Source organism: Mauremys mutica, chromosome 2 (genome assembly GCF_020497125.1).
Source record: "Mauremys mutica isolate MM-2020 ecotype Southern chromosome 2, ASM2049712v1, whole genome shotgun sequence".
NCBI classification, from domain to species: domain Eukaryota; kingdom Metazoa; phylum Chordata; order Testudines; family Geoemydidae; genus Mauremys; species Mauremys mutica.
Window position 1 is genome coordinate 116,485,704 of NC_059073.1, and position 218,677 is coordinate 116,704,380.

At 43.9% G+C, this 218,677-nt stretch overlaps 3 protein-coding genes and 2 long non-coding RNA genes across 6 annotated transcripts; 2 read left to right on the plus strand and 3 right to left on the minus strand.

Moving 5' to 3' along the window:
* Positions 1–1,229: 1,229 nt before the first annotated feature.
* On the plus strand, positions 1,230–49,814 carry NEDD9 (neural precursor cell expressed, developmentally down-regulated 9). Of its 2 annotated transcripts, none has more exons than XM_045006550.1 (7): positions 1,230–1,282; positions 24,745–25,191; positions 39,660–39,761; positions 42,280–42,381; positions 42,989–44,209; positions 44,669–44,758; positions 47,225–49,814. In XM_045006550.1, exons 2-7 carry the CDS (start codon positions 24,751–24,753, stop codon positions 47,732–47,734), a joined length of 2,466 nt encoding a protein of 821 aa, XP_044862485.1. In that variant the 5' UTR covers positions 1,230–1,282; positions 24,745–24,750; the 3' UTR covers positions 47,735–49,814. The 2 variants fall into 2 exon arrangements, with proteins under 2 accessions (XP_044862485.1, XP_044862484.1); XM_045006549.1 differs by lacking the exon at positions 1,230–1,282 and adding an exon at positions 1,552–1,716.
* On the minus strand, positions 33,876–40,237 carry LOC123364420. The gene is made up of 4 exons (XR_006577099.1): positions 39,960–40,237; positions 36,057–36,139; positions 34,915–35,040; positions 33,876–34,104 (listed from the first exon to the last, which is right to left on the minus strand). It is a non-coding gene; the product is annotated as an uncharacterized LOC123364420 (long non-coding RNA).
* A 22,141-nt stretch (positions 49,815–71,955) lies between the features above and the next one.
* Positions 71,956–97,236, minus strand: SMIM13 (small integral membrane protein 13). Its single transcript, XM_045007351.1, has 2 exons — positions 96,831–97,236; positions 71,956–75,710 (listed from the first exon to the last, which is right to left on the minus strand). The coding sequence occupies exons 1-2, from the start codon at positions 96,904–96,906 to the stop codon at positions 75,517–75,519; spliced, it is 270 nt and encodes an 89-aa protein (XP_044863286.1). The 5' UTR covers positions 96,907–97,236; the 3' UTR covers positions 71,956–75,516.
* Positions 97,237–116,778: 19,542 nt separating this feature from the next.
* On the minus strand, positions 116,779–131,955 carry LOC123364605. The gene is made up of 4 exons (XR_006577178.1): positions 131,882–131,955; positions 118,317–118,503; positions 117,513–117,599; positions 116,779–116,901 (listed from the first exon to the last, which is right to left on the minus strand). It is a non-coding gene; the product is annotated as an uncharacterized LOC123364605 (long non-coding RNA).
* ELOVL2 (ELOVL fatty acid elongase 2) lies at positions 120,031–210,695 on the plus strand. The gene is made up of 8 exons (XM_045006850.1): positions 120,031–120,148; positions 165,667–165,730; positions 173,981–174,168; positions 189,659–189,736; positions 191,354–191,525; positions 198,344–198,468; positions 202,651–202,785; positions 210,453–210,695. Exons 1-8 carry the CDS (start codon positions 120,146–120,148, stop codon positions 210,579–210,581), a joined length of 894 nt encoding a protein of 297 aa, XP_044862785.1. The 5' UTR covers positions 120,031–120,145; the 3' UTR covers positions 210,582–210,695.
* The last annotated feature ends 7,982 nt before the right edge of the window (positions 210,696–218,677 follow it).

The window sequence follows — 218,677 nt, forward strand, 5'->3', positions numbered from 1 at the left end:
TGTTACTTCCTGCGCCCCACCACCCTAGCTCACCTCCGCCCCGCCTGCTCCCCTGAACGCGCTGCTGGCTCTGCTTCTCTGCCCTCCCTCCCCTGAGAGGGAGGGGGGAGAAGTGGAGCAGCGGCGCACCCGGGGGCGCAGGCAGAGCGGAGGTGAGCTAGGGCGGGAGGTCACGGGGGGCCCCCGCAGGAAGCAACGGGGGGGGGGAATGCGGCACACCCGGGGGAGGAGGCAGGGCTGGGGATTTGGGGAAGGGGTGGAGTTGGGGCGGGGCCAGGGGCAGGGGGGCACAAAAAAGGGGGGGGATGGCCAAATTTATTTTTTGCTTGGGGTGGCAAAAATCCTAGAGCCTGCCCTGGTCAGGGCTGAGCCCCGGCCCCCTAGGTTTGGCAGGTCATCGCCCTGGTACCCCTGGGCTTGCCGCCTCAGTTATGAAAGTAAAAAAAAATTGCTTGAGCCATGTCACCTAATTGCTTGAGCCCTAGCACCTCTTTCCTTCCAAATCAAGCACTGCCTGTCCCCAAGTAATCACAAAGGAATTACTACCAAACGATGCTGATTTTACAAGGGTCACAGTTTAAACCAGGCATAGAGAGCATTAAAGCCAGTTTGCCCTCCAGTGTCTAATCAATATGTAAATAACAATCCTTTCCCATGCTAAGTGAACACTTGGCATTTTGATTCAAGAGATAATGATTGGACTGTTAACAGACCATCTCACTAAGCAGGAAGACAGGAATGAAAAACCTCACTGTTCAAAAAACAAAGATACAAATGTGCGCACCAAGAGAATTAGCACTGGAAGAAGGACTACAAGGAAAATGTAATAGGCAGCATTAGAGAGCTCAAATTTAGCATAAAGTATTAATCTGAACCAATGGTGGCTGCCAGATGTATGTTGTATACAGTCTGAATATCATATGTATTTTATTCTGTCTGTAAACACGGTGCACATTTTGATCATCATTAGAATAGTGTAAGTGCAGAATACATTTCTGAGAAAGTTTTAGTGCTTGATCTCTGTCATGTCAGAAAGAATATTTTAGGAGCTTGCTTCGGTCTGACAGTCGGAGCACTTTGAACCTTGAATAGAACAAAAACACAACAGCGACCAAAAGAGATATCAGCAGGGGTGGTGAGTAAAGAGAGTACTGTAGACAGAAAGGCTTTTGTTCCCATGGTCGATTTCATGTGGAGATTGTGAGGTGAACGGCTTTGAAATGAAACTGGTTTATGAAGGAGTTGCTAGGCCACAGGAAACAGGACTGTCGGAACTTGTTTTGTGAGTTGATTTCTTAAAAAATGAAGCTAATCTTTAAAAGATTTCACTCTCAATCTCTCTCTCACGCCCCCTCCCCTTTCGTAGTAAGTTATAGTAAGTGATCTTTGTTAGAAGGGGAGTTTCAAAAGTTTGGGAGGGGGTGGGATCCATGTTACCTTGTCCCAGCAATTCTGCCCTTTTAGCCAATAGTAGGAAGCTATGCAAATGAGTTGAGTAGCCTGCCTCCAACAATCCCAACATGAGCTCAGAGACATTGAACATTTAGCAGTACCGAGAACTCTCAAATTAGACTGGCAAACCAACTGCAATTCTGGGACTATTTTCATTTTCGTTCAATAAGATATTAAATGGGTGGAAAAATACGTGCGATCTCAATGTATGTTGTCTAGTTTCACAAGACTATTCCATATAACCCTGCAAATATGAAGTATAAGGTAAGGAAGTCGCTTCTTTGAAGGGTTTTTTAATTATTATTATTGTTAAAAATATGTGGGGCGGGAGCCATTTACATCTTTAATTCCAAAGGGATTCTGAGTGACAGCTCCATTCCAGTGCACTACATCTGGGAGAGGGACTGGATGAGCGGGTGTATCCCATATCGGGATTCGATGGCTGTCGAGTACTTCACTTGAAATATCCCAAGTTCTGTCTAGTTTTTAAGACTGTGTCAGACTGTCCCTAGGCAAGCTCGCAGCTGATTTCCTGCAACTGCTACGGATATAGTAGTAGCTCAAAGGAGGTGGGAGAGCAGAGCTTCAGACTCACTTATTTTTGGATTCATCCTAAGGCAGTTTTTAAAGTCTGCTCTCTCTCTCTCTCTCTCTTCTGCTGTGAATGACTTTGCCCTGTGTGTTTCAAGGAGACCTTGCAAAATTTCTACCCATTTTTTGAAATAATTAATATTGAGGCTCTAATGTAGATAAATTGTGGATTTGTTGCTCTTTTCTGAAAATATAAGGCGTTTTTAGCAGAAAGCCTGGTACACATAAGCTGAGTAGTACATGTATTAGGTTACAGTTCTGTTGAACCCTTGTAAAAAATCTTCCTGCGTTCATCCCTGGCAAAACATTAACTAGTACTTTATGAGAAAACGGTCACTTTAACCTTTTGTCAGCAGGTACATACTGTATTAATGTATAATCAAGAAAAGGAGTTAGCTAGCCAGGAAAAAAAATCTTATGCTGAATTAGACATGGTAGGATTCTGCATGAATTTCTTGACCAAATTCTGCTCCCCCATATTCCAGTGTAAAATCTGAATGAATTGACTGCATTGAAGTCAATGGAAGTTACTCCAGATTCACGATGGTGCAAATGAGAGCAGAATTAGGCCCCTTAAATGGAAAATAAGTGATTTTTTAATCTTGTTTGATTTCAAAGGAGAATGTGCTTTCCTGTAACTTTTTTGATGCAAGTACAGTACTATACATATCTGTACAAGGGACTTAAATCTCCCCTCATTTACACCAGCATAATTGCCGCAACTTCAGAGTTTCACTGGTATAATCAAGAAGGACATTTACATCTATGGATGTAAAATGTATTTATATATATATATCAGAATACATCTTCCTAAGTGATGTCCAGCATTATTGTCCAGCACTGTTTATAAATATAAAAATTGGTTTTCCCCCTGTGAAATGATCAGCCTGTTTCCCACACTTTAACAACATAGGGTTTATATGAACAAGCTGCAACTTTTTTAACATGGTTTGCTTTAATTAGCTGTGAGCAAGAAACCAATTATATATTTGGAAATTAGAACCATATTCCTCTCTTCACTCTTTAAAGTGTTTTGGTTGGTTTGTTAATGTATCAGATCTATTTAATACAGTTGTTCTTAAAGGCATAAACATGAAGTGCTGATGTGTCAATCAATCATAGTGTTACACAAATTATAAATAACTGGGCAGGGTGCTGGATTGCTGCGTTAGACTAATGTATAGACATACAGTAATGTTGTATGATTGAAAAAAAGGGGGAGGGAAAGAATATTTTAGTCCTCCCCCCCCAAAAAAAACTCATCAAGGTCAATAAAAAGGTGAATTATAAAAGTCACACACATCATTCACACTTAAATTGCAAGCTCTTTTGGGGAAGGAGCAATCCTTTTGTTATATTTCTACTGTATCTAGCACCATGGAGCCCTGATCTTGAGGTGATGAGTGTGTTTTAAGAACCTATATAGAGTAGAACCTCCAGATGCCACCAGAATACAAATAAATAATAGCAATAATACATGTAACTCACATTCATTTTTAACTATGTACGTTCTTATTTGATCCTAAAGAGGAGCTCAGTCCAAGCCCTCAGAAACTAAACACTCACAGAGTTTAGGAAAGTTTGGATCCAGATCTAGACTTTATGGCCAGCTCTCATTTCTCTATTTAGCTGAACCCCAGATTCCATCTATGGCACTCAGATACCATAGCAATAGGGGTCATATATGACCTAGAATGACAAACAGAAACACCCAGTAACTTGGGAAGTTCGGATCTGGATCTGAACTCTGTGGTTGACTCAGTGGTTGTAATGGGCTGAGCCAAAACCACTGATCCAAATGCCCCCAAACTTTAGAGTTCAGGTCCATCTTTATTTGATACTGGTTTGAATAAAGTCACTTACACACAGAGAGAACATGGGTAATTAATAATATAACAAAATATGGAAAGCACTGAAACCGCTGCTTCACTTAGCGGAAACTGTCATTTGTTTTAGCATTAATCTTTAGCTAATTAAATACCTTCTCACTCACAAATGAGCTATATTGTGCTTTGACTGCAAAATGACAGATCTGCAGGATTATACAACTCCTTACAATCTCATCGCCCTTCCTCCCTTGCACACTGCCAAGAAACAACTCTACAGTAGTGAGGTGATCATATTTCACACTAGCCACAAGGCACTGGGAGAATGTGAAATAAGCCACTTCCACAACAGACATCTTCCCTGGTTTGTAATGTTCCTTCCCTGTCTAGTTAGAAAAGAGGTTCAGTTTGGAAGGAGATTACGTAATTTTAGACGGAGCAGGCTAGACAAAGAAAAAGAAAGAACCATAAAAAAGACAGAAGGTTTTTGGTCTCCATAAACCTTCCTGCCAAACTAGTGGGAAGTTTGAAGTATTTATTTAAACTGTTTATCCAGGACAAATATCCTTAGATCTATTTCTCAGCCACGGGGCAAACTACAAAGAGAATACCTGCTTATACAATATTTCCTAACCTGAATATAATTTTTATTTTATATTATTTTTCCTCTATGCCCTTGCTTTCTGTAGGGAGAAGAAAATAATAGTAAAGTATTAATATTTTAAGTTTTGATTTGAAGAAAAAATCAGGTTGTCTTTATGCCAGGTGTACAGTGACTTTGTTTCACTAACAGCTTCCTGTAATTTTCCTAGTGCAATAAGTGGTGGCTGCTGATTTGGTTTTGTTTGTTTTACTTTCCTTGTACCTGTACATTAGAAGAGCCTTTGTTTACTCGGGTAACTGAGAAAACAGTTATATTCCACGTGGAGTGTTGCTTGTTGGTGAGAGAAGGATCTGGCTCACTACTTAACCTGAACTACTTCTTTTTGTCTTGCTCAAAATCTTCCTCCAACAGATCTGGTAGCGAAAAAGGATTTGCTCACCTAAACTTCTTTCATTCTTCCGCCTGGTCCTCAAACAACAGGGGTGAAATTATGGCCCCACTGAAGCCAATGGTAAAACTCCCATTGACTTCAATGAGGCCACGATTTCACTCCAATTTTTTTAATCTATACCATTCTTTATTCTACTCCCTAGGTCAAATTCAGTGGAACTGTGTCTGTGCATCAGAACTGAATTTGACACTAGGGTAGATGAGCTTTTTCTTCTATGCTTCTCCATCAGTCCTACATCTTTAATCTCCTAGTTTCTCAATATTTAATTAGTCAGACCTTTATACCTTTCACCTGTGTTCTACCAGATGTACCTAACATAGTATATTGCAAGCTGTGTTGTGTATGTGTATTTGCATATTGACTGCGAAATGTCTTGTGATTTTGTATGGAAGACTATCAAATATAAATTCCATTACGTTGTGATTGTATTGTGGCATACCTCAGGTTCTTTTTCATCCAGTTATGGAATGTTACATCCCATAGACTTTTCACTGGGGGCACACCATCCCGGTATTACATATTTCAGAAGACTGAATTCACAATTTCTAAATCCAAACCCAACCTATGATTCTGCGAGCAAAATGTCCATTACTAAAACTTTGCACTATGGTAATGAAAATGTAATTAGGTGCTACCATGACTAGATACTCTTCCATTGTGTCACAGTGTACTGTGATAACACGGCTTTGATAGCTATTCACCAATCACAAGCAAAGGGGGAAAAAGTGTATTTGTGATAGAATCCAAAAAGGTGTCTGTGCTGGGTAGGTGGGGGGACTATGACTGCACTCCTCATCTCGTTTAAACAAATAAGAATGATGTAAATGTAAAGTATGAGGTCTTGATTATCCATTTTTAAATAATTTGCCGGGCAAGAAAGGAACCTAAACCAATTGGTTTGAAATGCCTGCCATTTGTACAGGGCAGTAATACCGGTATATAGACTTAATTACAATGCTCTGCACGCCAAGTCAAGCAAAATAGTGCCACTGGGAAGAAATACTATATTTCCAACCAGAAATGCTGTGAAAAGCTATTTGTAACCCAGGCAATGAACAACAAATTATTTGACTACATGAAGGAAAAAGAACTGCCTGTATTTTACTGACCAAAACCCTTCTGTTTTGTTTACTCTTACATTCCTGACTTCACCCTGTGACGGTTGAGGTATGAAAGTGCAGTAAATAAGGTTTGTAAAACCTTATAAAAAATTACACCACAGAGCAAATTAAAGTTAAAGACTACCCATCAGTCTACCAGGCAACAAACAGCGTTTAGACTGATTCAGTCACTTTATATCTTAAAGGGCAGATCATCATCATCAAAAAAGGAACATGATAAACTTGTAACAGATTTTTCTTGCTGATTTTTAGCAGTCTGGAATCCAGTACTGTTGACAGGAAGGATTTTCTTATTAGAAGCCAATTTAGCACTACCAAACTGAACAAATGCAAGTTACACAACTTCTAGAAGACGTTACCATTGACAACAATCTTTGCAAGTCTTAGTTTTGAGCCTGCCTCCCTTAAAAATGTTCCCTTTAAGAATTTAAAATGTATTACTCATATTAATACAATTCAGTAATTCACATACATGTTTTAATTCATATTGGGCCATGGGACTAATCCTGCAGCCTTTACTCAAAAAAGATTCCCATTAAATTTAATGGGAGTTTTACCTGAGGGATGGCAAGGACCATACTGACCCTCATGTCAGTGGAGAGGGGCAATACAAATGGATGTATGTTGGGTGAATGTGAAAGAGAAGAGTGCAGTCTCAGCGACCATGGAAATGCCTCTCTGCCTACATGCTTTGAAGGGTTTGTGCACCATACTGTAGGACAAGTGGATTATGATTGGAAAGCAGCTGTTATCCTTGACATCACGCATAAAAAGCGGTGGCAATGAACAAGCCAATGGTGGCATTGACATACTGCCAATGGCCTGGAGAAGCCCAAAGAGGTTAGTAGCCATTAGATAGGTACTGGGCAGGTGGCTCTTGTCTCCATGCACCTTAGGAGTCTGCAGGACTTGGGACCAGACTGCTGATCACTTCTGCTGAACACTATTCCCCACCAAGGGCAGAATGTATCAGAGACCATAGTTATAAACTCAATTCTCTCTCTTCTGCTAGCCTATGAGGAGGACAGTATACCATGGCCTTGCCTATCAACTGTCTATTTTAGGTTCTTATATGGTCCCCATCACCGTAGTATCTAAGCACTTCACTCACAACACCCATTTTACAGATGGGAAACTGAGGCACGGAGAGGCTAAGTGTCACAGAGGAAATCTGTGGTGGAGCAGAGAACTGTAACCAGGTCTCTCAAGTACTAAACTAGTCCCCTAACTACTGGGTCATCCAACCCTACGCTAACCTCCTATAAAGTCATGTCAAAGAACTAGCTAATGATGGGCAAATTGTTTAAATGGTTTGTAGGCTCTCTGCATAAGGATGCAAAAGTTCAGGTGTTTATGAGAAATGTATCTGAACCTATTTAATCTGGAAATTTGGCTAGATTATTTAAGATTTAAAACAAACAAAAAAAAGCCTAGTAGTTCCTGGTGTGGGCTGGGTCATTAGAACTACCACAAGAACAGTCTTACTTGTGGTATTTTGTACTTCTGCTTTCACTTGTGTCCATGAGTTGTAGAGGCCTGGGGAAATTGTATGTAAAATGGATTTTAACCACACTTTTTGAGATCTCTATAAAGGTTCAGATCACATTGTTAGTGACAATTCATGTTTGTCGTTACTTTAAGGCAGTTTGCCTCTATTAATAACACCTCAACTGATATGATAATGCTGTACCTTCAGAAGACCTGAACATGGGTTTACATGCCAGAGGTGGCTTTTATGATCCATTACTAGTGTGGTGGTAGCAGCAGTAATAGTCTGTGAAGTTGTCCTAGGAAACATATTCTGAAGATGGCTTTAGGATAGCCCAGCCAGCCAGAGGAGGACATTTTTCTGCTAACTGCACAAAACCTGATGCTGGTGAAAACATTACTGATAAATCTGGTTATCATCGATGATCACTGTGCCCTGTTCCTGGATTATAGCATTTTATCACTGACCATTGAACTCTTTGTGTGTGTTTACTGGGGAGAGGCTTATATTACAGTGAGCTTCCACACTCTGGAGTCAATACTCTGAGGCCTGCTGCGACTGGAGTCCTCAGAAAGAATTCTATCTGACTCAGTCAAAAGTTCTCCTGAGTCACACTTGTAAGTGGGTGCAGCAATCTGTCGCCTCCGCACTTGTAGACTCCATAGACTTTAAGGCCAGAAGGGATCATTGTGATCATCTAGTCTGACCTCCTGCACATCGCAGGCCACAGAACCTTACCCACTCACTCCTATACTAGACTCATAACCTCTGGCTGGGTTACTAAAGTCCTCAAATTAGGGTGATCAGATGTCCTGATTTTATAGGGACAATCCCGATTTTTGGGTCTTTTTCTTATATAGGCTCCTGTTACCCACTACCCCCTGCCCCGATTTTTCACATTTGCTGTCTGGTCACCCTACCTCAAATCATGATTTAAAGCAGGCCTGCACAACTCGTAAAGCGGCGAGGGCCACATTACTCCAAAGAAAACAGTTGAGGGCCGAAACCCCCCGGCCCCGCAGAAACACCCCCCCCCCCAGCACCTCCCGGCCCCGCAGAAACACCCCTGCCCCCCCAGCACCTCCCGGCCCAGTGGAAACACCCTGCCCCAGCACCGCCCAGCCCTGCAGAAACAAACCCTCCTTCCCCAGCGCCGCCCCACCAAAACAGCTGTGGGCCAAAAAGGAAGGTTGCGGATGGGGAGGTGATACTTGATTTTAAATCAACCAGGGGCTCCCAGCTGAAGAGGTGGCTGGGAGCCCTCAGAGGCAAATTAAAGGGCCCGGGGCTCCGGCGGCTGGGGGAACCCAGAGCTTTGCGGGGTTGGGGCAGGGATTTAAAGGGCCCAGAGCTCCTGCCGCTGAGGGGAGCCCGAGCCCTTTAAATTCCAGCCTCAGCCCATCCGCTGGAGCTGCGGCCGGGATTCAAAGGGCTCTGGGCTGCCTGCAGCCACGGGGAGCCCTGAGCCCTTTAAATCTCAGCCGTGGTGGGGAATCTCTGCGGGCAGCCCAGAGCCCTTTGATTCCCGGCCGCGGGCCGCACAGTGAGCCTCCGAAGGCCGCATGTGCAGGCCTGATTTAAAAACCTCAAGTTACAGAGATTCTACCATTTCCTCTAGTTCAAACCAGCAAGTGACCCATGCCCCACGCTGCAGAAGATGACAAGAACTCCCTAGGGTCTCTGCTAATCCAACCGGGGGGGCGGGAGGGACTTTCCTTCTCAGCCCCAAATATGGTAATCAGTTAGACCCTGTGCACATGGGCAAGACCCACCAGACTCACACTTGGGAAAGAATTCACTGTTGTAACTCAGAGACCTCCACATTTAGTGTCCCACTGCTAGCCACTGGATATATTTGCTACTAATATTTGCAGATGGGCCACATGCTATTGTAGGCAACCTCATCATGCCACCCCCTCCATAAACTTATCAAGCTCATTCTTGAAACTAGTTAGATTTTTTGCCTCCTCTGCTCCCCTTAGGAGGCTGTTCCAGAATGTCACTCCTCTGATGGTTAGAAACTTTTATCTAATTTCAAGCCTAAACTTGTTGATGACCAGTTTATGTCCATTTGTTCTTGTGCCAACATTGTCCTTTATCTTAAATAACTCCTCTCCCTCCCTTGTGTTTATCCTTCTGATGTATTTATAGAAAGCAATCATATTTCCCCTCAGCCTTTGTTTGGTTAGACTAAACAAGCCAAGCTCCTTAAGTTTCCTTTCATAAGTAGGTTTTCCATTCCTATGATCATCCTAACAACCCTTCTCTGCACCTGTTCCAGTTTGAATTCAAATTTCTTAGACCTGGGAGGCCAGAATTGCACACACTATTCCAAAGGAGGTCTCACAGTGCCTTATATAATAGTAATAACACTTCCCTGTCTCTACTGGAAATACCTCGCCTGATGCATCCTAGGACTGCATTAGCCTTTTTCAAGGCCCCATCATATTGGCGGCTCATAGTCGTCCTGTTACTGACCAATACACTCAGGTCTTTCTCCTCATCTGTTGTTTTAACTATGTCCCCAGCTTATAGGAAAAACAATTGTTGTTAGTCCCAAAGTACATGACCTTGCAGTTTGCACTAATAAATGTAATCACTTTTCTATCACTCCAGTTTTCAAGATAATCCAAATCTTCTTTCATAATATTCTAGTCTTCCTCCATATTGGCAATACCATCCAACTTTGTGTCACCCACACATTTTATTAGCACTTTCCCACTTTTTGTGCCAAGGTCATTAATGAAAATGTTAAATAAGATTGGTCCCAAGACTGATCCCTGAGGAACTCCACTAGTAACCTCCCTCCAACCTGACATTTCACCATTCAGCCTGACTAAGGCGATGATTTTGTCATGGATATTTTTAGTAAAAGTCAGGGACAGGTCATGGGCAATAAACAAAAATTCATGGAAGCCGTGACCTGTCCCTGACTTTTACTAAAAACATCCCTGACAAAATGGGGAGTAAGGAGGGTCCAGCATCCTGCCCCCCGCCCCACCCCGCAGTGGCTGGGAGCTGCAGGAACCCCATTGCCCAGTGGCTGGTAAGGGTCCCCTGCCACCTGCGGAGGCTAGGCTGCTGTGGGCATGGTCCCCAATGTCATGGAGTCATGGACTCCATGACTTCTGCGACTTCCGTGACATAATCAAACCACAGTATCTTATGATTACCATAATATCACTATTACTAGCTGGTTTAGGGCCATTAAAACAACCCTTTAACAAAACTGATACCAGGTAATTTTTTCCAAAGCAATTTAGGAGCCTAAGTCACATTTTCAAAGTGATTTAAGTATCAGGGATTTAATCCCATTGATTTCCCATGGGATGACTTTTGAAAATTTCACCCTAAGTCACTTAGGCACTTTTGAATTTTTTATCCGATGGATGGGTCTCTTTCTGTGATTACAAGATGCTTTATATTAGGTCTTCAGTAGGAACTTTCACACAGACATACTATGGGTGCGTCAGTGTGTGTACAGCAAAGCAAACAGTGGTGAGTAATATATACCTTAAACACAATTTCTGCTATTGCTAATTAAAGCTGGATTTAGAGATATTAGGCTAAATTCTCTCCTGGTGTAAACCGATGAAGCTCCATGAATGTCAATGGAGTTGGGCCAATTTACACCAGCAGAGACTTTGACTCTTGAATATTGCTGCCTATCACAGGCTGCTCTTGCAAAATGGCCCTTTGCTTTTTTCCCCTTTGTCTAGACTTTAGTTGTAGTGGAAATTACCCTCATTTTTAAGGAGTTAGTTTTTCCCTAGTGCACTTTTGGGTGTGCCTTGTATTTGTCAGGAAATGGGACAGCTAAAGCTGCAGTTCAGAGTCCCAGAAACAGTTGTACAGGATGACAAAAATTGTATATTTTTTCCCCTCTCTAGGATTGGAACCCACGCCTGCCTTTTTATTTATGTATTTATTTTAAAGCTAGTTCATTCATAATCAGGCTGGATTAGCCTGCCCTGAAAAGGAAAAGCAGTAATAATAGATTTACTCTACAGGAATGCAATCAGCCCATGAGAAGCCTTTTCTTAAACATGCCCCATTCATTGAGAGGTTGAAATTTCAGCGGGAACAACCCTGTGAATCATGTGGAGACAATGGGTCCTGGGGAATGTCAAAGTGGCCTGGGAATAAATCTTGTTTTCCAATGAATGTCATCTTGCTCAGTAAGGAAAACAGACCATGAAAATTCAGAAACCCCCTTCAATGCACAACTCTTTATCCAGAAGCTAAAACAACTAAATGTATCCTTTGCCTGTCTGACTATATTTTGCAATAGCTGGGTTTGTGTGTCTTTTCTTAGTAAGTTTACATTGAGTTAAAATGCTGGTGATAACCAATCAGTTGCCTAGGATTTTTAAGGTACTATTGCACTTGCCAAGAAGAGATCTTCTAGTGGATTTTTCTTTGTGTTGATGCACTGTATTAATTTGTCTATTATTAATTTGGCTTAACTCTACTCTCAGTTATACGGTGCTATGCTACTGAATTCGGTGAGGTTGTACTGTTGTAACTGAGAGAAGGCCTGGGCCTCCTTATATTTTTGTTTATATTGCACACATAATGTATGTGCCTTCTGTCTGTCTGACTATTTAGGCATTTGTATGGTCCTCACAACCATAGTAATAGCTGAGTGCTTTATTGTTCAAGCAATATTAGGCCTCATCTACAGTACAACTGTGTTGGAGAACCCCATTTAAGACCCAGTTGTCTCCCACCCTTGTGACACCACATTGGCAATATAAAAAAGGTCCCCAAACTGCACTAAAGTCTTGGACATAATGAACCACCCAGTTAATGTTTGGTCTTCACTTCAAAATGAGTGTTAACACCAATTTGGTGACCACCATGTTGTAATGGTTTTCCCTAACAAGTTGTACAGAGAAAGTGTAAGTCTATCTGGGAAAAGACTTGTTGCAAATGCCTGCAAGTGGAAAGTTTCAAAACTTAAACCAGATTTCAGGGTTGGGTTTTTCTTCTCTCTCACATTGTTTTTCTGCTCTACTCCTTTTACCCATAAACATGCAACATCCAGTCTCCTTTAACTAAGGAAGTAATTGACTGCCTGAGGGAAAGAATTTGTGTATTCCACATACTTCTATTTTTTACTGCTGTGGGGTTTAGTCAGAGTGAGCTCACTTATGCTGTATGGTTTGCTTGGTGTGGTGCTGTTTTTGTGTTTTGTTCTTTTGTTGATGTTGCGGAATGCATACCGGTCACTGCAGATTCGAAAAGCCCTTTTAAAATCATAGTGCTAGATCACCGCCCTTTGGGGAAAAACAACGGGTAGGGAAAAGAGATGTAGAAAACTCTGAGTTATTCACATTGATGGAATATCCCAAAAAATGGCCTGCTTTTGGAGTCAGGACAAGAGCTGCAGTTTGCCTTCCCACAGAGTGAGCAGGGACATGCTGCTCCAATGTTGCTGATTATCCAAAACTCTACAGGAAAATGTGGTGAGAAATTCACATTTACATAGATGGCGTGGGCTCTTCTCTCCACCTGAAAGCACTGTTTCATCTTGAATTATACCATCAACAGCTAAGCCTGGCTTCTACCTCATCTCTAAGAGGGTTTGAAAACACAGATCAGGAGCCCACAGATGTTAACGGTATTGGGGTTGCCATTAACTCATTGCTATTTTCCTTGATGACACACAAAACAGTATTACCCTCCCTCATTATGTCACTTTTTTACCCAGCCATGACCTGCAGGTTCCCAATTGCATAGAATCCATGCAGAGGGCATGCTATGTGGTGAGAGGAAGAGCTGTCTCCATCTTAGTTGAACTCCCCTTCCTTCACATCTGACAGGCTTTGATGCCATTTTAGTGGCCTTTCGGCTACTTTTACCCCTTCCAGAGCAAAAATTAAAAGGGACAATTTGGCTCCTTATTAAGGCATTTAAATTTTAGGCCAGATTTCCCAAGTTTCCTTATCACAGTCTGAGAAGCAAAAACAAAACAACAAAAAAAACCCACCTCCTCCAGTTCATTTAGATGATGTAGAGATGTGGTTTATTGCTCTTCCAGGAATACAGTTACATTTACAGGGCATTACAATTTAACCAGAAAGTGGAGGTTTTGGGTTTTTTTTAAATCACTTGTCCCACTGAAAACATCAAACACACACATATGTTGCTGTTGTACCAACTCAGCAGAGAACAATGAGGTATTCTATTCACACAGAGTAAAGCACTAGTGTGCTTTCCCATCCTCAGTTTGAAACTCTCCTTATTTCTTCTTTCAGTATCTCTCTCCCTTTCCCCAGTGGATGGCTTTCATCATTGTGCATTAAACCCTCCTCTGGAAACTACAACAAAGATCTGATTTAACTGAGCCACAGATTTGCTACTAGACCCTCAAAGAGCTCAGCCCTGCAAGGTGCTAAATGCCCTCCACACCTAGGGCCCAATGATGTGTGTGTTGCAGGACAGGAGTAGCTCCCATTATCTTGACATGGAGTTACTTTTATTATAGGACTGGAACACAGGCCCTTCATTGTTAAGGGTGCTCAGTTCCCTCACAGGATTGGACCCTAAATTTGAATCCCCATTTGGGATCCATTCATGGAGCACATCAACATCTTAAGTGCCAGAGTGAAACCTCTGTGACCTGAGCATCCTATCAGCTGACCACCTGCCACTCCCATTGAAGTCAATGGGTGTTGCGCCTGCAGTGAATTTGGCTCAACATGCCAATAGGAAAAAGCAGGAGGTAACCTAAAAAACACCTAATCCTGTAATCCACCTTCTTATATACCATAATATTGCCATTAAAGAGAGTTTGTTTCCAGTTTTTATCCCTGCCATCTCAGCAACTGGTCACACACCACACAAAATGCACACAGCTCCTACAGTCTAGAGTAGTCTCTGAAATGTAGGCCCTTCAGGCAGGACAAAGGGCTGGGACAGCTCAGTGGAACATTGAAATAATATACTTGCCTTTCTCCTCTGCAGACCAAAGATTTTCCACATCACATAACCTCCAGACAACTTGGCATATTGTAGCATGACTGCTCCAAAGATGCACAGGAATGGAATGGCAGGGTACTTAGGACTGAAGACCTTCCCTTATTAGGTCTGGCTGAGGCTGGTGCTAGGAGACCCTCGCTTTCATTAGCAGTAAAATAAATAAACAAAATCAACTCCCCCAAACTATGGTAGGAAAATGCCTTAATTTCAGCTAACAAGACTTCTAATTATTTTGGCTGCTACCACTTCATTGTGGGGGGAAGTCTCTTTTTAAATATCACATTTATTGTTTTTGTGGCATAAAGCGAGAGAGGTAGAAAAGCAGGGCAGTGGGCTGGTGCTGTGAAGCCTATGCACACTGTCTGTCCCTTTTGTTACCAGCTCTCTGAGCCAAGGGAGCCCTCCCTCCATGCAGCAGCTTACACTTCAGGATAGCAGCCAGTCCAACTAAGGGACGGAAAGGCATTTACAAAACCCTTCTTTGTTGGCCTCTAGGCCATTTTACAATTCTTTCCCTGGGTGAATATGCACCTAGGTGTCCGTATGCCTGCCCTCGTGTCTATATGCACATATACATATCAGAAGCTGTGATTGCTGCATTCACTGTCTGTCCCTCACTCGGGAAGGCGAGCAGAAAACCTCCCCTGAGGCAGAAGGTCTGACTTTGAGATATTGGTGGCAGAAAACCATAGTATACTCAAACCACCTCAGGTCTGTAAGTGTTGTCTCCTGTACCTAGATGGCTTGCAGCACTACCTCACCTTCTTTTCATAACAAGTTGTACCACATACTGAGCCCCAGTTCCTCTAGTAACTCAGCCAGAGGTTAGGGGTCTAGTACAGGAATGGGTGGGTGAGATTCTGTGGCTTGCAATGTGCAGGAGGTCAGACTAGACCAGGGGTTCTCAAACTTCATTGCACCGTGACCCACTTCTAACCACAAAAATGACTACACGACCCCAGGAGGAGGGAGTGAAGCCTGAGCCCGCCTGAGCCCCAACGCCCCGGGTGGGGAGGCCAAAGCCAAAGCCCCGCTGCTCTGGGCTGAAGCCTCCGGTGGTGTGGCTTGGGCTTCAGCTTTGGCTCTGAGCAGTGAGGCTAGGGCTTTGGCTTCAGCCCCAGGCCCAGCAATCTAAATGCCAGCCCTAGCGACCCTATTAAAATGGGGTCATGACCCACTTTGGGGTCCTGACCCACAGTTTGAGACTAGATGGTCATAATGGTCCCATCTGGCCTTAAAGTCCATGAGAGCCAAATGATTTTTTTTAGTGTCTCAGAAGAAATAGCCCCAATAAAACCCAGTTTCTTACAGATAGACTTGTTACCTACAGTGCTTCAATAGTTTTCTTCCTTGAAAGTACAGTACAATAGCTCCTTTATCCAAGGGCAGTGATGAAGAAAATGGGCAGGGAGGCAGAAGTTAAAAAAGAACTGATGCAAAACTGCCTGATAACTCTGAGACTGAAGCTGGTCTTCGTCAACAGGCACAATACAGCATGAGCCTCTCTCTCTACTGGTGTGTTCTGAGTGGGCCCCTGACACTGCTTGTGTCTAAGTCATTTATTTTAGGACACTCGGTATTGCATTTTCCACTTGGTTCCCCTGCTCCGCCCCCGCTCTGATGGAGAAGGGGTGAGACAAAGACACTGTGATTATGCTTCACAGCACTATATAAGGGGCAGTATAACATAAATGCTGGGTTCCTGAAGCGAACGTCAGACCCCTGAAAATCTACTTAGTGACTTTAAGCAGAAACAAGAGATACTGACAAAAAAAACCCCAAACAAACCAAAAAAACAGGAGAATCAATATAAAATCATGTTATCAGAGATTAAAAATTATCTGGTCAAATGAAAGCCACCGGTTGTGCGTAGACACTCACGTCATTCCTTTATTTCTGTTTTCTTTCCCTTTTCCTGCAACTGTCTAAACACAGAAAAGGGGCTGTTTGGAGTTTGAGGTAGCTTGTCTGATAACAGAAATGAGAAGTCTCCCCCTTCTTTGCTTAGGAAAAGAGATAGTTATAAACCCTGTGTGCACGCAGGTGGCAGTAATAAAAAAAAAGAAAAGTTAGTCAGCCCGCAAGAGGTGTACACATAAGTGTACGTGCTCAGGAACATTTTCACGCACTTCCGTCACAGTAGCATGAGACTCTGGCAAAAGCATGGTCAGTTAAACCTTTTCCTCATTCATTAGCACAGCCTGGTGAGGAGTTAAATGTTGGCGCTGCACTGTGACATTTGCACCATAGTACGTTGCCTTTAAAGAACCCATTGTACTTAATCTATAGTACGTCGCTTATTATCTCACTATTTGCCTCAGTGTTTGCTTAATGGTTGTGCGCACCCAGCACAGTCTTGTTACCTACGTCATCCTCCCTGTTTATGCTAACAGAAGGAACTGATCCTTCCGCAGTTCTCTCCCTCTCACCACGTCTTCTCCTCTCTTTAGCTATTACAACCCTACTAGCCACGTTTTCCCTTTTTGTTGCATCAGAAGTGTCAGAGCATCATCTCAGTCCCTGCTCTGAAGGACAAACAAATCAAAAGGACAGAATGCCAGATTTGTAAAAGGTATTTTGGTGTCTAAAGAAACAGATAGGTGCCTAGTGGCAGTTTCAAAAATACATGGTCCCACAGTAATGCCGTTCAAATGCAGAATCCTTCTAGATCCCAGGCTCCTAACTCCTGTTAGTTTTAATGCCTAGGTTCTTTTGAAAATCCCAAAGATACAGGTAAGCGTCTATTAGTGCCTAAATACTTTTTAAAATCTGCTCCAACCTGCCTTTGCCATGCACGTGAACTACTGGCCGCATAGTCTTGTTTCTTCCTTAAATTTCTAAAGAGAAAACACTTTACTGAGTCCAGCACATGACAAATCCTTCTCTCAGCCTGTCTTTGCTGGCAAATGCATTTGTGTTTACAATGATGGAATTCCTCCAGGTCTGCAGTTTGGGATGCTATTCTACTAAGTGTCTTAAAGCAAGAATAGCTGCTCATTTGAGGATTATTTAATATTTTATAATTCGTTTTTTTTTAAATTGAGATTATTTGGAATTATATAGAATTTAGGGATCCTGAAACCACTGTTGATGGGCAAAACACTTGACCAGATAGTGCTTTAAATTGTTCTCTTATCTCAAAAATGGACAGTATTTGGGGTGACAATGTTCTAATCTGCATTCAACCAGAAATTATCTGTGTACATTTTAGGTCTCTCATATAAAACCCCTAATCAGCTGCCACCAACATGCTTTTCCAAGCCACTTCTACAGCACATTCTCCGGCTAAACCTTTAGGCTACAACCACCAGGATCAGGATTCTTTTCTGTTCCAGTGCCCAGAATTTGACCCACTGGTGACTGGACAAGGTTTCCGTAACATCCCTGCTTTTTTAATAGCCTCAGGAAAGGTGACTCTCAATGTTTAAACACCCAAGGTTAAGATGAGTTTAAGCTCTTTGGAGCAGAGACCATCATGCTTGTACAGTGCCTAGCACAATAGGACCCTGATCCCAGCTGAAGCCTCTGTGGTTTACCACAGTGTTACTGGAATGTTAGGATGAGAACATAGCCTATGGCTGAGCTGCTTTTCACAGCCAGTGATCTGTTGTAAGGGCCCAGGAGCACTTGTCAAGGCCTGGCTGTTGTACCATTATGGCATTGCGGGGGAGGGTGTGTGTGAAAAGCACAGCCTACAAGCCATAAGTGGCCCACACAACTTTACATCATGACCCACAGCTACCTTCAGCTTTACTAAAGAGGTCGAGAACACCAATGCGCCAGCTTGACCTGAGCAGCCTGCTCATTGAACCAAAGACCTACTGCAATCTGCTCTATTTTTGGAAGCACAGTTGGGTTCCTCAGCTGAGCCAAGTTTGGGTGCCTTCATTACAGTATCATTAAAGCAACGGATCTCACTTTCACCTTATATATTCCCTTCTCCACTACTGCCCGACAGAGCACCCATCTCAAACGTGGGATTTTAGCGCCTGGCCTTTCATTAACAATTACTGCACATTGTATTAGAAATATAAAGGGCCCTTTGTACAATCCCCCCCCCCCAAACAAACCAAACCAAAAGAAAAGTTTCTCATCAGCTTTGCTACCCTACAGCTGATTTTCTCACTTGTTAAGGAAGTAGTCTTAATGTGCTCTTTAACTCTTCATCATATAAAGAGGCCATTGCTGGGCCTTTGCCTGCAATGTAACAAGCTTCAGACAGTAACATTAATACTTATTCAGTGCTTGATACTTCAGACAAGTAAAGTGAAAGATCCCTGCAGGGGTGCTGGAACAATTTGTATAGTGGGGGTGCTGAAAGCCATTGAACCAACTGTAAATCCTGTATATGATGGAAACCACTTCAAGCCCCTAGTTCCAGCACACATGGATCCCTGCCCCAAGGAGTAAATCTCAATTAAACCCAGAATAACCCCGCCTGCTGATGAGAATGAGGGCATGTCTACCCAGCATTTTGGAGCGAGAGCTCCCAGCCTGGGTTGATAGACCCAGGTGCTAGTGCTCTAAAAATAGCGGTGGAGACAGTGCTTTGAAGCTGCGGCTCAGGCTCTGAAGCCTGGGGGAGAGGAGTGGGCGCTCAGGCTCTGAAGCCTAGGGGAGGTGGGTGGACGTCAAAGCCTGAGCTGCAACTTCAAAGCTCTGTCTTTACAGCTGTTTCTAGTGCATTAGTGCAAGCCCCACTAGCCCAAGTCTGCCAACCTGGGCCGGGAGGCTCCCTCCAAAGTGCTATGTAGACACACATGAGGCTACAACAGGCATAGTAAGGGAGAATGGACTTAAGTTGCTTACAGTATCCTAATGATATTCAGCTCTGTGGGCCTGGTCAAACAAAGCCCATTGATATCAATAGGAATCTTCCATCAGGTTCCATGTCTTCATCACCTCTAATCTGACTTGTGCAGTTAATAGACTTGCACACTGTCTGGCTGAGATAGGGGTTTGGATGAGGGAAAGTTAGCTGAGTCTTAACCAGAGACAAAGCATGGGGTCACGTACTCCCCCAGAATTGCTGGTTGGCTTGTACTGAGCATGCTCACATGGACCGAGCATGCTTAGTAACACTGCTGAAGCTGGCTGCTCTCACTCTTCCTCTCCCCGCCCCCCCACACTATCAGGCTTGGATGAGGGATAATCAGCCAAGTCTTAATCCAGATAAAACTCGTGCTTGTCGACTGTGGAAAGCAACCAAAAGAAATGGCCACTCTTGGTTCAATGCCCTGATGGACTAAGTATGCCTGCCATTTATCATTTAGGTTCACAGTGTGTAGGTAATGTTATATCCTTGGCTGGATGTTCATGAAGCAGCTGCGGGCAAGAAGGTTCTTTCAACTGTATCTGTGAAGAAGGGTGAAACCTTTTCTCTTGGATTTGGTGCTTTCTACAGCTTTCCATGCCTCTGATACCTACTGATTAAACTGCTAGAAATGCATCCTACATGAGTTTACACCATTTAGAAATTTAACAAGCCGACTGCCACTTTCTTTACTAAGTGCTGCTTCAGGCGCAAGGTATATTGCACTAGTTCAATCTGCACTGGCTTCCAAATAGTTTCCAGGGAGAATTTAAGGTGTTGCTTTTTATCTATAAAGCCCTACACAGTTTGGGACCTGGCTACCAGAAAGAGGCCTTTTTTTCTCTGCAATACTTTCTTTATAATAATACAGGGTACTTGAGCTAACACCTTTTTAGTTTAAAAAGGAGAGAGCTTGAAGTAGAATATCTTCAAAAGGGGTTTCTCAACTCTAGAACTGACAGGTAGGGTCCAAAAGATTTCAGATTTGTTGACCTTAATGGGACATTGATAGGCTCCTCTACATTACTGATTTTTTTCTTGAAGGGTTTAGTTGAAGGATAGAGGACATATCTATACTTCAAGCCTGAGGGAAAATTCCATCTCAAAGAGACACACCTGCACAAGCTACCTTTAAGGTAGTGTGCTAAAAATAGAGGGTAGCTACAGCAGCTGTCCCGAGTGCGCACTCATCCAAGATGATAGGTATATATTGAGTGAGGCTAGTCCCTTCTGCCCCTTGTACAGCCATGGCTATGCTCTGTTTTCAGCGTGCTAGCTCGATCAGAACCAGCACACATATGTCTCCTCAGATGGGAATTTACATCTGCAGCTTGACGTGTAGATGGTTCCCATAGTGTGATTTGGCAGAAGTTAGTATTCACATAGGCTGATTGAATGGACAATTTATGGAGCATTACAGTATTTTGAAATGTGCTCATTTAAAAAGTAAAAGGCAAGTAAAGAATTGTAGGCTAAGAGGCAAAGAGAAGAGACAGTAGAACAAAGGGTCCCATCAGGGAAGACTTGAAAGGTCTGTTTGTGCTGTAGTTCTGGAAGGAACCAACCTTATTGGGATTGACATTGATCATGTGAGTGAGATCAGAACTTTGCCTAGTATTGGAATTATTAGATCAAGAAGGACATCTCGTGAAAGGAGACAGAGCCGGCACAAGGCATAAACAGACTAAGCAATTGCTCAGGGCCCTGAGCAGCTCAAGGCCCCCCCCCTTAATTATTCGTGTGTGTGTGTGTGTGTGTGTTTTGGGGGTGGATGGGAAATAGTCCAGTTTAGGGTCCCTAATGGGCTAACACATGCACTGAATCAGACTAGATGAAATAAGGCTCCTCAAACAGCTACATTCAAACATGGACTCCAAATTGTTCCTAAATTCTAAGGGAGTGTCATCTGCGCCTTCAGATTTAAATGGCGTCACTAATCCGTGTTGGTTGATTGCATCCGGCACCATCCATGTGCAGACAGTACAAGATTTAGCCTGGGAAGTTTAGCAATTTCAAAATCCCTTCCTGCACATACAAATAAAATGTGTTTCATACAGGATTTGTGGGTTGGTATTTTCAGTCGTGCCTTGTTTACTCTGTGTTTCTGAAGAGATTTCAGAGAAGAAATGACTATGAGACAGGCAGGAAGTATTATACTGACAAATGGCACAGCCCTGTAGTCTGCTGTGTGGGGGTGGTGATGATGATGTGCAGGGCTGAGTAACTGATGCCTGGGGCAGCAAAGGTAACATTTGGACACCATCATAACTATAAATAACCAGCTTTCATCTTCTGGCGCGTGGGGAAGGGCTGTGATTTTCAAAAGTTATTGCCTACTCGCTTGTGTGAGTGGCTTAATTTTTTCTACAGCCAAATACGCTAATGAATGTAGCACCTGGGGGGTGTCTTATTTCCCTCCAGGAAACTAAAGAACTTCCCACTGAGTGAGAATCAGGACCTGGAAGGTTTGCTCGGTCTCTGGGAGGGGAGTGGCACAGGGGAAATATCTGCACTGGCAATTGAGCAGTCAATGCAGTTACTACTTACTGAGTCCACCTACTTACAGGCAGGCACTAGATGAATGTCAAAAACTCCTGATGGTCATTCACCGTTGGCTGAAAATATTTCCCTGCAAGTCAATACGTGCTGCATTGTTCCCTGGCACTGATGGTGCTGCTGAGGGCCATTTTCAAAATGCTAATCTCTGCAAGCATTTGAGGACATTGGTATGAAATAACTGACAACAAATTAGGATAACTGACTTGCTGGTGCCTCAGTTAACACCAACGGTGAGGGCCAGAAAGTATTTGCAATGAAGCAGTACTTGAGACAGACCAAGAAAACATTAACATATTTCTAACTGGATGGGGAGCAGGTCATAGGGAAAAGATAATAAGCAACTAGAAAGATTTTCACATGGGAATTTTTATCTGCTCTAAAACTAGCACAGCTCAAGGCTTTGTCCGATATATTGTTCCATAGAAACTATCAGGATCTCTCAAATCTTTAATGTTTGATTTTTTGGATTAGCCAGTCATTTATTCTTGATTTACTCTGGAAATTTTGGTGGACCTTCTGCAGTCTTCCTCCTCTCTTCCCCATCTTTGAACCACTCCACCTTCAAAGGCCCCATTAAACAGCCACGGCTAGCCTAAAAGGACTGAGACTTGATATCTAATCACTACAATGAAAGGCACATTCGAAGTACATGTAGATAGATAATAGATTAATCTGATTAAATAGACTGCATAGGAGTCCTTCCCTTCTGAGCTTCTTAGGGCCCAACTCAACAGAAAAATCTTTATAGTCACGGGATTGTGATCTAACAGGGCAGATGGGACAACTCTAACCATGCTACAGGATAATCTTACAGCTCTGTAAAGACAGGGACCAAATTCCTCCCTGATGTAACTCCACTGAAATCTCTCAGCATCAAAGGCTCATTATATGAACGGACTTACCCCAGGGAGGAATTTGGCACTAGCGCTGTAGCTTTAACTTTCAGTATAGTTTTAAACTGGTTGTTCTGTCCACCCAGGTAAGACGGACCCTTATTTCATGTTGACCTCCATGATAATGCTGACGAAAGAGAAATTAAGCCAACGGTTCCCAAACTTTTGAAAGCTGAGCTCACATTCAGAAAAATGAAACCAAATCACATGCACCCACTTCAGGCCTGCCATGTGTTAGAGGCCTATCCATCTTCATGTATACGTCTTCTGCACCCCCCAGTTAGTCCTTCATATGCTATGGGGAGCACTGAGCTAAGCAAAGCCAAGTAAGGTTGGATATTCTCTAAGAAGCATGGAGGAAGGAGGGAGATCAGTGAGAAAAGAGGACAAGTGAGGATAAAAAATATTGCTTTGAAATGTCTGAGGGGAAGGATAAAAATACTGTACACCAAATCAAATCATAATTAAAAAGTCTGTCAGCATCCTTTTAAATGAGACAAGGTAAATCCATGAGCCAGTTGAAGGAAGCCGCATCCCTTCTTTCAATAAATTAGCACTGTTTCATTTATGTGCACCGCATCCAAATATTTTAACTACAGCACTTCAAATACAGTACCCCTTATATTTTTCCCAAGTGCTTACAATTAGTTTATAACTGTCTCTGCCGACTGCCTTCACTGCAAAGCAGGCAGGCATGGAGTAGTACTTGCCAGCGCACTTGGAAACATCAGCGGAGCCAAGAAATGAAATGCTGAGGGCCTTTGTGAGGGTTCCAGGAATGTCAGTATACACTGCCTGCCTACTTTCCATTGAATACCTCATTGGCTGACTACTCAGTACTGAATGTGCCAGACAGACAGACATGCATACAGAAAGAGAGACCAAGAGGGAAAGCGTGTTTGGTCTGTGAAAGGCGACAGCATATTTTTAGATATGTATGGATAAGTTTGTGTAATAAAGTTATATAACTAGATGGAAGGGCTTTGGGATAAAGACAGCAGAGTATGGTTTTGTACGACACTTTAGTGCAATGTCTCCATAACCTCAACTGGGGCCTCTGGACACTTTGGAAATAGAAATGTTTAATAATAATGATGAGACAGCATTCTTTCAATAGACATATTCATTGAACGCAGAGAGAAACAAAGATATACTTTAAGAGCCCTGCCCTGCAGTTCTTGGGCATTATCATCAATGGACATTTTATCTCTCTAAGACTGAAAGTGTTATACAGCATTCCATGGCAAAGGAGATTATGGAAAGAATGAGGAAAGGGAGATTTGGATAAGAACAACTACCAGTGAGTGGTGGTTTATAACAAAATTCTCATGCCTGAAAGTGTAAAGAGTAACCACCCTGATCATTCAGACAAATTTAGGCCCTCAGATTATATTCTCCCAGTTGATCTTCTAAATTATATCACTTAGAGTCCTAGTCACCTGCAAGGATTTTTTCTAACTGTAATTTAGTTAATCAGAACACCTCTGTGAGGCAGGCAAGTATTGTTGTTACCCTTATTATACAAATTGGGGACCTAAGGCAGAGGAGTGACATGACTTGCTCATAATAATAGGAGGAATAGGTGTCGGAGCTGAGAGTAAAACTCAGGAATGCCTGGATTCCTCTGTGTTCAGGCCAACAGCATACATGAAAAGCCTTTTTGTTATTGGTATACTCTGATAGTCTCTACCTGGCTGTTATTGATGCTGAGCGATTTCCCAGCAATGCTATCCGTAATCTAAACTTGGCATTTTTCCTGGTTTTTTTGGAGGGAGAAATTCCATGTTGTGTCTTTTTCATATTATTTAACTTCTTTTTTAAAATCAATTCTTATTCCTCACAGGAAGCTAGATGCATCCAGAACTGAATGTGCTTTAAGCTCTGAATGGTTGCTGTTGAAATTCTAATTGATGTTCAATTTTTCTCTTCTCTTCCCCCCCCCCCCACTCATTTCTCTATAGAATCTTATGGCAAGAGCCTTGTATGATAATGTCCCAGAGTGCGCAGAGGAGCTGGCCTTCCGCAAAGGAGACATTTTGACAGTGATAGAACAGAACACTGAAGGGCTGGAAGGATGGTGGCTCTGCTCTTTACATGGCCGACAAGGCATTGTTCCAGGCAACCGGGTGAAACTTTTGATAGGCCCAGTACAGGATAGTCCGTCTAACCAGGACACATCCAATTCAAGATCAATGCATCATGCCTATAACCAGCAGAAAGTCTACCAAATGCCAAGCTCACAGGCTTCAACTTGGGACCCAGTATACCAGGTGCCACCTTCCCATCTGAATCAGGGCATCTATCAGGTACCTACTGGCCATGGTCTACAGGAGCAAGATGTTTACCAAGTCCCACCATCTGTGCAGAGAAGCTTGGGTGGTACTGATGGTTCACCTTTCAACAGCAAGGTGGGTGCCTTGACCTTCAGTTCTTTGTGTCAAAGCAGGTTATGTGCACTATGCAGCAGTAGGGTAATAAATAAAAAGACTGAGCCTGAGGGCTTAAGAATATATGAGTAAGAATGATGTGCTGGGTTTACACTCACTTTGCTTCTTAATGGCTGCTATTTATCCCTGCAAATCCCCCTCTTTCCTGCTTGAACACATCCTGCACAGGGAGAAGAAGAAAGGTCAGGTGCATAATGGGCACCAGACTTCAAAGGGAGACTATTTTGGGCCTGCTCCTAGAGGAGTGGCTGGTGACAGATGTGGTAACATCGTCCCATCCCCAAGGCACATCCGCTCCATAACACTCCACCCACTGCCTCTGTTAGCACATAAGAGCTTAGAACTCATAAGGCAGTGTGGTGTATTGCTCATTAGCCAAGCCATATTTACTTTGTGTAATTAAATCAAATGCCCAGTTTTTATGATGCACTGTCTTGATGGAGAGGTCTCAATGGGATGTGACATTTTAAAAAAAATTAAGTGGTGACAGTATGTCCCTACCTGGAAGAATAGGAAGCCAGATAATGGTGATAAGAAGGGATACTTTAATATAAAACCTAAAGTAAATATAAAACTTGGCAATTGTCTTCAGTGTACGTGCCTATTGCATGATACAGGGCACCTGCCCAAGGGGGGAGGAGGAACAGTGTTGTAAAACCCATTCTGTTTCAAATGATGTAGAACAGCTGACTGGCACAGCCATCGGTAAATAAATGCATATTAACCTGGAGCAGACAGAAGAGGGAGGGAGACTTGAGCAGGAAGCAAGGGACCAGAAGGTGCCATAGTTTAAACTTTCATCTTGAAGTTTATACTGGCAAGAAGGTCAGACTCAGACTTTTCCCTTTTGGGCCTTTGGAAAACTTCTGAGACTTCTGACTTATTATATTTTTGTTTTCATTGGTAATGAGTAGATTTTCAAAAAAGGGAACAAAGAGTTGTGAAATCATTTCAACTCATGCTCTAGAGAGGTTTGTTTGGACTTTCAACGTTATTCTTTTTTGGAAGAAAAGCATCATTTTGTGTGTGAGGATCTGCAGGTGGATGAAATTGCCATCTGAAAACTACTGGCTTGCTTCACAGGTGGAGAGATGATTTTTACTGGAACAGTTAGACTGGTTTTATTAGTGGAAATCTCACCTCATTTCTTCTTCCCCCATCCCTGAGACTAGATAGTAACCAACATCATTCAGCAACCTCTGCCTGAAGCTGTATAATGAAGCACCTTCAAAAGCAGTTGAAGGAGGCCTGGATAAATTGCTTCATTGGAGAACATAATTGATGAGCAACTAACCTTAGTCTGAAAAACAGTTAGACCAACCAAGGCCACACTGTGCTATCATTCCATGTGCAAAGCTACTCACTGAAATCAAAAGGGCATTCTGTACAAATATCTGGTTGCAGCATGAGTGTGTAAAATCCTGGGTCTGTTCAACCGTTAAATGCAAACTTCTTATCAGGATGCAAACTCAGAGGCACTAAAACACCTGTCTCCTCTAAAATTCCTGCCTAAACTTAGATTTTAGAAAGCCTGGGTATGCATTTTTCTGGCTGAGTCATTTTCTGAGGAAAAGAAAGACCATTTGTTTAGACTGACTTATAACATGATTAATTTAGTCCCTTGTAAGTTATGAAAGACCATCTGTACTGCATGAAGATACATTGCTATACCGCCCACTATTCATAGACTATAGTATGTTTTATAAAGCATTTGATCTCCAGCAATAGACGCTACCAGCCTGCTTAGCACTGGCTGGAAAGGAACAATTCCCCTGTCAGTTCAGCCCTGCCCTCCCCTCCTGAATCACATCTACTGGTTTATTGCTACTGAAGGTCCACACAGGAAGCTAGTGTGGGGCTATGTGTGCTCCAGTTACTCAGGAAAGGATTATTCTAATCCTGACACGATAGAGGTTTGAACCAACAGCCCTGATTCCTCACCCATCACACATTAACGACAGACTCAGTGGATGACAAACTCAATATCGGTGACCTCCCTTGATTAGCTGCGGACAGTGAGCATTACACATTTCCAGTTCCTGAAGTTTCCTCTGGCTGTAAATGAGCAAGACATGTTCTAGACCAAAATAATTATGCTGAAATGAAAGGGAGCTGTAAGTCTGCTGGATATGAAAGGTTCTGAGATGGATCGGGGACTGAAGGGGGAAGGAGATGGAATAAAACAAAACATGTGTCTTTCCTAATAATCTCTATATTGTTTTGCAATTTATTTATGCTACTGTTGCACTAAGAGAAAAGCACAGTAGCAACAAGGTTCCAGAGTCTTTGTAAAGGAAAAGCCTAATTAAAAGGGAACTTTTTTCTGCTCTTGACTCCTTTGGCTGAATAATGAAGCAATCTCTCACCCCAAATCCGTACTCTCCAGGGATCAGTAAAACAGTCTTTAAGTATTAAAGAGAGCTTGAACACTTGATCCCAGAGCTCCTTGCTCTGACTTCTAAAATGATGAATATCTTTTCTCAGATTTGCAACACGTGCCCCTCCTGTCCTAAGCAAACTGCTGTGCATGCTTTTGTTAACAGAAACTCTGCTTGTCAGTGTGGGTCTTGGCAATGCTACTGAATTGAAAGATATTCACCTCTCAAAGAACTATGTTATTATGCACTTTACATATATGTAAACCTTCTAACCACCCAAAATAATAGCTTGAAACAACTATATTCAAGGGGGCCTTCTAAGCAGCAGCATTTACACTTATACCCTTTTTGTACACAATCACCTATTTTTCTCTGTCCAAAAATGGTGTTTGGCCTCCACACAAAATTTTACACAAACAACTTGGAAGCTCTTATCAGGCAAGAATAGTCTATCCTTAAGTAATAGAAAATCATCAGCAGAAATGATGTAAACAGATAAGCCTTGCTTAGGTAACATGTCCTGCTGGCAGGAATTGCAAATCAAATAAAAAAGAAGTCCTAAGGCAGGAAATTGTGGTGATATAACAATTTTGGAATGTCAAGTTGTATCAGCTTCTCTCATAAAATGAAAATACCACCTTTTAAAAATGACCTTAAATTGCCTAAGATAATGAGGGATGGCTTAGAATCTCTCTCATTGAGGATTTCTGGCTGAGTGGTGGTTTATAACAAAATTATCATGCTCGTAAGTATAAAGAGTATCCAAGGAATAAGAATAAAAAGCCTTCTCTTACAAGTTTCCCTCTATTCCTGCTCTCCCTTCATGCTCTCAAAAAGATAGGAGAGTCTTGCTGTTAAGGGACAGTAGTCTGGCAGTCAGGAAACCTGGATTCTATCCCCTGCCAGAGACTTCTGTGTAATCTTGGGCAACTTCTCGGTATCTCAGCTACCTCATCTGTAAAATATGCAGGGGTGAATTGAAGCTACATTCATTGTTTGAAAATTCCTTTGATATCATCTGGAATGTGTTGTAGAAGTATATGTTATATGTACAGTAGGTATAGTCATCCCCAGGTTAGTAACAGCTCTGAGCACTAAAACAACGGTTTAAAAAAACTCTCACTTATTTTCATTGATTTATGACAGTGCCCACTGTCTTGGAAGACAGGCCAGTCAGAGAATTTCTAATGAAATGTTTTCCCATTGGAAAATGGAGTTTCATCAAAATCAAAAGTTTTTCCACAGGAAATGAGAGATGTCAGCAGAATTTTCTGTCAAAAAATTCAACAGAAGACAAAATATGGGACTATAGTAGCTCAGTCACAGGGAGCCTGCAATGCATCCTAGGAGACGTCGTCCAGCCAGGGAGCAGGACCTATAGGAGAGAATGGTGCCATGAGGGACCCAGAACTACAACTCCCATGAGGCACTGCAGTGACACAAGCAGATGTAAACCCATCCCAAAACAAAACATTTCAGCATTTTCTAGTTGAAATTTTTCAGAATTTTGATATATCAACATTTCTACAGTGGACTAAGCTAAAACAGAAGAAGGCACTTTTGTTCCAGAATAAGAATGTACACCCAGGGGCTAATTCCAAAACAACTATTTTGAAATAATTATTCCAGAATAGCTATTTTGGTAAATTTCCAAGAGCAGACAAGCCCATAGTGGAACAGAACCACCAGCTACCCCACTCTGGCACGTTCCTTGCCTTTTCCAAACCTTCTTTGCCTTCAGTGGGTTTTTTAGGTACACAAGAAATGCAGGAACTTGAATTTGCTGCTAGTTGTTTCTACTTTCTCATAGAATCATTTCCTCAGCAGCAGCAGCACCACCCTGACAGCTTTGGCCCAGACTTCAGCAGTGCAAGCCAGTTCACCAGTTCAGCCACGTTCTGACGTTTTTCCTCCCAATTAAACAACTACTGTCTTATTTGGGAGGAAACAAACAGCAGTTGACATTTGTTCCAGAAATATTCTCCCTCCCCATTATTTTTTGGTTGCTTATTTGTTTCACATTCTATAAAGAGTCACACTTTGAGCATGGTAAAAAAACAGCATTGATTATGCCAGAATATTTTAATATCTAAAGGGGGAAAAAAGTACTAAGTTTTGCAATCAAACAACAAATATTTCTATTCAGACAACATAAAAATATATCCTCTTCCAAAAATACCACAGTTTCCTGTGATGTGATTCATTTAAATGACTCAAAACAACAAAATTAGTCTCTGTTTCTTTCACGTTGCAAATTCTACTTTGGGGATTTGTAACCTTCCTAACAAAATGTTGCTTTAGTGTTAAACATACAGCAAAACTTCAGAGTACAGCATGAATTGAAACATTAGCCTCAACAGTCAGTGCTCTGTTTCATATAATGTGCTGAAAGGATGATTCCTTCCAATTTAATGGAAACTGTTTATATATATTTAAAACAAGGAAAGCATGCAATCTTTCACTATGTTTGAGTGTTTTACTATAACTTCCCATGAGTAACAGAACAGTAATTTACAGATATAAAGCATGTGAAATTATCAACAGTTAATCTAGCCTCCCTGGTGTTTTAGTAAACCACTGAGTGAAGAAACCCTCACCCACAAGCTGAAATAAGATGTAGTTAGGAGTTAGTCACTGATCTGACTTGTAAAGACACATTGTGAGGCAAAGCCCACATTTTACTCAACCGTTGCTGTGTGAGTAAATAAATGAGCTCAACATTACTCACAACCTCTCACTAGGCATAGGATTCTTCTCAATCAGTTCTATTTGGAAAAAACAGGGCATATTTTTTCTCCTGGTTACATAAAAAGAACCAACAATCTGAGCCACACTGGTGGACTCTGCATGAGCACCAGAATCTGCCCACCGAATCAGGTCATTAGTTTCAAAAAGAAAGTTTTGTTACATTTATAAAAAGTTAATGAAATATTTGGTTTCAAGGATTTAAACATTCCCCTGAAGGAAACCCAGCAGTGGAAACAGCAGTGGTCTAGTCATGAGAACCAGAAAGAGGAGTTGACTATTAACTGAAAGTGAATCTAATCAAAAGGAACACGTCTAATTTCTAAAGGGGTTTGCGGGGAGAGGGAAACTTTACAGGAATAGTTTTCCATTAGAAAATTCAGTTCTGTTGAAATCTAAACATTTTGATTTCAACAAAATTTCATTTTGGAGAAAAAAGGGGGAAGTTCCAATAATGTCAGAAAATCTTGTTTCAATATTTGTGGAATGAAACATTTTGAGTTTTCCTTTCAAAATGACAATGTTTATTATGTATTAGAATATAAAATGTAAAAAAAGTCAAATAGATCTAAACTAATGGGGGGGGTTAATTTTCTTGTGGAGAATTTCAAAATTTTCAGGTTTTGTTCCTAATGAGAATGAAAACAAATTTTAAAAAATTGAAATCCCCTGTGAAAGGCAGTTTCCAGTTCTTCAGACAGCTCTATTTATTTCACAGTCCAAACTGGGAAAAATAGGGAGTAGCATAAGGAAATCAGTATGATATATTTTAAGATTCATTTTTATTAATGCACTAATCCTTTAGATTTAAAAACTTGTAAAATTTTGAATTATATAATGGGAAAATTCAAAATGAAAACTCATTCCAGAAATGTCAAAATAGGATGTTTTGACACTGGTGGAATTTCTTCCACAACAAAATTTTGGCTAACGTGATTCAATTTCACAAACCATTTTGATTTCAACAGAACCACATATTCCAACAAAATTTCTAGTAATATAATTATCAACAGTAAAAATGTTTTGCATTCAACAAATTTTGTCTCTATATTCTCTTGTTTTGTCTTTTATTAGACAATTTAGTCTTCCCATATTAGAAAAGTCCTATCTTAAATATTTGTAATGGGCCAGTCACCATAATATTGAGGTACTGAGTTTTGTCCATCATTAGCTAAAAACTTTAGCTCCAAACAGAATTTAAGCCACAGGCTGCTAGAGGGACTATTTGTTCTTTAGCACAAAAGTATATTTTCCCAGTGACTGATGAGCCCAAAACATTATGAATGAGATTTATCCACCGGACCCTTCCACCCATGCACAAATCATTCACTTTAAGTACTCGAGAGTGCATGACCTCTCATGTCACAAATGTTGTGCTGCATCAGACCCTTAGTGGTTGTGGGAGTACACTGACATATAGAAATCATGAGGTCACTCAGTCTGAAATGATTAATTTTCAGAGGGAGGGGATAAAACCTGTGTAAAAAGTGTTGGATGAGTTTCCTCTTTTGAGAATTTCCCCCCCCCCCTCTTAAATACTAGTTATTTAGTGCAATCTGGTGCATTTACCCCCTCCCATCCAAAATAATAATAAAATAAAAAAACAGCAAATTTATCTTCAGAAGTATTGTTCTGACCCTCTATCAGTATCTACAGAAAGGAATGAACTCTATTTGGAGTACTGTGTCCAGTTTTGGGCCCCACACTACAAGAAGGATGTGGATAAATTGGAGAGAGTCCAGCGGAGGGCAACAAAAATGATTAGGGGGCTGGAGCACATGACTTATGAGGAGAGGCTGAGGGAACTGGGATTGTTTAGTCTGCAGAAGAGAAGAATGAGGGGGGATTTGATAGCTGCTTTCAACTACCTGAAAGGGGGTTCCAAAGAGGATGGATCTAGACTGTTCTCAGTGGTAGAAGATGACAGAACAAGGAGTAATGATCTCAAGTTGCAGAGGGGGTGGTTTAGGTTGGACATTAGGAAAAACTTTTTCACTAGTAGGGTGGTGAAGAACTGGAATGGGTTACCTAGGGAGGTAGTGGAATCTCCTTCCTTAGAGGTTTTTAAGGTCAGGCTTGACAAAGCCCTGGCTGGGATGATTTAGTTGGGTTTGGTCCTGCTTTGAGCAGGGGGTTGGACTAGATGACCTCCTGAGGTCCCTTCCAACCCTGAGATTCTATGATTCTATCAGTGGCCCAGAAACACCCCCTTCCTAGCCTACTCTGCAATCAAGGACTGCCTGCCCTGAATCCTGCTCCTACTGAAGTAAATGGGAGTTTTGCTAATAACTTAGTTGGCAGACAGCCCTAATGTTGACATCAGTAGGAGCAGGTCCTGAAAGGATCAAGTCATAAAAAGCAATATGTTTTTCCAAGTGAAAATGTGGCACAAATGATTATCCTTTTTCTCTTTAAGTGCCCATTCTGCAAAGCCTGCAGAAAGGGTCTTTGTATTTTATGTATGTTTGGAATCACAAGCAGCTGAAGAACAGCAGCAAATCAGAGTAGGACAATTCCAGGCTAGCTCTTCATCTGGTATAAATCAGCGTAACTCCATTGAAGTCAGTAGAGTTATGTCCATTTATGCTGGCTAAGAATCAGGCCATTTAAATAACCTCATAGCGAAAAATCAATTAGTAAGAAGATAGGCAGTACTTTAAATGAAGATTAATACATAGTTGAAAAATAATGTAATAAACTGGCAGGCCTATCGCTGAGTGACAATTAAGTGGAAGTGGATTTCTTAGGTGAAAGTTGTAAAATCTTGGGTGGCCACATTGACTGTACCCATATCACCCATCTTCTCTGGCTTGAATCAAGGTCTGTGCATTATTGCCTTCTTTCTCTCTTCTCCCGCATATTCAAAACAAGTTACACAACTCCTGCTTTATATTTTACAGGCTCACAGCTTAAAACATGTGTTAAGCTGGCTCAAAAAAGACAAAAATCAAGACTGATTTAAAAAAAAAACACTTGTATTTTTATTATGATAGCACAGATAGCACAGATGACCAACTAAGATTGGTCCCCATTGTACTAAGCACTTAACAGACCCATAGTAAGACAGTTCCTGCCCTAAAAAGCTTACAGTTTAAGCCCCCAATCCTACAGAAATTTAAACACATGCATGACTTCATGCACTGTGAATTAACGTAATTAGAACTTACAGTGCATAAAGTTAAAGTACATACATAAGTCTTTATAAGATTGGAACCTAAGCAGAACAGATAGACAAATGGTGGGAGAAAGGTAAGTAAGAGTTTCTTAGGATTCATGCAGCAACATGAAATGAAACAGTTCTAGGTAGGAGTAGCATTTGTCACATCTCCTTCTTTACTGATATTTCGCCATCTGAAGCCTATTTCTAAGAAAATTCATGTGAGAGCCTAAAAAAATCAGAGCTATAAACTACAGAATCTCACATTCTTCTCAATTTTCCACCAGACAATGGAGCATATATCTCACTCCACCCAAGAGGAAAATGCTTTTGTTCATTTAATCTTTCCTTACAGTAGGTTGATAGCACTATATATCCATGTCCTAGTCCTAGCCACAAACAAGGTACAGTACAAGTAACTGTTATGCACGCTTACCCCCTGCTGCCTTGGGGGTGTATGACTCAGCCTTTTCTTGAAGGGACTTCATTTCAGGGTAGCTCAGTTCCCATGGCCATTAAGCAACTATTCTCTCTGCTGAGGACACTATGAGGAAGCATTTTATGGCAAGACACACCATCTGTCAGTTAGTGAACCTGGATTAAAAATTAGATTAGGTTAAAACTTCACTTAAAAATGGCTTTTGAAAACAGGCTGCATTTTTATAACAATGGGGTTTACAGTAACTCATGAAAGGAGCCTGATAGTCAAGTAAGAGTAACTAGGATATCTAAACTTCAGTGGATTGTCATTAAGGCTGGGAGACCCATTGTAGATTATTAATAAGTAAACACACAGTTTAAAAAAAAATCAAGGTTACTGGTTAATAATATGTACTTTGTTCATTTATTATGGCAGGGAATACTGCTTAGTAGAGGGTAAATAAATGTCAGTTAGTGATTTGAGATCTGGCTACATTGTTTTGCTATGAAAACTTGCAAGGAGTAAACACTAGGTTCATTTTTAAAAATAACAAGTGAATTTAATTAGCAAGGTTCTTTCTGTACTCCTATTGTCTTCAGACACCAGTTTCTAACACATGTTCTTGCTGCTCAAATGACCCAGCAGTTCCCAGAAGAAAATTAAGTAGCTGCACTTCCCTCAGTCTATATGGAGTGTGGTTAATTTTCCCAATGACTCATGTCATTCTTTCCTTCAGAGGCCCAGAAAGAGTTAAAGACAGTGGGGAAACTATTTCATTTCAAATTCCCTTTCTCACGTAATTTCCTCATATTCTCTTTGATTGTTTGCTTCTCTTTGCAAAACAAAAGTGGGCCAGGTGGCTGTTATGTAACCTTCCAGGGGCCTGGGAAACACTGTACCAGCAACTGCAGTTTTTGTTCTGAACACATTTACAAAAGCACTTTACCACACAGGCAGCTGTGTGTTTTCTTTCATTTACTTACTTTTTTTAGCCATCTTTCCTGCCTCAAAGCTTTAGACTTTCCCAGTTTCTCATACAACTATCAGGCTCTTCCTCTTCTACCTGTGTCTTTCCTCCATAGTAGGGCCATGCCAACGATAAAGTGCAGCTGATTTCAATAGAAACAAGATTGGGCCAAGGAAGAGGAGAAGGGAATTAGCAGCAGGCATAGACTAACCTGACCGAAAGGGGGCATGCAGCACTCCCACTAGCATCAGTGAGCATTGTGAAGTTAGCCCTTCAGATAAGAATGCAAATGTCCTTTTGTCATATTTTTTAATAAAGACTGTTACCCCTCCCCCATATGTGCTGAATTGCCACTTTAACACCAAACTGCAGGAGTCGGTAGGGTTCTGTGATAAAGGCCTGGAAGTGGGAATTAGGACACTTATGCTTTATTTTTAGCTCTGCTCTCTGTGTGACTTTGGTCAAGTCACTTAACATGCCTGTGCTTCAGATTCCTCACTGGTAAAACAGGACAAAGAGACGAACCCACTATTGTAAAGCACTGAAATAATGCAGAAGTGCTAAGGAAATAAACCCAGTTCTGCTCAGTTAGGGCAGTGTATATCCAAAGTAGTTCCATTGGCATTAGTGGAATTATTCTAGCTTTACACTAGTGAAATTGAGAATAAAATTTGGCCCAATGGTTTATAACATTTTCCATGAAAAATCAGCTGCACTTTAAAACCCACCTCCATCGGCAGGAATCATGAAAATCTGCCTGTTGTATCTGATTTAGGAACATTATGGCAGTTTTCCTTCCATTTTAATGCTGAGTATTTAATGCTGGAAAGGCTTTTCCCTTATGTGTAAGGAAAAGGGATTTAATGAACCACAGAACTGGATACTTTACAAAGTACATGCATATTCAGCTCTTTTTTCTGGTTAAAGAACACACAACTGGCATGGAAAAGGCCCAAGCAATCGCTTTTGGAGGAGCATGGCCCTCAGCAAGAGCAGAACAAACTTCCAGCTCAATTGTCTTTGTTTTTAACGCTGTGAGTTTGCTGTATGCTCACTAGATGTTTTACCAGAGCCAAAGCTGGTCCCTGTTAGTGCTCTGCCTGGATTAAATGGTTGCAATGTTTTGAGAATGTTGGGATAGATAGTTTGTGGGCTTACCATCTGTTTCTTTTAATGCGTAAACAAGGAAAATTGCTGGTTTGAAAAGCAGGATTTTTCAAAGCCAGATGACCACAGGCATTCTGTAAAAAAAAGAGGAAGAAAGACAACCTAGAGTTCATTGACATTTGTCAGGAAGTAAATTCCTAAACACCAGAAATGTCCACTAGCCGTACCAGGGGGAGATAAGAGAGGAAAGGTTTTCTTATACTGACATTGCCTTTCTTCTGAGGTCTTTAACATTAAATTACAAAGTTCTATTTTGACTTTAAAAAGTAAAGATTAAACAATTAGGCCAAGATTTTTAAAAGCGACTTGTGATTTTGGTTCTTCATTTTGTCCAGATTCATCACTGTAAAAGAGTCTGATTTTCTGAAAGTGCTGAGCATCCACCACCCTCAGAAAACCAGGCACTAATCACTTTTTAGACACCTTATTTCCACCCATTGCAGATTATCTGAATTTGTGAAACAGCAAGGGAGCAAACACACACAATAAAAAGGATACTGCATCACAAAATGTGCTTGTCTTATTTCATTTTGACAAGTCTAGTTTGGTTTTAGTTACTAAGGATCATACATCATAACGTATTAGTTATGTACAGCAGTACATTGGGTAAAAAGAACAGGCATTTAAGTTAATTTAAGACCTTGTTACAGTAGACAACTATTACAGCTTTTTCTGAGAAATGTGGGGAGAACTCTGTGGTGTGCTTAAAAGAATAATTGGATGTACAAGAATCTACTGCACGACAGAGATCGTGGTTTTGAGGGTATGCTTCTCCTATAAATGTTTGGAGATACAATACAGCTTTTGTTCTATGTATACATCATTCTATAAGGGTTGGGATGTCATTTAAACTGATACATTGCCATTCAGGCGTATAATTTCAAGAACATAAAATGCTGTTAACAACAGACTTTTGTTTGTTAATAGCGGCACAAAAAATCCAAAATGATGCGGTTTAGGGCTCAATCTTGCAAGCCCTCAGTGACTGAAACTGTCACTGATATCAATGAAGTCCATTTATGGAGGACTAGCAGCACTGGAAATCTAGCGTGCCTACTTTCAAATACAGTTTGGCTGCTCTATGGCTGACTCCCAGTGCCCTTTACTGCAAAACGGCAGTTAAGAATTAAGAAACTTGAATTTCAACAATTTAGCAATCACCCGCTGCCCCTCCCCAGGGCTGCACTGGTATCTTTGGCTGAGTTCCAGAGCATTACAATTCTTCAACCCTGCGGCTGAGCATTTCCCCCATAATCTAGTAAGCAGCCTGACGTCAGAGTTTTCACATTAGAGAAAGGATTAAAGATGATGGCTACCCAGGGAACAACCTTTTGTTTCTAATTTGCAATGTCTGCTCTACCGGAGGATCATTTGTAAAACCCTGGGGGCTTATTAATGATGCAAAATAGTCACTGCAATTTAGAAATCCCTGGAAGTGACAGTGAGTAAACATGCTTAAGAGAGAGTCCTTTGATTCCAAGGTCTTTCTCTTACACTATGGTGCTCAGCATTACTATGGAAACCTGTTAGTAGGCCAGGTGAGGTTCATTGTGTTTGCATTACATTAATACCTGTCTTTGACTGGTGTTTGGTGTCACACTTGGAATTCTACACAGCATCTGCCAGTCTAGTAAAAGTAAGCTAAAAATGCCTTACATTCATATCATGCCTTTCACCCTGAAGGATCCCAAAGCACATTGCAAACTATATATATATATATATTGGCCAGATTCACTCCAGGATCCACTCCAGCGTCCCCTGATGGCAGAAAGACCGCATGAAGAAGGGGTAGATTGCTATTCCCCCTACCCCACTCCTCCAGGGAGTCCACAGGCAGACAACACAGCCCCAGAAGTGTGTAACCATGGCCAGGGATGGGTAATGACCAAGGTGATCTCTTATGAAAAAGTCCTGTAGAATTTAATGGCAAATGAGAACATTCTCATAGATTTTCTGTTTAATCATCCGATAAAATTTAATGGAGAATTCTTTTCCTGATATAGAATTCTATAGGAAAGAGATCCTCCTCTATTAAATTCTATACGTTTTTACACTAATTTCTGTAGAACCTATTAATTTCACCTCTATTAAATACCAGCCTGGCATCCTAGTGGAAATCAGAGCCTCCAGTGGAAATGTAAACTGTTTAAGCCTTCCCCCATCCTCTGGCAGAAACCCAAGGGTAGGGCAACTATGGAAGTACCATTTACCATCCCCCAGAAGTGAATGCTACTCCTCTATCCTCCCATGGCATCTTAACTTCCTTACGTCAGCCAGGTTGAATCCAGCCGAGGCTATTCAGGAATGACATCAGCCCCCTCTGCGGAGGAATTCAGCAGCTGTTTAACAGTGCAGAGGCAAATGCCGCAAAACACATAGGACAGGAAGTGAAGAAGAACAGTGTATTCCATTGAATTTTCAGGGAGAGTGTAAACATCAGGAACTCAGTCCTGCAATCCATAGTTAGGCAAAACTCACAGTGGAATTTGGCTGGGCCACTGGGACTTACTCCTGTAAAAAGTGTTGTGTGATCTTTACCAACAGTGTGCTCAGGAATTCTGTTTAATAGCTCGCCTACATTTACAAGAAAACTTAAGTGACCCTTGTTCACAATTCTCCTCAGCTGAACCTGAAACCATTTCTTGTACAATCCTATGACATTCTGTCATTGTGTGTCTTTGTTCTACACTGTATATTTCTTTACTGGAGCTAAATTGCACAGACAGAATTTAAAGTATATCACTATTTCCACTATAAACACTGTTTTTCAGGGGCTTATGTAACAATATTTCTTTTAAACCAAACAATGCTGAACTCTTGCCATGCAGATGGTTGTCCCAGATGTAATGTATTTATTTTTAACCACATTTTATTTGAAGTAAGTGTGGGCAGTTTATGGTTTTGAAAACACGAGCAATGTCAATTCTCACCATCACAGAGATGGTTTTGTCACATAGTGTAGTTCAAGAACAGCTTAAATTTTCCAGTCTGTTAGCTGCTAATGTGGACTAATTACACTTAAGACCCAAGAGTAAATTTCCTGCTTTAGCATCTTCCTTTTAAAGGAGCTTCAAAGCCACAACAAATGCTCCATTGTTTAGGACTTGCTCACACAAGTAGCCCTGCTGAAGTCACTGAGCCACTCACATTAGAAAAGGTTGAAAGATTAGGATTTTAGGCCCAGATCCTCACAGGTATTTAGGCACCTAACTCCTGTTGTAATCAGTTGGTACCTAAGTATCTCTGAGGCCAAAGATTAGGATCATAGAGCCTGATCCAGCAAGGAATTGAGCACCAGTCGAGGTTATTCAACTCCTTAATAAATAACTGCTGCAGGAGCATTTTATACCAGAGGCAGAGCTGCTCAAGGAAGAAATAATGGTTTCATTGTAACCAATAAGTATAGTTTTGGAATACACTTTAAAAAAAATATCAGACGTCTGTAGGGACTTTCATTAATAAAATTGCCAGATAAAAAGCGTAGAAGTTAATAACACTGGAATGTTTGTGTAGAGAAGCATATCCAATTACAGACAGAACATGCTAAGTGCCTCAAGTAATTTTGTTTTCATCTCCTTCTCTTTTAACCCACAGGTAGTAACTCCAGTCAGGACAGGACAAGGTTATGTTTATGAGTTCCCTTCCAAATACCAGAAAGATATCTACGATACTCCTCCAGTTCGTCCTTCCCAAGGGGTACGTACCAATAAAATGGTCAGCAGCATTGAAAAGCTACAAAAAGTCTTTCCATTTTATCTGCAGTTGAAGTGCGGGAGACATTATGTCATTCCAAAGTGAAAATATTTTTCAATTAGGGCAGGTCTACACTACTGCTTATGTCAAAATAACATGTTATTCAAGGGTGTAAAAAAGGCATCCCTCTGAATGACTTACAGCGACCTAAGTGCCGACGTGGACAGTGCTATGTCGGTGGGAGACACTTTCCTGCTGACACAGCTACCGCCTCTCATAGAGGTGGAGTAATTATAACGATGGGACAGCTCCTGTCTGCATATAGAGTCTTCACCAGATGTGCTACAGCGGTGCGGACGCCGATGAGATGTGCTTTTCTATGTCATTGTGCACAAAATGCATTTGAATATTAAAAAAAAATGCATTTGAATGTTAAAAAAAAAACAAAAAAAACCCCCATCTGCCAGTACATAAATATCAAAATCACATTTACTTGCCAAGGGATACGAGTCATTGTTTTGGTCTGACAAAATAGCCGAACAGAATAAATATGTTGCCAAAGAAACTATCTTCTCTTATTGCACAGTGGGCACTAGTTTACTTAGTAAGAGCACAGTTGTCCCCGTACTAGCTACTTCCATCTAGGAGGTTGTTCTTGCCAAATGTCTGCTAGATTATTTTCCTGACACTGGATTGGGCCCCTGCTCCTGTGAACAACCAGGGAAGTTGGCCCCCAAAGCCTATGAATTTCCAGGATATAGAAACCCAAGAACTATGCACTCCCTGTCTGCTCACCAGGGCCCCTTGACAACACAGCTTCTGCAGGAAATGTGAAGCTAAAGCTCCCCCTTAGCAGACGCCCCGGCATACCCTCAACATTCAAAACTGCCAAGGCACCAGAGTCACAAATGACCAAAACGTGAAACAATCATCATGCCATAATGGGCAGATTACAGTGTTTGTTTTAAGTATGTTTCCTCACTGTATGCATTACGTAAACAGGTTTTGTGAGATTATAACCCAGGCAGCTCGAAGATGTGGGAGTTTGGCGTGAGAAGTGGAGTCCACCCACTCAAGTGGGAGGCAGATTTGGAGGGGAAGGAGTGGTTCCTGATTAGGGTTCTCCCAAAAATATTAATTCTCGATGCTGCATAGAAATTAATTCAGGCCCAGGGCTCTGCTCCACCCCTCCCCCAGTACAATTAACATAACACCAGCTGTCCCTAAAAAAGATTAATTCAGGCCACTCCTACCACTCTGGAAGAGTCCATTGCTCCTGCTCTGCCCCCTCAGAGGTCCTTGCTGCATTGATAGCCCTGAGCCAGGCTCTTCGCTAAGAAGCAGAGAAAGCAAGCCCAGGAGATCACCATTGTTTTCCACTAGAGGAGGGGGAAGTTGGAGGGGGCGAGCTGGACCAGCACACTTCTCACAGCAAGTAGAGCCCGCCCCCCCTTGAAGAACCCCGCAGGTCAGGGTCTGATCCACTTCTTGCTCCCCAGCCCTTCTTTAAATAGTGTGTGACGGGGGTAGGGGGCAGTCTGCTCACTCCCTATTCATCCCTCCCCACTCCAAAAAACTTGTTAGTTCCTTGGCTCACTTCTTTCCTGAGACCACTTGCCTGCTCGTCAGGGACGAAGAGCAGGAGCCAAAGAGCTGCCAGAGGAGAGTCTCCTTTTCCTTTCTCCACCCCTTGCTGTTGCTGCCTGTCCTTGCAGTGCATCACCTGAGAATGCAGTGCAGCAGGACAGGGAGGCAGAATCCTCTGTAATGCAGCACCTACCACACCATGTAGTACACTTAAAAGGTCTGGTCCCTGCAATCTTCTCAGCAGGGTGGCCCACATCACCAAGTGGAGCAATGGGTACGTAATCTGACAAGGTCAAGCATTAAGTCTCAAAGGTTTTGGGAGTGAGTGACAATGATGCCACGGTTATCCCCCCACCGCTGTCATCTCGGAGATGCAAAAACCCAGGATATCAGGAATGATCCTGAGCCCCTAAAGCTGGACAGCTGGCAGTGTATACTGAGCACCCTTACAGATTTCCCAGTACAGCTACCTCAAAAAAGGGTGATCCTGGGTCCCTGTGCCCCCTGCCAACTCCCACACTGCATGTATCAAATCTTGTGACGCGTACCTGCCATTGTGGCAATCTCTTCTTCTGACTCCACCCCAGTAGAGCTCTGTCATGATTCAGTCCCCTCTGCATCTGTAAATAAGGAGAGGATGAAAGGGTCCTATGTGCAGATCTTGATTTAACTTTGTGACTGGAATTCAAAGAAAGTGTTTCCATTCAGAAACTTCATCTGGCCAGCCCACAGTCCACACAATCCCACTAAAGGGAGCTATCACAAGCATACTTGTCTCTCCGTGCCCACCCTGCAAGCCTCCACATACACAAAAGCTAAAGCCCTGTTCTTCTTCCTCCTGTTTCAAAATAAATGAAATGTGAGAGAACTCATCTGAAATCACAGCTATCATGGGATGGCTCTATTTTCTGTAACAGGTTTATTCTCTCTTCAGATATATGACGTTCCCCCTGCATCAGTTAAGGGGCCTGTGCATCCAGTCCCAATGGGAGAGGCAAGAGCTCAAGGGGTGTATGATATACCTCCTATAAAAGGGGTAAGTCTGATGCAATTTCAGTAGATCATACATGAATTTTCATGTCAGACTGAAGACGTGTTTAGACATAAAAGTGCATATGACACTGAATAGGGGTATTGAATTCTCGTACTTTAAATATTCCCTCAGGCTTTTTACACATTCATTAACACTTTGTAACATAATGTCTAACCTCATGTAGGGTAACTATAAATTAGAGCTAAAGCTACATTTAGGAGAACCTCTAGGGTGACCAGAAAGCAAGTGTGAAAACATGGGACAGGGGGTGGGGGGTAATAGGCACCTATATAAGACATAACCCCAAATATCGGGACTGTCCCTATAAAATCAGGACATCTGGTCACCCAATTCCTCCTCCCACTCCCCCGCTTATAAAAGATTTAATGTTCATTTTGATGGAAATTACTAATTGTTTAATTAGTAAGAAAATTGACTTCATGAAATCCAGGCTGAAAGTCTGGCCCCATTGAAGTCAGTGGCAAATCTTCCATTGAATTCACTGAGGCCAGGATTCCCTACCCTCCCTACATTTCCCCTGAATTTTAATTTAATGGAGACGTCTTTGCTATTTTACCTTTGCGCTTATGGCTTGCTTTCTGCATTTCAGATCTATGATGTTCCTGCATCTGCATGCAGAGAGGATACAGGGCTGAGGGAAAACTTGCTGGATTTCCCTTCTTCGGTGAACTATAATGCAAGACTAGAAGGAGTCTATGACATCCCTCCTCCCACTACCAAAGAACTTAGCAAGAAATTTACCTCTGATGTCCCTCTACCTAATGATTTATTGTCATGCAAACATAGCCTGTATGACATTCCAGTGAGCCATCAAAATCAATTTCTTGGTCAGCAGATTGCTCCTCAGAAGGATGTATACGATACCCCTCGTGGGGTTCCATTTCCTGGACAGCAATCGGGATTCAGCAAAAGTCTAAATCCAGAAGGAAGGGAAGGTGTGTATGATGTGCCACCACAGACTACACAAGACACCAAAGGATTGAAAGATGTGACAGATGGGATAAATAGATTGTCTTTCTCCAGTACAGGCAGCACCAGGAGTAACATGTCTACATCTTCCACAACTTCAAAGGAGTCTTCTTTTTCAGCCTCGCCTTCACAGGACAAACGATTAATACTGGATCCAGACACAGCCATAGAGAGACTTTATTGGCTTCAGCAGACAGTGGAAACTGTGGTCTCTAATCTCATGGCTTTTGTTAACACAGACTGGCGGTCTTATGGGTACATGGAGAAAAATATCAATGAAATCCACACTGCTGTGGAGAAAGTAGAGCAGTCGTTGGTGGAGTATCTTCAGTTTGCAAAAGGAACAACAGCCAATGCTTCCTGTCTCTCAGAAATCAATCTCTATAACAAAATGAGAAGGGAGCTGCAGAGACTGGAGGATTCTCACCAGATCTTAACCCAGACCAGCCATGACCTGAGTAGCTACAGCTGGTCATTGAACATCTTGGCGGTCAACAAACCCCAAAACAAATGTGATGATCTAGACCGATTTGTTATGGTGGCGAGGACAGTCCCAGATGATGCCAAGCAATTGACCACCACTATCAGCATCAATGCAGAGATGCTATTCAAACAGGTATCCGGCAGCTCACGTTTAAAGAATGTTTCAGAGAACATTATGAATACAACTGACTATGCATATAACAGCCCCCAGAATCAGCTGTTACATCAGCGAGAGAAAACTCAGGACCATGGCAGTTCTTTTCCCCCACTTCTGAATAAAGACCAGCAGCCCCCTGGTATCACTAATGAGGGCTCTGAGAAGAGCTGGATGGATGATTATGATTACGTTCACCTACAGGTAAGCGAGCCAGATACACTGTTCTGCTCAATGCAGATTAAGATTTGTTGCATGCTCCTTTCTGTAAGAACTGTTCATGGCAAGACAGGAAGCAGACTGTCACACCAAGATACACTTGAAATTTTTTTTCTTTTTTTTTTTAATGGATGTATATCAAAAGTTGCCTAAGAAACTTCATTCAACCCAGACTGCACAGTGGGTACAGATTTAAAAAATTTGTTTGAATCCCAAGAATGGGAATCCCAAGAATGGGATTCAAATGGGACTACTCTACATAATGGCTGTAGCCTATCACCAACATAACATTGTCCATGTCCTCTTTGTCCTCTTGTGGGTGTGCTACAAATTAAGGTGGCAATACAAGAAGGTATGTTTGCCACACTGTCCACCGGCATTTAATTATTAACTCTAGAGAATTACCGTTTGACACAATGTCTATTTTTATCTTGTGACAAACAGGGAAAAGAGGAGTTTGAAAGACAACAGAAAGAGCTTCTAGAAAAAGAAAATATCATCAAGCAGAACAAGATGCAGCTGGAGCATCATCAGGTATGTCCAGTCAGACACAGCTGTCAGACTTGGAAGGCAGCATGCAGGCCATTTTGTACCACGAGATGTGTCAGCCAAATAAAAGAGAAGGAGCTCATCTCTCAGCCACTTAATGGCGACTTAGCAACAAAGGAGGCGAGGGAGTCCACTCTCCCCTCAGAATCGGAAGTGGTTAGCACGTGAGAGAGTTTCCCACCATCCTCTCCTGTCGATCTTCTTCAGCCCTGGAGGCACTAAAGAAGACAGGAACCTCTATGGCAATTTAGCCCTTCCAGACTCTTGGGGTATGTCTATACTTACCTGCCGGGTCGACGCGTAGCGTTCGACTTCTCGGAGTTCGAACTATCGCGTCTAATCTAGATGCGATAGTTCGAACTCCGAACGCGCTCCCATCGACTCCGGAACTCCACCACCGCGAACGGCGGTGGCGGAGTCAACGGGGGAGCCGCGGACTTCGATCCCGCGGCATCTGGACGGGTGAGTACTTCGAACTAAGGTAGTTCGAGTTCAGCTACGCTATTCGCGTAGCTGAGCTGAACTTGCGTACCTTAGTTCGACCCCGCCCCCCTTAGTGTAGACCAGGCGTTGGAGATAGCCTGGAAGTCAGCATCGTCATCTCGTTGATTACCTTGTTGCCATTAGATAGCAGAACTGCAGCTCTTCCTGTGTATTTGAGAGAGATCTCCTTTGCTGGGAAGAGATCTGTCCCCTGAAAGCACATTCAAACACGTCTGTTCAAGAGGTTAATTCTTTTTATAGCACCTAGAAGCCCCTCTGTATTAGACACAGTATATACACATAGGCTGCGTCTACACTACACACCACTGGTGATAGCATGTAGGGTATATGAAAAGCAGGCTCCATCCACACTGGCTGAGCCTTTCCCAGCTGTCTCCCCCGTTGCTGGCATCTTTCCCTGCTGCCTCTCTCCACCCGAGTCTTTCCATGTGGTGGGGAAAGGCTCTAGCAGTTGGGAGATGGCACCACCTTTCCCCACTGCCTCCTGGCTGCAAGCGTCTTTCCCTGAGGTGGGGAAGGGCTCTAGCAGTGGGGAGCTGGTAGAGCTTTTCCCTGCAGAAGTGGGAGGGGAAGGCTCCAGTCGTGAGCAGGCAGTGGGACATTACACTGCTAAAAACAGAAGTGCAGACAGGGAGGCACAGCCTGGGCAAGTAGAGAGCATATAGGGTGTGCACTTGTATATATACCCACACCCTTCAGCTGTGTCTTTACTCTACTTGCCAAAGCCCAGGCCTCATGGTCTACGCTGCTATTTATACCTGTGCTGGGGGCTACACACATATATACTCTACTGCCACCAAAAAGAAGTGTGCATCTTAGACATACCCATAATAAGAGACAAGTCCTCTTCCACAGAATTTATATAGGAGGGGAAGTAGAGGCACAGAGCGGTGATGTGACTTTTCTAAGGTCACACAGCAGGGCAGTGGCAGAGCCAGAAACTGAACCTTGGTCTCTTGAGTCCTAGTCCAGTGCCGTATTAACTGGCCCACACGGAATACGAGTATAGATTATGCACACCCACTGTCTAAATACGTACATCACTAAATTAAAAAAAAAATCTTAGTATAACTATGAAGTTGTGATTTTAAACACTAAAAAGATCAGGAAACAAAATGTTAAAGCTGTCATAGTAATAGTAACTCACCAACATGCTGACATAAAATGTACACTTTTCATAAATATAAAATATTAACAAATGTAGTAACCAAGAATACTCCATATGTGCAATGTGCAAGTGGTAACCTTGATTTTTGTATTTCCTGACTTGTGAGCATTTAAAGCTGTAATCTTAACATTACATTCATGTAAGGTTTTGTATTTAAATTTCCCTGTGTGTTTTTGTTTGCTTGAAGAGCAATGAGGAGCTCAAAGATTAAGGTTTGATAGCTCACGATCATGCATAGATAGAAGTGTCAGCTATTTATCATAGGAGAGATTCTCAACTGGATGGACAGCAACTGTTTCTGACTCTGTAGTGTCCCAATATATCAGTTCTTAAAACCATTAGCTTTTTAAATATAGCAAAGCTATTTTAGATTGGTATGACTTCTCTGGTCCTGTGTAGTTGGACTCATGGTAACTAAAGCATCTGATTTTACAGGAAGATGTAAAGATGTCCCATAAGTCTTCAAAAATGTCTACAGTAGTTTTCCTATATGTGGCATATACAGATATACATAATGGTACACTCTGGTATAAAGGATTAATTGGCTCCCATTTAGATGAGCTATGTAAGTTACTTGTGAGTAACATACCCAAACCAAATCATTTACACACTATGGGGACAGTATTTAGAAACTGTGCTTGCAGCTAGTGTACAGGGTATTAAGAAATCAGTGTGAAATGTATTTGAGTTTATCAAAGGCAGGATAGGTTTGTGAATTATAAAGAGGTGATATGATGTGTTAATAGTTCTTTGAAGAGACTCTTCTCTTTGCTGTTCAGATCAATCAGTTCCAGCAACTGGAGCAAGAGATCACAAAGCCTGTGGAGAATGACCTCTCAAAATGGAAGCCGCCTCAGAGTCTTCAAACTGCAAGCAGCACTGTGGCCTCTCAAGACAGAGAGCTGCTCTTCTTTTATTCTGATCAGTGCGAGACTCATTTTGTTTCTCTTCTAAATGCCATCGATGCCTTTTTTAACTGTGTCAGTGCTGCTCAGCCACCAAGGATGTTCGTCGCTCACAGCAAGTTTGTCATTTTAAGCGCTCACAAACTGGTGTTCATTGGGGACACGCTCACAAGGCAAGTGACTACTCAGGATATCCGCAGCAAAGTGATGAACTCCAGCAACCAGCTTTGTGAATTGCTAAAGAACATTGTTATGGCAACCAAGATGGCTGCTTTGTATTATCCCAACCCAGCTGCCCTGCAGGAGATGGTCGACCGAGTAACAGAACTGTCTCATCACGCACAGCTGTTTAAACGCTCTCTGGTACAGATGGCATCATTCTGAAACAAACAAAATGGAATCCAATCAATGGACAGTAAAAATTATTTTAAAAAACTGGAAATATGTCCTAGTTTATGTAAATATCAATTTTTGTAAATATTTTATATGAAATATTTTAAATACATTTTTATGGATTAGAAAATCTAAAATTCAGGGATCTGGGGGTATATCTGTTTCCCTATTATGTTTTTAATATACATATATATATGTATACACTGCATATATGTATATGTTGCTACATTCCATAAGACACCATTATGTAAGCACCTTAGAAGTATGCATCAGTTCAGTGGTGCATATCACTGTATATACTGTCTGGTTTTCAATATATCCGTTAATTGGATGCTGCACTCTCTTTTTGGGGGGCATACTGTGTATTTTGCTTCAACTTAAATGTGGCACATGGACAAGGCTGTCAAATCTTATTTGTAGCAATTCATGATGTAGATGTAATAGTTCTAATGGAACCCCAATCCCTTCCCAGAACCTACTCAATTTGAATTAATTTAGTAAAAAATTAACTGTACCCTTAATTTTATTTTGCATACAAGAGTCAGTCATTTTGAGCAATGTATATATAAAAGTTACATAACAGACAATAAGCCAAAGCTCAAACCAGCAAAAATCATCCTCATATAGCATGATAGACAGAACCTCCTCACGATGAGCAGGAAGGATTGTATATATTTTAAAATAACATCTTAATGCCACAAAATATTTAAAAAAACCTGGAAGAATTCCCAGCAATATAAATTCACATATGTTTATCCCACCTTTCCTTGCATTTGCAAATAATTATATCTGTCAGACTTTAAAGATTTATTTTTTTTGCAGACCTAGGGACTTACTCAGAGTTGCTGAATGTCCCTAAATCTTGCTGACATCAGTGGATTCTGAAGGTACACATCATCTCACAAGATCAAGCTTAATGAAAATGCATGGCATCATAATTCCCCATGAGAAGGCTTAATTTGCCATCAATTTTGGAACATCTGATTAGAACATCTGTAATTTTACAGGAGAAAATAGCACTTATCTCTATGACAAATTCTTATGAATCATTTGCACTTTTGCAGCTCTGAGCTTCACTCAGATTTTGGACTTTTTCCATATTTTCCTTCCTGACCTACGGACACACCATGGGTCTCCTGGGCTACATAGTCACCAAAGCAATACCCTATATTTAAAGGGGTAATTCCATATGTAGCAGACACAACAATGACTTGACCACAGGTCACATTACATGACCACTCTTAACTGTGGAGTTGTGGCAATCAGGCTCCAGGGAAGGAGGTCCAGGTGATGCTCAGTGGACTTGTGATTTAAAACAAAAATATTGTTACCCAAGTTTCTTTGTGATAATTCAGGCTACAGTCCCAAGTCTTTATGTATTCTGAGTTTTTGCATAAGAGACCAGCCTGGTGGTAAATACAAAATCACACCATGTAGAATACCTAGTCAGGAGGCACTTAAGTAAAGTCTTTCTTCACAAAAGGATGTCTGGTATTTTTGTTCCAGCCTATGTCTAAACACATTCTCCAGTGCATGCCTCATTGCAGTGCATTTGTTTATCTTGGATAACAGAACTGGTTAACCAGCAAATGAAGTTATGCTTTCCTAATACATTGCCTCAGAGTGATGATTGCTCATCACTAAGAGTTACCATAATGTTGTTTCCAGAGGGCTCCCATTAAAGCCAGTGGGAGTTCCGAGAGACTTCAGCAGCAACAGAATCACACCCAGCACTTGCATCAGATATAATATTGAAAGCTCTTCTCCGTTTTACAAGAGGAGAGGAATCATTATCCCAGTGTAAGCAAAATAGGATTGCCAAAAAATACCAAAGAATCCACTTGAACCTGTTTTGTATGTGTGTTATTTGGGAGTTTTCTATTTTTTCCCATTGTAATATTTTTAGAAAGTGACAAAGTGTTTTAAACTTTAGCTATCATGTCAATCACTTTTGAGTTTTCAAAAGGGGGATTCCTTTTATGGCAAACTTATATTATTGTTTACTTGTTACCTTGTAGAGAGTATTTTTAAAATCATTAAATATACAAAGCTTTTTTTTTTTTTTTAATTATGTTAACTGGTTTTATTCCTCCTTTGCAATTCTCTATGAACTGTGGAAGCAAATGTTCCAGGCTAAAGCTGTTGTGAGACAGAGTGCTTATGTTCCCACCACTAAAGAATGTAGAAAAGTCGATGAAACAGTAATTAAACAAGCTGATATCAAGAAGGAAGAAACTAACTAGAAAGGGTTTAGGGGAATTTGGTCTATAGTGATCACTCTTTATAGGGTGAAGTTCAAATCATCCATAGAAAACCCAAGTAGACTGGCTTTGAATGAGTAACCAGTGTGGAGATTGAGGGGGTGATGAAAATCTCTACTAGTCTAAAGGAAGTTGGTGGAGCACTTGTGCAACTGGCCTGCAGCGGCTACCATGCCTCATAGATTATAAAAACTACAGGCTACTGCTGTCCTCATCTCCCTGCAGGGTTTATGGTCAGTGGATGCACAATATTTATGGGCCCATTTGGCCACTTCCCTATCTCATTCATGAAGCCCCGGTGTATCATCCCACAGAGACTGCTGATGTGTAGCACTGTTCTATGGAACAGGTATAATCAGATGGAGAGGACATGTCCGCTCAGCTTTATATTATCCTGTTAACGTACCCATCAACGCAAGCGCAGGACTCATTCCATCTCATGCCCAATTCTATCCCTGCCCTCCAATCCGACTTCTGTGATTACATCTATGCTCTATGCCATGTGGGAGGCTGAAGAGCCACTCCTCACAGTCTGTATTCCCCCAGCCCCAAGCAGGTGGAACCATAGCAGTTCAGCTGTGGTTCAGGCCTTGCATGTCTGGGGTGAGGGGTTAAGATCCCAAATGACTATGTGGCTTTAAGGATCAAAAGTTCCTCTCCAAAAGTTATGCCCTATTGGTGCTGACAGGTTTGTCTCTCACTTACATACCTATTGAGCTTCATTGATCGTAAGGATGAAAGCAGAAGCAGTGTCTTTGTTTCCAAAGTTAGGAAAGAATTTTGCACCATTCTGAGAGCTACTCTCTGGAGTGTGACAACAGCTGGCTGTCAGTAAAGAAAGTCCCATCTTGTGTGAGTGCAAATTAATGCCTACTGCAGCTTACTCCATTCCTTGCAAAATGAAGAGGCTGCTTCTATGCACATTTGACTTAGAAACCTCTGGGTTTGGTGGATTTGAACTCTGTGATTGGTGCAGGCAATGTCTGTTTTGATCACAATCTATAAAACGGCTCCACCATATTCTGCTTCTAAATTTAAAAAACCTAATAATAAAGGGATTGGATAACTGAAGGAATTGGAAATGGGAACCACAGCCTTTTATGTCTGAGTCACTGTGTCCCAGGACGGCAGCAGATTAAGCTGCTGCCATGTGACAACAGCTTGGTGGCCAACATGAAATGGTTTCTGGTTTCTAATGAATAGATGCCACATCACAAAAAAAAAAAAAAAAAAAGCTTAAACACATCTAGCTCTTTGCCTCAGAGCCCTGTATAAAGATTAATTCACAAAAAACATTTGGCATTACTCACCTCTTAAGTTCAGCTACTGGAGGGATAAGGAGTAGGTTTAGAGATGTCACCAGCTCCAGGGATATTCTTTGTTTTTAAAATGGAGGCTATTGCTAGCAATATTTTAGATCGTTGGACCTCTGAATGACCCGCTGGCTGGCAATTGCAGCATAGGCACTGAGGGTTAAATGGACCAAGAGGCTCAATCACACCTTCAATATTAGACATGTTCTTGTTTGTGAGGCAGCTTTGATGACCTCTGCTGTCCATGCTGAAGGTGAACTTGTTGCAAACTTCGTTGTCAATCTAGCATCTTTGCTGGCTGTTTTAAAAATTATTTTCCCTGAAGAAGCAATAAAAGAGTGGCCATATCTTTGTGAATGCCTTGTACACCCCATACTAATGTTCTGCTTCATGACAAGGTTTTCTCTTGGGTGGCCTGTATCCTTCTGTTCTCTAGACTCTCTCAACTCATCACTCTATCCAGCATTCACCAGCTTTTTCCATTGCTCTGACTGCATCATTCTCACCACTCAATTTCCCACACTGGTGCACTGTCTCTTTCTACACAAAGGGCCGACACCAGTTAAGGCACTGCCCCTCTGTGCATCTCACCCCTCTTCCCATATGCATTCTGCACATCTCTCACACCTTGCTCCTCAGCTTGTCTCCTACTCCTATTCTCATCTTCATGCCTGTTCCCCATATTGCTTTCTTTGCCTGGAACATCATCACTCTATGACAGTACTCAGGGTACAGTCTGGACTGTTGAACAGTGGTATCCCCTTAGCTCTGTAGCCTGGGGTGCCTTTAACACTGCTTTGCTTTTCTCCTGGCCTGTTCACACAACCTTCAGGATGCAAATTCACTCCCAGCTAAATACACGAGCCAGTCACTCATGAATTGCATACAGGGAGACACCCACAAATTCTTAGTCCCAGACTTTCCCCCAGAAATGTGCATCTTGTACTGTCCAGCACACTACTGAACAGTACAAGCTCATTTCATCAAAGGAAAATGATATATGCACCCAGGGCCATCTTATCCTTATGCAAAGTACGCGTCTGCGTAGGGCACCAGGAAATTTCCTGGTCCCTGCGCAGCTGCGTGCTGCTCCAGCCCCTGCCCCACCTCTTCCCGCCCCTGCTCCGCCCCAGCCCTGCCCCCACACTACCTCTTCCCCAAAGCCCCTGCCCCTGCTCTGCCCCACCCCACCTCTTTCCACCCCAGCTCCACACCAGCCCTGCCCCCACTCCCTTGAGGACTGAAGCAGGGCCGGGCCTGCACTCCCCGGCAGCGAGAAGTGCAGCGGTCCGGCACCAGCCGCGCCGCCAGTGAGTGCTGTGGGGTGGTTCCCGCTTGCCCTCCAAGCCAGTTCCACCGCAGAGGCTTGGGGCCCCACACCCCCCCCCACAGGGGGTGCTGCGTAGGGCCCCAGAATAACTAGGGACAGCCCTGTATGCACCAGCCTTGTTATCTCAAATCTCACTGTGATGGAGTGAGGAGTTCCCCTTGTTATGTTGTTGTGAGCCTATGTGAGTCTTACTGATTTGCATGAATGCTGTGTGTGCCTCAGTTTCCCTGCATATTGCACCAATGTCTAGGTGATGGGAATAAGGGTGTGTGACTTTTACGGGGGCTGCTCAAGCTGCCTGCACGGATGCTATGGCCACCCCTTCAGCCTTGGGTCCCAGCAAGTCTAATGCTAGGGTTACGAAGGCAACAATGAGGCAATGGGGCTCAGGCTGCAGCTCCCTCTCCCCACACCCAGGGATCATGTCATAATTTTATTGTCAGAAGGACGGGGTGGGGGTCGCGGTGCAATGAAGTTTGAGAACCCCTGGTATAGATATTCAAACATGCTGCCCTCATACCAGATACCTGAAAGTGCTATCAAGAGATTTGTTCAGCAGAAAGCAAATAAAGTACTCTGAGCGATATACTGCCACTTAAACTTATTTCAACAACCGTCTCTCCACAACATCAGTCGCTACCTCCTTTTGTTCCAGCTGTTGTGTCAGAAGCAGAGAGCTCTTTGTCCTGGCATCTATCCAACTCATTAGATAGGACGATACTGATAATTTAGGTCTCAAGGGAAATGACTGGACCTCCTGAAGTGAATGAGCCCTAACAGTTTATCGCATGGAAGTTAAGGTGAGAAAAGAGAAAATCAGGTCATGATTGGATACCAAAACCATGGAAAAGGGAAAGGGTGTGGGGAAAAGCAGCAAGTTCATATAGAGTAAATGATGCCAAATTCTGGCCTGATAGAAAATAGCCAGGCTAACTTAGTTGCACATTATGGCATTATGTCTTCCTACAACAATCGTTGTTTTCTCAATCACACGTCAAGAAATTACTATTGAATGTCCTCAGTTTGCTCTAAAACTCATGAATCTATCTATCTTTGCTGTTTCATAATTCTTTCAGGAGCATATCAAAGTAGGAAAAATTGAAATCCATAGCAATTAAGGACAGAGAGACCTTTAAAGGCAAAAATTGACAAATTTATGTTCTTCTGAAAATGTCTCCTCTCTGATTATTCAGCTCCATTGTTCCTTACTACAGATTGTCCCATCTCCATGAATTCTGTGAGTCACTGTCCAGGATTAGCCTACCATCTGGGAAAACCACCCCACAAAAAATGCTGCTACATCTGTAACAGATTCAGAATAAGACATTTCCATATCAAAGCTTTCTTTATTCTGCGGAGCATGAAGAGGCGGGATATGTTTTTCCACGCAAAGAGCACCAATGTGATATATCAGCCTGAATGGTTCTGTTTAGATTTAAGGAAACAACTAAACAAGACAGAACAAAAATTAAGCCTCCATGAAAGTGCCCGGCACATCTCATCTATAACATACTGCATTAGCTTTGCTTCACAAAATGGCAGTCGCCTCTGCAGACAGTAGTTTCCTAGAAGTGTAAAAGTGTAGTATACTGTAGCAGGGTGAAACCCTGCTCCTTCCCTGAAGGGGTTAAAAACAGCCCTGGGAAGGGGCCGAGGCTCAAGAAGACAGCCTTTAGGCTGGGCTGATTGAGGAAGTGGCTGCAGGTGAGGCCACGCCCCAAACTGAGCCAAGGGCCTTATAAGGCGGCCAGGGAAGCTAGAAACACAGTCAGTCTCTCTCTGCCTTCAGAGAGAGAAGGGCCTGGCTGCAGGGAGCTTGAGACTGAATACCTGAGGGAAGTCGGGCTGGGAAAGGCTGGGGAGCTCCAGCCTGGAAAGCCCCAGGCTGAGGCCTAGCATTGGGCTAACAGGTACTGGGGGTTGCAGAGGGCAGCCCAGGGGTAGGTCAAGGCAGCAGGTCCAAACCCTCCTTGCCAGTGATGAGTAGGCTGATACTGCAATCTGCCCCAGAGTGTGGGGCTAGACAATGACTGGCAGTGGCCGTATACTGAGGCAAGGTGGGGATAGAGGGTGGGGGTTCCCCAAGGAGGGGAGACCCAGAGAGAAAGGGGTTACTGCCAGGGGCAGCACCCCATGTGAAAGGGCACCGGGTCCAGGGAGGGACACGAGGGCCAGAGGACAGGTGGATCACCAGCCTGCAGAGGGTGCTCCAGCGCTGGACAGAGCTAATTCCCGGAGTCACCAGCAGGAGGCGCCGCAGGGGTGAGTCCGGCCCATCTACATATACATCCAAAACTAAAATCACAACAGTTATGGGGGCTATATACAGTGGCAGATTAGCCACTGGGCAAATGGGGCCCGTGCCCAGGGGCCCTGGCCAACTGGGGTATCCCAGAAAAATGGGCACCCCTGCGCCCCAACCTGCTCTGCCTGGCGCTCCTGCCAGGGAGCAGGGTCAGGGCATGGGGGCATGCCCCTCTCCGCCAACCCAGCGTTCCTGCTGGGGAGCAAGAGAAACCCCTGCATCCTGACCCCACTCCCCAGTAGAAACACTGGGAGAGGGTCGGGGGTAGAGATCGCAGGCAGAAGTGATGGGGAGGGGCCTCCATTTGTTCTGGCCCAGGGCACCACAAAACCATTATCTGCCTTTGGCTATATATACCACAATATCAACTCCTAAGAGCCAAGGATAGGACTCTACAGTAAAAAATGGAACCCTGAGGACTGGCAATGGAATCTTTAAATACAGGTCAGAGCAAGGGGAACTGTTTTTTTAAAGCTCTCTTAACTACATAACAAACAGTTCCCTCTTCAGTGCAAGGCCGCAGGAGGTTGAAACAAAACTGACATTTCTTTGCTCTCTGCTTCAGCTTTTGTCTTGTTCACCATTTTGACCAAGGCTACACAAGGAAAGCACCAGGAAATCAGGAAAGCACCACTGTGAAGATCCAGAAGCATCTACTGCTTTATATTGTATATGAGGGGCAAATCAGCACAGCATTAAGTGAAGGTTGAATTTAAAATTTCACTGAGATGACACTATGAAAGGAAAGGAAAAAAATCAACCCCAAATGCCCTTCAGAAAGGGGTCTGGAGACATCTTGTTGCTGCTTGTAGATGTAGAACAAGCTGGGTAATTTTCCCATGCAGTGACTCAGTTCTGGTTTTGCTCCCAGCTACGTGGAAATGGAAAAAGCCACAAGGGTGAGTTGCTGTGAACATGAAAGAGAAAGATGGATTTTCAGTGTCTTTTCATCTTGTGATACAGGGTTTCCTTATGAAAGATGTTAAAATTCCTAAGTGCAGCCTTCACAAAGCCTTTTATCATACAAACTGATTTAAGCCAGATACCAATAGCAGCTATAATTAACCTGCATTCCAGTAGGGTTGAACATAAAAATTTTGGTATGGAAAACGGCAAAATCAGATAAATGAATCTTAGATAAATTGAAAGGAAAATGAGCATTTGGATTTTCCAATGTCTGACATTCTGCTCTCGTCAAATCTGGTGCTCAGTACCAGGCGTCTCCTCCAGTTGTCTAATAATAATGGAGTTACTTTTTCAGTCTCCATAATTACACAGGTAACAAATCAAGTGTGTGGAATTTTAGATCTGCCACTCTGAGAGATACGGGTTTTTTTCTTTATAAGAACCCTACTGAAGTTTATTCAAATAGCAGCCTAAATGTTCTAAAAGCATGAATTGCATATTTACAGTAAAAAGTGGAAAACTGAACTTTATTCAGCTGCAAACATGAAAACAAAAGGATCAAATTCATCCCTGGTGTAAATGCACTGAAGCCAATGGGGATACATCAGCAATAAAGCTGTGTTTGGTTTCTGATTTTTAGAAGTGTTCCCTGTGTTCCACTTAAGACATCGGGTGTCTGAATTTCAGAGGTGCGAGCACTCTCAGCACCTAGTGAAGTCAATGGGATCAGTGCTTAATTTGTGCCAGAACTGAGCCCTGGCACTTCTAGGCTTGGTTGTTCACAGCCCCGGCACCTCTTTCATTACACATTAAGCACTGTGGCACATCCCCAGCCCATCTGAAAGTCAAGCACAAGGTGCCGCAATTTGGGCACGCAGAATTGGCAAACATCTACACATTTGGACTCTCTCTTCCCCCAGATAACCATGACATTTAAATAATTAACCTTGAACTCTGGTACCAAGTTGTGATCACAGTTATGATTTACTGACCAGTATTAGGACCTAATGCTGAGAGCAGCTGAGTACAACAGCTTCCACTGACTTCAAAGTTCTCATCAACACTCAAGGTCAGGCCTTCCCTTTAAAATCATATTGACCAAAATATTCTCTGCACTGGATGGGAGGAATCATGTGTGTACTCAGGGGAAAGCTGATCCCCTACTGTGTGAGAAGTTTTCTTGCCATTCCTATGCTAGTACGGAGTATGGAGTGAAGTTAGTTGAGTGTTTGCTGTTTCCAGGCTGCTGTCAGCCTAAGACTCATTCCCAACAATCATTTTTTCATGCCTGTGCAAACAGCTGTATTCAGGCAGATTGGCTCAGAACATCCAGCAGCCGCTATTTCCAGGGCTCACACCGAGCATGTTGAAAGGGGCTGAGTTTAACTTTGCTTTGGTAAGCAGCACTAGATAAAAAGTCATTGCCTTACATTTTCAAAGCCGCATGCAGCCAGTCCTCAAATGAATCAGAGATACACAGCTAAATCTCTGCGCAGCGTTTGAAAATTTATTAGCTGGCAAAAGAACAGTCTGGGGGTATGTCTACACTGCAGTTAGGAACCCACGGCTGGCCTGTGCCAGCCGACTCGGACTTGAGCTAAGGAGCTGTTTAATTGTGGTGTAGACATTCTGGGTCAGGCTGCGGCCTGGGTTTTGGCACCCTCCCATCTTGCAGGATCCTCGAGCACAGATTCCAGCCCGAGTCTGAACATCTATACTTCAGTGAAACAGCCCCTTAGCCAGAGATAGCCAAGCAGCGGGAGCTTAATTACAGTGCAGACATAACCTTGCTAAATGTTTCAGGTAATTTTGGGTAAGGAACTGCATATAATTGCACGACATTTAGTTTTGAAACTGTGAAAAAGTAAACAAGTTACAATTTGTTTTATGATTCAGAAACATTTGATGGATGAAAGAAATGCCTGCCCCAAATTTATCCCTATTACAAGATTAGAGCCCTCCCTGCAGCCGCGCTTTTGGGTCAAGATATCATCAGATGGAAAGAGCATAAAAATAGTTCAAATTTTAAACTAAATATATCTAAGACAATAACCTTGTACAATACACCAGTGGTGGCACTTCCATATCTCTTTCCAGGATACTATGTTTGGGAATAAGCTTGATGCAGTCATTGAAAAATTATCCTTATTCTCAATCTCAACGCCTCCTCTAATTATGCAACAGCAGATTGGTGTTACTGAAACCTGGTAGGATGATTCGTATGCTTAGACTATTAAAATCAATCGTTACAACTTATTTAGGAAGGATCGAATAAGCAAAAGGGGAGGAGGAGTGGCACTCTTTGCCAAAAATGGTATTAACTGTTTCCGAATTACTGATAACTTGGAACAAATTGATCCTGAATGCTTATGAATCAATGTCCTAACACAGTGGTCCCCAACCTTTTCGTTTGGCGGGTTCCAGACGAAGGACCGTGGCAGCGGTGGAGCATCCGCCGAAATGCCGCTGAAATTCAATGATGTCACTTGTCGGTGGCAAGTGGCGCCATCGAGAGGCGTCGCCGATGAAATGCCGCAGAAATTCAGGGGCGATGCCTCTAGATGTCACTTGTCAGCAGCAAGCGGCGTCATCATCAAGAGGCGTCGCCGCCAAAATGCCGCAGAAATTTGGCAGCATTTCGGCGGATGCTCCACCGCCGGCCGGGACGCGGGCGCATTTAGATGCCCCCACGGGTGCCATGGTGTCCGCGGGCACCGCGTTGGGGACCCCTGTCCTAACAGATAATGCCCAACATGCCTTAGTAGCATAGGAATGACAAGATGGAGTACTACGCATTGTTGGTGTCTCCTACAGACCACCAAATCACAGTAGGGAACAAGATGACCATCGCTTTATGCACCTATCTATAATGTGTAGGTAAAAAAAAGCTGTGTGATCATGGGGGACTTCAATTTGAGTGACACATGCTGGAGGTCTCATGCTGCTAGTCCTAAAACATCCTTGGAATTTCTAAACATAATAGATAACAATTTCCTAACTCAAAAAGTGTTGCAGCCAACATGGGGGAATTCTATATTAGACCTTATCTTAACAGATGAAGAAACTGATCACAGAACTAAAAATTAATGGTAGCTTAGATACAAGTGATCATGACTTGATCACATTTATAAGGTGCACATAGAACAAAGTCCAGACCAGTAATATATATACAGTATACTGCTGATTATCCTAATTGCACAAAGGACCTGGATTTTATTCAGCTAATTGGGAGTTTGGATAAATTGAGGGGGCAGGATCCATTCAGCAGCAGGGTGCCTTAAATCCTCATTGTCCTTCTCCACCTCACAGTCCTATCCAGAGGTCTCCTCTTTATTTTCCAAACCTCTGCATTATTCAAATCCCTTCCTTGTGCCCAAGGAAAAGATTCGGAGAATGCAGAGGATCAGATAATGCAGAGGTTTGGATAAATGGGAGTATACTGTACTTGGTGCTTTAATAAGACCAATTTCAGAAAGCTAAAAACTATGAGTCAAATCAGCTGGGATAAATAATTTAATCATAAAAATGTAAATGATAATTGGGAATAATCTAAGAACACCTTACTAGATGCCCAAAAAAGCCACAATCTGACAACTGAGCAAAAAGGCTGGGCTGGTTTAAAAAATGACCTTGTTTAGAGGGGAAGTGAAGGCAACCGTAGAAAATAAATAAATAAGAATAATATATAACACGTGAAAGAAAGGGGATGTTGATAGCAATTGATACAAATCAGAAGTTAGGAATTATAGAAAACTGATAAAGGAAGCCATGAGATACAAGGAGAAATCTATGGCAAGCAGACTTACGGACAATAAGGAGTTTTTAAAATATATTGGGATCAAAAAGAATCTTGACAATGGTATTGGTCCATTACTAGATGGAAATCGTGGAATGATCAATAATAATGCAGAAAAGGCAGAAGTGTTCAATGAATATTTCTGTTCTGTATTTGGGGGAAAAACAGATGATATAGTCTCATCATATAATGATAACATTCTTTCCATTCCACTAGTATCTCTGGAGGATGTTAAATAGCAGCTACTAAAGTTAGACACTTTTAAATCAGCAGATCCAGATAACTTGCATCCAAGAGTTTTAAAAGAGCTGGCTGAGGAACTCATTGGACCATTAATGTTGATTTTCTATAAATCTTGGATCATTGGGAAAGTTCTAGATGACTGGAAGAAAGTTAATTTGTGCTAATTTTTTAAAATGGTAAATGAGATGACCCAGGCAATTACACACCTATCAGTCAGGTATCAATTCCAAGCAAGATAATGGAACAGCTGATACAGGCCTCCACTAATAAAGAACTAAAGCAGGGAAATGTAATTAATGCTAATCAACATGTGGTTTGTGGAAAAACAGATTCTGCCAAACTGATTTGATATCTTTCGTTGATGAAATAGTAAGTTTGGTTGACAGAGGTAGTTGTGTTGATATAATACACTTCTGAAAGGCATTTGACTTGGTACCACACTAAATTTTGATTAAAAAGCTAGAATGATATAAAATTAACATGACACACATTAAATAGATTAAAAAAAACTGGCTCACGGATACATCTCAAAATGTAACTAAATGGGGAATCATCATCGAGCGGGTGTGTTTCCAGTGATGTCCCACAGCGATCGGTTCTTGGCTTTATGCTATTTAACATTTTTATCAATAACTTGGAAGAAAACATAAAAGCATCACTGATAAGTTTGCAGACGACAGAAAAATTAGGAGAGTGGTAAATAATGAAAAGGACAGGTGACTGGTTCAGAGCAATCTGGATCACTTGGTAAACTGGGTGCAAGCATGCAATGTGCATTTTGACATCACGGAACAAAGAATGTAGGCCTCACTTATAGGATGGAGGACTCTATTCTGGGAAGCAGTGACTCTGAAAAAGATTTGGGGGTCATGGTGGATAATCAGCTGTACATGAGTTTCCAGTGCGACACTGTGGCCAAAAAAGCTAATCGGATCATGGGCTGCATAAACAGGGGAATCTAGAATAGGAGCAGAGAGGTTATTTTACATCTGTAATTGGCACTGGTGCAACTACTGCTGGAATACTGCGTTCAGTTCTGGTGTTCACAATTCAAGAAGGATGTTGATTAATTGGAGAGGGTTCAGAGGAGAACCACAGGAATGATTAAAAGATTAGAAAATATGCCCTAGAGTGACTGAGTTCCTTGAGTCTATCTATTTAGTTTAACAAAGAGGAGGTTAAGGGCAGGGGTGAGCTGGAGCCGGTTCACACCAGTTCGCGCGAACCCGTTGTTAAATTTAGAAGCGGTTTTAGAACCGCTTGTTAACTAGCTTCCCTGCGAGGGAAGCTTTGATGGGCTCTGCCTGGGAAGCCTGTAATTCCTCCTCCCGGCCGCCGGGGGGCGCAGCGCTGTGCTGCGAGAGCCATGTGAGCTGCCTCCTGGCCCTGTTGCTGCTCCTGAGTTGATTACAGCCTATGGTTATCTACATACGGATCAAATATTTGAAAATAGGCTCTTCAGTCTAGCAGAGAAAGGTGTTACCCAGTCAGGGGCAGCTCTAGCTTTTATGCTGCCCCAAGTACGGCAGGCAGGCAGCCTTCGGTGGTGCGCCTGCGGGAGGTCCCCGGTCCTGTGGATTCGGTAGCTTGCCTGCGGGAGGTCCGCCGGTCCCGCGCCTTCAGCGTACCTGCTGCCGAATCACTGCCAAAATCACGGGACCGGGGGACCTCCCGCAGAAATGCCGCCAAAGGCAGCCTGACTGCCGCCCTCACAGCGGCAGGCTGCCCACCGCCCCAGGCACGCGCTTGGAGCACTGGTGCCTGGAGCCACCGCTGTACCCAATCCAGTGGCTAGAAACTGAAGCTAGACAACTTCAGACTGGAAAGAAGATGCACATTTTTAACAGTGAGGGTAATTAACCATTGGAACAATTCACCAAGGATTGTGGTGGATTCTCCATCACAGGCAATTTTAAAATCAAGATTGGGTGTTTTTCTAAATGATCTGTTCTAGGAATTATTTTGAGGGAAGTTCTATGTCTTGTGTTAGGACAGGAGGTCACACTAAATGATCACAATGGTCCCTACTGGCCTTAGCATCTATGAAAAAGATGGTCCATGCCGCAAGAGCTTACAAACTAAATATAAAAGACAAGAGACAACAGATAGATACAGACAGATGGAGGAGTGCAAGGTAATAACGGGTATGTCTACACTACCATTAGAGACCTGTGGCAGGCCCGTGCCAGCTGACTCAGGCTCACGGGGCTCAGGCTCACGGGGCTGTTTAGCTGTGGTGTAGACACTGGGGCTCAGGCTGCAGCCGGAGCTCTGGGATCCTCCCACCTCGCAGAATCCTAGAGCCCAGGCTGCATCCTGAGCCCAAATGTCTACACCACAGTTAATTGCAGTGTAGATGTAGCCAATGAGACAATATTTAGCATCATGATACACAAGAAAGAAAGAAAGAACGAACACTTCAGTCTCCAGAGCTATCCAGCCAACACATTTCACAAGTAGTACATTCACGAACAAATACTAATCTAAGTTTCCAAGCAAGGGAAGGGGAGTGGGGGTGAGGAATTCACTGCGCATTGTCTGCAAACACTGCCCATTTTCCATTCAGTAAAATAACCCCATTATAAAAGAAAAGAGAAGTATCATGTTTTGTACCAAAATGCATTTCATTGTTTCTCAAGAGAAAATATTGAGACAGGTCCTCTGAAAAGTGTTCCATAAGACTACATAGAATGGTATGTACAACCTTATTTCTCTCTTCCTCTTCATTTCTTAGAAAAAATGTAGATCAAGAAGAGAGTTAATCTCATTTACAGAAGAGCCACAGCTGTTTTGTTTTTCACTAATTAAGGTTCCCCTCATTCCCCCAAGCCAATTGTACAGCTGCAAACCTTGTGGGTGTGATTCTCCAGTGCCTGGCACTTTGAACAGTGAGTGTGAAAAAGAATGTAAAAGGCTACCAGTGGTGCACGTGAGAGGAGAATTCAGATTTGGTAACATTTCACACTACTTTCCCACAGGTGGAAACGATTACTCAAAGTAGTAGAAAAACTCCTGTTGATTTAATCAGAAAATGGCCAATAATAGAGCAGATCACTCCCAGCAAACAAGGACAGATTTAGCAGCTGTGGTAGCTTTCCTTCCCTCAGAACACAGTAGCTATCGTCTCTCTGCTCATTTATACACTCATTTCTTAGGCTACTGATCAGTGTCACTGGTGTAAAGAAGGTGGGCAGAAAAATGTGAACAAAGTAAAGAACATTATTTCATGTAGAAAACAGAAACTTCTCTTGCAAGAATGATGGTCATAATTATTAAGACGGTTGGGAAAAGGAAAGATGATCATGATTTTTTGTTTTTGCACCACATTTGTTGGTTTTGATCAAGGTTTTATTTAGCTGAAAAATTTTCAGCCCTCTATAGCAATCATTTATGTATTTTGTGCATCACTCTTTTCAGCACTTCACATGGTGTGCTGCCAACTTTTAAACAAGAGGCTCACTTAAAAACGTTCTGCTTCTGTCACCAATACAGGTAACATTCCTTGGGTAAAGTATTTCTTCCCCTCCTGTCCCCCCAAAACTCCAATAGCTGATCAATTTCATACTCTTCACCCCACCCCAAGCACAGATCTAAACCTCCAGATCCAAACTCTACTTCCATTTCTTTCAACTCACACTTGCTCCTCACAGGGGCTTCCCTACCTAGCAGCTGTCCCTCATGAGCAGCAGCTACTTTGATAGCAGCCTGCAGCCTCTAGTAGCAGCACTGGTAACGAGCATGTTTCCTCCAACATCGGGAGCATGGGTGGAGGGGAAGTTAGCATACAAATCCAGTTTAGTCATTTGGAGAATGGGTTCTTACTGGTTCTTGAGATGGGTGGGTCCCTTCAGCCACTAGTGGTCTCACCTACTTGGTGTGGGCGGTTATTTAGGAGAGCAACTCTACCAACTGGTGTGGGGATTTTGGAGGGAAAACAGGTTTCCTTGGGTTGTAGATGCAATCAAGAAGGCAGAAAAAAGACTCCAGTTCTTCAAACTCTAGGTAGAAATCAGTAAGGAGAGAGAATGCTACAGCTACTAGACTCACACTCAGTGCAGCACCAATAGACACAGTTTGCTTGTTTCTGCTCTACTGCTAGAGCTGGTGAGGGCCTTTAGATGTGGGGAGGCGCAAAAGGTGCTAGAGCTGGTGACTATCTGCAGTGTCCGTGGTGCCGTCCTAGTCATGCAGGAAGGAAGCTCATCCTGTAACAGTAAGCACACCTACAGCACCGCAGCTGCTTGAGAGCCAGCTTGTATGGGTGAGCTTTTACATCCCATGCAACTAGTCATGTAAATGACTGCTCACCAATGTGAGTAATGGGCTCACAAGCTGACCATGAGCAAACACCATCTGATTCAGTTGCTGCTAAAATGAGCAGGGAACTGAAAGTATTAATAAGCAGAGCTGGCCCCAGCTTTAGGTCAGGCCTGCAAAACAACTCTCTGCTTCTCCCTGCTCCTAAAAGCTGATTACTGTCCAGCATGATCAAAGCTCAGAGCCTACCTGAGGATTCTGGGAAGAGTAAGTGAAATGACTCCTTGGGATGCATTCCAAACACGGACCTTCTCCACAAAATGATTCAGTTATGTGTTTGGAAAGTGAGATCTCTAAGGCCTTATTTTTCTTCTCGTACAGGATCCTGCTACAGGAAGTGGAGCCCAACCACTTCAGCACTCCACATGATCCTTTTAATCCCAGTGAGTTAGCCTTAGCAAAGAAACTTAAAAGAAAAAAAAAAGCAGCAGTTCTTTCATAAGGTGCAAATGTGAGCCCTTATTACAGAGCTGACCTTAACCCTTTCCAGGTAATAAATGGCTGAAACTAAAGGAGAAAAGCAGCTTTCTTAAATGGTTTGTGTAACAGTGTCTCCTCAAACCCCAAGGCTGCCTGGGGGGTGGGGAGGGGGAAAGTGGGGTAATTTGCCCCAGGCCTGGGGCCCTGCGAGTCCGGGCCCTGCGAGCCCTGGCCCGGCAGCAGTCCGGGTCTTCGGCAGCATTTCGGCAGTGGGGGGCCCTTCAGGGCTGCCATAGATGTGGAGCGACTGAAGGGCTCCTCACCGCCGAAATGCTGCCAAAGACCCGGACCGCCGTCGAGTGAGTGCAAGCACCGCAGCTCCCCCACTTTGCCCCAGGTGTCCTGAATCTTCTGGGTGGCCCTGTCAAACCCGTTAGGGTTTCCAGTCCTCCGAGATTGGCTGGGAGTCTCCCATAATTGGCCTCAATGTCCTGGTGACTCTTAAAGGCAATCAGGGAGATTTTAATAGGCCAAAGTCCAGTTGGCAGCACAGTGGGGCTAAGGCAGGCTCCCTACCTGCCCAGGCTCCACATGGCTCCTGGAAGTGGCTGGCATGTCCAGCTCTTAGGCACAGGGGAAGCCAAGGGGTCTCTGTGTGCTGCTCCCAGCCTGAGTGCCAACTCTAAAGCTCCCATAGGCCAGGAGCTGCAGCCAATGAGAACTGCAGAGGCGGTGCCTGCAGGCAGGGGCAGTGCGCAGAACCGCCTGGCTGCCCCGAGCCTAAGAGCTGGACATGCCGGCCACTTCTAGGAGCTGCCTGAAGTAAGCGCTGCCCAGCTGGAGCCTGCACCCCTTTCCCCCTCCTGAACCCCAACTCCTACCCCAGGTCAGAACCCTCTCCTGCACCCAAACTCCCTCCCAGAGCCTGCACCCCAAACCCCTCCCTCACCCCAACTCCCTGCCCCAGCCCAGAGCCCCCTCCCACACACTGAACCCCTCATCCATGACCCCATCCCAGAGCCCACACACCTAGACAGAGCCCTCATCCCCTCCCACACCCCAACCCCCTGTCCCAGCCAGGAGCCCCCTCCAACACACTGAACCTCTCATTTCTGGCCCCACTCTGGAGTCCGCACTCCCAGCCCAAGCCCTCACCCCCTCCCACACCCCTGCCCCAGCCCAGCGAATGTGAGAGGTGGGGTGGGGAGAGTAAGCCATGGAGGGAGTGGGGATGGAGTGAGCAGGGGACAGGGCAAGAGGGTTCAGGTTTGTGCAGTTAGAAAGTTGGCAACCCTAACCCCCTCCCATCCGATCCTGCTGCCACCTCAGTTTCCCCACTCATGTAAACCAGCAGATCACTTCACCAGTCAGTGCATCAGTGAGGCTCTCACTGGTGTCAGTATTTCATTCCTTTTTCCTAAAGGTCAATGTATTGATTAACAACAACCTCCAGCAAGGCAGCTAAACCAGGTCCTGCCACCTAGCCCCTTCCTAGGGCAGCTGCAGCTGCCTAGACAACAGGTATTAACCAGCTGTTGGGACTCAGGACCTGACCCAAGATCCCCTGCAGCTGCCTCCCTTCAGTCTTACCCTAAAGGAGCTGCTTGCTGACCTTTTATTTCACCAGCTGAATAGTCATTGGGGGAAGGCTAAGCCCTTAAAGGGCCATCCCACTGTGTGACAGTTTTTCCCATGTCTCTACAGTGAGGTCATCATAAGAGAGAAGATTCTGATGTTATTACAGCATATAACTTAAATGTGCTAGAATTGTCAGTATCCTAAGCTTGTGATCAAGCTAAGGGAAAAAGGATTTCTAGAAGTAATTGACAAACACATTGTTGTGACTGCAGAATATGAAATGATACTTGTTTTGAATAGTGAGAGGTATGGAAATCAGATCTAGTGTCCTAGTCCTCCCTTTTCTGCTGCGCTTTTTTAATTTGGGGAGTGCATGACAGATGAAGACCATCAGTACAATGGCCTTCCCTACTACAAGGCCAGCCAGATGCTACTCTTGGGCTACCAGGGAAGCAATATGCTCATACTCAGAACACTGCCCCATCAGCACTCTCTAGTCCCCAGAGAGTGCATGAATAAAGGAGAAGGCAAGACTCAGACTGATCCCCTGCATGGTGGTGTCCTTGAATGTCCACCCAAATCTAAACTATCACACATCCATTATTAAAAACAGTAATAAGTGCTACAACTACGTGTCCTGCCTCCCCATGCTCAGAGGACTTCGCAATTGTGCTGAAGTATCAGCCACTCTAAATTTAAATCTTGAAGCCGGATGCCACCTTGTGGTGAAAAAAGTCAGGCCCAAAATTGCTCTTTGAACTGATTTTCAAGCTGAAAAACTAGGATCCCAATGGATGGAAAAGTGAGCTGTATAGCACTGTTTGTGGTTCTTCTAGAGTCCTGTTTTCTTGAGCAGTCAGTTCAATGAGTATAGCAGATTTCCTTGGATTTTGACCACATGATTTATTTGGTCTTAGGATAGTTTTGATCATTTCTTGGGTTGGGGCCACTGGAAAAAAAAGAACAACCTCACCTCAGTATTATTGGATCCTATAGAAGACTCTAAGTAGAAGCTATATTGCACCATATGTTTAATACTTCTCCAGCATCTACATGTTGTACAAATATGAATCAAGGTTCATGACTGTATTGTAATATAGTTTGAATAATGCTATAAAGATTACATAGAAAGTCAACTGTGGAACTGGGAAGACAATCCAAGAGTCCAAATTCTCACTTTTGTGGTTTAATAACTAGACCAGGGGTTCTCAAACTTCATTGCACCGCAACCTCCTTCTGACAACAAAAATTACTACATGACCCCAGGAGAAGGGAATGAAGCCTGAGCCTACCCGAGCCCCACTCCCCTCGGTGGGGGGGCCAGGACCAAAGTCAAAGCCCAAGGGATTTAGCCCTGGGCAGGGGGGCCTGTAACCTGAGCCCCACCATCTGGGGCTGAAGCCCACTGGGCTTGGGCTTCAGCCCTGAGCTCCAGCAAGTCTAACGCCAGCCTTGGCGACTCCATTGAAATGGGGTCGCAACCCACTTTGGGGTCCCAACCAACAGTTTGAGAACCGCTGAACTATACTCCTTGGCCTATTTGTATTACATTAACATGGGGGGCGGGGGGAAGAAATCAGTGATGGTCATCTCAATCCCAGGAAGCCATTTCAAGGGTAATGTTGAAAATGCTCTCCCCACAGCTGCTTTGCACAGGGTACCAGAAGTTATCTATTCAAATTCCTTCACTGTTCAGTGTCTAAGTACTGAGTATTTTGTGTGTGCAGCATCTGTACTCAGACTTTAATTCTTAGACACAAATCTGATGCTATATCTTTTCTGAAAGAATCGCAAGACCCAGTTGTGGCAGGCTAAACTCAGTGACACTGTGCTAGGTAACAGAATGAGTCTTAGAAGTTTTGTCAGTGCCAGAGAATTTCACCCTGTTGTAGCATCCTTGGGACATTTGAACCATGGTTATTTGTCATGGTGCATGTTAAGTTCTATGGAGGCCATAGGCCCTTTCAATTTGCTTTGCAAGAACGAGGCCCACACACACTGGCTTTAATGAAGGTAAAGTGATACACCCGTAACGGGGACTCCACGCGTTGCTATCACAGAGGCGGGGAACCCAGCGCCCCGCAGCTCGGCCTGGTACGGAGTCCAAAAGCAAGCACAAATCATGCTCATATTTATATAAATGGCAGCAAATTAGCTCATGCATAATGCAATAGGGACTTTCCACCTTCCGGGGCCGCCCCCTTGGCCAACAGCCTTGGGGCTTTCCACGCAGCGGTCCCAACCGGTTATGGCAGGCTGGAACTAGCATGCCGTGCCCTACAATAACCGGGCGCTGAGAAAGCAGAGCTGCCTAAGCTAGGCCGTAACAAAATCTTCTGCGATTCCCTGTCCTCCTACAGTGCAGTACGTCCATGTTGGCCATTTTGTTTCTGATACACCACTGCTCTACACCATACACAACATTGCCTGCAATCACTGCAGTACCAGAGCATTGTGGGTAAACATTCTAGTGTTCCTGTCATAGGTCTTCGAAGTGGAGGTTTGTAGGAGTACCAGTTTACAGGTGGAGAGGTGCAATACCTTTTAAAAAATGGAAGCCATCCAAATTATGGCATGTCAATGTATGAAACAGCATGTCTGTCAGCAGTATTATGCAATGGCTACACCATTTAATTTATTTTCAACATGAAAAAGCCTGACAACTGAACGCATTGTCCTATATAGAAAAACTGAGTACATATTTTTAGTTATTGCAGCTTCTGTAACTATAAGAAAGCAATGAAGAGTACAGAAGACATTGCCCAGAGCGATCACTGAACAGCACTGTGTTGGGAGGACAAAGACCTATTGCAACTGCACAGCTGCAACATTATTTAACACTGAAAAAGCAAACAGTGAAACAATAGAAAACACAGAGGAAGTGAGCCTTGCCTCAAACAAAAGCAATACTTGCAAACTCTTGTGAGGTGTGTAACAGAAAGCACAGCAGCCTCTTGCCATTCCAGAATCCTCTAGTGTAGCCAAGAGGAAATTGATCCCTACAGACTGTGCCCTGACAATTTCTATCTGTTCTGATTAGCCACACCAAGAATGCAATACATAAATAGTACATACTGTACATAATTTCTGGTTCACTAAATTATTCCATTAACATAGCTAAGTAGCTGATGGTCATGGACTTCTAGGTGCAGATCTATGCATACAAATAAAATAAATACAATCTGTCTTGTTCTGAGTGCAGCAATAAATCTTGATATGCAAAACTGGCTGTGGAAGGGTTCAGATACACACAGTTCAGATATAACTATGATGTAGGACCCATGTCTCTTCTCTGTTTTGTAAAGTTGAAACAGCTGACAGCACTCAAATAACCTAAAGCAAGCAGTCCTGGTTGCAGTGTGCATGCCTACTAGAAATGAAAGACATACCACGGATGTCTACAGCCTAGGGAACATATAACAGCCAAACAGCAAGTGTGATTTTTTTTTTTTTAAGATATGACCTGTGTGCTACAAAACACAGACTATACATTTTAGATAGGCCATCTTTATTGAGCTGAGTTCCCCCATAAGGCTAATGTTTACACAGCATCCATTTTGCACTTTGGAGGCAGTGTAGCCCACTTGATAGATCACTGGACTGAGACTCAGGAAACAGTTTCTCTTTTTGGATTTGCCAATGGCCTGCTGAGTAACCAAATTGCTTCATCTCTGCCTCCATTTCTCTATCTGGAAAACAGGGATAATGATGCTTAACCTCTTTTATAGGGAGATCCACTGATGAAAAGCACTATGTAAGAGCTAGGTGTTAGTTGGTCATGCCAGAAGTCTGAAATTTCAAAAGGCCTAGCTTCTGGATGTGTACTCTTACTGCATTAAAACTCCTCTCACTTAGGTCTCAAATTACTACTCCTGCAGATTCAACAGGCTTATGTCTCCTTAATCTGCTGCCTTTAGTACCTTGGCCCACTTCCTACTCATCTGTGTTCTCTAATTCCTGGGCTTCCAAGACTATAGTTTCTTATTTTGCTTTTTAAGCTCTCTAGTAGCTCCTCAGGTCACTTCAACCCCTCATCCCCATCTATGACATTCAGGACACACACATTAGTCAGCTCCCTTTTGGTAACATTCACTCCTGTGGGTTCAGCTCTCTGCAAAAGAATCAAATCTATATCCCACAATCTAGGATTCCTGCATTAGCGTCTCTATTTCCCCAGAGTTTTCTTCATTTTCAAGGCACCTCACCTAACTACATCTTGGCCATTTCTGCTCCTCCCTCAGGTCTACCTAAACCTTTATCCTGTCAACTGCCATTTGTTTGAAGCCCAGACTATGTCTACACCATGGGGAATATAGCCACATAGCTATCATGGCGCAGCTATGGCTGCCTAACTGAATAACATAGATGCAGCCTACAAAGATGTAAGTGAGAGGTAACAGGTAGGTCGACAGAAGAATGCTTCTGTTGACCTAGTTGTGTCCACACCTGGGGTTAGGTTGACATAGCTACAGCACTCAGGGGTATAAAAAAATCCACACTCCTGAGTGCCATAGCTATGTCAACCTAAACTAAATGCAGACCAAGCCCAAGTCAATTATTGCCACCTCTTATGCTTGGAAGTCAGTGTATCCACATACACAGCACCTGAAAACCACCAATTGTGCTTAGCTTTCAAGACCTAGGTTTCAGAATTAACAACCCACTGGGAATGATCCTTTCTCAATTATTTCAGGCTGCCTGCAGACTCAGGAAGACAATATAGTATCAGTTTACACTCTGTTTTCAAACTGGAAAGTTTTAATTCACAATCATTACAACAAAACAAGTTTTTTAAAATGAGTTTAGATTCTGAAGCAACAATTCCATGAGAAGGAATGAATTGTGTAACCAATTCAGAAGTTGCAAAATACATGACTGTCTTGGCCCATATACACTAAAGCAATTTTAAAAAATATTTTCAAACTTTTATAGACTTAGTATTATCTGTTCTTTATATTAACACACACAACTCTCCACACTAATGTAGAGTAAGACAAAGTTGACAAACAAATTTGTATACTGAGCAAAACAAAGCCAAAAGAAACCTCCTTCCAAAACCCCACATAATACTTTAACTGGATTCTCCACACACACTGGACAGTACAGAAGGCAAGTTGTAACGCAGTGCACCCCACACAAGAGTGCCTGTAGGGAAGAAAAAACTGTCCACTCCCTTCATGGGGCTGCTCAGATAAAGGAGTGGAGTTAACTCAAGAGTCTTTCTATGCATCCTGCTAGAGACTGAAGAAAAGTCACCATATCTTTCATGGTCAGTGTCAAAGACTGCTAACAAATCCAAAGGAATCACTATGGATATTTTACGCTCTTCCACTGTGGGGAGTAGGTCACAGATCAGCAGCACCAGTGGAGTTTCTCCTCACACCTAGACTTGAAAATAGGTGACTGGGGGCAAGGAAATCCAAGTATCAGAGCTGCTCTGGCACAACCATCTTTCCTCAAAAGTGCAATGTCACTGCATTGCATTAGTCCATTTTTGCAGATAAGTGAGGTGTCAATTTCTAATCTGAGGGAATATTTATTGTTTTAAAAGTTAGAGATTACTTTTTTTAATTAAGCAGTTGGCTATTTCTATAGATTCAAAGTATTTGCATCCATTATAACAGCTGAAATCTGACCGTTGGGTTTAATCACAGTGTTCTGCACTCAAACTAAAGAGCCACCATAATACTTTGCAAATGAGATACCAACACTCCTTCAAAAATATTAACTCATACCAAAAGAGTTCTCATATCAAGTCTATTTTATTTTGTTTTTGTTAAGTTATCTGTGCAGTCAGTTTAAAACAACAGTTAACATGATGAATACAGACAAACCACATAAGCATTAGGTACAGTATCTTTTAACAGTTAACACTGAAGACGCAAATGACTACATTAAACACATTTTTTATTCTGGTTGTTTCCAAACAAACTGAAGTTGAAACATACACAGGTCTAGGTCAGTGTAAACCTAACGTTAAGCAGCAAATTGCTCACTGGTTGCAGCACAGTATATAGCATTTACTGCAAATAGCTACAGCAGCAGTGCTTAATGAATGAACTGCATAGAATTAGCCTTGTGGGCAGGTGTTAAATAACCATGATAAAAATCATAATGGCTTTCTAACAGGTCTGAATTATGCAATATTCATAAAAAAATCCTACAAGAATGCAACTGTCTTCAGTTTTCTCCTGAATTTGTAGCCATTATTTACCTACTCTTTTCAACCAGCCTATATTATGTGCTTGTTCTACAATCCCTGGCAGTAGCCTTTTCAAATAAAGTGTTTAATAAACAAAGCAGATAACTGCTGCTCAATCAACCATTGCCACAAAAGTGATATGAATATATTTTAAATTAATCGACCAAAACCAACAAGTATATTCAGTAGAATGGTTGTAATAAGGCATATATATTTAAAAATAAATCTAATTAAAACAAAGATGAAAGCAGTCATTTATATTTTTGCCTTACAAAAAGGTTTTTTAGAATTGTATTACTTAATTAAAAACTAAGTGCTCAGCTACAACTAAAATACTTTAGATGTATATTGTTAAAAAAGGTCCAACAAAATATTCTGAAGACAAGAACATGAGTTCTATTGGACTGGTAAAACTTAATACCTTGGACCTGGTCACATGCACACTTTCACATAAATACGCCCTTGTTTTACAGGTGTGTGTAAAACCCCAATACGCAGAAGTTTCCACACGGGACATGTGCAGAAACCCCTTTTTATTTTCTCCTATTCATATTATACATTGACATCTTCATTACCACAGCTACACAACTCATACTATCTTTATAATATAAACCTCGTTGTCATGCTGCTACTAGGAGCATGAATGTAATGTTATAGGTGGATTTAGTGTTACTGGCAAGTAGGTCATATCAGCATTATTACTACAATAGTGTTGGCTATTTTTCACAAAATGACAGAATAGATGAACTCCATTTGGGGGAAATGTACACTTGGTGAGGGGAAAAAAAGGTTGGTCAGAAAGGCAGGACAAACTTGCTTCCCAGAGTTCTATATTCATTAGTTTTAATTTCCATTTTATCGCATACTTCCAGATAAAAGTGTCAGCACTGAAACTTACATGGGTTTCCCTCATCAACTTACTCAAGGCATGAGGCACAAGGACTTCTGAGTGCTACCTTGCTAGGTATCTGTATTGCTGTAACTTCACATTTCTTCACAGCTGTTGAAATTAGAGACTGCCTGTGGGTTTCCATTCTCTCCTTCAGCAGGAGAGATTAGAAATGTCAGCTTTTTGCTGTATATGTAGTTCCTATGTGTACTTATATTTCAGTTAGAACTGAAATGTACATATAGTATGAATGCTTTATATCAAGATTATAGTCCCTTTGCAGACTAAAATTAATGAGTGTACAAAATGTATGTTCTTAATGAAAAGATTAAGAAAAGTGCTCCAAAATCTGCTTAGAACAGTTAGGTTGAAGGTATACTGTACATCAACTGGACTATACTGTTGAGTATGTCCTAAAGGCAAACACTTGAAAAAGCAGGAAAAGGAAACAATGTTGATCAGTTTGAATACAATGGGGATTTTATTACCTTAATCAATAGCCATTTCCAGTTCCCAGTCTCACCAGTAAGAAGTATGGAATAGGAAAAACTATTAATAGGTTTTACATGTGTTTAGAGGATATGTGCAAACTGATGTGTAACCATGCTTGAAAGTGTAATCCCATAATAAAGCATGCTTATACATACATGCTGGTAAACAAAGAAAGAATATAGAATTTGCAGGGAAGGATCAGGACATCCATTACATATTTTAACACTGACACATCAGGAAGAATGTTTGTCAGTTGTTTGTGGTATATTTCAGTGAATACTGTCATCTTCACATCCTAATACATTAGCTTTCAAACAATATCCACAGATAAATTAGAATATAAAGGCAGTAAAAATGTGCCCTTCTCCCAGATATAGGAGTCTATTCTATCAAAGAGCTAAGCATTGCTATTGTCACTAGAGGTTCAAGAAAGTTTGTCCACCAATAGGTTTCATAGTTGGTAGTTAAGACATTTTCCTGTAGGGCAGAATCTGAATGCAGGGGAAGTCAGATGAGCTTGTCCCAAAACACAGACACTGTTCTTTTTGTAGCTTCATCCCCCAACATACCCCTTCAGAGGCAGAACCTGCTTATTCTTCCTTGTTTGATACATATCAAACACTAGTTTAAAGTTGCTAGATTGCTGCAATGTGAGATTTAATTTTGCTTGAAGTACAATGCAAAAAAATAAAATTAAGATAAAGGATGTTCACCTGGAGTACAATTCAGGTACTGAAGAACTGGGAGAATCTGCTAAACTGCTGATAAAACCAGTAACCACCACCAAACATGAGGTACTAAACACATTGCTACAACAACACTATTAAAGTGGTGTCCACCAAATTGGTCACAATTTCTTCATAATAAGTGGCGCCAGAAAAAAAAATTCTGGTACCAAATACCTGATGTAAAAATGTTTACATTTTAAACTGAGTTAGAACTGTGCTTGCCACTTTAGGATACTGAACAGTGAAGATACTTAACCCACACTGTACCTTCCCATCTCCAGTAAAAATGGAGTTAGAGGTTCAGATGATACAACACAGAAGTCTAGCAGAATAGTTTTACCTGTAACCCTTCTTGTGTCAAAACCAGGAAATCGGGTATGGTCACCTGATTATGTTTTTCTTTAAGGAGATAGTTACAACCTCCACATCAAGTGTATCTAGTACGAATTCTCTCGTGTATAGAAAAGGTTACTAAACCTCATTTTAGAATACCGCGCAAGCAGGATATCTTTGAACATCTTTCAAGTTTACATGCATTGACAAATTGAAGAATATATATTTATATAGCTGAATGAAATACAGAAATAAAATTAAATTTTACTACAACTAGTTGCAGTGCTGTGAAATAAAAATAAGTTAGCAACCACTTCAAGTCTGAGATGCTTGCCATGTTCAGACTAATGGAAAGGCTAGGCCTATGGACCAGGAAACAGCATCCATTTGCAGGGGTGGGAGCTACAGCAGCTCAGCCTTTTTCAAGCTGAGAGATTCTCCCCCTACCTTATTTTTTCTAGTTCTATATGGCTTACCATTAAAGCCCTTCCTGAACTGCCACTAAAGTAGTGTATATCTGAAATCCAAAAGTAAAGGTTCACAGATATTTGGTTTTTTGCAGTCCATTGTTTTCAGTAAAACCAAACCGCTGAATCACACAGTGCAGCAGAAGTGTTTAATTTGTTCATAGGTCACTAATGAATGCCCAGAGGGCTCTTTTTAAGTTGCTTCTTCTGCTGGTGCCCTTCTTTGTCGCGCTGATTTCTGTCTACCTCTCTGTGGAGTGGGTGGAGTCTCCTGTTCAGCTTCAGACTCTGAAGGCTCATTATCCCCCTGCTGGGATCCCGTGTCTCCTATCAACTCTCTCAGGAACTTGAATTTAGATAAAAACAGTTGCCACACCACATACCAACCTATGGGAGACAAAAACCAAAGAGTTACTCGTTTGTTATACAATAATTTTTCCAACATACAAAAACCCAGGCTACAAAAAGTGCATTCATCAACTGCTTACCAGCACTCAGAAAAGGATTACCCCTTTCCAAAGATTTTAAAGTGATCTACAGTTCTCAATTTGATTCAACTGGTAGGGGTATGGCTACACTTGCGAGTTGCAGCGCTGGTGGAGGCTTTCCAGCGCTGCAATTAGTAAGTGTCCACACCTGCAGGGCACATCCAGCGCTGCAACTCCCTGGCTGCAGCGCTGGCCATACACCTGGCTCAGCATGGGGAATAAAGATTGCAGCGCTGGTGCTGCAGCGCTGGTCATCAAGTGTGGCCACACACCAGCGCTGTTATTGGCCTCCAGGGTATTAGCAGATATCCCAGAATGCTTTTATAAATTACTCTCTTTGTTTTGTTATGCAGCCTCTCTTTGTTTTGTTGTTAACTCGCTCCGTTGACCCCGGAGCTGCTTATCTACAAACACAGCTCCTGTTTGCTGTGATCAATCTGTGAACAATCAAATGAGATAATGAGGCAGGCAGGGAGTGAGTGTTTGCTTGACAGAAACTGGGCAGAGGGGAGAGAGGGAGTCCGTTGGCTGCAGGCTGTTTGCAGTTAAGAGTTAAGGGTAAGGGATCGGGAACATCTTCTGATTTTTCAAGGCAGGAAGGTAACACACAGTGTTGGCTCCAAAAATCCACTCTCTCTCTCTCTCTCTCGCCCGCTCTCTGTCACACTACGCCCCACCCCACCCCCCTCTTTTGAAAAGCACGTTGCTGCCACTTGAACGCTGGGATAGCTGCCCATAATGCATCACTCCCAACAGCACTGCAAATGTGGCCACACACCAGCGCTGGTAGCTGTGAGTGTGGCCACACACCAGCGCTGGCCCTGCACAGCTGGACGACCAGCGCTGTAACTACCAGCGCTGCAGATTTGTAAGTGTAGCCATACCCTAGAACTCTTGTCTCTGGACCAGAAGAGGCCAAATTCAAATTCCAGATTAGCACTTGAGCTCCCTATGAATGTTAATATGTCAGCATAGCAAGAGGGGGTAATGAATATTGCACAATTACGGGTATCATCCTTTGAGTGTTAAAATGAGGTTCCTTCTCATTTCTTGACTGACCATGATGCTTTTTCATTGTAAAAAGATAAGCCCAGCATTTCCAGCCTAAACTTGCTCACTCAATAAATAGACTAGAATTTAGATTTAGTATAAAGCACAGCTCTAGTCTAGAATCAGATTGACAAGGTTTTCATTCTTCTAGCCCTCAAAATATTCTGAAGTGATACTTAAACTGGAAGAGGTGATCTCTTCAGTTCAAAAGTCTTGCTTAAACAAGGTACTACCTCATTTACCCTTCCAAGATTCCATTACAGAAAAGTTAAAATGATCAGGAACACAATTTAGTATTGCACAGCTCCTCCCACCCCCACCTCCATATACAGGGAAGGGACTATAAAAGGCAATTTAAAATATGTGCTCTTTAAACAGAACAGCAAATTACAGTAGTAAGACTTCATTTTTAATGCCCTGCACAGCCTACCCTCAATCTACCCATTATCTTGAATAGGGCATCAAGATGTCATCTTTCAATTCTTACTACGGAGTGCATTCTGCGCCAAAAAATTAAAAATTGTGTGCACAATATTTTAAAATTCTGCAAGTTTTATTTGTCAATAAATAAATGCAGAGGCTCCAGCATGGCAGTGGGGAGCACAGGCCACTGGCTTGCTGAAGGTGGGAGATCACCCTGCAGCCCCCCCATCCCCAGGACACGGACTCAGTGGTGAGGCGCCACCCAACCTTTGCAAAGCACAAGGCCTGGGCCTGCCCCAGAAACACCCTAGGGCCCTGCCCCTCTGCACCAGGCGGACCAGGCAGGCTCAAAGGCAGGATCCAAGTGTGGAGGGGCTCGGGGGGGGGGGGAGAGAAGAATTCAGGTGTGGGTTGAAAGGATTCTGTGTGGGACAATCTGGGTGCAGGCAGCCCGGGGGGGGAGGGGGGGGGAGGGGAGATCTGGATGTACAGAGGCTCGTGGGGGGGAAGGGAGGGAGAGTTTCCAGATGCAGGGGCAATGCGACTCTGCAGAGGCTTCCAGGGGAAGGCTGTTGGAGTTCAATGGAGGGGTCTGAGCATGGGGGGGTTGGGGATTCTGGGTGTGGGGGTCTGGGTGCAGCTAGTCAGTGGGGGCTCAAGGTGGTGCACGGGGTGAGGCATCAGGGTGGGGGTTTGAGTGCAGGGAGCTCAGTGGGGGGGTGGTCTGGGTGCAGGGGTGGGGGTTCAGAGGCAGGAGGTCTGGGTGGAGGGGGGCTCCAGGTGCAGGGGTTGAGGTTCAGTGGGGTTGAGGGGCAGGTATGGAGAGCTAGGGGGGTTCTGTATGTGCCCAGTGAGGCTTGGCAGGGATGTCTGGGTATGGGAGGTCCGGATGCATGGGGGTTGGGTGGATGGGGGAGCAGTTCCCTGTACAGTAAGCCCTCTCCTCACAGCTGAGGAGCGATAGGGGCATGAAGCAGGGGAGGATGCGGCACTTCCTGCAGCTGGGGGAGGTTTCTTGGGGGTGGGTCTGACACAGTCCCAGACACTCCTTTCAGGGGAAGAAGTCGTCTCATCCTCTCCTGCCGCCAGTCCAGACAGGACTAGCAACTGATCCTGGCTCAGGGTAAGAGCCACTGGCTGGGGTGTCCCCAGCCCCATGGTGATTTACCTCTCTACCAGGTGCCTGAAACAATGTACCTGCGCTGCTAGGGAGTGATGCATGACTGCTCTTGCAGCTTCCCTTTGCTTCCCTGTCAGAAAGGGCTTGGCTACACTTACAAGTTGCAGCGCTGGTGGAGGCTTTCCAGCGCTGCAATTACACCCCGTCCACACTTGCAGGGCACAACCAGCGCTGCAACTCCATCCCGGTTGGGGTATAAGGAGTGCAGCGCTGGTGATCCAGCGCTGCTCAGCAGGTGTGGACACTCACCAGCGCTTTAATTGTCCTCCAGGGAATAAGGAGTTATCCCAGAATTCCTGTTCAGCCGCTCTGCTCATCAGTTTGCACTCTACTGCTCTTGCCTCAGGTGACCCGCCCTTTAAATGCCCCGGGAATTTTAAAAATCTCCTTCCTGTTTGCTGCAGCCAGGTGTGTGTGGAGTGCAATCAGTTAATCTTTACAGGTGACCATGCCTCCACGCGGCAAACGAGCCCCAGCATGGAGCACTGGCGAATTGCAGGATCTCATTAGTGTTTGGGGGGAGGAAGCTGTGCAGTCCCAGCTGTGCTCCAGCCGTAGGAATTACGATATCTTTGAGCAGGTATCAAGGTCCATGCTGGATAGGGGCCATGATCGGGACGCACTACAATGCAGGGTGAAAGTTAAAGAGCTGCGGAGTGCCTATTACAAAGCCCGCGAGGGTAATCGCCGATCCGGAGCTGCCCCCACGACCTGCCGTTTTTACAGGGAGATGGACGCGATACTTGGGGGTGACCCCACTGCCAATCCCAGGACAACGATGGACACTTCTGAGCAGGCTGGGGGACAGGAGGAGGAGGAGGCGGAGGAGGAAACCGCAAGTGAAGCTACTGGGATGGGGGAAGACACCCCAGAGTGGGCATGCAGCCAGGAGCTCTTCTCAAGCCAGGAGGAAAGTACCCAATCGCAGCAGCCAGCAGTTGCAGAAGGACAAGCAGAGGAGCGGGTTATCGGTAAGCGGCTTTTATTTTCTGGGTGGAAATGTTTCTGGAGAGGAATGGGGTTTAGGGCTGCATGCATGCCAGCCTAGATGTGGAATAGCCCATTGATGTGGTCTATCACGTCGCGGTAATCGGCTGCAGTTATCTCAGCAAAAGTTTTATCCAGAGCGTGGGCAATATGCCTGCGCAGGTTTATAGGCAGAGCCACTGTGTTCCTTGTCCCAGTCACGCTGACGCGTCCGCGCCACTGTGCCGCGAGGGGTGGGGGGACCATTTCTGAACACAGGCAAGCCGCATAGGGTCCCGGGCGGAATCCACATTGCTCTAAAAGAGCCTCCCGCTGTTCCCTAGTGACTCGCAGCAGGGAGATATCTTCCAGGATTAACTCCTGTGAAAAATGTTGGGAGACTCTTTAGTGAAGAGATAGGGAGATAGTGAAGATCACCCCTGCAGCTGCATCTTCACTCAACCCCTCTATCACTCCAGATTACCCGAAGCAACCAGAACCCCTCTATCACTCAAGCCCCACTTCTCCCTCTATAAGCACCCCTCACTCACCATTTCGTGGCTTCTGTTGTGTTATGTGTGTGGTAAAAGAATGCTAAACTGAGGACTAAGAATGTCTGGAGATAGTGAATACAATGATGCCCTGTTAAATGTATACATTTCTGGCTTTCTACAGTGACCTTGACTGCTGGGCTGAGCAGATGCACCACGGCACAGAGGCTGCACAATTTGAGGAAAAATCCCCGAAAGAGCAAGGAGGACATGTTGAAAACTGTTCTTCATCAGTCTGCTAGAGAGAGTAAAGAATTGAAGGAGTGGAGAGAGAAGGAAAGCATGATCCACCAGAGACATTGGCGTAGAAACGCTGTGGCAAAGAGGAAAAGCACAAACCAGCTGCTAGACATCCTGTCGCGCCAAGCGGACTCTCTCCAGGCTATCGTAGCCATGCAGGCAGAGCAGTCCCGTGCTGCCCCACAGCCCCCCCCGTCCCAAAGCTTTTTGCCTTGTGCCCCAATGTCAGCTCAAACCACCTTTCCCCAGCAACCAGGTTCTTACCACCACCAGCTGCCTCCAACACCTGTACGTTCACCAACCAGCCCTGATACCTACCACCACCCTTACCCTCTGCACTCAACCCCCATCACCATGCAGTATATGCACCCTGAAGTGCAGGATTCATTAAACAGCACTCCAGACAGGACATATGCAAACTTGTGACTGTACAGTTCACCAACCCACACCCCTGCCCTCTTGTGTTCATGAAATGTTGTGTGTCTGTCTGTCTGTCAAGGAAGTTTTTTTCTTTTCAATAAAACAATTCTTGGCTTTGAAAACAGTCTTTATTATAGCAGATAGTGAAAGATACCTTAGCCCAGTAAAGAAAGAGGCACTGCAAATCATTTTAGGGATAATAGAATAACAATGTAAACAGTGCAATTCACTCCCATGCAAGGCAGCAAACATTACTGTTGGCTTTCAGCCTCAAATTCTTCCCTCAAGGCATCCCTAATCCTTGAAGCCATGTGCTGGGCCTCTCTATTAGCCCTGCTCTCTGGCTGTGCAAATTCAGCCTCCAGGACTTGAACCTCGGTGGTCCATGCCTGACTGAATGTTTCACCCTTCCCTTCACAAATATTATGGAGGGTACAGCAAGCGCATATAACCGCGGGGATGCTGCTTTCCCCCAAGTCTAGCTTCCCATACAAGCAACGCCAGCGTGCCTTTAAACGGCCAAAAGCACACTCCACAGTCATTCGGCACCGGCTCAGCCTGTAGTTGAACCGGTCCTTGCTCCTGTCAAGCTTCCCTGTATAGGGTTTCATGAGCCAAGGCAGTAACGGGTAAGCGGGGTCTCCAAGGATCACAATGGGCATTTCGACGTCCCCTACTGTGATCTTCCTGTCTGGGAAAAAAGTCCCTGCCTGCATCTTCCTGAACAGGCCACTGTTCCGAAAGATGCGTGCATCATGCACCTTTCCAGGCCAGCCTGTGTAAATGTCAATGAAACGCCCGCGGTGATCCACAAGCGCCTGGAGAACCATAGAGAAATACCCCTTACGATTAACGTACTCTGATGCCAGGTGGGGGGGGGGAGAATAGGAATATGCGTCCCATCTATCGCCCCTCCACAGTTAGGGAAACCCATTTGTGCAAAGCCATCCACAATGTCCTGCACGCTCCCCAGAGTCACGGTCTTTCTTAGCAGGATGTGATTAATTGCCTTGCAAACTTGCATCAACACGATTCCAACGGTCGACTTTCCCACTCCAAACTGGTTCCCGACCGACCGGTAGCTGTCTGGAGTTGCCAGCTTCCAGATTGCAATAGCCACCCGCTTTTCCACCGTCAGGGCAGCTCTCAATCTTGTGTCCTTGCGCCGCAGAGTGGGGGCGAGCTCAGCACACAGTCCCATGAAAGTGGCTTTTCTCATACGAAAGTTCTGCAGCCACTGCTCGTCATCCCAGACTTCCATGACGATGTGATCCCACCAGTCAGTGCTTGTTTCCCGAGCCCAAAAGCGGCGTTCAACGGTGCTGAGCATTTCCGTGAATGCCACAAGCACTTTAGTGTCACACGCGGCAGGAGAATCGATATCGATATCATCGTCAGACTCCTCACTGTCACTTTGGAGCTGAAGGAATAGCTCGACTGCCAAACGTGTTGTGCTGGCGACACTCATCAGCACAGTCCTCAGCAGCTCGGGCTCCATTTGCCACAGAAATCGCGATTCACACAGAAGACAGTAAAACAGAAAGACACTCACAATGGCACCAAACGTTGCCGGAAAGAGTGAATGCTGGGATGTGAAGCGATGCACCACGGGGCGTTGGCACAGGAAGCGGAATGACCCGCACACTTCCTTCCCCTTCCCACAATACTCAGCGCCAAAATGGGACGAGGTGCTCTGTGGGATAGCTGCCCACAATGCACCTCTCAATACAGCGCTGGAAAGTGCTGCAAGTGTGGCCACACTGCAGCGCTGGTAGCTGTCAGTGTGGCCACACTCCAGCGCTGACCCTACACAGCTGCATGACCAGCGCTGTAACTCCCAGCGCTGCAACTTTCAAGTGTAGCCAAGCCCAAAGTCATTTTTCTGTGAGAAAACAAAGAAATCTGCGGGGAAGATGAATTTTGCGCACATGCAGAATTCCCCCAGGAATAAATTCTGCTCTGTCAATGTTTCCAGTCTTCAATGCCCAATTGTTACATTTTCCAAACCAACATCTTTATGCTGTCTTCCAAGCCTCTCCTCAAGCATGGAAGGATCTCTGCTAAATATCTGAAAAGCCATCTTACTGTCTCCCAAATCCTTCCTTAAAACTCTCCTCTGCCATGATGCCTACAAAAAAAACCTTGACCAGGTTTAGGGAAGTTGCTGAACTGTGATCACTGGTCTTGTTGGCTAGCATTGTCTCATTGTTTCCTTGCCCTCCCTCTTTCTGCTTGTTGCATCCACTGTTGTCTCTAATCATATACTTCAATTGTAAGCTCTCTGAGGAAGTGACTGTCTCTTTGTTATGCATTTGCAAAGTGTCTAGAAGAATGGGGCCCCGATGACTGGGACTCTTAAATGCTACCATCATAATTAAGGCTGCAAGTTTGTCACAGAGGTCATGGATTCCGTGACTTTCCATGACCTCCGTGAATTCTGCAGCAGCCGGTGCACTGGACTCCGGGGTAGCTCAGGCAGCCCTTGTGGCAGTCGTACCGGCAGCTGCTGGGGCAGTCTCAGGCTATCGCCCCACCCCTCACCCCACCAGCAGCAGAGGAGTTTGGGTGTGGGAGGGGGCTGGGGCACGGGATGGGGTGAGGCGGGCTCTGGGCAGCCCTTACCTGGGGGGCTTCCCGGAAGTGGCAACCTCCCCCTGGCTCAGCAGCTAGGCAGAGGCATGGTCAGGCAGCTCTGCGTGCTACTTCTGCCTGCAGGCACCACCCTTGCAGCTCCCATTGGCCGCAGTTCCCAGCCTACAGGAGCTGCGAAGCCAGCGCTCTGGGCAGAGGCAGCACGCAGAGCTGCCTGGCCATACCTCTGCCTAGCAGTTGAGCCAGGGGGAGGTTGTCGCTTCTGGGGAGGCCCCTAGGTAAGAGCCGCCCAGAGCCCGCCTCACCCCATCCTTTGCCCCAATCTCCTGCCTATTCCCACACCCAAACTCTGCTGCTGCTGGGGAGGCACGGAGCCAGGTACGGAGCATGCTGGCCCCGCCCACTCGCACCCCCCCCAGCACACGGGCCGCCCTCCCCCAGTCCCACCCACCCCCAAGTTTTAGTCAGAGGTATTTTTAGTAAACGTTACAGATACTGATTTGAAAAATTATGCTATACAAAAGTGTTATTTGTTATATTAGAAATGTTAGTTTATCCTGCTTAGAGTTAATCATTAATATTTTGACTCCTGTCATAAACTGGGAAAATCCTGTCAATTCCAAATTCAAGTCACTGGCCTATATGAATTTTAATTACCTTTAAAAATCTTGTTTGCCCAGAACTAGCAGAACCAGTCCTGATTATTTATTTTAGGTGTCACTAGAGAATGATAATAGACATCCTTTAGATGTGGACAATAACACAAGAGTCATCAAGGAAGATGACAACAATACAGAGAGATCTAGAGAATCAGTGACTGTGAAAGATGAGAGAGAGAGAACTCTCTCTGGAAAGGTAGATTTTAAAAAGATTATTTTTTGTGCCCTAAGATCACGCATACCACAACTGGCTCTACAGAATCTGTAGTTAAATCCTATTTCTCTCACTGGCCCAATTCTTATAGAAAAGCAATCAAACAATGCAAAGGCATGTTAGTGTCTACTCACAGGAGAGAGAGAGAGGGGAAAAAAAACACTAAGGCCATGGCTACACTTGCAAATTTGCAGCGCTGCAGCAGGGTGTGAAAAAACACCCTCTCCAGCGCTGCAAATTGCGGCGCTGCAAAGCGCCAGTGTGGTCAAAGCCCCAGCGCAGGGAGCACGGCTCCCAGCGCTGTACGTTATTCCCCACAGGGAGGTGGAGTACGGACAGCGCTGGGAGAGCTCTCTCCCAGCGCTGGCGCTTTGACTACACTTAGCGCTTCAAAGCGCTGCCACAGCAGCGCTTTGAAGTGCAAGTGTAGCCATAGCCTAAGTGTGTCAAATGGAAACAGAAAATTAACAGCAATATACATATTGCTAGGATTAAAACTGTACTCATTGCTACTAGTTTTCTATTTTCATGTACATTTAATATACAAGAATGAAACTCAGAATTTTACAATTAAAGAAAACCTATGAAGCAGCTATGAATCTCCAGTTCTAATAGTCCTCATTCTTGCCACTAAATCAGACAGATTTAAATTTTTTTAAAAAGATGTAATATACTTTTAGACCTTACAAAAGCATATATAAAGAGAAAACAGACCACAAATTATCTATTTTTTTTCCCCTAGAAGCCCTTCAAAGAAAGCCAATTCACACCATAAAGAGTACAGTTTTAATTCTAGGGACAGCACAAAACAAGACATCAAAATATTTAGCATCTTCCACAAAATAGTATAGGGTGCTTTAGAATAGCTCATTTAAAAGATGAACGAAAAGTACTGAAATGTATTTAATACCCTAGATTACCAGCATAAGTGGAGCACTGAGCACATCACTTAGTATTACACAATAAGTGTTCCTTTTATCTTTGCGAATTGGGCCATTCATCATATAAATGATCATTTGTATATCTACAAAACTCTCAAGTTTAAGACAAGAATTTGGACATAATAGATAACCAGCCAATTCAGACCTCACTGGGCAACTAAGAATTTACGGTCAGCTAAGTATACTAAGTGAATCACTATACAGATTTAAAAAGCAGCGCAGGATTTTACAGAAAGCCAATGTCATGATGCTAAAGAGATGGTCAATTTGAAATCTAGTCATTTATATTAAAAAAAGTTAGAAATACTTTGAGGTACGCGACACCTGCTCCCAACTGCCACTGCCAATTGTGGAGGTTTTATAGCCATTTTCTTATTTTCTTCTCCCACAGGTTCTCTCCCCTTGTTGCTGTGTAAAAGGCCCACTTAAACATGTAAAACTGACTGACTATACAGGGGAAACCCTGGAAGTGTCCCCACATAATGTAATCAAAGTGGATAAAGCCTTTTTCACTAATTGCTTTCAGTCACAGTGTAATCTCTGATTTAAGGAAGTGTTATCTGAAGCAATACTAAATAAAAAGATTCAAAGAAGAGTGATTTTTAAATTGTCTCTCTTTAAAAACATAGGTGTTATACTGGAATTGCTGAATGCTTGTAAGGACACAAACTGCTCCTTAGATATAACATGGTCAGGAAGAAAATTGACAGTCAAAACAGATTATGGAAAAAAAACCACAGAGGCCTGTCAGCATTTTCAAGTATCTCACTGAGAATGGTCTCAATCTAGCAATATTATGTTGATGGTACAAAGATAGCCTAGTGACAGATTTTAGGTATTTCATCCTTTATAATTCAAACATGTATACCCAGGCTACTGATACTTGGGAATATTAAGAGCATTATCAAATGATAATCATTATACATCAGTGGTGGGCAGCCTGCGGCCCACAGGCTGCATATGGCCCATCAGGGTAAGACATTGACAGTCCACAGGCACGGCCCCTCACAGCTCCCAGTGGCTGCAGTTCGCTGTTCCCGGCCAACAGGAGCTGTGAGAAGCAGCAGCCAGCAAGTCTCTACAGCCCACCACTCCAGCCCCAATCCATTCCCCTTGACTGGGGCTGGTTGAAGAGCCCTATGCCTGTCTGGCAATGAGAAACAGCTGCCAGCCAAATTAGCCAGGGGCTATAAAGGCTGGCAGGAAGGAAGACAAAGAGAAGAGAAGAGAAAGGCTAGGCTCGGCTCGGCACAGCACAGAAGGGCCGGGGCCCGGGCCCTCTAGTCTGCTGCTGGCAAAGTTTGACTGTGAAAAACCTGTACATAGATAGCAAGGTGGTGGTGGGAAACAGCTATAAATAAAAGGCACTGGTATTTACACCAACCTGAGGGAAGTAGGGGCAGAAACCAGAGGGGCCCACTATGACTCGCTAAACATGGGGGGCTTGTCTGCGATCTCAAGCCAGCTCAAGAGTTTGGTGACCCGGAGATGGAGGGGTCCCTGCAGTGGCTAGTGAAGCAGCAGGAGGAGATGCAAAAGGTGCTGCAAGCCTTCAAGCAATCCCACCAGCTAGAGAGGCAGGCCGTACTCACCTGGCAAGCGGAGCAACAGAAAACCAAGGTAGATAAAAATCAATGATTTAAAATTAATAATAATAATGTTTTTAATTTAAATCAGATTTTTTTGATAATGTTTTTTGAGGAAGAATCTATCTAAAGATAGCTATAATGTATCTGAATTAAAACTCAAAGAATATTACATGAATATACATCATGGAATAGGGATTATTAATTCTATAGTATGAAACAGTATAGTCATGTAATAGTTAAGGAAAGTTTTGTAAATGAGTTCCAATAGTTCATGGATTAGGGACCCAATCTTATGGGGTTCCAGGGGCTTCTGTATAGATTATTTAGGTTAATCTTTCTATCTACCCAATGGGACTCAGTGCTAAGTCTAGAAGATACCATTAGAGATGCTTAGTTTTACAGCTCTCAAACTGTGGATTTGTGTCTCCAGAGGTAACATGCTTGTTAACAGCAAAAATGTTTTTAAAGAAATAAATAATAGAGGTGAGAAATAACAGATCTCAAGCCTATTGTCCCTCTGCAAATTTGTGTACACAGTCAATCCCTTACCTCTCTCTAAAAGTGCAAAGTTTCAAAAAGTTCAATGAATAGAAGATTGTTGGGGGCGGAAGAGATCTGGACAACGAGAAGTCTGCCTGTCCCTCCCTTCTCACATTTATCTCCAGTAGAAACAAAAGTGAAACTGTTTGAGCAGCATATTCCAGAAGTCTTGAGGTCTTTCTGAGTGTAGCCTTCATTGGTAGATCTCAAATCATACCATTCTCTCACTAGAAGGGAAAACCTATAATGGCAGCAGGCCATAAATGAGACCCAGTTTAGGAATATTTTAATGAAGTTCCTCTACCTGTGAAGAATATGTATTAAGGTTATAACAACCAACAAGAACGCACTTTTATGTAGAAATCCATGATTAAACGAAGTCTTACTGACTAGTGATTTAAATAATAATTTAAATCAAATCCACCCTGACGAAAACTCTGCAGGACTTTATAAGGGAGCAGGCCAATGTGCAGCAGCAGCTCCTCCAGAGACTGGTGAGTCCCATGGGGCGTGATGACACCCACGCAATGGGATTGGACCTGTGTAAAATGGGCCCTGCCAATGACCTGGATGCCTTCCTCTGTACCTTTGAGAGGGTAACCCTGGACGCCGGATGGGATTGGGTAACCTTGGCCCTACGGCTGGCTCCTTATCTGACCAGCGAGGCTCAAGTGGCTTATATGGTGCTGAGCAACGACCAGGCCAAAGACTGAGGCAGTGAAGGTGGCCGTCCTAGACTGTGTAGGGCTGTCAGCGGAAAATGCTGGCAGAAGTTTGCGGCACCAAGCCTTCGCCCAAAAGCTGACCCACTGGGCCACTTGTTGGTTGCAGCCAGATACCCAAATGGTAGGGGAAATCCAGGACCAAATGATCCTGGAGCAGTTTTTACAGGGCCTCCCTGAGAACTTGTGAGTCTGGGTCAGATGACACCAGCCAGGCACCATGGAGGCCGCAGTTAAGTTAACTGAGTAGTATGCGGAGGCGGACTTCCCCCAAAAGGAAGGTCAGACATGCTGGGAGCTGGAGTGGGGGAAAAGAGCCTGAGAACCCCCCCCCCCACCCTGGAAAGGGCCTAGAAAGGAAGAAAGAGGAGTCCAGGCAAGCCCCCAGTTGCCCCGGACAGCTTGTGTACTGGCAGTATGGGGGCCAGGACATAAGAGGGGGGATTGCCCAGAGATGGAATGCAGCCTAGCTGAATTTTGCAGCTGGACTAATGTTGGAGGGCGGGGGAAAGGGCGAGGACTAGCCACCATTCTGGGACTAGCCAACAAGGGGCGGTAGCTTCATTGCTGGGAAAGCATCTGCTGCCGACCAAGCGCTGTCCACATCAGCGCTTTTCGTTGTTAAGACTTTTGTCATTGGGGGGGAGGGGTGTGTTTCACACCCCTGAACAACAAAAGTTTTGATGACAAAAGTGCAGTGTAGACATAGCCATAGTCTCTGTGCCTGATCCCAATTTTACAGATGGGGAGTGGACACAGAAAGACCAATAGCAGCACCCTCCCTCGCAGCAGTGTTGTGAGAATAAATGTTAAAGAATTGTGAAGGGCTCAAATATTATGGTAACATAGGCCATGTACATGCAATAGACATAGTATGTGTGGCTTGGCTCCACAGGGCTCTTTGAGCTTGATTTTCCCTCAGTGCAACTTTTCAAACACAGTCCAGGCCTATTTCATTCCCAAAAGAAAAAGAATTTATTGCCTTGCTAGCCCCTCTTTACAAACATGTTTTAAAGACAACTTCAAAGGCAAGCGTATTTTCTTTTTAACTGTCCTGAAAGAGACACTATTGGTTTAGGTCTCTTAGGCTATGTCTACATTAGAGACCTTACAGTACAAATGACCTCGGTACCCATGCAGTGGCGCTGCTACAAGATCTCTTGTGTAGCCTTTCTATGCCAATGGGAGGGAGCTCTCCCATCAATATAATTAAACCATCCCCAATGAGTGGTGGTGGCTTCTCCCGCTCCCTAGCGCTGTGCCCAGTTGGCATTTATGCTGGCAAAATTTATGTCACTCGGGGGACCATTTCCACACCCCTGAGCGACGTATGTTTAGCCAACATAAGTGGTAGTGTAAACATGGCCTCAGACTTTGAAGGTCTGTGAAATTAATTGATTAGAGTTATGAAACAACTGAATGTAGCATTAAAGAACAGCTTGTGTCTTAAGAGCTTTCCTGTCTACAACTGAATTCAGTCTTCTGAAATAGTACACAGAAGTCCCCTATCTCAATGTTTAAGTCTGTTTTGGGGTTGGGTTTTTTTAGGCAAGATGTAAGTCAAACCACATCCTGCTAGTCAAAAGTTCACTAGAAATTTTCAGCACATATCAAAATGTACCTCTTTGCAGTCACAGTGTAGCTCAATGTGTGCCTATTGTGAGAAAATAAATCAAGTACAGACAACAAATGCCCAAATTAGTAATATCAGAGTTCAGCTTGCCTGACACTTCATCCTAACCTCACTTCCTGGACTGTTTGACATGAGTTGCTGTTATGGGTAAGTGTTAAACGAAACTGTATGATAGGGTACATTATGGCACAAAGAATATATGCAAAGACACAAAGTTTTGGATTCCTGGATTAAAGCTTCACCCAAGACTCCTCATGTGGACCTTTGGAGTTTGAATTTGAAGGGTCGTCTGTCTCATATCAGTGTACCAAATCAGTGTAAAGGCTATGTTTATTTGCAAATCAGCAAGTTTTAATAGTCACCAACTAATGAAAATCAACCTTTTTTTAGGAAAATAACTAAAAATTACAAAAGCAAAACAAGATTAAAATTGATTTAAATCAAGATTTCCTGAACAAAATCCCCACACCAAACCTCACAGCCCCAAACCAAACCAAAACCCACAATTTTAGACATGTGATTTTAGCAATGAATGCTAAATATCATTTTTCACTCTGCTATTCAACATCATTTATGATAAATATAATTGAAACTATTTTTAACAACTTATAGAGATGACTGAAATTCTGAAGTATTTGTAATGGACAAAAAGATTCAGCAAAAGTTTTCCTGGCGTTTTGCATACATAGCTAACTCTGCAATTTGAATCTACATGTAGTCTCTCTTCCCTAGGCCATGCATGCTATGGTTTTGTATGTGAATTAAAAGTATTGAAAAAAGGTCCAGAATAGTTTTAACATCCGAGCTTCCCCACCAACTTTGCTCTGATAGAAAAAGGGCTCTCCCTTACTAACGGCGTCTAGTCCAGGGGTTTCAAACTCATATGACCACAAGGGCCACGAGGTCTAGTGCATTGGCCTGAGGGCTGCATCACTGACACCCCCCACCTTCGCTGGCCCCAGCCCCACCCCACCCCTTCCATGAGGCCCCGCCTCTTCCCCAAAGTCCCCACCCCAGCGCTGCCCCTTCCCTGTCATCAGGGGGTGCAGGAGGGGTGCAGGGGCTCAGGGCAGGGAGTTGGTGTGTGGGGTGAAAGAGAGGTGAGGGGTGCGGCGGGGGTCAGGGTGCAGCAGGTGGCTCGGCGGGGAAAGCAGGACAAGTGTGGGATGCAGCAGGGGGCTCAGGGCAGGGAGTTGGGTGCAGGAGGGGTGAGGGGTGCAGCAGGAGGCTCAGAGCAGGAAGTTGGGGTGCAGGAAGGGTGTGGGGTGCAAGCTGCAGCCCAGCACTACTTACCTAGAGTGGCTCCAGGGTGGCAGCAGTGCGCATTGGGGGCCAGGGCAGGCTCCTGGCCCCGCGCCGCTCCAGGAAGCGGCCGGAACCATGGCCACTGGGGGAGCTGGGGTGGGCACACGGCTCTGCTGCTGCTCCTCCAGTACCTCCCACAAAGCTCCCATTGGCTGCGGTTCTCAGTTCCCGGCCAATGGGAGCTGCAGGGGCGGTACCTTGAAGCGAGGCAACGCAGGAGCCCTCTGCCTCCTTCCCCCTCCCACTCCAGCCCCAAGGGACGTGCTGCCAGCTGCTTAAGGGAGCAGCGCGGGGCTTGCGGCACCACGGGGAGCAATCCTGCGGGCCAGATTCGGTCCATGAGCTGTAGTTTGCCCACTCCTGGCCTGGTGGTAGGCCGAGGGGTGGGGGGGCGCAGGGAGCTTGGCGGGCCGCACAGAAGAGCCCTGCGGGCCACATGCAGCCCACGGGCAGTGTGTTTGAGACCCCTGGTCTAGTCACTACCTGACTCAAGTGAAATGGAAATAAGTTAGCTTTATTACTATTACAATAATTTATATGGCGACTAGCATTGTGGCATGTAGGCAAATTGGGCCCAAACCGGTACAATTGAAATCAACGGGAGTTTTAACATTAACTGCAGTGGCAGTAGGGTTAGGTCCTTTCTGGGAAGAATTAATCTACCGCTGAAGACTTAACACTCACAGGCCTGGTCTACACTAAGCGTTTAAACCGGTTTTAGGAGCGTAAAACCGATTTAACGCCACACCCGTCCACACTGAGAGGCCCTTTATATCGATATAAAGGGCTCTTTAAACCGGTTTCTGTCCTCCTCCCTAACGAGAGGAGTAGCGCTAGTATCGGAATTACCATATCGGATTAGGGTTAGTGTGGCCGCAGATCGACAGTATTGGCCTCTGGGTGGTATCCCACAGTGCACCACTGACCGCTCTGGACAGCGATCTGAACTCGGATGCAGTGGCCAGGTACACAGGAAAAGCCCCGCGAACTTTTGAATATTTCCTGTTTGCCCAGCATGGAGCTCCGATCAGCACGTGTGGCGATGCAGTTAAAAATCAAAATAAAGAAAGAGCTCCAGCATGGACCATGCGGATGTGATCGCTGTAAGGGCAGGCAAATCTGTTCTATCAGCGCTCTGTTACAGAAGACAAAATTCAAAATCAGACAGACGCCATAGAAGGGAGTCAGCGCACTGCTGCGTGACAAGCGTAACGGAAAGCCAAAGAATCACATGGACGCTCATGGACTGGAGGACTCAAGCTATCCCACAGTTCCTGCAGTATCCGAAAAGCATTTGCATTCTTGGCTGAGCTCCAAATGCTTCTAGGGTCAAAAACAGTGTCCGCGGTGGGTCAGGGCATAGCTCGGCAATTTACGCACACCCCCCCACCGCCAGAAGTGAAAGGGAAAACAATCCTCTCTTGACTCTTTTACATGTCACCCTATCTTTACTGAATGCTGCAGATAGACGCGATGCTGCAACACTCAACACCAACATCCTTGCTCCCCTCCCCCCGCCATGGGTGGCTGATGGTGCACCAAGACTGATACCCATCGTCATCATCAGCCTATTGGCACATGGGGCAGTGCAAAAGGACTGGTAACCATGCCGACTAGCATCAGTTAGGTCGATCAAGGGTGCCTGCCCCTAATTTTTCCTGGTAGATGGTGCAGTATGGCTGGTAACGGTCTTCATCATAGCAACAGGGGGCTGAGCTCCATCAGCCCCCACCCTTCATGTGTAAAGAAAAGATCCAATTGCCCCTAGACTAGCAGCGGGATGCTGGGCTCCTCCCCCCTACACACTGCTTAATGTCCTGTCTGGACTATCATAGCAGCTGGAGGCTGCCTTCCACTCATTTCTCACTAACAAGTCACTGTCTCATCACACAAGTGGGGGGACAATGCTACGGTAGCCCAGGAAGGCTGGGGGAAGAACAGAATCAACAGATGGGGTTGTTGCAGGAGCAACCCCCTGTGAATAGCATACAGCTCATAATTTCTGCAGGATCTGACACAGAGCAGCTGTGCTCTCTGGTTCTATGATACAGTGGTTCTCTAGTACACTTGCCCATATTCTAGGCAGGACTGATTCTATTTTTAGATACCAAAAAGGAGGGATTGACTCAGGGAGTCATTCCCAATTTTGGCTTTTGCGCCCCTGGCTGATCTCAGCAGCAAATAGTGCAGTGCAAAAGGACTAGCAGCCATGATCATCTTATTACCAATTTATGGTATGGTAGATGGTACAGTATGGCTGGTAACCATCTCTGCTGTCATGCAAAAGCATGCTGCTGTGTAGCGCTGCTGAATCGCCTCTGTCAGCGGCATCTAGTACACATACGGTGACAGTCACAAAAGGCAAAACAGGCTCCATGATTGCCATGCTATGGCATCTGCCAGGGCAATCCAGGGAAAAAAGCCGCAAAATGCTTGTCTGCCGTTGCTTTCCCAGAGAAAGGAGTGACTGACGACATTTACCCAGAACCACCCGCGACAATGATTTTTGCCCCATCAGGCACTGGGATCTCAACCCAGAAATTCCAAGGGGCGGGGGAGGCTGCGGGAACTATGGGATAGCTACGGAATAGCTACCCACAGTGCAACGCTCCAGAAATCGACGCTAGCCTCGGACCGTGGACTCACACCACCGATTTAATGTGTTTAGTGTGGCCGCGTGCACTCGATTTTATACAATCTGTTTTGCTAAACCGGTTTATGTAAATTCAGAATAATCCCGTAGTGTAGACGTACCCACAGAGAGAGAATTATAGCAAGAGGCAATATAAATATTTAGACTATTTGCCAAAACACTGCACTTGGAGAGAGTGCCCAGTAAATCATTTTTCACCCAAGAAAACAGTTATTACCAGAGACTCTTCTACAGTAACTCCCCACTTAACGTCCTTTCGCTTAACGTTGTTTCGATCTTACGTACTTGCTCAATTACAGAACATGCTCCATTTAAAGTTGTGCAATGCTTCGCTATAACGTCACTGGGCTGCCTGCTTTGTCCACACTGGCATCTCCCCTATCAGCTCCCCTAGGCCCTCTCCCCTACACACACCTCCCACCTGCAGACCCTGCGGATCAGCGCCTTCCCCCTCCTCCTTCTGCCCATGGCAATCAGCTGGCTTGCGATGTTCATGGGGGAGGAGTGAGGACTTGGCATGCAAGCTCCCCCTCCTTCCCGTGCCTCCCTAACGCCATGAACCAGCTGATTGCTGTGGGCAGGAGGCAGGGAAGGGAGAGGGAGTCTGTGTGCTGAGTCCTCACTCCTCCCCCATGAACATCGCAAGCCAGCTGATTGCCATGGGCAGGGGGGAGGAGCGAAAACACTGCGTACCTCCTCCCTCCCTCCCTCCGGCTTGCGGTGTTCAGGAGGCAGGGGGGAGCCTGCATGCCATGTTCTTGCTCCTCCCCTCTGCCTCCTGCAGGCCAGCTGATTGCTGCGGGCAATAGGCAGGGGAGGGAGGAGCGAGGATGTAGCGTGCAGGGTAAAGGGGGAGGGGGGGAAGAAAAGGCAGGTTAACGGTGGGGGCTTGGGGGAAGGGGAGGCATGGGCAGACCAAGGGTTGAGCCCCGCGCCCCTGGTGCTTGCAGAGTAGGGGAAACTGCCACTGCTGCTGCGCAACATGCTTCTCCTAGCCTACAGCACCTTCAGCCTCCTTACCTGCCCAGAGCCCTGACCTGCCCCAACCCAGAGCCCCCTCCCACACCCTGAACTCTTCATTCCCGGCCCCACCCTGCAGCCCTCATCTCCAGTGCCAGTGGGCTGTGCCTGTGTGGGGTAAGGCGGGGGCACCTCCCAACTATAGTACTGTACTGTATGGCAAAAAACAAATTTCCCTGGAATCTAACCTCTCCATTTACATTCATTCATATGGGGAAATAGGATTTGCTTAACATCGTTTTCGCTTAAAGTCGCATTTTTCAGGAACATAAACTACAACATTAAGTGAGGAGTTACTGTACTTATGTTACTAGAAAACTCAGGGTCCAATCCTGGCAACATTCAAACACAAGTACCCTTACTCTTGTGTGAAGTTTTGGCAGGATAGGGCTCTAAAACAGTGGTTTACAAACTTCGGGTCACAACCCAGTTCTGGGTCGTGGAATGCAAGGCACTGGGTCGTCTTGCTCAGCGGCCGGCCATTAAAATCTACCTGTTCTGATGCAGCACTGTGCCCTGGTAGCGGCCAGCAGCAGGTCCGGCTCCTAGGCAGGGGGGCCACAGGGCACTGGCTCTGCTGTGGGGGGTGGGGCCTGCGGGTGAGAGTTATGCAGAGCCGCTTCCACCTAGGAGCCAGACCTGCTGCTGGCCGCTTCTGTGGCGCAGCGCAGTCTGCGGTGCCAGGACAGGTGGGAAGCCTGTCTTATCACCCCTGCTGCACCACTGACCGGGAATCACCTGAGGTAAGCCTGCACCCCAACCCCACACTCCAATCCCCTACCCCAACCCTGAGCCTCCCCAAACCCAGAGCCCGCTCCTCCACCCCAAGCTTCTCATCCCCAGCCCGGAGCCTACACCACCAGCCCAGAGCCCTGACCTGCCCCAACCCAGAGTCCCCTCCCACACCCTGAACTCTTCATTCCCGGCCCCACCCTGCAGCCCTCACCCCAGCACTCTAACCCTCTTCCCCAGCCCTGAGCCCCCTCTCACACCCCAAACCCCTCATCCCCAGGTCTGCTAGGTCACAGGCATCAACAGTTTTCTTCAACTGGGTCATCAGAAAAGTTTGAAAAACACTGCTCTAAAACTTACTGTACTATAAGTTCAACACAGTTAAGTTGATTGTGGGATTTTTAACACCTGTCAAGTTCAAAATAAACAACTCAGTTTTTTTTATTATCCTTACTAACAAAAGGTCTGTCCGGCTGGAAAACTCATCTAAATATGTAAATAGCCTGTGTAACCTACATTGCCTGTACATATAGTGAGAGACAGGATAAAAATATGCCTGACTCTTAAGTCAATGAAAAAAACAGCTTCCTGCTCCGGGTACACTAAGTGTAGTCAAAGCGCCAGCGCTGGGAGAGAGCTCTCCCAGCGCTGTCCGTACTCCACCTCCCTGTGGGGAATAACGTACAGCGGGGGCTTTGACCACACTGGCGCTTTGCAGCACTGCAAATTTGCAAGTGTAGCCAAGGCCGAAGTCATTGACAGCTCTAACTCTCTGTCTATAACTTGTTTCCAAATTATTAAAACACCCGTTAAATTCAGTCAAAATTTTACTTAAGATGAGGAAGCACCTGTCCTTTAAGCATTTTTAATCAATTTAATACATTTTATTTTCTAAGGTAAAAAGCATTTACACAGAGAATTTAATAAGACTCTTCAGTTAAGTTCTTACTACCTGTTATATATGGGGGGAGAGAGAGAGGAGGATGCTGGTGTAGCCTCCTGCCTAAATATTATAGAACACTCCTAGTCTTTCAACATCACTCCTGTTACAGGCTTTTTACATAAGGTCTGCTTTCCAATCAACGTTTCCCATGGCAGTGTAAAGAAAATGAGGAAGCTGACCAGATTGCATCTTACAGAGCATCCACAATTCTGCTCTTGGTTTATTTGATTTTTTAAAATACAAGACACCTATTGAGTATCCTTAAGTGCCTATTTTTATGGGACCCCATAAAGGGCCTTCCTTTAGTCTCAAATTGGGGTTTTTTTTGTTTTTAATTTAAAAAGCTGTCTTTAGTAGGAGGCTTTCAGTCATTCATTGGTATTTCTATTGCTCTCAATACTGTCCTATCAGCAGCGCATAACTGTTCAGCAGCACGTTCCCCAAAAGGTTGTCAACTTCAGATCAGTGCAGTGAATTCAGCTCGGGGAACATTTCAAGGCTCAAATGTTTGAAAACAAGCGAAGAGGGCGCTGTGAGCGAGACCCTCCCTTCCCCGGCAAGGCCGACGAGGGCTCCGCGGGGAGGGATCGGGGCAGCCCGGGGCAGGGACACACACACACACACACACACAGGGCTGTGTACTCACCGCACAGCATGAACAGGAGCACACAGGCCAGGGTGGCCACGATCACCAGCAGCGTCAGCCCGACGCTCTGCCACATCTTGGCCGGCCGGAGCGGAAGGTGCTGGGCGCTGTTACACGCAGGGAGGGCGCAGCAGCATCACCGCGGCGCATGGAGCGGGGAGACCGGCCGCACTCGCTGCACCGGGGGGGGAGGGAGGGGGCTGAGGCCGGTTATGAGCCGCCCCCAGGGCTCATGGCGGCGGGGCCAGGCCGGGGATGGAGGAGGGGCAGGCACAGATTGGGGGGGGGAGCGGCGGCACCGGGACCCCAGGGGACACAGCGGGGTGGGGAGGAGGAAGCGCCCGGCCGCCGCCGCCTCAGACCCGCCGGCGAGGAGGAAGAGGAGCAGGAGGCGGCGCCGCGCGTGGCTCCGCTGCCGGCCGCCTCTGGAGGGAGCCGCAGCCCCTCCCCGCCGCGCCGGAGGCGGGGCTGCGAACCCCCAATGGCAGAGGCCGGGCGGCGGCGGCGGCGGCAGCTTTTCTCCCTGACAACCCGGCGCGAGAGACCCCCCAGGCCATGGGCGGCACGCGGGAGGCTGCGTAGTGACGCGTCACGGTGACGCCAGCCAGCCAGCCGCGCAGGGCACGCTGGGAGTTGGAGTGTAACGAGCTCCCGCGGTTGCCGTTGTGAACTACGGTTCCCAGCGTGGCCTGTTCGGTTGTGGTTAACGTTACCCCAGGGGCGGGTGTAGGGTGCCCAGCTGCCCCCATTGTACGGGGACAGCCCCGCTATTTGGGTCTTTTTCTTATATAGGCTCCTATTAGCCCCCGTCCCGTCCCGATCGTTCACATTTGCTGTCTGGTCGCCCGAGAAGGGACCTCAGGAGGGTCTAGCCCAGGGGAAGGCAGCCTCTGGCCCGGGTGCCGAAGGCGGCGCGCAGGCTCATTTTCAGTGGTACTCACACCGCCTGGGCCTGGCCACCGGTCCGGGGGGCTCTGCATTTTAATTTAATTTTAAGTGAAGCTTCTTAAGCATTTTAAAAACCTTATTTACTTTACATACGACAATAGTTCGGTTCTATATTGTAGACTTACAGAAAGAGACCTTCTAAAAATATTAAACTGTATCACTGGCACGCGAAACCTTAAATTAAAGTGAATAAATGAAGACTGGGCACAGCACTTCTGAAAGGTTACCGACCCCTGTTCTAGTCCAACCCCCTGCTCAAAGCAGGAGCAACCCCAACTAAATCATCCCAGCCAGGGCTTTGTCAAGCCTGACCTTAAACCTCTAAGGAAGGAGATTCCACCACCTCCCTAGGTAACCCATTCCAGTGCTTCACCACCCTCCTAGTGAAAAAGTTTTTCCTACTATCCAACCTAAACCTCCCCCACTGCAACATGAGACCGTTATTCTTTGTTCTGTCATCTGCCACCACTGAGAACAGTCTAGATCCATCCTCTTTGGAACCCCCCTTAGGGTAGTTGAAGGCTGCTATCAAATCCCCCCCTCCCCCACTCTTCTCTTCTGCAGACTAAATAACCCCAATTCCCTCAGCCTCTTCTCGTAAGTCATGTGCCCCAGCAGGGCCGCCCAGAGGATTCAGAGAGCCTGGGGTAGGGTCGGGTATTTGGTGGCCATTCAGCGGTGGGTCCCTCTCGGCGGGGAGGACCCGCCACCGAATGCAGCCGAAGAATGAAGCCGCGGCAGTAGAGCAGCCTAAGTGCTGCTGATCGCCACTTTTTTTTTCTCCGCCGCTTGCGGCGCTTGTACTCACTGGGCGGCGCTCCGAGGCATCGGCAGCACTTCAGTGGCGGGTCCTTCACTCACTCCGAGTCTTCCGCTGCACTGAAGGACCCACTTCTCTTGATCTGCTGGCAGTGCTCCTACTAATACAGCCCGATATGCCATTGGCCTTCTTAGCAATGAGGGCACACTGCTGTCTCATATCCAGTTTTTCATCCACTGCAATCCCCAGGTCCTTTTCTGCAGAACTGCTGCTTAGCCAGTCGATCCCTAGTCTGTAGCAGTGCATGGGATTCTTCCTTCCTAAGTGCAGGACTCTGCACTTGTCCTTGTTGAACTGCATCAGATTGCTCTTGGCCCAATCCTCCAATTTGTCTAGGTCACTCTGGACCCTATCCCTACCCTCCAGCCTATCTACCTCTCCCCCCAGCTTAGTGTCATCTGCAAATTTACTGAGGGTGCAATGAATCCAATCATCCAGATCATTAATAAAGATGTTGAACAAAACCGGCCCAAGGACCGACCCCTGGGGCACTCCGCTTGATACCAGCTGCCAACTAAACATCGAGCCGTTGATCACTACCTGTTGAGCCTGACAATCTAGCCAGCTTTCTATCCACCTTATAATCCATACTTCTTTATCTTGCTGGCAAGAATACTTTGGGAGACCGTATCAAAAGCTTTGCTAAAGTCCCCATATCCACAGAGCCAGTTATCTCATCATAGAAGGCAATCAGGTTGGTCAGGCATGACTTGCCCTTGGTGAATCCATGTTGACTGTTCCTGATCACCTTCCTCTCCTCCAAGTGCTTCAACATGGATTCCTTGAGGACCTGGTCCATGATTTTACTGGGGACTGAAGTGAGGCTGACTGGTCTGTAGTTCCCCAGGTTCTCTTTCTTCCCTTTTTTTAAATATGGGCAATATATTTGCCTTTTTCCAATCGTCTGGGACTTCCCCAGATCACCACGAATTTTCAAAGATAATGGCCAATGGCTCTGCAATCACATCACCCAACTCCCTCAGCAGCCTTGGATGCATTAGAGCCACACCCATGGACTTGTGCATGTCCAGCTTTTCTAAATAGTCCATAACCTGTTCTTTCACCACTGAGGGCTGCCCACCTCCTCCCCATACTGTTGCCCAGTGCAGCAGTCTGGGAGTTGACCTTGTCCGTGAAGACTGAGGCAAAAAAAGCATTGAGTACTTCAGCTTTTTCCACATCATCTGTCACCCATTCAGTAAGGGTCCCACACTTTCCCTGACCTTCTTCTTTTTCCTTCTTGTTGTGTCTCTGGTGTCCTAGCGCTGGCTTCTTGCTCTGGCTCAGCCTTCCCCTCGCAGTGTGCCTAGCATCAGTGCTGCACTAAGCGCTGCCCCAGCCCTGCACAGTCATACCCCACAGCGACCCCGCCATCACCCTTCTGGTAATGCAATGCACCCAACCCCTCACATTCACACTACAATGCACCCCCACCCCTCACTCACTCTCACACTGAAATGCACCCCTCCCCATCTCTCACATCTGCACTGCACCCCACTCCTCACACTCATACTGCAATGCACCCTGCCCCTCACTCACACTGCGATGCACCCCACCCCTCATTCACACTTACACTGCAATGCACCCCTCCCCACCTCTCACACTCACACTGCAATGCACCCTGCCCCTCACTCACACTGCAGTGCTCCCCACCCCTCATACTCACACTGCAATGGTGACCAGGTGTCCGTTATTGGACCGGAACACCCAGTCAAAAAGGAATCCTGACAGCACCGCTGACTGGGCCATTGAATGTTTGGTTTGCGGTGCCACAGCAGGGCTGGCAGGCTTAGGGGTGGCGAGTTATATGGGCCCGTGGTGCCTGTGCTCCAGCAATATTCAGGGCCTGAGGGCTCGACTCCACCAATGTTCAGGGCTGGGTCTCTCCCCCTGCCCCGCCCGCCACCCCCGCGTACCTCCCCTGGAGCATTTCCTGGCCCCACCTGCCACCTCTGAGCAATTTAAAAGGGCCCGGGGGCCCCCAGCTGCCGCTGCCATCACCAGCAGTGCAGCAGGCCTAAGGGGGCTTCCTGGCCAGCCTCGCACTGTGCCGCTCCTGGAAACATCTGGAACGGCCCTACTGCCCTAGAGAGAGGGGTGTGTGTCTCCACACACTGCTCCCACCCCAAGCGACGACTCTGCAGCTCCTGTTGGCCAGGAACTACGGCCAATAGCTGCGGGGATGGTGTGTACGGGCAGCAGTGCATGGAGACTCCCTGACCCCCCACATCTAAGAGCCGCTGCCAGAGGGTTGTGCAGGTTGCTTTCGAGAGCTGCCTGAGGTAAGCGCTGAACCCCTCACCCTTTCCCACACTCCTGCCCCAGCGCAGAGCCTGCACACTGCATCCAAACTCCCTCCCAGAGCCTGCTCCCCTCCCATACCCCAAATCCCTTCCATAGCCTTAGGCAGGTGTGGGGGAGGGCAGGACTTGGATCTGTTCTGGGCACCATCAAAAATTATACAAACCTGCAGCCCCTGGATAGGCTCCCTGCTAGTCCCGTGCAGCTCCCGGGTCAGGAAGCAGCCAGCATGTCCGGCTCCTAGCCTTAGGGGCTGCTGGGGGGTCCTCGTGCTGCCCCACCCGCAGGCGCTGCTCCCATTGGCTGGGTCAGGGCAGGGTAGGAACTAGCGCCACTTGCGAGTGCTCAGCAGGTGGCTGTTGAGGGGTCGGGTGGCGCGCCCCTCTCCCGCTGGTTCCCAGCCCTCTTCTCCTCACACTTCTCGTGTGGCTGGGCTTGAGCTGCAGCATGTGCCCTGCTGCGAACCGCAGTCTGTCGTCCCCTCGCTGGCACCCAGGAGTTGGACGTATGTTTATCCCCATCTCCGAGTGCTGGGAATGGGGCTGCACCCCCATCCCCCTCATTACATCCCTCCCCATCCCAACCCCCTGCACCCCAATCCTCCCGTCATTGCATCCCTCCCCTGTCCCATCCCATCCTGCCCCCCACACCTACCCATCCCAGCTCTTTACTCTTTACAGCACTCTCCCACCCACCCTCTCCACCTCCCAGAGCCGCCACCCCCATGTCTCTCACCCCTGCACCTCATTCACCTCCATACACTGCTGCTCTCCCATTATGTCCCTACACGCCCCTGTGCCCCCCACATCCTCATGCACCTGTAGCCTTCTGCCTCCCGCTGCATCCTCATCCACCCCACATACCCCCACACCACCTCCTCTCTCCTTCACTGCCCCCCCTCATCTCCACCCTGCTCTCATCCTGGGCCTCTTTCCCTCCCCATCCTCTTTCCTCCACCCCACCCCACCCATCTTTTCCCCTCCAGCCCACCCTCCTGCCTTCCTGGGTGGGTGATTTAGGCAGCCCCTGGAAAAGCGTATGAAAAAGTGTCTCTGTGTAGGCAAGTATGTGCATGCATACATTGTATGTGTGTAAGAAACTGTGTCTTTGTGTAGGGAGGTGCGTGCATTGCCACATGTGTGTATACCTGTGTGAATAAAATTTGCAGCCTAACTCTTTGACTTTTATTCCTTTTGCTGGCTTGCGCACAAAAAAAACAATGACATAAAATATGTGTATATTCATTTCATAACAAGTTTTTAAAAGAGAAGGGAACTCTAAAGGAAATGTATTATTTTTTAAAAAGTGAATGTTGTTGACTAGTAATTGCCGAAGAGCCAATGTATCATACATTTCTCCCCACCTTTGTGTGACTACATTATCAACTCTTTGTTACAGACTCTCTCTTTTTATGTGTATGTCCAGCACCCTGGAGCCCTGATTTTAGTTGGGGTCTCTAGGCACTAAACAACAATTGTAATAATAAATAATGTGGAAGTATGTGTGTTAGTGCATGCTAGATGTGTACACATGAATATACGTGTGTATCTGCATGTAGGTGTGGGAGTCAGTTTCTACAGATTTATTTATATAGGTATCTGGGCAAGTGTGCGCATTTCTGTGGTTGTGCTCTGTGGATTTGTATTTGGGCTTCGGGAGTGGGCCTTTAATGGACCCATTACAGCTGTGATCATGTGTAGTCCTAATTCCATACATAAAATTACAACAACTTTAGTGAACAAAAAACATGGAGCTGGTTTTGAAAAATGGAAAGGGAAGGGAAGGGAAAGAATCGTGAAAATCTTAGTGAAATTTCATTTTTTTTAAAATTCCCGTTTTTGACTATTTTGCTGCCAGCTCTAGCATCCTATAACAAATAAAACCTGAACTTAGATAATACATCTGTCAAACCAATAAATGTGCCTGTTTGGGCCTTGCAGTGAAAATGAGCATGTGAGAGAGGGTGAGGGAGAGCAAGCAACAGAGGGAGCGGGGATGGAGTGAGTGGAGGTAGGAGAGACTCAGGCGGAGCCGGGGCAAGGGTGTTCGGTTTTCTGGAATTAGAAAGTTGGCAACCCTACCCCCACCCTCACTCACACTGCAATCCACTCCTCACAGCTCACACTGTAATCCACGCCTCACCTCTCACTGAGTCTCACAGCAATGCATCCCACACTCCTACTCACACTACAATGCACCCCCACCCCCTCACTCCCACTGCAATCCACCCCCACACCCTCATTCCCACTTCCACTGCAATCCACCCCCACCCCTGACATACATGAGGCAAACCACTCTCATCCCTCATATACACACACTCCACTCCACATCCCCCCCTCACCAGGGCCGGCTCTAGGATTTTTGCCGCTCCAAGCAAAAAAATTTTTGGCCTCTCCCCTTTTTTTTCCATGCCCCCCAACTCCACCCCTTCCGAACCCCTTCCCCAAATCCCCAGCCCCACCTCCTCCCCCGGGCGTGCCGCATTTTCCCCGCATTTCCCCCTCCCCCCCCATTGCTTCCTGGAGGCCCACCACGACCTCCCGCCCTAGCTCACCTCCGCTCCGCCTGCTCCCCCGGGTACACCGCTGTTCTGCTTCTCCCCCCTCCCTCTCAAGCGAGGGAGTGGGGAGAAGCGGAGCAGTGGTGCGTTCAGGGGAGCAGGCGGGGCAGAGGTGAGCTAGGGTGGTGGGGCGCAGGAAGTAACGTGGGGTAGAGGAACCGCTCCCCGTTCCCGCTCACCTCCGCTCCATCACTGCTGCCTCCCCCGAGCGCCCGCCGCTCGGCTTCTCCTTCCCTCCCTCCCTCCCTCCTAGCCTTGCTGCGCGAAACAGCTGTTTCGCGTGCAGCAAGCCTGGGAGGAAGGGGGGAGAAGCGGAGCGGTGGCACATTTAGGGGAGCAGGCAGAGCGGAGGTGAGCTGGGGTGTGTGTGCAGGAAGTAATGGTGGGTAGAGGAACCACTCCCTGCTCCAGCTCACCTCTGCTCCACCACTGCTGCCTCCCCCGAATGCCCCACTGCTTGGCTTCTCCTCCCTCCCAGACGTGCTGCACGAAACAGCTGTTTCGCACGCAGCAAGCCTGGGAGGGAGGAGGGAGAAGCAGAGCAGCGGCAGTGCGCTCAGGGGAGCAGGCGGAGACGAGCTGGGGCGGCGGGGGCACTTTTTCCCCATGCCCCAGAGTTGGCACCTATGATGGCCGGCGCCAGAATGCCGCCCCTAGAAATGTGCCGCCCCAAGGACCTGCGGTTTTGCTGGTGCCTGGAGCCGGCGGCCCTTCCCCTTGCGTAACACACACACACTGCAATCCACACACACCCCTCACTTACACACACCAATCTACACACACTTCTCACTCATGTACACACATGCCTCACATACATTGCAATCCATATGCATCCCTAATTCTCACACATTGTCCCTGTGTAACACTAAGGCTGAGGGCTGGAAAGTGATTCACTGAAGGAAGGAGGAAAAATTGGGGGGGTGTGGAGGGTTGCATTAAACAACCATAGCCATAGAATGGAATGTGGAGCAATGTGAGGGACAGATCAGTGAATGATTAGTGTTTTTGCAGAACACAAGGGACAGCTGAGGGTGTTCAAATACAGCCCCAGAACCACTTCACAAACGGACAGCAAAGCCATTGTTGGTGCCAACCCCTGAACAAAGGGTGGGTTGCTTCTTTCAGTTGCCTCATTACTGTTTTGCTTCTGCAGTAATTTATACCAGGGTTTGTTAAGGACAGAGGTTATCTGATCTCTGATTAATGTTTTTCCACTTGTCTCTCTCCCTCCGGCCTCCCATATCTTCTCTATAATGTGACAGCAAAGTCAGTTTGGTTCAGCTGTGGCAGCACTTTTATTTCTGTGCCAGCAGGATATAGGTGAATTCAAATTCCACAGGACCAGGGTTTTTGGCTCCTTCCACCATTGTCACTAAAGTGAAATATCAGGCAACTCTTTCCCTGCAGAGAAACTCTAGAAGAAAACTGTAGTTATAAACAAGGGTAAGGGAGGAGGTGATATGTTCCAGTAACTGAAGCACTGACCTAGGAGTTAGGAGACCTGGGTTATAGTACTGGCTCTGCCTCTGACTTGCTAGGTGACCTTGGGCAAGTCATCTTTGCCTCATTTTCTTCAACCATAGAATATGCCAAGACCCTCCTTTGTAGATCACGTTGAAATCTATGAATGCATATACTTAAAGTATTATTAAATGACCGAACATTTGCCTGTCTGAAATACACACTGATAGAATTATTATCCAGGAAGATGCCACTGTTGCAATCTCAGGGTGAAAATCATCCTTTCCTCTCTTTTACAACAGCTAAATCTTCTTCATGTCCTGATTATTAGCTCTCAATCTTTTTCTCTCTGGCCACTCCACAATCCATATAACCACTTTCCTGTCCGTCCTCTGGAGTTGGCTCTTACTTCACAACATCGTTTGAACTTCTTACGCTTCCTTTTCAAGTCCTACATAACTCCACCCCTGCCTACCTTCCCAATCTAGTATTTTGGTGCATCTGACCCCTCCTACTTTGCCTTGCCAACACGTGCCTTAATGCACATTTTCTCAGCTTTTTCCACCAATGACTTTGTACTTTCCCCCCCTCCGCCAAGTCCTAGTCCTCAAATTCCCAATTCTAGCCCATTAGCCACTCCTCACACTTCATTCATGATTCTTCCTTAAGCATCTCTTCTTCCCCAATGCTAAAAAAAAAAGGCAATAACAGCTACCATTTATATATCAAAAATCCACCTGAACCTTTAAGATGCATACATGCCACATGACCTTACTGATATAAACTTTGTCCTTCCACCATCATACTGTCTTTCTGTTTGTACTGGCACACTCCTGGGGCTATTAAAATATTTTGCACTTGTATAGTGTTTTTCAAACAATCACAAAGTGCTTTACTAACATTAGTTTAATTAATCCATACACCCTCCTGCGGAGGTGTTATTTAAGGGCCAATTTCTTTGGAACAATGTTCTACAATTTGGAGTGATATATACAGTCAGTAACTGTGGCAGCAAGAATGCAGTTCCAGGAAATAAAATGAAAGACCACAGCAGTTCATAGCATGCCTCCTCAGGTTGCACCACACAGATGGATAAGTTTGTAATTAACATCTGTTCCACTTGAAAAATGAACTGCATTTCTTTAAAGCACCCTCCATGTTAGAGGGGAGAATATAAAGTGCACAGACATCAAACTGGAATGTAAAGCAACTGCAAAGGTAATTGCTCTTAAAAGAAAGCCTGGAAAGATTAGCTTAGCTTGTGAGCCATTGCAGCAGGAATGTCTACCAACAATCAACAGTTCTCAAACACAGATGTTCTAAGCCTTTTGGTAGTTAACATCTCTGCCAGCCTACAATGCAAGCAACATGAGAGTAACACTGCTACATGAACTGAACTGAAAAGAAAATTTAGTCTGAATATCAGGGGGAAAGGCTTCCCTGTTGCAGTCTATTAATTGCAAAGTCCCTCACCAGACTTTTAAGGATACTAAGTAGTCATGGGATTCATAGACTCATAAACTTTAAGGCCAGAAGGGACCATTATGATCATCATTCTTGTCTGATCTCCTGCACATCACAGGCTGCAGAACCTCACCCACCCACTCCTGTAATAGACCATCACCTCTGGCTGAGTTACTGAAACCCTCAAATGATGATTTAAAGACTTCAAATCAGGGGTGTCGGAATGGGGGGGGGCAGGGAGCCAAGACCCCCCTACTAGGGTTGTCAACTTTCTACTTGCACAAAGCTGAACACCCCTTGCCCTGCCCCACCCCTTCTCTAAGGCCCCACCCCGCTCACTCCATCCCCCCTCCCTCTGTTGCTTGCTCTCCCCACCCTCACTCGCTCATTTTCACTGGCCTGGCTCAGGAGGCTGGGGTGTGGCAGGGGGATCCGGGCTAGGGCAGGGGGTTGGAGTGTGTGGGGAGGGTGAGGGCTCTGGCTGGGGTTGCGGGCTCTGATGTGGGGCTGTGATGAGGGATTTGGGGTGCAGGAGGGGGCTCCAGGCTGAGACAGAGGGGTTTAGAGGGCAGGAGGGGGATCAGGGCTGGGACAGGGGGTTGGGCCATGGTAGGGAGTGAAGGTTCCGGCTGAGGGTGCAGGCTCTGGGGTGGGGCTGGGAATGAGGGATTTGGTGTGTAGGAGGGTGCTCTGGACTGGGCCTGAGGAGTTCAGAGGGCTGTGGGGGGATCAGGGCTAGGGCAGGGGGGTGGGGCATGGGGAGGCGAGGGCTACGGCTGCGGGCTCTGGGATGGGGTTGGGGATGAGGGATTTGGGGTGCAGGAGGGTGCTCTGTGCTGGAATCAATGGGTTTGGAGGATGGGAGGGGGATCAGGGCTGGGGCCTAGGAGGGGGTGAAGGGTGCAGGCTCCAGGTAGCACTTACCTGAAGCAGCTCCTAGAAGCAGCGGCATATCCCCCCCCTCTGGCTCCTACATGGAGGGGCAGCCAGTTGGACGGGGGACATGCCGGCTGCTTCCCAGGAGCTGCACGGTGTGGAGGCTAGCAGGGAGCCTGCCAGCCCCACTGCGTGGCATCACCAACCAGACGGTCAGGATCCCTTTTTGACTGGGTGTTCCGGTCGAAAACTGGACACCTGATCACTCTACCCCTCATATTTCTATTACTCCAGTTTTCAAGGTCATCCAGATCTTTTTGTATGATATGCCGCTGTACAGACGCTCCCCTCCAGAACACCTTACATAACTCAAATTTTGCATAAGTAGGAAACATATCTCTGACCATTACGCAAAACAAACAAACAAAAAACAACCTCCTATTTCTAGCTTACGGAACTTTTTCCGTAAGTGCGGATTTGCGTAAGTTGGGTCTTGCACAACTCGGGGAGCATCTGTAATGGCAATTCCTCCCAACTTTGTGCCATCTGCAAATTTTATTAGCATATGCCTACTTTTTGTGCCAAGGTCATTAATAAAAATGTTAAATAAGATTGGTGCCAAGACCGATCCCTGAGGAACTCCACTAGTAACCTCCCTCCAGCCTGACACTTCACCATTCAGTATGACCCAGTGTAGTCTCCGCTTTAACCAGTTCTCTATTCACCTTTCAATTCTCATATTAATTGCCATCTTCTCCAATTTAACTAATAATTTCCCATGTGGAACAGTATCAAATGCCTTACTGAAATCCAGATAGATTAGCTCTACTGCATTTCCTTGGTCTAAAAGTATCAGTTATCATCTCAAAGACAGAGATCAGGTTGATCTGGCACAATCTACCTTTAGAAAAAGCCATGTTGTAGTTTATCCCAATTATCATGTAACCTCTGTGTCCTTTACTTTCTTTTTCAGAATTTGTTCCAAGACCTTGCATACAATTGAGGTCAAACGAATGGGCCTTTGGTTTCCCAGATCACCTTTTCTTCCTTACTTAAAAACAGATTCTATATTAGCAATTTTCCAGTCATAGGGTACAACTCCCGAGTTAATGGATTCATTAAAAATCCTTGCTATTAGGCTTGCAATTTCATGTGACAGTTTCTTTAATTATCTTGGATGGCGATTATCCGAGCCCCCTGATTTGGTCCCATTAATCCATTTGGAATGGCTTACACACAAGTAGAGGCTAAAAGGATTAGGGCCGTTCATCTTAGAAAAGAGACAGCTAAGGGCTTATGATAGAGGTCTATAAAATCATGAATGGTATGGAAAAAGTGAATAGACAAGTGTTATTTACCCTTTCCCACAATACACAAACCATGGGTCACCCAATGAAATTAATAGGCAACAGGATTAATACAAACAAGAGGAAGTACTTTTTCACACAACACATAATTAACCTGTGGAACTTACTGCCATGGGATGTTGTGATGACCAAAAGTATAATCAGGTTAAAAAAAGAACTAGAGAAATTTATGGAGAATAGATGCATCAATGGCTATTTGCCAAGAAGGTCAGGGATGCAATCCCATGCTCTGAGCAACCCTAAACATCTCACTGCAGAACCTGGGAGGGAAAGATGGGGTGGATCACTCCAACTGCCCTGTTCTGTACACACACACCTTGGTACTGGCCACTGTCAGAGACAGGATACCAGGAGATGAGCCGTTGGTCTAATTCAGTATAGCAGTACTTATATTTCCTTTTGTCTATTCTTTTGTTTCCTTCCCCTGTCTTTGACTGATACTACTATATCACTTTTTACCTAAGAAATAGACTTCAGACGCTTTCCCTCCCATGCTTCCATTCCATTCCTCTTTCATTGTGTGCTACACTTATCTTTTAAATATTATCTTTTAGCCTGTAAGCTCTTTGGAACTTTCCTTCACTGTATGTTTTGTACAGAACCTAACACAAAAAGACCCTGATCCTAACTGGGGCCTCTGTGTGCTACCATAATAATGAATACAGTAAAAGCTGTGTTATCTGGCACTTTACCAACCAGAAAGCTCTAGAAAATGGCATTTCTGATATCCATTAAAAGTCCAGTTGGCGCAGAGCCGGCAGGCTCCCTACCTGGCTGCGCATGGCTCCCCAGAAGCACTGACATGTCCCTGCTGCTCCTAGGCAGAGGAACGGTCATGGGGACTCCGTGTGCTGCCCCCGCCCCGCCTTGCCCCGTCCCGAGCACTGGTTCTGCAGCTCCCATTGGCCAGGAACCATGGCCAATGGAAGCTGTGGGGGCAGTGCCTGTGGGCGGAGGCAGCGTGAAGAGACGCCTGGCTGCGCCTCTGCCTAGGAGCAGCAGGGACCTCTTGCTGCTTTTGGGGAGCTGCCCGAGGTAAGCACCACCAGGATCCAGCATCTGAAAACCCCTCCTGCACCCCAACCCCCTGCCCTGAGCCCCATCCCACACCCATACTCCCTCCCTCTTAGTTAACCGGAATTTTTGACTCACCAGCACCCCCCATTCCGCCATCATGCCGGATAACAAAGCTTTTACTGTAATACCACTGCTGCGAAGAGGTGATGACATTAACTATATCTGCACAGAGCCAGAGTAACTGACTTCTTATACAAGTGAAGTGTTGATGAGTTGGGCAGGTAAAAAAATCCACCTTCAACCCACAGCCAGCTTTTTGAAACCTGAGAGTTCCATTTTGCACCCAGATTTATGTCACTAAGATGTGTAAGAAATTTTCTGGCTCCACCCACAAGTCAAGGTGGGTTGAGAATGCTCAACACATCACAAAAAGTGTGCAAAGCCTAAAGAGTAGAAAATGCAATCTTTTATGAGATCAACTTCAGTTTTTTGGAAACAGAGCAAGTTCTTGGCTGGCTTAGACCAAGAAGGTAAAAAAACCTACAGTAAAAAGACAAAAGTGAGAAGAAAAACGTCTTTTGTTTTAATATACCTAGCATCAAACGGTTCAGTTATCTGCAATCTGAGCCACGGACTTTTCCTAGATATTGCTCCATCACTTGTCATGCATTTGTTGCAGTATCTAAAATTAAAATATATACAGTACCATCTTCTTCCAACAGAGGGTGCTAAACCACCAAATTTACATATGAAAAGCAGCAAGCTACTCTTAAACCAAGTACTCATACAACTACTGCTTCTAGCATTCATTTACTTTATTTTTATGTTATACACATGTAGCTATACATATATACATCACAGCAGGTGCAGTTTGGAAAAAGCAGCATAGGGGAAATTACTTAATACAAAAGGGCTGAAGGTGGGGGAAAGTTAGAAGAGAAAATAAATGGTTTAGGGGATTGATAAGGCACAAAGATTGTTAGCTTTAGATTGCTTGTTCAATTATTTTTACCAGACTTATGTGAAGTAACTTTCAGTTCCCTAAGGAAGCTGATTGTTGCCCCTCTCATTGGTTGCACCTGAGAGATCTAGGTGTCTATCATGATTGGGGCTCAACTGTAAAAACAAGCCATGGAACCGTGGCCAGGGATTCAGACAGGGAGAACGTTATGAGCACTAACAAAAAACCAGGGAAAGTTCTTCTATTATGATAGTTCTATGAATGAACCTCTAGCATGAAGCGTTATTAGAACTGTCAAGACTATACTAATTTTTTTGGGGGGGGGGAGGTTATATATAACTATATATATATACTTGCATTAAAAGAGCAATAAGGTTGCAAAGTCAAGTGCTCAACAATTAGAAAATATTAGAATGAAGGTAGCTTGTGCAAGTTTAATTCAGCCCCCTTGTGCGTATGCATGATGACAGTCTTTAATTACATGATCACATACTATTTTTTCCACAGGAGCCTTCCTCATTTAGTGATGTTTGACATGTGTTTGAAACGATTTTGAGCAAGATTTGTTGGGAGTGGCTGGGTCACTACAAAAAGTAAATTTTCCCTCTGTTGATATTCACCCCTTCTTGTCAACTGTTGGGAGTGGGCCCCATCCACCCTGATTTACTTGGCCTCATTAGCACTGACTCCCCACTTGGTAAGGCAACTCCCATCTTTTGATGTGCTGTATATTTATACCTGCCTCTGTATTTTTCACTCCATGCAGCTGATGAAGTGGATTATAGCCCATGAAAGCTTATGCCCAAATAAATTTGTTAGTCTCTAAAGTGCCACAAGGACTCCTCCTCACTAGGGAGGCAGAATGGTCTAGTTGATAGTGCATCTGTCTGGCACTCAGGAAAGCTGAATTCTCTTCCCAGATGGGGTAATGGCCTGCTGACAATCTTCAGCAAGTCATTTTGACGCAGATCCTCAAAGATATTTAGGTGACTAAAGGAGATGGGCCACCTCTATAAACCCTCTCAAGGCCAGGGGTGGCACTGGGGTTACACCTCACGAAAGCTTATGTTCAAATAAATTTGTTAGTCTCTAAGGGGCCAAAAGTACTCCTGTTCTTTTTGCGGATACATACTAACATGACTGCTACTCTGAAACCTCACCTTGCTTTACCCCAGCTGGGTGCCATCAAGTATGCTTGTTCAGATCAGGGCAAGGAGAAGCCAAATACACCAAATACACAAATTCTGGTTTCCCTTTAATGAAGCCCCATGAAAGGAGCACTGGAATGGCAGCTCAAAAGTCCTTACCGCAGGGACCACATTCAGAACTCCAAAACTTAAAAGTCTCTATCCAATCAGACCAGTCATCGGGAGCTGGCCTGAGAAGATGGATGGTGGTCAGAGGCTCATTGCCAATTACACAACTTCCAATCTCTACCCCATTCAGCTTCCCTCTTTTATCAAAGCAGGCAATCACCTTGATTCTATTCAGGTTGTGAACTCCTGGCTGACCACTAAAGGGGTAGTACATGCCTTCACTGTGCTTAATCTCCATTGACAAAAATTTGGAATGTCCAGGACAATCTGTAGCTACTCTGTGTAGTGGGAGAAGGCTAGAAGATTTTCTGCTTGTATCTCCTGAAATTTACTACAAAGTCCCAGTACCTTATATATTAGAGATGATAACTATGGATATTAAAGCCTTTGGGCTCTCCAAGTTTTCAAAGCTGAGCAGTCTGCTACTAAAACAGAGACACATGTAAAGATGGGTCAAGTTATTAGCAATCATAAAATGAACAGTGATGTCCTTGAGCTTCTCTGCTGTGAGAGCTGTTAGTATGACACCTTTCCTTTGTAGTGTATAGAAACTGCTGATTGAATAAAACATGAGCTGCAAAATTATCAACGGCCCTGTACTTTAAACTGGATGGAAATGAACAGGTATATTGCCATTATGAAAAAGAAAAACCAACATCCCTGAAAATGAAGAACAGCATTCTGAAAGGCTGGTCCCATCATTTATTTGGTCTTAATAATTAACAGTTACTAAGGAGGATCTTCTGTGATGCAATAAATTCCTTGGGCCAGACTGAGACATGCCCTTGTATGAGTGAAGGAAGTGCAAGAATGCTCCACTCCTGTACAGCACCAGCAGAAGTCCAGTAGCAATCCCAGGAAGCTCACCATCCCGCCACAGTCAGCAAATGGTCCAAGAGGGCACGGGGGGAGGCAGGCCCGAGTCCCCACCACACCAGCCAGAATGGGCCTCGGGCACCAAAAGAGCAACCTGCTCCTTCCTCATGAATGGTGCAGAGTGTGCAAGATCTATGCTTACTGTGCAGCTCTGGGAAATGGTGTCTGTCTTGAAACAATCTGTCTGGATGCTCCCTCATGTCGCTGTGCAGCCATGTAGCCCCTTAAACACTGCTTTATGTACAACTGCACAGATCTGGCCCTTGGCAACTTAAGTTCATTCCTCACCATTGCATTCTTCTGAAATACTATTAGTAGGAACCTACAAAATCCTGGTAATAAGCCAAACCCTGGCCTCTTTATATATGGTAAAACTTCCGGTGACTCAAAAGGGAATTTTCCCCTGTAAATGCAGGATCAGACCCTCTTGGAGTATTACTATATAAAACTGGACAATTAATGGCAGATTTATTTATTGTAGGTCTGTGCAGACTTGTGCCAGATCTGGTGCCAAATCCAGCACTCTCTCCTCAATCTTTACTTGAATTTAATGGGAATTTTATTTGATTAGTAATTGAGGAGGGACTATAGGATTTGGTCCTCATATTTTACTAATGGAACAAGTCAACTGTTGCTATAAATATTACAAAGGCAGATTAAACTGAGGAAGAATTAAAGGACAACTCTGCTATTGCTAAAATATACATTCATGTTCCTCTTGTATTAAAATGAAAAACAAAAACATCCAAAACTCCATGCAATAAAAGACCATTTCTCAGTTTAAAAAATGCTCATTGTTTTGAAAATATGCTCATGGTTGTAGACTGGTCTGATGGTTGGCTGTACTCAAGTCATGTTGACCTGAATAGTCTTTCCTACACTCATTGGGAAAAAATAATCACTGCAAGAGAGCACATTAAATATCAAAGACTAAGCCCTATGATGGCTACTGCATGTTTTGTTTCTATTCTTTCAGTCCAATATTTGTGTAGTATCAGTTACAGTAGCTTAGTGTAATTGTCTTTCCTGCAGAAAATACAGATGTTCAGTATAACCAATGAAAGATATCACCCCTTCTCATTGTAAAACCTGAAGGAGTGGGCTCAGGTAGCGAAGAAAACTGTGAGGATCCGTTGCAGCGGGTTAAATTCCTCCCTGGCCAGAGCTGCTATAGGAACAAAGAAGCTACTCAGTGTGCCCTCCAGCTCCAGGAACCCTGCTCACCAAGATAAAATTCCACATGTTGGGCAAGGGCACTATGTGGAGCAGTACAAATTACTCCTTTGTAAACCAGCACACAACATGGTGCAGATAGCATTAGTCAGTTAGTGAACTGGACATATGCCCTAACTGGCAGATAATGGCAACATGGGGCTCCACAAAGGAACTTAGGCATCCCAACACCACGTGTTGCAATGCCTAACTTTTAGGCACCCAGTGAACTCTGCAGCCCCAGGTTTGGTGCCTAGGCACCTGTATACAACGCATGGAAGACTTAGGTATCTAAGAATGGGATACGCAGAAGTCAGCACACTGGTGGGGAGCCACCTAAACTAGCCAGTAGTCCAGTCCTGGGGGAAGAATCTGTCTCTGCTTGAGATTCTCAGTTGTGAACCCTGTCCAGGAGTTAGGCACCTAAGTTCTTGGATTTTTTTTGGCAAGAAATGCCATGGAGGCAGCAGTGACCTACCTTATACCCAGTAGCCTGGTGGTTAGGGTACTAAGACTGGTGTTCAATTTCCTCCCAAAAACCTAAGAATAGCCCTACTGGGTCAGACCAATGGTCCATCTAGCCCAGTATCCTGTCTTATGGCAGCGGCCAACGCCAGATGCTTCAGAGGGAATGAACAGAACAGGGTAATCATTGAGTGAGCCATCCCCTCTCATTCATTCCCAGCTTCTGGCAATCAGAGGCTGGGGACAGTCAGAGCATAGGAAGCCTGACGATCTTGGCTAACAGCTTTTGATGGACCTAACCTCCATGAACTTATCTAAATCTTTTTTGAACCAAATTATAGTCTTGGCCTTCACAACATCCTCTGGCAATGAGTTCCATATGTTGGCTGTGCACTATGTGCAGAAGTACTTCCTTTTGCTTGTTTTAAACCTGCTGCCTATTAATTTCATTAGTTGACTCCTGGGTCTTGTGTTATGTAAAGGAGTAAATAACACTTCCTTATTCACTTTCTCCACACCAGTCATGATTTTATAGACCTCTATCATATCCCACCTTAGTCATCTCTTTTCCAAACTGAACAGTCCCAGTCTTTGTAATCTCTTCTCATACGGAAGCTGTTCCATACCCTTAATCATTTTTGTTGCCCTTCTCTGTACCGTTTCCAATTCTAAAATATCTTTTTGGAGATGGGGTAACCAGAACTGCACACAGGATTCTAGGTGTGGGCGTACCATGGATTTATATAGTAGCATTATGATATTTACTGTCTTATTATCTATCCCTTTCCTAATGGTTCCTAACATTCTGTTTGGTTTTTTGACTGCTGCTGCCTGATGTACAGAAGGGATTTGAATTTGAGGAGAGTGCCCTCATCACTGGATTATGGGATGTTCTCTTATAGGTCTCTCTCAATCTTTCCTGTTGAAGTTGTTCCACTCGGAATAAATAATTAAACTCACAGTGGGCTAGTCCAGTAGTTAGGGCATTCACTTAAGAGGTAAGAGACCCAAGTTCAAATTCCTTCTCTACATCAAGCAGAAGGGGGAATTGAACCCAGGTTTCCCCCAGGCTGAATATCTCCTAACCACTGGGCTAAAGGTCATAAGGGAAGCCACCCCTTTCGCCTTTCCACTCTGGCCATTGGGTGTGGAATTAGATGTGCTCTGAGAACATCTCCCACCTTGAACCCTGCAGGCAAGAGGCAGGACAATGCCTAGTTTGAAGATCCCATTGGGGTTAGGGTGAGATACGTGTCTATCTCACAAGGCTGTGTGCATGTTCACGGACAGTAACTCAGGCACCTATGGTGCCTCCAGGGTTAGCTGGCAGCTGAGCAGGGCTTTTGAGGATCTTAGTCATGTCTAAAAGGACTTAAGTGCCTAAGACCAACTTTTATGGATCTGGGCCATAGTGTACAGAGCAGCAGAAGAGCCAATCCAATGCTCAACAACATGAGAGAGCGAGATAGTCCACTTTTGTGAGGCATGCAAGTATTAGAAGTTTCCTATTCCCGCTTCTCCCTCTAATGCATCCATGCAGCAGAAGGTGGTGTGACAGACCGAGGCCAGTGGGGTACAGGAATCTGGTAGAGGGCAAATATACTGGTCACTGGATGAGTAGTTTTCTGTTCCCTGAGTGACCAGAGCAGGGGCTGCACTAGAGTAATCAGGAACCTGCTAGAACTAATCAGCCTGTCTGCCTTAATTGGAACACCTGCAGCCAATCAAGGCAGGCTAATCAGGGCACCTGGGTTTAAAAAGGAGCTCACTCCAGTCAAGGAGGGGGAGAGCCAGAAGAGAGAAAGCGTGTGTGTGAGTGGAGCTGAGTGTAAGAGGGAGTGCTGCTGGAGGATTGAGGAGTACAAGTGTTATCAGACACCAGGAGGAAGGTCCTGTGGTGAGGATAAAGAAGGTGTTTGGAGGAGGCCATGAGGAAGTAGCCCAGGGAGTTGTAGCTGTCACGCAGCTGTTACAGGAGGCACTATAGACAGCTGCAATCCACAGGGCCCTGGGCTGGAACCTGGAGTAGAGGGTGGGCCTGGGTTCCCCCCAAAACCTCCTAACTCTTGATCAGACACAGGAGAAGTTGACCCGGACTGTGGGGAAGATCACTGAGGTGAGCAGAACTGCAGGACCCACCAAGGTAGAGGAGGAACTTTGTCACAGTGGGCTCTAGCTTAGCGTGTGAGGGAGACATTCAGTCTCATGTAACATTTAAAAATTTAATATGTACAACAGCAGATTTTTCTAATGCTTACATCCAGTGAGATATAATTAACAGTGCTAGACAGACACTATGTAAATATGTGTTCTTATTTTACTTACATAATTTAGCCTTCTAGCCAACTGGGGCCTTGTTTGAACAATACTGTACTGCTGATATGTGTACAGTCTTATCTGGAGTGATCGATTCCTATTTTGAGTTATCTGTAGGATTCAGAAAAGCAGAGTTGAACTCCTAGTATGCGCACCAGTGTACCAATACATAGAGCACGTAGGGTTTTAAGATATGAGGCTATGTCTACACTGCACACCTTACAATGGCATGGCTATGCCACTGCAGCTGCACCATTGTAAGGTGTATTATGTAGCTGCTCTTTATCATCGGGAGAGAGAGCTCTCCCAGCGACAAAATAAACCCACCTCCAATGAGGGGCAGTAGCTTCATTGCCAGGAGCATGGCTCCCACCAACAAAGCGCTGTCCACTCCAGTGCTTTTCGTCCTTACAACTTTTGTTGTTCAGGGGGTGTTTTTTCACACCGCTGAGCAACAAAAGTTTTTTACGATGAAAGTGCCAGTGTAGCCTAAGACTAAACAGTCTGGGTTACACTGGTATCATTTCAAAAAAATACATCTTGCTTTATTTGGCACAATGGTCCTGGATTCTCACTGACTGGCCAGCAGGCCTTCTGGTTAGAAAGCAGTCCTGTATTAAAGAATGTGGGTAATGCAGTCCTGCTCAGGCCAGCCATGCAACCATTAGAACCAATGTCCACCAAAGGATACATGGAAACATAAAACATCCCAGAAAACCTACACTTTGTCTTCCACCAGGGCCACTGTGCTGAAATAAGAGGGTATCTGTCCTTGGGTGATTATAATTCTCCTGAAGTCTTGCTACCTGCTGGAAGGAGGACAGCAACACAGGTATCATGAACATACTCAGCACATCCTTCTTTAAATTTATATCTTTAGTGGGCCAATTTCTACTTTCAATTACTCTAAATTTATAGTGGGGTAACTCCATCAATTTCAATTGAATTATTTCAGGTTTAAATTTTAAGTGAGAGCAAACTTTGACGCAGTAACTTTTAGAATGCCGAATCTTGGACTAGTTATGTAAAATACATGCTTCACTGGGATTACATTTAAAATAAATGTACACTTAGGGGAGCTTTTTATATTTTAAGAGATTGGTACTTAAAAAAAAAAAGCAGCCAACTCCTTATTCAACTTTTAAAAGTTATAGTAACTTCTATTTTTCAATTGAAGGGAAATTTCAATTGTTTGCTATGAAAGTGTGATTAATCTGAGACATTACTGATTTAAAACAAATCAAGCCATTATTGGAAGTCAAAAATCCCACAATGTTAATGAACATTAATAATTGTTTCAACCACAAGCAAGTCAAGAAATTAGAACTGATACTTCATATAGCAAATTTGATATGGCTATATTCTATTAAAAATGCTGAGATTAAACTGGAAGACTGGAGCCTCTGAATTATGGGGAAATTGGGATCTGGATCACAACTTTGTGGCTCAGGCCCATCTCTAGCACATGTACCTGAGTCACATTCAGTGGTTAGTATGGTGCTTTTTGTTAGTCATCTCCCACTTACCCTGGGGCAATCCACCTCCAACAGAAGAACCAAAGCAGTAACATTATGGAATGAAAAGGCCAATTTTTTGCTTATGTGGCTATTTCTTTGTGACCAAAACAGCTGTTCAGAAGTGACCATTTCTCTCCTTTCTACAGTGCACGAGTAACCTCTGCATTTAGTAACTCATAGGAATCAAGTGAATAATCTAAAGTGAAGATGAATACAATGAAGATATTTAGGGTGAACCTCAAAAAGTTGACTCAGTATAGAAAGCATTAAACAAACTAGAGTCTGCAAAGCTGAGCTGGAAGTCACATAAGCACAGGTCTTTGTATGAGATAACTAGCACTTTCCATTTCTGGACAGGTAGCCAATATTGTGAAGATAACCACTCCCAGTACATTTGTCATATCCCTGGATGTGGTTGCAGCAGGAACTAGGAAGTGAAGCAGTAACAAACCCATCCCCCCAAAATCTTTGTGGTTTAAAACAGTTGGCTTTCATTTGGGGGAAATGATCAGGTAGGTTCTTGCTTTTGGATAATGGTATGAACATATATACTTCAAATACACCTTAATTATGGAGGTTCATTCTGTTGTGTGTGCACCACAAAAAGCAAAGCAAAAGACAAACACATAACAATAATAATAATAATATTATAATAATAATAATAATAATAATAAAAGAAAATCCCTGAGAGCTGGTCAAAAGTTTTCAGACAAAACATTTTCCCCCCTGTCAGCAAACACCATTTTGTCAAAAGTCAAAACTTTCTGGAGGAATGTCACTGTCAATTCAATTTTGTTTCAAAAATAAAATCAATGAAGCATTTCAATAATCACAAAATATTTCTTTTCAGCATTTTCGGAACACTATTTAGATTTTTCATTTTCAAACTCGCTTATGTTTTGAAATGTATTTTGTTTTACATTAAACAGTTTTTAACCTTAGAGTCAAAATAAAAACAAAATATTTCTGTTGATTTTAAAACCTCTCCAGCAGTGACACTTTCTTGCTTTTGAATACAGGAGATGATTGCAGGCAAGGAGTAACGAATGGTAGCAAAATTATTTTCTTTCTTAATTATTATTTTCTCTTTACGCCTGACACATTTCTGCTGGCTTGTGACATTTCCCCTCTGTCGTTTGTGGAAACCTTCTTGCTGTAGTAAAAACTGCAGCACAGATAAGATTGCGCAGTGCCTGTGTTTTGTCGCTCAGATCTCAGCAGCCACAATATTCTTTCCTTCACGCTATATTTGCATAGACCTGCTGTACTGCGTGTTTGTGGTCACCTGCCACCTAAAGGCACCCACGCCCAACCACACACCTGTAGCTGCTTTCCAGTCACTATAGGCATTAGCCCCCTGCTGCCACAGGAGAATTCCCGGGGCTAAAGAGTGTACACGAGACAGGCTGTTACCTACAGCCAAAGGTCACCTGCTTGCAGGCTTGGAACAACTACGCAGCTGACCACGTTTAAGGGGATGCTCCCGTGCACGCGGCTGCTGCCAAGAGCTGTCCTAAGCAGTCGCAATAGCCAGCCACCCTCTTCTGCTTGTGCACCTGCCTGGCCGGCCAGCGCTTGCGAGGGGGGTGGGAAAGAACGTTCCCCGGATCCGCCTCCCCTCTGCAGTCAGCAGCTCCCTGCCCGCCGCCGGGGGTGGGGGAGGGAGCGTGCAGCGGCCAGGGCTCTGCTTAAGCTGGAGGGCGGGGGAAGACAAGGCGGAGAAGGAGCCGAGTGAGAGCGCGGAGCGAGCGGCAGGGAGCTGGATACCCTGGACAGCGCTTCGCTTCTCTCGCCCGCCCCAGCGCCCGCCTGGCCACCGCACCCCTCTCGTCCGCACCATGGTGAGTGAAGGGGCCAGCCCCGCGGGGCTTGGCGAGCCGATGGAGCCCAAAAAGCGGCTGGGAAGGAGGGAGCCGGGCAGCCTCAGCAGCTCGCGGCCGCCGCGCTGCGCTCGCTCCCTCCCATTGTGCGGGCAGGGAAGGGCTGGGGCCGGGGGCGCACCCCCGGCTGCAGCGGGACCCGCTCAGCCCTCGCAGGCAGCGGCTCCACCTCCCCCCTCTCCCCCGGAGCAGCCACACCTGGCCCGGCCACTCCGGCCCGTGCCCGCAGCCCGTGGCCACACGCCCCCCCCCCCAGCGGCGCGCTCCTCTCCCCGCACGCCCAGCTGGCAAGTGCCCGGGAGCGCGGGGAACAAAAGGAAATGGCTGGTGTGTGTCTGCAGAGGGGGCACGTGGGGGAATCGGGCTGCACCCCCCACCCGAGCTGGCAGTGTGCAATTCACACGACATGGAGCCTCTCCAGCCTGGGCAATGCGCCCCCAGACCCTGCCCAGCTCCCCGTCACGGCAGGGGGCCCCAGGACTTACCCCGGGGCCCCTGCACGAAGCAGCCCGGCGTTGGTCCCCTGCGATTGAAGCCTCCCCTGTGGAGAGGCGGTTAAACCCTTTGGCCTTGATCCACCGCGCCACTGGCACAAGGCGACCCTAAAGCCGGCTTAGCCCTGCCGGATTGCCCCCAGAGGAGAGGATTGCGCGGGTGGGGCAGAGCTCCTGTGCCACCCCCAGCCCCTTCCTGGGGCAAGTTCAGGGAGGATGGCCAGGGGAAGGGCTGCGTGGCTGGGGTATCTCTACTGTCCAGCAACCGTATAGCTGGGGTCTGAGGGAGAGTAAAGGACATTTTAAATCCTTTCTCCCCCCTCCCACCTCCAACCCCTCCAAAGTAAGATCCCGGGTCGGATCAGAACAACTCCAAACTGAGGAAGTTTAGATCTGAATTTGGGATCTGAGTTCATCTTAACATGGAATCAATTAATTGTGCAAGTTAAGTTCCTGGAGCACTCAATGTCTTCATTTCATGTGTAGCTCCCTCTAGCCACCCCACTATCCACAGCACTTGAAGGGTTTGAGGATTTAGGTTTCCTGATCTTCATTAGTGGATAGAGCATTAGTGGGTTGAGATTCAGAAGACCTGGGTTTAATTCATGGCTCTGCAACTGGCTTATTAGGTGACCATGGAGCAGTCAAGTCCCTCTGCATGCCTTGGTTTCCCCAGTGGTTAAATTAGGATAATTGACCTCTTTTTAAAACTTCCTTGAGATCTAAAACTGAAGAGTGCTGTAGAAAACTTGGCATTAGTATTGTGGTTATTTATATAGTGTGACTCTCTCCAATTAAGTGTCACAGAGCATTTTAGTTTGTATTTAAACTAGTTTGGATTAAACCTAGAATGCCAACTTGCTTTTGTGGTTTATCTGAAGATGAAAGGCCAGTAAATGTTCCTCATGAATATCCCCGGGTGTGATTTCAGAAGGAGAAACAAAATGAGAAGGAAGACTCAGGCCATGTCTACACTACAAAATTATGTTGACCTATCTTACATCCACAGCCACAGCAGTTATTAAATTGTTTGTGTCAGCGGTGAGTGTCCTTACCAGGAGTGCTTGTATCAGTTGTATTGTCAGTATGGGGCACATTGGGATGGGTCCTGAAAGCCAGTAACAGTCAGTGTAAGCAATGCAGTGTCCACACTGTCATTGTGTTGACCTCATTACATTGACCTTGATTCTACACCACTCAGGGAGGTGGTATTATTAGATAAGCATAGTGAGGCACTTATATCAGCAGGAGCCAAATTTAAGTGAAGAGACTTTCACCACTAGGTTGAGACAAGACAGCTTACATCAATCTAACCATGTAATGTAGACCAGGCGTTAGTCACAATGCCAGTATGTGGTTGTAGGTTTGCATTTAGTTAAAGCCTCAGACCTGCCCCAATAGAAAGTCATTAGTTAACTTAGGGGAGGGAAGGAGTCTTCTACTTCAAGGACATTTGGTTAGCGTTTCACCTGTGACACCTATAAGGCCTAGATTGACAGAAAGGAAAGCTCAGCTTCCCAAAAGTAATCTAACAAAGTTCCTGAACAGTATTAAAGTGAAAGTCAGTATTTTGGACCTGCACTACTTTGACTGAGAGTCTGTCAAGTGTGTATTAGTGTTAGAGATTCTATTGTTTGAATATTGCAACAAATTTACTGCCACAGTCCTTTCTGAAAAAAAAGTGACTGGTTTTATACATAAAGAAAGGTTAATATAATGCATAGCTTCAATTCCAGTTCTATGGATTTCACAGGGTTCACTCTAAAGAAACACAGCAATATAAAAACCTATTAATCTGATTTTACAAAGTTCTTAAACCTAAAACCTCAGTCTCTACTAATTCCATCTTGAAATTGAGTCTTTAATTCTGCATCTTCTTTATTGCCAAGTATTCAGACTAATGTGCACACATTATTGATTATTCATGAAGGTATGTTAATACACATTTCTGCATTAATCATGCATAATACAGTTTTTAGGGGAACAATTTTTTCATGAATATAAACAGAATAATTTTAACACTCACTTTTGGGATGCAGAGTGTGAGAACTACAAAATGAAGCAATTCTTGCACCCACACTGCAACTGCGAGGATATTCTTATAACATATTACTACTTTGCATGTATATAGTATATTCTTCATAGGAATCCAAAGCACTTTAATAACAGTAATGAATTCAGCCCCACATTAGCCCTGTGAGTTAGGGCACTGTGACCCATTTTACAGATTAGAAGAGTGAGCGACAGGGAAGTTCAGTAACTTGTCAAAGGTCCCATCACAAATTTGTGGCATGTGCTTTATCAACAAGACTGATAAAAAGTAATCTCACATGCATTAAAATAGTTTGAAAGCAGGTGTTTCAGCCATATGTGAGGTCCGGAAAGACAGTCGCCACTTTTGAAGGTGTATAGGCCATTGAAATGAGCGAGTTAAAGAACTAACTTGGTTCTCCCTTTGAAGGGTTCATGTATCCAAATGGTGTGTCTTTAAAAATGGTGTCCAAGTGATCCTTTGTGAGTCTTGTTTAAGTTGACCACTTAAGGGCCTGACTGTACCTGACTCGGTACCTAGGAAGGTAGGAGGGAAACACATGCTACACTCACTGAATGGGTGATAGAGACGGTGCTCGTAAGGTATACTGCTTGAGAGCTGCAGGAGGAATTCCGATTGCAGTACTTACAATAGTGAAGAGCATGGCTTAAAAGCCACAGTCCTGCCACAAATGATTAACCCTTTTCCAACAAAGCTTTTTAAAGGGTATTAGGTTTGATCCTGCTCCCATTGAAGTCAATGGGAATTTTGTCTTTGTCTTTAACAGAAATCAGATCCAACATCTGCTGTATTTTTAGACACAGATGCATATGCAGCATTCAAAAAGTGGGTCTGATTCACCATACCATTACTCCAGTTTTGCTGCAGTAACTGTTGAAATCAACTCCAGTGGAGTCGCATTGTGCCCACAAGACATATATTTGCACATGAAAATGATTATGTACATGGGTGGATATATTTTGCAGTGTCGCCTATGTATAATGAATATGAAATGGAACAGTTTCATTTTCCTTATATTACCCAGATATATTCTTTGCATAAGCTCTTTAGTAAAAGCCAATCTACAATCAAGGATTGACACAAGATCATTGCATTTCTTCTGCATTGTAGGGATAATGGGTGATAATTTCTCAAGGAGGAGGAATAATTTGCCCTCCATACTTGTAGAGTATATAGACATTAGAATTAATAACATAAGTTCCTGTAGTTGTGCAGAACAAAATTAAGCCAGTTCCAAATCTCAGTAATGCATTACTTAGAATACAGTGATGATGATTGCAAGTGAGCCTCATGTCCCAAAGAATATTGTGCAACATGTAGTGATGGAAGTATGAAGGTAATGATGTACAATACAATTAGCCAGGTGTGCAGAACTGGTGAATCAGGTCACAGAACTCCCACTGAGATTTTCTTGATAATCAAAATTAAACACAGCTGTCTGAACCTGCCAAAGTGCTTCATTTTTTTTCTCATTTGAGAGCTGATTTCAGATCAGTCACATTGGTATAAGTTTAGAGTAACTCAAGTTACATCAGAGCAGTTACTTTGGATTTCCATTAATATAATTGATATCAGAGACTGATCCTGAAATTCTTTTCTGGTTCACACAGTGGTTAAATTAACCTTTGAGTGAAAATGAATGGGTCTTTGGATGTCTGTCATCAGTATATAGAAGGCCAAGCTCTGAGTCCCATGTGGGTTTGGTATGTTTCTGTAAGCAAATTTTATCTATTCTTCAGCATCTGTATTGATCTGTAAGGAGGTGTTCCAATTTCATTTCTTCTCACAGAGCTACTTGCATTGCAAAAGGACTCGGCCTAATGATAATGACAGGGGAAAAAAAACTCAAGTAGTATAAAAATTCATATTTTAGTATCAAGATGTGGGCACATGCAAAATGTAATAAAAATACTTTACTGTGGTTTGCTTTTTCATCAAGAGTGAGGAAAAAATTAACTTTAATGGGAGCACGGTCAGGGCAGAAATCTTGCCCGAATAAAAATCCCCATTGGACCAAATTTATTTCTGAAGTAAAAGATTTATTCCTGGTGTAATTTCAGACTCAGCAACTTCAATGGGATTTTTGCCAGAGAAAAGACTGTATGTCATTTGCCATTGACTTCAATGGGGGAAAAAAAAACCTAGGACTTTCCTGAGAAGATCACTATGTTGGCTAAAATATAACTAGGACTGTTGATCCATATTTTGGTGGTGATGCTGTCTTGCAGACTTCAGATGAGTCAGGGATATAGTGCCAATGCTGTAATAGTGAACAGGTGCCTTAAAACAAGCGTGGTAACTCAAATGATAATGACTCAAAGCTAAATGTGCTACCATAGCTAATCAAAAATCAATGGAGAATATGGATTATTGCCCAGAGAGTAGTGAGCACTAAAACACTGTTCTTCTATCTTTTTACACTGGTGTACAGGCCAGCAATTTTATTAGGTGTCCTACTTAGGAAGAAACTTGCAGCCATGGAGCACACATCTGCTCTCACTTGAGTCTAGTGTCATTGACCTCACTGTTGTTGGGTCAATGTGATAGAGCAGAATTTGGCCCACGCTGTAGAAAAATGCTTATTTTTTCCTTTTATTTTGTTGAAGAAGCAAATCTAAATATAGGAGGTCAGACTAGATGATTATGATGGTCCCTTCTGTTTTTAAAGTCTATGAGTCTTTGAGCTTTTGCTACATTTTGCCTACACTGAACTCTTGGTATGAAGCAAAGGCTATGCTGGGCCGGATCCTTCTCTAGTATAACTCAGTATAGCCCTACTGACTTCAGGGGATATACGCCAAGTTACATCAGTTGAGAATCTGGCCCACAGTCTTGAACTCTGAAGTTGTAATGCTTAGTTGATTTGTCTCTTTCATTTGCTTTGGGTCAACTTTGACTTTCACAGAGCAATAGGTGTGTAATTAGGTGGTGTTTTGTAGCACCTTGTGTACACAGAACATGAGTAACACTGTTAAGTCTGATCATGGGGATGGTTCGCCAGTGCAGAGCTCTACTGGATATGGCCATGGCTGTACCCATCAGGTTGGCAAGATCTGACTCTACAGGAACCACCAGTCATCAACCTGGGCTTTTCAAAGGGGCCTAAGAGAATTAAGTGCTCAATTCTGATTGGAATTCAGTGGCAATTAGGTGCTTAATTCCCTTATGAGTCATTGAAAATGCCAGCCATCAGGTTTGGGGTATATGTCAATGGACAATATGCAAAGCTATTATGTAAGAAAGGCTGCACTGAACATGAGCAGCCTCCTCTCTGTAGGCATTAGGAAAATATAATAAGAACCCAAAAATCTTGTCTCATAATCCATTAATGTTTCTAAATTGCTTTGTGACACTCTAGTAAAGAGTGCAGCTGAAGGGTACAGTAGTATGCATTTTATAATACAATGCCTTAGCCATTTTACCACAATGTGCTGTAAACTGGCCATTACCATGTGCTCTGTGCACATCCCATCTCCATGCACTAACATTCTTAGGCATTTATACAATGTACCATCAAATGGGAGAAAGAGATGGGTTTCTGTTTGCCAGAAACTATCCTGGCAGAAACCCAGTATTCACACAGGACCCACGGCAAACAAAGATGTCTCTCAGCCTATTTCTGAGTTAATCAGCCCCACCAGTCCTTCCATTCATAGAATCATAGAAGATTAGAGTTGGAAGAGACCTCAGGAGGTCATCTAGTCCAACCCCCTGCTTAAAGCAGGACTAACCCCAGATAAATCATCCCAGTCAGGCCAGGCCTTAAAAACCTCTAAAGATGGAGATTCCACCACCTCCCTAGGTGCTTTACCACTCTCCTAATGCACTAGTTTTTCCTAATATCCAACTTAGACCTCTTGCACTGCAACTTGAGACCATTGCTCCTTGTTCTGTCATCTGCTACCACTGGGAACAGCCTAGCTCCATCTTCTTTGGAACTCAAAGTCCAAGACAATGTATCAAGTCTACACAAATTGTTACATAAATGCAATGTATCTTTTACACACTTACACTCAGGGTAGGTCCATACTTACCCGCTGGGTCGACATGGAGAGTTCGACTTCTCGGAGTTCGAACTATCGCATCTAATCTAGACGTGATAGTTTGAACTCCGGACGCGCTCCCATCGACTCCGGAACTCCACCACCGCGAACGGCGGTGGCAGAGTCGACGGGGGAGCCGCGGAGTTCGATCCCGCAGCGTCAGGACGGGTAAGTCAGTCAAACTAAGGTAGTTCGACTTCAGCTACGCTAGTCACGTAGCTGAAGTCGCGTACCTTAGTTCGACCCCCCCCCAGTGTAGACCAGGCCTCAGAAACCACAGTGGCATAGGAATATTAATGGGTGAGGATCTGTTTGGGTATGAAAAGTCCTTTCTGAAGTTTAAAAACCATCATATTTTAGACTTTACATGGATTTCACAAACAAGAAGGAAGAGATGATGGCAGAATCAGTACTGAACACATTTAAGAGATTATTTATACTGCCTGTCTGCATTATGCATAGAAGCCAGAATTTGGTCCAGTGCGTCTCTGCTGTATTCATAGAACATGCTTTCTCTGGTGGCCAAAAATCTCACTAGTAGTTTTAAAGACATTTTTATATCCACTAACCTCTAGAGTGGCACCTTGACACAAACCCTCAAGGCCATAGGCCCAATTCTCCAGTGCCTTTATAGCTTGTATAGTTATTTACACAGGTAGAAGTGGTTGTAAAGAGGCTACCAGGCTGATCAGCTACCTCACATTGTACAGCTATAAATGGCTACACAAAATTGATGAAACCAGTGGCGAATAAGGCCACCATGACTTTTAAAGGAGATCTGTGAATATTTTAAAGTGAAATAACTGTAGGGTTGTATGCCAAGTGACTAGATAACCTGAGTGACTGAGATAGTCAGCACAAATTATTTTAAATTTTTTATCTGTTTCATGCCTTCCATCAGAATAGTGATGTTCGTCCATCGTTTTCGAAGAAGACCTTGACATCTAGCAGGTTGTGAGCTGTCCACAGTGTGTCCGCAGGTGGCTGATAAGGCCAATACGGGCACAAAATGTTCTGCCACATGTCGGGCAGACATGTGTGGGCACCACTGTTACAACATTTACAGCTCTGGCTTTACGGAGTGCTCGCTTCTCTTGTGCTATAGTTATCCTTCTGGCTTCAGATATCTGGCAGCCTTGATGGATCAGCGAACGCCATGTCGATCGGTCTTGTGCCAGGGTTTCCCAGGAGGTGATGTCAATATCCAGGGACTTAAGAGAGGCTTTCAGCGTGTCTTTGTATCACTTATTTTGTCCCCCGTGCGATCGCTTTCCTTGAGACAGCTCACCATAAAAGAGCTGTTTGGGGATGCGGTAGTCTGGCATCCTTACAACATGGCCTGCCCAGCATGTCTGGGCTTTCATAAGCAGAGTATAAACTGACGGCAGGCCTGCTCTGAAGAGGACTTCTGTATCTGGCACCTTATCCTGCCACCGGATCCTCAGAAGTCTGCGGAGGCATGTCATGTGGAAGTGGTTCAGTTGCCTAGCGTGCCTCCTGTATACAGTCCAAGTCTCACTGGCATACATCAGGGTAGTTGGCACTACTGCTCGGTAGACTTTAAGCTTTGTAGCAAGGCTTATTCCACGGTGGTCCCACACGTTGGTCAACAGTCTGCCAAATGCAGAACTTGCCTTAGCGATTCTGCAGTTGACCTCGATGTCAATTGTCACTGCGCGAGAAAGGGTGCTGCCAAGGTATGTAAATTGGTCCACTGCTTGCAGCTTTTGTCCCTTCACTATGATGGTGGGCTCTTGGTGTTGGGCTTTCGGAGCTGGCTGGTGCATCACTTCGGTTTTCTTTATGTTGATGAGGAGGCCGAAGTTATCGCATGCTGCTGCAAATTTATCCATTCTAGCTTGCATTTCCTGCTCTGATCCAGCATTCAGGGCACAGTCGTCAGCAAAAAGAAGGTCTCTTAGCACAGTCTCCTTTATTTTGGTGACAGCCTGGAGTCTTCGCAGGTTGAACAGTTTCCCATCAGTCCTGTATCTCAGGCTGATTCCCAAGGAACTGTTCTGAAAGGCGTCTGACAGCATAGCTGAAAACATTATGCTGAACAGGATCGGTGCCAACACACACCCTTGCTTGACGCCGTTTGTGACGGGAAAGGCCTCTGAAGCTTCTCCGTGGTCCAGAACACGAGCCGTCATGGAACTGACGTACCATCAGGATGAATCTGTCAGGGCACCCAAACTTCGACATGATGCGCCACAGACCTTCGCGACTGACAGTGTCAAAAGCCTTGGTAAGATCCACAAAGATGGTATACAGTTCACGATTCTGCTCTTGACACTTCTCTTGGAGCTGTCGAACTGCGAAGATCATGTCCACAGTGCCACACTCTTTGCGGAAGCCGCACTGTGTCTTGGGGAGTAAACCCTGTTCCAGGTGGTCAATCAGGCGATTCAGCAACACTCGTGCAAGGATCTTACCTGCGCTAGAAAGCAGTGATATTCCTCTATGATTATCACAGACTTTTCGATTTCCTTTCCTCTTGTAGAGGTGTATGATGGACGCGTCTTTCAATTCCTGAGGAAAGGACCCTTGATTCCAGAAGGACTGGAACAGCTGAGTGAGTTTGTCAACAAGCATTGCACCACCATCCTTATAGATTTCCGCTGGAATCGCATCAGATCCTGAAACCTTGCCACTAGACAGCTGACTGATGGCCTGTAGGGTTTCAGTCTCTGATGGTGGAACGTCCAGGCTGTAATTAATATCCGCCTGGGGCATTCTGTCAATCGCCTCATTATTGATGGAAGATGGGCGGTTCAGTACGGATTGGAAATGCTCAGCCCAACGCTGTAGAATCAGAATAGTACTATAATGGAGAAGTGGTAGTGTGGAGCTCTGAAAGCAGCTCAAAAACCCAGATCCTCTGGGTGGTGGCAGGTTCCTGTGACATCTGAAAATCTACTGGTTCATTAGCTCCAATCACTGTATTCCCATAGAAATGCACTGTCAGCAAAAAGAGAACTGGGGCCCTTATTTGCATCAGGCTCCTAGTTTTACACCAGTGTAATCCCTCTTATGCCCATGGAGTTTCTCTTTGCACTGTGGCAGAAATCAGGAAACTCAGGCTCAAGCCATTCTAAAATGGTATTTCTGATTCTAATGGTTTAAAACACAGCAGTTATTGTAAGGACACAGGTTGCAGTAAATTCTGAGTTTGCTTAAATATAAAGGACCATTTTATTCCCTGGTGTAAGTCTGTTGAAGTCAATGCAGTGACATCAGGGATGAATTTGGCTTAATGTTTCTTAGAGTCGGGCCCCACTATACAGAATGTTTTATTAATCTGTGCATATAACGCTGGTTTAAAAGCTAAGCTGTTGCTAGGCATTTAGAATTAGTTAATAAATCTGATACAGTTGGCGTCCAAAGTATGTGAACAGCGATAGAGTAATACTTGTTAACTGCGAGTCAGGGATTAGTTTGTAAGGGAGCGGAGGCAGGGAAGGAAAGGAAGGTAGGCACCTTGGCTGGGATTGGAATTTACTGACCATTTAGAGCCAGGAAACAAAGGTGCTGGTTTCTTTTTGGTGGCCTCAGAGGAGGTAATTAGTAAATGAGGGGATTTCCCTGGCTTCCCATCCTCAAAACAACCCCTCCCTCTATTAATTTGCAGTCAAGTGTTACTTTGTCTCACATGCTTCAGATTCCACCTGTATCATATTTAACTAACACTAAATGCCTAGCAACAGCTCAGCTTTAAATCATTTTTTTGTGCATATTTCTCCTTGTTTGCAGCCTCGTTTGCTAAAAATGTGGACCACAGTATTTAACTCAGACTGCCTCTTGGTGAGCTTCTTATGGCTTCCTACCCTGCACTGCAACTAGGAATTTGATAATTGCCATGCCGCAGTGATATATTTAAGAGTTCAATATCAAATAAAGATTACATATAATTGTGTAGGTTATTGTTTTTCATCTACTTAGACTAAGACCAGCCAACCAAAAATGGATTAAGGTTATAAAGTCCAGTTGTGTAAGTGTAGGAACTTTACCTCTACTGTTTGCCAGTGTAGGGACTTGGCCCTAGGACTGCAGCAATAAACTTCTTGAAGTGTCTCCATTTCCTACTCCAGTCCATGGACCAGCCACCAGTAAAGTGAGGGAGTACAGGTCCACAAGCTACACCCTTTTAAAGGGTGAAGAAGTAGCTGTGCTGTCATTCTGCTCTTGACTCTTCACTCTCTTTTATGCCATTGGGATTCCATTGAAGTCAATGAAGTCACACCATCATAAAGTTGGTTTAATAGTACAGAATCAGTCCAAATGTGTCAAAATATTGTGCTTTGTAATTTGGGTTCTTTCTCTCCTTCCAAGCCTCTGCTTTGAATATGGGAGGGCTTGAATCAATCAATTTCCACTAGGGCTCCAACCATCGCTAGTACTTTTGGAGTTCAGTTGTTGTGGGCACTGGGCAGGAGTGGGAAACTTTTGCAAGTTTCTGTAATTTAGACAAGGCCTTAAAAATGTGTTTAAAAATACTCTTATCTCTCATAAAATTGTAAGTTATGTTGGATTTTATTATAATATCTTCTAGTGGATATTGGATGACGCTGGAGCTATTTCAATTAGAGCTGGTTGGGAACTGAAAATTTTGTTCCACAAGCAATTCCAACATTTTACATGTTTCCCCCCTCCCTCCATTGTAAATCTGAATGAAATGTCAAATTTCAAAATTGATCATGAAATGAAATTTTAGAAAAAAATTGTTTTGGGACAATGTAAACACTGTTTCATTTTAAACTTTTTATTTAATATAAAAGAATTTAAAAAAAAATCAGTGTCTTATTTAAATGCTTCATTTCTATTTTTACTTAAACAAAATTTCATTGAAAATTACATGGTCCCGTGGAACATTTAGATTTCAGTGGATAGAATTTTTCTGATTTGGGGGAAAAAAACATTGTCAGAAATTTTTTAACCAGTTCTAAAAATTCTATAAGGAAATAAACTCTTGTGCAAGTGGTGTCTACTAGACAATGACGTGATCTTTGTGATAATCAGACATATATTTAGCAATGTATTAATATTGGAAGCTTCTGGTAAAATGTTCTAGAGGTTGTAGAAATAACATGGAATTATAACTTACTAGCCAAGGCAAATATTATGCTTTTTCAATCAACACATGGGACTACGAACTCTTAAAAACTGGATTTTGTTTGCCTGTGGAATGAGACCAACTGTCAGAAAATGAGAAAGTTCACATGTCCCAGATTTAAAAGATTAGTACATTTGGTATGGCAGATGCTTTATGAGCATTTTACGGATAAGATTAGTGACAAAAGTTGAAGAATTTTCAATTGCTAGGGAGGAATTTTTCCTCTTATACAAAGGAAGACAGTTGTAAAAGTGATAGTATATTACAAAGGAGCTGTTGGGGGAATGGTATGGCAGACTAGAATTTTGGTTTTGTAAAAGTGTGTTGCTTGTCTGTAGTTATTTTTTGTGTGGTATTGTATCATTGTTAAAAGAAATAATGACCAGAAATAGTTCCATTTATAGTGCATGTGCTTTCCATGGATTTTATACTTAAAGTTGAGAGTGAAGAAAATTCAGCAAAGCCAGGTATAAGTTTCACTGGTCCGTATAAGTCGTCTTCTTGCCTGTGTAAATGGCTAATTCTGTCATCAAGTAACATACAAGCCAGGAAATAGGAGGCATGGGCAATGGTTACTCCAATACACACAAGAGTAAGTCACATATACTAAAGGAAAAAAACTAGTCTTTATTAGCTTTCTTCCTTGGCAATAGTATCACGTGCAGAATAAGTAATCTGATTAAGTTACTTTGTTTTAAAGGGAAGGGTTGATTTCCTTTAACTCTGTCAATTCTTGTCTTCATCGATGGTGAGATGGTTTCAGTTCAACACTTCGAATAATAGAAGATTAGAGTTGGAAGAGACCTCAGGAGGTCATCTAGTCCAACCCCCTGCTCAAAGCAGGACCAACCCCAACTAAATCATCCCAGCCAGGGCTTTGTCAAGCCTGACCTTAAAAACCTCTAAGGATGGAAATTGCACCACCTCCTTAGGTAACCCATTCCAGTGCTTCACCACCCTCCTAGTGAAATAGTTTTCCCTAATATCCAACCTAGCTTCTTTTCCACTTGCTTCTTTTAGTTTTTAATGATACAACAGACCCAAATAAGTGTTTAGAAATAGATTTAAGTCACTACTAGGGCCATAGTCTACACTGATCAGGTAAATAAGGAAATGCTATTTCCTTTTAATCACTGTCAAAAGGCAGATACTAGGATGCTCTGTTACAAGAGTCATCACAGTAGTGTCAGGTGGTTTTAACATAGATTGTTAAACCACATGTACCATAGACACATCTCTTCATGGCTTGGCAACATGTATTATGATTATGCCTATGTGCCACATATCTACCCTGTACTTACGAGTGACCTGCAAAAGCGGGGGGGAGGGGCTTTGTGCTCCTTTCTACTTTTTTATGATAGAAGAAGGCCAGAATGTTTTTTCTTTCTCCCCAGTTTGGTTTTTACTTTAAAAATTCAGGTCTCATCTAGCCTATTTTTCCTGGAAAATTTTATGGACAGCTGGTCAGTTTGATATCCAAACTAGACAACAGGGAGATCTCCCACAAAGCCACAGGATTTGGAGCCCTCCCTCACTGAAAACCTTGCATTCCTTGTAGACGTTAAGTGCAGATCTCATCAATCTGTAGATATGAGTTATGGCTGGCAAGTTGTCCCAGGGCCCAAAGGCACTCATATCCACAGCTCCATCTGGAGGTGGCCTCACCAGATGGAGGACAATGAGAAGTATTTAACTTTGGGGACTTGTGCTTTGACTGGACAAGAGATATACTAAGAGAGTTTGTTCAAGCTGGGTAGGAGAAGATACTTCCAACTCCTATCTGATGATGGGGGGGATGGGAAGAAGCAAGGAGAAGGGGGCTTGGCAGGAGAGTGCAAAATTCTCAATTACAGGATAAAGAAGCCACATGAAGCAGTGGATTAAAAATACTCACAATGGAAAGATGCACAGGAAATTTGGGCAGGAGAAAGGAAGGGAATGGACTGGCCAATGTTAGAGAAGAAGAACTGGTGGATAGAAGGCACCATGTTTCATAACACAAACCATGCACAAGAATAGAAGGTTCTAAGAGATCTCTGACCCCTGGATTGGAATACTGTGATGTGGTGAGGGAACTGAGGCAGGAGAAATGCTTGTAGGGTTTACTTTTTGTATAGCTCGGTGTATTTTGTATGTGATTAAATAAAGAGCAATAATTTGTTATATGCTGCACCTACCATGTGGTCCCTTGAAGATGTAAAGCAGGAGGCTCACACCGTGGGTGGGATTCTGGGAAAGGGTGTGTTTTAGCTACAGGAGAGTCTGAGGGGTCAGTGCTGATTGCCGGTGCTTGTAGCTTTCAGGATGGGTGCTGGATAGAAGATCTGAACCCCAAGAGTGTGCCTAGGGACCCCAAGAGGGAAAGTGGCTAGAATCTGTTCAGACTCTGCAGGGCAGGGAAGGGGCTTAACACCTGGGAACTCAACTTTTGAATCCCATCCCAGCAATCTGATGAGCAGAGAGAGTGTAACATTCTGGGGTGCAGTCCAGACCAGTGAGGGGTTGCCACCACCTGCCCTGTAACCCCACATGCCTCAAAATGTTCCGCTGCTATGGATCTCTTGACTAGATGCTTCCAGCCAGCAGACAAGCATGAAGTATCCTGAGTTTCTAAGCAGCCTGCCTACAACACAACAGCCCCCCTCTAGTCTTTATCATCAGTCACCATAGGCAGGAGTGACCTCAGCACACTCCCAGTTCTGAATTTTCCCCAAACCATGTATTCTGCTGTTTCTAGCCCTCTCCTGGAACATTTAGAGAGCTATTAAAGTCGTTTGTTCCTTTAAAGTTACGGTACCTAGCAGCTTGCTTCATTAAGTAGAGTTAACAGTCACTTTAAATCAAACAGCACTGGTAGGGTGACCAGATCACAACACTAAAATATTGGGACACATTGAGGTGCTGTCAGCCCCGCCCACAGTCCACCCCCACTTCTCCCAGACTCTGCCCCCACTCTGTCCCAGGCAGTGATGAGCTGCCAAAATCTTAACAACGGGTTCCCTATAAAAAGTTCTGATTTAACAACGGGTTCCCTATAAAAAGTTCTGATTTAAGGGATGTGCGACAGCATGTATTTTTTGTACCAATAGGGTTACCATACGTCCATATTTTCCCAGGAGGTGATTAAGAACCGAAAAGCCTGACATGTCCAGGGAAATACAGATGTATTTTAACCCTACCTAAAGTTCTTTTTTAAAAAGATGGGGCTGAACTAGAAATGAGCTCCGTTTCAAATGTGTGGGTGGTGATCAAGGACAGTCTCAATTTTTGGGTCTTTTTCTTATATAGGCTCCTATTACCCCTCACCCCCGTCACGATTTTTCACACTTGCTGTCTGGTCACTCTAGGGTGTGCACATGTGTGGGTCCCAGCTGCTCCCTGCCCCCCCCCCATTAAAGCAGGTGTGCAGGGTTACTGCCCTGGGAACTGCAGGGCACCAGTGGATGTGGGGCTGGCTGCAGATAGGGGCGTGGGGCAGGGCTAGCTGGAGGCAGGGAGTGACACGGGCTGGCTGTGGGCAGGTGATGCAGACGGGCGGGCTGCGGGTGGCTGCGGGCAGGGGGCGGCTGTGGGCAGAGGCTGGCTGCAGGCAGGGGGTGGCTGTGGCAGGGGCTGCGGGCAGAGGGTGGCTGCGGGCAGAGGGTGGCTGGGGGCGGCTGCAGGCAGGGGGCTGGCTGGGGGCAGGGACTGGCTGGGGGCAGGGGGCTGGCTGGGGCTGGCTGGGGGCAGGGGGTGGCTGGGGGCTGGCTGGGGGCTGGGGCTGGCTGGGGGCAGGGGGTGGCTGGGGCTGGCTGGGGGCAGGGGGTGGCTGGGGCTGGCTGGGGGCGGCTGCGGGCAGGGAAGGCGGGGGAGGGGCGCAGATACTCACACGGGGGGAGCGGCTGGGAGCAGCAGGACGCAGCCGGAGCCCCAGGGCCAGAGGTCCAAAGAGCAGCAGCAGCAACAGGGCCAGGAGGCAGCTCACATGGCTCTCGCAGCACAGCGCAGCGCCCCCCGGCGGCCGGGAGGAGGAATTACAGGGTTCCCAGGCAGAGCCCATCAAAGCTTCCCTCGCAGGGAAACTAGTTAACAAGCGGTTCTAAAACCGCTTCTAAATTTAACAACGGGTTCGCGCGAACCCGTGCAAACCGGCTCCAGCTCACCCCTGGTCCCAGGTCTCGCCCCCTCCCCGCTCGCCCCCTCCATGCCCTTCCTCATCCTCCCCGGTCCCCTACTGGTTTGCTGCATCCCTCCTCGGTCCCCCACCCACCGCTTGCCTACTCACTCCCCGCCCACCCCTTGCTTGTCTCTTCACCCCCCCACCAGCTCACCACTCACCCCTCTGCCGGGTGGCTGCTCACCCACCCCCGCTTCTTCCCACCCAAGCATCTGTCCTCGCTCTGCCCCCATTCCACCCCCTTCCCCCAAGTCCCCGCCCTTGCCCTGCCTCTTCTCCGTCTCCTCCCCCGAGCACGCCGCATCCCCGCTCTTCCCCCCTCCCTCCTGGAAAGTGCTAAGCGCTGTCAAACAGCTGTTACGTGGCAGGAAGCACTGGGAGCGGGGGAGGAGCAGGGATGTGGTGCGCTGAGGGGAGGGGGGGAGAAGGAGGCGAGGAGGGGGGAGCTTGGCTGCAATTTTCCCCCATGGGTGCTCCACTGTTATTTGCTTTCTATTTATAGCTTACATTACATCCTTTTAATATAGCTATGACATCACCGAGCTGGGGTACACTGGACTGGTCAGGCCAGCTAAAACTCACTGCCAGATAGCAGTGAGCCACTGACCCTCTCACACTGGGATGCTGTTAGGATTATAGGGGGCTTGGCGCAGCTCCTGGAGTCCTGTGATTACATGAGACTCAGTTTTCAATTTTTAAAAAGTGTGTTTCTAGTCCTCGTGGTTGTGGGGGGGGGAAAGCTGAAACCTGTTGCTCCAAAAGTCTCAAAAACCAGAGGGCAAATACAGAAAACCCAGAAGTATTGGCTTAAAACTCCTGATGGGAGATTTTAAACTAATCTCATGAGTTTGGAACCTGATTGAAGATTTTTGAATGCTTGGGTTGGGCAATACTGCATTCTCAGCATGGGCCGAGGACTGAACCAGGGGCATGACGTCAGATAAATCTGGGAGAGGGGCAAAGTTGCATGAGCATATAGAACATGACATGTGATTATGTTCTATCCTGCAAAGCCAAGGGAGAGGGGAGGCAAAAGTGGAGCATATAGACTTGAGAAATGTTGGGTGAGGGTGAGAGCAAACTAAGTTCTTGGTGGTGGGAGCACAACTGCCCCCCTTGCCCAACAGCAAATGATTTTGCTGCCTGGAACCTGAATTACTATCCACCCTTACATGTGTTCCACCAGACGACAACAGGCATGTAGATACTGCAAATTTCGCCACTCTGCGTCATCTCTGTCTCTGCTACCCCTGCTTTTAGACAGCATTTTGGTCAGCACAGGTCTCAACTCTTCCCTTTTCACTCACAATTCACTGTGGACTCGATTCTGCCATTTTTTTCAGGTTGAGTAATCTGGTCCTAGATGAACGAATATAGGGGTGTGAAAATAAAAAAGCAGTTGCTCTTGTTACATGGTAAAGATTTAAACCTTGTTTGTAGTAAGAGTTATGTTAATAATGAAGTAAGTTCAGTTTGATTAGAATGTGGCTACATCCAAAACCTGCTGTGGGCTGTAGTTTGTGCCTGATTCAAAAGGATACATGAATTCTTGCATGGAAATATACATGCATCCAATGTAGTCAGGTCTGCAGATCAGTTAACATTTAGATTTCTAACCATATCTGCCCTTGCAAGTTATTGTTCTGGCAATTTTGTGAATGCAAAAAATAGTTGCTGAGTTAAGGTCTGTTCAGAAATTTTTCCCTTAGCAGAAGTTATTGACCTTTAGAAAATATCAGTTAGAGGTTTCATTGTAAGGGTGACATATCCATGGTATTTCTGCAACAGAGATTTTTAAGGTGGCTTGTTTGGAAAGGCTATTAAAATACAGGATCATCAAATCTCTCCTGCAGTGCAGCAAAAAAAATGGGCCTTAGATATCATCCCTTGCTTAAATGGAGACCTGCTGTACTCTGAGCAGGAACAAGAATCCAAGGCTGTGGTTCACAATGCCTCGTCCTTTCGTCGAAGGGAACATATTTCATCAATGACAAATGATCTTGTTACATATTTTGAAACAGATCTTCTAATGTGGTCAGCACCTGTCATTCCCATTTGAGTCTCCCAGTTGATGACAGAGGTCAGGATCATCTCAATCTGTGCTTGTGGGACAAGTGACTGTCCCAAGAAAAAGTCAGGATGATGCCCATGATCTTGGGACATGTGGCTACCCTCTTCCCCTTGAACAGCACAGACATCTGCAGAAGTCATAGGGAAACAGCTATAAATAAAAATTACAAAATAAAATATTGGAATCATCTCTGCCCTTGTAGGCATGGACTGAATCACGGTTAATTATAGTTCTTAATGGACTGGCTTCCAAATAACTTTTTGAGCCTTTAGCTTTGTTTATACCTTTATGCTTGCTAAAGTCTGAGAGGAGGAAATTGTTGGGACTTGCAGGAGAGGTATTGGCCACATCTTTTCCTCTCTGGCTCTATAACTATGGAATGACCTCTCTTGATTGGAGAAGAAGCATGCAAAAAGATCTCTTAAAGCAAGTTTAAAATCTTAAAAATCAGACTGGCTGTTTCTTTTTAAAGTTGTTCTTTAAAAAATACTTAACCTGTTTTTGTTTTATCATGAAGCATTTAGGCTTCTGTCTTTGACCAAATTCAAACCCCATAAAATCAATGTGGCTGAACCCATCATATTTCAGTTGAGGTGCGTTAGCATACACCAGGTCTGAACTAGACTCTAAATGCCACCAGCTAGAATGTGGGGAGGGTGGGGAGGGAGAGAGGATTTCACAAACACTTCAAACTTAATTGCTTTTTGATATGTTCACTTGGATTTTCATAAACATTCATGTGAAGAGGGTTATTGTTTGCCAAATGCTGGTGAATGGCTGTTCTCTGCATATATTCACATATGAACTGGGATGTGATGAATTTGAAGCTGGTCTGTAACTTATGAATATTGTACATTGACCTGGTTATTGAGATGTTTTCTGTATTGCTATATTGATTTCATAGAACAGGAAACTGTCTTGAAAAAAAGTAGGATGGAGAAGAATAGCTCAAGAAAAGCCTCCTCTCTGCAAACACTTGAGGGTTGTTAAAGGACAATGCCAGGATTACTAACTGAAGAATTTGTTTGCCTCCTCTCCAGCTAGCCTACAAAACTGGCTTGAACCAGGGCAGGAAAAGGCCCATGAACACAGGAGAGATTTAGCAGGCTTAAAAAGACATTGTCTCAAGAGAGTAGGTAGTTGTTTGGGGAAGTCAGGCTGATAGACACCTAATGGGTGCTAGTCTGTCTGCCTACATGACCATCAGGGGATGATGAGCCTTTAGGTAAGATAGATGTGTGAAGACTGCTGTTTTAAAAGCCATGTTCCTCTAAATGCTTTGTTCCTACTATTAAAACAAACAATACTTTGGTTTTAAGAAGGAAGATCTCTGTATATGCCACTGGTTATGGGCTCCCAAAGGAAAGAACTTTAAGGACATGAATTCAGTGGGACCTGCAGGGTAGGCACAATTTGTTCCAAAGGGTACTGTAACCCAGGGTCTGGTCTAAGAGTGGGAGAATTGTGTAATTCCACCCCAGGAGAGGTAAAGGCATGAGACCTGAGCGGGGTGGGCACTTGGAGACCAGAAAGGATATAGAGGTGAGGGTAGCCTTGTAACCATGACAAAGGATATTTGCTACTGATCCTGGGAGTGCTCCCTTCTTCTTCATAATGCTTATCATCCAACTAAAAATCAGAAAAAATTAATGTAACCAATCACATAGCTCCACTAACAAATACTAAGTAGTCAAACTAGTTGGTGTATAGTCTAGGATATTCATAAAGAGTGTAAGTAAAGGATGTTTGTTCATAACTTCTTTATATAAACTTGGGGTGGGGGAGTTTATGGATAACTAAAGTTAAATTAGTAAAACTGTTAGAATATGTTGAAGTTGGATGAGCTACTTATGAAAAATATATTCCCTTCATTTCAAGTTTAATCATATTAAAACTGCCATCAAGCATAAAGCAGCAAAGAATCCTGTGGCACCTTATAGACTAACAGACGTTTTGCAGCATGAGTTTTCGTGGGTGAATACCCACTTCTTCGGATGCAAGAAGAAGAAGTGGGTATTCACCCACGAAAGCTCATGCTGCAAAACGTCTGTTAGTCTATAAGGTGCCACAGGATTCTTTGCTGCTTTTACAGAACCAGACTAACACGGCTACCCCTCTGATACTTGACATCAAGCATAAAGAGGATCATAAGTATTTTGTTGCAGAAATGAAGCACTTACACAAAACATCTGAACAGCATTAAATGCATAATTTAATAAAATAGCATTTTGCAACAACAAATACTGTTTTATTGATGCAAGAGTCACATGACCTTCTATTTAGCTTTGTACCTAGCAAGCCAAGTTACTTGTATATTTCATCCATCCATCCATCCAAAGAACATGCAGATCACTCAAAAGCAAAACTGCTCTGGAAGGCATTATTTGGAACTGGTTTTCCAATGAAAGGAATGCCAAAGCCTTGACACACTAATCCCCCTTGAGGTCTATGCCAGCCATTCACTCTCTGCCAGTTTGAAAGCACATTACGCTGTGGAATGATTCTATCCATGCTGGCAGCAGAACTGTAGGGAACAAGGTTGCTTTACTTCAAGTTGGCTGTGAAAATATACGTCTGAGGTAGGAAAGGGAAGAAGCAGAACTTGAAAGACATATGTTGTGAAGTGTCACTTGAGGATTCAAACTAATCCTGCAGAAACAATAACCTCTAACAATAACCTTAGACTGTTTGGCCCCTAATTTTTAAATACATTTAAGAGAAAAGATGTGGGTTTAAACAGCTTTTCTCAAGCTGCTTGTACAATCAGGTTTTTGGTTCACATCTAGTTGTGTATGTTTTAAAGGAAACCTGAGAAGGAAAGGGGGAGAGGAAGAAGATGGTGGAGGGGAGGACACGGGTTTACTTTTTTTGCTTCCTTATTGCATATAATTGGTTGAAAACTGTTTTCAAAAGAAGCTGTTGTTCTTCCTTGAACCTTCCAAAACATCAGGAATGTCCAGTGAACTGCCAAGAATAGCGCTCTCAACATATATTCAGTGTAATCAATGTATTCAAAATGTAATTTCAATTATATGAGCCACTCTGCTGGCACGGGATAAGACATCACACAAACAAATTCATTTCCCCCTCTTCACTGATTCCTGAAGTCAGTGTCCAAGAGTTTAATCAACACCCAAAAATACTGTAATCTTTCAAAACTGAGATATGCAGGGAATACCTAAAACAAACCGACTGTATCATGGAAGCACTCTGGGGGCTTTAAAACACCACCACCACCTTTTGCATGTTCAAGTCTACCCGTGTTTAAAGCTCTGACACTATATTTCTCATTAAACTAATACAAAGGACAGTAGAAAGTTCATATTTTTTAGCCATTAGCTGTTGGAAATGTGGGTAATAAGGATGTCATCCCACAGATGCACAAATATTTGATCAATGGGGACATAAGATAACACTATCTGCCTGAGGGTATGGGGTGGGGGAGATGTTACCCATTTGTCAGTGAATATTTCTGTTATCAATATGGTCTTGTGTATTCCCCCCTCCCCCCCAAATGTACCATTAGATCCCTATCTTTTAAGATTGTGTCAGTCAGGTCCGTAAGTGTGTGTGTGTGTGTGTGCGCGCACACACACACTATATATATATATATATATATATATATATATATATATATATATATATATATATACACACACACACACATAACAAACCCAGTGACCAGTGCTGGAGGTAATGTGGAAATGTAGCAAGCTTTAGTCATTTCTGGTGGGATTGTCTAGAGGCCAAAGATTATTAGGGCAGAATTACAGATCATTTCAGGTCAAATCTGAGAGAAGTCTTCCTGAGGACCCACTAGTGAATCTTGTAGGTCTCACTTAGAGATAAGCCTTTCAATAAACACCACACACTTGAATTAGAAAAAGAAAGTGCTCCCTTCTGTTAGTTCTTGATAAAAGAGAGTTTGGGACATAGCGGTAATGAAGTAACTAATGCATCAGAGAAAAGCATAACAAGAGAGACCAAAACCTAACTTCTTTAGGTAGCTGGCTTCCTTTATATGAATTTTCAGATAAGGTACATCTGTAAAAAAACAAAACCTTTAAATATTGTAACTATTTAACAAGATGTTAGTTTTAAAAACTTCAGTGAAGACAAGCATAAACAGCAGCAAGAAATACAGAATAGATTCATGGCGGTCTCATCTTGGCTTTTGCTGTCTGTCCACCAAGATCACCTGTAGGTCTATGGGGGTGGTCTCTTCTCCCTTTAAACGAGGGATCTGGAAGCTTTGTCACCAGTTCATGTTGCACTTCTCACGTGAGTCCAGCTACCTCATTGTTTTACCTGTCACATGTGTGTCCTGCCATATTGCTGCCTTTTTTTGTATGATTTTTTTTGTGCTATCGTGTCTCAGATCATGTGTCACAATGTATGTAGCACACTAAATTTAAATACAAACAGAAAGAGATGACAGCTGCACCTTCCCTCCCCACCAACAACCTCTGAATCCCTAACTCCTGGCCCCACTCTCCTTTAGTAGGGAGTGTGTACCTGTGACAGGTTCTGTCAGCGATAGTGGATGCATACTGACACAGAGGCTTTCCTGAGATCATTAACTCATTTCACATGTCATAGACCACTAAATGACTATCAGACTGGGTTGTTCTGATCTTTAAATCAGTTACCTAGTGACTTAGAAGTGAAATTGAAAGGTTTTGTATATAGTAAGAGATCAATGGTGAAACTTCAGATGTTCAGCTCTATACCTGAGAGTCCAGGGAGGTCCCAAACACCCCAAATTTCCAGCTCATTTTAGATTTAATCTGTTTCTATAATGAGCAAGGCAGGACTTCAGAAAGTTCAGGAAAGACTATACATCTAGGCAACATTTAGATACACCTCTACCCCGATATAATGCTGTCCTCAGGAGCCAAAAAATCTTACCACCTTATAGGTGAAACCACATTATATCGAACTTGCTTTGATTCGCCGGAGTGCGCAGCCCGGCCACCCCAGAGCACTGCTTTACCGTGTTATATCTGAATTCATGTTATAGCGGGTCGTGTTATATCGGCGTAGAGGTTTATTGGCAGGAAGTGATTTAGTGAAAAGCAGCAAAGAGAAATAATCCTATCCCTTTAAGGGACAAATAAATATAAACAGACTTCCTCAACTAAAGACCCAAAAAGCAAAGTTACAAAGTGTGGCTTGCTTTGGCTGTGGTTCCAAGGTGACACCATACAGCATGACTCACCTCACCAGAATTTCTGAAAGGAAAAAGTGGTGGGGAGGCTGCTTCTCTTCTCAGCTGCACTTTCTTCCTATACAATGTTCTGCTCTTACTTTCCATCACCACACTCAGTCCTCAGCCTCCTCTACCATTCATCTCCTATATCTGGGGGGGAGGGGGTTAATTCTTCACAGTTGGCCCTACTCTGCAAATCTCTGCCCTCAGGGCAGACAAGTATAGCCTTTCCTGTAGCCAAAAGGAGAGAGGGTTAACCCTTTGCTTGCCAGTTTTTGGGGAAGGTCTAAAATGGGTTGGCAACCTCTGGCATTCGGCTCGCCAGGGTAAGCACTCTGGCGGGCCGGGACAGTTTGTTTACTTGCCACGTTGGCAGGTTCGGCCGATTGCGGCTCCCACTGGCCGCAGTTCACCGTCCCAGGCCAATGGGTGCGGCGGGAAGCCACGGCCAGCACATCTCTCGGCCCTCGCCGCTTCCTGCAGTCCTCATTGGCCTGGGACGGCAAACCGCGGCCATTGGGAGCCGCGATCAGCCAAACCTGCCAAAGCGGCAGGTAAATAAACTGGCCCGGCCCGCCAGGGTGCTTACCCTGACAAGCCACGTGCCAGAGGTTGCTGACCCCTGGTCTAAAACATCCTGCCCTAATCTCATTAGCAGTCCACTGACTCACCTGGTGCCTGTTTAACTAATATCTTAATTATAACAATTTAACCAGCAGAGCTGTGCCCCTTTTCCAGATTTACGTCATTCTGAGTTTTGAAAAGATCTGTAAATACTAAGGCCCAGGTACTCTAAGATGTTTAGTTGCTGGGGGATCTGGGGCAAGAGACCCAATCCTGCCACTGGTTCCAGACAGATGGACCCTCACTGATGTCAGTGGTTTTCTGCACTGGTACATGGTCAAGTTACAATAATGCAATAAAAGTTTGTAATCTTAGATCCTCTGGTTTCTCATTTGTATCTTCCCCTTTTCCCAAAATTTATCCTATAATCTAGTTAGTTTTAATAAAATCTTCCTCTTAAAAACTGTTTCACCATTAAATATGTCAAGATCTGTCTGTAAATATGTCTGTTTAGCTAACATTGAGAGGGGCATTGCCAAGTGTGATTCTGATAACTCGCAGTAATTATTTTTACAAGCTAAGCATACCTCAATGAACAGTGTTTTATGGTGAAATATAATACCTCCTCTAGGCAAATGCAGACATTTATGGCTTATTTGTAAGGAAACAATCAAATAATAATTGTTTAATGATTACAACTGAGATCTGGACCCCCTTATTGTGGTCCAAAAAGCCACAATACCACAATTGAGGAAAGCGGTCATGCTGGTTAAAAAACTGGCCTGATTTAGGGGGTAAGTGAAGGCAGCTATAAAAATTAAATATAAATCAGAACCTAGGAACTGTAGAAAATTGATAATGGAAACAAAGGGACACAAGGAACTATCTATGCTCAGCAGAGTTGAGGCTATTAAGGAGTTTTTTACGTAAATTAGGATTTGTTTTATTTTGTTCCTAACAGTGGTATTGGTCCATTGCTATGGAAATGGTAGAATTATCAATAAAGATAAGATGCAGAAAAGGCAGAAGCGTTCAATAAATATTTCTGTTCTGTATTTGGGGAAAAACTGATGATGATAATTGTGATGGGTTGGACCCTGCCCCCCGTCCAGCATGCCACCTGATGTGCTGGGGTCTCACTGAGCCCACATGTTCTACCAACCTGGGTTTCCTCACCCTGTTCATGCTGTGTCAGGCCCTCAAGCCTTCTATAGCACGCGCGCGCACACACACACACACACACACACACACACAGGTAAGGCCACACCCAGCTGCAGACACAGACTGAAGTTAGCTCTGTGTGAGAGGATTCAGCTTGGAGGTTCACCCAGCACTCACGTGCACACCCTGTTTGGGGAGTAAACCCAAAATAATATTGTTTGCGCTGTATAGAGAGATCTGCACAACGCAAGCCCATAAAAATTGCCCCCTCCCTCCAAAGTGGAGAGAGAGATGCACAGTTTTTGCCCCACCTCCCATCCACCCAGATATGAATTGCACAAACTGGGTTTTGAAATGAACAAACAAATTATCTTTTGCAAAACTTTTTTCAAGTTATTATAAGGGATAGCAAACAGAACAAAGCAGATTACTAAGCAAATAAAACAAAACACGCAAACTAAGCTTAATGCACTCAAGAAACAAGTGTCCCTGCCCCTTTTGCCTCCCCTTCTCACACTCAACCCTACCTTTCCCTCCAAGTGTTTTTAACAGTCTCTCTTCCTGAGCAGTCAATGGGAGAGAGTCCTGAATGCCTTCCTTCCCAGCCTTAAATAGAATTTACATAAGGTGGGAAGCCTTTGTTTCCAGTGGAAAAGTATCAGCAGTGTCCAAGGTGGTATTTTGTACCAGGTGACCTTATCACCTGACCTTGCAGTGTCAAAGCAACCATGAAACAAGGTTTATTTGCAATGTCCACAGGAAGGAACTCCAGGGAAGATGGGAGATCCACATCTTCAAAGACTCATTGTCTTTTCCTAATGGTCCATTAAGGCTGATTGCTTACTCTCTGGTGTGCATTTCCCAAGCACATATCCACATAGTTGTAATGGTTACATAGACAATATTCCTAACTTCAGATACAGAAATGATACATGCACACAAATTGGATAAACACATTAAATAAATCATAACCTTTCCAATGATACCTCACACAACCCATCTTCCATAAAGCATAGCTTAGTTATGCCATATTCATATAATAACAATATTTCTATGGAGAATATGGGGGTGTAACATCACAGTAATCACATCATATGATGATGATAATGCTCTTAATATTCCACGAGTATCTTGGGATGATGTTAAACAACAGCTACTAAAGTTAGACATTTTTAAATCAGCAGGTCCAGATAACTTGCATCCAAGAGTTTTAAAAGAGCTGGCTGAAGCATTCACTGGACCATTAATGTTGATTGTCATTGAATCTTGGACATAGGGGAAGTTTCAGAAGCAGGAAAAAAGCTAATGTTGTTCCAATATTTGAAAAGGGTAAATGGGACGGCCTGAGTAATCATAAGCCTTTCAGGCTGACATCGATCCCAGGCCAGGTAATGGAGTGGCTAATGCAGGACTCAATTAATAATGAATTCAAGGAGGCTAATATAATTAATGCCAATCAAGATAGGTTAATGGAAAATAGATCCTGTCAAACTAACTTGATATCTTTTTTAATGAGATTACAAGTTAAGTTGACAAAGGTAATAGCATTGATGTAATACACTTAGACTTCTGTAAGATATTTGACTTGGTACTGTTTGACATTTTGATTAAAAATAACTAGAATGATATAAATAACATGCACACATGAAATGGATTAAAAACTGGCTAACTGAGAGGTCTCAAAAATGTAACTGTAAATGTTGAATCATCATCAAATGGGTGAGTTTCTAGTGGGATCTGGCGGGGATCAGTTCTTGGCCATATGCTATTTAACATTTTTACTAATGACCTGGAAGACAATATAAAAGCAGCACTGATAAAATGTGCAAACACAAAAACTGAGAGAGTGGTAAATATTGAAGAGAACAGGTCGCTGATACAGGGCAACCTGGATTGCTTCATTAGCTGGGTGCAAGCAAACAATATGCCTTTTAAAATAGCTAAATGTAAATGTATACACCAAGGAACAAAGAAAGTAGGCCATTCTTACAGGATGGGGGAGTCTCTCCTGGAAAACAGTGGCTCTGAAGAAGATTTGGGGGTAATGGTGGATAATCAGGTGGACATGAGCTTCCAGAGTGACACTGTAGCCAAAAAGGCTAATGTGATCCTTGGATACATAAACCGGAATTTGGAGTAGGAGTAGAGATGTTATTTTACCTCTGTATTTGCACTAGTATGACTGCTGCTGGAATTCTGTATCCAGTTTTGATCCCTGCAATTCAAAAAGGATGTTGATGAATTGGAGAGGGTTCAGAGAAGAGCCATGAGAATGATTAAAGGAAACATGCCTTATAGTGTTGCCTTAGAACAGTGGTTCTCAAAGCCGGTCTGCCGCTTGTTCAGGGAAAGCCCCTGGCAGGCCCGGCCTGTTTGTTTACCTGCCGCATCCGCAGGTTCGGCCGATCACTGTTTCCACTGGCCGCGGTTCGCCGCTCCAGGCCAATGGGGGCTGCGGGAAGGGCAGCCAGCACATACCTCAGCCTGTGCCGCTTCTCACAGCCCCCATTGGCTTGGAGCAGCAAAGTGCGGCCAGTGGGAGCCATGATTGGCTGAACCTACAGATGTGGCAGGTAAACAAACCGGCCCGGCCCGCCGGGGCTTTCCCTGAACAAGCGGTGGACCGGCTTTGAGAACCACTGCCTTAGAAAACATGTCTTACAGTGATAAGCTAAATAGAGTGAGCTCCTTGAGTCGAATAAAGAGAAGGTTAAGAAGTGACTTTGTCACAGTCTATAAATATCTATGTGGTGAACAAATATTTGATAAGGGGCTCTTCAATCTAGCAGACAAATGTATATCATGATCCAATGGCTGGAAGTTGAAGCTCAGAATCAAAATATGGTGTAAATAATTAACCATTGGAACAATTTACCAAGTATCATGGTGGATTCTCCATCAATGGCAATTTTGAAATTGATTGGCTGTATTTCTTAAAGATATCCTCTATTATTTTGGGGAAGATCTATGGACTGAGTTATACAGGAGGACAGACTAGACGATCCTTTCTATGAAAACAAATCTTTTTTGGAAATTCTTTAAATTCTGGAGTTCATGTGATTCTTTCACTTTTAAAATGCACCTAAATATTTTTGAGTAATAACCCTTTGTGTAACTCAGTACCAAGTTTCTGTTGCTTCATGTAACCCACAGCTATTTGTTCATGTTCAGGAAAGTTTACATATTGAGGTAGATTCTGCCTAGTTTACACTCTGTTTAACTTATTGACTCCAGTGGTTTTGCCCAGGATGTATGTCAAGGCAGATTTAGGCCCAGTGGGTGAGATCCTCAAAGGTAGGGGCCTAAATACCTTTGAGAATCTCACCCAAGGTACTTTTGGGGAAATTAATTGACCCAATTCTACTCTCCATTCATAGATACAAATCCCAAATACGTCAAGGGTGGGTTCAAGTGGAATAAAATGGGACAGAATTTGGCTCAGTAGCTTTTAACTGAGGATTAACTGAGGAACTGTTATGGAGTTTGAAAAAGTAGCCAGAAAGCAAACACATACTTGCTACTGCTGGCTGCAGTGTTGCCAGTTCTTGTGGTTTATTACAAGTCTCCTGATACTTGGTGTATTTTTAAAGCCTGAGCTCCTGGCATTATGATGTAACTAAGTGAGAATTTCTGCTTTCATTTTTAAACACGTTTCTAGCCCTTATGGTTTCAGGGAAAAGCTTGGAAATGTGATCTTGGGTGATGGTTAGAGACAAGGAATCCAGATACTAACCCCCCCCCAATGTATTATTTTTGTAAAATCTAATGAATTTGGGGGCTTGACTTGTTGTTTTCACACACTTGGGACTGTGACAGTACTGTCAGGGGTGAAAGTGAGCCGGTACGGGCCGGTACTCCATGCTGGTACTCCGCACTTTAGTGTCCCTGCCCCTTTTGCCTCCCCTGTCGGGGGGCCCTGCCATTAGGGTCCGTACCAGCAGCCCCACCAACGGTAGGGGGGGGAATGGGCAGCAAAGTTAAAGCGCGGCCCCTTCCCTCCATCGGTGGCCCTGCCGGTATGGACCTACCGGCAGGACCCCCGACATGGGAGGCAAAAGGGGCATTTTAAGGATGGTCCTTTGCCACGGCAGCACTTTAATGTTGCTGCCCTCCCTCCCTCCCCCCGTTTGGCCGGGCCACCGACAGGGGGGAAGGGGGGGCACAGCAATGTTAAAGCGCTGCCGTGGCAAAGGACCCTGCAGCACTTTAACATCCCTGCCCCTTTTTCCCAGCGGGGGGGTGGAGGGGGGCAAAGGGAGCAGCTGCCCTGGGGCTGGCGATTTAAAAGGGCCCGGGGCTCCAGATGCCGCTGCCCCTACCGCAGCAGCGGTGTCCCGAGCTCCGGGCCCTTTAAATCAACATGGGAGCCCCGGGCGGCACGGGCCAAGGGCTGGCTGAGGGATGCTGACCCTCAGCCCCACTCCTTCTGGGGGCCAGAGCCACTCCCACCCTGTACCAGTAAGTGTCCTCAGTTACTTTCACCCGAGTACTGTGGTTACTCAGGAAGCGCAAAAAGGGCCCTGTCCTCTAGGACCTACCTGCACAGGACTCTTACTGGTTTCAGTGGGGTTTCTGTGCACAAAGGGTTTGCAGGATCAAGCCACACTGGTGACTTTTTAGAAAAGTTAACATTGTTTGGGGGGGGGGAAATGACGGTGATCAGGATGTAATGCAAGAATATGGCACATTTGGTGTGTTTCAGGTTTTATTTATACCATTTAATGAGGGAGTAATTCTGTTGACCTTAGTGGATTTGCACAAGTATGAAAACAGTGTGAAAGTACTATGAGGCCCATTATTATTACTTGTGAATTTAAGTCTTGTCTGTCACAGTATGCATCAGTCCATCCCTCTAGGTTTTTTATTGTGACCATCACCATAGTAGCTAAACACCTTGTTTAATTAAATAAGCCTTAAACCTTTCTAATGTGCACATATTAAGTGATGCACATTTTTTGAAATCTTTTATAACCAGGAAAATAAATAGTGCTGAGTAAAATCTAGACTTCAGAACACGTGACCAATCATTTTCACAAATGGGTAGATCTAGCAAACAGTAGGTCATGTTGCATGCATTTTAATAAGTGCAATTATTTTCATTACTTTTGGTTAAAATACATTTTTCATGAATCCTGAAGTGAATAAGTTATAAAATAATTGGGTTTGAGAGAGAAAAGTAAGGTGTTAATTGCATGTATATTTCCCAGTTTTTCAACATTTTGTTTTTGAAACAGCTCCCATCCAGTTTTAAATTCTTATTATATGGTCCACTGGTTGTTTTCAGTCTATTAACATTGTTTTCTTTCCCATAGTCACGTCTTTAAAGCTAATTAGCATTGTAGAAGGAGCTGATAATTAAGCAGCTAGCAATTTGTGTGAGTGATTAAAGGCTTTTCTGGGTCATTAAAATACTCCAAAAAAAAAAAAAGTCAAATTTAAAACCCAAGTCTTAGGTAAGTGCACAGGGTTAATGCATCATTCTCTGGATTTGTGGACATACGGCCAAATCAGGGTGATACTTTCACAGTGTTCCAGTGCTGGTAGTGTACATAAAAAGTGACTGCTTTACTGTGAACTCAACTCATTAACATTTTAGTGATTAAGTCTCTGAGAAGTTGCTGTGTAGAGCTTTCTAAAAGGCTGCTGAAATTTGTTTCCCATACAGGATAAGGAATAATGAAACAGTGTTTAACTACAGTCATCATAAATTAAAAGTGTAGCAGAAACTTGAAAGAAGCAAGTCCTGACATGGATATATGTTCAGAGGGATTGGAAATTCTAGCCCATCGATTCAAATACTTTTGTCCTCTCCATTGCCATTTGCTTGCAGTAGAAGAACTGTGCCCACAACAGTAGAGCAGGCTGCTTAAGGTCAGAAAAAATTATGCAGTGCTAGCTATGGAGCCAGAGTCAGGGAACATGCGGTAGGAAATCCTTTATGATCCTCCCCGACTGTAACAGGAGGGGTAGTCTCGTGTACATTAATCCGAGTCTTGGGGACACAGTGTTACATTACAGACAGCTGGGACAGCAACCAAAAAACCTAGTTCTTAAACATAGAGTCCCCTTTGTCTCATTGCACTACTAGGAATTGTGGGAAAACTGAAGCTGTTCATTTTTTTTTAAGGTTCATTGTCTAACTAGCATAGGGGTCCTGTGTACAAGCTTAGCATCTACTATGCCTCTTATGTCTGAAAAGTGTTGCAGTGAAAGAGTGAGAAAAGATACACTATGCTAGAACTAATGTGTCCTCTCTCCCCCCCCCATCCCTCATTTTCAAGGTTGAGAGTGAGAAATTAAACTTGGAATCGTGTATGTCAATTTGCAAAAAGTACATTATATTCCATATGCTTTAATTATTCTATATGATAAAATTATCTCAACAGCAAGAAAGCCAAATCTCTCTCTATATGTATAAAGGGGCTGAAAAAAACACACAAACCACTTAGACACAATGTAGCATACATAGAAAACTAAGCACACTCCTAATCTTTTCTTCCATCTCACCTCCCACACTGTTTATTGCTATTATTCCTTATGTTAAGCCACAATGTAGACTGCGAGCTCCTTGGGGCAGGGACTGTGTGTATTATTTATCATTAAGGCACTAAGCACATTTTGGGTGCAACATGCATAAACAGGGAAATATTTTATACCATTATGTTCCAAATGCAATTAATCTGATTCACAACTCTCGAATGAGCAATTAATCTACACTACTTTGACAGAGTTGTTTCTATGTCATACCTCTTTATATGCAGTTGTCTATATTCTGTGTAATGATCACTTCTAAGCACTGCTTCTTCATTTTAGCTAGTTTCATGCTGTTATTAAGCCCAGCTGCTTGAAAACAGATTAAACTTTCATAAGGCAAACGTAGGTGTATATTCTGATTTTGGTGAGCATGCATAACTCCTAGTGAAGCCAACAAGAGTTGAACATACTCATTCAGAGAAGAATATAACAAAATTATCCTTTCTGTAAAAATATTGCTGTGATTCTTCAGTTGTAGCACAGGTGCCCTTATTTTCCATGCAAGAGCTTTCTCTTATCCAACCTTATTCTAAACAGGGCGAGTGCCAAAGGACTATTCCTTTTTCTGAGAAAGTGACCCACTAACTCAGGCGGGTGTGACTAGGCAGAATTTTCACCTACCTTTTCATTTTTGACTGTTGTTTCCCCCCCATTTAATCCCAATGCAGTGATACACATAGAGACACACTCACAATATGATCACTGACACAGCTATGTATAATCACTGATGTTATATTGTTATTCAAAAGTAGTGGTTACGGAGTTTGTTTTTCTTAAGTTAATAATTGCTGCCATTTTCTTGAGAACTGACATGCCACATCTAAGATGCTGTCTAGAGAAATCTTCTATAATTACAAGTTAAGCTGATGTTCCACTATGAAGTAGGTAGAATAGAGTAGGATTACTTTTAAAAGGATTGCATTAATCTGCTTTGGTGGCCGTTTCATTTTGCAACACTAATAATAAGTAAGTGGATAGATTATGAAGATATGCTACTAGGGCTGTAAATACTTATTTGACATGTATACCATATAAGGCTATAACAATGATACCTTTTCTTTCGTTTTGTCAAATAATGTCTGAGATTTAAGGCAGATGAGATCCTATTTTGGGTGATGTGATTGCTATGTCTAACGTTAATGATTAATATTTTTCATTTAGTAACTTTAGCAGTTAAACAGTAGGAATGGAGAGCATCAAATATACCATATAATTACATTACACAAATTTAGAAACAATAAAAACAAGAAGCAACAGAAAAGTAATTTTTTCCACATAAAAGAGAAAATATCATCATCTGGTCTTTGAAAAAAAAATCAGTTAGGAAGATAATACAAGGCACGTATCTACAAGGATTTAAAGTCTAATTAGATACCAAGAGCAACAGTAAATATTTCATTCATACACTTAAATATTATTCAATGAATTGATAGCACAAGAATTCTCTAACTTACTATTTCTAGCATTTAAAAAAATCAGTCAGCTAGTCACATTATAAAACCGATAGCTCTTCCTGCCAAATTTCATCTGACAATGACATGGATAAGAAAGTCAAAACTTCGGGTTGATATATTGAATGTGAGTAACTAACAAAATCAAATGTTTATAATGGTTCATGGTTGGTTGAGTGAAGTCTGCAAACACAAAGACCTTGTGTCTAGGAATTAGCTTATCTGAACATTGACAGGCAAGTCTCAGAATTCATTCACCAGGTAGATAAAAATATTGCTCTGCTTCTTAGGATCTAATTCTCCTCTGCCTTGCCTCTTGTATAGTTATTTACACTTGCACAAAGTGAGTGTAAAAATAGCTACCAGTGTGATTGGCTCACTTCTTACATCCACTTTGCACACACTTTTTGCATGTATGGTTGGCTGCACAAGGTGCAAAGGAATGTAAAATTAGGCCCCTTATTATCACCTGAAGATTTGAACATTTTTTTTCTTACTGACATTGCTCCCTTCTTTAGCCATAAACATCAGGATTTTCTTTTGCAGAATGTAGCTCAGATCCATGAGACATGAAAGGCCAAATTCTGCCCTCAGCATACCCACTACAAGACAGTAGTGATGCATAGCTGTAGTGGAAAGTTATAATTTTGCCATTTGTGATTTAATTAGTGGTTCACAAGTCATCTGCCCATAACACACCCACTACTGTACAAGCATGGTCTGCAGTTTCCCAGCTCTGTTAGTGTTGCAAATGAAGTATTGGACTAAGAACATGGGATATGTAACATGGCAATTCATAACTCACACAAGTTGGGCAGGTTTGTGTCAGCTAACCTAAATACTTTTTTTTTTTTTTTAAGAAAACAGGAGAAGACAAGCACTTTGCATTTTCTCTTTCTCTAACAAGTTGCCGTGTGTGAACTGTATGTGTGGTTCTAAAAGGAAAATCAGAGATTTGGGTGGAATTTTACACCTGGTAGTAATTAGTGGATGAAGAAGTTTAAGAGATCTATCTTGTGTGATATGTTCATGGCATACTCAGAGCAGTTACATAAAAACATAAATGCATCGCAACTTTCCAGAAACAGTATCACTGTTTTAGTTCTTAAAATCCAGAACGTTAACACACAGAGAAAAAGCAGGCCGATACCTAAGGCAGAGAGAGACAACTCACCCCACCTTGCTCTAGGCTGGCCTTTGGCAGACTGACTCTGATCTCACACTTCCTTACAGAGTGTTCTAGGCTGCAAGCAGGGCCAGGAAACCCCACTTCTGGTTAAAAGGGATAGCTTGTAATTTTAACATAGTTTTCAATATACCACATTATCTAATCTGTCTCAATGATTATACCAGGTTAACAACTTTGGTCTTTCAGCAGAGACACAAACCTGAAGTGCTGACCACTTTTAGAAACTAAAGAGCCGATGCTACTTTTAAAACATGTAATATAAATATTAGCAATAATTGGCATTTCTATAGCACTTTCTGGTCAAAGGACCACAAAACACTTTTAGTCATCCCAATACCCCTAGTTAGGTTATGTTCCCCCTTTGTGGATGAGGTAAATAAGAATGAAGATGACCTAATTGATCCAGGGACACTAAATCAAGGATGCTAGCCCCATAGTTCTGGTCTGATTCCAACTTGGGCAACTAAATTATTTAGTCCTGGCTATTTGCAAAACCACCTTTCTCCTCATATGATATCCTTCCGATCAGCTGAGGAGCTTGAGCTACGCTGCTTTAACTGGGAGAGTGCTACTCATGGGTTATTTTTGTTTTGTGGTCCTGCCTACCTAAATCCCTCCTTTTATTATCCCAAAATTTATTGCACAATGTTTCCCAGCTACAGAGACCACCCCGCCCCTGAAGTCCCTGCTTCTCCTTATTCTGTAGCTGCTCTCACTTGCTTCCCCCCCTCAGGAGAGGGCCCTTACAGAGCCAACCGGAGGTCAGCCCCAGTACAAGCCAGGGAGGAGCTACCTCAGGCTGCAAGGGGAATGGCTTCAGGTGTTTTACTCATGAAAGAAATTGCTGCACAAGTCACTTAACACATTCAACCATGGTAAAGTAGTAAGTCATTTCTTGAATTTGCTAGTATAAAATTAGCGGTACATGGTGGGACTTTATGGTTCCACTCATGTGCAGCTGGAGTTTAATACATTTAATTTGGTTTTATCAGTTCAAAAGGAAGCGAGAATTGTGGCAGTTAGTGACCCTCTGCTGTAGCACTGTTGAAACGAAGTCCTGCAACAATAGGAGTATGGTCTGCGCGTTGTTGTTGTTTAAGGTTAGGAAAAGCTCTTGATAGAGTAAAAAAAATGGCACAAAAGCACTTATAGTTTGATGTTCATTTTGTGTGACAAGTTTTTAGGATCAGGAAAGTGGGGAAACTCAAAAGGAAATTTTAAAATGTTTGGGGTTTTTCCTTACCTTAGGTTATCATCAGCTGTTGCATATCTCACAAATATGACAGGTTCAATCAAGTGTGAGAGAGAGAGCACTCTACCATGACATAAGCATGGGTGGCAAGTTTGTAAAAATTTTGGTGGGGCTCAGAACCCGCCCCCAACTCCGCCCCCCCAACTCCGCCCCCACCTGCCTAAGGCTCTGGGAGGGGGCTCGGCGGGGGAGGTCTGGGGTGCAGATCCTGGGCTGGGGATTAGGGTGCAGGAAGGGTGCTGGGTGCAGACTCTGGGCTGGGGCAGGGGGTGGGTGTGCAGGAAGAGGTGAAGGGTGCAGGCTTTGGGATGGAGTTTGGGGTTGGGAAGGGGTGTGTGGGAAGGGGGAGGGAGTTTGGGGATAGGAGGGAGTGCAGGGTGAGGACTGTGGGGCTGAGGATGAGGGGTACATGATGCAGGAGGGGGCTCAGGGCTAGGGAAGAGGGTTGGGCTGTGGGTGAGGGCTGTGGATGAGGGGTTCATGATGCAGGAGGGGGCTCAGGGCTAGGGCAGAGGTTTGGAGTGTGGGGTGAGGGCTGTGGATGAGGGGTTCATGATGTGGGGGCGCTCAGGGCTGGGGCAGAGGATTAGGGTGTGGGGGATGAGGGGTTCATGATGTGGGGGCGCTCAGGGCTGGGGCAGAGGATTAGGGTGCGGGGGGATGAGGGCTCTGGCTGGGGCTGAGGATTAGGGTGCAGGGGGATGAGGGCTCTGGCTGGGGCTGAGGATTAGGGTGCAGGGGGATGAGGGGTTCATGATGTGGGGGTGCTCAGGGCTGGGGCTGAGAATTAGGGTGCGGGGGGAATGAGGGCTCTGGCTGGGGCTGAGGGTTTGGGGTTGGAGAGGCTCAGGGTAAGGGCAGCCTGCCTTGCCAGTACTGGCGGAGGGCAGGCACTAGGACCCTGCGGCAGCAGACAGCAAATATGCTGGGAGCCCTCCGGGCAGCAGGCAGGGGAGAGGCGCGCTGCGTTCTGTCAGGCAGGGACGCAACACAACGCGGCGGAGGGGGGGTGGCAGGCGGGGGCTGGGACCTGCTCCAGGCAGGGTCGCGGCGGCGGGGGGAGACCTGCGGTGGCCGGGGCCGATCCAGGCAGGACGGGGGGGGGGGGGGCGGGAAGAGACCCAGCTCCAACTATTGCTGGAGCAGGGCGCCCAGCCCTGAATATTGCTGGGGCCCGGGCCCCACACAAATATATAACCTGCCGCCCATGGACATAAGATTTTGTTCTAGAAAAGCATATAAAAATATATCACTAACTCCTGATAGATTCAGGTCTGTGAAATTAATGAACAAATGTTAGCAGCCTGGATGCAGCTCACACCTATCATTAAGGGCTAGATGGACCTCTGCTGATACTGAGCTCTATACTTTGCAGCTCGTTGCACCGGTGGAGGCTGCTGTATCTAGAGGGAAATTCACATCCCAGCAGTGTTTCAACTGCTGCTCTTCCTCAGAGGTTATTCCAGGAAAGGGGAGGCTTAGCTTCTGAAAGGCATTCCATAGAAATCCTACCAGCAGAGATGATGCATAACGGTTGATAGTGGGGTGGCGCAATTTAAAGGTGCTGGTGCTATGCAGTGGGGTTCAGGGAAGGGCACATAGACCCTGGCAGAATTTGGGGGGGACATGTGCCCCCCACACGTGTTGACCCCCTTTCCTTAGCCAGCACAGTGAACCCCCCAGCAGAGGAGAGGTTGATCTGCTTGAGCCACTAATGCTTCTCTTTGTGTGGCTCCACTTTGAGCCAAAGAGGCTTGTGTCAAGGAGGGTGGTCGCTGCTGCTTCTTTGCCAAAAAAACCCCCACATGGACCTTCTTGGATACACAACATTTATGACCATTTCACACATGGGGGGGAGGGGGTTGGCAGGGAGAAACAGAAGTATTGAGCTTTTATGAGAAATGGTGAGCCATTTGCAGAAGCTAAACTCATTTATACATTCATTCAGTTGCTAGTAGTAAAGGTGCTGGTTTGGTATTTTTACTCCTTTGAGCTTTTCTGTTGTATTAAAGGAAACTGATATATTTCAATCTTTAAATTACATGGATTTTTTCTTACTGTCAAAATATGCTGTATTGTTGTGCTATATGTATTGTGTTATAATATATTGAGTTATAGTCAAGGGTGGGATCCTGTAGTGCCAGACTCTCAAGAAAACACGGGCCTTGTCCCAGTGAAGTTGCACTCTAATGTCATGTGATCTTTATGAAGTGGTTGCTACCGAATTTGACTAACTTTTACTCCAGCCCACAGCTCTGATGAGTTGTGCTCCCTTCCACTTACACTGACAGAGGGGCACAAGTATTAGTGGAAACTGGGCTGGGCTGCAGAAGGGGGATGCATGCCTCTTTCCAACAACCTGCCTGTTTCAATTCCTTGCCTCTTCTCAAGAGAGGCTGCCACTTGTCCCAAGTTAGGTGATGAGGTTGTTGAATGTCACCGTTCAGGGCAACTGCACCTGTGCTTCCCCCTCATGGTCCAGCAAAGGCCCCAGCTCTCAGGCTTCCAGCTCCTCCACAGTCACCGTGCTTTTGTGGAGATGTGTAGCCAGAGGAATGCACATTTCCTTGACTCTATGGTGATATTCCCAGCAAAAGACAGACTGCTTTTGCAGGTCTCTTTTGCTTCCCTCCTCAGAGATGGTACACAGCGTGCTTGTCACAGCTAAGTTGCCACACAGCTCTTTCTAAGCAAACAAACACATTGATTCTTAAAGTAAAGGCATCACAAAGAAACCATATTAAAAACATACACGTGGTAATAAGCTTACCAGAGATCACACCCTCACTCCCACCAGGGCTCTGGTCAGTGATTAGTCTTTGAAATCCTGCACAGGGATTTTTTCCTATAGTCACAAGTTTTGTTCCAGATCAGTCTAAAACTTTGGCTTGCAGATGTGAAAAGATGTGAGTCCAATACGCTTACTGTTCTGCCACTCCTATTCTAATTTAAAAATAGGTATTTGAAACAATGAAGTTGCAAATGTAGCAGCAGTCACTGGAACCCTGTAGTGAATCTGCAGGGATAATATGGTTTTGTTTGCACTGATCCAAGGAGCACATTTGCATAGTAAGGCAAGTTTCTAACTCTCCAAGGAAAAGAGGGGACATTGATCAAGAGGAAGGAATACTACTATTTCATTACCATAGACTTTGGTAGCACCTGGACCATTTTAAGAAGGAACACGAGAGTGGGACATTGTGACACAATTAAGAAAACTCATACAGCAAAAAAGAGGCTCTGGAGAACAGAGACTAATAGATGATACAAATTAATTTAAAAAAGAGAAAGCACATCTGAAGATCTATACTAAGAAACCCTTTCCAGCTTGTGCTCCTAGCAGGCAGTGCTATCTTTCACAATATTTCATTACTGAGGCTGTATAAGTACTCCTTACTCCTCTGAGACGGCAGTGGTCCTTCTCACATAGGTAAGAATTACTCCTCTGAGTAACAGTTCTCAGTTCTGGGCCCAGTGTGAGTGAATCAGAGTGCTCCTAAATCTGTCCTTGCTTGCACTAGACGTGATAGGGTTGGTGGCCTGCTTTGAGCACTAGTTTCTTGTGTTTCCCAATCTTATGAGACCAACACTGAAAACAAGAACATGTAAAAGATCCCATCCTTCTTGGTTAAGTGATACCAGCCAGAGCACCAGGCATTTATTAGAATATTGCTTTCACTGTGAAATGAGCCGGGAAAGCAATATACCTTTTGTGGCATTGCTTTAAGACTTGCCATTAAAAATAGAAACCCAGATTCCTTTACAGCCTACTCTGAGATGCCCACTGATGGGCCAGTAACATCTTGAAAATGGTGGGTCTACTGCATAGGGGGACAAAAGCAACAGATACTTCCCACAAAGAGACTCCACAAACTGCTTGGAGTATGCTGCACAATGTATCCATAATATGGGTCTGTATAGCTCACTACAGAGTAGGGGAATATGAGCATAACTCCATATCCAGCAGTAACTTGATGCAGCCCAATTGCACAGGTACCTTGGCCTTACTTCCATGCTGGAGTGAGGAATATATTTCCATAATTCCCCCTATTTCCCAGAGGCAAATGCCAGCTTATTCAGACTTTGCTTAGGCTCACAGTTGGGCCCAGTGTAAAGATTTTAAGGCTGCTGTAAGAGGGCTCAATTTAAGCGGACATAAATGATCAACATTTTTACTTAGATTTTTTTAAAAACTGATCAAGACAGCTGGCTGGTGGCAAAAAGTTGTGTGGCAGTGTAATCTCTTCTGAGCTAAAACTGAATGGCACCCTCTGAAAACATAGACAGCAAATTGCTAACAATAAATCAAGGTGAATCAAAGCAAGCTCAAATATATTCTGAAATTCGGGCTATATGAAATACTACATCTCTTACAAGGTTATGCTTTTAAATCTAATGCAGCTGAGCAGGAAGAAATGGATTATTTTTTGGTAGACGTAAATACATTAGGAAACTCTAAACCAATGCCAGGGTGAGAGGAAAAGGAGCTAGCAACACTAGATGCTGCTCATGATTGTATTTATTAACTACTTACGTAATACTTAACTTACATAGGAGAAAGCAGAACTAAGAATAAAGTTGATAATTAAGCTAACCAATACATCTGTGCTGGTCAATCCTGTTAGAATGCGTCTCATAACTTCAAGACACAAGGTGGGTGAGGTAATATATTTTATTGGACCAACTTCTGTTGGTGAGAGAGACAAGCTTTTGAGCTTACACAGAGCCCTTCTCCAGGTCTGGGAAAGGTGCTCAGAGTGTCACAGCTAAATACAAGATCAAACGGATTGTCCTACCTACTTATGCTAAACATATTCTAAGGGACCATTCAAGGTGAAGTGACAGACAGGTCGAATTTGGATACTTCTATTCCTGAGCATCCATGGGCAAACGGAACCCTTTGTGTTTATATTTGCCCGAGACATAGCTACTTCTATATATTTTTCCTCCAGCTTGCCCTGCCAGAGAGGCAGAAAAGGAGTTTCCAGTCTAGAGCGTTTGATGGTACAATGCTTGCAGAACAGATGTTCATTGGCAAAGTGTTCCTATTTTTTATTCTTCTATATAAAAACCTATACTGTATGGACAATATATGGATTTTTTTTGCATAGCTCATGTTGCCTTTATAGTAATACCGATCAGGAAACCAAGGCAACCAGGAGACAGAAGTGTAAATGTAAGGCAAGTATAAGACTGATTTTTTCCCCCATACTGATGGACCTTGATGCAATGTTTCAAATATAATCAGCATGAACATATCAGATAAGCATGTTTTATTGCTACTGATTCATTTCCACTTCTGTTGCAAAAATAAATACCTCATGAGAAATCTGTATGTTGCATATGGTCATTTAATGGCAATTTTTCATCCTTTCAGTTGTTCGCACCAGTAAGGTTTTTTTTGGGTGGGATGGAGGGGGAAAGAGGGGTGAGAAATGGGTGAGAAAATTGATGACAGTGCCAATATCCAGAGTCGTGTCCTATAAAGAGAGGGAAGAAAATAAAATCTGTATTAATCTTGAGACTGGTAACTCAAGCTTCTTGGCAGATAAGAGACATAGAAATGATTTGCCAGAAATGCAGACAAGCAACACAAATGTTTATGCTGCAGACTGTTTCTGTTTTCTTGTATTTTTACATACAATGGGCTATGTTGTACTATGTTTCCACAGCAATCTCTGAAGAGTTCTTCCAGAGACCAGTGGCATAATATGGCCTACTAATTTATTTTTAGAAAGTTTTATTTTGATTTCTCAGTAATTTTTCAAAGTAGTCATCCTAGTAGGTAAATAAAATGTATTCTCTTGTTTAACTTGTGCGTGCATAGGACTTGGTCAGCAAAACATCAGTCTCTGAATAGCTCAGAGATATGCTAAGGGGTCAAGAAGTATGGAAACCCAGGAAGACAAAGGGAGAGGCATAATTCTCCTGTTCTGCCTCTTCCACTAAGATGGCCTGTGTAAATTAAGCCAGCCACTGTTAACAGCCTCCATAAATTAAGATGGCCTTTGGCATGTTTAGCTGCTGGTACCAATCTCCTTCTTGATATTTTTCATAGTTAGCTCATTCACTTTTGCACCTGATAAAAACACAGTATCACTTACAAATGCAAAACACACATGTGATCCTACAAATGTATTTCATTTATAATGCACATATCAATTATGGTTTTTCTTTATTTGATACACTGTCCATGCATGATAACCCCTCTTTTAGGCATGGATAATTAAATGTAGTGGTGCATTCTGATTTATGAAATTACCATTCCCTACAGAAAGTAGGCAGGTATCTTTAAAAAAAAAATCTCCCTTTTACTCTCCTCTTCTTTCATCTAAGTAGTTGCAAGAATTCAGTCTGTCAGTAATTCTCATTAAAATGCAGCCTAAAGTAGACTTGCCTACAAAATTCAAATATAAAAGGAATTTATATTAATGATATTACTCACAATACATACACATTATTTACATAATCTGATCATGAATGCAAGCAGCTTTGTATTCTAATTCCAATAGCTATAAATCATGTAAATCCATGTTTGTGTATGTGTTTAAAAACAGAGTAATCTACAGACAGTAGTGCCTTTCTGAACTGGCAAGAGTAGGATCTAGTCTATTGCATGGAGCTGCTCTTGAATTGCACTAGTTGGCCGCTGACATGGTAGTTGGTTTCAGAGGGGTAGCTGTGTTAGTCTGTATCAGCAAACACACCAAGGAGTCCTTGTGGCACCTTAGAGACTAACAAATTTATTTGGGCATCAGCTTTCGTGGGCTATAGCCCACTTCATCAGATGCCTGTGGTGAAAAATACAGTAGGCTTTATATATATTACAGAACGTGAAAAGATGGGAGTTGTTTTACCAAGTGGAGGATCAGTGCTAACAAGGCCAATTCAATCAAGGTACAATCTATTCTCAACAGTCCATACAAGAGATCCACTTCCTTGACACTACAGTGCAAAAAAGTGATGGTCACATAAACACCAGCCTATACCAGAAATCTACTGACCACTATACTTACCTACATGCCTCCAGCTTTCATCCAGACCACATCACAGGATCCATTGTCTATAGCCAAGCCCTAAGATATAACCGCATTTGCTCCAATCCCTCAGACAGAGACAAAACACCTATAGGATCCCTATCAAGCATTCTTAAAACTACAATACCCACCTGGTGAAGTGAAGAAACAGAATGACAGAGCCAAAAGGGTACCCAGAAGTCACCTACAACAGGACATGCCCAACAAAGAAAGTAACAGAATGCCACTGGCCATCACCTACAGCCCCTAACTAAAACTTCTCAAGTGCATCATCAAGGATCTACAACCTATCCTGAAGGATGATCCCTCACTCTCTCAAACCTGGGGAGACAGGCCAGTCCTCGCTTACAGACAGCCCCCCCAACCTGAAGCAAATACTCACCAGCAACTACACACCACACAACAAAAACACTAACCCAGGAACCAATCCCTGCAACAAACCCTGTTGCCAACTCTGTCCGCATATCTATTCAACGGACACCATCATAGGACCTAACCACATCAGCCATGCCATCAGGGGCTCATTCACCTGCACATCTACCAATGTGATATGCCATCATGTGCCAGCAATGCCCCTCTGCCATGTATATTGGCCAAACCAGACAGTCTCTATGCAAAAGAATAATGGACACAAATCAGACATCAAGAATTGTAACATTCAAAAACCAGTAGGAGAGCACTTCAACCTCTCTGGACACTCAACAACAGACTTAAAAGTTACATTTCTTCAACAAAAAACTTCAAAAACAGACAAACAAGAAACTGCAGAACTGGAATTAATTTGCAAACTGGACACCATCAAATTAGGCCTGAATAGAGTGGGAGTGGCTGGGTCACTACAAAAAGTAAAAAGAATGAGGAGTACTTGTGGCACCTTAGAGACTTAGGGCAGGTCTACACTAAGGGCGGGGGTCGAACTAGGGTACGCAAGTTCAGCTACGGGAATAGCATAGCTGAACTCGAAGTACCCTAGTTCGAACTACTTACCCGTCCAGATGCCGCGGGATCGAAGTCCGCGGCTTCAAGGTCGACTCCGCCACCGCCGTTTGCAGTGGTGGAGTTCCGGAGTCGACCGGAGCGCGCAGGGAGTTCGAACTCACCGCGTCGTCCCGGCAGGTAAGTGTAGACTAGCCCTAACAAATGTAAAGTAATTTTCCCTCTGTTCATATTCACCTCTTCTTGTCAACTGTTGAGAATAGAACCACTTCCACCTTGATTGAATTGGCCTTGTTAGCACTGACCCCCAACTTGGTAAGGCAACACCCATCTTTTCATGTGCTGTAATATATATACTGCCTACTGTGTTTTTCACTGCATGCATCTGATGAAGTAGGTTTTAGCCCACAAAAGCTTATGCCAAATAAATTTGTTAGTCTCTAAGAGGTGCCACAATGACTCCTTGTTATTTTTGACATGGTAGTATAACAGATCACTGATGGGAGCTAGCATGGCATTTTTCAAATGAAAATGGGCTCAGTCTTCCCTTTCATAAAACTTTAAACAAACAGGGGTCTGGATAGCTCAGAGTTATGATGATAGATGAGAGTTTCCAATCTGTGTCATTTGACCAAACTGTGGTGGCTCAGTAGTGATGCCTGTTTGAAATTAGTTCGCTGGTCTCAGAATAAATTTCTAGCAGACGACTCTGTTTCACAACCCATCACCTTGCTGGCAATCTCAGCAGAAAGCCCCAGACCAGGATGGAACTTTCCTCCAACTTTAGAGGTCACTTCCAGCTCAGTGCAGGGAAAGCTTTGGCTGCTGGTATCGGTATCTGGTCTATGGGGAGATGCTAATCTCTAGTGCCCCCCCATCAAGCACCTTTCAGAAAGGCTAAACTTCTCAGCAACAAGATTTGCCTTATCTCAATGATCCCTTTGATTGGAACCTTTCCCTTCATTTGTAAAACTAAGACTAAAAAATGAAATTGGTTTTTGTTCTGGTTTTGTTTTACTGAGATCAGATGAACCATGCAGCATTCTGTAGAGATTAATTTCTTCACCCCAAGGTGCTGCAAAACCTGTCCCCTTCTGAGACATTTCTCTTAGACCTGGAGCAAGTTATGTGCAAAGATGAGTGCAGAGAGGTACACATTTATTCCCAATAACCAGCCTATTCATTTTTAACACCTGGAGCAAACCAAATCTTGCCCTGTGATGTGCAAATGCATTGGTGGGTAGAGAACTTAAGGAGTTCTCCTCCAGAGCAAAACAATAGCGCAGCCATACAGCATTACTGTGCAACTGTCCGGAGAATTCAGAGGGCACAGCAGGACATTTTGGCTGGCTGGTCCCCTATTCTTTCAAGATTGTGATCTCTTGCAAGGCTTTGGACTGCACAGCAAGCACGGGAGTATATGAAGGAATAGGTGTGAAAAGGATAGCCTTCTAGTTAAGGCAGTGCACCAGAACTCAGGAGAGCACTCTTCAATTCCCAACTCTGCCAAAGACTCCTGGACCACCTGGGATAAATCAGAGTAGTTCTATTAACTTGGACCTTGGGCAAATCACTTAGTCTCTCTGTGCCTCAGTCCCTCTTCTGGAAAGTAGCAATAATGTAACTCAGATGCTCACACTGTGGTGATGAGGGACTAAAGATGTAGAATATGTAGATTTTGCAGGTGGAAAAAAAAATCTTCCCTCTTCAAAACAAATCATCAATAAGTTTAACTAGTGCACAATCACACTGCGGCTGACAGCCAGCTGGCTTCATAAAGCAGATCAGGAATACTGAGTGCTCTTTTCTCAAATATAGATTTTAATGGAAAAACTAAAAAAGCAAGCATTGCTGGGGTTCAAGGCCACAGTACTTTCTACACACTAAAAGGCACCTGTTAACAGATTAGGTTCATTTAAAGGCTTGCTCATTTTCATTTCTAAAATCTCCATCTAAATTGCATTTATTTCCTCAGGGGTCTATTGTGGTAGGTACATGCTACTTCCACCAATGGTGTTAATGGGAGCTGTGGGTGTAGCCACAGCAGAATATAGCCCTAAATCCTTTCATGTTAAAAGAGCACTTTTTAAAAATGTGGATGATTGTTGTCAGGTACGTTGAGACACTTGTGTGTAAAAAGGCTCTCCGCAGGTTTATTTGTGTATTGTATTTTCTATGCCAGGCATGAGATAACAATTTGCCATGTCTCTTTCTAGGAGCAGCTGAAGGCTTTGGACTGGGAAATAAACACATTTGTGGATTATATGTTTGGGCCTCGAGGTAAGTGTGCTTTTCAGGACTCAAAATAATTGATCTTTTCATGCGCAGACAAAAGCTGTTTGAATCATCTTCGGATGCAATATAATAATTGAAAATAAGAAAAGCAGTTGCTTTCCTGAAGACAGTGACCAGCATGTTCAAAGCCGACTAGAAATTTTGAATGCCTCATTGCAAACACCATAAGGAGGCCAGGCTGGATTTTCTGAAAGTGCTGAGCACCCGCCTTCTGGAAAATCAAGCCCTGGAGTCTCCTGGGGTGTTCTGGAGTCTCCAGCAATTAAAGATTAATCTTTAATTAAAGATTGTCATGTGATGAAACCTCCAGCCAAAACTGGCAACCCTATCAAGCCCCTGTGAGGTGTCTCCAGTGGGGCATTCCAGAACTGTGTTATTTAAGAAAAAAGTCTTTAGCACATAGTATAGTTAAGAAAGAAAAAACAAAAATCTGTTGAAAACTCAGGAACTCTAAATGATGGTGTCAAAAACAACCTTAATTCTACCTCATTCTCTAGCTAATCACACACCACTTGTTTACACCCAGATGTATCCCATTACATCATCATCATCATCCGCATTTCCATTCTAGCCCACAAATAATACCCTAAGTGTTGCACTACAAACCATTTCTCCACTTATCACATTTGGGCCACTGATCCCAATACAAAGTTTCCTTCACTTCAGCCACCTAATATGTTGGCCATATGCATAGGGTAAGCAGGGGTGAAAGGCACTTTCCTTCCACCCCTAAACACAGCCAACACACCCCTAAACACATACGACCAACCTGGCCCAGAGATTACTAAATCTGGAGGAAAATAATGATTATAGAATAAACAGAACATACTTCTGTTACTGGCAGCCCTCCTTAAGTATTTGCAGAATATGTAGCTGTGTTTTCATGCACTCAGATGCTATGGTAATGAAAGCCAGATAAACACAAATCAGACATTACATATCTGCGGTTTTCCTGTCTCATTAATACTTGCATGGTATTGGTCACTCACGTTATATCTCCTCAAAAATATGTATAATAATATGAGCTGCTCAAAAATTTTCTTACGGAACTGTTTTTCATCAGAAAATGCCAACATGGCAAAATCACATTTTGTAAAAATGTGTGCATTTGCTCTGAAGTTTCATGGAAATTATTGAGATGTTTGGCTTCAATAAGGTCAAAGTGTTTCATTTTCACTTTGTTTTGATTTGTCATATTATAATAAAATAACAAAACAAAACATTTTGGTAAAGTCAAAACAAAATAAATTTTGTTTCATGAACAATTCTAAGATTTTGACTTTTCATCCTGAATCAGTATGAAACCAGACTTCAAAATCTCAATTTTCTGCACAAAGGAAATTCCATTTTTTGGCCAGCTGTAATAATAATCCCATCTTCATGTGGTTCACCTCGTTAACAAAGGGACTAATCCTGAGAGATGCAGACTGCAGTGAAAATTAAGGGTATCCAGAACCCCCCAGGATGAGATCCAAAATATCAGCAAACCCGGTGCAGATTCAGAGGTCACTTCTTTCATACTCTTTCTGGTCTTTGGCTACTTGCTCTAGCTATTACCTGAGGAGGTCAGACTTGCTTCCTGAATCAAAATATAAAGACCTACAGCATAGGGTAATTGTAAAGTATAAATTATATAATATGTTTTCAGATGCCTCATGCTTGCATTTCATCGAGTTAATATTCTTCAAATCTTAGCATTTCTTCCTTAAAGGGAAAATTGTTACAAGGTTCTTAAAAACTGGAAAGTAGTATTTTTTATTCCTTTGGGAGTGGCAATCACCTCCATCAACTATCAGAGGGGTAGCCGTGTTAGTCTGGTTCTGTAGAAGCAGCAAAGAATCCTGTGGCACCTTATAGACTAACAGACGTTTTGCAGCATGAGCTTTCGTGGGTGAATGCCCACTTCTTCGGATGTTTTGCATCCGAAGAAGTGGGCATTCACCCACGAAAGCTCATGCTGCAAAACGTCTGTTAGTCTATAAGGTGCCACAGGATTCTTTGCTGCTTCTCCATCAACTGTGAAGCATCTATGATCTTTACAAAACTTTGGCTTGCACAATTTCTGCATTTCTACCTGAATCTATTTTAAAAATGAATAGAATGGCTTCCTAGAAAATACTTGTAAAATAGGCCTTTAATACTAGCAAGCTAGTGCAGTCCAATAACCATGTGTGTGAAGGTTTTGTTCCTTTTTACATATATACAGGCTATGCCCTTTCATCCTTCTCTTTCCAATGCCTCCAGAGCCAAGTCTTTGAGATGGATGAATTGCAGTTAATATATCCGCACAGCAAATACTATAGCTCCACTGGGTCTTCAGACTGCACTTCAATAAAACAAGTACTGCCTGTGCCAACTCACTCAAAGAGATTCACGTTTGGCATTTGAAAGGCAAAGTCTCACAGGAATGACTGCCATTTGAAAGGAATTGAATAGTAATAGCCAGAGAAACAAAACCCTGTGAAAACATGTGTAGCACTCAGCGAGATGGTTCTAAAGACATTCATGCACAGACACACATCCCAAGGAACTTACTGGAAGAGAAATAAAATGGGACTTCAGTCCCTCAGCTTGGCAGGATCTAGTGTCACTCTACTTCCACATCGGTTGCTTCAAATACTTTCCTGAGTTCACCTGTGCTCAAATGTCAGGATTTCTCCTTTTCCACCATTTATTGCTGAGCTGTCTCTTTCTAGTTGGGCACAGGACCTCAGTGGCATCTTATTCTAGCTCTTGGGGCTGATCTTGGTCCTTACTATGACCAATTTTCATCAATTTTCATCAATTTTCACCACTGCTCTCAATTGCATCTTTGGACACAGATTGGCACCCAGAGACACCGCAATCAGGGACGCTTAAAGGTAGTTTACAGGCATCGTCCTCCTTGGCCGTGTTGGATGCAGAAGGGCCAAAGCCAAAGATACAGCCCTTTGACTTGGGCATATTACCCTGTGTCCGACAGATATGCTGTTAGCTGTTCTTTTTATAAATGTGCTGAGAGGCCTTCAGTTATGAACACTTCTAGGTGAAACCATTATTTGCCTCTAAATCCCTTCAACACAGGTATCTCTCCATGTTGTACTAGTTTAACCCAGCAGAGGGTAAGGTTACAAGTTATTTTGAAGCACCACATTACCGGAGGAATGCTCCCATGTTGCTGTTTTGTTCTCAGCTGGCAACAGGCTTACTTTTCATCTCCTTTTCCTCCCTCCCTGCTACTGACATCTGCTGGCAAGAATAGAACTACAGTGTGTTCCAAGAGGTGCTGCAGTGAAACAGCAGCCCAAGTGGTGCAATTTGATACTATAGTTCTGAATTTACCTGTGGCGTTAAACTGTTCAATCGTTAGACCAAGTAAGCCACTGGACGTAGCTGTGCTAGTACAATTACAACTAGAAATGAGTGCAATTACAAATTGCAAATTGTGTTTTAAAATACTCTGAGGACAATACTATCAATTACATCACATCTCAAACACTAGCATTGAAAATATGATCTTGTTTGTCTATGGCCCCACGCAGTAGCATGCACTTTTACTTTAGTGGTCTGTGAATGTAGAATGACACAATCCAGAATAACATGGCACCCTGTAAAATGGTTACGTAGACAGATGACTCGCAAGAAGTTGCTAAAGTAGAGGCACTGACCCGCGAAAGAGAAGCGCTGATAAATTCTAGTGAACTTACCTAAAAAGGCTAAAATCACCAGCATTACAGACTTCTTTCTGTTAGCTATTTTCCACCACTCTCTGCTCTTGGTTTGACAGCAGGCTATCTGAAATAAACGACTACTCTGTAAATCCAGCTTTTTTTTATTTTGCTTTATTTTTAGTCAATAGCTATTTAGGTGACAACTAGGGCAGTTCCAGGGGCAGGCAAGCAGGACAATCCCCCTGAATGCCAACTTCCAGGGGGTGCTGAACTGCTGTGCCACACAGCTTCCCTTCCCCCCGCTTTGCTCTCACTTGGTTGGATTTGGAGGGGTGGGACTGACACACCAAAAGAGTTTTTTGCCCTTTATAGCCCAAACATTGCTTCCGAAAAGCAATTTCCATTGGTGGTGTTGAAACTCAGCTAACACAGGCTATGATCCTGCACTTAAAGGTAATGGAATCTCTGCCATTGATTGCAATGAGTACCATCAAGCCCCTGTGTGGCTCTGTCTCCTTCTGATGGCTACATCTCACAAAGCAGTTTAAATTGGCTGCAGCTTCTGAATTAATCCCCCATTTTGGCTCAAGAAGTAGAATAATGCTTTGTTCTTATATAGCACTTTTCATCCACAGATCACAAAGCACTTTCAGAGGAGGTTTAGTATCATCATCCCTATTTTACAGCGTGGGAAACTGAGGCACAGAAAGGTGAAGTGACTTGCCCAGGGTCCCCAGAAGACCAGTAGCAGAACTGGGCATAGAACCCAAATATCTTCAATCCCACCCCTGTGTTCTCTATCCACTAAACTGCGCAGCCATGCTTTTAGATCCACAGGTCCTTAGTTCAATCCCTGTATGCCACACTGAGGTGCTTGCCCTTAGTTGCTTTAGATTTTCTTTGATGTATACCATAACAGGAAAGGCTTTCTGCTCAGGACACAGTGACCATTCAGGTGTAAGGATCAAAATGGGGCTTGCTTCATTTGATCCTTTAAACAGGATTCCACTATGCCTCTCTAGTACTGCAGGTGCATTTATTAGTTTGTATATTAAGGAGACAAGAAAAATAAAAAAAGAAAGGATAGTGACCTAGTTATGTGATGTGGAACGACACTAGTTGCAGGAATGACAGCCAGTGGTTGAGTTTGTTTTATTCATGTACAAAAACAAATTTAAATTGGCAACATATTGAGAGAGGATATAATTTTTGAGCGGTATCATGAAGTCATACTAACATACCCTTATAGGATATGTATTTTGCCATTAAATATTAACAGCATCAAAAACCAGCTCCAGAAATCCATACCCTCAGCCACTAAGAAATTCAGATTCTGCCTAGATACAAACCCGCTGTAAGTGGCTGAGTTAGAACGCGGAATATCTAGCCACCTCTGAACGTTCTGGATAAAGTCTCAGTGCCATTATTTTGCCACTGCTTCAGTGGTGTCAGGATTTCACTCCCCGGCTCATCACTATTTTTAATTGAAAATGAGTTAGTCTGAGATGGAATGTGAGCTTGTGCACATCTCTCTCACCACAGATTGTGTTCCGGTGCTCACGTAGTGCAGTTACTCACTGCTTTCGTCTGGGATTTAGTTGTTAGTTTGACAGTTCTGAATCATTCCAACAGTATGTCACACTTTCCCACATAATGTAAGTGGATGAATCTGAACCTGTTTGAACATAATGGAGCACTGTGAGTCTGACAGATGGTAGGCACTAATGTTAACTTCTCTCTCTTTTTCTTATTCTTTTTTGTCAAATCCATACATTTCCCCCCAACACCTCCCTTGATATAGTGCTTTTTTTCTTTATAAAAAAAAAACCCCAAATCAATCAAAACCAACAGCTCAGCATTTGAGCCACCTTATTAAGAGGAAACAAGTGTGACTGTGTGCGCATAAGATGAGATAGTGGGAGAAAAGAACAAGTTTCAATTTCAAGCTTCAAGAGGGAGCACTGAAAACCAATAGTAAGATTTAAGTTGCCTGACCGTGCAGCCATAGGTCACTTTGCAGTTATTAAAGTGTTAGAACATGAGCTGTGCTCCTTTAGCAACAATGGGAAAACTTGCTTTCTGTGCCTAGAGTAGAAGCTGCTTTCATCACTTATCTAATTTTCCACTTTAGTTCAGCTCATCATCTGACTTCTACCAGGTTTCAGAGTAGCAGCCATGTTATTCTGTATCCGCAAAAAGAACAGGAGTACTTGTGGCACCTTAGAGACTAACAAATATATTGTAGCATAAGCTTTCGTGGGCTACAGCTCACTTTGTCAGATGCATGTTGTGAAAAATACAGAAGGAAGATTTTATATACATCACACACACACACACACACACACCCACACACACCCCTGTATTTTCCATTACATTCATCCGATGAAGTGAGCTGTAGCCCACAAAAGCTTATGTTACAATACATTTGTTAGTCTCTAAGGTGCCACAAGTTCTCCTATTCTTTTTGATTTCTACCAGTTACTTTTCCTCTAGTTGCAAAGACTGTTTCTGGTTACCCTCTCAGTCTCCTGTGGAACTCCTTTGCTCTGGAGACTGCATGCACATGTAAACTCTCTTTAGAAATCAGTCTTCCAAAGCAGGCAAGACTGGTGTTATCTTCATCTATATTACATTTTCTCTTTTTTCTAAAAGGTACATTCTGTCAAGCTTTGTATGGCTTAAGTTTAATTTACCTTTATTTTCTTATGCCTTATCTCATTTGTATTCTCATCCCATGCATTGGATCATGGCCCAAGATCATCTCAAATACATCTGGTCATCTTCCAGAATGACAGAAAGCTTTTTCCAGTGCCATCCTAACTGTGCCTTTGCACAATATGCTGTCTTGGACCAGACAATGCTAGTGCCAGGAGACATGCTGGATATTTATTAATTACCACGTCTAAGAGATCACAAACACATTTTCAGATTCCAAGGAAGAAAACAGCATTCTAGCTTGCTAACACAGAGCGATCTGAACTGACAAAAGCAAGGAAACCCTACACAAAGGATGCAGCTCCATTACTAGCTGACTGTACTTTTAGGCAGATTTATTCAGCAGCTCTCTCAATAGTGAGAATGAAGATGCTTCTTGGGAGCCAGTTGGGGGTGGGGGAAGACAGATGCAGAGTCTTCCAGCTTTAATAGATCTGGTTGACAGTCTGTGCTTTGAAGAGCTTGCAATCTAGTTTATGACAAAATTCAACTAATGAATATAGAATAATAAGTGGGAAGCAGGGAGGGAGGCAGAAGGTGACAGGAATAATAAGAACACATTTCTATAGGCTTTCTGTTCACAATGGGATAGTTCTAAGTCATTTAAATGTTGTTAAAAATAAGGTTTTCTGATGAAAAATGCTTTTAACAAAACATTAGAAGATAGATTTTTTCTCTCAAAAAAAATCTTTAATGTTTGATTTAAGTATCCCCCTGAAGCGTTTTCAAGCCCAGTTTTTGAAGTATTGTGCAAGAGTGAACAAGTGAAACTGTAAACTCTCATGTAGTATTTTACTATCCAATTTAGCAAAATGGAAAAAGTAAACATGAATGGTGAAACAAAGAGGTTTTTTTTAAATACATCTAAATGATTAATAATACAACTGAGGGCCATTTTAGCATACTGTATGATTTTTTAAACCATAACTCATGGTTCAGATAGATAACCTCTTTTGGAAAATTGGACAGACTTGAAAGAGAATAGCATATATGATGAAGCAATTTCATTTACTCATAAAGTCTGTTGCTGAAGGGATTTTGCTGTAGTAAAGATTGTTTTCCCTGCAAACTCAGTCTCTCCAATTGCAGATCTTGGCAGGGGGGAAATCATCATTTGCTCCTGGAATCCCTTTGTTCACCTGAAAAAGAATGATGCTGCAGATTTGGCATGTGAGGCTAGATCGTGCTCTTCCTATTCAAACAAGTGTTCTTATTACTGTCAATGAGGTTACGTGTGTGAATAAGGCAAGCAGGATTTGGCCTGAATGCTTCATTTCGGGATCAAACAAGTGTACCACATGAGCTAATGAAGGAGCAAGCCTTTGGTTTAAACAAAAAATATATTTGCTACTCAGCAAAACAAACACTGAAAAAGAAATGACACATGAATAGATTTAATGTTTGAAAGCGTTCTCCTATACAAAAGCCCTCCAGTAAGTAAATAAATAACAAACACATAATAAAAATGAAGAAAGTTGCTACTGTCTGTGAAGTCATAGTTTTTCAAATGTACATTTTTGCGTGTATAATACTATTAAAAATGCAGGTTATTTGTCCATTGAACAGCCTACGATTTGGTATTTAAAATTTAAATACAAAATGAAAATTCAATTAACCACGGACCTATGTTGAAATGAATAGAGCATTTTTCAACCCATTAATGTACATAGCATATCCTTTGGAATGTTACCTCAGGTCATTTGCAGTGTTATAGTAGCCATATTGGTCCCAGGATATGACAGAGACAAGGCGAGTCTTGGCGCATTCCCACTTGTGCCTTTAGCAGACACTCTTCTGAATATGGGCAGCCTCCTTTTAGCAGTACTGAGCAAGCCATTTTTAATTGCTCACTGCATTTGTTTCTGTTCAGATTCCAGGGTCAGAGGATGGTTCCTGTTGGATTCTTACCTACCCACATTTTTCCTTACTGTAGTATATCTACTTTCCATATGGCTGGGTACCAAGTTTATGAAGAACAGGCCTGCATTCTCTCTCAGGGGTCATCTCATTGTGTATAACCTTGGAGTTACAGTGCTTTCCTTGTACATGCTCATAGAGGTAAGTTTTCTTAAACGCAGCACCACATCAGAGAAGGCCAAGCACTAAGTCATTTTTCACCACAGAAATATTTTAGTAAAACAACTTCCAAGGTAATCTGGGCTTTCAAATTGCAACCTCTTTCAGCCAGTTTAACAATTGATCTGTGAGACTATAGAATAATTTGACTCATATAGCACCTAGAGTTAGTCAATTTCTGCTAAAACAGAAAGTTTGCAAATAAGCATGTGAATTTTGAACTATGGCTGTGCCTTTTTATTCACCATATGTGAACATTCCCATGAATTATACAAGGCAGTCGTACCATGTTGGTCCCAGGATATTAGAGACACAAGGTAGGTGAGGTAATATCTTTTATTGGATCAACTTCTGTTGGTGAGAGAGCTTGAAAGCTGGTCTCTGACCAACAGAAGTTGGTCCAATAAAAAAATATTACCTCACCCACCTTGTGTCTCTAATTCCTGTTAATTGTTTTTTTTTTATTTGCATGTATATCTATGGAATGGCTATTTGTTCAAATCCCCATATTTACATGTGACTGAACTGATTTATGTAGAAGAGTATGTGCAATATCCATTATTTGCTATTCACTGTCATTTGTTTACACTCCTGTTGAACAGGGTTCTAGCATCCAATCAGGAAGTGTGTAGTGACCGATCACGTATTTTGAAAAGCAAAAGTTCAGTTTACTGTGATAGTCTGGGAACCCCTCAGCTGACTGTTCGGTGACTACTTATCAGTAAAGAATACACTTTCAGAAATTATAATCTATTAATAAACAGAAAAGAGTTCAATTTGTCTGATTTAGTCAAAGTGAATAATTCAACTAGCTCTGTTGTGAAGTAGCATGTTTTCATATTTTACAAATGGGAAAACTGAGACACAGATTAAGTGACTTGCCCAGAGTCACACAGGAAGTTTGTGGCAGAGCTAGGGATAGAACTCAAGTAAGCCTGATCCACAAGGACATTTTCTTACCCATTTAGGTGATGTTTTGAGAAAATACAGCCTTGCATTCTTGCATCCATATTCACTCTGATCCCTTTTAGAAAACTACACTGGTCTAGAAAACTTCATAGTAACATAGGTGTGGTTCCATTCCCAAACATCTGTCAGTTGAACAAAATAAGATCTTGGCTATAGCACCCAGTGTTGACCCTGGCTTGCTCAGACGTGTGCTCATAATGGACACTACTGGGTGAGTAATGAGAGAGATTTTGAGCAACTCATCCTCCCTTGCTGGTTAGAACATGTACAACTGATGAGAAATGGCAACAGAAGAATAGTGGCCCCTGCTGAAACACTTTGCCCTGAGCTCATCACAAAGACAGAGAATAGGAGCTGGGTCTGAAGTACCAAATGATACCAGTTCTGTTAACCACAGTTCTAAACTATCCCGCATTTAAGATGTGTTGGGTTTCTGAGTAATTAATTGTTATGGATAATTCTAGTTACTTGACCTTAGCGTTAATATGCTAAAATTAATCTTCCCATGTTTGTTTGGTAAATAACCCTGCCTGATGAGACAGGCAGGCTGAATTACGTGCTTGTTTTTGGAGTGACTTCTGGAGGTGCTAACTGACATTCCAGGCCTTGTTCAGACTACCCTCGCAGCATTCCAGGCTTCCCAGTGCCGTGTAGGGCACCAGCATCGAGTCATTGACAAGAGAAAAACAAATACTGATTGTTCTCTCAGCAGAATGGCAAAACATTGCTTTGCTCAGAAGTCAAACAAGGCCTCATGAAAACTTTCCAGTTCGAAGGGAATTAATTTCTTTTGATCTTAACAAGAGGCAATTTGTCTGATCAAAAACTGTGGGCTCAGTTCTGGCTTGTGCAGACACACAAAGGGCTAATCCCACATGAAGAGGCTCATCCCATTCAGAATTCACACTGGCTTCAGCAATTCTTAAGGGTGCTTGAGGAATGCAGGATCAAGCCCAAAACATGGGAGAAATGAGCACAAGCCCACTTACTAGATAGTTTGGCCACTATATAACAATTTGGCTCCTTAATAAAAGTAACATTCTGTGTGCCTCCACCACAAATTAAATGTTAACCTCCAAAGTGTTATCTAAATAGTAAGGTTAAAAGAAAATGCAGCATATTACGCAAGAAAATCAGACTCCTGCTCTCCTGTGTCTGCAGGCAGGCTCAGCCCTCCACTGAGCAGGTGAATACATTAGAACTTAGCAGGTGTAAGTCATACAGTTGAAGTGCACATGATTTTCAATGCAACGTATCTTTGCTGTAAATGCATTGCAGAGACTTCTGTTAGGTTGGGTCAAGGTTTCCTCCCCCCACTTTGAACTTTAGAGAACTTTACGGGGGAGGGATAGCTTAGTGGTTTGAGCATTGGCCTGCTAAACCCAGGGTTGGGAGTTCAATCCTTGAGGTGGCCACTTAGGGATCTGGGGCAAAAATTGGTCCTGCTAGTGAAGGCAGGGGGCTGGACTAGATGACCTTTCAAGGTCCCTTCCAGTTCTAGGAGATTAGTATATCTCCTTTTATTACCTGACCTGCATGAACACTTCTAAGCTTAATTACTAGCTTAGATCTGGTAATGCTGCCACCAGCCAGAAATCAGTGTCTGGCACACTTTCTGACCCCCCAAAACCTTCCCTGGTGAGTTCAGACCCAATTCCCTTGGATCTTAAAACAAGGAAAAATCAATCAGGTTCTTAAAAAAGAAAGCTTTTAATTAATTTTTACCTTTTCTTCCTTTATCTCTCTAAAATCAGGATGGAAAATGCTTTACAGGCTACTTAGATTCATATAGCCCAGAGGAAACCCCCTCTAGCCTCAGGTTCAAAGTTACAGCAAACAGAGGTAAAAATCCTTCCAGCAAAGGAAGAACATTTACAGGTTGAGAAAACAAACATAAGACTAACACACCTTGCCTGTGCTACTTACAAGTTTGAAACATGAAAGACTGATTCAGACTGATTTGGAGAGCCTGGATTGATGTCTGGTCCCTCTCAGTCCCGAGAACGAACAACCCCCAAAACAAAGACTTCCCTCCACCAAGATTTGAAAGTATCTTGTCCCCTTATTGGTCCTCTGGTCAGGTGTGAGCCAGGTTTACTGAACTTCTTAACCCATTACAGGTAAAAGAGACATTAACCCTTAACTACCTGTTTATGACAGGTTGTCTGATCTTTCACCTTCTGAAGATTGTTTTGCTGTACACAATACTAATTTGTCAATGCCCCTCCAATTATTCATCCAGGGCTCACTTCTGCAACCCACAGCTCATCAGCTTGTGTGTCCAGTTCACACACACAATTTCTGTTCATTAATTACAGTGACAGAGCTCACCACTCCATGTTCTACATCTGTTATGGATCCATTTGTGGACACCCCTTAAATCATTTCCCTTACCTTCTAACCAACCCTGGTCCCAATGCCTCTCAGAACTCCACCTGGCCACCTATGAGTTGTGTCACTGGCATAGGGTCCTTAACAAATACTATGCCAGAAGCAACTCCACTGTCCATTCTTCCTACTCCAGGTGGAGAGGGCACAGAGATGCAGGGCTCAACCACAACAGAGGCAGCTTCCCTCCAACAGGAAATTCTGTGCTGGGCCATTGCAGCTGGATTATGGCTCCGAAGTGCTCGCTGGGTAGTGCATGAGGCTCATAGCCTAGCTTGAATATCTGGCTCACAGTCCGAATTTCATCGGTTCACTAACAATTGGCTTATATTTTTCTTCCCAAAAGATTCCAATTTTTAAATTAAAATCCAAATGCTGAGGGAAAGATTTTTTGGGGGGCAGTGGTGGTGATGGGGGAGAACCAAAATGCAAAACCTCTGCCCAACTTTAACCAAAATCCTAAATTGTACCCAGAAACGAATAGCCAGCCAGAGCAATCTGGGGAGCACTGCAGTAATATGCTATCGCTGGAAAATCCCATCAAACAGTCAGGTCTCCGGGCGTTGCACTGGACATAGGTAACTCCAGCAAAATTCACATCAGAAAGAAACTTACAACTCTCATGCTACGTAAAGACAGTAACAAGAGACACTTGACTACAGACAACATTTGGGACTCCAGTAGCCCTGGAAGCTCAAAAAGAATCCTGAACTGTGACTAACAGTTGGAAGCTAGATTCCCTTAATAATGGGAGCAGCCATAAAATCTACCAAGTTCTGGAGTGGTTTCCCTCAGTAGTCAGTGCCATCTCTCTCCTGTTTAGATTAACCTTCACCCAGCATGCTCTTATCCACATCCTACCTTGTTCAGGCACTGAGAAAACCGAGACACTGTACCATCTGGGTCAAATCAAGAAGAGGTGTAGAGTAGAGCAGTGTGTCATCAGCATATGGCTGGCATTGCATCTCAGGCTGCCTATCTACCCTGTAGCTTCATACACTTATTAGTTCATATGCACCAGTGAGGCATGTGAATTTTAAGTGAGGGGAGGTAATAGACTAGAGCACCATGCATCAGAACCCTGTCCTCAGAGTAACAGTTAACATAGCCCCTTGGTATCTATCTGAGAGGAAAGAACAAAACCACACCTGAGCAAGTCTATCACGTCTTGCCAATTTTCACAATCAAGTCAAGATAAAAGGTTGCCAGTATATCTAAAAGCAGCACTATGAGCACCCCCCTCTAGAAGGAGGTGATCAACCAGCAAGTTCACTATTACAGACAAGCTTGAACCCAGATTGACAGGTATCAAGACAATCTGAGGATTCCCAATAGCACCAGGAGTTGCCTCCCAACCACTTTTTCAATTACTTTACCAATAGAGGCAGAGCAGAGACAGAACAATCATGATATTGCAGTCAGGTCATAAGCCTTATTTGCTGGATTGTGTTGTTCTTTGCAAGCAAACTTTGGAATTACAATGGCACCTCACAAATGGTCACTAATGAGCAGAAAACCAATTAAAATATTTGAATTTGGCACAATAGTGAACAAGATAAATAAAAACAAAAAAGGATACTGCGTCACAAAATATATTTTGTTCATTTATTTTGGTAGCTGACATTTTAATTATTTGCTTCATAACATGCTGCAGTAAATTTTGCAAAGCTAAAGAGGCCTCTACTCCACCTATCCTGTTAAATCTTTGCTGAGAAGCAATGAGAGACAGCAATTTTAATACAGCAAGTTAAGAAGAGGGCAAATCTGTGAGGTTTTAGTGTATATGCAGCCTCTCCTGGCACTTTAGTGAAAGCACAGTGCTAGAGATCAGAATTCAGATCTCCATGGAAGTGCACTGAGCTTGAAATAAGTGGAACCTTTTATTGGTATTGAGAGGCCATCCCTTCCCCACAGCAGGTGATCAAAGCAGCCTTCATTGACTCTAGAGTGGGCTGAGGAAAGGGAAATGGAAGTCCCATGGTCACAAAAAGGAAAATTCCGGTATGCATTACATGACTGCCATTATTTGTGTGATGACCCAATCTTGCAAGCTGCTGAGCACTACTGACTGAAGTGGGAGTTGATAGTACTTGGAACTTTATAGGATCAGAACCTTATGGAAGAGTCCTATATAATTTAATAGGGATAAAATCAATGAGGCTGTACAAAAAGTTACTGACTATAGAATTTAGTGGAGGATGATGATATCCATCTAATAGGGGTCTGATTGTCGGAAGTGCTGAGCAGCTACAGCTGCTATTGACTTTAATTGAAGTAGTGAGTATTTGACATCTCTAACCCAGGTTTTAACCCCCAACCATCCTATAACATTCTATAGCAAAGGTATAGAAGTCTTTATTAAGTTCAACACGATGGTTTAAAAACCCCCATGAAAAGTTGCCCTTTTCCATTAAATGATACAGGACAGATTAACACAGATGGGGAGTAGTAAAGTGGGTAACAAGACTTGGCCAATAGGGATCAGCATCTCAGTTGTGTCTGAGTCCAAGGTTCACATAAACTGAAAGTTTACCAGGTGTGCTAAGCGTAGCTGCTGCTAATTTCTCATTCTTTAATTAATGCAGAAAGGCCTTATTCAGTCTAGTAAGAGGAGAAGCAGCAGGAAAGGGAGGAGGGAATCCGGAGAAAGCCAATCAAGAGCAATCTTTTATAATTTGGAAAAAAAAATCAAAATTCTGCATTTAAAATCATTTCCCATAGTTAGTGAAAGGTCACTGAGGACACAACACAAAGCAACAATGTGTGAAATGTAAAAATGTTTCTATAGGGGTGAGAACCCTGCATGGTTATGGTTCCTTTCTCAGAGGCTGTTCTTTCTTGAGCTGAGTTAGGAAATCTCAGGGGCTGACTTTGCTGTTTTCAGTAGCCCTTGTTCTAGCTGAACACGCCGTCCTTATTTCTCTGTCTCAGTTCCATGTGAAATAAATTAAATGTGTTGTGTCTTTCCTACTGGCCTTTTGAGCTCTGTATTTCAGGTAGAGCATGATATTTACCCCTTTCCTCAATAAGGCAATGTCAGATTTACAGCCCAGCTCATTGACTTCATTGGGAATTGTATCAGGTATCCAAGGCCAGATTTGATATTAAATCAAATACAATGAGCTTTTCAAATGCAAGATCTGCTATTCTGAATAGCTCCTGTAACCAAGAAGGTTTACTATTCATATAGCACTTCACATCTTCAAGGTTACTTGCAAACATCAACTAACTAATCCTCATTACCCTTCCCCTCCCCTGTTTTAGTTAAGCCAATATTAACCCATTTTAAATGTGGGGAAACAAGGCGACATCTCAAGGCCAGACAATCAGTGAGTGACAGTGCTGGGATCAGAAGTCAGGAATCCTTGTCCCCCAATCCCAGGCTGAACCACTATGTTGCTTCCCCAGACACTTTACAGCTGTCCGGACAATAGAGTATTTGAGGTCTTCAGGACACACGAGCAGCAATCTTTAAGTACTCGCTGCACTGCTTCTCGGCTGCCGCTGTAAAACCTTGGATTATACTGTGATTCTTTGAGACTCATCTAAAAATAGGCAACCTACATAGACACACTTCAATGGATATCATAGGGTAAATTTTCATCTAGACAATCAGGGAGTCTGCAGGTGTTGTACAAGTAAATTCTGCACCCAGAAAGCATATCCAAGACCTTAAAATACATTTTTTGTTCAGGAATTAATCACAACCCAGAGGGATTAAAAGGTCTTTTCCCTGTTTATCTACCGAAGAGGCGTGTTAGTAAACTGAAAGTGTCCCTCCATGCCCCACCAGCATGTCTCAACCTCTTCCTGATGAGGCTACATCTCAGGTAGTTCAGTCTCCAAGCCCAGTCAGTCTCAGGCCCCTGTATTCAGGCGCTGCTCATAAGAGTGTTGATTAATGTTGAACAATACATATCTCATTTTGAACTATTTTTCCTGTCGTTTTTGATCAACTGATGGCTATACCCTCTGAGCTCTCTCTGTTCAAGAACCACAAAAAAACCTGTAATTTTAAAAAAAAAGTATTTACAACCAATATGAGAAACTACTGTTCAGAAGACAAGAAAAAACAGAGGTTTCCTCACCACAGAGCCAGCGTGCGTACAGCTGTCACTTTCCTACCTTATGGTAGGTCTGCATACAGTGTGGCTGTAGCAGGGGTAGACATACCCCTTCTAGCTTTAATCTAGCTAGCATGGTAACATGATGCAGCACCACAAGCTTTAGCCCTGGCTAGCAACCAGAGTATGAATCCCCTGGAGACCCCGTGTACTCCTACTGAGGTAATTCAGACCTGATCTGCTAGATCCAATTGTATAGACAGCAATCTTCTGTGACTGCTTAATCCAGACCTGGAGTTAAGAGACAGTGTGGTGACACCAGCTAGCTCAGCCTGGGGGAGCTAAAACTCCAGGGAAAAACAACAGTGTCCACTTGGCTCAATGAACAGTCACAGTTATATTCATTAGAGTCATGTCTCTCTTCACCTGCAAGACCGCAACAGATCCCATCATTTGGATCAAACTATTTGGCAGCAGCACTTCCTGTTGATAACTGACATGAGCTGCTACTTCTGGCAGGGAGGGTTTCTTGTCTCCCTGCTTCTCTATTTTCCTATTCTTCTCTTTCCCTTTTGTTCTATCTGCTTCTCTTCCCCCTCCCCATCACCTTTTGCTTTCTTTTCTCACCCCCTTCTTCCCAGACTCCCTTCTCTTTTCTCCTTCTCTGCTTTCTGTTTCTCCCTATCCCCTCTCCTGTTCGCCCTTTTTTCTCTCTGTCCCTGTTCACCTTCCCCAGTACTCTTTCCCCCCCTCCCCCACCATGGGTTTCCTAATGACTTTTTTTTTAAAAAGTAAAATATATATAAAAATGCATAATGCTCCTGGTCAGAGGAAGCCGGATGGTGCTAACATCTTTAATAAAACTAATTGAGACTTCTTTTTGTCCCCAGTGTAAATACCAAGTCCAACATCTGTCCTAGCTCATAGTCACAGCTGAGAACATGCTGCAGCAGCCTGGGTTTTTAGAGGGGCTGTAGCAAGAAAAACAAGAAAGATTGTGCTGGAGATGGAATCTGGAGTCAGTAGTCAATGGGGAATCCATCTGGTGGGAGGCCCAGTAATTATTATGCTTGGATGCAATGCCTCTCTCCTCTCCTTATGTTCTGGGCCAGGGGAAGCCACCTGTGGCTGTTGGACATGTGTTTAGGAAGCCACGCATGGGAGGTTTGCAAGGTGTTCTACTGCTTTACCCACACAGCTAAAAGCAACTGTTCTGGTCCAGAAATCTAGTGTTAAAAAAAGTCCATATAAAAGTCAGCAGTATTGTAGTTCAGTAATTAACATGTGATTCTCTCTTCTAATCTAGTATTACAGGATAATGCATGAGAAAGTTGTGATTATGTGTCTGTAATCCCATCAAGGGGGATCCGATGATGTATTAAACTACAATAGTTACTTTTGTTGCTTACTCTAGCATTCAGCCAGTGGAGAGATTTCAGCATCAGTCTCCGGCATGGCTTTACCTCAGTGATAAGCTGTCAAAATCTTAACAACTGGTTCCCTATAAAAAGTTCTAATTTAAGGGGGAAGCGGGGGAGGGGCCAGGGCAGGGGGAGACATACTCATGGGACTGGGGGCCCCTGCAGGGCCTGGGGAAAATTGCCCCCTGCCAGCGGCCCTGGAGCTTGCAGCCCCCTACCCCTTACCTTGCCTGCAGCTCAAAGCAGCAGGACAACTCAGGAGCTCAGCTGAGCCGCCCAGCTAGTGCCGGCGGCTGGCCACGCTGCAGCTGGGGGGGGAACGGGGGAGGGGCCAGAGGAACCTCAGCCTTCCCAGCTGGGGATCCTGGGAGCAACAGGATGGTCCAAGCCCACGGTCCGGAGTTCTTTGCCCACCCCCTGGCCCTTTAACAACCGGTTCTCCACCGTGGTCTAATTTTAGAAACCGGTTCTTGGGAACTGGTGGGAACCCGCTCCAGCTCACCACTGCTTAACCTGCCTCAACAGTGTGTCTGCAGTGACAGACAACTTCAAACTGTGACAACACAATTACTCTTTTTAAACAGGCAGGAGTAAGATTTCTGTACCAGACTGGGACCAGAGCTGTCACTGTGAGCTTGGTCCCAGTCTCCTTATAGTTGAGTTTTTGAGTAAAGATGTATATATGTTTGTATTACAGTAGAAGCCTATTAATCAGAATATTGAGCTGCAGTGATAAATGAAAAATGTACCACTGATCAGGATGTTGTAGTTAAGCAGAATGGTTTAGTATTATGTTCATGTGCCAGTGTGAATCTTCCCCCGCCCAAGTGACCCTTTACCTAAAAGAAACCAAGTAATAAGACATGACCATTATTTCCAGGGGGAGAGACTGCCACAAAAGCGGAACATTTTAAGGAGTATTTCCTAAAGAGGGAGAGAGAGAGAGAGACAGACACAGAGACAGACAATTATTACATTTGGGGAAAAACTTTTACTTCCTTAGCACATCTTCCACTTTCCCACAATGTCTGTGTGTCTGATATTACCTGAAAGCTTTTCAGGGCAGGGACTGCTCCTCGTAGGTGCTTGAACAGCATCCTGGAGCACCTACTTTGATGGGAGACTCTGGCTGCTATGGTAATAGCATTAATGTGAGGCACATAAGATCAGTCAAATAAATATAAAACAGCAGCTGGGTGGGAGGGTTAATTGAACCCCCTACTCTGCGTGGGCAGCTGCAGATCCAGCCCGCATCCCTCTCACCCCCATACATGCCATCCAAACTTTAAAAAGATCCAGAAAGGATCTATTAGGTACTCCCCAAAAGGAGTCCCAGGCTTAAAAACTATGTCACAAAGCAGAATGACATTCCATAGCTGAGGAGACTTCTTGTCCATTCCCTGAAGGAGACAAGATGGTACCTAGGCCACCTAAAGAAGAGAATGAAGAGTTCATCACTGCTACCAAGCTGAAATGAAAGTTTTAAATAGAGATTAAGGCACCACAACCAATTTTCACTCCAAGCTGCTGGCTATTAAAAAAGGCTGACCTAGGTGACAGGGACAGTGCAGCTGAAATTGGACTTGGGGGTGGGGAGATTGTTTGGTGATGCTATAATGAAACTTTAGGCCAGAACCAAGCAGCTGGAGACACAAGAGCAAGATATGATCTAGAACAGGGGTTCTCAACCTTTCCAGACTACTGTGCCGCTTTCAGGAGTCTGATTTGTTTTGCATACCAAGTTTCACCTCACAAAGACTACTTGCTTACAAAATTGGACATAAAAATACAAAAGGCGTCACAGCACACTATTACTGAAAAATTGCTTTCATTTTGTCTGTATGACATTTTAGTTTGTACTGACTTTGCTAGTGCCTTTTGTGTAACCTGTTGTAACACTAGGCAAATATCAAGATGAGTTGATGTACCCCCTGGAAGGCCTCTACATACCCCCAGGGGTATGTATACCCCTGGTTGAGAACCACTAATCTAGAAAACTGATAATATAGGGAATTCTGCAGGAATGAACAGTAAGAGCAACTAAAAGCCCCTGAGAACATGAAGAATGACAATCTTACTGCATAATATTAGAGAGGTTTTGAATCTGAGCCCAGTAAGAGATAGGGCCTCTTTCCCTTTGCCCTCTAGGAACTGTGGGGAATCACAGCATCAATGCCAAAAGTTCAAAAATCATGAGTTAGGTCCCAAACAATCAGAAGATTTTTTTTTTAAATTAACAGTTGGGTTCTTTGTCTTTCCCTACTGGTTTCTGAGCCACTAGAGTCACATTTTCAAGATTTTCTCTACCATCAACAGGGCTAGAAATTTACTTTTACTTTTTTTTATTTGACAAAAGCTGAGATTGTCACATTCTCACTTGTCTCCAGGTGCTGGGGATCAATGGCTCCATGTCTAGTTGGCAGCCGGTATCAAGCGGAGTGCCCCAAAGATCAGTCCTGGAGCCGGTTTTGTTCAATATCTTCATTAATGATCTGGAGGATGGCGCGGACTGCACCCTCAGCAAGTTTGCAGATGACACTAAACTGGGAGTAGTGGTAGATACACTGGAGGGTAGGGATAGGATACAGAGCGACCTAAACAAATTAGAGGATTGGGCCAAAAGAAATCTGATGAGGTTCAACAAGGACAAGAGTCCTGCACACTTAGTGCATAGGATTCTTCATTCCTACTACAGACTAGGGACCGAATGCCTAGGCAACAATTCTGCAGAATAGGACCTAGGAGTTACAGTGGACGAGAAGCTGGCTCAACAGTGTGCCCTTGTTATCAGGAAGGCTAACGGCATTTGGGGCTGTATAAGTAGAAGTATTATCAGCAGATCAAGGGATGTGATCATTCCGCTCTATTCGGCATTGGTGAAGCCTCATCTGGAGTACTGTGTCCAGTTTAGGGCCCCACACTACAAGAAGGATGTGGAAAAATTGGAGAGAGTCCAGCAGAGGGCAACAAAAATGATTAGGGAGCTGAAGCACTTGATTTATGAGAACGGGCTGAGGGAACTGGGATTATTTAGTCTGCAGAAGAGAAGAATGAGGGGGGGGGGGGATTTGATAGCGGCTTTCAACTACCCTAAGGGGGATTCCAAAGAGGATGGATCTAGACTGTTCTCAGTGGTAGCAGATAACAGAAAAAGGAGTAATGGTCTCAAGTTGCAGTGGGGGAGGTTTAGGTTGGATATTAGGAAAAATGTTTTCACTAGGAGGGTGGTGAAGCACTGGAATGGGTTACCTAGGGAGGTGGTGGAATCTCCTTCCTTAGAGGTTTTTAAGGTCAGGCTTGACAAAGCCCTGGCTGGGATGATTTAGTTGGGAATTGGTCCTGCTTTGAGCAGGGGGTTGGACTAGATGACCTCCTGAGGTCCCTTCCAACCCTGATATTCTATGAAGTAAACCTCAAATAATGCAAGATTCATGATAAAAGTCACAAGAGTTGGCTACACAGGCATTACCAAAATGACATGACATAAAAAGATCTGCTGATGAAAAAACTGCATAGAGGCTGCATAAATCAATTGTGAGAAGTAGCAGAAGAACGGGGGGGGGGGGGGGGGGGATGTAAGAAGCAGTAGGAGCTTCCTTCCCATTGAAGCTATATCTTCTACCTTTGGGCCAAATCTTGCAACTGGATCCAGGTGTGCCACCCTCTGACTCTAGTTGCAAGATCCCACTATTTCAGGAGCTGGGGAAGGGAGGCGCATAGAAAAACAAGAAATTATGAGCAATAGCAATACTTCCTTCCTTCTTCTTTTCATTAGCAATATTAGTGGTTGAAGCTTTTAGCAAAGCTGCTTGCATTTATTTGACCCAGCCGAATACATTCCTTACTGGAACGCCTGATGTCACCCTCAGTAAAGCCATATCCTACTCAAAATGCTTTGTTCAAATGAGATCCTATTACTCCAGTCCTGTACCTGTTGCCAGTCAAGGGCAAGATGACAAACTGAGGTTCTTCCAGCATGTCTGAAATGACAAGGTAATGATTAATCAGCTAATCCAAGAAAGCTTGTCGGTAAGACTTCTGTTTTTTGTATAGGCAAGGAAGTACCCATTCAGGCTCCTATGCTCCCCTCTGCTTTGCAGAGAAAGGCAAAGCAATGGGAAACTGTTAGGAAGGGCATTGAGAGAGGCTGGACAGAAAAGCAACTAGGCATTAGCATCCCACCCCCACCAAGTAATTGACTCTGCCAAATGCAACATGGGAGCTCAGCTCTGCATGTTCAAGGTGATGTGTAGAGGGGGGACAATTGGTGAGTTAGGGAACCCCCATTCAGTGCAGTAAATTCTCTGTTCAGAGGATTCTAATTTAGTATCCATTTTGTATTGCAAATCCCCCTGTACTGTTTAGCACAAAATCCAGGAGGAGGTGGGATCAGGAAGATGGTGGAAAGCAGCATGCCAGGGCAGAGTGCTGTGCTGGGAGAGAGGAATGCTGCAGTAGAGGGTGGGTCAAAGGTCTTCTACTGGTATTAGTTTTCCCACAGATCATGGCCCAATCAGAGCCTTGCTGAAAATACCCCTGCTTTTTCTACAGTGCCGCCAGCCCCTCCACTTTATGGGGAAAACGCAAAGCCACAGGTGGAATAAATCTGTTGAGACTGGGGGGTCATTTTCCACCCTCTCTTCCACGGGAGAGGAAGTGAGTACACACAGGCCAGAGAACACAAATCCTGGAGGTACATGGTAGAATGCAAGAAATGGGAACTGAAGCTTTTTGGCAGAGCATGTTGTGTGACCTCAGCTGCACCAGGCATTTGCAAAGAGTTCTTCAGTTGAATATTCTAGGCAATGGTCCCATTCTGCCCATTTTAGTGACCTGTAGCACACATTGTAAACAAGACCAGTGGTATTTGGACTGTTCTAAAGGAAGGGGAAAAAAAATCTTCTCCCCCCGCCCCCTTTAAAAAAAAAAAGCAATACTGACTTGGAAAAGTATTTAATTATTATCACTTCATAAATCCATGTCTAACACCCACCCTTGCAGCACAGCAGATGCTCTAAGGCTTGTTTTGGCTGTAGGCACCTGACATTTTAAAAATTAAAGGGACAGCGCGAGACTTCTTTTCATTCGTATTTATAAAAAACATGTCCTATTCTATTTGCCAGTGCTTTAGATATATTAAAACTGAAAGTTCTGAAACCATTCTAATTTAAATTTTCACCATTAATGGCACCGGTTTACATTTGAACTTCATTCAGTTTGAACGATGCAACTGGATCCGTTCCCCTCTCGGAGTTTCACAGCCAAAGCATAAGGTGGCACTGCATGGTTTGCAAACTCTGCTGGAGGCTTTATTTAAATAAAAAAAGGTGTTGGTGGAGCAGGGGACACTCTGGTTTCACTGACACATTATGGATTAAGATATTTCAATACATTTTATAATATTTTAGAAAACCATTCTCTCTCCTTAAAATAAAACCACCTAAACAGACATGCGTGTCTCCTCAGAGGCTATAAACAGCACAGTTGCCCACGGTTATAAATTACCACACAAGTACATTTATTCTTAAGATGAAAGTTTTACAGAGCAAATGTAGTAAGAATAGAAGACCCTACATGCATGCTAATAGGCTTACCAGAGATCACTCCACCAAATCTAACAAGGGTTCTGGTCAGTGACAGTCCTTCTAATCCTTCCACAATAATTGGACTCCCTCCTTTGGACAGGTGGTTCTGACCATTTTCTGGTACAGAAAGAAGGCCTTAAATCAGTTTAAATTCAGGCTGTTTATCCAAAAGTCCTTAGTTTGATATAGTCTCTGAATAATCCAGTTTGAACCAGTACATGCAAGCCTCTCCAAGTGGCTGTACCTCCCTGGAGGTGTTACAACCTGAGTGGATTTGTCTACTCACCCACATTGGTCTTAGTTTCTGGAGGAGCTGTGCTCACCTTCCCCCGTGTGGACTTCCAGAGACCCACGAAATAATCACAGCGACACCCTTTGCATTGCTACATTTGTTTTGTAGTGGTGCATGGTGTTAACATCACATATTTATGTGACACTTTAATGCAGCATCAGGATACTCCTATGAAATTATGTTAAGACTCTGTCACTTAATTCAGTACAACATATACTCTCATATCTCTCTCTCTCTCTCCCAGGAGAAGAATGATATGGGAAAACATGTATTCTCTCCCTCCTCCCCCAGCCCAAATACACTTTGTTTGGATGAACAGGGAAAGATATTGGCTGCACCAATAATCTGTTTAGCACTTCTCCTGCTGCCCTGAATGTGTCAGATGGAACAGCTCTACTCAAAACATAGGCTTTCTACAAAAAATGCACGACTTCCTAAAGAGCTGTAGGTTGAGAAGCAATGTTAGAGATGACAACCTATCTATGATAGGTTTGAAGTTTCAAGTCCAGCAAAATGAGAAAGGCAGGGTTTGTTGCATTGTATATTTCCGTCACCACCGTCTAACCTTTTAATTCCAGAACTGAACCCTATTCTAATATATACAAATAGACTATTTTAATAGCATCTGTTCGTGGGATGAATCGGCAGTGGCCCAAATTCTGTGCCATTTCTACTGCAACGCTGAGCGGAAGCACAGAGGAATATGAATGAATACTTTTGTTGATTGATTTTTCTGTGTGTGTTTTGTTCCAGCTTATGCTCTCCAGTTGGGAAGGAGGCTATAACTTACAGTGTCAGAACCTTGTCAGCGCAGGAGAAACTGATATCCGGGTGAGGCAGAAACAGCAACTCAGTAACTAAAAGATGTTGTGGTCTATTTCTTCATAGGCTTTGGTGCAATTCCCTTGCATCACTGGCCTGTTTATATTTTAGCATTAGGATTTTTAAAAAATGATCTTATTTCTGTTTGTTACACAGTGGGATATGTATATGCTGATCCAGGTTGGATGTGTCCTCATTCCCCAGTACAGGGTAGAGAACAATGTGAGAGGTATATTTTTGTTCTGGAAAGGCTTTTGCAAAAGTTTATGTCCACTATTTCTGGCTCATCTGGCATTGCATTGTCATCAATTATCAGAACAGATACCAATACAAAATGGAAATGTTTTCTATGGAAAACTAACTCCTTTAATTAAATACCTATGGTGAAATTGTCCATGGAAATTTGGGTCCTTGTGGGCCCAAACTAGCACCTGAACCAGCCTGAATTCTGGGAATGCTTGGATCCAGATTTTGCCTCTTCACCTCATCTCTAGCCTTGACTCCTATTACACACCTTAAAATTCAAAAAGTTTTGTCCTTCTATTGTTCCAAATTCTCCATGAACTCTCTCACCTGATATAAGCCACAAAGTGTCCTGTGGCACCTTATAGACTAACAGACGTATTGGAGCATGAGCTTTCGTGGGTGAATTCCCACTTCGTCAGATGCAGGCTCGTGGGTATTCACCCACGAAAGTTTATGTTCCAATATGTCTGTTAGTCTATAAGGTGCCACAGGACTCTGTCGCTTTTTACAGATCCAGCCTAACATGGCTACCCCTCTGATACTTGTCACCTGATCTAGTTAATCATTCTTCCTTTTCATCCTGATACTTACTTCATTCCTCCATTTTGGCCCCCCTTCTCCTTTTCTAGGGCTTTCCACGTTTTGTTTTGCAAGAGTCACTCAGACACATTTTCCCAGCCATATGATGTTTTTCCTGCTCCTCCCTCGGAGATACTACTTTAAATTTTCTTCTTTCCCTCTCGGCTTATAGGCTCTATGAATCTCACTGCAATTTCTCTGCATTAAGGGTCCTGTGAAATTACCATATTCTGGGCTAGTATTAATTGTCATATCTCCCTATGGAGGATCTGCGCCACTGCGTCCGGGGGCTTTGATAATGGATTATGTGGGTTGCCTACTTTAATTACTGTTTTGAGAACTTGTATATTACAACACATTTAAAATATTTAGTCATTTAATTTTTTTCAGATCATGTTTGAAAAGTATTCCACCAATAGCAACAGTCCTCAAGTCGGTTGCTGCTCAAGTATCCCACTAGTTCATTATGCTTCACATTCTCCCCGCTCACGTATCTGCCTGTGAAGCCCCCTAGAAAAAGGCTATTGTAACTTTTTGATACACATGAAGAGCAGTGAGAAAGCCTTGCTTTGGAAGTTTAGATCACAAGGCATTTTCACAAAATCTTCACTACGTGCAAAACAGATTAGAGGTCTAAGAGTACTTAGGGAATAAGAAACATATGGCCAAATCCTGCCATCTTTCATCCGTGGGAAAATGACTTCAGTGGGAATTTTGTTAGAGCAAGTATTGATTAAGGATAGCAGAATGTAGCCCTTTACGAACAGACCTTTTTCCCCCCTCTTTCTCCTGCTCATACAGGTGGCCAAGGTGTTGTGGTGGTATTATTTTTCCAAAGCAATTGAATTCATGGACACTATTTTCTTTGTACTGAGGAAGAAAAACAGTCAAATTACTTTCCTTCATGTATACCATCATGCCACTATGTTTAACATCTGGTGGTGTGTTCTGAACTGGATCCCCTGTGGACAAAGTAAGTGTTTCTATCATTTTCTCAGCAGTATGTTAAGGGGTAGATGTAGGGGATTTGCACACAGCTATGCATTGCAAGCATATTAGTAGTAATACTAGCTACCTGCAGAATTATTCACAAATCCCTACAAAATCAAGGTGAGTATATAGTCATATAGATTTATTTTCAGAGGTGCTGAGCACCTGCCACTCCTATTGAAATAAAAAAGAATTGTGAGTGCTCAGGATCACTGACTACCAGGCCGCCAAACTATTGCTACATGCTCAGATACTAGAGTTATGAATAAGGCTACAATTTATTTAGTCGTGTATTTTTAGTAAAAGTCATGGACAGGTCATGGGCAATAAACAAAAGTTCACAGTCTGTGACCTATCCATGACTTTCACTATAAATATCCCTGACAAAATCTTGGCGGGAGGGCATGCATTGCTGGGGAGGCACTGCTTGTGGGGGATGCCCTGGGAGGCCACTGCTGAGGGGGTCCACTGATTGGGGGGGCACCCCGGGGCCAGCGGCACCAACTGGCAGGGGCTGCTGAGCAGCAACTGCTCTGGCCACCCCTGGGACCACTGCTGAGGTAGGGGGCAGGAGGGTGCTGCTCTGGCGGGGAGCTGGGGCCTGGGAATGCTACTAGGGACTGCTGAGCAGCAGATGCTCTGGCTGCCCCGGGACCACTGCTCAGGCAGTGCCTCAAATCAGCTGCCCAGGTCCGCCTGAGCAGCGGATGCTGCGGCTAGCCCCGGGGCCATGCCAGTAGCTGCTAGTATGGCTGTTCCCAGTGTCGCCCGAGTAGCTGGCCCTGAGATCAGCCACACTGGCGGCTGCAGAAGTCATGGAGGTCGCAGAAAATCACAGAATCTGTGACAGACCCGGTGTCCTAGTGATGAGCACAGTATAAAGTGCTTAGACTGACAGATAGGACCTGATTCTCCTCAAACCAGTTTCATACAAGTGTATCTTCCTCAAATAGTATAATTGAGAGAAGAATCTGTCCCATAAGATACTTAAGGCAAAATAATGAAGTCAAGGGGAATTTCACCCCTGCTGTATAGCACAACATTCAAATGCTTATATATTTTTGACTTCTTGCACTAGCAAGATCTTTCGTTTATAAATGTGTAACAAAGCATCTGTGACCAGCATAACTGATTTGAAGACATTTAGAAGTACGCAGGCCAAACTGAAAATAATTGCGTACTCAAAACCACTATATAGCAATAAAGAGAATATTCAAACTCCATCCAGGGTAGGCAAAGCCCAGTTTGTTTGCTTATGAGGAACTGCCATTGCCTACTATCTTAGTGAAGGTTTATGCTCCCCCATCAAGTGTTCCTATTTCTTGTGACTATTTTAAACAATTTAACTTTTCAACTTCACACACTACCGAAGAATCGTAATTACATTTGTCACCTAAACTTTGATAAGCCAAGAACTATCATATTCTCAAGACCTCGTTTTGAATAGGCAAGGGTCTGATCCTGTTCCCCTTGAAGTCAGTAGCAAAAATTCCCATCCATTTCTATGGGAAGAGGATTCAGCCTTAACTTCATATGAGGCCTGGGCTGTTAGGAGAGAAAGAGACTACGTCTGCTTTCGCTTATACAAAAGTAAATCAGAATTAACTCTACTGAAGTGCAATGGAGTCACACTGTTGTAAAACTGATGAGAAATCAGTATCAGAGTACACCCTGTACTTGGCAGTGTAAATGTAACACATTCACTGTCTCTTAAAAACATTCCTTCCTTTGAATCACAGACCCTACATTCATGAATTTGGCTTGTTTTAGAGTCCTATTTTGAAGACCTGAAATTTGACAGCATAGTTGGTAGGAAGTCACAGTGATGCAGAGTAATGTGCATTTTATCCAAGTGAAACCAGACGTCTTTGTGACAGAAAATTGGCCTTCTCTAGCTCACTGCACTTCAAAAGTCAGGTATAATAATGATTGTTGTGGAATATATCTGCTATTATCAGATCATGTTAATCTTGACTGGAAATTGTCATTCTCACGGTCTCCTCCCATACCCAAGGGAAACAGCAGTCTCTGACTATCACTCTCTCTTCATTCTGGCTTAGAGTGGAAAGTGGAGAATTATTTCGAGCATCAAAACAAGAACGTTCCTGTTAGTGGGTAAATTGAGTGATTTCTTTTCTGTAGCCTTGTCATCTACATTGAAAAGAAAATTAATGTTTCAACTTAGTTTTTAAGCTTTGGTTCCCACATCCCTCAGAAGGGAAATTATCTCAACCTATACAAAATTCAGCAGGTCTATTTTTAAAGTAATGTGTTATAAGTTCTTATTTTTAATAGTGTAGGACCCAAGTCTCCACTGTGTAGTGCAGTCACTTTGATTGTGTGAAGTAGATGTAAAATGCTCCCACAGACCCTGTGGAGAATTGTGATTTGGCAATGATTTACACACACTTTGTACAGGTATCAAGGACTGCTTATGAGCAAGGCAATCGACTATGCCAGCCTCTGTGCTCTCTTCTATGGCTAACGCACAGGACCTGATTTTCCATTCTGTTCACCTCTTTTACAGCAACATAATTGTAACAGGAGAATTGTGATGCTTCCTGGGCTACCCCCAGTTGTGAGGCACCTCACTTCCACCTGCGCTTCACATGAGGAAGCCTTGTCCGTGCCTGCTGGAGGTCAGCTCCCCAACTCCACTGGCCACGTGCAACACAAGCACACTCCTCCAAGCCTCACAGGCCCTGCTATCTCTTTATAGGTTCACACTGAGCACATTGCAACCCTTGAGCCCCCACCCCAAGCACCTCCCTGGAGTGTCTAGCCCCTGTTCCACTGGACACTCACCGTATTCAGATTCACTGAATACCACTTCCATCTGAGATCACCTCTCCGCTTAACCCACAGGGCTTAGCTGTAGCTTTTCTGCCAGGTGGAGTCTGCAACAAAGACAAGGTTTAACATACCAGGAGGTTCCTCTTACCAAACCAAAAACAGAACCAGCTCGAGCCCCCGCCCAGTAATCGGGAAATTAACTACCGCCCATAAGAGTCAGTACTTCCCCACTTGCAAACTCCAAGTCTGTGTGTAACAAGAGAAAACTTATTAAAAAGAAAGGAAACCCAGCATTAATTTGGGAAAACACAGCAACCAATCCAAAAGCATCTAACCATAAGCAAAACACCCACCCCAAAGTAGTTTGAGTCATGTCCTTTGCCTCAGGTTCCCAATTTACAGGAAACAAATGCCCCTTTAATAAACCACTCCCCTTGTCCTGTACTGCACTCCACTCACAGTTGGTTGCCTTTGGTCAGCTACTGTTATCTCTGCCACCTCTGGCCACTCACTACCACCTCTGCTGCTATTATCTTTGCCACCACTCAGCTCTGCTGCTGCTACTTGCCACTCACTGCTATCTCTGCAATGTTGCATTCTCAGGGTCCACCATAAAACCCAGCTCTTAGTGATCTCACTGAGTAGGGGGAGCATCTCAGCTGCTCTCTCCATTACCTTTCACTGCAACACTGTCTCCACACTGTGTCTAAGGCCTAGCCTCTAGACCTGCTCACTAGTGATTTCAACTCTAGTAACTTCTGAACAGAAACAAGGACTCTCTGGGGAGTCCAATCAGCTCTGTCTTTAGACACTAAAGAGGAGAGCTCAATGGTGTCTAGGACTCTTTAGGCAGAGTCCATATCAGATAGGAACACCCATCCCACCCCCATCTCATTTTCACTGGGATTCGATATCCCTAGCCCCTGCTTAGCAAGTGAGTGTCAGTTTAGGGTGACCCCCTTAATCAGGGCATGCTAAGCACAGTTCTGCTCATACAATAAGGATGATAATTCAAAAGTGAATTGTAACCCAAACCCGCCAAACTTGATCACTTTGGCAAAACAGCTCTGTCTGCTGAATACCTAGGCAGAGTGAGTGTGTCAATGCAAATATGGTCTGCTCCTGAAACCCTGTCCCCCAGTTCATCATTGGATGTCAGGGGACAGCTCATTCAGACCCTGCTTACATAGATATCAATGTATCAGCGCAGCAGGTCTCCTAGGTGAAGGACCCAGTGTGGGCTTTGCTTCCCAAGATATACAAGTCACATCCTTTGTTTTCATTCATAAACGGGACACCTGCTGGTGCTTTGTTTCTTCCTGTAGATTCTGTCTTGTAGACACCGCAACCTTACAACTGGAACCTGGGCTCAAGGCAAGTTTATACTACTATGCTACATGGGTGCAGCTGCACCGCTGTAGTGTGTCTGGTGAAGACATGCGATGCCGATGGGAGAGCGCTCTTCTATCGGCATAATTATTCCACCTCCACAAGAGGCAGAAGCTATGTTGATAGGAAAGCATCTGCCTCTGACAGAGCATTGCCTGAACAGTGCTTAGGTCACTCTAACTTGCGTTGCTCAGGGGATGGCTTTTTCACATCTCTAAGTGATGTGAGTTACATCCCCTTAAGTGATAGTATAGACAAGCCCTTGGTCAGCAAATAGGTCTCTATTGTGAGGTAGACAACACACAATACACTCGTGATCAGACAGGGAGGTAAGTGTCTGTTACCACCTCCCTGAAAGGAACACGTCCGATGCATGTCACCTCTTGGAGACCTGCCTTAACTCCAAGACCTTAAGAACACAATTTTCAGTATAGAGACACAAGTCCTTAAATATTACCACTACATGCATTTTGCAGTGATTATGTCAACCAGTGGGCTACTGGCTCACAGTGAAAATCGTATATGTCACCCTTTAGTAAATTATTATGCGCATACATGACCAAGAAAATTCCTTTAAAACCCTATGCACCCCCTGCACCCTTGGCACCGAGAGGGCCCTGTGTCATAAGAATCAGACCCATTTGTTCTCTGACCAAATGTTAACATTCTGTAGCCGCTGAACATTCTACTAACAGAATGAACACATGTAACTTGGCAATATTGCTACTTCCTTCTCAACTATCCGGGCAAAAAGGTATAGGATAATTTATCCACATCATGCAGAATGCTAGAATTAATATTCAGTTACTGCAATTGATTGTAATGGCGAAATATTGTTTAGAGCCAAATTCTGAAGTCCTTAAGCAAGCAAAACATTCACTGAAATCAGTGAAAGGTTTTCCTCAATTAAGGCCACAGAATTTGCCCCGAGTACACGAATTGTACTCAGATACAAAGAGTAAAGCTCTCACTGCTGTGTTCAGTAATAGGAGTCCTGCATGTTCTTTTACCTCCCCGGGCACTAGGCTGCTGTTTATGGCAACATAATCTAAACTAGCTGAGTGTTTAGAGCTTAGAATGACAAGACAGACAGACAAAGGATTTTTAGGACAAAGTGAAGGGATGGCCTGCCATCTAGAAAATAAAAAGGAAGAAGGCAGAAAGGAAACCACAGAGTAAAATATACAGCCTCTGACATAAAAGGAAAAGAAACCAAGGGAGGAAGAAGAGCTGGGTGTATGAGGCACTTCTCAGGGCACCCAGGGCCAAGTATCATCTTGTTCCCACTCACCTCCCGCATGAGGGAGACTTGCCTGTGCCAGCTAGGCATTAGCTCTCCAACACAACCAGCCTGTCAGCCACTCTAGCACTCTCCTCTATACCAGCCCTGCAGGGTAACAGTAGATGTACCCCAGCCTTTGAGTCCTTTCAAAGTGCCCACCTGTGGTAACCAGCCCCTGATCACTGGATACCCCCAGAAATCCCAGAGCCTCCATCCCTAAAGGAGCAGTGTGCCCCAGTTTACCTTAGATCACTGCTTCTGTACCAAGAACAGCATTTGAGTTCAGTTACAGTAAAACAAAAGGAAACTGGTTTAAGAAAGGATAGTGATTCAATCAGAAGCAAGCGTAAGCCATGGAAACAAATGGTTACACACATCACAAAACGCGAACTAGGGCCTACATTTATTAATAGCCACCTTTACTATTTAATGGAGTCGATTCTCACCCCAAAGTGCAGTCTTTTGCAACGCTTGCTAGCTCCAAAGAGCCGGGATCCAATCTCTTATGAAGCACCCCTACTCATCAAGGTACCTCCTCAGTGAGTGGATCCAGCATATCTTTCTCCAGCTTGTGATATACGCAGTTTTTATTCACAAACAGGATGATCCCCAGGCTGTCACACTGTTCCTTTTCACTGCCAAGTGGTTTCAGTGTTTATAGTTTGCCTTTGATGGTTTTCCATTGACTTTTCTGGGTTGGTGCAATTATGGACAATTAAGCAATGTATTACATAATTGACTAGCCTGGGAAGGGTGACAACTCTCTCCTGCTTCAACCGGCCATCACTGAAACATATTCTCCTTGTAAACCACTTCCGCTCCAAGACCATAAGGGTATAATTTTCAGTATAGTTACATTGTTCCTTAACTATTCCCTGTACACACATCTCAGAATGATTATGAGTATCGATAAATTACAAGTTTTCAGTAGAGATAGCACATGCTAGCCTTCCTGGATAACTATAGTGAAAGCAGTGTGTGCACCCTGGCTGAGACAGGAGTTGCTTGCAAAGAAGAGTGAACCCTTTGCTAGCTGGTACCAGTGGAACTTGTGTCACAGTGTAGTAAGACTTTTGTGGTGAGGGGGTGGGGGAAGGGAAGGTCAGCAATCCCTAATGTGGAATCCACTGCAAGTCCAAGAGTATCCTGACCAGAAGTGAGCAAAAAAAAGTAAAGAGTATTACTGGATGCAGTGGCAGAACGCTAGTGAGACCCCTTGTAGATCAGTAAAAGTCCCTCCCTGTAAATTCTAAGAACATATTTCCTGGTAGAAAGTCCTTCACCCCATCCCCAGTGATACCACTGAATAAAATGTTTTCTTTGTTGGATTCTTACAGGTTTCTTTGGACCCACTTTGAATAGTTTTATCCATGTTCTCATGTACTCCTACTATGGATTTTCTGTCATTCCTTCCATGCGCAAGTATCTGTGGTGGAAGAAATACCTCACTCAGGCACAACTGGTACATTTATATTTCACTTTCTCTTTACTTTGAATAGATTTTTTTTGTCAAAGGAGGTGGTATAAAGCTGTAACCTTGAATATACATCTTTTGAAATGTGGGAGAGGAAGGACCTCTGATTCAAATTCCTGTACCCAAATTCAACCCCAAAGTATTTGTTTCCAGATCGGATCCAAAAGCAGAAATCTTGTGAAAAAACCTCATAAGAGTTCAGTGTAGTCAAATTCAAATTGTGCTGCCAAATCCAAATTCAGCCTCAAAACACTAGAATAAACATAATATGAACAGGGCCTACGGAGCCCATTTTCATAAAGAATATGTTTATTCAGTACTATCTTAATTCATCTGAACTGAACTCACGGGGTGGAACAGAAGTACTTAGCAAGTTATTTAAGCATGATGATAGAATATCCAATTGCTGTGGCTTTTAAAGTGTGGTTCTTCTCTGAAAAATAAGTACATACAAAAGGCATTTTATTATACATTAGACTTAGTCCCTCAGTTTATGCAGTTACAGCTGCTTACTTCACTGATTTTTTTTTTTTTTTTTTTTGCTTTTTACTCCTGTTAGAGCTAAGTCAATACAGCTCTGGCTCACACAAGACCACTAGAACTGTTAAACTAGGTTCTACTGTAGAATCCTTGCTGGTTATACATGAGCCAGTGAGAATCCAGCTTGACCTGTCTGTACTCACAGAAGTTAAACACACACACACGGAAAAATGAACAAACATCCTTTTACTTGTAAAGTTTTCAGATACGATCTGGCATCACTGAGAAACAAATCAATGTGCCCTCCTCCCTCCGTGCCATTTTTAGGGAGTAAATTTTCAGAGCAGAACTATTCTTTAAGTAAAGCCTGTTCATAAATGCAAAAAGGCAGACATATTAACTTGACTTAAAAGATACCAAACCTTATTTTTAAGGCTAAGGATGTGAAATGGAGTTTTGCACCTACCTTAACAGCCATTTTCATTCCAGATTTTTTTGTTGTTGTTGTTTTTAACATAGCACATTGATTCTACTTATGGTTTAATTCTGATTTTAATTGTTTTAACCTTGTAGGATTACTGTCAGAGACAAGCTTTTTAAAAGTGGACTAACTTGTCAGCATAAAAGAAAGATTTGCACACTTTTTTGGCTGCCAATCTTCTTTTATTTAAAAAAAAGGTCTGGCCTTTATTCTGTATTTGTTTTAGGGTAAAAATCTTAGGATACATTTGCAAGTAAATAGAATGGGCCTGATTCTTGCTATCAATAGAAGTTCACTGTGTGCAGTACTTTCCAGGATTGAGCCAGTTAAGATTCAAATGTAGCAATAGTGCCATGCAGTATACTTTGACAGTGTCATGTTTGGGGGTACAATTCAGACCAATGTGGCGCTTTGCCACCACCTGCCTTGTAAACCTGGGTGCCTGAAATGCCCTACTGTTGTGCCTCACAAACTGGATGCCCAGCATACAAGCATGCAGATCACATTCTAAGTGTCTATGTGCCATACATCCCTGGATCAGCAATTTTGACTCTCACAGCCAGCCTACAGCACAACAGTCTCACCATGGCTTCCACCAGCCTTGGTTACTACTAGCAAACTGACCCCAACACACTCCCAGTCCTGAAATTTTCCCAAAACCATGTACCGTTTGGTGTCTGGCCCTCTCCAGGACCTCTCAAAGAAATAAGGTTAGTTTGATCCTTTAGAGAGAGAGAGAAAAGCACATTGCAGATTATTAATTTAACTGGGGGTAAATAACCCTTCCCTTCAAACAAGTCACTGAGTTGGTTTATAGTAAAAATAAAAACAGATTTAGTAATAATGGGACAGATTAAAATGATGTCAAATAAAAGGAATAAAGTTATAAATGGTTGCAAACAAATAATAGTGAAAACATGCATCTAAATGTCTAAAACTCAATTTAGTCAGGTACAGACTTTGTTCAAGATGGTTGATCTCACCAAATCTTCCTTCTTCCCAGCCATAGCTGACTTTTCCTCAGTCAGGACTTTCCACAGAAGTACAAGATGATGTCTTCCTAGGTGAAAGATCTTTGTCCAAGCAGCTCTCTCACCTATATTCAGTTCCCAGAAACTTCACCACCCTGTTGGTCAAAGGACTCATTTTTCTCAGCTTGCAAGACCGCTTGTCTTTGCTTATATCTTCCAAAGTTCAATTACCTTGTTTCAAGAGGCAGGATGACCTCATGCTGTTTTTCCTATACCTGGGAGGATGGAAGTGGAGTTTCCATTGTTTTGATTCCACCATGCTTAAATTTATATAGGAGATGGGTAAATAGCTGTGCTGTTCCCACCTGTCTGGCGGAGACCTGTTTCTCCCTTTGATTAGACAGACTGTAAAGTCAAATATTAATGAGTATCCATAATTCCTTATAGTGTTTTTAAAAAATATTTTATATATATATTAATCACCAGTCGGTCATAGGCTTTCATAAAACAGCTTATTCAATGAACTTTGTATACATTACTGTATTATAAATCAATTGATTCAATGGCTTGTCACTTGAAGTTCAAACTCCCTGTCCCTATAGCCCAGATAAAGTTTCTCTTTCCTTCCAGAAGCTGTCTGCTCCCCTGATTGTTAGCTTGATAGCTTTGTTTACCTAATATGTAAATGGACCTTCACTGTCTCTGCCTGTTGACCAAGCATTCCTTTGTATAGGACAGACCTATTTACCACCTTTCCCTGACAGACCTGGCTTAAACACATTTTAGTCATTTCAGCATATAGCTATAACACTTAATATATACCACATACCCACATTACTCAAGAATATTAATGATCAGTGAGATATTAGATTTCAAATGATACATTACATGCTGCCTTTTAAATAAATATCATGACACTAGTGTGTGAAGCGATTCTAGGAGAAACTCCATAGGTCATAAAAAAATCCTCCCATTACTTATGGCCTTCTTCATAGAAAATGGACACTACTAAATCATTGTAAATGCACCACTGATTAAAAAGTCATAAAAGCTATCAATTATCTAAGATGTTAAAATGATATACTTTTCAGTTAACTTTCCTATAGAGCTTTAAAATTGTATGACTTTAAAAAAAAGGTGTGCATCAGCTACTTACGTGCACCAAAGTCTCTCCAAAGCAGGAAATGTAACCCTAGTACAATAAGAAAATGCAAAAAAATCACAAAGCAGCAAGAGCACAAGACAAACATTCGCTGATTTAGAAAAATCTGCTTTAGTCTGGATACAGTACACAAAGCCATGTGCCCTTTGTAGTCAGCATTAATACATCAAGAATTGTGTTCTTTCAAAAACATATATCATGCTGCACTCCTTACTCCTAGTAGAATGTTCTCTACATATTTGCATTTTAAAGATGACTTCTTTATTCTTATTTTGGGAACAGACACTAGCAAAAAGCTCTAAAACGGTCTTGTGAAAATGTGTATTCTTTGAATCAGGACTGCATCTTAGGTCTTTTGTTTTCCTGCACACTTAAAACAGAATAATGCCACATTCTAAATAAAACTACATACAGTACATTGGTTCCATAGAGTACTGCATAATTCATTTGGTTGGATAGGGTCATATGATCCAGTTAATTAGGCCATGTTTGGTAATCCAAAATAAAGATCTTTTGCAGCTCCCTCCCCATCTCATTTCTCCTTTATTTGCTGTCTTCTTACGCCTACCAACACAGACCAACACAACCAACGCCTACCTGACCCAGACTTCTAGTTTCTCCTTTAAAATGGATGCTCCATCTTCAGCTCAGTCTTTTGAAACAGCTTCTTCAGGTCTCAGATATTCATCAGGTTTCTCTCAGGTTCTGCTTTAAAGATGATGCTGTAAGTGGCACAGTGTTCTAGGGGACATCCCAGCCCCATTAAAAGAGAATAGCTACCAGTTTGCCAACCAGTCCTGAAAGAAAACTTGTGTTTTCAAAAGTATCTATAAAATGGCCAACCCTTAATTCTTTGGACCTTATATGGGAATAATTCTGATAGCCTCTGAACAATGCCCTCAACATAATGCTCACAAACTACAAAAAAAAATTATAATATGGAGATTGTATAGGAAATACCTGATTAAATGATCACCATCCTCTTTCCTGAAAATTCTCAAATAGTAATAAACCAACCAACCAAACACACCTCATCTACATTTATATAAATAAAATGTATGATCTCTCTTTTACAGATTCAGTTTCTGCTCACCATTATCCACACTCTTAGTGCTGCTGTGAAGCCATGTGGATTTCCATTTGGTTGCCTCATGTTCCAGTCTTCATACATGGCCACACTGGTTATTCTGTTTATAAACTTTTATATTAAGGTAAGTTGGGGAATGTAAAACTCCTACACTGAGGTCTGATTTCAGGTTATATTTATTCATCAAGCTCCTGATTTGCTGATGAGTGCAACTCTCTGTGAATTTATACCACTATGCACTGTGCTACCAGAAATCAGAGATCTGGAATGTTTTGCCAAATGGACTGATCCATGACATAAGAAACCTTAATACAATCAATCAAATTTTGTTAGCATTTTATTAAAAGAAAATACCAGAATTTTTGTTGTGTTTTTGGTGGGTATTTATGTTTGTTGTTTTTTGTTTGGTTGTTTTTTTGCTATTATAGCAGTTGAGGAATATGGATAAACTACGTGAAAAAACAAACAAACATACCTTCAAAAATTAAGTGATCCTGAGTTCAGGAAGATGCCATTTCCTTTCTCATTAAGTGCCCAATTCTACAGTGTTCTGAGCACTTTCTGCAAGCTCCTTTCTGCCCTCAACTGCCAATAAAAATAGCAAAGGAAATACAGTGACAGATAATAAATGTTAACTTTTGAGCATTAAAGGCCTGACTGAAGTCAACAGAAGGACCTCAGTGAATTCAGGCTAGAAGAAACTAATGCTAAAAGGATCAGGTTAGAAGGAACTAATCCTTCCAGCCTTCCTTGTGCAATTAGGCCCATTGACTCCATCAGAACTATTAACATAAGGTTTATTCTCATGAGTGAAGGCAGGATTAATCAAGCCAAAAATACAGATGCAATAGACAATATGAAATATCATAGTAGGCAATTCTAAGAATAATGAATAATTGTCATGGATTCTCTTTCCTTTTTTGTTTTTTTAAACACTTTTTTAAAATATCAAAAGTCATAAAAATGAAAAAAAGGCACCACTCCACCCCAGATAAAGAAAAATCAAGTACATGCAAATAAGCAATAGGACATATTTAGAATAGATGTAGAAAATATGCAGGGATATCCAAAACCCTATACAACTTTATTGATGGAGAACAGAAGATAAATCTCATGAAAAACAGTGGCATTAAATGGAGAATTCTGTATAATAAACTGCAAAATACATTTTAAAACAAAACAAAATTATAGCTATTCCTAACTGGACAATTTATATCAGTTAATCATAAAGTGTCAGATTTACCTTGATAAATTGTCTAAGTATCTATCAAGGAATCTGGCCCCATTTAAACCGATGGCAAAACTTCCATTGGACTTCAGTGGGGCCAGAATTTCATCCCTGCATTTATTTTTGGTTGTGTTTTTTTAAAAACTATTAACACAACTTTTAACAGATCTTTGGGATTTAAACCAGACCTTCTTTCAATGAATTCTATCCAACTAGTTAAATGCAGGAGGCCAAATTATGTTCTCAATTCCACTAATTATCATTTTAAATTTGGAGCAATCCCACTGAAGTTGGGGCGGGGGTACTCTGCATTTGCAACCATGCAACAGAGCAGAGTTTGGGCAAAAAGAGTTAGCTATGCTTAATATATCTTTAAAAAAAAAAAAAGGCAGTCTCTGCAAAATGCAAGTTCCAATCTCAAAGACTGAATTTGGTGCGGTTTTAATACAATGAGCCTTTTCTCACTGGATAACCCTGTTGTAATGGCTGCAAATTGAGAAAAATTCAGGCTAAGTAAGTGATGTGTATATTAAAATGCCTTATCCAATACCCGTGGAAGAACGGAGCATCAGATGGGGCCAACAATGAGCTATGTCTCAAATTACATCCTTGTAGCCAATTGATCAGATAAAAAAATTTGGACCAATAGCCTTTCATGCAGGATCATAGTTTAATTCAACTCCCTAGTAGGTCACACATCCAACAGTTACCAGGTCTCAGCTCCTAGCCATACAATTTAAACAGTGTTCAATGTGTGCTGAACAGGTTTTGAGGCATTAGTTTCATTTTACTTTTATTTTTAAATGCATGCTTGGAAATATCATCCTAATGCAGAAGTAAATTGAAATACATTTCTTATTTTTTCCCCATCCTTACATTTTCTCCATATAATTTTTAAATTTTGAAAAGCTGATTCAGGGTACAAAACTCCAAGAAAGAAAGAGTGGAATTTTGATATCATTTTACACGTTTCCCCAGTCTAAACACAAATGCGTAGCAGTATCTGTTTTTGGAAGTTCTACATTTAGGCCTTGTCTACACTGGCAAGTTTCTGCACAATAAAGCAGCTTTCTGCTGTGTAACTCCTGAGGTGTACACATGGCCAGGCTAGTGTGCAGAAACTGCGCAGTTGCAGCACTGTAAATAAATAAATAAAAATTTAAAAACAAAAAACAAAAAAACAGCCCACTCCAGCAAGAAGCATACAGGTTTCTGCGCCAGGGCTACAGCACCACAGTGCCAGTGTAGACATCCTGGTTGATTACAGCACTGCAATTGGCCTCTGGGAGGTGTCCTACAATGCCTGGTCTCACCTCTCTGGTCATCGATTTGAACTCTACTGCCCTGCCCTCAGGTGCTCCACCCCTTAAATTCCTTGGGAATATTGAAAGTCCTCTTCCTGTTTGCTCGGTGATGCGTGCAGTGGTCTCAGCGCATCGGTGACCATGCCTGTTCCATGCACCAGGCGATCCTCTGCTTGGAGCAATGCTGAGCTGCTGGACCTCATCAGCATTTGGGGAAAGGAGGCTGTCCAGTCCCAGCTGCGCTCCAGCCGTAGGAATTATGATACCTACAGACAGATTTCACGATGCCTGACAGAAAGGGGCCATGACTGGGACACACTGCAGTGCAGGGTCAAAGCGAAGGCGCTGCGAAACATCTTCCACGAGGTGCGGGAGGCAAACCGTCCTTCTGGTGCTGTGCCCACGAGCTGCCGGTTCTACAAAGAGCTGGATGCAATACTCAGTGGCAACCCCACCTCCACTGCGAAGACCACTCTGGATACTTTGGTGACTCGTGTGACAGTCAATAGTGGACCGAGCCAGGAAGAGGAAATCTTGGAGGAGGAGGGGGACCCAGAGGCAGAGGATGACTCGGAGGCCAGAGATACATGCAGCCAGGAGCCCTTCTCTACCCCAGAAGAGGCTAGCCAGTCACAGTGGTCAGAACTTGGTGAAGCACAAACAGGAGAGGAAGCCCCTGATAAGTGGCTTTGATTTAGGGAACAGCTGAAGCGAGTTCTTGGGGGCAGGAGGGCTGCAGAAAGCAGGCTTGTGTCTATATGATGCACATACCACCACATGCCGAGTCTGAGCAACAGAACAGGGTGTTGTTTGACTCCATCACTTCACAGGAATCTGCCTCAGATCTCCAGGAAACTCTCATGGAACTACTGGGCAATCTGCTGCCACAGTTTCTTTGGCAGAACTTCTGTGTTTCTTGCCCTATTAAGGGTAACTTTCCTGCGCCACTTTGCCATCACCCTGGGGGACCATTGCTGCACATAGGCAAGCCACATACAGGCCAGGGTGGAAGCCGCAGTCTTGGAGAAGACCCTCCCTTGATTCCTTGCTCACCCTCAGCAGCGAGATATCTTCCCACATTTTCCACAGGCTGTGTTCATTATGGAACAGTAATGATTATAAGGTCCCCCCCTACAATGCTGCCTCTCCCCAAGAGCTACATGCCCAGTGTACAGCAGGGTCTGGGAGGAGTGATTTCCCCTGCGATTACTCACCATTTTGGGGGTCTTGTGGCTCCTATGTGCTTGCCTGGGGTCAGCCAGTTAGTGACAGGTATGTGAATAGCGGCTGTGTTTTAAATCACTGAATCAGTGGTCTGCGTGTTGCAAACAATACTGCTTCTGTAAAATGTTGCATTTTGGCTTCACAGAGATAACCTTGGGAGCCCAGCCTCCCTCTTTGTTATTGCCAGCTGAATGGCTGTGCAGAATTAGAAAGCAGCTACGAAAAACTAAAGAGGACTTTCTGTGTGAGGTTATGATGCGCTCCGCGGCTGAAAAACATGAATTGAAGGAGTGGCAGGACAGCGAGAAGAGGGACCGAAAGAAGAACGCGGCGCACCAGAACAAAGCAGCTCTTAAAGGTTACGGAGCACCAAGCAGACACGCTCCAGGCGCTACTAGCACTGCCAACTGAGCAGCTCCACGCCCGCCCGCCCTTGCAGCTGCTGTCGCAAAACTCTTTCCCATGTGCCCTCCCGACACTGCCAACACACTCTTATCAACTCCTGGCTCCAGTCTGTACCCGCTGCATTCCACTCCTGCTCCGTCACAGTCCAGCCCTGTGGACTCCCACTACTCACTGCACTCAATACCCGTCCCTCTGCAGTTTAGCCCTGCTGAAGAACAGTACCCGCTGCACTGTACGGCAAAGGACATGGCTGCATATGATACCTGGACATACACAAATCTTTAACTGTCCCGGGACCCCTCCCTTCCCCCATCTCCCACAGTGCTGAGGTGTTTGTCTGTTTGTCTCTCTTCTCCAATTGTTGTTTTTTAATAAAAAAACAATTGTTTGGGTTTGAAAGCAATCTTTATTCCATCAACTGAAAGCAAACAGAGCCCTGCAAAGCAACAGGCAATTTTCTTAAAACCTTCATAGTGCATCGTCTGCACCAATCACAATCACCTCCTAGCATTACAAGCACTACACTCCTAAGCATAGCAACAAATAGTAGTGGATTTCAGCTTCAAAATTGCTTCCTCAAGGCTTCCCTGATCCATATGGCCCCATGCTGTGCCCCTCCAATAGCCCTGGTCTCTAGCTGTTCAAATTCAGCCTCCAGGCGCTGAGCCTCAGTGGTCCAACCCTGAGTGAAGCTTTCACCCTTCCCTTCACAAATATTATGGAGCAGCTATAAGCATAGAAATATTGTCATCGGCCAGGTCCAGCCTCCCATATAGGCAGCACCAGTGGGCCTTTAAATAGCCAAAAGCACACTCAACAGTCACTCTGCACTTGCTCAGCCTGTTGAACCTCTCCTTGCTGCTCTCAAGGTGCCCCGTGTGATCCTTCATAAGCCACGGCATTAAGGGGCAGGCGGGGTCTCCCAGGATCAAAATGGACATTTCCACTTCCCCTACGGTGATCTTCTGGTCCGGGAAGAAAGTCCCTGTTTGCAGCTTCCTGAACAGGCCAATGTTCCAAAAGATGCATGTGTCATGCATCTTTCTGGGCCAGCCTGCGATAATGTCCGTGAAACGCCCACAGTGATCCACAAGTGCCTGGAAAACCACTGAGAAATACCCCTTTTGATTAATGTACTCGGTGGCCTGGTGCCAGAATTGGAATGTGTGCACCACCTATCGCCCCTCTGCTCTTATGAAAGCCCATTTGTGCAAAGCCAGCCACAATATCACGCACATTGCCCAGAGTCACGATCTTTCAGAGCAGGATGCAATTAATGGCCCTGCACACTTCCGTCAACATAAGTCCAAACGTTGACTTTCCTTCTCCGAACTGATTAGCGACCAATCGGTAGCAGTCTGGAGTAGCCAGCTTCCACAGTGCAATCGCCACGCGCTTCTCCAGTGACAAGGCAGCTCTCATTCTCGTGTCTTTGCACCACAAGGCTGGGGCAAGCTCATCACACAGTCCCATGAATGTAGCTTTCCTCAGCCAAAAGTTCTGCAGCCACTGCTCCTCAGCCCAGACATGCAGGACGATGTGATCCCACCACTCAGTGCTGGTTTCCTGAGTCCAAAAGCAGCATTCCACTGTGGCCAGCACCTTCATGAATGCCACAAGCAATCTCGTGTTGTAGCTACTATGTGTGGCGAGATCAATGTTGAACTCTGCTTGCCTTTGTAGTTTAAGGAATAACTCCACTGCCACTTGTGATGTGTTAATGACAGCGAGCAGCATATTGGTCAACAGTGCAGGATCCATTCCTGCAGACTGAAGAGGCAGAGCATGCAGTACACAAACCGTTGAAAGATGGCGCCAAATGTGGACAGAAACACAGGGATTGCTGGGATGCGAAGCAATGCATCACAGGGCCTTGGGACAGGACCCAAGATGCCCTGCGACCCCCTCCGCCTTACCACAACTCTTAGCAGCAAAAGAGGAAGAGATGCTCTGTGGGATAGCTGCCCAGAGTGCACCGCTCTGAATACTGATGCAAGTGCCGCAAGTGTGAACATGCTATTGCACAGGCAGCTAGTAGTGTGAACACACGACAGAGGTTTCCCTTCAGTGCTCTCTGAGCGGCCCTGTAACTGCTGGCAATGTAACTGCCAGTTTAGACGTGCCTTACTTAATCTCTTCAGGTAAGTCAAAGACAACACAACACAATAGCCCCTGATCTTGTTGAAATCAGTATTTAGACTCTATTAATAATAATTATATTAATTTTTATTAATTATTGAAAAGATATTAACTGCTGATCAGCATAGATGCCCACTTAAACTTGTCTGCATTTTCCTCAGTAGAATGCATGCCCATTAACATCTAGTTTCTCATTTACCAGTTGGGATGATAAACAGGCCTATTGAGAGACCACAAACTGTTTTATGTGAGTCAAAGAAATATGGGTCATACATCCGCAAACACTGCTAGTTCTAAGTAAAGGACTCTGGCTAGAGGTTGGAGAGGCAGGTGAAAGAAAAGGAACCTCTATAAATGTTTAATATAGAAAGAGCATCATTAGAAAGAGCATTGTTAGAAAAAGTCAACAGGCATTGGTGCTTAGCTCTAAAAGTGAGCATCAAATTGAAGAAGTGTCAGGTGCAATACATTTCTCAAGTTTATAAATGAAAAATAATTTTAGAAATTACAGGTGACAGGAAAGTTAAAACATACCATTTAAAAATATCAGCTCTACAGTATGGGCTTTGGAGCCTGCTGAGGTCTTAAAATAAACAGGGCGAAATATATCAGTTAGTCTTTAAGGTGCCACCAGACTCCTCGTTTTTGTGGATACAGACTAACACGGCTACCCCTCTGATACAGTACTTGTTAAAATAAATGTTTGCTTATAATAAAGATTTATTTTTTTTAAATCAAAAGGGAAGAAAATTAAATGAGATATATAAAGTACAGTCAGTGAAAGGCACAGTGATGTGTACCGTACGCAGAACACAGTAGCTCAAGGGTTCTGGTCTAAGCAGAAGTGACCCATCATCCTGTTCTATTAGGGTTCCTATCCTGCACCCATTATGGTGGTATCTTACAGCCATTTGGTGGCCTTTGTGAAATGTTTTACTTTTTTCCCTGTCTAGGCTTTTATATGGTTCTTATCACTCCAGTATCTGAGTACCTTACAATAGCCCTGTGAGGTAGTCAAGTATTAGGACTGTGACTCAAAAGATCTGGCTCTGCCATAGACCTTGGACGGTCTCTTTGTGCCTCAATTCCGCGTATGGAAAATGGGGATAATGGCACTTCCTTGGCTTATGTTGTTTATGTCAGTCTTTGAGGCAGGGGCTCTTTCTTACTCTATGTGCCCATACAGTGCCTAGCACAATGGGTCCTTTGCCTCAGTTGAGATCTTTAGGTGTTACAGTAATGCCAATAAAGACTTCCTGTATTGTACATAGCATAGCTCCCTTAGTTCAACCTGTAAGCGGATACGTATTTGCCTCTAGAGAACAGCTGAGAGCTCAAGTCAAACTTTTACAATTAATTGTAAGTAGTAGTAGTGTGTGTGTGTGTGTGTGTGTGTGTGTGTGTGTGTGTGTGTGTGTGTGTGTGTGTGCGCACGCACACACACCTACTAAATTAAACCAATTATTTACCTTGGGATTTTGCTCTTTATAGACGTACCAGAAAAGGCCTTCAAGAACTGATATGAAGAAGGTCCCTCCTGTGACGGAAATCAGGAATGGTTTCCATAAAGACTACTTCACTGCAGCCAATGGGGTACTGAACAATAAGAAAGCACAATAAGTACAGTAACTCAATACTACATTGTAGTATTTTTCACTTTTTCTAAATAAAAAGAGACTGAGTTACAAGACACAGTTTTAGTGTAAACTCTGACTCAGTTTGGTTACATTTATCAGGTCTTTATACCAGACATTTATTAATGTATAGCTATTTAGATTTTAACAGTGTGTAGCTTTAAGTGCTTTGTCCAAGATCACCATCAAAATGAGAGAGGCCATGTGAGGCATCATCCCCTTCCCACATGCAAAAAGGTACATTCGTCAATCTCTAATGCTGACACAATGCCTTACAAAACATTTCACTGGGAAACCCAAAGAGTGGTCACATTTTCATGGTAGCCTTCAGAAGGTAGGGTTTTATTCAGACTAAAAGGTTTTGGCACATCCTATGTGCATGGAGGGCCTCCAGAATACCTGTGTCATACTCTGCTGACTTAAGCTGAAAGGCAGCTGAGTGGTCAACCTGTTTTGACTAATTTAGTCAAGACCACTTATGGAAATCAAACGGGATAGATAATTCATACCAGTGCCCGACTCCATTAGCACCCCTGTTCTGCCCCTTCACAGCCTCTCTCAAACACACTGCATCATGTGTCAGTCCCGAGGACATCAAACCTCCCTCCATCATCATAGATGATATTTTCATTTCTGGAAAATAATGCAACTAATGGCAGAATAATTAGTGCCATAGTCCCTGTGCCCCACATTTACAACTTCAGCACGCACAGAAATATGCACCACACGTTTGCTTTATGCACATAGGGCCTAATCCAAAACTCATTGAAGACAACAGGAGTCTGTTGACTTCAGTGGGTTTTGGACCAGGCCTACAGTCTCTTTGGCCTTGTCTAGATTAGGGTGTAAAGGTGTGATGTTAGATGCAGTTACCTAACTCCATTTAATTAACTCCTCTGAGAGCTCTAGTCGAGACAAAGGAGCTGTACTTTAGAGCGAGCTAGTTGGTCCAGTTAAAGCTAAGAGGAATTTCTGAGTAAATTCTTTGACCACTTGTCACAAAAGCAGAGTTGACAGGAAATCCCATGATTTTTAACTCAATTTAAAAACTAACCTAGTGAGGACAGGTCCTTAAAAGCCACAAAGAGTCTCAAATGCATGTGGAGGAAAATACCAATGCACAAACAGCCTGCATATGAATCAAATTCCCATGCCATATGAGAGGACTCCGGAAAATAAATTGAACCTAAAAGGAGTGAATCCCACAGAATCCAGGGCACATCCTATAGGAATTGCCATATCAGAACTGATCAGTAGCCCACCGGCCCAGTCTCCAGCAGTCACTAATGAAGAACGTACCATATGAAGATGTAAAAAAGTAGCAGATTGTGCTACTGTATTCTGTAAAGAGGGATGGAGGAGATTTCCTATCTGTAGCTATTAAACTGGTTGTGCCTTGAAGTATGGAGATCATTGTCCCTTGTAATTTTATCTTTACAGATACTATTCTTAGTCAAATAAATGCTAAACTGCTATTAGTCAATTTTATTTTCTCTCACCAACCTATTCACCTCAGTAACACCCGGCAGCAGTGAGTTCCCTAGGTTAACTGGCCATTGCTTTTTAAAAAGTATTTCCCCATATCTATTGCATTTATTTATTTTTGCATTTGCCCATCCTATTCCTGTATTATTCCCGTATTCCTATCCCATCCCACCCTATTCCCGTATTATGAAATGGGGCAGAGCACATCTCCTCTAATTCTCTTTTTCAAACTAAGTAGTTCTAGCTTCTTCAAACCCCTCTTATATGGAAACATTGCCAACTCAAAAAACAAAACAAAAAAAAACCCACCTCTCTATTAATTTTTTACTACCCTTTACTGGATAATGGACATCAATCCCAACCCAGCAGCTCCCACAAGTTCAGAAAGCTTTGTAGGAATGCTATTGATGGCCCTTCCTCATCTCTGATTGGCTTGTTGAGGTGAGCACCTGAGAAAGCTGAGGTACTGAAGGGATGGGAGAACTTCCAAACCCCTGTCCTCAAATTCTCTCGGACGGTCTGCCTGAAGACTCCACTCTCTCTTCTGGCTGAGCCCATGACCCCAGAAGTACCACATGTAAAGAGACAGTCAACTGCCTTAGGGAATAGCGTATGCAGGCAGACACCATTTTAAGTGAGTAGAGATATTAGTGGAAGGAAGAAGGAGCAGACACACTAGGGACTTGGGAGCAATAAGAAAAGGAGCAGATTGAGGTGATGGGGTAATGTAGGAGAGGATGGACATTTTCGATCAGTGGGAAGAATTGTAAGGCATGGGATGGGGTCATTTCAGAGTTCAGTCTGAATGTGTGCCTGCAAGCCCATGGGCCTGTCTGAAGACAGTCAGATCAGGGCCATCCTTAGGCATACGCAGAATACGCAGTGGCCAGCCCCCCCACTCCATCCAGGGGCGGCTCCAGGCCCCAGCACACCAAGCGCATGCTTGGGGCGGCATGCCGCGAGGGGCACTCTGCCGGTCGCCGGGAGGGTGGCAAACAGGGTGCCTTCGGCGGCATGCCTGCGGAGGGTCCGCTGGTCCCGCGGCTTTGGTGGACCCTCCGCAGGCACGCCTGTGGGAGGTCCACCGGAGCCGCGGGACCGGCGAGCGGCAGAGCACCCCCCGCGGCATGACGCCATGCTTGGGGCGGTGAAATGTCTAGAGCTGCCCCTGACTCTATCCTGCCCCCATTCCACTCCTTCCCCTGAGCAATGCAGCCCACAGGATTAACAGGGGTACTGGAGCCAGCAGAAGGGGTCAGGCCTGCCCCTGCACTCACCAGCAGCAGCGGGTGCAGGAAGCAGAGCGACCGGGCCCCAGCCCGCTCTGCCAGCTACCAGCTGCGTTGCTGCACTTCCCACCACCACCGCCGCCGCTGAGTGCGGGGGCAGGCCTGACCCCTTCCTCCAAGCCCCCTGACCCAAGCGAGAGGGCTGAGAGCTGTGGAGGGAAGCGTAGTGGAGTGGGCTGGGCCGGGTCGCTCTGCTTCCTGCTGCCACCGGTGTGTGCGGGCCGGACTCCTGCTGCCGGTGCCAGGCCCACCGCTAATCCCCCGCGCCTCCCTGCCCTGCTGCTGCTCCCCCCTCACAGCTGCTGCCCCTGCAGCCCTTGAGCGCAGCTCCTCTCTCCCCCCTCCCATAGAGAGGCCAGCCCCCCAGCAGAATGGCCGACCCCCACCCCCGGAGGGGGGGTGCAGGGTGTTTGGGCTGCGTAGGGCACCACCATACGTAGGGACGACCTTGAGTCGGATCCCCGATTTGGACCTCTTCTAGTTATGACTCTGACTGCTTGAATGCAACCATTATACTGAAGCAGAAGATTGAAATCCCCACTGCAGCACAGACAGCTCATTTAAGCAGCCTTGTTCCTGTGCAATGTCTTAATAAATCAGATGACCAAAACTAGCTGCAGTAGTAGGGTGACCAGACAGCAAGTGTGAAAAATCAGGATGGGGTCGGGGTGTGGGGGGAAAGGTGTAAATAGGAGCCTATATAAGAAAAAGACCTCAAAATCAGGACTGTCCCTATAAAATCGGGACATCTGGTCACCCTATGCAGTAGTCAAGTATTTATATAAATGGCACTGGAATATCTTCTAACTCCTGCTCATTGCATATCACAGCCACATTCTTGCTCCTCCTTGAGCTGATGTCTTCATTCTGTCCACAATGAAAGTCTCACCCTTCCCAGACATGTTAAAAACCAAAACAAAAAAACCCCACAACAATCTAAATTGAGAATTAATCAGCATGGATGAATAGCTTAAGTTGGCACTTCAGAGAGACCTTGCTTGGCAGTTCTCTCCAATAAACATTATAAAAATCCCAAGAAGTGAGCAACTAGTCTATCAGATTCAAATGGGAAGTTAGAGACAAGGTGGGTGAGGTAATATCTTCTATTAGTGGGAGAGACAAGCTTTCAATCTACAGAGCTCTTTTTCAGGTCACTGAAAGACATCATCCCATCCATCTTGTCTCTCCAATATCCTGGGACCAACATGGCTACAACAACACTGCAAACATCACCTGGGAAGTGTGAGCTCTTTAAATGTGGGTAAAACTTTGGAAGACCTTGCAGGTGTAGATTTTGTATGAGAATGTCTCCAGGTGTGATGGGCACAGACAAAAGCAGGTCAACTGACTAGATGTGGGAGGAGGCAGCTGGTCAATGAATAGAAGTAAATTGAAATGATGGGTTATTAGACTTATGAGCTAGTGCCTAGGCACCACTGGTCACCAAAGCAGAGTTGACAGGAAGTCCCATGATTTTTCATATAGTCAGAGTTGTCACTCTGCCTCTCAGACATTACCAGAAGTCATTTTAGCCTCATATCAGGAGCAAGATTCCAGAGTCAGAAGGCATAATTATTAATTGGGGTGTCATGCAAGTTAATCTCAGACCCACAATATAAAGGTAGGGCAACGAAGAGGTTTTGTGGCCCAACATGGAATCCTGAGTTTAGTCTGAATAGAATCCATAACCTTTGGGTGCAGAGAGCATGAATATGTTCCTAAACATTCATTTGACTGGCAGTCTGGAAAACATCAGCATTCAATGGTTAAAGTTTTATCTGGGTTTGGTTTTCAGAGTAATTTAAAGATTGTCTTTTGTTTTGTTGAAGCCTAATTTTAAAAGGAAAAAAAAACTGCCTTACTTGAAAACATTCAAAGGGCTGGAAAAAAAAATAGAAATATATAAAACCGTCACCTTACCAATCCAAACCAGCAGAAAGACTGGAATCAGGTATATTCTGAGTTCTTTACATGTATTTTAAACACCAAAATGCTGCAACTTTGAAAAACACAAAAAGGTGTCGACTTTTTAAACTGATTTTCCTGTAACACTTAACATTGTAAATAAACATAAAATTTTACAAATCAGTCTTTTCTTTGTTATTTGAGGCATAAATAGCTGGGGGTCAGACTATCTGAGGCAATCTTTTCCTGGCACTTGGACAGAGAGAGCTGTTCGATGGACATTCACCTGGGTGCAGATGGTCTGAGAAAGGCCCTCCACAGTGTCAAGTACCCCCTACCCTCGAGCAAGTTTCACTGAGCAAATGTTTTAGGGCAATTGCTTGTTATGCTTCCCCTTGATGTCAGTTTTTCAGGGGAAGCTGCCATTATAATTGTGAATGGGTGGAGTTCCCAACCCCACTCTGCACACAGGAATTAGCATTCAAAGTAAGCACACGCGTGTCCAAACAGAGGGGGATCATTGCAGTTCCGCTGTAGAGGGAAGGCAGGATGGCAAGAGCTTGTGCAGGGGGTTGGCACCCCCTGCACACCATGGGAGCTCCCAGCAGAGAAGCCCATTGTTGGATCTAACGTGCAGGGTGTTAAGATGCACTCTCCCTCTGTTCGGACACTTGTGTGCGTGCGCTTACTTTGAAGGCTAATTCATGTGTGCAGAGTGGGGTTGGGAACTCCACCCATTCACAATGGAACAGGTCTCCATGAGCGCAGTATGGGACACACAATGCCACTTTCACACGAAGTGGTGACATATTGCAACACTGTCATCTGATCAAACCTGGTCAGTCTCTAAACATCCTTCCTCCGTCCACCTCCCCATTATGGTCAATTCACATGCAGTTCTAAGTAAGTTCTCTACCTCAGACCAGCTGAATATGAAGTCTGACAAGCCCAAAGAGACCCAAGACCCATTTAATTTGGCAGCACATTCATCAACTCCATGGGAACAAAGGGAGGAGATCTCCTCCCACACGCTCACCCCCAAAACACACTACAGAGCAGCAACAGCATTGTTTCTTGTCACTAACGTAGCCTAAAGCTTCTACGGCCTTTATCCCTCTCCACTCCAGGGCTGCCCAGAGAATTGAGGCGGCCTGGGGCAAAGCAATTTCAGGGGCCCCTTCCATAAAAAAAAAGTTGCAGTGCTATAGAATACTATATTCTTGTGGGGGCCCCTGTGGGGGCCAGGGCCTGGGGCAAATTGCCCCACTTGCCCCACCCCACACCGGGCGGCCCTGCTCCACTCATGGAGGAACAGCTCTACATCCAACAACGGGCTTCTTTGCTGGGAGCTCCCATGGTGTGTGCAGGGAGGTGCCAACCACCTGCATGAGCTCTTACCATCCTGCCTTCCCTCTACAGCAGAGCTGCAATGATCCCACTGTGTTTGAGGCCCTGAGGATTTGGGTCTAAGAAACTGCTTTTTCTTTTTTATTGTCAGACTGAATGAGCCTCAGAGTAGACCAGTGTCCTGGTTAGACAAACAGCTGCCATAGCACGTGTCATGTATTGCAGTTAGGAATAAGTACTACAGTGGGACAGTCTTTCAACTCACTTCATAATTCTTTTGTAATCTACGCCAGTCATTTACTACAATCATTTCCCCCTGCATTTTGTGTTACCTGCTATGATGCACATTGCCAAAAATTAGTGAAATTACTCCAATCCACTAACAAATATCAAACAAGCCAAGCAAACCTGGTGTGCATTCACTTACATTTTTAATCTCTAGTGTAACTCTTCTCCCAAGACCTTTCAAGTGTGCAAATTTACACAACAACAAAGATGTTGCTGGGCAAAAAAAAAAAAAAAAGCCTTAAGTTTGACTGGCCCAGCTTTTATTCTAAGCTCCCCGAGGAAAATGGCCAAAAGTGGACAAATGTATCCATCTGTAAGGTAACAAATTAAAAAAAAAAAAAAAAGTTACCCTCATCCACCACTACAAGACAACTGAACACAAACAATGAAGCGCCTTTAAAAGAACACTATCTCTGAAGGTGGAAATATGGTCTGATAAACATGAGTGAGGATATTTTAAGATATCCCCGTTGTATCTACTGTGAAATAAATTCAACCACCACATCAAATATTTCTGTCACTGCCTCTTGACAAGCTGTCTTACCCACTAGAACCCTAGCAGGCTGAAAGTTATGGCTTGAAGGAGAATCCTCTAATACCAGAAACAGACATGAGGAGGATGGAACTGCAGGTTTAACTTTATCACTCCTGGCTTTTGGCATTTAAAGCATTTCTAGGTGTGCGTCTGACAAGACTAAATCCTACTTTAAGAGGGCAGTTTTCCAGCAAGATTTTAGTCAGAGGATGGTTTCTATAACTTTTGGGAATGGGTCAGTTTGCATTTTCTAGCCTCAGATACAGTCCCAATCAAAAAAAAGTCATTGGACCAAAAAGGGTGCAGTGTCATTTATAATAAGATAATCTAGTCCTCTTGCCTACGCAGTTCATTAACATCTGAGTTCACATTGTACTGTACTGTAGCTCTGCAGGCACTTTCTGTCTCACAGGAACTTTGAATTCCCCAAACACTCCCTGATTATAGGCCTTGTTCAGAGGACAAGTTTTTACAAATGCTTAGATAGGTTTTTTTTTTTAAATTGGTCATTGCCTGTTGGCTGATCCTTTGATTCTCCATTGTTCCTCCTCCGCCCCAGGAATTCCCCCAGTAGGTGTCTGGTAAGAAAACCACATCAAATATAATCAACAACTTCAGATTCAAAATTAAAACAGAAGCAGACATGCAAGTCCTTCTACTATCTTTCATTGGAATTCATAGACCTCTCCATGGAAGGCTGTAACCGTGAGAGAGACACCCCCATGGCACCTCCTGCTGGTTTCCTGGGAATTCGCTCTTTTTCCAGCTCCAGGGTGCCCTCTGCAGTCCAGGGGGCAAGCAAGACACATGTCCCTCCCGGACCCTGGTGCACTTTTTATCCAGGGGTTCTGCCCACTGCAGCAACCCCCAATCTGGGTTTCCCCACTCAGGGGAACCCCCAACCCCCTATCCCCACCTCACCTCAGTATCAGGCTACTGCCAGTCACCATCTAGCCCCCGTTCACTGGGGCAGACTGCAGTATCAGCCTACTCATCACAGGCAAGGGGGTTTAGACCTGCTGCCTTGGCCTACCCCAGGGCTGCCCTCTGCAACCCCAGTACCCTTCTGGGCCTTTAACAAGGCCTGCAGCCTGGGTGGTTTCCAGGCCAGAGCTCCCCAGCTCCTCTAGCCTTCCCCCAGCCCTGCACCACTCGAGGTACCCTGTGAGCTCCTAAGCAGCCAAGCCCTTCCCTCTCTAGAGGCAGAAAAAGACTGTCTGTTCCTGGCCCACT

Excerpts from the sequence above, each read along its gene's own strand:
- NEDD9 (XM_045006549.1), top strand. Across the intron at positions 42,382-42,988 it reads ATATACCTCCTATAAAAGGG|ATCTATGATGTTCCTGCATC; the intron begins GTAAGTCTGATG and ends TCTGCATTTCAG. Across the intron at positions 44,759-47,224 it reads TGCAGCTGGAGCATCATCAG|ATCAATCAGTTCCAGCAACT; the intron begins GTATGTCCAGTC and ends TTTGCTGTTCAG.
- SMIM13 (XM_045007351.1), bottom strand. The coding sequence starts at position 96,906 with ATGTGGCAGAGCGTCGGGCTGACGCTGCTGGTGATCGTGGCCACCCTG. Across the intron at positions 75,711-96,830 it reads GCTCCTGTTCATGCTGTGCG|GTTGGTATGTGGTGTGGCAA; the intron begins GTGAGTACACAG and ends TGTCTCCCATAG.
- ELOVL2 (XM_045006850.1), top strand. Across the intron at positions 189,737-191,353 it reads CAGGAGAAACTGATATCCGG|GTGGCCAAGGTGTTGTGGTG; the intron begins GTGAGGCAGAAA and ends CTGCTCATACAG. Across the intron at positions 202,786-210,452 it reads TTATAAACTTTTATATTAAG|ACGTACCAGAAAAGGCCTTC; the intron begins GTAAGTTGGGGA and ends TGCTCTTTATAG.